The 288358-nt window shown below is 36.1% G+C and overlaps 4 protein-coding genes and 1 pseudogene across 4 annotated transcripts; 1 reads left to right on the top strand and 4 right to left on the bottom strand.

Moving 5' to 3' along the window:
• Positions 1-75713: 75713 nt before the first annotated feature.
• FANCF (FA complementation group F) lies at positions 75714-77579 on the bottom strand. The gene has a single exon (XM_061203151.1). The coding sequence runs from the start codon at positions 77561-77563 to the stop codon at positions 76487-76489; it is 1077 nt and encodes a 358-aa protein (XP_061059134.1). The 5' UTR covers positions 77564-77579; the 3' UTR covers positions 75714-76486.
• Positions 77580-77709: 130 nt separating this feature from the next.
• On the top strand, positions 77710-237230 carry GAS2 (growth arrest specific 2). The gene is made up of 8 exons (XM_061203152.1): positions 77710-77727; positions 125630-125794; positions 135607-135728; positions 160105-160246; positions 171173-171236; positions 179119-179260; positions 185623-185730; positions 236256-237230. The coding sequence occupies exons 2-8, from the start codon at positions 125650-125652 to the stop codon at positions 236472-236474; spliced, it is 942 nt and encodes a 313-aa protein (XP_061059135.1). The 5' UTR covers positions 77710-77727; positions 125630-125649; the 3' UTR covers positions 236475-237230.
• An 11086-nt stretch (positions 237231-248316) lies between these two features.
• Positions 248317-255143, bottom strand: SVIP (small VCP interacting protein). Its single transcript, XM_061203159.1, has 4 exons — positions 254938-255143; positions 252416-252466; positions 251760-251873; positions 248317-248750 (listed from the first exon to the last, which is right to left on the bottom strand). Exons 1-4 carry the CDS (start codon positions 254989-254991, stop codon positions 248736-248738), a joined length of 234 nt encoding a protein of 77 aa, XP_061059142.1. The 5' UTR covers positions 254992-255143; the 3' UTR covers positions 248317-248735.
• A 3471-nt stretch (positions 255144-258614) lies between these two features.
• On the bottom strand, positions 258615-266954 carry CCDC179 (coiled-coil domain containing 179). The gene is made up of 4 exons (XM_061203976.1): positions 266857-266954; positions 266249-266293; positions 264613-264717; positions 258615-258653 (listed from the first exon to the last, which is right to left on the bottom strand). Exons 1-4 carry the CDS (start codon positions 266899-266901, stop codon positions 258645-258647), a joined length of 204 nt encoding a protein of 67 aa, XP_061059959.1. The 5' UTR covers positions 266902-266954; the 3' UTR covers positions 258615-258644.
• Positions 266955-286160: 19206 nt separating this feature from the next.
• Positions 286161-288358, bottom strand: part of LOC133099905 (transmembrane protein 59-like) — a 2804-nt pseudogene continuing 606 nt past the window's right edge.

A 288358-nucleotide genomic window follows, 5' to 3' on the forward strand; every position in this document is an offset into this window, starting at 1 on the left:
CCCAGTGGTCAAAATCAGAATCTGTGGGTTCATCAGGGATAATTCCTTTCCTTCACTCTCCTTAGCACACTGAATGACTCACCACATTCTCTCAGTTCGATCTTGTTACTAAATCTCAAACCTGTGCACTTTTCTCCATCTCCATAGCCACAATTTTATTCCAAGGCTTCATTCCATTTTATTATTTCTATCACTTTGTATACCAGCTTGCTAAAAAGGCCATAACAAATACCACAGACCGGATGGCTTAAGCAATGACAATTTATTTGCTCAGAGCTAGAAGTCTGAAATCAAGGTGTTGGCTGGGCCTTGATCTCTCTAAAAGCTCTAGGGGATGACTTTTCCTTACCTCTTCCTAACTTCTGATGGTTGCCAGCAATCTTGGCATTCCTTGACTTGTAAACAATCACTCCACTCTCTGCCTATGTAGTCACATGGTGTTTTTCCTTTGCATGGCTTTGTATAAATTTTCTTCATTTTATAAGGACACCAGTTATTGGATTAGAGTGCAAACTAATCCAGTATGACCTCATTCTATCTTGATTTTATCTGCAAAGACCTTATTACCAAATAAGGTCACATTCACAAGTACCAGGGGTTAGGACTTCAACATATCTTTTGGGGGGACAAAATTCAGCCCACAAAAGCTTCTGAACTGACTTAACTGTGTCCCAAGACCAGTTTTACTACCTTCTTCCTGAATTTCCACTTTCTGCCTGAATTTCCAAATAAACATCTCATTTTGTCTTTCTCCAACTTAAAATCTTTCAGTGGATCTACATAATAATTTACTCTCTGGATGAATTACCATGACATGCAAACCTTCTGAAACCATTATTCTGCCTACATTTCTATGTTCATCTTTTGCTATTACCCATTTTTACCCCTGCTACCCATTATTCTATGTATGTATATATATATATATATATATATATATATATATATATATATATATATATGCAGATTTTTGTGAACATAACTGTTCAATTCCTTTGGGTAAATACCGAAGAGTATCATATGGTAAGTATCATATGATCATATGGATCATATGGTAAGAGTATGTTTAGTTTTTTTTTAAAAAAACACCAAACTATCTTAAAAAATGGCTGTACCATTTTGCATTCCCACTGGCAATGAGTGAGTGTTCCGGTTGCTTCACATCCTTGCAAGCATTTGATGTGGTTAGTGTTCCAGATTTTGGCCATTTTAATAGATACGTAGTGGTATCTCATTGTTGTTTAATTTGCATTTCTCTGATGACGTATGGTGTGAAACATCTTTTCGTGTATTTATTGGTCATCTGTATACCATATTTCATAAAGTGTCTGTTAAGGTCTTTGGCCCTTTTTTTAATCAGGTGGTTTGTTTTCTTATTGTTGAATTTTAAGAGTTCTTGGTACATTTGAGATAACAATCTTTTATCACATGTGTTTTTTGCTAGCATTTTCTCCTAGTCTGTAGCTCATCTTCTCATTCTCTTGACAATGTCTTTCATTGAGCAAAAGTTTTTAATTTTAATGAAGTCCAGCTTATCAACTATTTCTTCCTTGGATTGTGCCTTTGGTGTTGTATCTAAAAAGGCATGAATGATTATATTTTCAAAGTCATCTAAAAATGTTCCCCAAAATAATTTCAGGTTGAAAAGCTGAGAAAAAGATTTGTGTTGGGAAATTTCAAAACAAAATTTTGCCTGTGCATTTCAGAGACTTAGTCGGTGCATTTCCTTCACTTAGTCTTCCTGTCTTGATAAGTTCTTATGCAAGTTTTATAATCATGGAAAGTATTAATATTTCAAATCTTGGTTATTTGTAAAGTAAGGAGAAGGAGGGAAATTAAATAATGGCATTAGGCTCTCATTTTCTTTCTGCAGAATACATTCATCTTTAGGAAATATAATTATTCTCCTTCGTATTAGTTCTTTTCTTTACAAAAATTAATGACTATAATACAAAACCTTTTCCTTTGACTTAGATGAGAACAGCATGAGGACTCAAATAGCCTTTTGGTTTTCAGTCAGTTGTGTAAAAAGGGAAAAAGATGGCATTTTAATAGGTCAAATCACATTAAAACAAGCTCTAAGGAACTGTCCACATTCTTTGTCTAGAAATGCAATTGAACTTGATATATTAATCTTAGACAAACAGCTTCCTAAACTCTTATGAGTATTAATTGTTCAATGCAGGATCTTCTGACTTACTTATGAAGTAAACATTCATATTATTTGTGACTATTGACAAGATTTTTCTTTCCAAATTTTAATATTTCTATTTAAAAAAAATTATTACCACACTGTCTAGAGCAGTGATAGTGGACAAATTTGTTTTGTATGTGAATTTGAAAAGAAAGCTTCTAACCTTTTATTATTAAAAATAATGTTTGCTGAAAATGTATTGAAGATGCCTTTAGTCAGATTAAGAAATTGCCTTATATTCCTAGTTTGCTAGGGCAGTCTTTATCATAAATGAGCACTCAATTTTTATCAAAGTCTTTGCCTTCATTTATTAAGTATGATCATGTTTTATCCTTTAATCAGGTCATATCCTTTAAATCAAGTCTGTGTATGTGTGTGTTTTCTGTTGTTAACAGTTACTTTAACTCTTTCGTTTTGTCTTTGCTTAGTATATCTTGTACTAACCTTTGAATTTTAGCCTTTTCATGTCCTTAATCTTTAGATGTGTTCCTTGTAGATAGAATATTCAGCAGTAATTTATTAATTGGTTAGGTACTGGTGATTCAATGGAGAATAAGAGATATAAGTTCCCTGACCTCATGAAATGTACATTGACATGGGAGAAATAAAATAAATATGTACACAAATAGTAACAAAATGGTTATAGATTGTGATCAGTACTATGAGGTACACAAACAGAGTGCTAGAATAGAGGATAATGGATGCAGACTACTTTAGATAGTTTGGGTAAGGAAGACACCTAAAAGAAGGCAATGCTTAAGCTAAGACCTGAAGAATAAGAAAGAGCCAATCATGCAAGGAGCTAGGAAATCAAACATACCAGAGTGGGAAATGCACGCAGACGTCCTGTGTCAGTATGAACTTAGCGTGCTCTGGGATCTGCAGAACAAGACTCTAACTTGAACACTGTGAGCAAGGGATTGGAGAGTCCAAAGAGAATACTAGAAAGAGAGAAAACAGAACATTTTTGTCATAATAAAGAATATGTATGTAAATCCAACGATAAAACATTGAAAGTTTTTACAAGGGGGCACAACATTTTGAACTTAGGTTTATAAAAGTTCATAATGATTTCCATGTAGAAGTGATGGCGAGATGGGGTGAAGAAGCACAGACACCAGATAGGATGCTACTGCAGTGAGTGATGCTGGTGACTTGGATTAAGTTGGGGAGAGTGGACAAATCTGGAATACATTTTGGATGTAAAACTAATAGAACCTGCAGGTATTTTGGATATAGGGGGTGAGATACCAGAAAGAGTTGGGCATGCTTCTAATGGTCATGCCTCATAGTGGTAACTTTAACTGAACTGAGAGAGTTACAGAGTTGTAAAGAAGATGGAATATTTGTTTTGGGGTGTATCCATGTGTGACTTCTGGGGAATGGTTGTGGAAATAAAGAGATCAATTTTAGACACATTATCATTGAGATGTCTTTGAGACATCCAAATGGAAATGTCAAGTTAGGTATATATACATGTCTGCAACTTAGAGGAAGTATATAGACTAGAGATACAAATTTGGTAATTGCTATCACATAAAATAGCAGTTAAAAACATGGTTTTGAATCCAGACTGCCTGAGTTCATCTGGCTTTTCAATTTCCTAGCTGTGCAGCCTAAGGCAAGTTATTTAACCTATCTGATTTCAGAATTGTCATCTATAAAGCTATGATAACGATGCTAGCAACTACCTTATATAAATTAGTTAATACATGTAAAGAATTTAGAAAAATTTCTACTTATATTAACCCTAAATAAATCTTAGCTGCTAGCATCATCATCATCGTCATCATCATCATCATCATCAGTAGCTCAATGGGTTAAATTTTGGGGGTAAATTTTCCTTCTTAATTAAAGTATCGTGAAAATAAAACTTTACTCAAAGATAACGACTCTCTAATAATGAATTTTAAGGTGAAGACAAACATTAGCAGGAAAATTATTACAGGAGAAATACTTTTGGAAGCAGAGTATTTTGTAGCCTTCAATCAGAATGCCAAATCAATAACCTCTGCCATCTTCTATATGAGATCCACCTTAAAATCCCATCCAGTGTCAGTATGTACTACATATTAAGATAATGTTTGTAGATGGAATAATACCAAAATATAATGATAATAGTTTGGATTTTTAAAATTGTATATTCCCTAGAATGTTCTAGGAATTCGTTGAATACCACTGGCTCACTGACAAGTTAAAAAGATCTTTTGCCAAATCTCATACCACGACTGTGTGTATTTCAAGCTGTTCTATTACATTTGCCAAACAGACTCCCTTTTCCACTTTCAGTACAAACTTATAATTCAAAATACACACACCAAAAAGAGCGATTCTTTACAATTGTTGGCCACTGAATGAAGTCATAATCCTTGTCCGATTCAAACAACTGGATTTTTTTTCTTTCAGCCAGTGGTCCTAGACTGCATGATCTCTCAGAGACATGTAAATGTTTATGTGATAGAATTGTCAGATAGAAAGAAAAGATGAGAATCTATAGTTGAACCACAGTCCCTAGGCTCTCCATGCTGGTAATAAATATTGTGGTGCACTCTAGTGGTAGAAGGAGATAGGCTAGAAGATCTGGAGGTGCACTAGTATTAGCAGTAGTCATTGTTATTTTTAAAAATGTACCACCAATCATGGATTTCAAAATATGACTAAGGGAAAGTTTCATGTAAAAGGTGGAATTCACATAAGAACCTTGCCCCTCTCCACCCAGAAAATACCTGGAAGAAAATAACTGCGTTTCTCTAATAGTAGAACACCTCAGTTTAAATAGAAATATAATGTGTGTTGCTGAAGGTTTGTGATCATTTTATTTTATTTTATTTATTTTTTATTGGAGTGTAAAAGGGAACCCTCTTGCACTGTTAGTGGGAATGTAAATTGATACAGCCACTATGAAGAACAGTATGGAGGTTCCTTAAAAAACTAAAAATAGAACTACCATATGACCCAGCAATCCCACTACTGGGCATCTACGCTGAGAAAACCATAGTGCAAAAAGACACATGTACCCCAATGATCATTTTACTTTTAACAGGAGTGGAGTTCATTGTTATCTTCTCATAGTACAATAAGAAGTGTTTTTTTTTTTTAAAGTATTTTTCAATTAAAGCTGTCAGAGATAAGAGTATGTACATGTGAATAAAACAAAAATGGACATAAATATAAATTATGTATTTGCACATACACTGATAAATGTTCATTCTAGATGTTTTTGTAGTTGTGTCCTACCTTCTCATCATACCTCTGGCTTTTACTCCCTGTAAGAAGTTCTAATTCTCAGGTCTCTGATTATTCATTTCTTGGCTCTCAAAAGCTTCCTTGGGAGCCTCTTGTATTTCCTTCCCACTGTTAATCCTTTTCTGATAATTTGTATCTCCATCAATTGTAAATTTCTGGAAGATTCAGCTGTGCCTGATCATCCTTGCCACTGCCAGAACACCCATCACAGTGCCTAGTGTATAATGGGCATTTGGAAATATCTGATGAGTGAGCAAATTCATGAACATTCTGATCTGCTGTTTTAGAGACTTATCATAATGATCGATAATATTCATAAGTCTGCACACTCTGAAGTCCCTGGCTCAGTCCCAAAAGCTAGATAGGAGGGAGTTTGGACCTCTTCAGAGCTGTTGTCTCCTTGAAAACCAGGTGCCATGCCAAGAAGAGCTGATTTCACACTTAGTTCCTTCCTTCCTAGGAAATAGCATGATATTCTCACTTGGGATACCCTAAGAGGGAAGAGAAAATTCACTCAGAAAACTCAGTGTCCATATCACTTTACTACATTAAAAGTGTGTGTGAGTGTGTGTGTGTGATCAAAGCTGAAATGGAGGCAAAACCCATCTATATGTGGTCCAGTGGAAAGACGCCAGGTTTAGGAATCTGGAGAACTGTGATGGATGCTCTGTAACCAACTTACCACATGGCCTGAAGCAAGTAATGAATGGATCATCTGTAGGTCCCAGGTGTCTTATTTATCAAATAGAACCATCATACACAGACTCAAATGAAACAACAGATAGGAAGTGTTTGGCAGAGATAATAAGGCTCTAAAGGCTGAAGGATTTTTGTTTTTTTGTTTGTTTTTGGTTTTGTTTTTATTTAAAAGCATCGGGCTTTTGGAAGTATCATGATGCAGCTTTGGGAGAAATATTTGAATTTATCTAGTTACTTACTTAACAAATATTTTATTGAGCATCTATTATGTCTCTGGCATTCTTCTAGAAACAGATAATAAAGAAAACCATGAGCAAAGCAAACACACATCTACCTTCATGGAACTTGTGTTTTAGTGAGAGAGAGCAACAATGAATAGACTAATAATATGGAATGTATGAACATAAATTCAGTGTTGTGAAGAAAAATAAAGCAGGATAGAGAATGATGGAGGCTGCAATTTTATTTAAGGTGACCACGTATAGAAGGAGCTGTAAGATAGCTCTTACTCTAATGTGGGTGAGAGGTGATGGTGCCTTGAGAGAAAAGGTGCAACAGTACAGATAGAAGGGATAGAATTTGGGATAAAATTTTTAGGTTGAGTTACAGTATTTCCTGATGGATTGGATGGGGAGCATGAAAGAAAGAAGTGTCAAGGGTGATTCTAAGGTTTTTGTTCTGAGCTGTTGGATAACAGGTGATATGATTTACTTCTATGGTGAACGCCGGAAAGGGGGCAGTTTGGGGACTGTAAATAATGCATGAAACATACAGCACAGTCGCACTAAATAAAACTGTACTTAAAAGAGCAGTTGCCTTGAAAGCCTTGTTTTGACTGATTTTTACGAGGGAAATCAGCAGCATGATTCAAACACAGGCTCCTGGGCCAAGAGAGGCAGATGGTAGCTGTTCTTCAGGCTCAGATTTTAAAGGAAGAGTTTCCATTTATTTTTTTCTGAATACAGTTTCCAGTATCTTAGTTTATAAATATTTCTCTCAGATTGTGAATCTGGGCTTGTTTTGTCTGTGTATATTCAACTCTCATAGCCCTGGGTAAAGTTAGCCATTTGGGAATCAGAGAGCTCACCCTGAAAAACAAATCGAGGCAGCCTTATAAAAGATAAAATTGCTCCTCCAAGAAGTAAGAATATTGAAAATGAGACTTGATTTTGAGAGCCTTGGGTTTTGGATTTATAATAGTATATAAATTTTCTGAAAGAGTTAATTAGTCAATCTCTTAGCCAACAGTTATTTGCTATGAGCCTATTATGTGCTGACCCTGTTTGTGGTATAAGGAAAAGAGTTGAGGCTCTCTAATCAGGATTACAGATACTGTGCAAAAGGAATCTAGCTTTGGGCCTGGCCCATTGGATATCCAATGAATGGAATGCATTATTATACTATTTATCATGTACCTTTACCTCTTTGGACCATTGTATATACTGCTTTCTCCATCTGGACTATGCTTCCATCCCTTTGTTGCCTTATAAATTCCACCTTGTTCAAGGTGCTACTCTAATGTTACCCCCTCCATGGAACCTTCCTTTTTTCCCCTACTCCTCGTTCCCAAGCACTTGGTTGGTTCATATTCCAACCAGCAATGTTTTCCAAACTTCATTCACTTATCTCTCTCTTGAGTTTTTTTCCTATAGACCCATACACTTATGCCATTATAACTAGATAATTTGCATATATTGACTCACTACTTTTACTTAATTTAACTTCATCTTATTCAATACTTGTAAAATCAAATCAAAAGCCCAAGGTGCTTATTGTTTTATTCAGCACATGAAAAATAAATATATACTATTAACATAAAAACAATGGTTTTTGTTTCAAACACAATCAAAAATCATTTCTCATATCACCAATGGAATGTATATCATGTTTTGAAAACCACTGGATTATGTATTTATTGTGGTGAATTAATGGATTGTTTAAATAGTCCCAATTCTCCACCCTCCCTCTAGCCATACCCTTTACTTTCTCACCTTCGTAGGGTTCTCCCAGTGTGGAAAGAGTGTAAGTCCCTCAGGCTTGGCCATATGACTAGCTTTGGCTAATGGGATGTACAAGTAAAGGATGACAGGCCAGGATTAAGGTGTTTGAGTGAAGTACCTAGGGTGCAAAATTTAAGGCAGTATTCACTATTAGGGGTGTGTCTCAGGCCCTGGAGGCTTGAAAAAGCTACTGGGCTTCCATCTTGAATTTCTTCCAAGACAATGAAAAGAACATACTGACTGGTCACAGAAGAAATATGAGAGATATGAGAAGCAGAGCTGCCCCACTATAGGTGCCCGAGTCAAGCTCAGTCTAAGGTAGGGCCCCCAGCCAACTAACAAGAGCATGAGCAAGCCAGTCAAGATCAGCCAACCTTAATCCAACTCCCAACATAACCACTGACCCATTAACTATAATAGTAAATAATTGTGGTTTTTAGTCACTGAGATTTGGGGTGTTTATAATACATAAATTAAAATTTATATGTTTTCAATTCTTCATTTTGAATCCATCAAGGGGGAGGACTATTTTATATCTGTGCACACCTAGTTCCTAGTACTCAGGAGATGCTAGCCAAACAATTATTAAATAATGATTGATACTATTATCATGTATGGGATTGTCAACAGAAGCCATACAAATTCCCATGCCAGGGTATTTACATTTGCTGTTCCCTTTCCCTGGAAAACTTTTCTCTCAGTATCTATACAGCTCCCTCTCTCACCTCCTTCAGTTTTCACTAAAATACTATTTCATCAGAGACCTTCCTTGTGATAGGCACTTTATCTAACTTGTCACTGCCCAGCACTTGCCATCCCTCTGCCTGTGGTTCTTATCATGGGATATAGGGACCCCTCAGAGGGGTTCTGGACAGGGGACAGTCAATCCTTTGCAATTGTATACAAAATTGTAAACATGGTACAAATGTTTATTTTTCTTCAAGAAATTCCATAGCTTTCAAACATTTTTAACAGCATCAGTGAACGAAAATAGGTTAAGAACCACTGAGTGAGTTTTGTTTTTGGTCAGAGTACTATCACCTCCTCACATATTGTTTATTTGTTTATCATCTGTCTCCCTGCGGACTGGGAGATCCATGATCACAGGTTATTGTTATTTTTTTAACACCTTTATGGGAGTATAATTGCTTTACAATGGTGTGTTAGTTTCTGCTTTATAACAAAGTGAATCAGTTATACATATACATATATCCCCATATCTCTTCCCTCTTGCGTCTCCCTCCCTCCCACCCTCCCTATCCCACCCCTCCAGGTGGTCACAAAGCACCAAGCTGATCTCCCTGTGCTATGCGGCTGCTTCCCACTAGCTATCTAGTTTATATTTGGTAGTGTATATATGTCCATGCCTCTCTCTCACTTTGTCCCAGCTTACCCTTCCCCCTCCCCGTGTCCTCAAGTCCATTCTCTAGTAAGTCTGCGTCTTTATTCCCATCTTGACCCTAGGTTCTTCATGACCATTTTTTTTTTTTTTAGATTCCATATATATGTGTTAGCATACGGTATTTGTTTTTCTCTTTCTGACTTACTTCACTCTGTATGACAGACTCTATGTCCATTCACCTCACTACAAATGACTCAATGTCATTTCTTTTTATGGCTGAGTAATATTCCATTGTATATATTTGCCACATCTTCTTTATCCATTCATCTGTTGATGGACAATTAGGTTGCTTCCATGTCCTGGCTATTGTAAATAGAGCTGCAATGAACATTGTGGTACATGACTCTTTCTGAATTATGGTTTTCTCAGGGTATATGCCCAGTAGTGGGATTGCTGGGTCGTATGGTAGTTCTATTTTTAGTTTTTTAAGGAACCTCCATACTGTTCGCCATAGTGGCTTTATCAATTTACATTCCCACCAACAGTGCAAGAGGGTTCCCTTTTCTCCACACCCTCTCCAGCATTTATTGTTTGTAGATTTTTTGATGATGGCCATTCTGACTGGTGGATCACAGGTTATTATACCAGTTGGTTTGTTCTTACTTTTAATTTTGGTTATTCAATTCCATAATTAATCATTACAAAATTGGAAAATCTTTATGATAAACCTGCAGCCCAGTGGAAGTCATTTTACCTGGGAGATGCTTGTAACTTTCTTCTGTCAAGGTAATGAAGCATCTTTCTACACATTCCACATCCCAAGCAGAAAGAAATCTTACAAAACAAACATCTTTCTTGGTCTTCATAAACAACCCACTTTTAAAATTGCCTTTTATTCAAAGAAAAGCATTATTTTTGTAGCTATCAAGAAATGTGCCATGATTCAGACAGACTCCTGTTTGAATGTCAGCTCTCTGTGATTAAAGTATATGGTCTGGAATAAGTGGTTTGATTTAAATCCTGCTTCTGCTAACTGACTAGTGGTAAAACCTTACTTACTTACATTAAGGTATTTACTTCCTATTTGTCTCAGTTCCTCTTCTTAGAAGTTAGAATAATAACAGTATTTACAACACAGAGGTTTTATTACTTGACTAAACAGCTTTAAAATGATTTGACAGTTCATTACATATAATAAGCTTTCAGTAATGTTCACTCTTATGACTATTACTAGTTGTGTTACTTCAGTAAGTTTCTTAACCTCTCTTAGTTTGGCACAGAAAGGGATATAATAGTAACTACCGTCTACCTCTCAGGGTTAAACAAGATTGATTTTGTGTCTGTTTCCATCTTCCAGAGCTTTTACTATTACTGTACTCATGCTAGTGTTCAACCACAGCATTTAAAGTAAAGGAGAAGCTCCTTTAATGATTCATGAGTGCTGTTATTTAACTTCTTTCACATATTGTTTGATACCAGGACTGCCATGAATAGCATGATAACAGTTTTTGGTTTTGGAGCGTCCATTAAACACTGTACATGTTTTATGTCACTGAACACTGACAACTTTATGAAGCAGGTATAACCTCATTTTGCAAAAGAGAAAACTGAGACTCAGAGAAGCTATATAATTTTATAAAAAAGTACATTGTGCAAATACTAGCCCAACCTAGATGTTTCCTTCTCTTATAGTATAGTAAGCTGTTTCCTGAATACCACCTCTAATTCCACTACCCCAGCACAGCAACCATTTTTATACCTCTGTGCTCTTTTGTCATATGCAGATTTTTCTTATAGTTGGCACAAAGGTAATTTCATTTTTCACTATTCACCTAATATTGTATTTTTAATATTATTAATTAAAGCTGTTATTAATTATTATATTTCTTGGCTGACAAATGGTACCACTGAGTGACTTTCCCCCATTTTCTGAGTTAATATTGTCTCTAATTTCTTTGTAATAATGGATAATACCAAAATACCAAAAAAAACATGTTTGTGCATCTAGTATTTTAGTGCCTTTGAAAAATTTCATTGGAAAAATGATCAAATACAAGATGTCAGCTAAATTATACAAAATGCTTTATGGTCTTGATAGATATCAATGAATTATTTTTTAAATGTGTTATATCAATTTACTGTGTGACCAATGATGAGTGTACAAATTTTTCCACAGTTCTGTAGCATTAAATATTTCTACTTTTAATTGTTAAGTTAATGGATGTAAAGAACTTTGCTCTGTTTTTAAATTTTCATTTCTTTACAATGAAAATATAAAATATAATAAACAAATTTGTTTAAGATTATTTACACAGCCTTGTTTAATATTTACACCTTTGTGAATTATGTATTTGTGCTCTTTATCCATCTATCCGTTGTAATCTTGATCTTTACTGATTTCTATTTCTCCAATAAAACTTTTTTTCTGATTTGAGTTTGTGTAAACAATGCTTTAAGCTGTTGTCTCTGCTTTTCAGTTGCAAAATTTAAAAGATTATATTACAGATTAAATCATTTCTACAGGAGATAGGAGTAACTGAAATTATTTTTAGGAGATAATATTTTTCTGGCAAAATATTTTACTAGATCAAAAAAGTTGTACTCGTTTATAGGGCATATACCCTAAATACGCATCACTAAATCCTCTTGTACCATATTTTTTCAAGTTGCCTTGTTTATTAAATTCTCTTAAATTCATAAATAAAATTAAATACACTGGCACCTAACCATTTTGTGTAAATATCGCCTAAAACAAAATAAAATAATTTAAAACTCTATGGATATTTTTAAAGAACTATTCATTTTTTGGATTGAATAAAGAGTACCAAATTATACATTTCATGGTTGGATATAGTTTTTCTAGAAGAGGAATACTATTCTATAAGTTATTATTTGCAAAGTTTAGAAAAAACTTGTGATTTTTCATTTTACCTCAAGCTAGGCCCATCTCCCATGAATCTCTTTATAGATACTATATGACAGCTTCAAAGGTGTCATGGCAGCAACTGACTACCTCATAACTTATAATAATACCAACCCTTTCCTTAAACCTTGGATTTGAATGTTAATTAAGCAATTAGAGAGGCACAGGGGACAATTGCCAGATGATGCCACCTGGTAGGGTTTAGTCAGCAGACAAAAATGATGAATTCTATTAAAACTGTGTTCAAATTTTAAAAAATCTCAAGCACCTAAAATGAAAACCACAACAACAATCACAAAAGCAATCTGAGCAACAAGAGATTGTTTTGTTGAAAGGGGGCTTTTTTCATTTTTATGGGAGTGTTGGCAAATGCTATTAATAAAACATAAACAAGAACTCTTCATGCAAGCTTTTCCTTTGTGAATCATTTTTGAACTGCTGATTTGAGCAAATCCTTCAGAATGGAACACCATATTAAAACTAAATCCATGAGGTACAGATGGAAAGGCAAGCTCTTAGCATATGTTTGGATTTTATGGATGAATGGTTCATTCTGATGAGCTCTACCTATTAATGAATTTCTCCTTCTTCATATAATCCAGACTAGATCACCCAACTCAAAATCCTCTTTTGCTGCATTTGATCACCTACCCCTTTATCTACTTATCCCTCAAAACCCAACCTCCAAGCCTAACCTGAGGAAAGGCTCTGGTACAATGACATCATCGTGCAGGGCTCCAGATACCCTATTTACCAGATTTATGGATAAAATCTTTGGTTGGAAGGGAGAAGGCAGTAAGAGATCTACCTATATAGAACTTTAATACAAACTTGTACTAACACTCAAATTCATGATTTCAGAAATGTAATGACTTCAACCCCCAAGATAATTTTAATACCACCTCCCAGAGATTGACAATTTTTAAGTGGAAGTCATTGAGGTTCTTCCATTAATCTCAATGGGTTTTAACCTCTTTTTTGGGTAGGGAGGTAGAGTTCAAGTAACAGCCCATTAAGCCAGAATGCTTCCACTATGCTAGACTGTCCTGGGGGAGGGGGGGGTGAGCTCTAAATCTCCCTTGTAACCTGGTTTCTATTGAACTCCTTGCACTCCAGCTCACCAGAAAAGTTAATATCTTTCTGAACCAAAAGTTTTTTTAAACAATTTTTATTAGAGTTTAGTTGATTTGCAATGTTATGTTAGTTTCAGGTGTACAGCAAAGTGAATCAGTTATACATATATATATCCACTCTTTTTTAGATTCTTTTCCCATATAAGCCATTACAGAGTATTGAGTAGAGTTCCCTGTGCTATACAGTAGGTCCTTATTAGTTATCTATTTTATATATAGTACTGTGTATATGTCAATCCCAATCTCCCAGTTTGTCTCTCCCCCCCATTTCTCCCTTGGTAACTGTAAGTTTGTTTTCTACATCTGTGACTCTGTTTCTGTTTTGTAGGTAAGTTTATTTGTACCATTTTTTTAGATTCCACATATAAGCATTTGAACATAGATTAAGCTTTGCATCTCCAAATATGAGAACCATGAAACTCAATACAGGCAAATCAATATGCCAGGGATGGGGGAGGGTGCTTAAAAACTGCCTATTGTAGTTATAAAATCAACCCCACTAAACTAGAACAGGACATAAGAGAAATAAATAGGGTAAAATAAAAACGTCACAGTGTATCTCATGTTGTCAGAGTTAAACACTGTATTGAAATTTTTTTTTCATTTATATATCTTAAGTAAACCTAAGATCCTGCCAAACTGGGATCCCAAGTGGTGTAATTTTTCTACATTGTACACACGGATGTACAATTGTTCAGTTCAACGAACATTTATAAAGTGTTATATCTCAGACAATGTGCTAAACAGTGGGCACATAGAGGTAATAAGACATGTGTTTGCCTGTGGGATGGGTTAATCAATGGTAGGACACGTTAGACCCAATGAGAAAAGGTATGGACTCTTGATGCATCTGAAGTGAGGATAAGGAGAAAGATAAATAATAACAAAAATAATAATATTAACAGATCATATTCATAGAGTACTTACTTTGAGCTAGAACTGCCCTAAGAATTTCACATGTATTAAGTCATTTAATCCTCAAAAAAATCCTCTGAGGTTGAATTACTCCCACTTTACATATAAGAAAAGTGAGGTGTGAAGAGGTGAAATAATATGCTTAACGTCACACAGCTAATTAGGGGAAGAGCAAAGATTGGAACCCAGCAGCTTAGCACAAGTTCAGTCTTAATCATCATGTTATTCCACTTCTCACCACAAGGGACAGAGGAGAGCAGACAGGCAGTTTTCCACCGTTTTCTCTCATCTCCCAATTCCCCAAAGCTCAGGTAGAAATCCGTCCACTTTCCTCTAGAGGAACAGTGAACCTGTGAATTCAGTTGCCTTGATCGCCGACACTCTCCACCCTCACAGGGCCTTAGTATCAGCTTTATCTTATGAATAATGAGTGAGGAAGAGTTGGAAGCAAGTCCTGAAAACTTCCCTTATTCTCTGACTTCCCCTGGGAAGATGTTAACAATCCCATTTCTCACAGCTACTTTTTGTTGCCGGTTGACTCATATAATCATCTGATTTCTGCATCCTGTGCAAGTCACTGTTTTTTTAAGTTGGCAATCTATCTGAAAACTTTCAAAGAAAAAAAATGAAAAGAATCAGCCACTGTCCATTTTGTGTTTTCTTTCCCTTCCCTGGAAACCTGCCTTCAAAACTCTAATGCTTGGAAAAAGTATTCAGAGAGAATAAAGAACAATGAAAATTCTGAATACGTAAACCAAGAAAATGAAGTGTGATTTGGGGAGAATTGAGTGTTATGGCCTGGGAGCATTCCACTGGGATGGCGCCTGGGCTTCTAAATCTATGGACCAATCATTCCTTCTTATTTTCTCCTTTTCCTATGCAGTTTTCCCTGAATACTTGGCTTATAAATCAAACAGCTGCAACAATAGTTATTTTAGACCTCTAGTGTTAGTTGTTAAAAATACCTCCCCCTAAGGATTACTGCAACACTTGAAGCCTCTCTGATTAGTCCTGGGCATTCTGAGTAGGTGAATGACAATTTCTTGTGTTGTACAATTGGATGGAAATTGGAAAGCCAACACCCCAGCCCACACACACCCAGGCTAAAAAAAATCTCTTTGACCTGGAAGACCTAGTTTTCTCTCTCCCTCTCTACTGACACTCTGCAGTGTCTGCTGGTGCCTTCTCTACCCCATTTCCAGGAACAATCTCTCAATTTCTGAGTCAGTACTGAGGAGATTCAGAGGAAAGTGGGGAGAATGACTAACAATGATTACAACTGAGCATCCACACTGTGTCAAGTAGTGTGTTAGGCATTGTTCATAAGGAAAATATTATTAGCTCTCTTTTCACAGATGAGAAAAATTAAGCAGGAAACAGTGTCAGAAGTGATTGGACTGAGAATTAAGCCATCACTAGAACGATCATACATCCTAGTTTACCTAGGCTATATTATTGTCTTGACGTTAATCTAAATAATCCCCCCCACACACTTTGTTCTCAAATTTAGTTATATGGTCACAATAATCATCATCCTTGTTTGAACTAGAATTCTGTGGCCCCAGCAATTTTCCTGGGTTCTTGTGCCCTTGTACCTTTTATTTACCTCCCACTTAGAATTTTAGGTGCTTCCACCCAGGCAGGAAATTTAGTACAAAAATTACGTAGGACTTAGATGCTCCTGTGGACATTACATTGTGTTTTTTCTTAGTCCTGGATTGGGCCAATTTTTAGAACTGAGTTTTAACTAGGTTGTCTCTCCATAGCTTCTGAGAGTTAGCCTGCCTAGTATTCAAACGTTCTATAGAACTAGGGACCTGCCTTTAAGTAGTTAGAAATCTAGTAGTCCAAATTAAGATCCTGACCAAACCCTGTGGGGGGGCGGGGTGACTAAAATGAACTTCCTCTTGCTCTTGAACAATTTGGAGAACATTGCTCATATGCACAAGACAAGACTGTTGCTGATTTTGGTTGCAGCCTGACTTAGTTGGTTCCTATGCTTGGATTTAGAAAATGGGGAGAGGAGTAAAGGTGAAGATATAATAGCACCACTGGAGGAAACCGATTCCCCATGTGTCACCAGGATGATGCAGGGTATTGTGGCTATCACGATGCTAATGAGATCATGGGTTACATTAAAATCATCCTGATGTCTAAGGGAGGTGACAGACCCATGCTATGCTCTGCTGGCCAAAACAATCCTGGGAAACTCTCTTCCTTTAAAAAGAAAAGCTCTTTGGTTGTTCAAATGATCAACCCCAAGACATCTGAGGAATTCTTTCATCCATTCAGCAAATATTTATTGAAGGATATGTGCCAGTATTGAGGATCCAGAATCTTCTGCCCTGTAGAACATAGAGTCTGCTAGGGGACAAAGACATTTATCTTGTAGTTGGACAGATATAAAATTACTGGCCGGGGCTTCCCTGGTGGCGCAGTGGTTGGGAGTATGCCTGCCAATGCAGGGGACACGGGTTCGTGCCCTGGTCTGGGAAGATCCCACATGCCGCGGAGCGGCTGTGCCCGTGAGCCACAATTACTGAGCCTGCGCGTCTGGAGCCTGTGCTCTGAAGCAAGAGAGGCCGCGATAGTGAGAGGCCCGCGCACCGCGATGAAGAGTGGCCCCCACTTGCCACAATTAGAGAAAGCCCTCGCACAGAAACGAAGACCCAACACAGCCAAAAATAAATAAATAAATAAATAAATAAATAAATAAATAAATAAATAAATAAATAAATAAATAAATAAAATTACTGGCCATATGAGAGCAATGAAGGACATGTAGAGTGTGCTTTTAGTAGAGTATAACTGGGGTTCTATGGGCAGTGCACCAGACTGCTTCTCTAAGGAAGTGACAGTTGGGCTGAGCTCTAAAGGGTGAGTTAACAGTTAACTGGGTGAAGGAAGGGGAAACATTCCAGGCTTGGCAAAGGGTGTGCACTAAGCTCATGAAAGAGGAGCTCATTAAGGAACTGAAAGAAAAGCTGAGCCAAGAAGTTGCATATTTAGTCTAATGGAGCAGATTACAGAGGTGGGATGAGAATGGGGTGGAGTTGGGCAGGGTGAGAGTTTTCCAGATAACCTGTCCTATGGAAGGGGGACTAGCCTGTTACAGTTCCACCAGATGAAGGCTGTAGGAAAATATTTTAATTTAAAATAAGAAAGAACTTCTTGAGTCAATACTGCAAAAGCAGTGAGCTTCTGTCTCCCAACCTATTTAAGTGTAAGCTATATCACAACTTGGTTAGAACTTCTTAGAGATGATAAAAGGGCGTCGGGCCTGTTGAATATTTAAGTCCATCTCAATAAGGCTTTGTGAATCACTTTCTTTCCATTAAAGATAAACAAACAATAGCAACAAAAAGCAAGCTAGTCCACTGGGGCAAACGTCTGGTGAAAAGATGCCACTAAAAATTCCCCAAGGACAAAGTAAAGTCTTAGAGATTCCTTTCTTTTTTTTTTTTGTTTTTGTTTTTGTTTTTGTTTTTGTTTTTAAACATCTTTATTGAAGTATAATTGCTTTACAATGGTGTGTTAGTTTCTGCTTTATAACAAAGTGAATCAGTTATACATATACATATGTTCCCATATCTCTTCCCTCTTGCGTCTCCCTCCCTCCCACCCTCCCTATCCCACCCCTCTAGGTGGTCACAAAGCACCAAGCTGATCTCCCTGTGCTATGCGGCTGCTTCCCACTAGCTATCTATTTTACATTTGGTGGTGTATATATGTCCATGACACTTTCTCACCCTGTCACATCTCACCCTTCCCCCTCCCCATATCCTCAAGTCCATTCTCTAGTAGGTCTGTGTCTTTATTCCCATCTTGCCACTAGGTTCTTCATGGCCTTTTTTTTTTTTTTTCCCTTAGATTCCATATATATGTGTTAGCATACTGTATTTGTTTTTCTCTTTCTGACTTACTTCACTCTGTATGACAGACTCTAACTCCATCCACCTCATTACAAATACCTCCATTTCATTTCTTTTTATGGCTGAGTAATATTCCATTGTATATATGTGCCACATCTTCTTTATCCATTCATCCGATGATGGACACTTAGGTTGCTTCCATGTCCTGGCTATTGTAAATAGAGCTGCAATGAACATTTTGGTACATGACTCTTTTTGAACTATGGTTTTCTCAGGGTATATGCCCAGTAGTGGGATTGCTGGGTCGTATGGTAGTTCTATTTTTAGTTTTTTAAGGAACCTCCATACTGTTCTCCATAGTGGCTGTATCAATTTACATTCCCACCAACAGTGCAAGAGGGTTCCCTTTTCTCCACACCCTCTCCAGCATTTATTGTTTCTAGATTGTTTGATGATGGCCATTCTGACCGGTGTGAGATGATACCTCATTGTAGTTTTGATTTGCATTTCTCTAATGATTAATGATGTTGAGCATTCTTTCATGTGTCTGTTGGCAATCTGTATATCTTCTATGGAGAAATGTCTATTTAGGTCTTCTGCCCATTTTTGGATTGGGTTGTTTGTTTTTTTGTTATTGAGCTGCATGAGCTGCTTGTAAATCTTGGAGATTAATCCTTTGTCAGTTGCTTCATTTGCAAATATTTTCTCCCATTCTGAGGGTTGTCTTTTGGTCTTGTTTATGGTTTCCTTTGCTGTGCAAAAGCTTTTCAGTTTCATGAGGTCCCATTTGTTTATTTGTGTTTTTATTTCCATTTCTCTAGGACCTGGGTCAAAAAGGATCTTGCTGTGATTTATGTCATAGAGTGTTCTGCCTATGTTTTCCTCTAAGAGTTTGACAGTGTCTGTTCTTACACTTAGGTCTTTAATCCATTTTGAGTTTATTTTTGTGTATGGTGTCAGGGAGTGTTCTAATTTCATACTTTTACATGTACCTGTCCAATTTTCCCAGCACCACTTATTGAAGAGGCTGTCTTTTCTCCACTGTATATGCTTGCCTCCTTTATCAAAGATAAGGTGACCATATGTGCATGGGTTTATCTCTGGGCTTTCTATCCTGTTCCATTGATCTATATTTCTGTTTTTGTGCCAGTACCAAACTGTCTTGATTACTGTAGCTTTGTAATATAGTCTGAAGTCAGGGAGCCTGATTCCTCCAGTTCCATTTTTCGTTCTCAAGAGATTCCTTTCTGATCAGGCAATTGAAAGACTTTCAGAAATCTCAATTCTGGCTAGAGTTGTACAGTCCTGGGAATGCAGCATTTACATTTTAGGAAAGTTGTTTTCTTCTTTGCTTGTTTCCTCCCCAAAGGATATAAAAATGTGGAAAACACTGACTCACTCTTGGTGGTTGTATGAGACTAGTGCCAGTAACCTGCTTGCAGCTGAAGTGTGATAAGAAAACAAGAGAACAATAAGGCAGCATCAATTTTTCCCTATAAAATTGTAAACTTTGATTCAACTGTTGAATAAAAAATATAGATGGACATAAAGTGTTTGTAAGGCAGCTCTGTTTGGATAAGTCCGTTCTTTTCTCCTAATTCCTTTTGATTTTATATTTTTCAGTTATCTGGAATTTCTAGAATTTTCTTTGTGCGTGGTATAGGGCATAGCTACTCTTGCTAGACTGTTTACTCAGCCATTATTATAACTCAACCATTATACTCAAGTGTATAAAAGAGTTCTTTCTCTTGCAAAAACAACAAGGAATACAAAGAAGTAATTTTCTTTATTATAGGAAACAAGAGTGGGTTTTTTTATAATCATAAACTAAAGTTGATATGAAATATCTTAATCAGTGGTTATTGAGAATTATAAAGTATCTTCTCTTTTTGTGCAAATGTGCTTTAGTTAATCCCATGCAAGAGCCCTGTGTGCCTTTTATAGAATCCCAGAAAAATTCCTTCAAGTCAGATATCGGGTTTTATAGAAACGTAACACTTTCTAATTGCCTCCTAGCCACACATATCTGAAGTACACAAATACACACACACACACACACACACACACACACACACACGGACTAGCCTGAGGACATACCTGGTTTATAATGTCCTTATTCATTGTTGACCTAATCACCTCAAAATGACTGGGAGATTTATTTTCCCCTGACTCTAACATCATAGAAGACATAGGTTCAAATTCTGTTTAGAGACAAGGAAAAGTGCTGTAGTCCTTTTCCATGCCAACGTTTTTAGTTTACATATACACTTTTTTGTTCATCTCTTTTACTGAGAGAACTCCTTTAAAGGTCTCAGATACCTTGGAATTCTCTAGCCCTTCCCAGTAAACATGCCATAGCATCAAAAGCCCTTAAGATGGCCTTCCAGTGACTTGAATCTTTCCTAAAAGTCGGCATTTGCTTTAAGCTCCACATGAAAGGCAAACTTTCATTTAATTAAGCAAATCTATTTAAAAACTGTCTATTATATTTCCAGCTATGAGGTAGGTACTGAAGATATAATGATAAATGCAATTTTGTTATTTTCAGGTAGCTTACAGTAAGAAGAACCTGGTAAGCACACAAAAATTAAATGATACCTAATGACAAATGCTAATAGTAGTTAGAACAATGTGCATGTCAGAGTTTCTTAATCCTTTTTTGGGCCATGGACTCTTTTGAGAACATGGTGGTTTGTATTGTTGTTATGAACAAATATTTGCCTGAATGCTTAGCAACTTAAAACAGCAAACATTTATTATCTCACACAATTACTAAAGGTCAAGAATCTGAAAGAGGCTTAGCTGGATGGTTCTAGATTAGGGTCTCTGATGAGGTTGCAGTCAAGCTATCTGTTGGGGGCTGCTGTCAGCTGAAAGCTTGACTGGGGCTGGAGGATATGTTTCCAACGTAGCTCACACTGTGTGGCTACTGGAAGGAGGCCTCAGGGAGTTCCCTATAAGCTGTGGCAGAAACACTCAGTTCCCAGCCTCATGAGCGTCTTTGCAGGACTCATCACAACAAGGCAGTTGGCTGTCTTCAGAACAATTGATCCTTGGAAAAGACAGAGGAGAAAGTCTTGATGCTGCTTATGACCTAGCACCAGAAGTGACACACGATTACTTATGCAGTATTCTGTTGGTCACACAGATCAACCTTGATAAATGGTAGAAGAAGACTACACAAGAGCATGAACACCAGGAGGCAGGGGTCTTTGGGTCCCATCTTTAGAGTCGACTACTACATTCTCCATGGACCTCTTCCCAGAGAAATGCACCGTAGACCCAGGTCTAAGAAACCCTGTACCAATAGAAGGCCAAATACATAACTGTGCCTGAGGAAGCCAGAGAGTTTTAACAAAAGAGATAAGTTTAATCACAGCCTTGCAGAAAGAGTGATAATTTCATCGGTGAGTAGGGTAGACAGGCAAGCAGACACTCCAGGCAGATAAAACAGGAAAAGCGCACACACATGAAAAGAAGTCACCTTGTATTTGCAAAACCGCAAGAGGCCCGAAGGGGTTAAAGCCTATGAAGAGTGAGAAATGTAAGTCTGTGTCAGATCACGGAAGACTTTAAAAGCCATACTGAGGAGGGTGACTTTTATCATTCACTGTGGAGAACGTGCGAAGCCATGGAAAAACTGACTGAGCTACAAAACCCAATTTATATTTTAGGAAGATTTTTCTGGCCGTAACGTGGAGATGGAAAGCAGAGCAATTGGTTGGGAAGCTATTACATGCATATGGAGACGACACAACAGTGACATGAGCGGAGAGGCAGGAACGGTGGGAATGGAAAGAGAGATAATTTCCAAGGGTTTGTTAGGAGGTAAAATGTATAGGAATTGGAAATGAATTGATTTGGGAAATGAGAGAAAATAAGACATGAATGAAGCTCAGGAGCTTTCGACAACTGGGGAAGTGAGAGCTAGAAGAGACTGTAACTGGGGAGAGGATAAAGCATCAATATGAGTTGAGATGTCTGATATGCATTTTCCAATGCATGTTCAATGGGAAACTACTCATGTGAAAACTTCAAAAAGTAAGTTTCCGTGGATATACCGGTTTAGACAATACTATGAATCTTATATTGTTGGAGATGACAATGCACATCAATATACTATAGATCAAAGTTCTTTTATTGTTTTTTTTCCAGTGAAGAGACCCATATATTTGCAAGATAATTTTCCCAAACATATTTGATAATGGAACCTTTCTTTTGCTCAATCTCTATTAACATACTACAAATCTAGTGTTCTGGGTAACAATGAACACTTTGTAATAATTTACAGTTGGCCTAATTCAACACTAAATGTCCATTAAAAAATTGCCAGAAATGACATTGCAACGAGGTAGTTAACCATTTTTTTTAGCTTCACATTAATCATAGTCAAGTCTTCAGGAACCAATCTTGATTTGGATTTACAAAAAGAATCAAATTGGTGTTTATTCTTTTAGATATTTCAATATTTGCAGTTCCCTCTGTTGAAACCAATACACAATAAAGTTTTTAAAACCATGCCAAAAATCTTTGTACCTTGGAGGACAAAATGTATCTAGCTGAAAAATTTACCCAGCTTTTAGTCTGATACAATAGTTATCTGTTGCTATATAGCAAATGTTAGTCCCCAGAGCCCTGCCTCTTATTGAGGCTTTGGAATGGAAAAAACATCACGGCCCTGATGACAAGTAGTGTTTCAGCCAATGTTTTTCAAGTGAGTTCTGCTTATGAGAGCCCGACAACAGGCTGACTCGTAGGTGTTCTCTGGGTTCTGAATCCCCATCTGTAAACTGAGGAGAATTTTTAGTGAAGCCAACTGCAAAGCTGAAAATCCACAATGGTTCCTGAAGCTAAACGGAAGGTGTTTCTTCTCTCATAAATAAATGCAAACACAGAAAATGACCCAAGGGAAAATAATTTGTTTCCAATTTGTAGTGGTTTTAAGGTTCAATTTTCCATCAATAACTCCAAAGAGCCCAGCATGCTACCTGGAGAAGCAAGAGTACAGTGGTTGAGAGGTACAGCTCTGGAGGAAGGCTTGAACCAGTTGAATTCTAATTCTGCTCTTTATTGCTGTGGAACTGAGCAAGTTTCATAAACTTGTCTTACTTTCTAACCTATAAAATGGAGGGAATAATGTCTAGCTCTAGGGTTTTGGGAAAATTAAAGGGATAACTCGTGTAAGCCTTCAATTAATATGAGCTATTGTTGTTAACAAAAAAGGAGGTTTCCACATATAATCTGGATCACCCTAACACAAAAAATTACATAGATTTCACAGTGATAATAAAATAATGACAACACCTTAGACTGGAATAGTGTTTTAGTGTGTGTGAGTGCTTCCACATCTCTAAGCCCATTTGATGAGAAAGCACACTTCTCAATAGAGCCGTGTTAGCGAAGCTGTGTCCAGCCACCGGTGAGAAAAGAAAAAGCATAGTGAGCCAGGCAAGCTCAGAACTGACAGCCATTAGTGAGAAATAACAGATGGTGTCTCATTTTTTGCTATAGGCAAAGAGCCAAATGACATGACTAAATAGAAAGACAGCCCCATAGGATTGCATTTGGGCTCCTACTGAGCACGAAGCCTGAAAGCCAGGGACATTTTTAATAACCTTTCTTTGACAAGCTTAAAGCCATTTAATGTCTAAACCTGTCATACACATCCAGCCAGGAGAATAGGCCTCCCGAGAAAACCCCACAGCACACGGTCTCACCTCCCTGTGAAAGAATAAAAATCTCATGCACACATAAAAAAAATATCACATCATAGAGCAAGGTCACCAAATTAGAATTTTCCATTTAAATAAAAAAAGGTCATTGCTCCTCTCAATGGCAACCTTCTAGACCTGCTTTCCATTCTGCATTGAATGAAAAGTTGGGTTTCTGTCCAGTCATTATTTAAATAAAACAATAGAGCACCCTTGCCTACTTTAGCTGAAATTTTAGTTACGTTTAATTAGAAGGAAATGCATTATAAATTAGTATGTGCTGAAAGCCTGCACCAAAAAAAGAAAGAAAAGAAACTCATGATTTTTTTAGATATTGGGTTTCACTTTTTCATCAATATGAATGAAACAGTTGGTAATCACTTCTTTTTTAACAGCTTTTGAAGTCAATGAAAAAAATCAGTAATCAACATGATTAAAAATCCTTATTCTGTTTATTGTTATAATATTGAGTAGTGGTACACCAGTGATTCTTCAAAAAAAAAAAAAAAAAACACATTCACTGCCGCAAATTTATCTAATAAATTGTATTTGTTTTCTGAGTCAGCTAGTAAGAACATTAGTGTGGACATGAATTTGATTTTCCCTGAAGTCCATGGCTTCATCTTGCCCCAGCTGTTTCACTTTCTTCTCATCACCAAATCATTTTATTACAATAACTCTCCATGCCTTACTTTCCTATAGCTTTATATGAATGCAAGCACATCAGAGATACCTCCATGCCGAGTAGTGGGTTTAAGGTTTACATTTAAATCCCACGTTAAATACATGTTTGTCAGGAGGAAGGAGGCTGATAGAAAAAAATAATTTTAAAAATATCATTTTGCCATTACTTAACTATATTAGGTGAAAACTAATGTGAAAGGAAAATAAAAATGGAGTCGGTATTTTTAGGAGAGCTCTCTGGAAAGGAGCTGCGAGGCCATTGAGGAAGTATGACTTATGCACATCTCAGCCTGGAGGGAATATGAACTTCAACCACTCCTTGTCTTAACATGGGCTCCAAAATATTTTCCAAATGTTCCAGAATCTCAAGATACATATCAGACCCTTATTTAGAAAAATTCATGACAGCCATCCCTTAAAGACAAATATTTCCTTTCTTGTGTCAGAGCACAGCCTCATGGCTTTTGCCTTTATAAGCCCCTGATTCTTTCTCTTCCCCAGAATACTCTTCTGGTATTACCTGAATCTGTGTCTCCTGTACTGCAGTTCCTAAGACCCCAGATAGAGCTTTTTGTTCTCTGCAGCCTTGATGCTGGTTATTGTTCAACACTAATTTACAAGGTCTACAAAGGAAATAAAAAATAACCTTAGTAAAAATAGTCATAGTAATTCTACATAGTAGAATTCTATATAGTAGAATAGTACATAGAATTCTACATAGTAATTCTACATAGTAGTTCTACAGATTAATGGAATTAAACTTAAATAAAAGTTACACTCATTGCTATCTCTAGAAAGACCCAACATAACTGAACATATTTTTCCTTTGAAATCTCTCATGCCAAAAGCATTATTTCAAACTTGAAATATATCGCTCTTTGTAAATTTAATAACACTGTAAATTCCATGAAAGAGGTACTTTTTCTTGATTACCCCTGTGTTTCCACGGCACTCACGTATTGTAGGTGTTCTATGAGTATTTGTTGAATATGTAATACATAATTGGCAGCAAAAGTTGGGTGGTACTATATAAGCACAGTGAAACAACTAAAGCAATATGGAAAACACTTTATCCTGGCCATACCAGCATAAGTTTTCAGTTAAAAAATGTGGGTCTCAATGATGGAAAGAAAAAATATTTAAGCTCATTTTCTTATCAGTAAAATTTTCTAAAGCCCTGGCCTTTGCCTTCTTTCCTCCCATTCTTCCTTTTCAGATGATGTCTAGGGTGTCTGTCCTACTGCATAACCTAGGACGTCCATGGTTATCTTGATACCCCACCTCATGAATGCCCTCTCTTCTTACTGATGAACCAGATACTTATTCTGTTGCTATCACTCCTTTCTGCTGTAAGCATTCCTGGTAGTTTTGTTTACTTTGCTGCTTCTGGTAGAAGCCACATAGTCAATCTTCAGAAAATGAGTAATGAGCGAATGCATGTACTGCTTTTGCAGTCAGAAATACAAATGGTATTTTTTAAAAAAATACCATTTACACTGTGAATCTTGAGAAAGCGATTGTTGAAAACCAAACTGTAATACAGGCTAATATACCAGGCTAATTTTTCTGTAACTAAAAGTAAATATTGCAACATTAACTTAAAACATGCTGTTCTAGTAAGATACAATGACACATCCTATTTTGAGGGTTTGGAGACATGCATGGCCTCTCAATGCTGAAAGCCTGGAGGGTAGTCTCCAAGTCAACTTTCTGTGTCAATTGCTCAGCATTGGGTAAGGATTACTTTATGTAACATAAGATAACAATCAATAAACATAAAAATATATGCTTTTTCCTTGTCCCTTTTCTGATGTTCAAAATCCTGGTTATCCTCTAGGCTACTTTCAATCCTTTATTTCAAAATATGCGCCCCCTAACAGGCCTCATAGTATTTGAATATATTGCTTATCATGGTCTAACCTGAATTACAGTAATGCTTTCTCTCCCACTAGATTTAAGTTCCCCGAGGGCAGGCAAGGCCTATGTATTCATTTTTGTATCCCTTGGTTTAGCACAATGCCCCGTCACAGTGCCTAACATGGTGGGTTTACTGAGAGTGAAACAAGAACCATAATCTCTTTTTTTGTCTAGTCTATGGAGGCATTCAAGGACTAGAATATGTACAGCAGTCTTCTCCAGTGTCTGCTTAAATATATCAGGCTTACAGATCAATTTTTCATACTCACCATTTCTGCACTGAATGTAACACATTGTTATGACTGGTAAAACACAATTGGCTTGTATACATATATCAAATCATCACAATGTACACTTTAAATATCCTCCAGTTTTATTTGTCAAGTGCACCTCAGTAAAGCCGGAAAAATGTTTTTAAATAAAAGAATACCAGTTTTAAAAAGAAAAAAACGATTTTATTTATGAAAGATAGTATTTATCTTCTGACTTTTGCCTGATGTTCCTCTGGAGAACAGCCCAAATCCATTTTATAAGCTTGGATTAAAGTTGAAGTGATACCTGAATAAAATAATGTAAAAAATTCATTGTAATAAAACCTCATGTATATGTGTGTTGTTTTATAATAACAAAACTAATTTATGTCTATTCTTCAGCATAAGCCTTTAAACTCCTTTTATTTGATTAAATAAACATTTGAGGCCTCACTCTGCACTGTATCAAGTGCTGAGGATTCCAGAATGAATCAGGGAGAGAAATGTCTGCCCTCACAGAGTTTATGACTCAGTGGGGTAAACAGAGGGAATGTGGGTTAATTAACAAATATTCATAAAAGAGCAAATAAAATGCTATAATTTTGGAATTACAGAATGCTAAAGGAGAAAATTTGAGTCTTTAATTTAAGAAAAAAGAATATTTATATTCATTTCTAATGAAAGAGTTCTTATGGAGAATGGCTATCTGCTGTTACCATTTAGGTTAACTAAGCTGAACTTTAAATTGTTCTGACATTATAGGCACCTCCCCTTATGTCCCTCAAGATCTTATGTTATAAAGTGGAGAATACAAACTTGTATTAATGATTAAATAAAATAATGTGTATAAAGTACTTATCATAGTTCCTGGGATAGAGTAAATGTTGATCTTATTGGATGTTTATGTGCCAAGCCTTTTCCTTGGTGCATTAATAATGGTCTTTTCTTTCTTACAACTATCCAGTTAGGTGGATATTATCATTATCATTCCCATTTTAATGATTAGAACACTAAGGCTCAAAGAATTCAAGTGACTGGTTTAAGATCACCAAGAAGCTAGTAGTAGTGCAGCCAAGATCTGAACCTTGGTCAGCCTGAATACCAAGTACATGCCTACCTTTCCTTTTACACACTTTACCCTCACTATCTCCTTAGCACTTAATACAGTCCAGGTATTCCTAGATATTCTCTTTTTTTCTGTCTGGATGTTTCAAGGGGCTGTGGATCTGATCATCATACTTACCATGCTTTCTTCTATAGCATATTTTCCTTCTTGATATCCTCCACCCTTGCTGTACTCTCTCTAGCTTCATTACATTTTTTCCAATGCCCCAGTATACTTTGGTCTCTCTTTTTATTGCTTATAACTTGTAACTCTCCCTCTTTTGATGTTAACTTTGTTACCCCTTTCCTGCTACTAATGTTAGGACACAAAGTTTGGTGATCAGAGTGCTATAGATATCAGAAGAATAGCACAGTGGTTAATAGGAACAATTTTTGGATTCAGATCAATATAAGTTCAAATCTCAGCTCCAGTGCCATGCACACCTTCCTTAAATTCTCTTGCTTCAGCCTCTTTACCTGCAAAATGAAGATAATATTGTTACTGTGAGACTTAAATTAGGTAATACTTCTACGGCTTTGGCATATGACTGGTACATAGCTAAGAACTTAATAAATGGTACTCCTGGTAAATATTATTCAGATATTTTTAATGAAATAACATGATAACTTTCTTAATAATAAAAAGTATTAAATAAAAATAACATACAATGTGGATAAAATAATGACAAGATTTGCTGAATATTTAAATCAGACATATGCAACTAATTATAGATCTCTTACACTACGTTTTTGTAACTCTGAACTTGGCTTAGATCCACAAACTTTTCTCACATTGGTAGTCAGCAATATTTCACAAGCCATTTTTCAGGGATGTGGGAAGGAGGTTGGAAAATAGGGTAGCTAGCCTCCTACAGCCCCCAATAATCCTCACTTCCTCATATTCACATCCTTATGTATTTCTCTTTCATAAAGAATCAAGGCTTGTATGTGTGGTCAGTAGAATACAGTAGTTGTCGTGGTGAGTGACTTGCAAGGCTAAGTCATAAAAAGGACAGCTTCTGCCTTGGTCTCTTGGAATTCTCGCTCTGCTGCCATGCAATGAGGGCACTCGAGCAGTCCTGTGGAGATGCCTGCAAGGATAGAAACTGAGGCTTCCTGCCAACAGCCAGCACTGACTTGCCAGGCAATAAATCCACCTTGAAATAATTCACCTTAAGTGAATCTTCCAACTATTAAACCTTCAAATTCTGTAGCCCCAGCTGACATCTGACTATAATCTCGTAACAGACCCTTAGCCAGAATTTACTGAGGTGCTCCTGAATATACCACCTACAGAAACGTCAAGGTAAATAAATGATTATCATTGCTTTAAGGTACTTAGTGACGTGACGTGTTATTGATAACCAATACAGACGAGGGGAATTGATCTCAGCCATAGTCTCTTACCTCAGTCTTTGTGCTCCTTAATACTTTCTGCCAGAAGAACCTCCATTTCTTGAAAGATCTTTGACCGCTTAGTCAATGATACTTAAGTATCTTAGAATATTTCCAATTAACACAATATGTTCACCAGGTTTCTGCTGGATCTTGCTGCTAATACTTCTAAGTCACTTTGATTCTTAGCACTGTTCTTCTTTCTTTTTATACTGATTAGGTGGATTAAATTTTCAGCATCATATTCTATCCATATCCTTTTCACTACCCAGCCTTTCTTGAGCCATATTTGCATGAAACATATATCTCACCAGCCATCATTTTAATCAGAGTGTCTTTTATGAGCACATTAAAGTAGATGAAGGAGGGGGATATATTATGCCAGGGCTTTTGCATGTTTGATTTGTGATTCTTTTTCCATCCCTTAAGGTCATGAGATTCTCCAGCATGGGTCAGACAGAACTCTGTGCTTATTTATAGGTCTCAATTATTTCTCGTTTATTAGTTTTAGATCATACCAATAATCCTCTTAGAATGGATCATACATCAATTTTCCACATACTCCTTGCATGGTTAGTATGTTCAAAGGCTGAAAGTTCCTGGAAAGACCAACTAAGATGCCCTAAGTGTTCTTTAATCACTAAATTTTACCTGATTGATCATAAGTAGTCAGTATGGTACAGAGAAAAACCACAGGAGACAAATTATCAGAGTCCTGTGTGACTCTGTGCAAGTTGATTAACCTCTCTCAGCTTTAATTTCTCATCAGGAAAACAATGCTTACCATTGTAGGTTTGTAATGATGACAAGATTTAAAGTTAGTCTAGGATACTCCACAAATGAATGGCAGCAATTATTAAAAGGACTCCTACCATGACTCAAAGCAGTGTACATTTCTCCTTAATTGCCCCTCCACATGCAAAGGTTTTACCTTTTATTCATTTTAGAATGATCAAAGTCTTTTTAGAAAATAAGGTGATTGTTTCAGTTAAACAGTTGGGAATCCCAGGTAAGGTGCCTGCGGTGGTCCTAATCTGAGGTCTGTATAAATCCATTAAGAAGGTTACTTACACGTTAACGGACTCCTCAAAGAGTCCATAAAACTATGTAATATGCCCTTCAGCTAAACGCTCTACATTTGTTAAAATCAGAATAGCTTTCTGGTTAAGGGCATATGTTACGGAGTTTGACTTCCTAGCTTCAAATCCCAGCTTGGCCACTTACTTCATGATAAGTTGCTTTACTTTTCTGAAACTCAAGTGTGTGTTTGTGTGTGTGTGTGTGTGTGTGTGTGTGTGTGTGTGTGTTTGAAATGAAGATAGTAATAGTACCTTCTTCACAGGTTTTTAAGGGGAGTAAATATGACGATACATGTTAATTACTCAGCACATTTCTTGGCACAAAACAAAACTCAACAAGTCTTAACCATTGAAGTCCCAAGAGATTTAATGCTGTGAGAGCAACGAGCTCTTATGTCAGCTTAACAATTTACCTGGCTCACTTTTTCACAAGTAAAAAAAGCCTGTTACCCTTTTACCTTTCTCATTAGATGAATACCTTTCCAATAGATCCCCGTACAGCATAGGGTACCGAAATGTTTTATGGTGCAATTTAGGAAACCATATTGAGTTCATTTATAGCCCATATTGAAGTGTACCTTAAACCAAAGAAATGTCTATCACTCCATCATACTATTCTTTTGAAAGAAGCTAAAACTAGATAGTTAATTAGATATAGTTCAAGTTTCTTCCCTATTGAAAATCTGTTCTTGTCAAATGTCTTAAAATGATATATGTCTTCACCTTTGATGATATTGTGCTCTGGAAGTTTGTTCCAGATGGTCTCTGAAGTTGATTTGTTACAATTTATAGATTAGCAGACATATTTCAAAGCATTTCCATCCATAGTTTCTGTGTTAAATGAGTGAGAACTGGGTCAAGTTTCTGGGTGTTTTCTTGACTCAGCCACCATCACTGAGCCAGATTCCACCAGAGAAACCCTAGCACACTCAATCTGTGCACACAAAGCTTCCAAGGGCGAGTTATGCATCCCGTGTGGAATGCGGTTTATAACATTCACAAACCTTCTCCTGTGCAAAACTGTAACTAAACTAGTATCTGCAAACCCATGGCAATTAACAGTTGGCTATGGCTTTCATGAATGAACACATGGTTGTACAATTAGCATTGTTTATCTCCAATTTCATAAGCAGAATTTTGTTAAACCAATGAAGGAATTGAGATAATAGGAGACAAATGTTTTCATACTTTTCATCCCGTAATTTATGACTAGACCATGCGCTTGAGACCAGGAGAATGAAATAGGAAGAGATAGGAAGAGAGACACCACTTTAATAAGTCTCTTAAGTGTTTCTGTTTGTAAACCTTTTCTTTTTTTTTTTTATGGCCGCGCCAAGTGGCTTGTGGGATTTTAGCTCCCCGACCAGGGATTGAACCTGGGCCATCGGCAGTGAAAACACAGAGTCATAACCACTGGACCGCCAGGGAACTCCCTGTAAAATTTTGTTGTCTCAGAAAAATAAAAACAAACAAACAAAAAACATAATCCCACTACCTACCAAGCCCACATAACTTATGTTGACATTTTTAAAAATAAAAATAATACATGCACATGGCTTAGAGTTTCTTAGAGTATATATATATACATATATGTATATATATACATATGTACACTCCTACATATATGTATATATGTGTGTGTGTGTATGTATATATATATTCTAAGAGCATATATTACGCTTTAAGTGCATGTATTTTACTTTATACACCCAGGGTCAAAACTCAAATGCTTACAGAATGCTGGTAGGTAATACAAGTGAGTGACTCAGGGCAGGTATAAGATAAACAAAACAAATTCTTAGGGAGAGGTAGTTGATAGGTCACTAGTTTGTACCAATCAATAAATCTTAAACTGCTAAGGGTAGCTCAAGGTTCATATATTTAGTCCCTCATCCAAAGATCTTATAATGCATCATAATGATTTTGATTATTGATTTTTACATGGGAGAGTAGTTTAGGAGCAACTTTTTCTGGGTGCAAGGAATGATAAAACCAACAGTCATAATAGTTAATATGAGATAGTTCATTCTGTTTCAGTTACTGTGCTAGTAGTTTCTCATTCAATCCTAACAGCACCTTATGAAGTAGATATTATAGTTTTTTCTTATTTTACAAATGAGGAAACTCAGAGTTAAACAACTTGCCCAAAATCTGATTATCAGGACCGGGATTTGAAGCCAGGTTAATCCAGCTACAAAACTAAGCTCTTAAAAAATTTCTATAAGCTCTGAGCTCTCAAAACATAATAGACACCTCTCTCACTTTCCTACTGTGAGCCTGCACAGGCAATATATAGTTTTTAGATAGAGTACCCAGATGAACACTTCTGATTCTCATACGTCCCACAATATGAGGGGAATAATAGTCTGTTTTATAAATGAATTTTAAAGACGTTTATGAATTATTTAAAATGTTTTAATAATGTGAATGTCTCTGAATAAATGTCAAGAATAATTTTTTTCTCCAAAATTTACTACAGATCTTTAAAATAATTTGGTTTTATAAAAAAATCAATACTTTAGATTACAAAGTGACCATATTTTAATTAATCAGATTTTTCTCCTACTCTCTATTTTTCTAAGAAATTAACTATTCCATCTGTCATTTACCCTTTTTCTGAGGTATGAATTTAAAAATTCCTTTCATGGAAGTCTACAAATCATTTTCTTCTGCATCTAAGTTGCTTTAAATGGGAGTCAATGTTCAGATTGATGACTTTCAGAACTATAAAATTACCACCATCAAATATTCAGTGATACTCCCACTCTTGCTAAAGTAACCCTCCATCAAAAATAAAATCCACCTATTGAAAACATCTGTTAATTTGAAATGCATAACTATTCTACTAGAAATTTAATAAAAGGATGAGTAATAATAAGGACGAAATCTGGAAACGGATAGTCAGAGAAAGCTATGTACACCCAAGCTCAACAATGGAGAATCAATGCTTGGTAAGATGGAATGTTCATTTTTTGGGCCAGAAACATTGTGCAGGAAAAATAATTACTGTTATGGGAAAAGCAAATCCCTGAGAGAGAATTTTCCAAGGGCTTAAGCCAAGGCCTATAATGTTACTATTATTTTCTATATAAATATATGTTCTGAAAATAGATCGAGGGTGACTTAATACAAAGACCTGATTCATTAGCAATATCCAATAAATAACAGCTGTGACACAAACCCTCTCAGAGCATCTAATCATGAGGCAAATTTTGCTTGTAACATTGGCTCTCACCAGAATTGTCAAGTTATTAGTTTTGAAATTTATAGACTGGTTTTAGTAGACTCAGTATAGCCAAGGGATATAAGTTGGTATTGGAACAACCTTACGGAATTTTCAATTGAAACTCAACTGAAGATAATACCGGAAACTGCATATTATAATTCATGTGTATAAGGGTGTATGTATAAAACTTCCACAGAGAAAGTGAGAGCACCTGGTTAAGAATCCATTTATTAATTCTTTCAGGGAATATTTACTGAGTGACTACTGTATACCAGACCTTGTTCTAAGGCCCAGAGAGACAAACGAGGAACAAGAGAGACAAGACATCTGTGCTTGTAGAGATAATATTCTACTGGAAGGCGATATACAGTTAAACAATAAATGAATAAGATAATTCTGACAGTAGGAAGATGTAAGAAAAAATAAAACAGAATGATGCAATAGGAAGTAAGTGGTCTCAACCTATAGGTAGCTTATTTCTGGAAGAGCCAATTGCAGTGAAGGCTGTGTTGAGATCTAACTGTCAAAAAAGAGACACAGATGTAGAGAACAAACAAATGGACACCAAGGGGGGAAAAAGGAACCGGGATGAATTGGGAGATTGGGATTGACATATATACACTAATATGTATAAAATAAATAACTGATGAGCCCCTTCTGTATAGCACAGGGAACTCCATTTCACCGTGCAGTAGAAACCAACACAACATTGTAAAACAACAATACCACAATTAAAAAAAAAAAAAAAAGAGCCAGATATGCCTGATGCATACATCGTGCTTACTTCCTTTTGATCCACCTCTGGTTTTGTGTTGGCCTTTTAACAATTTTTTTCAAGTGATGTTGTATAACTATCTAGGTCTGAATCTTAAAACTTCACAATGCATGGATCTGGTCATCCTTTCTAATTCTCCTTCTTAATAGTTAGATGCATCCCTATAGCGAAGCTCCATATCTAACAAGCCACCTCAAAGAATCAAGGTCTCCTAGAATCTTCTAGGCAGTACACGTCTTAGAGTGTGACTACCTGATTGTGTGGGTTGATAAGGTTTTAATTATATCCTTTTGGGAATATGATATTTTTGCCTTAGTATGATACTAAGCTTATAGTGAATATAAAGTTGTAGAAAATATTGTGCAGTTTCTCTAAAAGGTTGAGGAATGACAGATTAACTTGTATGATCAGAAGAGCACTCCAATTTTTCAAATAGTGGAATATTGATGCCATTTTACCCAAGGGGATTGTAAATCCATTGGTTTACTTCCTTAAATAGTCTGTATATGGTGCAAATAATTCTTAATCAAAGGCAAAATCAAAGACTAATGGGAAAAAATGAGGGCATGAATAATTTTATTAATTAATTCAGCTGAGATATTCACAGCTATCCTATATATTTCAAAATTGTGGAGTAGGGGTGTTAGCCAAACAGTCTAATATTGTGTCTTATGTGAGAAAACAGATTCATGACTCAGATTTGCATCTTAAAATATTACACTGGTTTATCCAGCATTGCCAGTCATTAACATAGTTGAAATTCCTGCTCAAATAGTTATTAGGTAAATCATTAAACCATGAAAAATTAAAAGATGTTCCCAAATGCCCAGAACTCATCATGGAACATATAATGAATAGAAGATATTTTCATTAATCATTCATACACTTTTCTATAATGACTAAGGAAGTAGTATACTTAGAAATTGAAACATATTTCCTATTCCTCGTTTCTATAATTTTGTCACTGACTTTTCTGTAGTTTTCATTTTGGTACTTAAACTTCCCAAGTTATTTATTTTTGCCAGGTATCTGAACTCTAACTTAAGAATTTAACATTTTAATTTCCTTTATAGAAAATGAAATAAGAAAACAATAGTTGTATAAATGTCATTTCTTAATTATTAAAACATTCTTGGTTTTGTATCAAGGTTCTCTAAGACTAGAGTGGGCCATATCCTACTCTCTTGATTGACTTGCTCAACATCTTTTCCAGTCTTCCTATTATAGTGCATTTCTGTACACAGAGTCTGGAAAGGTGAAAATGGAATTTCCCAGACTCATTTGAAGCTAGAGTTCCAGACATGATATTGGTCTGGAAGAGGAGAGAATCGAGGAGATTCTTGATTCTTAAGGAGACAATCAAGATCTCAGGCTTTCATTTTACAGGTGCAGATCTGCAGGTAAAACATGGATCTAAAGCCAACCTTTCCTGTAGTTTCCTCCTGACCTACATATCACTGCTAAGCAATGATTTTCTGGAGGCAATGATGTATTAGAAGTAACAGCTTCCTGATTGGATTGTAGATGAGGTAATATGGTACCAGATCCAGTAGTTGGTATAACGATTTTCTGATTCCCCAGCTTCCTTATTGTGGAAGAGATAGTAGTTCCCATAGTAAGCAATTCTTGCAGTTTATTCTGGGAGTCTTTCCTAGGAAACCAAGGCTAGAGCTTGCTCCTCTAGCCCTCCTAGTGATTCTCTGAGCACCTAATATGCTGTTTTAAATCTCTTTCTGCTCAGCGACCAAATAAGGGTAAGTTTTCAATTTGGGCTGAGATAAGAGATGAAGGCTCTATTTAAGTCTGTTAGCTTAAATTAAACTCACTTTTTCTGAACTTTTAAAGAATAAAAGCAGAGATTAAATTCTAAAGCTGATAAATGTTTATGACTTTAAAGATAGAAAAAGAAATTTTTATTTTTACTCAATTATTTTTTATTTTTTTTAATTTTAAGAAGGATCACTTTATAAATTTCATGGTTAAGTTCCTACTCAATATCTTCCATTCAGCCCCTGATTTTGGTGGAGTTAATCAAATGAAAGTACTTCAGACTGAGATGTCAAAAATTCTACTTGAAAAAGGCTCTCATAATTCTGGGAGGGAGCTCTCAGTTGTCCTCCCATGCCAAGAAAAACTCCTGCTCTTCCCAAATGAGAAAAAAATATATATATTAGAATGTCTGGATTACAGATACTGATTGGGCCTTATTGGCTTACTGGCTACTGACAGAGTTAATTGCACCCATGTGCATGCTATGCTGCTGCATAGGTAAACTAAGTCTTATTTCTTCCAAGCAGATTCATCTCACTCTTCGCTCCCCATTTCTTCTCTGTATGCTACAGTACTGCATTTCTTCTGACTCAGAGACCAGCTAGAGGTAAGTTTTCGATTGGGCTAAGACAAAAGATGAAGACTATTTAGATCACAAATCTAAGCTGATTTTCCAACTGAGTTTTATCAGAATGCTACCTTAAGTAATGTCAGGCATTTCACATGTAATAAAAAAGCAATGCCTATTCTGCTATTGTTTGAATGTGGAGCTTCCTGGGGGACTTCTTGGGTCATGGACAAGGAAATAGTCAGTTATTCTTGAGTTCTCAGTAACTATATTATCAAAAACTTCACCTTGAGTTCTAGACTGAGGAGTGGGGAATAGAGTTCTTTTCATTACTCTTTTGGTAATCCAGTAGTTTTATGGACATCTGACAACCCAAGCCTTAAAACTATAAAATGGAAAGAAATAGTCTAGCTGCGTCCAAGATAAATATTCACACTTAGCAAGATAATATTTGCATGAATCCTTGACCTACTTGTGTAAAGATAGTTTTAGAGCTGTCAGGTATTGTGCTTAAACCACAAGGGAGTTTAGTAAAAGCAAGTACAGAAATGACTAGGACTCCATTACTTCTAGAAATAATCGAGTTCTCATTATTTTTAATGCTGTTCTCCCTTTAAAATAGATATCGAGTTTCCATTTCGAGCAGGTACATCAAGGTAAAAACAAGACCTCCTACTGTTTAACTGTGGTACATACCTGATCAGCCAAGTACCTTTCATCAACTGTAAACAAATGCTAAAATGCCAGTGTCCTTTAAAACATGAGTAATTTTGGTCTGAGATCCAAGGTCAGATATACCATTCATTGTCTGTTTTACAATATTTTATAGAGAGATAGATAGATGATAAGTAGTTAGATAGATACATAGATAGATAGGTAGATAGGTACGTAGATAGATAGATAGATAGATAGAGGCTAAGTGAGGCTAAAGCCCAAGACTCATGTTGCCCAGTTAGATTCTTCCTACCCCTTGCAGTGAATGATAGCAAATGCAAGAGATCCAAGATGTGAGGTAGATCTGAGTAAGAGACTGAGATTAATGAAAATCAGGTCTAAACTTTTCTAAATGGTAGATTTCTCTACTTCTTGTGTGACTGACTCTATGGTTTACAGTGGTTTACACAGTGACAGTCTGGCTGAGAATCTTGAAAATTTTCATTGGTTGACTCATCTGAATCCCAACTCAGCTCTAAACACCTTAAAGGCAGGGATCAATTTTAGCACTTCTCCCAAGTGCTTGCTCATAGTCAAATTTCAAGGAGAGTTTGTGGAATGAATGAACTAGCTGTCAGTTTGATTTCCATCTAGGTTGATGACATCAAGAGCTCTAGCCAAGTGCTTCTCAAACAAACGTGAATATAATTACCTGAGGATTTTGTTAAAATTCAGATTCTGATTGAGGAGATCTAGGTGGGGCGCAAGATTCTCCAGTTCTAATAAGCTCCCAAGTGATTTAGATGTTGCTGTTCCTTGGACTATACTTTCAGAATCAAGGGTCTAACTCACTCCTAAGGGGGTTATTTATGTGAGACAATGCTGCATAGTGATTAAAACAATGAATTGGAGTCAGGGAGACATGAGCTCAAATTCTTCTCCTGTAATTACTAATGGAGTAAATACAGGAAAATTATTAATCTCTCTGTGCCATAATTTATACACAAAAATTTGATAACAGTATCAAGATTTTATATGGGTATCGTCTTTAAATAAAATTACATATGAAAGTATTTAGCAGAGTACCTGACATATGGCAAGCACTCAGTAATTGGTAACTATGCATTCTCTTTATTTTTTCCCCACCTCTGCCTAAGATTATACGTTCAGAAAACTCTTTGTAGGCTGAGTGAAGTTAAACCTCAAGCCTAATCTTGCCAAATTTGCTTCCCTCCACCCCCCTGCAGAAACTGCTAGCAAATGCAGGAAACCCAGAGTTGTGAGGTAAGTCTGAGCGAAAAGGCAAGAAACAAAGACTTAAAGATACCAGATAGAAATGTAGGGGTAATTACTGAAAAAAAGCAGTTTTACTGTGAACAAGAAGGAAAAAGGCTAAAGAAGAACATATAGAGAGCCAATCTGTTTAATGGGGAAAATGAGCACAAAATTTAAAAACTGAATTCAAAATGGTTCTGTTGACATATATACACTAATATGTATAAAATATATAACTAATAAGAACCTGCTGTATAAAAAATAAATTAATTAAATTAAAATTTTTAAAAAATGCTTCTGTTTGTCATGTCTTAAGTCAGGTTGCCCACAAGAAAGATCTTGAGTCAAGGATTCTCGGTAAGTGGCTTAGTAAGGAGGTGTTCTCAGGAAGACACATAAGAGGGTGGGAGCTGACTGGGGAAAGGGAGAAAGCCAAACAGAAGTGGGCTGGCTCTCAGGCAGTCTCACCAAAGGAAACTTCAGGGAATTCCCAGAGTGTAAATTTGCCTCAAAGGTTGTCCTGATTTGAGGAGAGAGAGCTGCAGTTTTATTCATTGGTTTCAGGCTACCCCAGAGAAGTGGGAGAGACATAAATTTAAATCCTCACACACTTCTAATTCTCCACTGGTGCTGGTAAAGCAGGCCCCAGTGCCTGAAAGCAATCTTCCAATAAAGAGCCACAGGTCTGAGAGGCTTAAAGCCAAACCATACAGAAGGCAGGGAGGGGACACAAAAATGATAGATGCCAGACTCTGAGATATTAAATTACAAGGGGAACTTTATTGTTTATACCTTCCTAGGACAACTGCTAACAATGAAAGTATTCAGCTCTGTGATTCTTCCAGGGCTTACGGCTTCTTACTGTGAGACGTTAATCAGAAATGCCAATGGTTCCTGAAAGTCGGGATGATTTTTCAGCATGAGTTTTTATGTTGTTTTACTTTTGTTTCATTTTTTAAAATCATTCTTTACCAGAGGAGCAGTGAAAGTAAACAAGATGAGAGACATGTCAGTAGCACTCACATATAGAAATTGGGGTGAACAGTAGCTATAGCCAAGTTGCTTAAAACCTAGTATTTTAGACCAGAATGGAGAACGTCCAAAATGACATGCTGTAATGAAACAAAGTATTATATCAAAAATATGGTTAATCTATATGACTTTAAAAATTGTTTCCCTCCTTTGTTTGCATTCCCACTTTATGAAATGAATGAACTATCATGGAAAACATAGAGCTGAATTAGTGATCTAATGAATGAATTTAAATAGCTATGCAAATTTAAATTTCATAACTTGACTGGCAGAAACTTAGAGGTTGAGGGTAGAAAGAACTGTCTTAGGGTAAAAATAAACTGAAATGTTCTGTTAATTCAAGCACTCAGCTTTAGCCCCATATTTCACATTGCACACAAACTGAATCTGAAGTGAAAAACTAGAAATACTTGAATATGGTTTTTGTACTTGTTACCAAAAATACTGAAATTGGAAGAAAAGGAGAAGTTGCCTTTTCCCAAGGACAAGAAATATAGAATATTTTCCCCTGAAATATTGATACTTCAGTTAGGTAAGGCAAGCTTTAGATTATCCCTCAAATAGCTGAAGCTTTTAAGAAACCAACAAACATAAGTATGTGTGTCTATGTGTGTAAGTACATGTGTATAATGTATATATTTGGTGTATATACATATATATAAATCATAGTTTTCAAATAAAAGAATTAGAAAATTTAACAGAATAGCTAAGAATTTCTTGATAAAAATAATGCAAGGAAACATCTTACCAGATATCAACTCACATTATAAAGATATAAAAATTAAAACAGAGTAATTTTAGTAAAAAAAATAGATCAGTCAAGCAGAATAGAGAGTCTAGGAGCATGTGCATGAGAATTTTAGTATATAAAAAAAATTAACATTGTAAATCCATGGGGAAAATATACACTACTTGTTGAGTAGTGATTGGATAATGAGAGCTCCATTTGTACCCACTAAAGTGAAAAATAAATTACAGATAGAATAAAGATCAACTTTAGGTTAAATATAAACAAAAATATACATAAGAAACATAAAAACCAAAAACTATAAAATTTTGAAAGTAAAGAAAGATAGCTTTGATAAGGTAGGGGAAGTTTCCGTAAGTAAGCAATCAGAGACTGTAAAGAAAAAGCAGAACTGGCTTTTAAATACTTAAAACATCATTACGATTAAAGATGCTATAAAAACAGTTAAAATATGAGTCAGTTTGGAGAGAAAGTATTTGGAACATTTTTAACACATAAAATACTAGCATCTCAAATAAAGAAGGAGGCTAAAAATCTGTAAGATAAAAATAGGGTAGAGGATAAGATATTTCACTAAAGAAGAAATACCTATGGGTAATTACCATATAAGAGGTGCTCAATGTCACCGATAATCAGGGAAATACATTTTTTTTTTTTTTTGCGAGGGCTTTCTCTAGTTGTGGCAAGTGAGGGCCACTCTTCATCACGGTGCGCGGGCCTCTCACTATCGCGGCCTCTCTTGTTGCGGAGCAGAGGCTCCAGACGCGCAGGCTCAGTCGTTGTGGCTCACGGGCCTAGTTGCTCCGCGGCATGTGGGATCTTCCCAGACCAGGGCTCGAACCCGTGTCCGCTGCATTGGCAGGCAGATTCTCAACCACTGCGCCACCAGGGAAGCCCGGGAAATACATTTTAAAGTGAGTAGTTAGATAGGAATACATTCATATAAAATTTGATGAGTCAATTTTGTATTTTTATTTAACTTTTGAATAAGTAATATATTCACATGGGTCAAAATACTATATAATAAAACTTCCCACCCAGTTCCCTGCCAACAGTTTACCTTTTACAGGCAATTAATTTGATGAATCTTCTGTGAATTTTTACAAGAATATTTTATGCATTTACAAGCAAATACATAATGCTCGGCACTTTAATTTTCACACAAACACAGAGAGCTTTCACATTCTTTTTTATGACTTTATAGTATTCCATTGTATAGATGTGACATAACTGATGGATATATAGGTTGATTATAATGGTACAATAAAAAATACTATACATAAGTTGTATCACATAGATGTGACTATATCTGTAGCATAAATTCCTAGGAGTAGAATTTCTGGATCAAATGATATCTGTACATTTGTAAATGGGTATAACCTTTTGAGGAAGAATTTTGGAGATAGCTTTAAAATTTAAAATTGTTATGCCTTGGGACCCAGATGCTATCCTGCAGAAATACTTTTAATATTACAAAATAATGTCTGCAAAAGGATGCATATTGCAGTATTTTGATAGCAATAAACTGAAAATCTAAATGTCCTTATTATGGGAATGATTTTATATATTTATAAAATATATATAATATAATGATATATTCACATTACAGAATACCATGCAGTGAGTAGAAGGAATGAGTCAGGTCCATATAAACAAAGATGGAAATATCTCCAAGATATATATAATTAAGTGAATAAAGCAAGTGACTGGACAATATGTATCACATGATTTATGTTTAAAAAAAAGACATCTTTTCTGTACGAAAGGGTACACACTAAATTGTTAAAAGGGGCTATTCCTGAAAAATGAAGAGAGACTGGGTACAGGTGATGGAGCAATGTGAAGGGAAATTTTATTATTTTTGCTGTTTGTATGGAGTTAAATTATTTTTGAAATTAAAAAATAAAAATATTAAGAACACCATCTGAGATGTGAGAGGCAGGGACCTAGGTGAACTCTCTAGAAAAGGTCAGCCTCTGAAATCCTATGCATGGCCACACTCTGAGACCCTAAGGTGGAGACTGCCTATTGCAGTGGATGAAAAGGTGTGTCAACAGGAATGACAGCCAAGGCCAGCCGAGCAGGAACACAGCCTGCCTTCGGTGGGACATATGGTATCCCCATTGCGAAAGTGCCTTTTCAGCTAAAAGTAATAAATCTCATATTAAACTAAAAAACAAAGATAGCATAGCCACAGTCTTTGAATTTTTAAATGATAAAATGTGATAACTTTGGCAAAATATATAAAATGCATTTTATATAAAAAGGAAAATGTGGAACTAATATAAATAAATCATGTTTTATAAGTTTTTTGCAATTGACTGCTTTTATGGATCTACCATATGAGCCTATAATTACACCTTATAAATGTGAAAAATAACTAAATCAGCAGGAGGGATTTCTTTCCCTCAATAAAAGAACCATATGCCAGGTAAAAAGTAAAATAATCACATCCACCAATGTTGTTTCTGAATCATTGTCCCAGCTCAGTCACAGAACTCTAGCCCAACCATACCATCCATTTTATGTAATGATATAGAGTGATCTTTACTTATGATGTGAATCAGTGGAACTAAGCTAAGGACTGGGACTTTCTGTCACTGATTTGATCATCACAGAAATATTAGTGAAAATTTAGATGCAGCCCGTGTTAAACACCTGTGTACATGCTCCTACTCTGTCATCCCAGTGGAGTAGTTAATCAGCAAATATGGAGCCCCGAGGTAGTCTCAGAATCCTCAGCTCAGCCCTGCAGGCAGCAGTTATTATCAATCAACGAGAATTATCAGCAATCCAGGTGAAAGTCAAAAAATTCAGTTTTCTATTTCAATTTTTCCATTACAATACTTCCTGTAGATCAAGATATTTGGTTCTGTTGTTGATTTTGAGAGTTTAATAGTTTTGTTACTTTTGATAGTTTATGAGGGTAATGAGAGAATCACATTCAATAGAGAAATACTTTCATTGCAATCCTCACATGATTTTTTGTTCTTATACTTACATAGTGTGAGTTAAATGGAATGTAAAGAACCTAACAATTCACCCAGTATATTTTTAGTATTCTACGTTAAAAAAAATTATCTTAATTTTAAGTTAATTAAAAAATTTTTTTGATTTATACTTTCAAAGCCAGAAAGATCAGTCTTTTTCTCACTGTATTGAAACTAGTCATTAGTAAATATTTACCATATAAGATCATCTTCTTTCCAAGGCTCTTGACAGGGAAACATGATTCGCAAATACTTCAGTACAAAAGGAAAAGTTTAACATGAGGTTTCATCCTCTTCTGGCTTTTATCATTTCAGAGCCAGCTTTTAAGTTCTTCTTTATTCTTTTTTGGTTTGCTTTTCTTTTATTTTCAGTACTTACAGATAGGAAAAAATAACTTGATTAATATTTCCATGCATTCTATTTATTATTTATCAATTACAAATATATTAATAAATAGAATTTTAAGAAAAGAAATAAATCAAATAAGTAAACGCTTACTTGACATAAAACAAACAGTTAGCAAATATATAGCTTAGGGTCCTGGTTAAATTTCCACTGTCAAAACAAATTATTTATTAATTTCTGTTAACCTGCTTAGTTTTAAAGCCTCATAGTTACGAATGGATGAAATTGCTTTTGATAACTTTCCGTAACAAGAAACTCTAAATTTTATAATTTTGTATTCCATTGTTGGAATTTAATGTAATTTAAGTGTTAACATAGTTTTTATAAGTAAATTTCTTAAACTGTACAATGAAAGTGTTTATCTTATGCATTGGCTAATTTCTTGTTATGTTCAGAGCTGTACATAGTAAGAGTTTTGGTAAGGTATTGACTGACCGAATGAAGAACTAAATGCATGAATGACAAAATGAATAAGGAAGACTGGGTTCTTTTGACAAATAGATGTTATGTATTGATGTAGTTATTTAAAGGATGATTAACTGTAGCATATTATGCACTGATTTATAAAATATATTGTGTGTACTTGTTGGGCTTATTTATAATGGACTCATACTCTGTTTTCATTCTGTGTTACCACACAGATGCTCAACATTTTAGAAACTCTTAACCATTTTACTAGTGAAATATATACTATAATAAAGTTAATTATAAATATATTCCAGGAAGTGCTAACTGTATTTCCTTGATTTAAAGTCACATGTTTGCCATGTTTAATGGGGTGGTAAACTTTTCAATAACTGGCTTCATGTAGTTCAGGAAATAGAGTAGTTGTAGAACCTGCCTTTAACTTAAACAGTCCTCACAAACTCTTCTCTAGCCACCTCTTTATTCTAGAAACATGAAGATGTAGCCAGAATTACATGTAAACAACATTCACACTCAACATTGAATGATGGTGATGAATGGTCTGCATGGCTTCACCCAAAAGCTGTTTCAGCAGTTAAAATATGAAGAGATTTGACAAGTGGCATACAACACTGGAAATTTGGGACCAGAAAGTTTTCTTAAATTCTACACTCTGTATTACTCATATGTACTCAGTAGAAATATGTCATCTCTCACATAATCATTGTTCTTCCCTAGAAAAATAGATGTATTGACCAGAATAATGACTCAAAAGGAAAATATGTGTAGAATAGAAAAACAAGTTTTGTTAATTATATCTTTAAAAATTAGAACATAGAGTCCAAATAATCTATTATGTTGAGTATATTTTAATATGCACTCAGGTTTCATTTTAAATGTTATTATTTGCATTGCTAAATGGCTTGGTGAGCTTTTCCAGACTGATAGGTACATTAGGAGCACAATTAAACCAACGTTGTGGAAATTCACTGCCATTAATTTAAGTAAAAGTGTTATCAAAGGTAAAGTTTAAAAGACAATATATCAAGCTACAAATATGTGCTTCAGGTGTAATCTAGGATATTTATCATATTAAGATAAACAAAAATGTTAATTAGTAAACTTATATATTCACTACAGGACTGGAGAATCTGTCATTACTTCTTTTGAAAATGGCCTAGAGAAATGTGATTTGATTCAATTATTATTGAGTTCATATATTTATTATATTATATACAGTCTGCATAATAAAATCTATAATACATATTAATACATTCTAACAAAACTACACAGAATATTGCATCATTTTTATTGTTGGAATTTACTCATGACTTCAGTAAAATGCTACTTTATCACAGCTAGAAACCAAAAAGCAAAAACCTTATATCTCAAAGTTCTCAAGTTCTTTACCACAATTGTTTCATGTGACCACAAAAATATCAGAGCAATCAGAACACAGAAATCATTGCCCAATTAAAAAAGGAATTATATTTAAGAAGATGTTACTTATCAGTTACAAAAGACAAATGTGTTGAATCATGTAAAGAAAAAAAGATCAGATTAGGAAATTTGTTAACAAAATCTACCCTTGTGTCCCTAATAATACTAGTGCTGTGAAATGCTCTAAGCAAAAAATGGTCGTGTAGTCTTATTTGGGGAAAATATCACATTTTCTTTTTGTGTATCTTTTGCTTCTACATATGTTTGCCTACATATGTGTGTTTGTGTGTTCATTTCATATCTGTCTTCCCCATTAGTCTATAAATTTCATGATGATGGCGTTCATGCTTATTATATTCAGCCAAACTGATAAATATTCTCTCCTTTCCCAAATTTAATCAGGCTTCTCTGAACTCTCTTCTCAACTTGGCCCTGACTTTTAGGTCTTCTTGTTTGTCTCTGCATAGTTCAATTTTAGCAAAGATCCTGTTAAGTCAGTTTAACCAGAATACCCCAGTCTTGATATCTAGTCACCCACAATATCTGGTATGGTTCCTCATCTTCCTACCACTGCTCAGGTGATGTATGATCATGCATTCAGAAGCCTACTTCTTGGTTAGCCAGAAACCACCTTACCCCTGATGTTTACTCTCAGTGATTTGTCATCTACCAACTCCCCAACCTGCTTCTTGACTATAAAATCCTCCCTTTTCCTTGTTGTATTCAAAGCTGAGTCCAATCTGTCTCTCCTATTACAAAAAGTCCATTGCAGTGGTCCCTATACCTATCATGACGGTGCTGAATAAAGTCTGCTGACTGTCTTTAGCAAATGCCATGAATAATTTTTTCTATAGCATAACAAAGAGTAAGCCCTCAGCAACACCTTTTTCTTAAATTTTAATAGAATTAAAATGTTTTTCAGTTGGAAATCAATGATGTGTGTTAGCATATTAATAGTTCTAACTAGTTCTTCATATAGAAAACTATTTAATTTTTAAATTTTTATATTTTGTAAGTTGTTGACCTCCTTCGAAATTGGTATTAATGGAATTCATTTTGAGGAATTGAAATGCTAAACTAATTGCAGCTTTCCAACTCTGGCAACTAATGTAGTCAATATGAAATATAAAGGTAAAAGTAGAAAAAAATGGCTGTGAGGATAGATATCCAAATCAAATATATTTTTAGGGCAGAACTCATTTTGTAATCTATGTAGGTATTAAGCAAGCTTTGCTGAGTATGGTTATAACATTGGAGGATTTAGCTTAGTTTTTAGTTATTTGAATACCGTACACGTATTGCTACTTATAAATGAGTAAAGTACTGCCTTAGTACTATTCTTTACTTACATATTTTTCTCATATATATGTTAACCTAAGGTATATCTAAATTCTACATGAGCCACATTAAGTACTATGCTCTCCTATGATATTAGTAACATCTATATAACTGATAAATAGGTATGATGATAGCTTTCTTTTATAAAGTTAACACATCCATATTTTTGAAGTTACACTTCTCACTTGACAACTTGTTTTTACGTAGATTCAGTCACAGGCTTAATCTTCTAGACTTTGAGGTAAAGCCATTCCAAATAAATTATATATATATAATTTATATATATTATATAATGTATATAATTTATATATATATTATATAATGTGTATAATATATATAATATTTTGCCTTCTAGTTTTCTACACCTGCATGTGCCTTTTATATATTTTTCTGTTATTGTTATAGCCTAAACTACCAATAGTAATAAAAATATGTATTTGTGCTCCTTAAAGTATAAACTCTAGGAGTAAAATTCTTAGTGATAAAGCAAAATATAATTTCAACATTCATCAAAATATATTCAGTGGATATGTCAGTCAAATCAGTAAATCTTCCAAAGATGAGTCAATCATTTCCCCCCAAAATCAATATGTGTAAATTAAGTAAAACTCAATTTAAAAATATTCTCTTGTAACTTTAAAAAGTTTCCACTTGCATTAAAAGTATTATAGATACGGAAAATATGTATTTTGCATGTTGATAATCTACTTATTTATGCATTGTGAAGGCTCTCATAAGAAATTACATCTTTGATTTTTATCTTTTAGTGTAACTCTAAGAAATTGGAAGTTAATGGACTACTTAAATAGTCCTTGTGCATAGGAATCTCAGAAGATATGAATTCTTATTTCCCATATTTTATAATTCTAGCATAATAACTCATGTAATACCTATGTGGTCAGGAACAGATCTTTCTGTCCACCACTTAAAATTCTATTAGGATGCCCCAGATTGATTTAATCTCTCTTCCTTTATACTTTCATGTATGTCCTTTTCTACTCTGCCTTAAAATTACTTATGCTATCTCCCTCATTTGTGTATTTCTGAAAGCAGAGAAATCAATCTCAAAGGCTGTAGTTGCATTGCTAGTTATATGAAATAGGATAGAAATATCTGAATAATGTCCTCAGATCCCTGATATTTTATACTGGAACTATTCCTTAAACATTGATATATACTGTACAATTTTCAAAAAATATTATATTTGTGTTAAATTTATCTTTTGTGATTATAATGCTTTTGATAATAGTTATCTTCTTTAATTTAGAATTTAGAGATTTATTTTCTTTCCAGCTTAAACTGGAAATATATGATAGCATTAGTATATGTGACAAAAATTAGTACTCTTTTTGCAAACAATTGAAACTATAATCAAATCCTAGTTATTTTAGCTGTTCTTGATTATTACCTATATCATCCATTTGGATTATTCTTGAATATTGCATATATGATTTTAGAATATCAGTAGATGAATAAGATATATATGGTTTAGAGCTGTGCTGTTCAATACAGTAGCCACTTAGGCACGTGTGACTATTTAAATTTAACTGAATTATAATTGACTTTAACACAATTAAAAATTCAGTTCCTCAGGTACACTAGTATATTTCAAGTACTCACTTGGCACATGTGGCTACCATATTGGATAGCACAGATTATTTGGGTTATAATTATCTTTGTCACTATAGGACATTTCATCATCACAAAAGTTCTATTGCTCAGTTCTGGACTAGAGAGTTGAGATAAAATCAGGTATAAGAACCAAAAGATATTTTTCCTGAAGTCACAGTGTTGCATATAAATAATTCAAGTTTTTCTTTTCAATCTCCTTGATATTTCAATGACAGAGACAGCCATTAGATAATAAATAATGTTTCCAGCACCTTTTTGACAGATGTGACATGGATGTGATTATCTTTCTGTTTCTTTAGGGCACAACATGCCGTGAGTTCACTGTGGGACTATGCCACTAATTCCCAAGATTCCATCACTCTTTTAGACACAAACATTTCACTGTAACTGAAAACCTAATTTTTCAACTTGTTTGATGTGAAGTAATTACATTTCATCATTACTTGCTGCCAAAGAACAAGAAACCTGCATTAGATAAGGCTTACTGATATTGGATGGTTTTATCATGAGAAAAAATATATGTATTTGCATACTCAGTGCTCTTTCCCCTATAATTTAATATGAAGTTGTCCTGCCAAGGCCTGAAAAATCCTTCTGGTTTTATGATTTCTCTTTGCAGATGACCCCTTATTATGGTTATTTCATACCTTTTTTCTTCTTAAGGTCCCACTTCTTTCCCACCATCCTCACTTAGAGTGGATGACTGTGTAAAGTTTACTGGGATCAAAGTCATCTACCTATGCTTTCACATATAAGTTCTCTAATACCTTTTGCTTCAACACGTTCTTGTCTTCTGTTCTCTCTTCTTGTCTTCTGTCATTCTTGTCTCTGTGCTCTCCCCTCCCTGATGTGGTAATTTTAGATGAAAGAGAGCTTATCTTCTTCTCCAAAATAACTTCCATCCACTGCCTTGAATTCTCTCCACTCTTATTCTTTCCCTAACATCTTAAATCTCTAACTCTTTCCTGGTTCCTCTTCATATCAGACAGGATTATATGGTCACAAACAACAGAGATTATCCCTGGTCAGCCTATGAAAAAGAAAACTTATGGGAAGCATATGAATTTCTCACAGACTTACAGAAATAGTTGGAAAAAAACAAGAAAGGGCCAAAAACCAGGGAAGCTCTAAAGATCCAGATGATGAGCTCAAGTCTGTCAGGACACTATGATTAAGGTGCATTGACTCCAACCATTTTTTTCATATTTTGGCCTAGAGGAGAGCAGAGTACCTTAACCAGAGCCCCATTGGATTTTGTACAAAGGGAAAGTGTAATTTTCCTAAAGCAAAAACAGGGTGCTATTACTGGAAGAGATTCTGCATTCTAGAAGGCATAAACTAAAAATCTCCATTACTCTTCCCATTCAAATATGCACAAAACCATTTTAAATACACACATACACAAATACACATGCTAAAATACTAACGCTTGCCTCCTACAACTTTGGTTCCATGATAATATATATCATTCATTGAGCATTTATCATATGTAAACACTATTCTAAATATTTTACATACACTATACTATTTATCCTTACAAGATTCTGTTGGTAGGTACTATTATAATCCTTATTTTTTTCAGATGAAGAAATCAAGTCTGTTCCAGTAGGGTTCCAATCTGTTCCAGTCTGCACCTGCCTGATTCCAAATACTGGGTTCTTAGCAAATAATCTGTAATATTTCTGTTTTTAATAAGTCAGTCAGACAAAGGATTAATCTCCAAGATTTACAAGCAGCTCATGCAGCTCAATAACAAAAAAACAAACAACCCAATCCAAAAATGGGCAGAAGACCTAAATAGACATTTCTCCAAAGAAGATATACAGATTGCCAACAGACACATGAAAGAATGCTCAACATCATTAATCATTAGAGAAATGCAAATTAAAACTACAATGAGGTATCATCTCACACCGGTCAGAATGGCCATCATCAAAAAATCTAGAAACAATAAATGCTGGAGAGGGTGTGGAGAAAAGGGAACACTCTTGCACTGTTGGTGGGAATGTAAATTGATACAGCCACTATGGAGAACAGTATGGAGGTTCCTTAAAAAACTAAAAATAGAACTACCATACGACCCAGCAATCCCACTACTGGGCATATACCCTGAGAAAACCATAATTCAGAAAGAGTCATGTACCAAAATATTCATTGCAGCTCTGTTTACAATAGCCAGGACATGGAAGCAACCTAGGTGTCCATCATCGGATGAATGGATAAAGAAGATGTGGCACATATATACAATGGAATATTACTCAGCCATAAAAAGAAATGAAATGGAGGTGTTTGTAATGAGGTGGATGGAGTTAGAATCTGTCATACAGAGTGAAGTAAGTCAGAAAGAGAAAAAGAAATACAGTATGCTAACACATATATATGGAATCTAAGGAAAAAAAAAAAAAGGTCATGAAGAACCTAGTGGCAAGATGGGAATAAAGACACAGACCTACTAGAGAATGGACTTGAGGATATGGGGAGGGGGAGGGGTGAGATGTGACAGGGTGAGAAAGTGTCATGGACATATATACACTACCAAATGTAAAATAGATAGCTAGTGGGAAGCAGCCGCATAGCACAGGGAGATCAGCTCGGTGCTTTGTGACCACCTAGAGGGGTGGGATAGGGAGGGTGGGAGGGAGGGAGATGCAAGAGGGAAGAGATATGGGAACATATGTATATGTATAACTGATTCACTTTGTTATAAAGCAGAAGCTAACACACCATTGTAAAGCAATTATACTTCAATAAAGATGTTTAAAAAAAAAAAAAAAAAAAGTCAGTCAGTGATCTGTGGTCTGTTTCCTACCTTTTTGTTTCATTGACACATTCTCTTTAGTCTTCTAAAAACTGTCTTATGTTCCTCTCAATCCCTGAGAAACTACTGCTTCTCAGTTTATCAAAAACCTTCTTTTAGTCATATCCAAGGCAGTTTCCATTCGTTTCAACCTTCTGTTTCCAGATGACACCATGGATCATCCTCTTCTTAAAATACTCTTTCCAGTTTTCATGACATCATGCCCTTTTTGTCCTCTCATCTTTCTATACATCAACTCCTAAGATCTTTCTTCTTTCTTTTGTATCATAACACTTACAGACTTTCTCAGCATATGAGATATAAGTGCTGAAGACCAAAAGCCCAAGACCAAGGACAGAATTTTTATGCCAACTTTCTTAGAGAGCTAATCCAGTCTTATACCCATCATTTCTCAGTGCTAATTATGTCAAATCCTATATATCTATTTCTAGCTCTTTAAATTCTAATTTCATATTTTCAGCTGTCTGTAGAACATTAACCTCACAAACTTATAGATAAAATATATCTTAGTTGACTGCCTTTTGGAACATATCTATTTCTATATTAGTATCATTAGGCTACTAAATCATGTCAACTATTTAAATTATTTCATGAATTTTACCTAGATCATTGAAATTGCCTTTTAAATAATGAAATGATGATTGTTTAATTAACATTAGTCCTAGATTTTACCCAGTCACTCTGATCTCCAGGACTGAATATGTCTAAACAGTATACTTAGCTCAGCTTGCTCACCCAGCAAATCCTTACCATTGAGTGGAGCTTAGAAGAGAATTTAACAGTCTTAAGACCAGTATCTAGTATGGCTTTTTGAGTCATGAACATCCACCTATATGCCCATAAAAACTCATCATCTTTAATCCCTGGTAAGGAAGGTGGTACCATGCAGCAACCATAGATGTAAAACTTTGACTAAGTTATTTAACCTTCTATTCCTCACTTTTTTATCCATAAAATGAGGAGGATAATGGAACCTATTTTATGTAGTGCTGTGAAAAAATAAAAAGTGGATAATCAAATAAATGAATAAGTAATCTCAAATAGTGATAAGTGCTATTTTTTTTTAAGATTTTTAGAAATTTCGTGTAATGTCTGAAACACTTGTATTAACATATTTCCATACAAAAAACCCAAAGAAAGTTTAGTATTAGTTATTTTGTTTGTTTGTTTGTTTGTTTATACTGCAGGTTCTTATTAGTCATCAATTTTATACACATCAGTGTATACATGTCAATCCCAATCGCCCAATTCAGCACACCACCATCCCCACCCCACCGCGGGTTTCTCCCCTTGGTGTCCATACGTTTGTTCTCTACTCAACTTCTGCCCCGCAAACTGGTTCATCTGTACCATTTTTCTAGGTTCCACATACATGCGTTAATATATGATATTTGTTTTTCTCTTTCTGACTTACTTCACTCTGTATGACAGTCTCTAGATCCATCCACGTCTCTACAAATGACTCAATTTCATTCCTTTTTATGGCTGAGTAATATTCCATTGTATATATGTACCACAACTTCTTTATCCACTCCTCTGTTGATGGGCATTTAGGTTGCTTCCATGACCTGGCTATTGTAAATAGTGCTGCAATGAACATTGGGGTGCAGGTGTCTTTTTGAATTATGGTTTTCTCTGGGTATACACTCAGCAATGGGATTGCTGGGTCATAGGGTAATTCTATTTTTAGTTTTTTAAGGAACCTCTATACTGTTCTCCATAGAGGCTGTATCAATTTACATTCCCACCAACAGCGCAAGAGGGTTCCCTTTTCTCCACACCCTCTCCAGCATTTGTTGTTTGTAGATTTTCTGATGACGCCCATTCTAACTGGTGTCAGGTGATACCTCACTGTAGTTTTGATTTGCATTTCTCTAATAATTAGTGATGTTGAGCATCTTTTCATGTGCTTCTTGGCCACCTGTATGTGTTCTTTGGAGAAATGTCTATTTAGGTCTTCTGCCCATTTTTGGATTGAGTTGTTTGTTTCTTTAATATTGAGCTGAATGAGCTGTTTATATATTTTGGAGATTAATCCTTTGTCCGTTGATTCGTTTGCAAATATTTTCTCCCATTCTGAGGGTTGTCTTTTCGTCTTGTTTATGGTTTCCTTTGCTTTGCAAAAGCTTTGAAGTTTCATTAGGTTCCATTGGTTTATTTTTGTTTTTATTTCCATTTCTCTAGGAGGTGGGTCAAAAAAGATCTTGCTGTGCTTTATGTCACAGAGTGTTCTTCCTATGTTTTCCTCTAAGAGTTTTATCATGTCCGGTCTTACATTTAGGTCTCGAATCCATTTTGAGTTTATTTTTGTGTATGCTGTTAAGGAGTGTTCTAATTTCATTCTTTTACATGTAGCTGTCCAGTTTTCCCAGCACCACTTATTGAAGAGACTGTCTTTTCTCCATTGTATATCTTTGCCTCCTTTGTCATAGATTAGTTGACCATAGGTGCGTGGGTTTACCTCTGGGCTTTCTATCTTGTTCCATTGATCTATGTTTCTGTTTTTGTGCCAGTACCATATTTTCTTGATTACCGTAGCTTTGTAGTATAGTCTGAAGTCAGGGAGTCTGATTCCTCCAGCTCCGTTTTTTTCCCTCAAGACTGCTTTGGCTATTTGGGGTCTTTTGTGTCTCCATACGAATTTTAAGATGATTTGTTCTAGTTCTGTAAAAAGTGCCATTGGTAATTTGATAGGGATTGCATTGAATCTGTAGATTGCTTTGGGTAGTATAGTCGTTTTCACAATATTGATTCTTCCAATCCAAGAACATGGTATATCTCTCCATCTGTTGGTATCATCTTTAATTTCTTTCATCAGTGTCTTATAGTTTTCTGCATACAGGTCTTTTGTCTCCCTAGGTAGGTTTATTCCTAGGTATTTTATTCTTTTTGTTGCAATGGTAAATGGGAGTGTTTCCTTAATTTCTCTTTCAGATTTTTCATCATTAGTGTATAGGAATGCAAGAGATTTCTGTGCATTAATTTTGTATCCTGCAACTTTACCAAATTCATTGATTAGCTCTAGTAGTTTGCTGGTGGCATTTTTAGGATTCTCTAAGTATAGTATCATGTCATCTGCAAACAGTGACAGTTTTACTTCTTCTTTTCCAATTTGTATTCCTTTTATTTCTTTTTCTTCACTGATTGCCGTGGCTAGGACTTCCAAAACTATGTTGAATAATAGTAGTGAGACTGGACATCCTTGTCTCGTTCCTGATCTTAGAGGAAATGTTTTCAGTTTTTCACCATTGAGAATGATGTTTGCTGTGGGTTTGTTGTATATGGCCTTTATTATGTTGAGGCAGGTTCCCTTTATGCCCACTTTCTGGAGAATTTTTATCATAAATGGGTGTTGAATTTTGTCAAAAGCTTTTTCTGCATCTATTGAGCTGATCATATGGTTTTTATTCTTCAATTTGTTAATATGCTGTATCACATTGATTGATTTTCGTGTATTGAAGAATCCTTGCCTCCCTGGGATAAATCCCACTTGATCATGGTGTATGAACCTTTTAATGTGTTGTTGGATTCTGTTTGCTGGTGTTTTGTTGAGGATTTTTGCATCTATATTCATCAGTGATATTGGTCTGTAATATTCTTTTTTTGTAGTATCTTTGTCTGGTTTTGGTATCAGGGTGATGGTGGCCTCATAGAATGAGTTTGGGAGTGTTCCTTTCTCTTCAGGTTTTTAGAAGAGTTTGAGAAGGATGGGTGTTAGTTCTTCTCTAAATGTTTGATAGAATTCACCTGTGAAGCCATCTGGTCCTGGACTTTTGTTTGTTGGAAGATTTTGAATCACAGTTTCAATTTCATTACTTGTCATTGGTCTGTTCATATTTTCTGTTTCTTCCTGGTTCAGTCTTGGAAGGTTATACCTTTCTAAGAATTTGTCCATTTCTTCCAGGTTGTCCATTTTATTGGCATAGAGTTGCTTGTAGTAGTCTCTTAGGATGCTTTGTATTTCTGCAGTGTCTGTTGTAACTTCTCTTTTTTCATTTTTAATTTTATTGATTTGAGTCCTCTCCCTCTTTTTCTTGATGAGTCTGGCTAATGGTTTATCAATTTTGCTTATCTTCTCAAAGAACCAGCTTTTAGTTTTATTGATCTTTGCTATTGTTTTCTTTGTTTCTATTTCATTTATTTCTGCTCTGATCTTTATGATTTCTTTCCTTCTGCTAACTTTGGGTTTTGTTTGTTCTTCTTTCTCTAGTTCATTTAGGTGTAAGGTTAAATTGTTTACTTGAGATTTTTCTTGTTTCTTGAGGTAGGCTTGTATAGCTATAAAGTTCCCTCTTAGAACTGCTTTTGCTGCATCCCATAGATTTTGGATCGTCGTGTTTTCATTGTCATTTGTCTCTCGGTATTTTTTGATTTCCTCTTTGATTTCTTCAGTGATCTCTTGGTTATTTAGTAACGTATTGTTTAGCCTCCATGTGTTTGTGTTTTTTACATTTTTTTCCCTGTAATTGATTTCTCATCTCCTAGCATTGTGGTCAGAACAGATGCTTGATATGATTTCAATTTTCTTAAATTTACTGAGGCTTGATTTGTAACCCAAGATGTAATCTATCCTGGAGAATGTTCCGTGCGCACTTGAGAAGAAAGTGTAATCTGCTGTTTTTGGATGGAATGTCTTATAAATATCCATTAAATCTATCTGGTCTATTGTGTCATTGAAAGCTCGTGTTTCCTTTTTAATTTTATGTTTGGATGATCTGTCCACTGGTGTAAGTGAGGTGTTAAAGTCCCCCACTATTATTGTGTTACTGTTGATTTCCTCTTTTATAGCTGTTAACAGTTGCCTTATGTATTGAGGTGCTCCTATGTTGGGTGCATATATATTTATAATTGTTATATCTTCTTCTTGGATTGATCCCTTGATCATTATGTAGTGTTCTTCCTTGTCTCTTGTAACATTCTTTATTTTAAAGTCTATTTTATCTGACATGAGTATTGCTACTCCAGCTTTCTTTTGATTTCCATATACATGGAATATCTTTTTCCATCCCCTCACTTTCAGTCTGTATGTGTCCCTAGGTCTGAAGTGGGTCTGTTGTAGACAGCATATATATGGGTCTTGTTTTTGTATCCATTCAGCAAACCTGTGTCTTTTGGTTGGAGCATTTAATCCATTCACGTTTAAGGTAATTATCGATATGTATGTTCCTATGACCATTTTCTTAACTGATTTGGATTTGTTTTTGTAGGTCCTTGTCTTCTCTTGTGTTTCCCACTTAGAGAAGTTCCTTTAGCATTTGTTGTAGAGCTGGCTTGGTGGTGCTGAATTCTCTTAGCTTTTGCTTGTCTGTAAAGCTTTTGATTTCTCCATCAAATCTGAATGAGATCCTTGCTGGGTAGAGTAATCTTGGTTGTAGGTTTTTCCCTTTCATCACTTTAAATATGTCATGCCACTCCCTTCTGGCTTGTATAGTTTCTGCTGAGAAATCAGCTGTTAACTTTATGGGAGTTCCCTTGTATGTTATTTATTGTTTTTCCTTTGCTGCTTTCAATAATTTTTCTTTATCTTTAATTTTTTCCAATTTGAATACTATGTGTCTCGACATGTTTCTCCTTGGGTTTATCCTGTATGGGACTCTCTGCGCTTCCTGGACTTGGGTGGCTATTTCCTTTGCCATGTTAGGGAAGTTTTCGACTATAATCTCTTCAAATATTTTCTCTGGTCCTTTCTCTTTCTCTTCTCCTTCTGGGACTGCTATAATGTGAATGTTGTCGTGTTTAATGTTGTCCCAGAGGCCTCTTAGGCTGTCTTCATTTCTTTTCATTCTTTTTTTCTTTATTCTGTTCCGCAGCAGTGAATTCCACCATTCTGTCTTCCAGGTCACTTATCCGTTCTTCTGCCTCAGTTATTCTGCTATTGATTGCTTCTAGTGTATTTTTCATTTCAGTTATTGTATTGTTCATCTCTGTTTGTTTGTTCTTTAATTCTTCTAGGTCTTTGTTAAACATTTCCTGTATCTTCTCGATCTTTGTCTCCATTCTTTTTCTGAGGTCCTGGATCATCTTCACTATCATTATTCTGAATTCTTTTTCTGGAAGGTTGCCTATCTCCACTTCATTTAGTTGTTTTTCTGGGGTTTTATCTTGTTCCTTCATCTGGTACATAGCCCTCTGCCTTTTCATGTTGTCTATCTTTCTGTGAATGTGGTTTTTGTTCCACAGGCTGCAGGATTTTAGTTCTTCTTGCTTCTGCTGTCTGCCCTCTGGTTGATGAGGTTATCTAAGAGGCTTGATTGGAGGGACTGGTGGTGGGTAGAGCTGACTGTTGCTCTGGTGGGCTGATAAGTGCTATTATTAAAGTAAAACAGACATATAGCAGAGTTAATCTAGTGTGCAGAGGGTAGGTCGTGGAGGAAGGTCTACTTCATACAATCAGCAGCCAAACCAACAATCACCCAGCTCATATTCCTCCATCGGACACACAAAAATACTTTGAAATATTTTATCAAGTATCTTGCCCAAATCATAAGTTTTGTCGATGGCATTGCCAAGAATATTAGCCTAGTAAACCTCACATAAATGAGATAATCTTTTTTTCATGACTTGTTCTTAGTGAATCTTTGATGGCTGCCACTGGTTACTTTGTCCTTTTGCAAGTGCTCACCAAATCATTTGTTCAGTGACTGGTTATGGAATTTAAAGTAGATAACATAATACTTGTTTTCTGTTTTCTTCTACCTGTGCTCAGATTATATAGAACACCCTGGAAAGTTACTTCTTTAAGTTTTATCTTGCTGTTATGACTCAAGGAAAAACTTATTCTGATATTTGTTAAAGTTTTAAGGAACACTTTATTCAAGGCTATCACAATAGGGATATTGCATTGGGGAGAGAGAGAAGATTCAACTTTGAATACAGCAAAGACAGCTGGGGATTCATAGCCAGTTAGAAGAGTGAGGGGGAAGTGAATGGATAACTACAAAGAGGAGCCATCAAAGACAAGGGGATTCTTGCTAAACTGGCCTTACATGATTCTTGCTATAGGCAAGCCAAGGACTTAGACATCAAAAGTGGGGGATGAAGAACTTGATCAGATATCAAGGGTGATCAAATAGCAAGGGTGGGGAGATGACTTAGCAGGATTATTTGCTAAGACAGGGATGAGCAGGCCAAAGACAGGACTGGACAGGGGCCAAGATTGAGAGTTGGTTGACAAGAGGGTTCAAAGTAACTTAACTAAAGTTTAGTCGAAGGGAGAGTCTTGGTCAACTTGAAGTCACCCATTTTAGCTGTTAATTTCTCTCTGACATGGTATGGGATCAAAATTAAAAACAAGGGAATTCCCAGGTGGTCCAGTTGTTAGGGGGGTATGGGTTTGATCCCTGATCGGGGAACTAAGACCCCAAAAGCTGTGAGGTGCAGCCAAATAAAAAATTAGAAACAAAGAAACCCAAAAAGAATGATGACTGGCTATGAATTGCATGAATGGCAGTATTGCCAAAGATTTTTTTAAACAAATTCCCCCTTAGCAATTTCTGGACTCAGTTAAAGCTTAGCTGTATATCTCCTTTGGAACAACCTGAAGAAATGGTTATGGGGACAAACACTCAAATAATATCCTATCTTCAAAGTGTTATGAGTGACCATTTCTTGAAAGTTATTCTGCAACTGTTATTGTTTAAATTATTCACTATGTATAATTATATCTCCAAGAAGCTATTGTAAGTCAGATATTTTTGTTCACATCAGAGTTTCTAAATATAATATTTAAGTATAACAAACAGATTTCTATGTATTTAATTTAATGCAAAACAGGACATTTCAGTAATTGTTACACTTTTATTTCTTTCTTCTAATCTTAACACTGTGTATTTTTATGTATTTAACCATAATTTGGACACCAAGAAATGTAGAGATTTATTTGATGACTAATAGACAATGTTAACCAATATGTAATCTTCAAAGACAAGCCAATAGTCTACAACTTCCAGTTGCAGAAAGGCCACAGTCATTTCTACTTTCTATCAGTCTTTCCTGACTCAAAAGAATGTTTGAAAGGAACTTGGTTTGGTACCTCCATCTCAAAGTCACAGACAAATCATTTTCAATTATAGATCTAATTATTAAAAAGTATGTCATTCCTTCTAAACTTTTAAAAAGAAAAACAACTTCTAGCAAAATAAATAAATAAATAGATGTGTATGTGTGTGTGTGTGTATATATAAGAAAGTTTGGTTGTCAATTATATATAATTGTTAATAACAACATATGTAGATTTTGTTTTTATCATTCATCCAGTTGTCCTTTTTTTTCTTTTCTTTTTTTTTTTTTTTTGGCTTTTCTCATCTTTGTGTCTTCTGCTGTTATAATATATATTAATAGTCCAGGGAGAAAACGTCTCTGATTGCTGTGCAATTGCTCTCAAAGTAGACATAAATCAGTTCCATAGGGTCTACAGATCCACATTTTAAATTAATCAAATCAATGCTGATGAGTATAAAAATTAATGTGTCTAGTCACCTTGACAGTGGTTACCAAATCAATTGGATGGTGGTGATATTGACATATTTTTATTTGTTTTATTTTGGGGAGATCCCAAAATAATTTGATAGTCCAAGGACATCAAATACCCTTCTATTAAACCATCCTTATCCTCCACATTTATCTTCTCTCTTATTTCATTAATATTTTTATCTCACATCTCAAACATTTCTCTATGTCAGTAAATTAAAATTTTCTTTATTAGAATTTTCTTATTAATAGTAATCTACTGTTACATCTATAATAGTAGATTTATTTGGCTCAAAAATTATTTCTTTAGTTTTGCATCTCTCTTCATTTCCATCTTTTGTCTTTGAGCTCTGTTTTCTTTGAATTCATCAGCTCATTATGTTTTTCTGTAGCATGAAGAATCACTGGAAGATTTCCCTTTTTCCTTGAGTTTTCTTCAAGAATAATTCTGCCCTTGTTTGTTACATGCCTTTCTCTTTTCCTTCCTTCTTTTTTCCTTCTTTCTTTCTTTTTCTTTCTTTCTTCCTTTCTTTCTTCCCCCTTTCTTTGTTTCTCTCTCCTTTTTTCTTCTTTTTTCTTTTTGTTGTTGTGTCTTTGTATATTGTCCAAACCACTTCTTTTCATCTTATTCCTGCTTAATACAGGCATCTCAGTCTAGACTTTCTGCTTGCATTCATTAAGGAGTCTTATTATTAGAATCCATTAATTAGGAATATATATAAGTAAATATAAATTCAAAGACTCTATAAATGTTCTTCTATGAACTCTGGATAATTGGTCCAAGTGTTGTAAATCAGTGTAGCAGAGAAAAAAACTAAATTTGGAAAGAATGGAGTTATAATACTCTCTCACTTACTAATTTAACGAACTTGGAAAATTGATTTAACCTACTTGAACTTCCATTTCCTTATTTATAAAATTAACAAATAACAATGCTATTTATTTTGCAGGGTTATGGTGGAGATTAAATAAAATAATGTAAGTAAAAAGCCTAACAAAGTATCTGGCAAAGAATAGAAGCTCAGTAAATGTGAATCTCTCTCCCTGCGGGTCCCAGAACTCCCTACTCATTACTAAATGCTTTGTTCATTTAACTAGAAACTGCTATTTCCATAGAAGTATTGTCACTCTTTTAAGAAAGAAGTATTTGGTGAATGTATGAGACACAAGAAGTTATGAAGAATGTTCATTTTTAATCTCAATTCCAAAAATAACTATACTTTCTTTCCCTTCTCTTCCCCTTGCCGTTAAAAATAAAGGTAAATCTATATGGGTTTTTTTTTGTTCTTAAAAGATACACTCTAAAACCTCTTTATTTATTTATTTTTAACCTAACTCTATCCTACTATGACACTATAATATTTTGATAGCCAATACTCCTTGTGACCTCATTTACATTATCCACCAGTGAGCAAGAAATGCCTGTTTCCTTGGGGAAAGGGAGGATACAACTTCGAACAATGATATCAAGTAGGATCCAAAACATATTTTTCAAAACTATTATTGTGGGTTTTTGTCTGTTTTTGAATTCTGAGAACCTGCATATTAAGAGTGCGTGTCTGGAGGATTCAGACCATAGGATTATACAATGAGCTACATAATGAAGGAAGGTTATAGAATGAACGTAGACAAGTCTTTCCATAGAAAAGAGATTAAAATTGTTTTCTGGGATAGGCATAGGAATTTGGAGAGGATTTGGAAGACAGAGTAAGGGAATTTAGATGTGAGTGTGGAAGAGTGTGGAAATTTGCTCCCAACTTTACCTCCCCCTCCACACTCCCAAGCAGTCAAAACAGTAGAAAAATCATGGGAAGCTCTCAATAGATTTGGCTAAACAAAAGCTGAAGGAACTTGTGAACTTTTGCAGCACCTCCCATCTTGAACTCTGGAGACAGAGTTGAGACAGTCATGCAGAGTGCACCCATGTGATCATATATGTATGGCAGGTCCCAAAAAAATAAGGACTTCAGGTTGTTCATCTCTCTCCCCCTTGAGTTTCACTTAGCTTCCACAGGACATTGACCAGGTGTGAAAATTATTTGCATGCCTGAGAATTGAAAGCCTGTACTTAAACCTAATGAGGTGGCAGGTTCATGAGGGACCACTAGTATCAGCTGGGAAATGGAAAGCCCAAACTGCAGTCTGGATGGAAGATATGACTATTTTTCATGACATAAGTACTTCCAGAGGCAGTTGAGGTATGGACGTAGTCATCAAATAGTGACCATGAAGTTATCTAACCACTACCCATGTGGAAAGAACAGAAAAACTACATCAGTAGAGGAGTGCTCACAGGTCAGAAGCTCTTCTCTGAAGGATGCCAGAATGACATAAAAGGCCCTCCTGAGCTGAGATCACCTACAGAATACAGGGACAGAAGGGGGAATATTTATCCAAAGAAGACTGAGATTTAAATCACACGAAATTTTATTATCTTAAACTGGCAAAATCAAAATTTCTGACATCAGCAGAAACTAGGACTTGAAAGCTACGTTCAGTAGGAAACTAAAACTATAATTCTAAATATATTATGGTGTAATGTGAAATTTTAAAGGCTACACTACCAGGGCATTTACTCAAGAAAAAAAAAGCTTCATAATTTCCATAGAAACTCTTATTTCAAAAGTAGGAAAATAATAGTATCCCACCTCAGAGAGTTGTTATGAAGATTGAATGCATTAGTATATGCAAAAGGAATAATTAAAGAGTATTAGCTATTTTAGTATAATTACTGATTATGTCCAGGATTAAGTTGATTTTGATACAGAAATTTGTTTTATACATCCTGGTACTGCCTAGGGCAGCATGAGTTAAAAAACTTTTGGTATCATTTACCCATCTGAGAATCTGATGATATTCTCCATAAAAGTGAACATGTGGACACCAAATTTGGCATATAATTTCAGGATCTCAAAGATAACTCAGGGCCATTATTTGAGCCTCTAAAGTTTGGTGGACCCTATGCTGAAAGCCCTTGGTCTTAACCTTGGAAATACTACTTTCTACTATGGCACTAAATCTTCAAGAAGCTAGGTTTTTCTTCTCATTTTTGATAAAAAAATAAAATAAAATCATCCCATCAAAAATTTTTCTTGGAGAATGAGAAAAGACAATCAACAGATGCTAACACAGAAACGACACAGATGTTGGAATTATCTGACAATGATTTTAAAGCAACTGTCATATAAATGATTTAATGAGCAATTACACACTTGAAACAAATGAAAAAGAAATACAAAGTTTCAGTAAAGAAATAAAAGACATAAAGAAAAACGAAGTGAAAATTTTAGAATTGAAAAATATAATAACGGACATGAAAATTCAGTGGAAAGACACAACAATAGAATGGAGAGGACAGAGGCAAAAATCAATGAACTCAAAGATAGGACAGTAGAAATTACCCAACATGAACAAAAGAGAGAAAATAGACTGGGGAAAAAGTATGACAGAAACTCAGTGACTTGTTGGACTAAAACAAAATATTTAACATGTCATGGGACTCTAAGAAAGAGAGGAGAAGGAGAGAGAGCTGAAAAATATTCTAAGAAGTAATGGCTGAAAATTCTCCAAATTTGGCAGAAGACATAAGTCTATAGATTCAAGAAGCTGATCAGTTCCCAAGAGGGATAAACCCAAAGAAATCTACACCAAGATACATCATAATTAAACTTCTGGAAACTATAGACAGAGAAAAAAATCTTAAACCAGAAAGAGAGAAATGACATTTTGCCTATAGGGGAAAAAAACATTCAAATGACAGATTTGTCATCATAAACCATGAATGCCAGAGGGAAATGGCACATTCTCAAATGCAGAAAGAAAAGATATGTCAGCCCAAATTCTATATTTGGCTAAATTATCCTTCAGGAATGAAATCAAGACATTCTCAGATGAAGGAAAATTAGGAGAATGTGACACCAGTAAACCTATTCTAAAAGAATTACTAAAAGTTCTTGAATATTCATGGTCTTAATTGTTTTACTAAAGAAAGATATAGTTATTATTCTCATCCAAATTCTGCAAATAAGAACACGAAAGCTTAGAGCTATGAAAGAATTTATTCAAGGTTGTCCAGAGATAGTGTTGTATTATAAAAATTAATCATAAAAGAAAGCCATTTAACAAGGTTTTTTATTTATTTCCCACCTTTGTCTCCTCATTTATACTTTAGTTCCCCCATCATAAAAAAAATCATTGTTTTTTAAACTTCTTTAACTGTTAAATGGAATTATAAATGCCTTTTAATTGTAATATTGTAATAGTAAGTAATATTCCATTCACAGAACTAGACTATAAAATGGGTATAATACCTTTAACAAATTGCAGAAACCATATTCTTCAAATATCCTGCCTTTGCTAGCATCTATAATGACAAACAGTGAAATCATTTTGAATCTACTGGCACCAATTTACTGGTACAGTGCACAAGGTCCAGTGCTTCTAGCTATAATTAGAAAATGGCGCCTGCTCTCCATTAGTTTTGGTTACTATAGTAATTCCATATGCCTGCTGACTAGTGAACTAGATCGTGTATCTTCTGTAAATTGCTCTTGTTAGTCACTTGTAATTTATTTTATGTTTCCAACAGCAATTTCCAACCAGCAGTGTCAGGAACACATGTTTTTGCAATTATTGGAAAAACAAACCAGAGAATGTGTACCTCCCACCTCATCCCACTCTTGGCTATTAATGTTTACATAGATTACTGAATATTTTTGAAGCTCATCAAAGATTGTCAACATGATTTTTTTTTAAATACAAGCTAAGAAAACATACTCCCTTTCTGCCAAGAATATTTATTACAAAATTTTGAGGTCTCTTTATCTCTAGAAAAAACTATAATTTATAATCTGCATTTTTTTCCTATCTGCATTTTAGTAGTCAATTTATTAGTGATAGATTATTTGAAATCTGATCTTAACATTCATTGTGGATTCAAATTCAGTTAACATTTTTAAAGGTACCTAAAGTGTTTGAGATTAGCAAAGAACATTTATCCATTCTTGTCCATGGTGCTTCTCTATTCAGTGAAAGCTAACAGTATGCTATATTCTTATTCCATTTTGGCACATCGTCAATGCTCATAAATACATGCATAGCCTCAAGCAGAATATCTTACCAAATAAGTATTGATAATATGTCAGATGCTTGGTATAATAATGATTATTTCAACAGCTATCCCACAGAGTTTTGAAAAATTAAGGAGGATAAAATATCCAATATCGATCTACACATATATCTCTATACCTCACATATTGCTTTCCAGATGTATTTTTTAAGAAATATGAAATTTGGTTTGTAACAAAAATATATACATTAAATAAATTGGTTTGTATCATTTTAGTGCATTAAATCATAGTCTGACATATTAGTAGCTTACTGAATAAATAAATGAGTAAAATTTTGCAACACAAATATCAAACTGAAAGGATATATATAAAAAGTGAGGAACATTTTTGTAGTGATAAACAAATTTGTCTCTAAAATAAATTTATTTTAAATATTGATGTGTAAAACCCAAATATCAAATATATGCCTGACATTGAGATTATTATAGACTTCATTCAGAATGTGATAATGCTATTTGTATTATATGTATAAATATAAAATATAAACTGATTATTCATATTTTGTATCCCTATGCTTATGCTTCTGAATTACTGCATCTAAAAATTCCTAAGATTTAAGTCCTGGTCATTCATGATTTAAAAGGATAAAACCACAATAAGACTTTAAAACACTGCAAGCTCTTTTGAACTCAAACCTTTACCCCAATATTAAGAGTAATGAAGCTTCAAGAGACAGTTGTATACACATTAATTATTGTAATTATTCAAGCTACTTTCCCTTAGGGCTACCATATTTCTAAGCCAAAAGTGTATTCTTGGTCCACTATGACAATTAGCATCTGATAAATGATGCTACTGCCACACTTCTAATGTAGAGATTGATCATTTCCAATTAATCTCTGAGAGAAATCAATGGTTTCTTCCTAGAGCATTTGCATTAACTAATTTATGTTAATATGAGTACCTTATATCCACAATTTGCTAGGGAAGATGGGCCATTCTATTTATAAACTGGTTACTACTTTAGAGCTTCAGTATACTATTTCAGAGCTCAAAAAAAAATGCATAAAAGAGCTATTACTGGGTAACTTAACCACAGCAACTAAATCTTGACATTGATGAATGTTGATCCAACTCAAATGCAGCAAAGAAGTTTTGGAAGATTTTTCAGTTTGATTGATCGTAGTTTGGAAATGTTACCATGTATTGGGGAACCCACTCTCATTGTTTGGATTTATATTGTACTTCATGTAGCCACTACTAAAATGATTTATGCTTCTTAAAGATATGACCCAAAGGGTGATGCTCTAATCAAATGTTTGTTCCAGTTCTATGCATTCATAAATAGGTACCAACTACATAATATATGCCAGTATACTGTGAGGGCCTTGGACGTTCAAGCAAAACAGCTTTGACCTTACTGAACTTATACTCTAGTAGAAAAGACAAACACACATGAACAACACAACTATATTTAATAGGAAAATGGGTGGTCTGAAGGAAAATAACAGAGTGAAACATATCTAGATAGAGACACTATGGTGAGAGAATGAAATTAAGCTGAGAAATGAAGGACTGGGTGAGAACATTCTTGTCTGAAGGAATAATGTAAGCAAAGTTTCTAAGACAGGAAAAAGATCAGCCTATCTACTCCAAGAACTGAAAGAATTCCTGTACTGCTGGAGTGTATAGAAATTGGCTTAATATAGAAGAGCTTATCACTGAAAACATACAGAAGGTGAAATATGTGGGTATAGATGCTAGTATACGTAGATGTAGTAGTAAAAGTCTGTGTAAGTTCTCTGCCATTGACTTTAAATTTCTCAGAGGACATGACTGAGAGTTGACTACTTGAGCTGTTAGGTGGAGTATGGATTGTAAGAGGTGCAAAAAATCTAGCAGAGAAACCAGCTAATGGCAGAGATGTGATAGATGGGTGAACATACAAATTATCAGCCAAACCAGGGCATTTTAGAGAATGAAAAAGGATACTGTACTTGTATTAATTATGCCAGGACAACAGGCATAACCCAAATCTGTCCTGGGAAAACAAGAATCTATGGTCACCCTATCCTATACTAGGGTAATGAGTACAAATTTAGATAAGGGGAAATGTATTGGTAAATTGGATATGAGGGTTAGGAGAGAGAAAGCATTCAAGAATAACTCCCAGGCTTCTGGCTATTTATGGAGAAATATAGGGGGATAACCAGGCTTTTGGGGGATATGAAGAATTCTGTTTTGCATATATTTGGTTTGAGAGGCTTGTGAAACATTTAAGTGAGGATATTCTTCCTGAAGTTCTGATGAGAGCTCTGGGTTGCAGATGTAAATTGGGCGGTTGAAAGAATACAGGTAGCATTTAAACCTGTGGAAAAGGGATGAGATCACCTGGGATGAGAGCACACACGAAAGAGAAGGCAGACTATTAAACTCTGAGAAATCCTGGGAAAGATTGATTAGGGGAGGAGGAGCCAGAAAATCAGACTGAGAAAAAATAGCTAGAAATGTAAGAGGAAACCAGGATAGAGCAGTGTCACACAAGTTCTGATAATCGAAGTTCAAGCCTAGTTTCAAAAAGAAGAAAGTGGTCAAAATGTCTAATGTTACTGAGAGGTCAAGTAACTTGAGATCAGAAAGGTGTCCTTTGAACATGGGATCATAGGGATGATTTGTGACCTTGACAAGACTTCTTTCAGAGGAGTATTGAGGGCAAAAGTTAGGTCTGTCTGGGTTAAAGGGAAAATGAGGACTTCCACTTTTGGCAAAGCTGTGACTGTATGTTCAGTAGGACCCAACTGCTATAAACATTTAGATTCTCAATAATATATGCTTCTAATGCTTTGTTGAAATTTTAGGAAATAAAGGAAATTTCCAGGCTATCCTTCACCACCAAACATATATCTCTCCAAAAACAAAGAGGTGTGAGTAGTATGCAAATCAGATTTGGAAACTATGCTTTGAGCAAGCCACAAGGTAGGGAAATTGAAGCCAAAACTCTTGCATTAAGCCAGGAACCTTGTCAAAGTGGCCTAGGTTACAGGTGTTCACTATTTCTGACAGGAACTATTGAAAATGCCGTCATGGGGAAAGAATACCCTATTTAGATATCTAAGTTTCCATAGATTAAATCAAATAAATGTGAACTCACAATATATGTACAGAAGTATGTAAAGAAACAAATCACCATGAGTAAGAATCACAGAAACAGTAAACAGTTTTAAATCCCCAGGGACTTCAGGTTTTGAAGTTATTACTACAGAATATAAAATAACAATGTAAAAAAATGGAATCACAAAAAATAAACATATAATATGAGATTATAAAAAATGATCAGGCAGACTTGAGGGGGAAAAAAAACAAATAAAACTTTTAGGAAAAAAATATTGTTGAAATTAAAAACCTAATGGATTGCTTAAACATCAGATAGATAAGAGTGAATTAACAAGAATATACCAATACATTTACTAAGGATATAGGCAAAGTTGATTTGACAACTACACCTCAAAATAGTGATTTGGATAAGAGAGTAGGGTAGAGAGAAATGTATTTCTATCCCATATAATAAGACAAATGAGGCAAGTGGGCTCTGTTCTGCCATCCTGAACATGTGGCCACATCTTTGTGTCTGCAACAGTTGTTCCAATCTTTCTCAGCAGTGTGATTCAAGGTAGCTCTTCAGCACCACAATGACTTTCCAGCCAATTTCAAGTGGCAAACAGAGCATTAAGGGAAAATGATTTCATATGTCAGGAGTGTGAACCCTCAGTTGTGCATATCAATTCTGCTTATTCACAAATGGTCAAAATCTAGTGTTATGGCCACATGTAAATAACTGCAAGAGAGACGGGAAAATTTACTCTCTAGCGGGGTGGCCACTTCTAGCTGAAATTTGGGGCTGAGATATTATTACTAAAATGAAGATAGGGAAATATATCCTAGGAGGTAACAGCAGTTTCCACACCAGCATAGAGTGGTAAGGAGATAAAAACTATGAAAGAGAGGTTGTAGGATATAAGGGTAGTATGAGAGGATCTAATATAGGCCTGATCAGAGTCACAGGAGAAATTAGAAAAAGTGGAGGAAAGGAAACATTAGAAAAAAACTGGACAGAGAAAAACACAAATCCACAGATAAATGAAATACAGCACATAACAAGCAAGAAAAAAAGAGAAATTCACAATTAGATATGTTATAGTGACTGCAGATACTGAAGCAAGGACTATCTCAAAAGAAACCAGAAAGAGATCACTTAGAAAAAACCCTGAGAAGACTGACAACAGCTTTCTGAATATCAACAATGGAAAACAGAAAAGAGTGAATTGCTATCTTTAACATGTTAACCTAGAATCCTGTACACAGCAAAATTATCTTCTAAGAACATTGACAAAATAAAAATATTTTTAGATAAAAACTAAGAGACCATTTAGAGACCTTCTTCAGGGGAACTTCTAAAAAAAATAAACTGATCCTTGGGGAAATGTCTGAAGAGCAATGGGAAACAAAAATTTTAAACATGTAGGTAAGTCAAAACACACTTGTCTGTATAAAATATTAATTAAAGTGTTCTAATTTCTTGGAAATTTTCTTGTAAAGAACAAAACTAAAAATGAATAAATTAATAACTTGTGAGTTGGGAGATGAGATCAGGGTTAAAGGTTTCTAAGGCCCACTGTATTGTTAGGAAGGGAGACAAAGATTTCAAACTAATTTTAGATATTTTTAAGTTAAATGTGGTAAAAGTTTCAAGAGTAAAAGCTTAGGTATAGAATATAGCATCTCATTTAGCAGAGGGAGAAATGGAATAGGAAGACAAAAAAAAAAAAAATCCAGGAAATTAAAAAGAGCTGAGAAAGAAAATGAAGCAGAAAAGTCAAGACAAATATCAATAGAAAGCACAAAGTAGGGTAGCAGAAAAAAGTCCAGTCATATTAATAATGATAATAATAATAGAAAAAAAGATTTTAAAGCAGAAAGTGTCATTACAAAATAAAAAGTTCAATTCATTAAGATGATATAACAATTCTGAATTTGCCTGCATATCATAAAATCGCTCAAAATATATAAATTGATAAAGTTTCTTGAACCAAGATCATAGTGGGGAATTTTTTTAAACTGAAGTATAGTTGATTCACAATGTATTAGTTTCTGGTGTTCAGCAAAGTGATTCAGTTATACATATACATATTCTTTTTCATATTCTTTTCCATTATGGTTTATTATAGGATATGGAATATAGTTCCCTGTGCTATATGATAGGGGACCTTGTTGTTTATACATTCTAGTCTCAAACATACCAATCCAACCCTCCCCCACCCCACAACCACAAGTCTCTTCTCTGTGTCTATGAGTCTGCTTCTGTTTCATAGATATGTTCATGTCGTATTTTAGATTCCACATATAAGTGATATCATATGGTATTTGTCTTTCTCTTTCTGACTTACTTCACTTAGTATGATAATCTCTAGGTCCACCCATGTAGTTGCAAATGGCATTATTTCTTTTTTTTTTTTTATAGCTGAGTAATATTCCATCTCATCTTCTTTATTCATTCATCTGTTGATGAACATTTAGGTTGTTTCCATGTCTTTGCTATTGTAAATAGTGCTGCTATGAGCATAGGGGTGCATACATCTTTTCAAATTATAGTTTTGTCTGGATATATGCCCAGGACTGGGATTGCTGGATCATATGGCAACTCTGTTTTTAGTTTTTTGAGGAACCTCCATAGTGTTATCCACAGTGGCTGCACCAGTTTACATTCCCACCAGCAGTGTAGGAGGGTTCCCTTTTCTCCACACCATCCCCAGCATTTATTTGTAGCCTTTTTAATGTTGGCCATTCTGACCAGTGTGAAGTGGGACCTCACTGTAGTTTTTTTTTTTTTTTAATACATTTATTTATTTATTTATTTATTTATTTATTTATTTATTTATTTATTTATTTATTTATTTATTTATTTATTTATTTATTTATTTATTTATTTATTTATTTATTTTTGGCGTGTTGGGTCTTCGTTTCTGTGCGAGGGCTTTCTCCAGTTGCAGCGAGTGGGTGCCACTCTTCATCACGGTGCGCGGGCCTCTCACTGTCGCGGCCTCTCCCGTTGCGGAGCACAGGCTCCAGACGCGCAGGCTCAGTAGTTGTGTCTCACGGGCTTAGTTGCTCCGCGGCATGTGGGATCTTCCCAGACCAGGGCTCGAACCCGTGTCCCCTGCATTGGCAGGCAGATTCTTAACCACTGCGCCACCAGGGAAGCCCCTCACTGTAGTTTTGATTTGCATTTCTTTAATAATGTTGAGTATCTTTTCATGTACCTATTGGCCATCTGTATGTCTTCTTTGGAGAAATGCCTATTTAGGTCTTCTGCCCATTTTTTGATTTGGTTTTTTGTTATTGAGTTTTATGAGCTATTTGTATAATTTGGAAATTAAGCCCTTGTCAGTCACATAGTTTGCAAATATTTTCTCCCAGTCCGTAGGTTGTCTTTTCATTTTGTTTATGGTTTCCTTCGACGTGCAAAAGCTTGTAAGTTTGATTAGGTCTCATTTGCTGATTTTTGCTTTTGTTTCTATTGCCTTGGGAGACTGACCTAAGAAAACACTGGTATAATTTATGTCAGAGAATGTCTTACCTATGTTCTCTTCTAGGAGTTTTATGGTGTCATGTCTTATATGTAAGTCTTTAAGTCACTTTGAGTTTATTTTTATGTATGGTGTGAAGGTGTGTTCTACTTTCATTGATTTACATGCAGCTGTCCAACTTTCCCAACATAGTGGGGAATTTCAGCACTGCTCCCTCACTTATTTGATAGGACAAACAGAAAAAGAGTAGTAAATATGCAGAATAAATTTTTAAAAAGTTTACAAAGTTAATTTAAAATATATATGTAGAACTGAGTGTCCCCAAATTAGAGAAAACACATTCTTTTCAAGTACATGCAGCACATTTATAAAAACTGACCACTTATTTGGACAATAAACCAAGTATCAATAAGTATCAAAGATTCAGTATCATATAAACTACATTTTCTGACAAAAATAAATTAATTTGGAAAAGAAGAACAAAAAGATAATTTTAAGAAGATTTATTCATTGAGGAATTTAAAAAACAATTTTAAGTAATCCATAGATTACAGAAGAAATCATTGTGGAAACTAAGCTATAAATACTTAGAACTGAATGATAATGAAAATGTTAAATATCAAAAGAGACTTGCAGTGAAAGCAAAATTTAAAGGGCAATTTAAATATATTAAAAAAAGTTACAAATGAGCTAAATTACTTTGCTTAAGAACTGAGGAAGGAACATCAGAATAAAAGCAAAGAAGAAAATAGATAAAATAAGAACATAAATTTTTGAAATAGAAAAAGTGATATAATAAACTTAATTCACTGGGAAAAATTATGTAATAGATAACACTTGGGAAGACAAATCAAGAAAAGCTAAGACAAAGAGAAAAAAAAGGAATAAAAATGAAACAGAATTATAGGTGTGTTAGTGATAAAAAGGTAGGAAAACACTAGTGATAAAAAACGTAAGAAACAACTTTGTTCCAATAGCCATAAAGAAATTGAAATTGTAGTTAAGTCAATTCAATTAAAAAAAAAATCAGGCTCGGATTGTATTACAGAATAATTGTATAAGACTCCCAAGGAATTGTTCATTCCAATTTTATAAAACTCTCACAGACAATAAGAAAAAGAGTAGTCCCTAATTCATTCTATATGGCCAGTAAAATACTGAATTCAAACAAAAGTATATAAGAATAAAAAATTACAGGTCAATCTCACTCATGAACTCAGAATCAAAAATCTAAATAAAATATAAGCTGAATTGAACAGAATATTAAAAAGTTAATACATTTGACTGAGCATCTCTGAAACAAAACGACAAATTATCATTAGAAAAGTTAACATAATAAAAGAAAAAGAGGGAATTCCCTGGTTGTCCAGTGGTTAGGACTTGGCGCTTTCACTACCACGGGCCTGGATTCTATCCCTGGTCAGGGAACTAAGATCCTGCAAGCCATGTGTGTGGGCAAAAAAATAATAAAAAAATCAAAAGAAAAGAAAAAAGACCTCAACATTTTCATCTCATTAAACATAGGAAAAGCATTTAACTAGCATTTGTTGAGGACTTACTTTCTAATAAGTACATATTTTCCTTTATTTTTAAAGACTAAACATAAAAATATTTGATAACTTGATAAAATCTAGAGATGTTATATACATTAATTACAGCTATAGAAATAGCAGACACGTGACCAAAAGATGGATAGGAATACACAAAAATGAAAATAGTGCCAATGCGAAAGGGTATTCCTTTAATATTGTTACTGTATTATTTATCCAATAAAAGTGTATTAAAATATTAAACTCCTCATTTTATTTTAAATTTATTTTAATGGTCAAATCTTAATGATGAGTCTCAGTTCTTATTACACCTTCAGGTATGGTTGCTTTTCATAAATACTAATTCATTGTGTGAATCATATTTTACATTTATTTATATGTTTATCAATTTAAAGAAGAGAAAATAGATGAATCGGCCTGTTTATAATTTCTGACATCATTTTCATATGCATTATCATTTTATCTTTTAATTATGCTAAGCAGTTCAAATGGGTGGAATTTTTCTGTTTTATAGATAAATGAACTCTGATTCCTACAGTGAAATAACTAGGTAAAGGTTATAGTAGTAGATAATAACCCAAATTTAAACCATATTTGATAAATATAATTTCTCCCATGTGCCAGTCCCTGTTAGAGTATACATTGATGATACAGACATTTAAAATTTTTTAATACAGTACTGGTTTTCAAATCAGTAATCTACCTCCCTAGAAAAGATTTGTGGAGTGAATGTAAGTTAGAAAAGATCCATATCCTTGGTGACCTTACCACTCAAGAGTCATATAAATACTGGACAAATCACTACCTGTAGTCACAACTCCTTAATAAAACTTGAAGTTCACAGCACATTATCCTGTCTTACAGTTATATTAAGAGGTTCTGCTAAGATGATTTAATTGCAGAACTTTGTATACTGTATGACACCATACAAATGCATAGCCTTATTTATGTACTCAAAGCCAAATCTTACACATTTTCCATTAGAATCAGAACCTTAATAAGCAGCCAGCACATGGACAACAGCATTTAGATTTAAAACATTCTAATATACTCAATAAAAATACAATCAGCCCAAGGGAAGTTTTCAGAAAGCATTGAGATATTTGTCCTCAACTAATACTAACAAAAAACAACAGACACATGCAGTCATTTTATCTGCTGGCTCATAAGAATCTTGAATTTATTTATTCAATTTCCCATTTCTTCCTCTCATTTTTTCTCTTCCTATAGATTCAGAGTGATAGTAAGATTTCTATATTCAATAACACCTTTTCAAGTCTTTAACTTTCTTTAAAACAAGATAAAGAATACAGATTAAGAGGAATTCCCTGCTGGTCCAGTGGTTAGGCCTCAGGACTTTCACTGCTGGGCCCAGGTTCGATCCCTCCTCTGGGAATTAAGATCCCGCAAGCCACGTGGCATGGTCAAAAAAAAAAAAAAAATTTACTGTTGTTAAGAATACAGATTAAGGTTCTAATCCTGGCTTCATTTATTCAAACATTTGGAGTACCTACCGTATGCCAGGCACTGTGCTAGGCTCTGGGGGGAAAAAATAACAGATTGGCTTCTGCTCTCATGTTGCTTATTTTCTGTGTGCCCTTGGGCATTGTAGTTAATCTTCTTTAGCTTGTATCTTGATTTATAACAATACAGTCTTGATGTGAAGATTAAATATGGTTATCTATGCAATGAACATAGCATGGAGCCTAAAATAAGATATGGTAAGTATAAAAATAGATTTAAAAATTTTTTTTACTAAAGTCTATAACAATTTTTATCATTTTATCTTAAATAAGAGTATGCAATATTGCAGCAGAAATAGGGAAATAAGTTTACAAACTGTCATTCTTTAAAACTAAAGCTTAGGGTTATGGGACTTAGGTTTATGGGTCAATATTATGACTTGTGTGGGGAGAACTCTTCATTGGGTTATGCTTCTTGAAAAAAGACTTTTAGGTAACTAACAGAAGGAATTGCCTTTCTTCCTGCATTAATGGCAGGAATAAATTAAATCTAAAAGATGGTCTACATGGATTAGAGCTAGAAAAAGGAATCAAACCACAGGAAATACAAACTTGCTTGTGTTAACCCAGGATCATCTGGAAAAGTGTACTTGCTAGCGGAACAGTAGTTTACTCCAGGTTTCACTATAGAATAAAAAATTCTACAAGATTATACAACTCCTTTTGCTCTAATTCCATTTCTGGAATTAGAAGAATCTTGCAACCAACTAACTTGGTTATGGAAAAAAAATCTTGATGAACAGAAAGTTATATTCCCCCTAATAAAAATGAATAAATCATTCTTAAGTTTGGTGATTGACAATCACTCTGCTGGTAGTGGAGCATCTGGGTAAACTCACAAAATTAGGTTCCTACACACACTAAACAAATATTCTAAACTGTCCCCATAGGGCAGCTAACAAGGACAAAGTAGGAGAATTTAACTATTTTAGTCTCAACACTTCATTCAACATGAGGCAACTGTTAACACCAAGGTTGTGATTTATTAACCTAATCAATGGCAGAAGCAGCACTGATTCAGAAGTTTGTTTTCTTTTACCATCAAATGCTAAATATCCAAAGGCATATATTTGTATTTACCATGCTGTAAAATTTTTTTCTTAAGTCAATGCTTTAAATTACTGTATGATCTTTCAATGTGCAGAAATGAGAAAATTTCTGAATAACACAATTTTAATACATGTTGACGCTGGTTAATTGGTTAGAACGTTAGGTTAACAAGGCCAAAGTCCAGGGTTTCAAGTCCAACTAGGCCAGTTGGCTTTCCAAACCATTTCTGACAGCACATGTTGTTGGTTAAAGAAATCACTTCTGGGGATTTAAAAAAAAACCAAGAAAAACCTGCAAAAGTAAGGCATTAATAATATAAAAAAAGGTGTCTTGTCACTTTAAAGCTGCATTTTCTTTGACAAGCATGTATCTTTTCAACATTATTAGAAATGCGCCTTCTAGAATGCAAACTATTGTTAACTCCATGGCTTTAGGTAGGATACTTCCAATGTTACCTCCTCTATCCAGAAAATCCATGGCACTACAAGCCAGTTACTTTACATATCTGTAATTAAGTTACAATGACACCTATTATATATTAGGACCTACAATAATATTTTGGACACATGAAAGTACAGGACATTTGGTGAGAACACTGGGATTTTAATTTTGTAAACCGTATATTCGAGTGCTGAGTTACAGAATGTTGCCCATAGAGAACTGGGGCCTGGGCTGAGAACTTGTCTCTGCCCAAATGCAATATCACGCACTACTCCCAAGAGACAGCAACAGGTCTGTCCAGATGCTAAGACCAGGGACTTCGAAATCTCCATCTTGAGCCTTACAGGACTTCAGGGCAGTAAAAACTTCATCTTTCAGAGGTGGAGGGGCCTGACAGAGGCTTTGAAACCTGCTCAGCAACTCCTCCCAGGGCACATCCTGGGACTCAGTTCCAAGCCAAAGGCCTTTCTGAAGGTTGTAGTGCAGCTGTCGACCCCAGTCTGTTAGCAGGCCCAGATAGGCCCGGGAGAGCTCTGGATGGCGCCCCGCCACCGAAGTTAAAAGCCCGGCAGGGAGGCTGCGGCAAAAAGCAACCATGACATCCGATTTCCCCAGAAGCCAGCGAAGCAGCTCTTGACCCTCCTCTCCCGGAGTTTTGGGGCTGCCTAGTTCCAATTCCTCTTCTTGGGGCCGGGGAGACGACGGCGGCAGCAACAGCGCGGCCGCTACCACCTTCAGGAAGTTGTTCTGGGGCGAGCGCTCCCACAGGCTGCTGAGAAGCCTACCAGGGCCCCCTGCCTCGGCCTCCCCCACCTCCTGCAGACGCCTCAGCAGCAGCTCCGCCTGGGTCTTCATCAGTGAGTCCTGAAGGACCGGGTTCTCTCCATAGGCGCTGAAGCGCAGCATGTGAATAGCGGCCCGGCGGCGGGCGAGGCGGGCCAGGCTGCCTTGGAGCGACTCCTCCTCTGCGTCCGAGACGCCAGGGCCGGGAAAGAGCTGCTGCAGCAGGTAGTGAAAGGAGGCATCCCCAAGGGCCGGGTTCGCCAGCAGTCGCAGGGACAGCAGCTGGTCGCAGTGCCCCAAGGCCTGGAAGTTCGCCAACCCCGGGGCTGGAGCAGGCCCAGAGTCGCCCGGCTGCTTCCACTGGTTTTGCAGTCGCCGCTCCAGAGCCTTGCTAATGCGGGCATGGCGGCCAAAGCGCTTGTGGATGTGGCGCAGGTAGCGAGCCCACTGTAGGGCCCTGCGCACGGTCGCGGGGTCCCAGGTGCTGACGTGGGTCGTGCAGGAGACAGCCAGAACCTCAGAGAAGCGCTCCAGGTGCTGCAAGAGCTGTTCCATGGAGCGCGCTAGGACCTTACTTCCGCCTTCACCTTGGAGACGGCTACTCTCTGCGTGCTTGATTGGCGTGTTGGTGAAACGATACGCCTCTCTGCAATGCTATTGGGTAAAATCCCTGTCAATCTGACAGAGGCTTTAATCCGGGTACCTGCACTCCGAGAAATGTAAGCCCCCGGAAAGTGCTCTTGGTTTTACTTTTGCTGTAGATATTGAGAAGGCTCGTATGGGAGGGAGAATAAAGGGAGGGCTAGGATTAGAGAATTCCCGGAGCCACGTGGGAGATGCTGTTAGTTACGGAGGTCTCCGTTCTTCCTTTCGCTTTATAAATATCTCTAGTAGAAGTTTCCTGAGTTTTGCGTGAGTGAATCTGTGTTAAGGTTTATCATAATTGGAGAAAGCCAGACACGGGCTGTTACATATAAGAAAATGTAATTAAATAAAAATTTTGGTTCAATTCAGTTTAGTAGAAAGGTACTGACCTCCAATTAATTAATACCGGACACTATGCTAAATTCTGGGCCTTGACCTTGTCCTTTCATTATTAGAACTTGAATCCTTTAAGTGAAACTTAAAGATTAATACTTTATTAAAATAGTAAAGGAACTTAAATTTTATTTCAAAGTTTCACTATTGTTTTTGTTTTGTTTTTGTAATTCTCAAGGCAGAATAACTTTATTGACTCCTATTTCACACAAACAACTAATTGAACTAAGTGGCATTTAACAGCATATAACAAAAACAAATGCTTGTCTAAAGATTGTGGGAAGGGGGAGAGGGAAGAAGAATCCACTTCTGGAATATCATCTGGATTATTCACTCTTTTATGTGTTCTACAAATGTTTATCTGCCAACCTGTAGGGGTTTCATTCAGAAACCTACAACAATTTCTAATCTACTGAAGTTGATAACACAGTAATTCATTTGAGCTGAGTTTGTTTCCAGTAAAGACACCAAGCAAAAGTATTCTAATAAGTAGTCGGAAATGGTGTTTTGTTTTGTTTTGCTTTAACAAAAAGGAGAAGAGAAACAAATTTAACAGAGGGAGAGTCATTTTTCATTTACTAACTTTTAAAAAAAAATGAATAAAGCAGTGGTGTTCATGCTGTTAATTCAGTTTTAGGATCTGATATTTATCACTTAGCCTAAACTCTCAGTTGGTCTGTAGCAGTTACTTGATTTTATCTTTGTCTTGGATACTAGAAACATTGAGCCAAATGTGCAGTCTACTTTTAGCAAATGCACAGGCTTCACCAATTTATTCTTAAATTGAGCACTTATTATGTCACATAGTGTAAGATACTAGGGATTTATTTGTAAATAAATATATGTCGTCCTTGCCCTGGTGGAGTTCATTTCCTAGCATTTAAGAGCAAAATTAAACAGATAACCTCAAATGTGATAGGAGGCTATAACGAAGGTGGATCTCCAAGACTTAGGTGATGGGGAAGGCCTCCCTCTGTAAGGAACTGACTTTCTCCTGATAGCCCAAAGATGAGTGTTGAAAAAAGTTTTCAAGGTCAAGGGAACAGTTAATTTACAGGTACCTGAGTTGAGAGAGCCCAATCCATTCAAGGAGGTGAAAAAAGTCCGAAAAAACTGCCTTTAGCTCGGGATGGGAGTGAGACCTTATGGCAGGAATTGTGCAGATTAGCTTCAGATCTTTCCACTTATTTAAAATCTTATCTAAAATCCCTGCTTGGGCATTATAATATGTAAATTTATGCATATTTCACATTCGCTTATTTTCATTAAATGAACACAATGTCTGTGAAATTTTCTACTTTAGAAGAAAGAAAAGCCTAGGGTTTGGAGCTTCTCCTCAATGTTCCGTTTAATCAACAAAATTCAATGATCATTTATTAAGCTTCTACTACATGTAAAGTATTAGAGATTGAAAAAATGATTATGACAAGGTTCTTCACTTCAAGAAACCTACATTCTTGAGGCAGGGGTGGAAGGGGCACAAAAACACTGAACTATAATGCAATTCAGATTTTATGTGTTTAAAAAATTCTAAGAATGATGCTATGAGAGACCAGATATAAATTGACAGGAGAGTTCAAGGAAGGCTTTACAAAGGACTGATACTTCGTGTAGGCCTTAAACTATCAAGAAATACAGGAAAATACAAGTGAGAAAAATAACATAAGGTAAAACATATAAGGATGTTAACCTGTATAGTGTGTGCTACAAATACTAGTACGAATCTCCCATATCTTCATTATGATTCCTAAATTTCTGGGATACAGTAAATTAGGACAGAGACTGGAAGGCCAAATTTCGGGAGATTTCATTAAAATATGATATCAATCAAACCATGAGAGTTAAGCATCATAAACAACTAAGCATCAGAAAAAGAGACATTCACAAAAAGTTTACCTCATAGGGTTCTGCTGAGGATTAAATGAAATAATAAATGTGAAATGCCATCCTTGGTATTTTGGCTGTCTTTTAATATTCATTCTATTATTACCCCCACCCTCTTTGCATAATAAAGATGCAATTTGGAGTACTGACTCCAGCTCAGCTCAAGGGTTAGGCCAATTTGAGCCAATCATATTAATCCACCCCTCTCTTAATTCAGTAATTAATTTAGGAACCCAGTCTTAAGCCTATCGATGTATAGCATTTTCTTTTTTTTTTTTTTCAGAGACAATATAGAACTTTTATTGTTCAGAAACATTGAGAAGTAGTTGCCAGTGACATAATAAAACATGATGCTGAATACTGTGTTTATTATAAATATGAAAATTTTCCTACATAGCTTAATATAACCATCAATGTCAGGAAATTAACATCAATGTATTATTATCATTTAATCATCAGACCCCGTGCAAAGTTATCCAGTTGTCTCAATAATGTTTTTGTTTTTATTAAAGTATACTTGATTTACAATATTATATTAGTTTTACCATAGTGATTCAGTATTATTATAGTTTATACTTCATTAAAAATTATTACAAGATAATGACTAAAATTCCCTGTGCTATACAATATATCTTTCTTGCTTATTTATTTTATTTTATTTTTTTGTCTTTTATTTTTTAATTATTTTTTTGAATTTTTGAATTTTATTTTATTTTTTTATATGGCAGGTTCTTATTAGTTATCCCTTTTATACATATTAGTGTATATATGTCAATCCCAATCTCCCAATTCTTCCCACCAACCCCCCCCCCGCCACCGCTTTCCCCCCTTGGTGTCCATACGTTTGTTCTCTACATCTGTGTCTCAATTTCTGCTGTGCAAACCAGTTCATCTGTACCATTTTTCTAGGTTCCACATATATGCGTTAATATACGATATTTGTTTTGCTCTTTCTGACTTACTTCACTCTGTATGACAGTCTCTAGATCCATCCACGTCTCTACAAATGACTCAATTTCATTCCTTTTTATGGCTGAGTAATATTCCATTGTATATATGTACCACATCTGCTTTATCCATTTGTCTGTTGATGGGCATTTAGGTTGCTTCCATGACCTGGCTATTGTAAATAGTGCTGCAATGAACATTGGGGTGCATGTGTCTTTTTGAATTATGGTTTTCTCTGGGTATATGCCCAGTAGTGGGATTGCTGGGTCATATGGTAGTTCGATTTTTAGTTTTTTAAGGAACCTCCATACTGTTCTCCATAGTGGCTGTATCAGTTTACATTCCCACCAACAGTGCAAGAGGGTTCCCTTTTCTCCACACCCTCTCCAGCATTTGTTATTTGTAGATTTTCTGATGATGCCCATTCTAACTGGTGTGAGGTGACACCTCATTGTAGTTTTAATTTGCATTTCTCTAATAATTAGTGATGTTGAGCAGCTTTTTATGTGCTTCTTGGCCATCTGTATGTGTTCTTTGGAGAAATGTCTATTTAGGTCTTCTGCCCATTTTTGGATTGGGTTATTTGTTTTTTTAATATTGAGCTGCATGAGCCGTTTATATATTTTGGAGATTAATCCTTTGTCCATTGATTCATTTGCAAATATTTTCTCCCATTCTGACGGTTGTCTTTTTGTCTTGTTTGTAGTTTCCTTTGCTTTGCAAAAGCTTTGAAGTTTCATTAGGTCCCATTTGTTTATTTTTGTTTTTATTTCCATTACTCTAGGAGGTGGATCAAAAAATATCTTGCTGTGATTTATGTCAAAGAGTATTCTTCCTATGTCTTCCTCTAAGAGTTTTATAGTGTCTGGTCTTACATTTAGGTCTCTAATCCATTTTGAATTTATTTTTGTGTATGGTGTTAGGGAGTGTTCTAATTTCATTCTTTTACATGCAGGTGTCCAGTTTTCCCAGCACCACTTACTGAAGAGACTGTCTTTTCTCCATTGTATATCCCTGCCTCCTTTGTCAAGATTAGTTGACCATAGGTGCGTGGGTTTATCTGTGGGCTTTCTATCCTGTTCCACTGATCTATGTTTCTGTCTTTGTGCCAGTACCATATTGTCTTGATTACTGTAACTTTGTAGTATAGTCTGAAGTCAGGGAGTCTGATTCCTGCAGCTCCATTTTTTTCCCTCAAGACTGTTTTGGCTATTCAGGGTCTTTTGTGTCTCCATTCAAATTTTAAGATTTTTTGGTCTAGTTCTGTAAAAATTGCCATTGGTAATTTGATAGGGATTGCACTGAATCTGTAGATCACTTTGGGTAGTATAGTCATTTTCACAATATTGATTCTTCCAATCCAAGAGCATGGCATATCTCTCCATCTGTTGGTATCATCTTTAATTTCTTTCGTCAGTGTCTTATAGTTTTCTGCATACAGGTCTTTTGTCTCCCTAGGTAGGTTTATTCCTAGGTATTTTATTCTTTTTGTTGCAGTGGTAAATGGGAGTGTTTCCTTAATTTCTCTTTCAGATTTTTCATCATTAGTGTATACGAATGCAAGAGATTTTTGTGCATTAATTTTGTATCCTGCAACATTACCAAATTCATTGATTAGCTCTAGTAGTTTTCTGGTGGCATCTTTAGGATTCTCTATGTATAGTATCATGTGATCTGCAGACAGTGACAGTTTTACTTCTTCTTTTCCAATTTGTATTTCTTTTTCTTCTCTGATTGCTGTGGCTAGGACTTCCAAAATTATGTTGAATAATAGTGGTGAGAGTGGACATGCTTGTCTTGTTCCTGATCTTAGAGGAAATGCTTTCAGTTTTTCACCATTGAGAATGTTTGCTGTGGGTTTGTCATATATGGCCTTTATTATGTTGAGGTTGGTTCCCTCTATGCCCACTTTCTGGAGAGTTTTTAACATAAATGGGTGTTGAATTTTGTCAGAAGCATTAGCTGCATCTATTGAGATGATCATATGGTTTTTATTCTTCAATTTGTTAATATGGTGTATCACATTGATTGATTTGCGTATATTGAAGAATCCTTGCATCCCTGGGATAAATCCCATTTGATCATGGTGTATGATCCTTTTAATGTGTTGTTGGATTCTGTTTGCTAGTATTTTGTTGAGGATTTTTGCATCTATATTCTTCAGTGAAATAGGTCTGTAATTTTCTTTTTCTATACTATCTTTGTCTGGTTTTGGTGTCAGGGTAATGGTGGCCTCATAGAATGAGTTTGGGAATGTTCCTTCCTCTGCAGTTTTTTGGAAGAGTTTGAGAAGGATGGGTGTTAGCTCTTCTCTAAATGTTTGATAAAATTCACCTGTGAAGCCATCTGGTCCTAGACTTTTGTTTGTTGGAAGATTTTTATCACAGTTTCATTTTCATTACTTGTGATTGGTGTGTTCATTTTTTCTATTTCTTCCTAGTTCAGTCTTGGAAGGTTATACCTTTCTAAGAATTTGTCCATTTCTTTGGCATAACGTTGCTTGTAGTAGTTAGTCTCTTAGGATGCTTTTTATTTCTGCGGTGTCTGTTGTCACTTCTACTTTTTCATTTCTCATTTTATTGATTTGGGTCCTCTCCCTCTTTTTCTTGATGAGTTTGGCTAATGGTTTATCAATTTTGTTTATCTTCTCAAAGAAACGGCTTTTAGTTTTATTGATCTTTGCTATTGTTTTCTTTGTTTCTATTTCATTTATTTGTGCTCTGATCTTCATGATTTCTTTCCTTCTGCTAACTTTGGGTTTTGTTTGTTCTTCTTTCTCTAGTTCCTTTAGGTGTAAGGTTAGATTGTTTATTTGAGATTTTTCTTGTTTCTTGAGTTAGGATTGTATTGCTATAAACTTCCCGCTTAGAACTGCTTTTGCTGCATTCCATAGGTTTTGGATCATCGTGTTTTCATTGTCATTTGTCTCTAGGTATTTTTTGATTTCCTCTTTGATTTCTTTAGTGGTCGCTTGGTTATTTAGTAACGTATTGTTTAACCTCCATGTGTTTGTGTGTTTTTACATTTTTTTCCCCATAATTGATTTCTAATCTCATGGCGTTGTGGTCAGAAAAGATGCTTGATATGATTTCAATTTTCTTAAATTTACTGAAGCTTGATTTGTGACCCAAGATGTGATGTATCCTGGAGAATGTTCTGTGTGCACTTGAGAAGAACGTGTAATCTGCTGTTTTTGAATGGAATGTCCTATAAATATCAATTAAATATATCTGGTCTGTTGTGTCATTTAAAGTTTGTGTTTCCATATTAATTTTCTGTTTGGATGATCTGTCCATTGGTGTAAGTGAGGTGTTAAAGTCCCCCACTATTACTGTGTCACTGTCTATTTCCTCTTTTATAGCTGTTAGCAGTTGCCTTGTGTATTGAGGTGCTCCTATGTTGGGTACATATATATTTATAATTTTATATCTTCTTCTTGGATTGATCCCTTGATCATTATGGAGTGTCCTTCCTTGTCTCTTATAACATTCTTTATTTTAAAGTCTATTTTATCTGATATCAGTATTGCTACTCCAGCTTTCTTTTGATTTCCATTTGCATGGAATATCTTTTTCCATCCCCTCACTTTCAGTCTGTATGTGTCCCTAGGTCTGAAGTGGGTCTCTTTTAGACAGCATATATATGGGTGTTTTTGTATCCCTTCAGCAAGCCTGTGTCATTTGGTTGGAGCACTTAATCCATTCACGTTCAAGGTAATTATTGATATGTATGTTCCTATGACCATTTTCTTAATTGTTTTGGGTTTGTTTTTGTAGGTCCTTTTCTTCTCTTGTGTTTCCCACTTAGAGAAGTTCCTTTAGCATTTGTTGTAGAGCTGGCTTGGTGGTGCTGAATTCTCTTAGCTTTTGCTTGTCTGTAAAGCTTTTGATTTCTCCATCAAATCTGAATGAGATCCTTGCTGGGTAGAGTACTCTTGGTTGTAGGTTTTTCCCTTTCATCACTTTAAATATGTCATGCCACTCCCTTCTGGCTTGTAGAGTTTCTGCTGAGAAATCAGCTGTTAACCTTATGGGAGTTCCCTTGTATGTTATTTGTTGTTTTTCCCTTGTTGCTTTCAATAATTTTTCTTTGTCTTTAATTTTTGCCAATTTGATTACTATGTGTCTCGGTGTGTTTCTCCTTGGGTTTATCCTGTATGGGACTCTCTGCACTTCCTGGACTTGGGTGGCTATTTCCTTTCCCATGTGAGGGAAGTTTTTGACTATAATCTCTTCAAATATTTTCTGTGGTCCTTTCTCTCTCTCTTCTCCTTCTGGGACCCCTAGAATGCCAATGTTGTTGTATTTAATGTTGTCCCAGAGGTCTCTTAGGCTGTCTTCATTTCTTTTCATTCTTTTTTCTTTATTCTGTTCCGTAGCAGTGAATTCCACCATTCTGTCTTCCAGGTCACTTATCCGTTCTTCTGCCTCAGTTATTCTGCTATTGATTGCTTCTAGTGTATTTTTCATTTCAGTTATTGTATTGTTCATCTCTGTTTGTTTGTTCTTTAATTCTTCCAGGTCTTTGTTAAACATTTCTTGCGTCTTCTCAATCTTTGCCTCCATTCTTTTTGCGAAGTCCTGGATCATCTTCACTGTTATTATTCTGAATTCTCTTTCTGGAAGGTTGCCTATCTCCACTTCATTTAGTTGTTTTTCTGAGGTGTTATCTTGTTCCTTCATCTGGTACATAGCCCACTGCTTTTTCATCCTGTCTCTCTTTCTGTGGATGTGGTTTTTGTTCCACAAGCTGCAGGATTGTCCTTCTTGCTCCTGCTGTCTGCCTTCTGGTGGATGAGCCTATCTAAGAGGCTTGTGCAAGTTTCCTGATAGGAGGGACTGGTGATGGGTAGAGCTGGCTGTTTCTCTGGTGGGCAGAGCTCAGTAAAACTTTAATCCGCTAGTCTGCTCATGGGTGGGGCTAGGTTCCCTCCCTTTGGTTATTTGGCCTGAGGCAACCCAACACTGGAGCCTCCCCGGTCTCTTTGGTGGGGCTAATGGCGGATTCTGGGAGGGCTCATGCCAAGGAGTACTTCCCAGAATTTCTGCTGCCAGTGTCCTTGTCCTCACGGTGAGACACTTCCACCCCCTGCCTCTGCAGGAGACCCTCCAACACTAGTAGGTAGGTCTGGTTCAATCTCCTGTGGGGTCACTGCTCCTTCCCCTGGGTCCTGATGTGCACACGACTTTGTGTGTGCCCTCCAAGAGTGGAGTGTCTGTTTCCCCCAGTCCTGTCAAAGTCCTGTAGTCAAATCCCACTAGCCTTCAAAGTCGGATTCTCTAGGAATTCCTTTTCCCGTTGGGAAGCCTGACGTGGGGCTCAGAACCTTCACTCCAGTGGGTGGACTTCTGTGGTATAAGTGTTCTCCAGTTTGTGAGTCACCCACCCAATAGTTATGGGATTTGATTTTATTGTGATTGCGCCCCTCCTACCATCTCATTGTGGCTTCTCCTTTGTCTTTGGATGTTGGGTATCTTTTTTGGTGAGTTCCAGTGTCTTCCTGTCGATGATTGTTCCGCAGTTAGTTGTCATTCCAGTGCTCTCGCAAGAGGGAGTGAGAGCACGTCCTTCTACTCCGCCATCTTGAACCAATCTTCAGCATTTTCTAATGACAAATTTGTTCAGAAATGGCCAGATGAATCAATTCCAACCAGTTAGGCCTAGATGATTACTTTTCTTCTCAGAGTTGGTAGATCATGCACATTCACCAGTATGAAGAGGTAGTCATATTAGACAATGTAGGTGAATACAAGCTGGGTATCAAGCATGCTTAAGAGATTGTTTCTTCCTCTTGATGTTGTATATTTATATGAGGCCCAAAGCTACCAGAGCCCTCTTCTTCCCTGAGCCAATAGAATCTCATAATCACAAGGAATACATTGGATTAAGACAACTCTCAAACTAACCCTGTTTAAGATTATAACCCTATATATTCCCAATTCTTTTTCTTGCCAGTTTCATTTTCTATTGCTTTCAACTAAATGCACCCAACTAATACCAGCCCTTCAGAACATTGTGCAGTATGTGGTGCATATAAACACTCAGTAAACATTGGCTATTGTTGTTAATGTTATATAAGCCTCCGAAGTGTACATCTTCCCATGTCTTCTCCAAATTCTACTCCTCCCTAATATAAAAGAGCCACCACCAACACCCTATGGTCAGAGGTAGAGAAAATTTTAGCAAAGAAACATACAGCTTGATGCTGCAATATTCACTGTTGGTCCTGAGACGTTTTGATTACAGTCTTTTCCAATGGACTATTAAGACTTGAAAAATCGAGTTCATTCCATGCTCTAGGTTAGGTCTAATTTTTTAGTTATTTTAAGATATGCATTAAGTCGGAAATTATAGGACACTATGGAACTGGGAGACCAATGAAAACAAAGTATTCTGATGTCCCTTTATTTTACTTTGAACAATATTATATTGACTCACTTATTTCAATATTATATTGACACACTTATTTCAGCCCTCTGCTTGTTGAAATAATATTTTTCTATACGAACAAGCAGACCTGGACTCTACATCTTCAAGCAGGGTAGACCTGAAGGGTTTTTGTCTCATTCCAGAATCTGCTTCATGGAAGGAAAGTGCTTTGACTTTTTTACAATCACTCCGAGGGCAAATACTATGAGCAATATTTACACATAATCCTAACTCTGTTACTTCATTCAAGACTGGAGTAAGAGTAGGTCTCTCTATGTTCTTTAGTAGCAACAATAAATAGCAAGCTGGCACAACTTTTGAAGAGAGATTTCTTATAGGAACTTTGCAAACATATTTGCCATTTTTTTGTGACAATGCAAACTATATTTCTTAGAGGTGACTATAGATCTTAGTGGGAGTTATTTCTACAAAATCAAAATTTCTTTGTTTTACTTGTTTCCCTTATGAAGGGGGGAAATCATCAAATGAATTATAATGGACAGAGGATGTTAGACAGGTATAGTGTAATCTGACAATTAACTTTCCAGGAACAAATGGCCTTGTCCTGCATCCTATGTTATTATAACTAGTCCCTGATCAGATTGTAGAACCTCATACCAAATCTCAAAAATATTAAATTTGTATACCTGATAAGAAAAAAACCCCCAACAATGTTGATCTTTTTACCCTTTGGAATAAAGGGTAAACTGACTATAACTAAGCAAATGTTTTTTCTGGGTCTCAAGCTTCCCAATCAGTGTACAGTAGTAAAGGTTACAATCGTATGTCTGAAATATTAATCTCCTTTGGCCTTGGGGCATATGAATGAAGTCTGGGAGGCTGGAGTCACTACTGGGATAATGAGAGATCTGATAACCATTCTTCAGTCCTTCTTTGGACATGCTCTGCCACCTGGGCATCTACTCAGTGTCTAGACTGAGTGCATAGTGCAGCCCATCAAGAAGTTGGGGCATATGAATGAAGTCTGGGAGGCTGGAGTCATTACTGAGATAATGAGAGATCTGATAACCATTTTTCAGTCCTTCTTTGGACATGCTCTGCCACCTGGGCATCTACTCAGTGTCTAGAGTGAGTGCACAGTGCAGCCCATCAAGAAGTTAATGGAGGAGTTCTAGCTGTCCACAAGGACAGGGCAAACCCTAGTGAGTTCAGAGGAAGGTGTTGGAGGAAGGGTTAGAGGATGAGATCTCCTTGTGGGCACAGATCTGGATGATGGCTCCAAATCTCTGTTTTCACAAACTTGAGACACTCCTTTCCATTTACAGTGGATGTGACTTTAAGTGGCCTCAAAGCTAGCAGCAGAAGGACTGCCCTGACGATGCATGTGTACTCTGAAAATTAGAACTTCATTAAAACTTTGGAACACCTGATCTGAATTGTTTTTTGGACTTGAAATTCATTTTCATCATCACAGTATACGTTTAACATATTGCCTTCATAAGAAAAGAAAAAAGAGCTTTTCTTTAAATATAATTTCATTCTTATAAATTTTAAAAGGCTATAAAAATGGTTTTACTTATTCTATCAACAACATTTCTAGTCAATGGTGACTCAAGAATATGAAGAGAACTTTGTTAAAGTCTTGATCAGGAATTGTGACTGACCATTTCAAGCATAAAAAACAATACTAAAAAAAATTACGAAAGCAAGCTTAATTTTCCTATTTAAAAAATTCAGTTTTAATTGTTGTTGGGAAGTTTCATATAAATTTAATATGTAGAATCATATCTATTCATAGTACAAAGAGAGTGCAAAAAAATTTTTTTTTCACCAAGACTTTTACCTATAGATCTTCCTCAACTTACGATGGAGTTGTCCCATTAAACCCATCATAAGCTAAAAATATCTTAAGTTCATCAAAAATGAATTTAATACTCCTAACCTGCCAAACATTATGGCTTAGCCTCACCTACCTTAAATGTGCTCAGAACACTTACATTAGCCTCCAGTTGAGCAAATCATATAACACAAAGCCTATTTCATAATAAAGCATTGACTGTCTCATGACATTTATTGAACACTGTACTATACTAAAAAAAACCCAGAGTGGTTGTATGGGTACAGAGTGGTTGTCAGTGTATTGGTGGTTGACCCTCGTGATTGCATGGCTGACTGGGAGGTGTCGCTCGCTGCTGCTGCCCAGCATCATAAGAGAGTATCAGACCACATATCTCTAGCCCATGAAAAGATCAAAATTCAAAATTCAAAGTATGAATCTACTGAATGCATATCACTTTTGCACCATTGTAAAGTCAAAAAATCATAAGTAGAACCATTGTAAATTCGGGATTGTTTGTATGCATCCCAAATCCTCTAATTGACTGACATGTGCCATAACGTAAAAAAGATTGGAAAGCACTGCTCTAACATAGGCATTCTAACACAATTAGCTAAGGAAAAATGGCAAAATAAAGGGCACTGCAATTCAAATTAAGTTTGCCTTAAATTTCTACAAATAGGGCAGGAAGACAATTAGTTGGCTAGTTATTCTCCATTTGTCCTTCCCATGTCACCCCATCCATTTTCTCCTTTCTTTCCCTATTCTGTGCAGAGGACTGGCTTGATCCTTATTGACTCTGTCAGCCTTATTCCCTTGCCCTCTGACTTGCCACTGAATCGACCAGTGAGAGGCATTAGCAATCAGAAAGCAGAGGGATGTAGGGTTTTCTTCCTCTGCTCTCTGCTAAGGCATCAGGATTCTGGTTCTTTCATTTAAAAATGCCATGAGGCCTCCCTGAGCCTCTGATACCACCTATTATTCTCTGCAGCCCTTCCTGCTGTTGCCAATCCCTGGATGCCCTAACATACCTTGTTGATTTCCTTAACCCTGGCCTTGCTTCTGCAAATATCCCTGTTATTTCAAAATCCCTGCTGACTGTGCTGGTTTCCTGCCAAGACCTTAACTGACACAGTCGTCTGAGTTTTCAACCATTCTCATAATTAATATGTCTATGAGTCATAATATTATCAATCAGTATGTTTTTAGGGAATGATGACTAGTCTAGTGCAGTGATTCCCAAATACCTGTCATTGCCAGACACTCCTGCCAATCTACAACAAAGTCATCATTATTACAGTGATATATGAAAAATAAATGACATAACAATGTGAAGTGTTTTCATAAACATAGTTAATTTAAGTGAAGGGAAAAAGTATTTTTTTTTTTTTTGTAAAGTAAAGGTGATGTTAATTTCGTGTTTTCTTAATTTGGAAAAATTTTAAAGTTTGCAATTATCTTAGACACCTATTTTAGAAACTATGTGTTTATGGGTACACATATATAGATATATGCATATATCTATAGCTAGGTAAAAGATAGATTATAAATCTGTGAGATCTATAATTCTGAAAATCTCCCGTCTCATGTGTGGAAAATGGTAGGAGTGTTTGTAGATAGACCCAGCTTGTGAAGACCTTGGAATACTTTAGTAAGGAATAGGGTCTGTGTTCAATTGGCTTTCAGATACTATTGACAGTTTTGGAGCACAAGAATGACATGATCATATATGTTATAAAGCAATGTGGAGAATTGGTTGTAGCCAGCTGAGACAAATGGCTAGAGATGGAGGTCCCCTAGAGAAATATTGCAATAGTCCAGGTGCACAAAATGACAGTTTCACTAAGGAAGTAGCAGAGGAAACATTAAGAAGTGGTGGGGAGTGAGTGGTGCTCAGACTTGAAAATTCCTTCTGAAGAAGAATCATTAGATCTTAATGGAGAAAAGAATCAAAATTACTGTGTATATTCTCATTGAAGTGATTGAGTGAAGTCTCTTTACCTTTGGAATGGAACGTGGATTGGTATTGATTTTAGCTAATGCCTGTAATTGGAAAAGAGGGAAAAAAATCTCAGAGCAAATCACAGCTCAGTGGAAACTCTTATGCATTTGTTTTTTAATCCCAAATTACTGTCTTTCTTCACACTCTTCAGGATCCCCTGGATTAGCAAATTAGGTAATAGAATATTTTATTAGTAATTAGTAATTAGTGAATACTATGGTAACTCCAGAAGACATCTGGGTTGCATGAGAATTATTAAAAACATGGATTGAATTATTCAAAGGGAAGAATTTAAACAAGAATTTCTCCCCTTCCTTAAATAATCTCTAATTCAATTCCCAGAATCTTAAAATTTAACTTAATACCTCTTGAATTGCTAATATTCAGAAACTACTTAAATACTTGAATTAATCCCACTGGAAGAAACTCCTCTGACTTGTCATTTTTATATTTTTTCCACTGCTTGGACACCTATTGAAAAAAAAATCTATATATAAGGGACAATGATGAGATTCATATTGACATAAATTGAATATATAATATATAGTTTTGACATTATATATCAATACACAGATTATACATCCTCCTCTGTGTATATGTGTGTATTTGCATAAAAGTAAATGGGATGAAATTCCTAAGAAGATACTTGAAGTAAATAATTGAACTAAATTTATTTTTAAGATTTCATATTTCTTTTACAACTGGTAATTTTTTTCTAATGTCTAAAGCAGAAAGAAAAAATATGAATCACAATCTCTCTTTACCTTTGAATTAGAAGTTTGATTCCTTGGAGAACTCTGTAATAATGTCTGGGTGCCTTTATTTTTATCCCACAGTTATCAGTATATTGCTATATAAGTACCTGCCAGGAAGGCCTATTTTTTTCTAGTTCAGTAATTTTTTGTGTCTGTTGTTCCCATTTTCAAGTCTCCAAAACTTTTATGTGAATTCTTTCACCACATTTTTTTCATTATTTCCCAACCTTCTTTTTTTCTAGATGGCTGAAGTTTCCAGACATATAACCAGAAATGTCCTAAGAGGATTAATATATAAAAAAATAAAGCTAAGGAAATGGAAAGCAAAGAAAAATAGGCATGTGTAATACATGCATATGCACATGTAAACTCATTTTAAACTTTCCTTAAAAAAGTAACAGATGAGTTGATTTTCCTAATTAATATTCTCTGAGTAACAAATATAGTGGAAAAATTATCAAGAAACTTTTTTGTTTTTAATAACTTCCAGACCTAATCTAAGTTCTTAGATTGGGCTAGTCTGTTAATACCATTAATGTCAAGTATTTTCCCCAAAGATTCCTAACATTTCAAAATAAACTGGCTGAAATAAGTCAAATAAGTGATTAAAACAAAATTCACAATATCACAGGACATTTTATGGGTATGTAAAAATTCTTTTGGTAATGTTTTTATCAGTTAGTTACCAAATTTTAAGCATAAAGGAAAGCTTTAAAGGGAATATTCCATCAGGTTTGAGTGAAATACTCCACTTAAGGGGCAAGAGGGGTGTTTAAAGCAAAAGTGCTATAGTTAATATTTCTTTTCCCTTTTTTCTTTTGAATGGATTAATGAATGTTGTAATTTTCTAACAGTTTGCATATCTCTACTTAAACAGATCCAGTGGGTAAAAACCCCTATTTCTGGTTATCTTAGAATATGGTGTATCTTCACCTTTCCCCTAGTTTGTATAATTTTTGTGTTCATCTGTTTTATTGATGCTGGACATAGAGGAGGGACTGTATACAACTGAGCAACATCTCTGTTGTCAGGATATTGGTAGAACCTGGATCCATTTGAAGACGTTTCAGTATCCCATGGCCAATTCAGCATGTTAGAAAATGCTAAATGCCAAGAGTTCAGAACAAGACAAAATTACAGAGAGGATTGTAGGGTAGAAAGAGGAAGGTAGCGATAATATTAAAGGCAAGATTTAAAAAAAAACATATATATATATATACACATGTATATATATGTAGCAGATTAAATTTGACTGTGTAATGGGCAGTATTGAGAAAATTTTCAGATAAATATTTTCCTAAATAATAATGTTATTGAAATATTATAAAGTTAAGGATGGCAATCAACAATATAATTTAAGCAAATCAGGAATGCCAAACTTTATAGTAAAAAATTTTGTTAGTAAAATTATAATTTTTAAAGGGTAACATTCTTAACTTTTTCTAGTTCAAATAAAGTTTTCTGTTCCTAGTGTTTTGGGTTGTTAAAAACAGTATTCATTCTATTGTATTCATTAGTGAGAAAAAAGTTTGGTGTTTTATCCTCGGCCCAACCAGAATATCAGTTAATATCTGCAAATCTGCAAAATGAGAAGTGATTAAAGTGGACATCATGTTCTTCTCTAGCTCTCTGATGTGAGGATTTTACTTAGTTTATTTACAGATTTTAATTAAAAGGGGGGGAGCTTAATTTAATTTTAACAGGATGACTGAATACCTCTACAGTGTGCTTTAAGATCAATTAACATTTTATTGCCTGTACTAGCTGCCAGACTTCCCCTATTTTTCTCTACTTTTTATAGCCTAAAGGACACTAAATCTAGCACTCAACTTCTAGTAGTCCAAGTATTTTCAACTTTAAATCTATGTGTTCTTGAATTTTGTAATCTCATTAGGTAGATGGTTGAGGAACATAAAGTATGAACACTAATCTGATACCCAGATGATAGAACATTGGAAAGACTGCCAGCACAGCATTAAAAGACATAGGCAATCGAAACTGCCAAAAGAAAATTCTATTTTGTGAAAGGTGGGGTATTTGGAAACGGGTCATAAGACATTTGACTAACTATGCTAAATTGTTTTTGTATGGCATCTCTGTTAGACAATAATCCAGAAATCAAAAACCTACTTTATGCACTACCCATGGTAAGTGGCTTAGTTAAGTAGTATTTGCACACTGCCAAGTTTGCTTTCTAACTCTAAAATTTCCCTTCCCCCCTCCCTCCCTCTCTCCCTCCCCCCTCCCTTCCCCCTCCCTTTCCCCTCCCTTCCTTCCTTCATTCCTTCCTTCCTTCCTTTTGTCTATCTTCCTTCCTTTTTTCTTTTCTTTTTTCATTTCTGCTCACTCATTTGTTTCTATATATGGTCAGAATAAGACTCACCAGCTTTGCATAATACAAAGCACTCAGTGAAAGGGAGCTAATATTATTTTGTGTAGTATAGGAGCTCAAAAATAGTCACAAATATATGCAGGCTTTATTTTATGATGTTTCCTTTAAAAATGCACCTTACCTCTAATTTTACTAAACTAGTCTTATTTCTAGCCCAGAACAGTCTTGTTCTTTCCTTTCTCAACTGCTGTGCCTAATGTTTCTTGTACCTGGAATCATTGTCTTCCCTTCTGCTTCACATGAAACACTTCCTTCTATGCTACAAAACGCAAGTCAAATCCTACCTCTTTTATGAGCCTTTCCTGATAATTCCAGCTGAAAGTAATCTGTTTCACTTCTAGATTCTTTTAACACTTGTGGTTGGATTGTTAATTTGTCATTTACTATTTGCTGCATTTCTGTAGAAGTTAAGTTCCTTCTATGATGCAAATGTTTAAATGACATGAACCAACTGGATCCATCCCCAAGCTGGGCATATTGCTACTGCAAGGATTGAATTCAGTAGTCTGGGTTCATTGTGCAGGGTCCCTCCTCCACAAAAAGGGCAAGAATACGCAGGCCAATTACATTTCAAGTGGATTTGTGCATCTTAGCTCCAGCTTAACCTTTTTGAATGAGATGACTGTCTCTTTTTTGTTTGTTGGTTTGGTTTTTGTTTGTTTGTTTTATTGGGGTATAGCTGCTTTACAATGTTGTATTAGTTTCTGCTGTACAATGAAGGTTCAGCTGTATGTATACATATATCCCCTCCCTCTTGGACCTCCCTCCCCCCACATCCCACCCATCTAGGTCACCATAGAGCACGGAGTTGAGCTCCCTGCACTATACAGCAGGTTCCCACTAGCTATCAGTTTTACACATGGTAGTGTATATATGTCAATCCCAATCTCCCAATTCATCCCATCCCCCTTTGCCCCCCCCACCACGTCCACATGTCCATTCTCTACATCTGCGTCTCTATTACTGCCCTGCAAATAGGTTCATCTGTACCATTTTTCTAGATTCCACATATATGTGTTAATATATGATATTTGTTTTTCTCTTTCTGAGTTACTTCACTCTGTATGACAGACAACTACCATATGACCCAACAATCCCACTACTGGGCATATACCCTGAGAAAACCATAATTCAGAACAATGTTCATTGCAGCACTATTTACAATATCCAAGACATGGAAGCAATCTAAATGTCCATCGACAGATGAATGGATAAAGAAGATATGGTACATATATACAATGGAATAATACTCAGCCATAAAAAGGAACGAAATTGGGATGACTGCCTCTTAATGGTATTTTTAATGTACACAGTACTTTCCACAGTACCTTACAGGATAGAGGAATGCAAGGTGATGGAGTGGAAAAAATTATGCACTTTCTTTGATGGTGAGACTTCTTTTCATTAGACTCTGAGCTGCTAAAAAGGAGGGGCTAAGTTTTTGTACCTTTGGTTCCTAACATAACCACAAATACATGGTTGGTGTTTAGTAAGTGTTTGTTAAGCTCAGCAAAATTTTGGAATCAAACACACCTGGGCTTAATACTTCTGTTGCTTTTAAGTTTACCTCAGGCAAGTTACTTAAACTTTTGAGTCTATTCCTTCATTCATAAACAGGAGATAATAATATTTGCCATAAAGTTGTTATGAGGACTCAATAAAATCATGTTTGCAAGGCACCTAGAACAGCTACTATATACAATTGATATTAAAGAGTTCTTCTTTCTCATTCAAACATTATATGTGTATATATATATACATATATATATGTGTGTGTATATATATGAATTCATAGAGGAATGAAAGGGATATTCTACCTATCAGGACTGGCAAGACAAAAAAAATGAGGCAAGCAAGATGCATTTGGAAAATAGTTTATTTTTCCAACTAATACTTTTTGAACCCATACTATGTGCCATATTATGTCCTAGGGATAAAATAATGAATAAAATGGAATGTGCATCAGCAAGACCCAGTCTAAGAGAGAAGAAATCTTCAAATAGCCAATAGTCTGAGTTAGGATTAAGATACTAGGTATGGCAGTTTTAAACACAGCCCAGAAATATTTGACAGTCCTCCTATTGAAAGGATGGACTTGTGGCCAATTTGACTAATAATGCATGACAGAAGGGATGCTGTGTGAATCCTGAGGCTAGATCCTAAAAGGCCATGCATCTTCCACCTGGTTCTCTTAGACTGCTTGCTCTCAGGACATTGCCCTAACAACACTCCCTTTAGGAATCTGGTCATCATTGCTTTGAGAAGGCCAGTTCACAAGGAGAAGCCTTCAGTCATCCAAGCCCAGATATGAGACTGACAAAGCATACAGATTATTCCAGTCCTTAACTGTTTGAGTTTTCCTACCTGAATCCTCAGACATTGTGGGACAGAGATGAGCCATCCCTGCAGTGCTCTGTCTGCTATTTTCCATAGAGTTCATTAGCAAAATTACATAGTGGTTGTTTTACACCACTAAATCTGGAGTGGTTTGTTACACAGCAATAGTAACTGGAGCATTAGGTGATACCTGGGTGAAGGTGCTTAATTCAAAACCTGGCCAAATACTATGAGGTCATTATCACTTAATTATTAAGTGATAATGGTCATTATCACTTAATAATATTTTAAACCCCTCTAGTTGAAATTATTTAAATAGTTTTCTTTCTAAATAAGTGTAAAATAACCTGTAAGAACTTGTAGGTCCAAGTGATGAGAAATAATTAATAAATAATAGAAAATTTACCTATTTTTTTCTGATAAAGGAGATTCCTTCCCAATGTGAAGTGCATCCCAGAATCTTTATTATGAAACTAAAATATAGACCATAAAGAGTTATGGTTAACGTAGAGCTATATAACTATTTCTAGTGGTTAGAAAATGAAAATTTTCACCAGAGGAAAAAGTGTAGTTGTGTGATGTGTACCCCTGAATTAATAACCAAATCTGTTAGAAAATTAATTGAATTGAAACTTGAGTTATGCTATTCAGAGTCTAAACTTCATAATATGGTATTCAAGACCATCTAAACTCTGATCAGAGCCTCATCCCCACTACTGTCCTCTGTCACCTGAATCCCCAGCCTCTCCAGACTGCCTCTCATTCCCTGAAGACTGTACACTTTCACACCTCCATGCCTGGGCTCAACTCCCTTACCTTATACTGGGGTCACCCAAGTGGGTGGGCTCACCCAACAACCTCACCTACCCTGATTCCAGAGACAGGCTGACCTTGCTTCTATTTGCTCTTCTCTACATTGTTAATATCTATAGTTAACACTTACTCTGCATTAAGCTAATTCTGCATTTGTCTCTTTCCTTCACCAATGGAAAATTCTTCAAAAGAAATAGTCGTTCTAATTCATCTTTGTATTCCCATGGTCCCCAGCTTAGGTACTTAATAAAGATTTCCTAATAGTTAAAAAATATATATATATAGGAAACTCTCTGAGAGAAGGTTGTGATACAGCAAGAAGCATTCCAAAAACATTATCAGAGTCTCCATCCACTCTTTAATTCCAAAATTGAAAAACAAGAACAAAACCAAAAATTACTGTACTTTGTTGAAATCATAAACTCCCCAGATGGTGAAAATCACCAATTTGTTTTGGAAAACATTAGTGTCTCTATTTTTGAGAACTTCTGTATAATTCCCATACGTAATTTGGTTCCACTTGTAAACTCTGCCTCAATGAAAAAAATTAATGTATGTTCTGGCAGCCCTCATAAATGTCTCCTCTGCTGGCTCAGCAAAGAAATTAAACCAAACCATAAGATATAAATCATATACTTTCTTGGTACAGAGCCTAGCCTTATTTCTTTACCTTCTATGTCTCTAGCTTATATATTTAAGACTAAATGTTAAAATTTAATTAGCAAAATTAGTGCAATATTTAAGACTGAGTATATGAGATGTTATAAATTATTTTAAAATTCTGAGAAAAATATTAAATAAACATATGTCTGTTGCATATCTTTCCTGTGCTTCTTGGATCATACTTTCTTCTTGTTGTTTCATAAAAATGTTCTTATTTACTAAAAAGTAAAAATATCTTTATGTAGTATCATATTATCTGAATAAACTGCAGATTAAAGTTATTCATGAAGAAGGAACTAAAAATGTTCCAAAACAAATTGGAACTTTTTTATTTCATCACACCTATAATTTCCACAAACTGTAAAACCATAGCATATACTAGTTGCTGATTCTTGGCTTAGATTTTTGGGTCTTAAACTTGGCTGTATTTTCTGAAACTTGAAGCTTTTCATCATCTCCTTATGAGTTGCAGCAACACATGTCATTAATGAAGAGAGGTGGGTAACCTCCCTTGCTATTATTCTTAATTCAGCATATGACAGACACCAGCAGCAATTAGGAAGATCTGCCTAAGGCATAGAACATTGAAAATAATATCTGATGACGCAAAGAGGATTGATGTGAAAAAAAAAAAGAATTGTGTAAAGGAGAAATTTAATGTAAAAAGAGTGTTCACATATTGGAGGAAAAAAGAACAATGTATAATCCAGGTAAACTATAAAGAGTTACTGGAATTTAAGAAAACTTAAATAAAAAGTATCGAGAAGTAAACTTTACGCTTTGACAAATCTACAACCAAGTGGTAAAGCAGTATTAACAAATGAAAACCACCTCCACACTTTATTCATAAGCCATAAGATGTATGAGCTAGAGAAAATTGCTGATGGTGGAAATAGTCAAAGGTAGTTCAAGTTAAAATGGATATCACGCAAAGGTATTGCTTATTACTCTCCCATTAATGGTGTCTGTTATTATTTTGTGTGTGTGTGTTATAGCACTTCCAAGCTTTTACACTCTATGCCTGACATTTTCACTTTTACTCCATTAAAGTTTTAATAATTTTTACTCATTTTTTTTTAGTTTTAACTTTTATAAAGTCTTTTGAGATAACTTACAGAAATTCATGAGCACAGGGAATTATGATCATTGTATTTCTATAGAGAGGAGATAGTGAGAAGGAAGGAACATTTTAAGAGAGAAGGACAAGGAAGCAGAAAGAATCTAGAAATCATACAAGAGGAGAGAATTCTAGGAGTGTGAATGAGATGAAGAAAGGGAAGTAGTCAGGATAAAAACAGAGTTCTCCATCCCTTCCTTCCTTCCTGTTTTTATAAAACGTAAGGTTTCTTTTCAGGGCAGGACGCATCAAAATACACTGACAGTTGGATAGATGAAAGTCAGAACTCTTTCTTACAGCTCCAAATGAAAGAAGGCTGTCAGGCAGAGCCGCATAAGCACTTTTACCCTGGGACAGGGTGACAGCAAGCTGGAGCTGTAGGGAGCAGCCTCTGTATGGCGAACTTCTGGGTTTAGTTTTTAGTCCCTGTGAACTGGCTAATTTGAAATCTTCTGTGGACCCCCAGGGCATTACGGGGTGGAAGGTTCTCCCTCGTTCTGATTCCTGGCCCCATGGAGATTAGGGTAAGTGCACTGTGGTTCAGAGTATGAAAGCCCAATAAGGGAAGTGGTCAGGGTGCAGACTTAATTGGTTGCTTCAGAAGGGGAGCTGACCAGACTCTACCCAGGACCTGGAAACCGGGTCAAGACGGCATAAAAACAATCAAATGCCACTATATTACACTTACCTGGACCAGAAAGGGAAATATATATATATGTGTGTGTGTATACACACACACACAAACAAAGAGTGAATTAAACTCTAAATATAAAGAAGGCAAAGAAGAACAGAGAAAATATTAATAGCAGGGAAGGAAAAAACAGTAGGTTATCTCCTGAACCAGAGATTCGTTATGAGCTTATTTTCTTTCTTAACCTTCAGGGTCATGACAACTGTTTCCTTACACTCTTTCTACCCCGGGCATTGGTTGTCAAATGGGGCGGCTCAATTTTGTGAGCATCATATCTTGGCCCATAATCATCCATTACTCCTAATACATTTTATTAGGATTTAAATTAACAATTTAGTAATGAACTGGGTCTCCCCCAGAGTTCTATAACAACTGGTAGCTAAACAATTAGAAATGACAATTAATATTTCTACTTTTATTCAGCAATTCCCCAGTATTTAACGTGAGAAACTTTAAGTAATCCGACGTGTTTGTGAGGAAGAGGAATGGAGACAACTGAATACTTGTGTGTACACATAAGATTTGCTTTTAAAAGACTCAGTTATTATTATTATTTTTAATCTCTGGCAAAGATTTTCAAATTTTAATGTGCATAAGAAGCTTTGAGGGTGTTTGTTACTGTTGATGCCAGGGCTCTTTGCCCTGAGGGTCACGTCTGTGCAGAGCTCCATTTTTTTTTTTTTTTCCATTTTCTTTTATTTAAAAAAAATTTTTTAAACATCTTTATTGGAGTATAATTGCTTTACAATGGTGTGTTAGTTTCTGCTGTATAACAAAGTGAATCAGCTATACATATACATATATCCCCATAGCTCCTCCCTCTTGCACCTCTCTCCCACCCTCCCTATCCCACCACTCTAGGTGGACACAAAGCACCGTAGACTCAGTTATTTTTGATCCACCCTTTACTGGGCTCCACTGACCACACGAGAGCTTCCCTTGGATACCAAATAGTCATATCAAACTTAACTTATGCAAAACTAGAAACCTAATTTCCACCCCACACAAAACAAGATAAGGCAAAACAAAACAAGACAACTTCTTCCCAAAGTCTTTTCCATTTCAGTAAACTGCAGCATTGCTTACACAAAAAATCTTAGGCTCCTCCTTGTCTGTTTCTCACACTGCCTACCCAGCCATCAGTGATAAAATTTAAATCATAATTTAAAATAAAAATGATAGTGAAATATGTCATGGATGATGTTATATTGTAGACTAGATTTGTTGCTCACATAAGTCATCTGCCTTATTACAAAATGAATAAACTGGGGGAAAAGAGTGTGAATCAAAAAGAAGAGGATAACCATTCAAAAGATATCCAGAATCCAATTCCTTTCTCTAATTCCATTGCTAACCCTCTCATCCAAGTCACTCTCACCTCTCATCTGGATTATTACAATAACCATTGAACTGTTTTCCCTGTACATAATCAATGTCCTCCTGCAGTCTATTGTCTACCCAGGAATCAGAGTGACAGCTTTAAACTCTAAATCTGATCACGTCACTCCTCTGCTCAAACTTGAGAGAAAAGCAAGTTACAAAGGCTTACAAGGCCCTATGGGATCTGAACTCCCCCCTCCCCCCCCAATCGCTCTGACTTTATCTCCTACTCCCCCTTTACTCATCTCTGCCATAGGAGCCTTTTTGATTTTCTGGAACATCTGATTTGTGGCATTCCCCTGCCTCAGTGACTTTGCACTAGTTGTTGCCCTGTCTGCAATGGTCCTTAGGGATTCTGCATAGTGCACTTACTTCCTCTGGGTTTCTGCTCAGTTGTCACTTTACTGGCAAGGCCTTCCATGACCACCTATAACATCTGCCATCTCTCAGCACTTTCTATCACGTTTACCCTTATTTTATTTTTCTGCAGAGCCCATTTATTATCACTTGATATATTGTGGATTAATTTCATTGGATTATTTGTTTAATTTCTGTCTCACTTTGGTGAAATATAAGTTCCATGAAGTTAGGGACTTTGACTTGGAAAGAACAAGGCATGCCTCATTTTATTAATTTATTGCTAGCAGGATAAATTGTACTTTAAAGGGAAAGATGTTTCTAGAAAAAAGATTCTTTTGATTTTCTATTCAATATATGTAAAGAGATAAAGATCCTATTCAATATATGTAAAGGAACAGTTAGTGGCTACATTTGTTATACAAGATTAGTACATTTATTGTGTATTCATAAGCAGATTTTGATGCATAAATGCTATTCTGGTACTAAAAGAGCATGTCAGAATCTCAGTCATTATACTTTATTTCAACTGGAATACAGTGCAAACCCGTCCTACTTTCATTTTTTCTTTTTATTTGCAAGATAATACGTGTTTATTTTCATCCTAGCATCTTAATTTGCATGGAACATGATGAAACTTAGATTTGCTGAGAGTCTTTTTTTTTTTCACACACACACACTGTATTTTATTTTTACAAGAGATAAATAAACTGGCACCAAGCATTGTAAATGGATGACCACAACAAAAGCAACAATGATTGCAATTACCAAACACGAAACACACTCATACTATCTCATAATATTGACATTCAGTCCAGTAATCCTCCACTGTAACAGCTCCTTTACTTTGCAGTGAAAATTGACTTGTATATTTTTTGCCTCTGAGTCCTTGTGGGATTTTTTTTTTTTATTCAAACAGAAAGTCACAAAAATTATAATCATCCTCATCAGTTCACTCAGTCCCATGTAATTAATTTTTTTTTCATCTTGATCTTTTGTTAGCACTTTTATGAGTTCATCAGTTTTTCATTAGAGTTCTGAAAATGCTTATTCATTCAGTTCAGCAGTATAGTCAGTTACCAGAAACCTGTACTTGTCAGAGTCTTTTCCATGAATTCCTTGAAGATGAAACCCTTTTATAGGAACATTTTTGCAAAAGCATCAGAGTACACCCAGAACTGTCTGTAAATGACAAAAGACTTTAAAATGACCATGGTTAAAGATTTGATGAAAGTTCATAATAATGCAATTGACAAGAAAATTTAGTTATTTCTGAGATATACATTTTAAAGTAATAACTACAATTATGACTTATGACATTATACCAGAATATATAAGATTTTTAGAAATTTCAGGTAATGTCTGAAACACTTATATTAACATATTTCCATACAAATAACCCAAAGGAAGTTTAGTGTTAGTTGTTTTTTTTTCTTTGTTTGTTTGTTTTTTTGTACTGCAGGTTCTTATCAGTCATCAGTTTTATACACATCAGTGTATACATGTCAATCCCAATCGCCCAATTCAGCACACCACCATCCCCACCCTACCACGGTTTTCCCCCCTTGGTGTCCATACGTTTGTTCTCTACATCTGTGTCTCAACCTCTGCCCTGCAAACCGGTTCATCTGTACCATTTTTCTAGGTTCCACATACATGCATTAATATACGATATTTGTTTTTCTCTTTCTGACTTCACTCTGTATGACAGTCTCTAGATCCATCCACATCTCAACAAATGACTCAATTTCGTTCCTTTTTATGGCTGAGTAATATTCCATTGTATATATGTACCACATCTTCTTTATCCATTCCTCTGTCGATGGGCATTTAGATTGCTTCCATGACCCGGCTATTGTAAATAGTGCTGCAATGAACATTGGGGTGCATGTATCTTTTTGAATTATGGTTTTCTCAGGGTATATGCCCAGTAGTGGGATTGCTGGATCATATGGTAATTCTATTTTTAGTTTTTTAAGGAACCTCCATACTGTTCTCCATAGTGGCTGTATCAATTTACATTCCCACCAACAGTGCAAGAGGGTTCCCTTTTCTCCACACCCTCTCCAGCATTTGTTGTTTGTAGATTTTCTGATGATGCCCATTCTAACTGGTGTGAGGTGATAGCTCATTGTAGTTTTGATATGCATTTCTCTAATAAGTAGTGATGTTGAGCATCTTTTCATGTGCTTCTTGGCCATCTGTATGTCTTCTTTGGAGAAATGTCTATTTAGGTCTTCTGCCCATTTTTGGATTGGGTTGTTTGTTTTTTTGATATTGAGCTGCATGAACTGCTTGTATATTTTGGAGATTAATCCTTTGTCAGTTGCTTTGTTTGCAAATATTTTCTCCCATTCTGAGGGTTGTCATTTCGTCTTGTTTATGGTTTCCTTTGCTGTGCAAAAGCTTTTAAGTTTCATTAGGTCCCATTGGTTTATTTTTGTTTTTATTTCCCTTTCTCTAGGAGGTGGGTCAAAAAGGATCTTGCTGTGATTTATGTCATAGAGTGTTCTGCCTATGTTTTCCTCTAAGAGTTTGATAGTGTTTGACCTTACATTTAGGTCCTTAATCCATTTTGAATTTATGTTTGTGTATGGTGTTAAGGAGTGTTCTAATTTCATTCTTTTACATGTAGCTGTCCAGTTTTCCCAGCACCACTTACTGAAGAGACTGTCTTTTCTCCATTGTATATCTTTGCCTCCTTTGTCATAGATTAGTTGACCATAGGTGCGTGGGTTTATCTCTGGGCTTTCTATCTTGTTCCATTGATCTATGTTTCTGTTTTTGTGCCAGTACCATATTGTCTTGATTACTGTAGCTTTGTAGTATAGTCTGAAGTCAGGGAGTCTGATTCCTCCAGCTCCGTTTTTTTCCCTCAAGACTGCTTTGGCTATTTGGGGTCTTTTGTGTCTCCATACGAATTTTAAGATGATTTGTTCTAGTTCTGTAAAAAGTGCCATTGGTAATTTGATAGGGATTGCATTGAATCTGTAGATTGCTTTGGGTAGTATAGTCATTTTCACAATATTGATTCTTCCAATCCAAGAACATGGTATATCTCTCCATCTGTTGGTATCATCTTTAATTTCTTTCATCAGTGTCTTATAGTTTTCTGCGTACAAGTCTTTTGTCTCCCTAGGTAGGTTTATTCCTAGGTATTTTATTCTTTTTGTTGCAATGGTAAATGGGAGTGTTTCTATAATTTCTCTTTCAGATTTTTCATCATTAGTGTATAGGAATGCAAGAGATTTCTGTGCATTAATTTTGTATCCTGCAACTTTACCAAATTCATTGATTAGCTCTAGTAGTATTCTGGTGGCATTTTTAGGATTCTCTATGTATAGTATCATGTCATCTGCAGACAGTGACAGTTTTACTTCTTCTTTTCCAATTTGTATTCCTTTTATTTCTTTTTCTTCTCTGATTGCCGTGGCTAGGACTTCCAAAACTATGTTGAATAATAGTGGTGAGAGTGGTCATCCTTGTCTTGTTCCTGATCTTAGAGGAAATGCTTTCAGTTTTTCACCATTGAGAATGATGTTTGCTGTAGGTTTGTCGTATATGGCCTTTATTATGTTGAGGCAGGTTCCCTTTATGCCCACTTTCTGGAGAGTTTTTATCATAAATGGGTGTTGAATTTTGTCAAAAGCTTTTTCTGCATCTATTGATCTGATCATATGGTTTTTATTCTTCAGTTTGTTAATATGGTGTATCACATTGATTGATTTGCATATATTGAAGAATCCTTGCATCCCTGGCATAAATCCCACTTGATCGTGGTGTATGAACCTTTTAATGTGTTGTTGGATTCTGTTTGCTAGTATTTTGTTGAGGATTTTTACATTTATATTCATCAGTGATATTGGTCTGTAATTTTCTTTTTTTGTAGTATCTTTGTCTGGTTTTGGTATCAGGGTGATGGTGGCCTCATAGAATGTGTTTGGGAGTGTTCCTTCCTCTGCAATTGTTTGGAAGAGTTTGAGAAGGATGGGTGTTAGCTCTTCTCTAAATGTTTGATAGAATTCACCTGTGAAGCCATCTGTTCCTGGACTTTTGTTTGTTGGAAGATTTTTAATCACAGTTTCAATTTCATTACTTGTGATTGGTCTGTTCATATTTTCTGTTTCTTCCTGGTTCAGTCTTGGAAGGTTATACCTTTCTAAGATTTTGTCCATTTCTTCCAGGTTGTCCATTTTATTGGCATAAAGTTGCTTGTAGTAGTCTGCTAGGATGCTTTGTATTTCTGTGGTGTCTGTTGTAACTTCTCCTTTTTCATTTCTAATTTTATTGATTTGAGTCCTCTCCCTCTTTTTCTTGATGAGTCTGGCTAATGGCTTATCAATTTTGTTTATCTTCTCAAAGAACCAGCTTTTAGTTTTATTGATGTTTGCTATTGTTTTCTTTGTTTCTATTTCATTTATTTCCGCTCTGATCTTTATGATTTCTTTCCTTCTGCCAACTTTGGGTTTTGTTTGTTCTTCTTTCTCTAGTTCCTTTAGGTGTAAAGTTAGATTGTTTTATTGAGATTTTTCTTGTTTCTTGAGGTAGGATTGTATTGCTATAAACTTCCCTCTTAGAACTTCTTTTGCTGCATCCCATAGGTTTTGGATCATTGTGTTTTCATTGTCATTTGTCTCTAGGTATTTTTTGATTTCCTCTTTGATTTCTTCAGTGATCTCTTCGTTATTTAGTAACGTATTGTTTAGCCTCCATGTGTTTGTGTTTTTTACATTTATTTCCCTGTAATTGATTTCTAATCTCATAGCGTTGTGGTCAGAAAAGATGCTTGATATGCTTTCAATTTTCTTAAATTTACTGAGGCTTGATTTGTGACCCAACATGTGATCTATCTTGGACAATGTTCCATGCGCACTTGAGAAGAAAGTGTAATCTGCTGTTTTTGGATGGAATGTCCTATAAATGTCAATTAAATCTATCTGGTCTATTGTGTCATTTAAAACTTCTGTTTCCTTATTTATTTTCATTTTGGATGATCTGTCCATTGGTGTAAGTGAGGTGTTAAAGTCCTCCACTATTATTGTGTCACTGTCAATATCCTCTTTTATAGCTGTTAGCAGTTGCCTTATGTATTGAGGTTCTCCTATGTTGGGTGCCTATATGTTTATAATTGCTATATCTTCTTCTTGGATTGATCCCTTGATCATTATGTAGTGTCCTTCCTTGTCTCTTGTAACATTCTTTATTTTAAAGTCTATTTTGTCTGACATGAGTATTGCTACTCCAGCTTTCTTTTGATTTCCATTTGCATGGAATATCTTTTTCCATCCCTCACTTTCAGTCTGTATGTGTCCCTAGGTCTGAAGTGGGTCTGTTGTAGACAGCATATATATGGGTCTTGTTTTTGTGTCCATTCAGCAAGCCTGTGTCTTTTGGTTGGAGCATTTAATCCATTCATGTTTAAGGTAATTATCGATATGTATGTTCCTATGACAATTTTCTTAATTGTTTTGGGTTTGTTTTTGTAGGTCCTTTTCTTCTCTTGTGTTTCCCACTTAGAGAAGTTCCTTTAGCATTTGTTGTAGAGCTGGTTTGGTGGTGATGAATTCTCTTAGCTTTTGCTTGTCTGTAAAGCTTTTGATTTCTCCATCGAATCTGAATGAGATCCTTGCTGGGTAGAGTAATCTTGGTTGTAGGTTCTTCCCTTTCATCACTTTAAGTATATCATGCCACTCCTTTCTGGCTTGTAGAGTTTCTGCTGAGAAATCAGCTGTTAACCTTATGGGAGTTCCCTTGTATTTTATTTGTCATTTTTCCCTTGCTGCTTTCAATAATTTTTCTTTCTCTTTAGTTTTTGCCAATTTGATTACTATGTGTCTCGACATGTTTCTCCTTGGGTTTATCCTGTATGGGACTCTCTGTGCTTCCTGGACTTGGGTGGCTATTTCCTTTCCCATGTGAGGGAAGTTTTTGACTATAATCTCTTCAAATATTTTCTGTGGTCCTTTCTCTCTCTCTTCTCCTTCTGGGACCCCTATAATGCGAATGTTGTTGCATTTAATGTTGTCCCAGAGGCCTCTTAGGCTGTCTTCATTTCTTTTCATTCTTTTTTTCTTTAGTCTGTTCCACAGCAGTGAATTCCACCATTCTGTCTTCCAGGTCACTTATCCATTCTTCTGCCTCAGTTATTCTGCTATTGATTCCTTCTAGTGTAGTTTTCATTTCAGTTATTGTATTGTTCATATCTGTTTGTTTGTTGTTTAATTCTTCTAGGTCTTTGTTAAACATTTCTTGCATCTTCTCAATCTTTGCCTCCATTCTTTTTCCGAGGTCCTGGATCATCTTCACTATTATTATTCTGAATTCTTTTTCTGGAAGGTTGCCTATCTCCACCTCATTTAGTTGTTTTTCTGGGGTTTTACTTTTTCCTTCATCTAGTATATAGCCCTCTGCCTTTTCATCTTGTCTATCTTTCTGTGAATGTGGTTTTTGTTCCACAGGCTGCAGGATTGTAGTTCTTCTTGCTTCTGCTGTTTGCCCTCTAGTGGATGAGGCTATCTAAGAGGCTTGATGGGAGGGACTGATGGTGGGTAGAGCTGACTGTTGCTCTGGTGGGCAGAGCTCAGTAAAACTTTAAATTACCACTTGACTATTGATGGGTGGGGCTGGGTTCCCTCCCTCTTGGTTGTTTGGCCTGAGGCAACCCAATACTGGAGCCTACCTGGGCTCTTTGGTGGGGCTAATGGCGGACTCTGGAAGGGCTCACGCCAAGGAGTACTTCCCAGAACTTCTGCTGCCAGTGTCCTTGTCCCCGTGGTGAAACAGAGCCCCCCCCCCCGCCTCTGCAGGAGACCTTCCAACACTAGCAGGTAGGTCTGGTTCAGTCTCCCCCGGGGTCACTGCTCCTTCCCCTGGGTCCCAATGCACACACTACTTTTTGTGCGCCCTCCATGAGTGGAGTCTCTGTTTCCCCCAGTCCTATCGAAGTCCTGCAATCAATTCCCACTAGGCTTCAAAGTCTGATTCTCTAGGAATTCCTCTTCCCGTTGCCAGACCCCCAGGTTGGTAAGCCTGACGTGGGGCTCAGAACCTTCACTCCAGTGGGTGGACTTCTGTGCTATAAGTGTTCGCCAGTCTGTGGATCACCCACCCACCAGTTATGGGATTTGATTTTACTGTGATTGCACCCCTCCTACCATCTCATTGTGGCTTTTCCTTTGTCTTTGGATGTGGGGTATCTTTTTTGGTGAGTTCCAGTGTCTTCCTGTCGATGATTGTCCAGCAGCTAGTTGTGATTCTGGTGTTCTCGCAAGAGGGAATGAGAGCACGTCCTTCTACTCCGCCATCTTGGTTCCTCCTCTCCACAATGTTGCCGAGAGTCTTAAGGATTACAGAGTGTTTAAATCAGCACCAATGCTTCTTTTCACCTATTTCTCCTGTGTTGGTTAATTTTATGTGTCATTTTGACCAGGCCACAAGGTTCCTAGATATTTGGTAAAACATTATTCTGTGTGTCTCTGTGAGAATGTTTTTGGATGAGATTAACATTTAAATTGGTAGACTGAGTAAAGCAGATTGACCTCCCTAATGTGAGTGGGCCTCATCCAATCAGTTGAAGACTTTACTAGAATAAAAAGGCTGAATCTCCCCAGAGTAAGAGAGAATTCCTCCTACCTGACTGACTTTGAACTGGAACATTACCCTTTTCCTGCCTTCAGATTCAAACTGAAACCTTGGCTCTTCCTGGTTCTTGAACCTGCTGGCCTCCAGAGTGGAACTACATCATCAGATCTGGGACTCCAGGTTGCCAGCTCACCCTGCAGATCTTGGGACTTGTCGGCATCCATAATCACATGAGCCAATTCTGTATAATAAATATCTTTCAGTCTCTGGGCTATTCAGTATGCTCAGGCTGCAGGAGCCAATTAGGAAGATGCCTTCCTTGACTCTCGTCTGTCCTCTCCTGCAGCTAAAGCCAAAAGAAAAGAGGTAATTTCATGTAGAGTTTGAAACCTTCTCTTGACTTTTCCTGCTCAGAAGCTTTTTCTCAGTGTCTTCTGCTGTGTTCTTAGTGTGAGTTCTTTTTCCCACTGCTGTAAGGGATTTGACGTAATTCTATGGGATGTGGAACCCTCAGCACCAGGGGCAGCTCATCCAGTTGAGTTAGGGTACCTGACAGAAACAGTCTTCTCTTTTCAAAAATGATGCAACTTTTTTGTCAGAGTATTTTATTATTACATTTAAACATTTTAACATACATTTATTTAATGTGTAGACTCTTCCCCCTCCTTAAAAGAAGGAAAAAAGAAAGCAAGGATGGAAGGAAAGAAGGAAGGAAGGAATGAAGAAAGGAAAAAAGGAAGAGCGGAAGGAGGGAAATGAACACAGACTTTCAAATCAGTCAAACTCAGACATGAATCTGACTCTTAACCTGTGCAGTTTAATAGTTCATTTTTCCTATTAACCTATGATCTGGTCCTGCAACTTCATCTTTATATAAAAATTACACAGAGGTTCAGAATGACTCTCCATGGAGAGTCAATAATTCCAATTAGACTCCTGATCTCTGGGAGTAGACCATTTATTTGTAACTTAGTTACAATTCCAGATATTTTTAGGTCTTGATTTAAGCTTCACTAAACTGAAGATTTCATAAACTAGGAAAAAAGCCTTGGTATTATGACTTCATTTTATACTTTAATCCACTTGTAACACTGTATTATAACTTGGCATTTTGATATTTTCATGTTTTGATTTTTTCAATCTACATGCAAACAGATTTTATTAACATTTAAATAGGATGACTATTACATAGAAATACATGGTATTTGAAATGCTTTTCATAGGATCAGAATATGTATTTTAAAAAACCAATCTCTATAAAGATAAGGACAAAGTATTAGGCAATAACCAATATGTCTTTGTAAATCATCAGTAGTATTTTGTAATTAATTGCCCATTCATAATTTGAAATTGCCTCTTAAATAAAAGGAGTAACAAATCAAAAAAAAAAATTACACAGAGGAGGTGGAGAATGAATGATTAAATAACGAATGAAAAAAACATGGATATCTAAAAGGGTATAAAATGGAATGTCATAAAGTGGGGAGGAGAGAAAGATTCATAGAAAGGACACATAAAATTCTCTGATCTTCTGTATTTTTAATGATGAAAATTTCCTTATCCCGGGGGATTATTATAATGAGTAAATAAGATGATTTAGGCCATCAATTAATAATAAAATACCTAACCTTAATTTCACACTTGTATTCCAGACAGTAAACTAAATATTTTACATGTATTATTTTATATAATGCTCTAGACATGCCTATGAGAGGGGCTATTTGTTAACCCCACTTCACAAATGTGGAAACTTATAGTTAGAAAGGTTAAGTAATTTGCCTATAATTTTCAGCAAGTAAGTGAAGAAGCTAGAACTTGACCCTGGTTTTGTCTGTCTCCAAATCTGGACTCTTAGTTATTATTTCAACTGCGGGAACTATTATTAGTACAATTTAATATGTCTATTCCTTGGCAGCTTTGGTGGGAATAATGGCTGGTGAAATCTCTTTGCAAATGGCTCTAGAGTCCAAGTGGCTTTGGCGACAGCAGCAGGATGGCAACACTTCCTTCTGCCAAGAGAAGCCCCACCGACCCTGACCCCTTCCTGTACAGTTCTCTCACTTTGAGTTAGATGTGCTACCTTTCTTGGCATATTGCCTGGTCTACTATTTGGTACTAGAAAAGCCCTTTGATGAGATAAGTTTAAGAGCCATTTCTCTAAATGCCTCGTATAAATCAGCAGTGCCAAAGATTCCATGTTTGTGAACTAAGTTATAGTTTCAGTAATGGAAATTTCAGCAAGTTTTCTCATCCTTCAACAAAATACAGATGATCCTCAGCTTATGATGGTTCAAGTTATGATTTTTCAACTTTAAGATGGTGCCAAAGTGAAATACATTCAGTAGAAACCAGACTTCAAATTTTGAATTTTTATCTTTTCCCAGGCTAGTGATATGCAGTACGTTACTCTCTCTTGATGCCGGGCAGCCACAGCTCCCAGACAGCCATGTGATCACTAGTGTAAGCAACCAATACTTTTACAACCATTCTTTACCCATACAACCATTCTGTTTTTCACTTTCAGCACAGTATTCAATAAATTTCATGAGATATTAAATACTTTATTATAAAATAGGCTTTGTGTTAGATGATTTTGTCCAACTGTAGGCTAATGTAAGTGTTCTGAGCATGTTTAATGTAGGTTAGGTATATTACATGTATTTTTGACTTATGATATTTTCAACTTACAATGATGTGTTTATCAGGATGTAACCCCACCATAAGCGGAGGGAGATCTGTAATCCTAAATTTATCATTATCAGGGTTAAAAATAAATGGATAGGGCTTCCCTGGTGGCGCAGTGGTTGAGAATCTGCCTGCCAATGCAGGGGACACGGGTTCGAGCCCTGGTCTGGGAAGATACCACATGCCGCGGAGCAACTGGGCCCGTGGGCCACAACTACTGAGCCTGCGCGTCTGGAGCTTGTGCTCCGCAACAAGAGAGGCCGCGACAGTGAGAGGCCCGCGCACCGCGATGAAGAGTGGCCCCCGCTCGCCGCAACTAGAGAAGGCCCTTGCACAGAAATGAAGACCCAACACAGCCACAAATAAATAAATAAGATAAATAAATTTTAAATAAATAAATGGATAACTGGACCACGGTCTACCTGCAATAGAGTCCCAAGAAATGTGACAGTAAAATTTCACCTATAATGTAAATTTTTCTGTCCACAATGATGCAAAATTAGTAGCTAGTGCCATCTTTACAGAGGGATTTCCATTTAGTTCCCTTTTGATAGGCATAGTCCTTCCTTCCTGTATCTGTCCCATCACCCAGTGATACCCGATTTTTCCCTTTCAGATATTCAGTGGTTTTATGGTTCATTTATTTACTCATTCAATCATTCAATACCCTTGGGTTTGGTGCTGTGCTGAGGACTTGATAGGTAACTAGTTCCTGCTTTCCAGGGACTCACAGTTTAGTAGAGGAGATAATATGCATAAGAAAATAATTGTGATACTACATCCTAAGTGAGATATAAAAGAAATGGAAAAATTCCCAGAACACTGGACCCAGAGGCACAGCAATACTCTGCCAGGGAAATCAAGAGAACCACAAAAAGGATGACGATTAAGCTGGTCCTGGGAGAATGAATCTGATTTCTTCAAAGGGAGAAAGTTAAAGGTAAAGATCATTCAAGTCAGCATGAGCAAAGACATGGAGGTGTGAGGTGTACAATGTTTGGGATATTGTGACAGACATCATGTCATCTACCGCTGAGAATATATATGCACATCTGTTTTGTTCTTTATAGTGAAACCATCTGTTCATTGACGCCCTACCTCAATTTTGATGGATCTTCTCCTTAGCTTAGTTTCTAAGTCAGATTTTTTTTTCAAATTGTGGGTTGTGAAATAAATTTAGCAATTCCCCAACAACATTTCTTTTCAACTGAATGGCATAGAAAAGACTAGAATAAAGCCAAACAGAAAAATAACAGAGTGCATTAACTGAGGAAGGTAAGTACTGTTTTGTGAAACATGTTTTGGTTGTGTGTCTGAGTGTGTTGTTTTTTTTTTTTTTAATTTATTTATGTATTTATTTATTTTTGGCTGTGTTGGGTCTTCGTTTCTGTGCGTGGGCTTTCTCTAGTTGCGGCGAGCGGGGGCCACTCTTCATCGCGGTGCGCGGGCCTCTCACTGTCGTGGCCTCTCTTGTTGCGGAGCACAAGCTCCAGATGCGCAGGCTCAGTAGTTGTGGCTCACGGGCCTAGTTGCTCCAAGGCATGTGGGATCTTCCCAGACCAGGGCTCGAACCCGTGTCCCCTGCATTGGCAGGCAGATTCTCAGTCATTGCGCCACCAGGGAAGCCCCTGAGTGTGTTTTTATGTGTCTGTTCCATAATGTATTTCTTATTGTGGGTCACAATAAAAAAAGTTTGAAAGCTACTGAAGTAGTAATATTTTCTATTACTTTTCATTGCATTCATAGTATTGGTTATGATTAAACCTTGAGTCCAAATCAACCTTGATTTTTAATGAAGCGACAAGTGACACAGACTGACCTCATTTATAAGCCTGGCACACAGGCAAGCATCTGTTTTACTGAACTCTAGTTGCATTTAACCAGATGAAATTATTCTAACTTGGGGATGAAACCATCACTTATAATGTTATTTTAACATTATTTTTCTATTCCAAATTCCAAACTACTAAATTAAAGACAATATATAAAAATCTAACCAATTAGCAGTAAGCTTCCTAAGAGATTGGCTTCGTCTATAATGGTCATTTATTCATTCAACAATTATTTATTGAGTGCCTACTCTATGCTCAATGGTATTTTAGATACTGGAGATGACAGTCGTGTAAAAGAAAGAGAAGGTTATAAAAGTAAAAATATTTTATATTAAATTCGAGCTTCTTGCAATTAGGATGGCATGATATTTTAATAAAAGATTTTGAAACAAACCACACAAATATTTGGAAAAATAAAAAACACGACTCCAACCTACACAAGAAAAATCACATAACAGTATATATTGCATAGGATATTTTAAAACTAGACAAGATAGATGGCATATTTCATAAAATGATTTCAATCTATCCCCTGTGTAAAAATTAGAAGACATATGCTCATATATAACACAGTTTGCAAAAATATGCGTCTTTGCAGTAGGGAACGGATATCTGTGCTACTGTTGTGTTGTACTTATAAAGTTTAAAGTTCTCCATTGAGAGTAAAGCAATAGATTTTTTTTAAGTTGCATATCAAACTGAGAGTATATCTTGAACTTTTCCTGTAAAATTTCTCCCATTTAATTCATTCTTTGTAGTTTTATACATGAATACTGATAAAAAGTAATAGCATTGACTTTTTATCCCTAACAGTATTTGTAATTTCCATACTAGGACTTATAAAATCCATTTTGTTTGCCTTATGAGATTTTAAAAAATTTATTTCAATGTAAATCAACTGAAGGCCTGTATCATGGGCCAAGATGCTAGCTAGGTAGGGAAATATAAACATATTTTACATCACTGATAAATTATTTCAATAAAAAGTAAATAAATGTTTTCACTTATTACACTGCTTTATACATTTCTTCAGCACCATTACATGTCTTCATGCTGCTTTCTATACCATTTTTCTCACTTGCTTCTAAAGCTATCACTTGCCATCTTTAAGTGCCCTTTCGAAGCTATTTAGGGATATAAGAATGTCTTGGTCACCCTTGGAAATTTATTTTACTTTAATCTAGTGTCTCTTCCCGCATTATTTATTTCAAAATTCCCGGTAATCTCCATCATCTATTGAAGGTTTGTCCCACTTTTCAGAATAAGTGCGTTTATATTATTTCCATGAGTGGGGGGTGAGGGGTGAGGGGTGAGGAGAGGCTAACCTATAGATGAGGAAAAAAATAACTTTATTGCTCATTTTAAACATATATGTATATATTCATATATATACACACATATATATATATTTACATTTAGAAAAAGGCACAGTTCATATGGAAGACAATGTTGAAGGTTTAGAACACCGAAAAACATAGTAACCCAGGAATTCCTAATATAAAGTCTTCAAAACTGTGATAACTTAAAAAGGAAAACAATACTATGTTTTCTTTAAATTTGGCTTGACTTTTCCTTTTTATGCCATTATGTTTCAAGAATGTATTTAGACATTTTTCACCCCGTTAGGTGAGGCATTCGCTTCCTTCACCTTCACATCAGGGAGGTTTTCATTGAGTCAGTTGCACTATGGTTTCCTAAGACAAATATGTTTAGGTTGAGACCAAGGCAAGAAAATTCTTGGATGAAAAGATTTTCTGACAAATTTTTATAAGTGACTGATTGGAATACATAAGTATAAATTTGATTTCCAAAAACACAAAATAAAGCTCAAATGGAAATTTTTACGAATGCTGAAAAAAATTTAAATGAAAACACTACTTTGCTGCCTCTTCAGAAATCTTTTGTATTACTTCTCTTTTGTCACCAAAAGAATACTCAGCACAACTCATAGATGCTAAGGGAGAAAATACATATTTCTCTTAGTATTTTCCTTTTGGCTTTTGCTAAAAAGGACAGAGGATCTGATATAAGGCAGAATTTAAAATTAAAAATACCTGGAAGAAAGGGGCATGAAAGGGAGTAATATGAATGATTATGCTCTCCCAAAGCTTCTGGAAGCCTCCTTATTTTCCCAAACTGGGTTTAACATTGTCCCTTAATCAACAAAAATATTGTCTTTACACTTTGCTTTTTATAAGGTCAATATTGAATAATGTGACAAGAATATTTATATAGAAAGAAGAGGAGACTATGAGCTTTTGAAAATCTAGGTGTTAAACTTTTTGAACTCTTAATATATACCCTGAAGGTACTTAAATTAACATTTATTGGCTGATGATATTTTGATCATGAAAAATTATCAAGGATGTTTGATTTTACTTAAATTTTATAGGTTCAGAAACTAAGAGTTCTTTGTTGGGCCTGTAGTAACATTCAGATCTATCTGGTTAAATTTTGAAAATTTTTATTATCAGAATGATTGCTCAAATTCATCAGTAACCTGTTCTGTATGCTTTGTTGTTCTCGTTGATGTATATCTAAGCAGTAAGATAGGCCTTTTTATAATGCTGTTTCTCCTTAAAATGAGGAATGGCTCTTTTCCCTTTCTTTCGGGAAGCCCAAGGAGGAATATGGAGCTAACTGCAGTACCCAACTGAACTAAAATAAAAAGCTTGGAGTTCAGCGCCACCAAACTTTTCCATCTGTTTTCTTCCCTTCTTCATTATTTGCACCGCTACGACAACCAAAGAACTGATGCAGTTTCTAGACGTTTTAGAGCAAATAACCATTTCCAGATGAAAGCAATAATAAGTACAAAATGCATTTTTTCAGTTATATCTAAAATTACCCACATCACTTTGCTATTATCCATCCACAGGTAGTTTCTATTTTGGGGGGGGTCGGGGGGAGGCTGGGCTGGGTGTGTTGGTACATTGCTCACCATCTTAAACATGATATCCAAGAGAGGACTAGAATACCTGTGCCACACTATCATTGGATGGAAATGCTTGTGAAACTGATGAACATGGAAACAACAACAAAAAAGTGTGATCATTTTCACCTACACTCCACGGAAAGCAGTAACCTGAGGCGATTAGGACACTCAACAAGAGGTCACGTGTCTATTAGAGGTGAAGCAGACACTTGAACATCTGTCTGCTTCATGGGGAGACTTTTCGTCTCAGAATACATACCCTAATAAACAACAGTTGGAGAAAATTGTCTATGACATTCAACATAATACTGAGCTGAGGCTGAGAGAAGGAAGGGTGGAACTGTATTTCCTTTTGTAAAGCGAAAACAGCCGTGAATACAGCCTCTTCTAAAGTCTGATATTTAAAGGGAGTTCTAAGAAATCAAATTGTTCAATTTGAACGAAGAGTGGCCGAAGTTACTGGCAAGCTCATGCCTCCGAGTCTGCAAGATCACTGGCCAGGAAAGCAAAACTTTCCCAACACCCAATTTTAATATTGTGCTAAAGCCACTGACTCTGTTAAAACCTCCGAGTTAAATATGATCCCCTCCCCACCCCTCTCCCCCGCCCTTTAGGTTAGTGTTTGGGGGACCGGGAGGGGGCCGGAGCTTGGCCCCAACCTCAGAATTGCTGCCAAGGGCTTGTAATACAATCTCTCCCCGTTTGAAGGGTAAATCAGTGTCAATTGCGTTTGCTGTCCACCAGAAAAAGTAAGCATTTTACTTCCGCTCGGTCTATGTGGACTGATGAAATGTAGGAAATCTGTTTCTGGCAGGGGGAAAAAATCGTTTTCCCAAACAGCACCGAGAGGAGCCATCAGAGAAGTATGAAGAGGGGCAGCGCGGCTGGAGCTGCTGCCGCTGCCGCCGGGCTGGTGGGGTGCGGAGAGCGGCTGCCGCAGGACCCGCGCCGGGAGGGGGCCGGCCCCGAGACGCTGCAGGAGCCGAGCCGGGAGCCCCGGTGCCCCTGAGAGCCGCCAGCAGCCCAGCTCCGGACGCGGGGGTGAGCAGGCGGGCGGGCCCCGCTCTCCGCCGCCGTCGCCGCGGCGTGAGCGCTCTGCAGCCCGGCTTGCGGAGCCCCGGCCTCTGCTGCACGGCTGGCGGCAGGGGAGGGGGCCCATCGTTGCCAGTAAACGTCGGGCACGCGGCTGGGAAGGGTGGAGAGCCTCGGACAGCCGGACGGGCTCTGGCGCTCGGTGTGTGGTCACTGCAGTGGGTGACTCTCTGACTCCCTGGAAGCGACCATGTGTTCCTCATCCCTATTGTGGAACAGTCCAAATGACCGCCGCAACGAAGAAACCCGCTGGGGCGGCTCAGCCAACCGGGGACAGGAGTGAGGATTTCTCGTTAGCACAACGATTGTAAAGACACACATATACATTCGTGCAGAAGGGTCTCTGTCTGCATGCTCAGCGTTGCCTCTTACTGAGGAGAGGAAAGCGGAGGGGGGATGGTCTTAATGGATTGATCCTTAGTGCTTTACTTGAGTCAAGGAGGCCGGGAGGGGGGGAAAGAGCGCGACACGCGTGATTTGGGGTGATGCTGTGTTCCACTGATGAGTTTGACAGAGTCGAGCTTTTGCTACGTGAATAAACAAACGCTAGGCTAGCCTATGAATCAACCCCCTTTGGGGAGTTGTTTTTTTTTTTTTTTTTTTTTTTTTTTTTTTTTTTTTTTGCATGGTATTGTTCTTCTCGTCCAAAGAGCAAGGTTTTGGAATCTGAAATTATTTGGGGAGCAGAGGAGCCAACTTGGCTTTGGAGGCATTAACTATTCTGGCAAGATTAAATTCTATCAGCCTAATAAATTGCCATTAGCCTAGTCCAGACATCCGAAGTTTCTCTTGAATAGAGGGGAAGCAAAAGCAGGGGTTAACAGATTCTGTTTTCTACCTTTCAGTACAATTGGGGTGTGGGGGGGGGGCGGGGGAATTGTCCACTTTCCTCCAGTTAACCTTTTTGGAAATCAAAACCTTTCCTCTCTCCCACCTTCTTCATCTTCATCCTGTCACTTACAGTCAAGACTTTGCAAAACTTTACTGTCTCTCTTGTAAACTCCTCCCTCTCCCCAAGCACCCTCTCCTACAAAGCTAGATCAGCTATGGGAGATCGTATGCCCAGGAAATAAGATCTGCATGTGCACGGGAACACCCATTAGGCCTCCTAGTGTTAAATAAAGGCTCAGACAGGTCGGAGGTGCCAGCCAGGCAGAGGAAGTCCACCTTTTCTCCTCATCTATCCCCCGAGATTCACAGAGACAAGGCTGAGAAGGAGGCCTCGTGCTCACTGGTTTTCTTCCCCAACATCTTAGCAGTGTGGACACTGATTAACTCCAGCTGGAATCTGGTTTGCCCAGCCTGTCTTTGAAATTGATCAATGAGTTCCTTCTCGAGGAATGCTCCCCCCTAACTGTGGAGGAGGAGGTGGTGACTGTGGTGGTCCTCTCCAACATGGGCATCCTGGTTCTCAGTGCCTAAGACAAGGTAAGGGACAGATATCTGAGGCATGGGACAGGCAGCCTTTGCAATGCACCTTGCAGCTTTAGTACACGGCTCCCTGAGTGGGTGCTGAAAGGGAAAGGTAGCTTGCATTTCAGCCTGTGTGCTACTGAACTTGGGGCTTAGTTCTTCATTTTAGTGTTAAACACCATACTTTTGTGATGTGGACTGCGCTTTGCTGGGAAATAAATTCACAAGGCAAAATTTATTTCATCTGGTGCAGAAGGTCCTGTGATTGCCACTGAGTGTCCTAGTATCTTGGTAAGAAATTTTAGTTAAACTTGCAGGTATGGAAGAATGTCAGGTCTTATATTAATCCTAAGTATGTTATGCATAATTTTAGAATTTTGCTTCAAGGCTGCAAGCCTGCTTTATATTTATAGACTTTGGGAGCCTTTAGAAGGCCAAAGTTTCCTTGGTTGAAACCAAATAATGAGGCTCTAACAATTTGTTTGCAGAGGGAGTTGTTAAAACTGGAGCTGATGTTAAGGTAATTTTGGTATCTTTGTGGTTTTGATATGGTGGCATAGAGATCCCGCTGTTTCTTTTAATTTCTCCTGGACGACTGTCAAGATTTTCCACTCAGTGTTTTCTGACTAGAGAAAAGAATTGGAGTAAAGGTAGAAAATATCTCTTGGCAAAAAGAGTAAGATGCTTGTGTAATTTTTCTGTCCTAAATGTTTTCAGAGTCAAATCAACTGAGTTTTTGCTAATGCTCTCCCCTTACATGAGAGTACATATATATTCAACAGAATGTAGAACTCTGCTAGCTCTCAACTACACTATAGTTACGTAAAACAGAAATCTTTTTATTGCAAACAACACACACGTGGACACACACACAACATCTTCTTATGAATTAAGATTTACTTAATCAACTTAGATTAAATTTTGATGTAAGTCCTCAAATAGCCTAATCGATTAATGACTTTCAGATGATTTTCTATTCAAATTAAGTTTGAAATTAATCTGGTAGGGGTCCAGAAACCTGAGCTAAATTGTTTGGAAGAATAGTTTAGTATAATTTAAAAAAAACAAAAAACTTAAAAATCTCTAATGCCAAGAAAATATAAGAAATTAGTTCCCACTCAGTCTTAATTTTTTGGTCATGATTTGAGAAGGAATTATTATTGTAGGTATACCATCATTTGGTTCAAGACAAATCATCATGGGGCTGCAAGATAAGAAAGAGATTCCTGGAAGAGAGTTAGCATTCCTTGAGTTTGGGCACCAGGAGGGCTGAGTAGGGTACTTTTAATGACTGACTAACTAGACTTGTTACTTTGGCCAAAACGTCTTAGGCTTCCAGTCTCTTATTAATAACCAGGAATTTGGCTGGTAAATCTTCTAAGGTCCATTTGAGTTTAAAGATTTTATTATATAATTAGAAAAACTAGTAACGAGTGTCATTTTGCCTTTACACTTGGCGCTTTTTAATTTCGGACAAGTTGCTCCCCTTAGCCAGAAGCGAAGGTCCATTTACAAGATCTAGAATTACCTTTCTGATTACATTTTGGACTTTTATTTTCTGTTCAGATTCTTAGGTTAAGATTTTATATTCATGACATTGGTTGAGAATATATAGCTTTGTAGATATATTATTGGCCAGCCAAAGTGAATCACATAGGCGTAAAGAATTCAGAATGGTGAAAGAGCCATCTAGAGCTATTCTTGGTTGTTAATTCTTTGAGTCTAGCTTGAAAGATAGCATTTTCTCCTTCCAGATTATGGAAGGGTGTTTGGCTTAAGGTGTTTTTATTTTTTTTAATTGTAAAAGACAGTGTTATTGGCCTATAAACTTTATTTTCTTAGTTGTTTCACACCCATAGCACACAAAACTGACTAGACAGAGGGGAGGTCGATGCTCTAAATCAGAACAAAGGTGGCCTTTAGTCAAGGGACCCTTGACTGTGGGTTCATTAGCACTCTGTTTTAAATGGCCACAGTTAGGTGTCTTTGTGGGGGTGAAGGGTGTGGTGACATCCTTTCACATTTATTTTGAGAGGCATGGCATTCCCCTTTCTTAATAGCTTATGAGTCTTTGATGCCAAAATGAAGTATAATATGTTACCAAAATTTGTTTTTAAAAACATGTAAACTACCCATCTTGGAGTTCAGTATTTCACTCATCATCCTGGGAGTTTCATCCCTCTCAATATGAAGAAGACTTGGGATTTTCCATTATTTATGGTTTTATTTCATCAATTCTTTATCTGTTTTCATTTCTCCCCCTGCCCTTTGTCTTTTCTTAGTTATCTAGAGTTCTACAAAATATTCCTATTTTTGTTACAGAATTTCTTTTCTTTTTAAAATAAGTCAGTGGAAGCTTTATTTGTGCATATTTCCTATGGTGATGATTTCAATTTAGCTAGTGTTTGTTGAATATAAAATATATGCCAAATACTGACACAAATATTTCATCTTCACACGTATATGTGAGGTGTTAACCTCCATTATACATACTGGAGAACTCAAGTACAAAGAGAAAAAGTCATATAACTAGGATAGAACAACTACTAAATGGCCAGGTAGTGGAGCCAGTATTTGACCCCAGGACTTCTGATTCCAGCTCTAATATTCTATTAATCACGCTTCTTAGCAGAATTTCATATCAGACAGTAGTGATATAATGTTTATCTTTTTGTTCTTATTTTTCTGTCTTTCCAATTTATTTTCCATGCAATATTGTGATACGTTTTTTTTATAATATGGCAACAAAGACTAGAGATAAACCAGAAACCATCTTGGTCATAATCGAAGCACACCTCTAGGTGGTGAAAAAGAATACTTTTTCCTCAGAGTCAAAACTATGTCTTCAACTGGGATTCTGGAACAACAGACTAAACAGAATCTTTAAACATGTGATATTTTACTTATGGAGTCATTAATTTTTTCTTCTTCCCCTGGGCTGGTTCAAGGCTCATCATATTCATAATGGTTATTCCAGAATCACTTCTATGGAAAGAAAGAAAAAAATACACACACACACATTCTTTGACGAATTCTGTATTAAGTTTCTGCATGTTTTTCCCTTTAAGTTTTATTTTTCTGAATTCCAAATCCTGAGGGTAGAGTTTTCCATTTTTAGATAGACCCATAAAGCTTGGAGAAGCCATAGTCTGAATAAGGCATAGAAGCATTTGAATCCTTACTCCTTTTTTCAAAGCGATTGGCTTTGCTTAGTAATTACTGAAGTTACTTATCAAGCTTTTTAAATATTTAGGTTATATGAATTTTAATAGTAACATCTTTCAGTATTTAGATATGTTATACAAAAAAAGAAGTTTTTCTTTCTCCAAAACCTATTTTTTTCCTTCAAGTCAGTGTATCATTTCATTTCCTGTCTTAAAAGCTACCCCTTAAAAAAAGCTACCCCTTGGTATCTCTGGTGGTTTTCGAAAACGTTTGAATGAATTCAAAAGATCAGAAATGACCTTTTTCTTGTAATTTGTTCTTTGTGATGTAATTCAACTCATTCAGATGGATTAAACATTTGTTGAAAATTATAAAATGTTTATAATCCTGTAGTGATCTTTTTATCTGAGTAATATAAATTTATTTGACCTTTGTTCACCACAATTTAATCATTTCATTTGGAAACTGCTTCAACATAGGGTAATTCACACTCCAAATTTTGATCCTGCTAGCTGGGCCCATTTTCATCTTTTCTATTCATATCTCAGCTATATTTAAATCCAAGACCACCATGTAATGACTTTCAGCTAAACCACAGAGTCATGCCAAGTTTGATGGTGATTTAAAATGTGAAAAAAGGATCAGAAGAATTTGGATCAAAATACTAATTTTTTTCAAAAGGGACTTAAACAGAAGAGTCCCTATCTATGAGAGTGACTTTAGGTGTCTACATATTTGGCATATGTTTCATTGTTTAACTTCTATCGGATGCTAATTACCCACTAAGCCTTCTTTCTCGTACCTTTGCCTCCTGGGAAAATATAACTCTGTTCTTTCTTTTTTTTCAACTTTACATATAATTTTGATTATATACAAAGCAGCGTAACAAACATTGCTTAGTTATTCTTATTGTTTTAACTTAATGATCATCTGTAAATATTAGAAGATAGTTTAAATTACATTTCTGGCAAAATACAGGGCAGACTGCATGAGAAGTAAATGTGCCACTGTCAAGGAAAATAAAAACTTCACTGTTTAGAAGCATTGAGGGGACAGATTGTGTCCCTCTGGCTCACTGAAACTGTGACATGCCATTAGGCTTACTGTAAACTATCCCTTGATGAATTCTTTGCTGGACAATGAGCTTACAAATCTGAGGTGTCTTCTTGCTTTTACAAAGCAAAATAGGACTCTGATGCTTAAATGGAAGTTGCAGAGAACATAATAGGATGTAGGTAAAGTTACTGAACTACCACATCTCACTTTCAGGAAAGTAGTGGGAGATATTGTGTCTTGAGAAGAAAGGCATTTTAGAGGTAACCCTTTTAAGATTTCAATTAGTTATTTAAATGTATGAATCATGTGCTTAAATGTATTATTACTTAAATGTTTGTTTCTGAGGCTAGCTAGCCTGTAGGAATCCTAACCAACTACTGGGAAATGTTTTGTTTTCCTGGGGTTGGACCTATTTTTTAAAGAACTGGGGCAAAAAATGTTTTAGCCTTCTGGTTTAGTCACAGGGTTTGGAGAATCTTTAGGACTTTATATGAATAATGTCATGATTAACTGCAAAAGAAAATAGACAATTGTGATCTTCTGGTCCCTGTAATGACAATTTAGTAGCATATGACAAGGTATATTAAAATATTTCACATTTTCACTAGTTATTACTTTAGATGACTAGATATACAGAGATTTATAGAAGGTGTTTTCAAAGAAAACTTACAGTAATTTTTTTCTGCAAAAATTACTTCAAAGCATAATTTCTCTGGAAATTAAATTGTCTGTGCTTTTAAATTATATGTTTATGACACTTTTTAGGTGTTTAATCATGCTCCCAGCAGTCTTTTCTAATGCTACAGCAAAATGTTTGTGGGACTGTCACATTTTACAGTTTTCTGAACACCAATGTCTTCTTTTGTTTAAAAGCTGTCTTTAAAAGACAAAAATTAACCTAGGCTAAGAGAATTAGAGTTTGAGATTCATTGGAAAAGAATGCTATGTAACGTTTCAAATGATAAAACTGACAAGGTTATGTACAACTTATATTGGTAAACTTAAAATACCATTAGTAATAAATATAGCTGAAAACCCCATAATATCATATAAATCTTACTTTTTGTCATTTGCAAACATTTTCATTTTCATTTCATTCAGTCATAATGCATTTGGTTATTTTATAGTCACTATTTGCATACAGAATGGAGTTCTAAACTTATGAGTTTATTACCTTCCTGCTCCAATATTACATCTGTAGTCTTAGGTCCTATAAATAATGCATACAATAGTACTACATTTAAGGCCAAGTATATATTCATACATCTTTTCTGCAACCCACATAGAAGACTGTGTTACTCATAGGTTAGTGAAATCATCCCTTATTGTGTAGATATAAGATATGTAATGTAATTACTTCTTTGCTAAACATGAATACAAACAAACCCTAGTATGCAAAACATACGAAGTGGGAAGGTACAAAGTATGACAAAAGAAAACCTGTGACGATATTTATTAGAATTACGGTGTAATTCCTGGGTTATAACGTGGGTTCCTGATGACACTATTTTGTAAAATGTGTCATTCTGAAAACAGTAATGGTCTTAGAGTAAAGAGCCAAGTTCAAGCCTGACTCTGCCGTGATCTAGCTATATGATCTTGGTTGAGTCACCCTTCCTCTTTGGTTTTGTTTTCATTAACTGTAAAATAAGAGAAGTGTAGTAGGGACTCTTTAAAAGGACGCACTCCCCCATGTCCCACCCAATTCTCTAAAGTATAAGTACATGATTACTTGGCCATCTGCAAAGAACCAAGGGCTGTGCTTAATCTCATAGGTAAATAGTTTTAAGAGTAGTGATCATATGTTTATAAGAAATTTTGCAAATACTGTCATTGCTAGTATTCAGTCCTAAAATTCTGTGGAAATCGATGGCTTCAAAAATTAACCCAAACAATGGGAGTTTACAATTTGGATACCAAAATTTCAATCAACCACTTTTTATTGTTTTTGAATATGTAGAATTTCTTTCCTTAGAAACTGTCGTTTTTCCAAATATGATGTTTTACACAAGCAGAGAGCTTACTGTTTGATTTTTCTATTTGACCTTTGACAGCTGCTGCTTCCTACCAAGTAGTTGGTCAAAAGTGACAGGGCCAGTACAGGTAAAGCAAACAGTGTTTCATGGGGGTTTAATAATTAATAACCTGACTTGTCATCCAAACGTCCACAGATCCTGTTCCTTACTGTGTCATTGGCAGTGAGATTTTAACAAGAGAAGTCTGTATAAAAAGCAATTGCTCTTTTGTTTCCAAAACAGGTATTACAAGTGGATAAATAATGTGCACTGCTCTGAGCCCAAAGGTACGCAGCGGACCTGGCCTCTCTGATATGCATCAGTATAGCCAGTGGCTGGCCAGCAGACATGAAGCTAATTTGCTACCGATGAAAGAAGATCTGGCCTTGTGGTTAACCAATCTGTTAGGTAAGGTTATAAGATCTCATTTTGTCAGCAAAGATAACAGGTTTATTCTCCCTGCTCATGTAGTGTCCTTCTCCTAAGCATATGACACCACTTTAGAAAGAAAGACTTTCATTATTTGCATTTTGCATCTGGGAGACCTGAAGCATATAGAGAATTTAAATGAATTTCCCAATGTCTCTCACATTAACTGTGCTTAGTAATTCCAATATCATGCGTTGTAACTGTGTGGTCAAATTGCTCATTTCATCTACACCCTTGCTGATCTGATTTATTTTTACTTTTCTTTCATGCAACTGACCAGTTTGGCCTATTCTTTTGACACTGCACACGGGCCACAGTCTGTGAAATCTGGCTTCTAAAGCTAGATTTCTTTGCCCTACTTTTATAGCACACCTTCTAAAACTGCTGAATACCCAGACTCTGGAACAATAACATCTATCCTTTGTCCAAATGAGCTGACTGGAGTCATCCAACCTTGAACTAAAATTTTTCTTTTCATTACACTTTTGTTTTTAAGTATTCTTCCAAAAGGACGGTCTTAGAGAAAAATGCTACCTCATGCTAAGGCTGCCTTTTTTGTTTCTGTTGTGCTGGCATATTCAGAGTATACAATTTCAACCATGTGCAAAGTGGAATCATACATTCAAAGGATCATCATATAAAGCAATGCTTTTTCACTAGTAATTTTTCACAGAGAACAAAATTGTTTTAAGACCTGAAAAAAGGATCCTTATAGAGTTTATAAGATTTGAATATTGAGTAAACATAGAATTTGCATGGTGCTTTATCATTTACAGAAAGGATTTCACCAACATTATTTTATTATTAAAAGGATTCCTTCAAGGTAAGTGTTGTTATCATCACTTTCTAGCTGCTGAAACTGAAGAGTTTAGTGCAGAGCATAGTGTATCTGTAATTTTAGCAAGGTTTGACAAGGTTTTAGCACATTTTAGCAAGATTTTTCTTTTTGCTCACCGTGGCTCTGGATTTTTACATTGCTTTTGCATTTTTTAAGCCTTTATCCTAGAGTTAGATCTTTTTCCTTACTGTGTGCACATGCTTTCGACAATTCTATGTAGTCTAACCAGGGCTACCGCATATGGAAATGCAGGTGGTGCCCTTTGCAAGGGAGCCCAGTTAAAGGGTAAGAGAAGAAATGCAGAAGGCATCCTTCACATCCATCACTCCCCAGAAAGACCCTTCACTGTGCTATGGAGTGATATCCACCAGAAGGAAGGGCTACCTTTCATTTATACAAGGGAAGAGCATTTTTATTTATCTCCATATATAGAGGATGTCAATTTAGCCTAAACAGATGGGTTTCCTCCCTCTTTTGTGTGTTCACTAATTATTGTTATATTAGTATTTTATTAACTTTGAGCTGTTTTCAGATATGGGCTGTCACAGCATGGCAGTATAGAAGTTAAGGCACAGACTTGGAATAAACTGCCTGTGTTTGAACCCCAGATGTGCCACTTAACTAGCAATATGATCTTGGACAAGTTATTTAATCTCTCTGTTCTTTAGTTTCCTCATCTGTGAAGTGGTAATGACAGTAGGGTTGCTGTGAGATTAAATAATTAAAATATGTATACTACTTAGTGCCTGACATATCATAAACTCTATATGTGGTGGTGTTATTCCATTTATATAGTTCAGTGATATGATTAACTTGATTTGGTGGGTAAGTTCATTCATTTATTCATCAAATATTTGGGTGTACATCAGCATAATAATTATTTGAATAAAATGGACTCTGGAATCAGAATGCTTGAATTCAAATCTCAGTTCCATCACTTACTAGCTCTGTGATATTGGGCAAGTATCTGAATGCACTGTGCCTGGGTTTCGTCATCTGTGAAATACGTATAATACTAGTACCAACCTCATGGGATTGTTGGAGAATCAAGTAAGATTGTCAGCTTTAGAACAAGGTCTGGCACATAGTAATCAACTAGCTATAGTAAATATACTAGCTATTGTGTTTATAGCACAGTCTGCTAAGTGCTAGAGGGTAGGGTGGTGACTAAGAATAGACAGAGTGCCTGTTCTTACAGAGCTTGGAGTAGATTGAACAAGAAATTAATATAAATAAGTGACTGAATAAATAATTCATTAATTGGACTTGGTATAAACACTAAAAGATATAGGTTGCAATAAGAATGTAAAAACAAGGAGGTGGGAATGGGGCAACTGATGGGGAAATCCTTTTTAAGGGGTCTTATATTTAAAACTGGGATCTGAAGAATAATTAATAGCTAGCCAGACAAAGTGTGGGAAAAAAGCCTGTGTGGGAAGAATGGCATGTATGGGATAGGAAGGAGTTTGGCGCCTTAGAAGAACTGAACAAAGGCTAGTGTCAACAGTGTAGATCAAGAGGGCGAGACTGTCATGAGATTTGTTGGGGCTAGAGCGTATACTGCTTTGAAGACCATGTTAAGGAGCCTATAATTTATTGCATGCTCAACGAGGAGTCCCTGAGATGTTCCAGGCAGGGGGAAATCATGATTATGAGTATAGCCTGATTACACAGGTGTGTTCCAAGGTCCCATGACTTGTCATCAAAAGCATTTTATTTGGTGAATGTGATCATTTACAAAGTAGCTTAAGCAGTGTGAACAGCCCAACACAGCCTCAAAGAATAGAGAGTCAGTGTATGTGTAATGGAAATATCCTTGGACTAAAAGTCAGGAGACCTGGCTCCTGACTGGTGTCAGGAGACCTGGCTTCTGATTCTGGCTCTCTCACTTGGTAAACTTGCCCAAAGTCACTCAGCTATCTTTTCTGGGCTCTGTGTCCTCAACCATAAAATGAAGGGGTTGGAGTAGATGATCTCTAATGTCCATTCCAGTTCCAAAAGTCTAAGTTTCCAAGAAATCCATCTCTTGAGACCCAGTTTGAAATCATCAATATGTATAAACAAGGAGAAAACAGTTTACGTAAATGAATAATCTTTCTTTTAAAGAATAAAAAGGCTAATGTTCTTACTGCCAGTTATTGGTAACACAGAAGCAACTGATGGCTTGTGAAATTTTCTCAGAAAAGAAATCTTAAAAGAATCTCAAAATATAGTAAAGTGCCACTTTCTGTTAACTTGAATTCATAAAAGTAGGTAGATGATAGATTTCAAGTAAATATCCTCATGGTAACTCGGAAAGTAGACCAATAGCTTGAGGTTATTTAAAGTGGTAAAACATTCAGAGGTAAGAAAATATGTTATGTACTAGAATGGTGATAATAAGGAAGAGAGAAAAAATGTATGGCTATGTGACAAGATATTTTTACTACACATAATAGATACATTTAGTATTCACGTATTTTAGAAATGGAGTCATTAAAGTAAATTTTAAAACTCTTACTGGTCATTTTGTTGCCTCAGAAATATTTGCAAATTTTTATTATACAGCTCTATTTCAATTCTCCATTTTTATCTACTTGAAGGTTAGAGATATCTTGAAGGTAGTTTCAAAGTTGATCTGGTCTCTAGATAAAGTATCTGAATTTTTTGGTGAGGTGGAAATTCACATACTAAATTAAAGCTTTTAACTAGACTTTGCCATTGTAGTGTGGATCTTACTTGTGGAAAGATTTCCTATTTCTTTCTAGAAATACTTGACTAAAATGTAACTTTTTTTCCTTTTTTGCCTTTCAAAAAAAGTAGTAATGGTATTCTAAATTCAGGTATTTCTGGTCCTACATGTAAAATGTCAATTGAAAGGTAGAATTTTTTAAAGAACGCTCACTTTGTATTCAGATTTTTTGGTGGATAAAAATTATTTGATAGAGAAGAAAATTATTTCATTGGTTCATAGACCAATATTCACATTCATGCCAAATATGAAGGCATAATACTGTAATTTTCAAGTACTATATACTTACTTAATCAGTAACAATAATAGTGCTTTAGATTCCTCAGCATAAAATTAAAGCAGCAATAGCAAATTTGCAATAGCAAATTTTTAGACTAACTAAAATTTATATATTAGAATATAAAAACTATCTTATAAGTTAACTAGTTGAGTTAAATAAATTGTCATGATGGTTGGGATTTGTTTATGCGGTAGCATACCAGTCTGATTCATGAGAAAATCATCCTGTGATATTTATTGACTACTTACATATCTTTGTAGTCCAAGTATGTTTTCTATTGATAATAGTTGACACTATGGAGTTTTATGACCAACATTCAGAAAAGACAGCAAAAGAAACCTGAATCAAGAGAATCTTGCCTCTAAAACATTTCTCTGGCCATTGTCCCCTGCTATACATTAAATATACACATTTAATTTTTATTTTAAGCTTTCTGTTTTGTTATTTTTGTTCATGAACTAGCTATTGCCCACTTGTTAATTAACTATGTCCTTAGGACATATTTGAACATCAAATGATTATACAAATAAGTCTTGGAGAAAAACTTGTTACTTTGAATAAACAGCATGTAATTAAATTAACAGTCCCAGATTATAGCAACTACCCATCATTCATATAGATGAGGCACATTCTACAGATTTCATGATTGTTGAAGGACTATTGAAGACTGTTGTTGGTTTAATTTTGAAATGAATATACTAACATAGATGTTCTCAGATTGTTTATTTATTTTGTATTTCTTTAATCATTTGAAAATGATCTTTATCTTCAATTAGTATGTGTTTAATAACACTACATGAATCACATGGGAGGATAATTTTGAGAAAAGATTGTAGTTGTTAAGCATCACAGAAATTGATATTGTTCTTAAGGATTTTAGATCTTTAAGATGTAGGCATATGTGTTTGGATATATGCAGGAAATTTGAATAAATCAAAAAATGTATTACAAATCAAGTTAAGCTAAATTGATTTTACTAATATTTAGAAATGCATTATGACAGTTGATGTTATGGTGATTGTCCCTTTCTCTGACTTTCCTACATGCACATAAAGGAAAATTCAGTTGTTATATGTGTAATATGATCAATATGTAATGTTTTCCTTATTTCAGTTATTTCTAAAAAACCCTATTTTTAGCATTAGAAAGTTAAGCACCTATTTACTGGAGTTGCTGCTGTCTAATGAGTTTGGAACAGCTCTCTTTTCTTTTTTCTTAAAGTCCTTTTACTGGATACTTGTCCTGCAGACTTCTCATATTCTTGATGTAGTCAATAAAAATTTCTTAGGAAAGGTGGTGTCTTATGCTAGTTCAAAAGTTTAAAGAATCAAGTCTATGTTCACAAATTGACACCTTTCAGAGCAGTTACACCCTAATGTTTTTTACAACTTTTCCAACAGAACCAACTTTGTCTTTTCTTGATACAAATGCAGGGTAGACTCTGAATCAGTGTGGAGCAGGTGCTGATCTAGTGTTTCTGGATATAATCAATCATTTCCTATCTCACAACCTTTATATTTCAGACTTAAAACACTGACTAATTTGAGTTAAGATAGCAGATGAGTTGCTTTGAGTTCTCTAATTGGAGAAATAGACTGTGATTGAGAGGTACAGTGGAGATTGGAGTAGAGTTTGATCATATCTAGATCACCCTTATAGATAAAATATACTAGTTTTCTTATGCAATGAATCAGGCTACATAACAGAGCATGCCTGAATGCTATTCTCAGTCATTCTCCAATCATCAGCAAGGTGGCTTGCTATTCATTTCTCAGCACCACTGTCTTCAGCCCTACACTGTTTTGTTTTTTTCTGAAGGAGTTTCTAGAGAGAAAAAATCTGTAGATTTTCTACAAAGAAAAAGACAACTGCATTAGAGAGAATGCATTGTTATAGAAAATAGTCATTTGTGTATCCAGCAAATATTGATTTAACTAACCAAGAGTGGTGGCTAAAAACATAGACTCTAAACCTAGACTTCTTGGGTTAAAGAGCCAGATTCACTGTGTGAGCTTAAGCAAGTTATTTAACCTAAATACATCAATTTCATCATCTGTAAAATGGATATAAGAGAAGCACTCACTTCGCAGTTTTGTAAAAAGATTAAAAACATGAATACATGTAAAGTGCTTGGCATATAGTAAGGACTCAAATGTTAAATATCATTATTAGATGTTGCCATATCTTTAGGAAACTGAGTGTAGTACTGCTAACTTACTAGGAGGAAAACATTCTTGCCTAGCAAAATAGAAGATAAAAGGGATAATCTTTATGGAAATTATGGCAAGCCTACATTTCTGGGAGGAATACACTTGTATGTACAAGTATGTGTGTTGATTTTAGTTACCTGACAAAATATTTCACGTACATGATTATTTCATATCATTGTGTCCTCATATTTTAAGAGGAAATGACTAATCACAATATTTAACCAAACCACCTGATCTCTGTCTACTGGCAAGCTGTCAATCATGACTGAATTGATGATGTGAAGATCTAAGTTCACAATTATGAACCCAGGAAGTAAAGATATTCTTTCTAGACTTGGCTATTTTGGGTTGACCTTCAAGTCAATAATAAAGACAACCCAGTATGGGTCGGCACTCCAACGTGATTTAATTAAGTCTGTTCATTGCCCCTTCTTTCACTAAATATACCAAAAACGTGGAAAGATGGGATTGAGGAAGAAATGATTCTATGATACTAGAATCCTACTGTTTCTAGCATTTATAGTCTAATGTATCAAACCAGCTACACAATTTATATTAAAGAAGATCTGGTTCTGTCTGACAGAGATTGAACTGTGCATAACTTTTACTTGAGAAATTGTAATTAGTAATTCATAGCCTATTCTGATGGATTCGTCATGATTAAATTCAGCCAACTTTATATTCAGTTTTTTATATACTTTTGGTAATATTAATGGAATAAAGAGTATGATCATATATCATCCCATATAAGGATTATAACTGATTTCTTAAAATTATACAGTACATTTAAAATGTATATTTTATGATTCTTAATCATTGGATGGAAAATGTTACATATGAAGGTTTTAAGAAAATTCTCTGTCTTGCATTTTTCCTTCATTTGAGTCAGTACATTTCAACCATAAAGTATGTAATAGTGTCTGCTTTAGCCAAAAAAAAAAAAAAAAAATCCCACCTTTTGGAGCTATAAAGTATACAGAACTGAAAGCTGAGACCTAATATATTTTTCATTAGGTACAGATGTTCAATGTTAAATTCCTCAAGTATTCATGAAAAGCAGGATAACAAAAAATTGTTCAGGTATAATGCAGAAAAAGTAAAAATCATTCCTTTTGGTAAATTGCTAATGACTTTTTAATGAAAGCCATTTTTCTTTTTATAATTTACAAGTTCTTTTAAATTTATTGTAATCATCTCATCACTTGACATTATGAATAGAATCTTTAAATTTTCAAGTAGCTTAATGAAATAATACCTAAAGACCTCTTCCAAATGTAGAAAATCTTATAAGTAATTTATAAAGGAATCATTCAACAGTTTAGGTAAAGTTTACCTTCTTTACCTTGAAATGTAATTGATAATTTAAAAAATACTTCTAATATTTATTTTTATGCTTGTTTGTAAATAACTTTCTTATTATCATTAGAAAATACAAGCCAATATGGTGAATGCATAATACAAATTCTGTTGTGCTGGCTTTTTTGTATCTTGAGACTATTACTTTAATTCCTTAATTTAGTTGAGCTGCATACAATTTTGAAATAATAATAGCTCTGTATAGGCTACCTCTGTGGTGAGTACTTAGAGCTACTGATGTTTTGCCACCTGCAGAAGTCATTATCCTAACTGAGGGCTAAAATGTGAACTATCCAGTAGGGAAAAAAGAACATAAAAAAAGTAATTCTTTTTCCTCCTTCACCTGCCCTTCCCCCCAAACTGTAAAAAAATCATTTCAAACAGATGTTTCTTAAAAACCAAATATATTAGATATTGTGAGTTTAACTTTAAGCCAGTAGTATATCTGTTGTTCCAGTTGGTTTACATTTATCTTAAGTGTTCATGGAATTGAGCTGCATGCATTTTTCTTAAGATAAAAGGTAATCCTATGACTCTCAGTATAAAACTTTAAAATACCTCCTTTTTTTCTTTTTGCTTTAACAACTACTTTTCACAGAAATAATACCCAACACTTTCTCAAAGTTTTCCAAGAGTTTGTTTCTTCATTTGTCAATTCACGTGCTCACTGAACATGTTTACTGGGTGCCTTCTATGTAAGTAACATTATGCTTACCTCTGTAGTAACACACACAAAAAACAATATACCTCAAGAGGTTTCTAATGTACTGGTGATGACAGGAACTTTGTACAAAGCATGTTATTAGCCATAGAAGAAGTTTGATGAGTGCCAGAGTGAGTGATACTCCTGAGTATGACCATATAGGAAGGAGATTGACGTACACTGGGAGAATCTCTTTCTGGATTTCTGATTAAAGGGAAAGTAGAACGTGGCCAGGCAGATAGAAGATAGGGGGCTGTTACAGGAAGGGGCCATGCCTGGGCCAAGGCATGGGAGTGGAAATGGGAAGATCCGCCCATGGAACTGGGAAGGCAGGGTGCAGACCAAGGAGCAGGGTGTAAGCAAGTTAGGGTAGAAAGTTGGATTAGCGGCATATGAGAGGACTTTGGATATTGGGTTAAAGTGGGTTTGTTTCATCTTTTACGTAGAGGAGAAGATTAGGGACTATGCAATAAAGATGAAGATTGGCTCAGTGAGGGTGGCGTTTAGCAATATTAATTTTAGCAGTGATTATGGTATGTTCTGGAGGCAGACGTTGAGGATACGAGGACTAGCCATTGTTCTTGCTGCTAGAGTTTAGGTATCAGATCATGAATTTTTTTAATTAAGATTATGGTTCTAGAAACAGAAGGAAGCATGAATCTACAGGACTTGTGACTAATAAGTTATAGGAAATTAAGACAGGGAAATAAAATATTCTGAAACTTAGAGAATTACAATACCAGGAAAAGGAGAGAGCTTAGGGAAAGGAGTTTTGAGGAACATACAAAAAAGAAATTAATGATTTTATAGAGCCTGGGAGGTGGGGAATGGAGCCATCGGGAGTGATAGTTAAAGGGTACAGTTTCTTTGGGGAGTGATAAAAAGGTACTAACATTGACTGTGGTGGTAATTGCACAACTCTGTGTATATACTAAAAGTCATTGAATTATACACTTGAAAGAGGTGAATTGTAAGGGATGTGAATTATATCCCAATAAAGCTGTTACAAAGTAAAAGAAAAAAAGAAGAAAGAAAATATACTTTGGGAGCATATAAGAAAGAAGAAAAATAACTTTTAACCAATAAAATGTCAGGGATGGACAACTGTGAATCACGTTCATAAGAGCAGTAATTGAAGCTGTGAGTGGTTGTGAGGAGACCAAAAAAAAGCAGAGAGATCTGAACCTAATAATTCCACAGTTCAAGCACTGCATCAGGAAGGGGAAGAGTGGTTAGAGGGGTAGTGTTTCCTTATAGAGAGTTTCTTACTTGCATTAATTTTACCTGTATTATCTTCATCAGGAAAACAAACTCAATGGAATTTAGAGATGTGGTTTTATGCATTGGCCACACTCTTAAAATTGCCAATGGTGGTTGATTTTTGATATACTATGGCTCTATTTTATATTAAAGGGGAACTATGGAGTTCTTGTGATGAGACATATACACAACACAAAATACCAGTTTTGCTTTATGCTCTTGCCTTACAGGCCAAAGTAACTGAAACACATAAAATTCCAAAGAAACCATTCTTTCCAGTGATTTCCTATCTCAGATACGTAACTCAGCTAGAATTGGAATTTTGGTGATAAAAACTGCATATGTTGGCATGAATGTCACATTTGGGTTGGGGAATGATTGTGTTTTTATAATGCTTCTTTTTGTTATTGCAGGGAAGGAGATTACAGCAGAAACTTTTATGGAGAAATTGGATAATGGTGCCTTGCTCTGTCGACTTGCAGAAACTGTGCAGGAGAAATTCAAAGAGAGCATGGATGCTAACAAGCCCGCCAAGGTAAAAGATCCCAAAGCAAAATCAGTCGCTGGCAGATGGTGGATTACATTTGTAGTAGCTTATGAATTGAGTTTGAGGATTTTGTTGTGAATGGATGCATTAAGTCCTCTATTAACAATGAAACACAGAGGGTGCTTTTTAATTAGGTAACGTGTTATTTGCACTCTAATTACATACATTACCTAACCCTTTCAATAAGTCTAATTAAATGAAGGTTATGGAAGTTGATGGTATTAATACAAAACAAATGCTGTATATAAACTGGTTGAATCTGATATATTGATTAAAATTTTAACAGAGAAATAACTTATGTCATCAGGCAACGAACAAAATCTGGCCAAGAAAGATTTACTGAATAGGTCTTTGTTTCCAGATAGATTATTATGGCCGAATACTGGAACAAAATATCTGGAGTGTGTAATATTTTGCTCCTTTTAAGTAAGTAGTATATTGAACTAAGTAACTTTGAACAAATTATTTTCTTTCTGGCTGCTCATATTTCCTTTCTGCACATTGTTCTAATATTTTTCCTGGTTATTATAAACACATAATAAAAGTGTGGTGTTTGATATTTTTTGAAAGGAACAAGGTAGATGACACTTTTCTTAATTTTATTTCTTTTTACTTTTCTTAATTTTAGACAGAGAAGAAAAAGAGGTAAGCAAAATGAGGTTAAAATATTGTTGAAGACAGCTTAAAAGAAAAAGGAAAAGCTGTTAAACTTTCTGCAACTCTGGCAAAAAAAAAAGTAGAACTGATTATTTATGTCAAATTTCTTTATGATTACCGAACTAAAGTCTGAACAAAAGATAAAGCTCCTTGAAACAATGGGTTTCTTTTTATAGCGTTGTAGTTAGTTTGGGGATAATATTTTATATCGCTCTGTAAAGTATTACATAACATACAAAGCCTCTTCATTTTTTTTTCCATCTTAAAAACAGGACAGGAATAATGACGCAGACATAGAGAATGGACTTGAGGACACGGGGAGGGGGAAGGGGAAGCTGGGACGAAGTGAGAGAGTGGCACAGACATATATACACTACCAAATGTAAAATAGATAGCTAGTGGGAAGCAGCCACATAGCACAGGGAGATCAGCTTGGTGCTTTGTGACCACCTACAGGGGTGGGATAGAGAGGAGATATGGGGATATATGTATATGTATAGCTGATTCACTTTGTTATAAAGCAGAAACTAACACACCATTGTAAAGCAATTATACTCCAATAGAGATGTTTTTAAAAAATTAAAAAATTAAAAAATTTTTGAAATAAAAAAATAAAAGCAGCTCTGTGAAAATGTTAATTAACTCAGTGGCTCCCAAACCTTGCTGTGCAGAGGAATCACCTGAAGATCTTTAAAAACTATGGGGCCTGGCTCCTTTACCTGAACATTCTGGTTTAATCCCTATGGAGAAGGACCTGGGGATTGGGATGTCTAAAAAGCTCTGCAGGTGAATCTGATGTGCAGCAAAGTTTGGGAACCACTGAGTTCATTTTTTTTTTCCTGCATTTAGATGCAGACTAAATGATTTATGAACGATCACGCAGCTAGTAAGTGACAGAGCAAGAACTTGACGTAGACGTCCTCTTTCCAAGTCTAATGCTCTCTCACTTTGGTTCACTATGCGTAGCTTAGACACGAAGAGATCGCTTATGAAAATGCAGACAATGTTAGGACTGTTAGGAAACTGATTTTTCTTCTGCTGTGTCTTCCATTGTAATGTAACTGGCTTTTACTTCAGTTCACTAATGAGAAAACATAATGCATAGTAGGAGGACAATTTGCATAGAAAATTCACTCTAAAATAATTAACAGAGGGAAAAAAAAGGGTTGTGACCAGATTTTTGAAAGCATTATCTTAATATTGTATAGGTCCTGCAACCTCTATTTGTATTATTTATTGTTGAGGAAAGAGAGCTCATTGCCTCCATATTAAGATCTTGAATCCTTCCTAGTAACAAAGAATAAACAACTCTACTAAGGCACAGTTTTCTGATTTTGTTTATTTTGTCAACTTTTGCTTTTTAAAACAGAAGTTAAGATCCCTGAATAGAATTATAAGACTGTCAAGTGTAAGACAGCCCACAAAGCACTAGTCTATTGCATAAAGGCTTTGATGTTGAACACATTTTGCTTGGGTTCGAGTTTTATTATTTATTGAGTGGATGTGTCTGAGCCTTAGTTTTCTTATCTTTAAAATAAGATTAATAATTATGCATCTATGCCTGCCAAAGAGCATTACACAAAAAAGACTATTGGTAAATATTACCTCTCTTATGCATTTGAGTTAAGAGATCCTGATGAGAATTTTAGATTAACTAGAGGAAACTAGAAGAAAAAAGTAAGTACCTTGTAAAAGTTTATAGTTAATGTGATAGCTACTATATGCAAATATATGTATTGATACATTTGCCCCAAATCTCCATAGTAATATGTAATATTGAGGATAGGTATGAGTGAGGAGTTTGCTTGCTGTTTCCTTTGACACATTTATTTCCAATTATATTAGTTTTATAATAAAACTGTAAAACATAAAAAGAAACAAAGGAAATTTTCCTTTCAAAGTGAGTAAAACTACAGCAAGGTTTTATTAAACTTGAAGTACTTTCTTGACCCTAAGCCATTTGTTTAATTGAATAAAAAACTCAAGTAATATTTTGATTATGATAAATGTTTTAGTATATAAATTCAACCATCATTATTAAACAAGTGTAGGTTTAAAAAAACCCACTATGACCTAACTTTCAATGCTCAAAAAATCAGATTTACTCTGAGTTAGAAGTTGACACAATTACTCTTGACTAAATTGCCTTCTGTGTCCTTGGCAAAATTCATATATTTCCCAACTTACTTCCAGTGCAGCTTAAATCAAAATAGCATGTGCTTAACTTTATGAAAAATGCAAAGACAGCTAGTTTTTCTTTTTTGCATTTTATGAGAAATTTTTCAAAAGATGAAAAGCCAAATGGCTAATATCTTCATGGCTATTATTGTTCATAAATATAATTTTCTCAAGAGTCATGGTCTTCAGTCCATCTTTGTCTATAAACAGAAATCGCTGTTATATGATATTCTACAATATTTTGTTATTATTAAATCTAAATTTAAACCAGAATAGATTTTCTAAGACCCACGTAGTTGGGTTTACATTGACTATTTCCTTTAGGAAAAAAGGAGACTTTCAAATTGGAGGTTACAATATTAAGATCACAATATTGTTTGCTTACGTGTGTATGTAAGTAATTATTTTCCACCTGGACATTTTGAAATTTAGGGACAACAGTGGTGAAGATAGATGAGTTGGCCAATTACTTTGCTGAATTAGTGAAACTGTTACGTTTAGAAAGATGTTAAAACAAAATTACTTTAAAAAAAAATCAACGGCAAACTTGATCTCATCTAAAGTCACGTTATAGGAAGTCCTTTGTAATTCTTTTCCAGCTGCTTAAATCTCATATTCTTGTTCTCATAGCAATATTTTTACTTTTCCTGATTGATAGTTAATTTGGGGATTTTACAGCTGTGTAAATACTTTAGAGCGAGTAAGTTATGTCTGGTATGTGTGAAGTATGTCTGTGTTAAGAGTGATTTAAACACTATTAATATTTGCAAGTAAATTTAATAAATATGTTAGATAGTTTACATATTTAATATTTTTGTTATAAATGCATGACTCATAGCCTGTTCTGACTTGATAAAATACCCTGAATGAAAATAAATTATATCCTATGATTCTTTCTTTCCAAGCATCAATGGATCAATTTAAAAAATAGCCTCTCTATGTTTTTAGCTTTAAGTAGTTAATCTTAGCCTGTGCATTTTCTCATTTTGCATGGAAGCAATGCAGAGATTTCACAGAGTTAGGCCATAGTTGGGTTACAAGTTCTTGAGACCAGAGTGCAGCAATTTAATGTGTAGTTTGATTTTGATTACTTTATACGTACCATAATACAATCAATTTATTACAAATATAAATGTTAATATTCCCAGAGCTGAGGAACTTTAAAGGCAAAAATCTAAACTATTAATCTTTCCAATATCCTATTGGGATGAGAAAACCAAAACAAGTGATAAGTTCAAGGTTAGGTTTTATGCCTTTTGACCCTTAGTTACTTGGCATCGCCAATCAAAATAATTGTTACATTGTTGTATGAACTTTCATATCCTGGTCTAGAGAGTTCACTTGCTATTGTATAATTACTCTGTTCTTTTTCCCAATCATGACTTGCTGATTTGTATACACGATTTTCTGAACCACTGGGGCATCAACATGGTGCAAAATACTCAAAGGATTCAACCTCTCTTTTTCTCCTAACATTCCTATCTGTTTGTCTCATTTATCTTAAGAGTCTCTACCCCAGACATCAGAGTTTCCCTGGGTTCAGAGTTTCCTTTGACTTCAAAGAGCTCTGGGTGGTTAGATCAGGTTTGAAGTACATGAAGGGAAAAGAAAAAAAAAAAAAAAAGAAGTTCTGTTACTTAGTAGAATGCTACATTATGCTCTAAGGAAGGAACTGAACATTCACCGTCTAAATGTAGAATCCAGCCCTTGTTCGTGGGAAAGAACATCCTAGTCAGATAGAAGGCCCATAGTATGTTTGCCCATCAAGAAAACCTAGTTCTCTGAGCTGTGAGATAGCAATACCTCAGGATGTTGTGCCATCCAGGAATTAAATAAGACATAAAGATCAGAGTTTTTCCCCTCAAAAATTTTGTTGAGAGAACATCTTACCAAGATTAAATTCAGAGAAATCCAGAAATGTGTGTGTACTGCTGGTGTCTCTGACAGAACAAGAAAGTATGGTAGAAGTGGTAAAAGGTTTTTCTTGAAAAGAAAATCTCAGCTGTGATTAATCTACAGGTGTTTGTATCTAGCTATACAGCTAAAATAATAGTATATTCCTTAAGAAATCCATGATTTTGAAATGCAAATGTGTTGCCAAGATTAAACCAACAGAGTGAATCATGATGAGAGGGAGGGAATATAGGTGGAATGATATGGAAATAAATGATTTTTTTGATGGGTTATTTCTCTGCCTGGGATTGAGGAGAGATGAAAAAAATAGGAAAGTTAGTGATAAAGTCCAATTCCTAGGAATTAAAAGAAATAAATATAAATATCTTCAAGTTTTAAATATATTAAAATAAATTATTCCCCATTATAAAATTAAATTCTCTTGTCCCGACTTCTCTAGCTCAGAGACAATGAAATGTCTTGGTTAATGTTTTTTATCATTGGCAGTTTTTTCTGTTCTATACCATATTACAGGGATATACCTAAATGGGGCTTAAACGCTATAGCAGTAAATGTTAGTGTATAATGTAGAATGATATAAAAAGGTTCTTGACTTTTTTTTCACCCTTTGTCAGCTAGTCATAGGGGACTTGATATGGACTCTATGTGCAGGCTGAGAAAAAAAAGGAGTGTGAAAAGTGAGCAGGATAGGAAGTGAATGATGTGCTTGTGGAATTTACCTGGATCGTCAGGACTGATTGAACTAATTCCATAGGTTACACTTCTACTCCATGATAGAGTGTTGCTGGGCACAACTAAAAATATGGTCAAGTTAATTATCTGGAGCTAAGTTCATTATAAACTGTTCAAGTTTCATGGTCATTAGTATCCCGAGACAGGGAATCAACCTCCATCAAACAACCATAGCAAGCTAGGAACACTTACATGATATCCTTTACAAAAAAGGCAATGTTCCTACATGGCCTCCACTACTGGCCCCAGAAAATTTACTTAGTTGGCAAAGCCCCCTTCCTGGATTCTCATAGGATTTATCTTACACCCACTAGAATGCGTGTGTTTTATGAAGTCATCTAGTTTGCCTACTATTCCTGCTCTTCAATATCAAATCAGCAAAATATCATGATATAGTAGAAGAGTTTGGTATTTTGTGGGATGTTGAAATCCCCCTAGTCCCTGTAGGTTATGTCACAGAGCTGGAGCTGATATGCAGGATAGTAAGTGTTCTGTTATTTTTGTCAAGTATATGTAAACTGCTTCTGGAGTTTTCTATTTATTAGGATTAAGAAAATTGCATCTTCCATATCAGTAGATGCATGCCAAGTACCAGGATATTTGTTTATATACTTCAATGAAAAGACCACATCTGGAACAACTATGATTGAAACTGTTACTTCATTATAATTTCCCCACTGTTCTTTGCGTCCCATCTGTCTTATATATGGCCTTGAGTGGAATGGAGATATGATGGAAATTACTTTCTTTGCAATGTTCGAGTCATTGATAGTAGTGTGAATCTCTGATTTTTTTAAAATTGTGATATTTTATTTGGTCCTTCTGTCAAATATGAATTTATTCCCTGTATCAGGTAATAAAAATTCTGACAGTTGCTGAGAATATCCATGCCAAATACACATTCAGGAAGGCACAATAGTCATAGTGTAATGTGGATTTAGGTCATATATCTATCTATCACCTGATCCCCACAAGGCATTTCCCTTTCCCTAATGCATAGTAAACAGTTGAGGTCTCTTTTATAAGAAGGAAGCTTTACAGTAAAGACTTGAGATCAGCACTCCTTTCATTCACTGGGCTCAGGGTCTACAAATTGTCTCTCATCTGTCAGAGCACCTGTACCCTATTGTTATATTTAGTTGTTTTCTTGTCTTGTTCTTTCTTTACTCCTTTACTAGACTCTAAGATCCGTGAGGACATGGCTTTTGTTTTATTCACATATAGGTCCATCATAATAGCTGGCATATAGGTGCTCAGTTGACATGTTTTGGATGAATAAATAAATGAATGAGTGAATAAATGGACCAATGCAGACATTTACTTGTAGACCCAAATGTTGTTATGAAACGATTTTTAATCCTGAAGACTTTTATTCTTATCGAGTTGGAAATTCCTCCCTCTGCTGGTTTTGCTTAGCTCAGAAGTCTTTGATGTGCAAAATCATATGGAACAAAGTTGACTTTTTAAGTAATGGAGAAAACAGATTAGAGAATTTTAGGGTGGTGCAGGGGAAGAACAAGGATCTAAGGACATTAAAAGTACTGACAAGAGACTGGCTGAAGCAATAGACCGTGGAGGTCTAAACTAGTTAGTAAATGAATGTTGGAGGAGGTCGGTCATTTAGGTAATTGTAGATGTTATTAGATAGTCACATGATACATTTATTATTTGAGTTCAGAGCATTATCTAAAGGTAAAAAAATGATGATAGAAATGATCATATTAATATCCAAATGTCTTATTTAGTTTGGGGACTACTTTTCAAGGCCTGTTTGTAATGTTTGCCATAGTTCCTGTAAAATAAGGATGAGATGAGTGATAACCAGTAGTTTTATGAATTTGCTCACCATTGAGAATTAGGAAGAAGAATAATTGTAGGCCTTTCATGGAATAGGTTCTCAAGAGATAGTTTTGACCTGAAATGAGGTATTGTTACAGCAATTAAGGGTTGTGTTTTTCAATTACTGAAGGAGCCATAAAGATAGAATCACCATGTTTCTTTCTTTTCTTTTTTTACATCTTTTTCCCAGTAACTGCCTCTTTTGCCCAGTAAAATAGTTGGTGAGTGAAATGGGAATATAAGAACTATTGTTTCTTCTCAGTCCCTAATTAGTCATCTACCAAAACACTATGTAACAACCAAGGTAAAAGTACAGTTTCTGTAAAACTGCAGGAGGGAATCAGAGAATTCCAGTGTTTAGGAACATGAGCAATAAATACTGCTATTAGCTTTCCAAAAAACGTGTTATTTTATTCACCAGTGGATAGCTCAAAAAGAAAATTTAAAAAGTCATAAAGGGTAACAAGTTCATCATTTTATCAATCTTTAATAATATAGAATATTATGAACTACAAATATTTCATGATAATTGAGTCCTACTTATACATGTCATTTTGAAATTTGATAGATGATTGATGAGTATATGCTAGGAACAGGAGATGATGTTATTTACTCTGTATATTTATGTGCATACCTGTTGGTGGTGAGAAAGGGTATGACAAAGACACAGTCTACTCAAGGAATTTACTCTCTATCAGGGAGAATATATGTATGTGGTAGTACATAGATGTTCAGATCAAGCATACAAAATGATTTGGAAGAAAGGAATTTTAAGCAGTCACAGATTAAAAAAGAGAAAGGCAATATTTTATTATGTGGCTAAATTTAGAATAGAACTTAAAACATATAGTAAAATATACTGAAAAGTTTTCATACACATAGTTTTTAAAACATTATTTTGAGTATGTCTCATCTAATTCCTAGATCAAAAGTATACAAATTAAAAATAATACCTGCTTTGTAAAATAATGGCTGTACACACACTGGAATGCCCAGTGTGCACTTATATGGGCCTATTGCAATGGTTTTTAAGTGGATTTCAGTACATTCATTTGACCATGTCTAGTACCCATACATTATTACGTTGTTTAATCTTACTTTTTATTACTACAAAGTCAGAATCTAAATTATTCTCATTTGATTGTTCTCAATGAATCATAGAAGAATTGCCAGTCTTCCTCTTATTGTATAATTCTTTTGGTGGGTGGTGAAGAAAGCCAGTGTCTAGAAAGGCAGGCTGAGGTTCTTTGGGAAAATTACTAAAAACAGTATAAAGTTGGTTCAATTATCTGTAGATGGAATTAGAAGTTCAACTACATTTTGGCTTTACATACTTATAATTATTTGGACAAGTGTATAGATCCTTGTATAGCCAAATGAAAAATAACCATGTGCAAAGCATAGAATTAATCTTTGTGACAAGCACTCATGTTTGAGTCAGCTTTTTACGTAAAAGAAGCAAATGACAAGAATCAGAATTATTTCAGAATTTCCCTCAAATTGCAAGAGAGTAAAATAAATTTTATTATTATTATGTTTACCTTCTTTCTTACTTGTTGTAGACCAGTAGCTGCTGACCTTTTTACATGAGCAAAAGCAAGTCATTTTTTTCCCCAAGTTCTCATGTTCTTTTCACATTGGAGTTTGTTTCTGATGAGCTCTTTGTGCTAAGAGATGTGAGAGAGGGTATTTCTAGCCCTATTCTAATGCTCTGCTGAGAATCCCCAAAATCCAGAGTGAGGGGGAGAAGGGGAAAGGCCAGGTGGCAGCATTTAATCTAGAAATTTGCCAAGTTTCAGAGCCTACAAGTTTATGTGGATCTGCTGACAAAGGACTCTCCTTCAAAAGTGTTTTTGAAAACTGTTTCAAAAGTTCAAAGTGTAAGCTATTGTTTAGTAGTGTAAATGTTGGCTGCATTAAAGACATATGAAACATAAGACTAAAAATAAAACATGTTGAATTGAAATTCCAGAAAACGTGAAAAAAATTAAAACAAATTCTGGATTTGAAGAAGGAGGCTCACACACACACACACATGCAAACACACACACACACATTTTTCATCTACATGATTTCATAGCACCAGAACACTGCCCCCTGAGTATAAAAGCAAACCTGATCAAATTTTTCCATGATGACATCATCTCTTCCCCTTACACACTTACATACTGCATTTAACTGCATGCAGGCACATGGGCAAGACAAGACTGTAAAAGGAGTATAACTGGGGAAGTGTTTTCATGATATTTGATAGCACTAATTGTGGTCACTGCTGTTTCAAAGCTCTGTGGATATAGAATATTATGTCAAGGAAAGTCACTCTCACCACATGGAAAATAGAAAATTTTAAAATGAGCTGTTACTAAATGCTTTGGAGGAATTCTGGTCATTTAAACAAATCAATAATGATTATGCATGCCATTTCTTAATGAAGAACATTCACAGATTTTATAACAAGAGCCTTTTTTAAGGGACTGAAAATCAGGGGAAAAGAGTTTCTTTTTAATTTAAACATGTCTAGGGATTGCTTGGTGATTTAAAATATAAGTGCTCACCATATTGATGTGTGTGTGGTCCAAGGTATGTGGTACTGGTATATTACAGGCTAATGGCATAATGTTTTTTAGATGAGGTAATTGAGTTTACAGTATATAGAGCTTTTCAACTGTATCTTAAGCTTTTAGGGGCTGACTACATGAATACCTTCTATTGTTTCACTTAGCAGTTTGAAAATGCATTACATATCATTCATGAAGCTGTCTAGTATGTATTTGAAGTTTATACTACTTGGCTAGTCATGTCTAATTTCACACCAGTATGGGCTGCTTGCCTAATGAATGCCTTGCTAGCATCACTGCTCCATATAAGAAATAATGTAGCAATCCATGTGTACATTTACATATGTATAAATATACATGTATAAATTATATTATAAATTATTATAATTTATATTGGTATAATATAATTATATTAATTTATTTATTTATTATGTTAATAATTTAATAAGAGCAACAGCACCACATTTTATTCTATTTGTCATATTTGCTATATTTAACATTGTTTAAAGATTGAAACATAAATGTCTGCTCTTTTTCTCAGACTAAATGAATACCATGTGATATGATAATAAAGCAAACATTTACTAAGTACTTACTCTAGGTCAGTAAGTAAGCTTTTTACATGGATTAAATCATCAGATAATTTAAAACTTAAGTCATATCATGTCAACTCCTAGCTCAAAATTCTCCAATGGCACCTTGACTCACTTGCAGTAAAAGCCCAAAATCTTTCTAACAGTCTATAAGCACTATGTGCTCTGTTCCCCAGCTATCTATCTGGTATAATTTCCTATGACTTTCCCCTCACCCCACTTTGCTGCAGCCATACTAGCTTCTTTGCTGTTCTTTGAACCCAACAAGCAGGTTCCACCCACCACAGGGCCTTTGCACTTGCTTTTCTAGCTTCTTAGGGTAGTCCTTCCTCACATGTATGTATGACTTGTTCCTCACTCCCTTCACATCTCTGTTCAAATGTCATCTCTTGGCTGAGGCCATTCCTAACCACCCTATATAGAGTATCATTTAAAGATGCTGTTCTAGATTTTTCAACAAATAGATACTTATTGAGTGATAACTGTGTTCAAGATGCTGATAACTAAAAAGAAGAAAAGTAAAGCATTACTGTCACCTCTCAAAGGGCTTATAGTCTAGTTAAGAAAATAAAATATGAACATATAAAAATGCAGATATCAATGGTAAGTGCTCAATTAATGATATATACCAATGGTTCTCAAACTTTGTATCACCATAACATATATTACATTGATGACATTTTATCAATTATTCAATAAATATTTATTGGACACCTAACATATGCAGGACAAGGTAACTTGTGGAGTAGCAGGGAAGAGAGAATAACTTTAAGCTAATAATGAAGTCAACAGTGAATTACAGCTGTGTTATGACTAAGTATGGGAAAGTCCAAGTACATGAGTAAGTAAGAGGAAGACCTAACTTAGTCTTGTAGAAAGACTTTTCTATAATTCTGAGGTAGGAATGGGCATTAGCCAGGTAGAGAGGGAACACTGAGCGTTTTGAATACAGAAAATAGCACACATGAAAGCCCTCAAATGTGGAGGTGCGGGATGACTTTGAGGAACTAAAGGAAAATGAGTGTCTGGATAGAATGTAATACTAGAGCAACAAGAGGTGAGACCAGAGCTAAGTTTTGTTGGATGTTGTCATCTATTTTAAGAACAATATTATACCATTGAACAGAAACAAGATCAAATCTTTTGAAAAGATAACATTAGCAGTGTAGAGAATGGATTAGGAAAGGTGAAAATGGAACTGAGGACCCACTTAGGAAGCTATTGTCTAGGTCAGGTGAGAAATTATGACAATTTAGCCTAGGATGGTAGCAGTAGTACTAGAAACAAGTAGATGGTTTTGAGATATACACTTGGCAGGCTTGGCAGGATTTGGTGATGAATTAGATAGAATGGTTAGGGAGATTGGTTCAGGATTTTGTACATGAAGAAATGGGTAGATGATCGTGCTTTATTTTACAGCTGAAAAGGCAGGGGAAGAGTCAGACTGAGGAAAGATCATGGGTTCCTACATACTGTGCAATATACCCCCATGGGTGCCCAAGGGTTATGGGTGCTGTGGGCTCCCTGTCACCCCAATCCTTTCATTTCTGCTCAAGAAAAAATATAAGCAAATGAGTAAGGGGCCGGGCGGACTGCCTTAATTGCCATAGTCCTTAAAAGGTTTTCAGTTTTAAACTGTTAGATCAGTAGTTTTTTGTTTTTTTTTTTTAAATCACAAACATCTGGAGACTTAACTCTTAAGCAATTGAAACACATCATTGTACATGGACATCTACTGATATAGACAGTAGATTCTATAGGGGCTCAGAAAACAAGTCAGTTTGTCGGAGTGCTTAGAGAAGTTTCCATGGAAGCAGTAGAATTTGAATTGCCCAGACCTGGTGCAAATAGATGGACACAGAGAAAAAGCAAATACAACGTAAATTCGTGGTTAATGAACCAAATATTGAAGTTGGAAACATGTAAGGATATTCTAGGGATGGTGAATAGACCAACTTGATTGATGTGAAGAGTATATGGGGAGAACTTTTTGTAGATGGACAGATTAAGTTGATAGCTGCAAGGCTTAAGCATTTGAATCCTTGTTTCATAGGCAGTGAGCTGGAGACTGAAACCATTAAATTTAGAAAGATTAATATGATGATGATGTGCAGATTGTGTTAGAAAGATCTGAGGTTAAAGATAGGAGGAATATTTTGTGAAGTTTCTGCATTTGTTCATACATGAGATATTAAAGGATTTAAAGTAAGAGTGTCAATACTACATTGAAAGGGGCAGGACATTTCAATACATATTTATTAGAAAATAACAGTGAGCTGGTTTGGTGACTTATTGGCCACAGTAGGAAGAGGTGAGGAAAGAATAAAAGCTATACTATGCTTTTTGAAGTTTGAAAAACTACAATTATGAGGGGACAGAACTAAAAGAAGGAAGTTCTGTTTGGGGGAGAAATATAATAACTTGATAGTTATCCCAGATGGCAAGGTATGAAAATGGAAATGAGGAATATTTTTGAGACTGCCAATGTGTTTCAGTGATCATTAAAATCCCCAACAGGTCATTGAAGCTGCAGGCTGAATTTTATATCATTTTTTTAAAACTTCTCTTTGTTTCAGTTTTCTAACAAACATATATTTATTCCTCGTGAGCAAACAAAAGCTGGGTCTCACCCTGTAGCACAAGGGTCTCTTCTGAGCATCCTTAGTCATCAGGGAGCAGACGTGCTGGGGCAGAAAGCTACACTGTAATCACGGGGCAGGGGAGGAAGGGAAAGCCTTTATTTTGTGTAACTCAGACATTGGAGAAATGGCTGCCGCCATCACAAGCCATGCATTTTATTCAATGTTTCCAGTGAGCTTCATGTCTTGCTTGGAAAATGGATGTGTGTCTGGTTGTCATGAAAACTTACCAGCAGAAATCCTTATTCCTTTGCTACAGATGTACCAAAAATTGTCAAGTCTTTTCAGTTTAGGAGTTTCTTTAAATGTATAGTATTTTAGAAAAAAATCAATAAACAGTTGATTTTGTGAGAAAACAAAACAAACAAAACAGAAAACCTTACTACATGTCAGGCATTATTTCAGGAACTTTTCATATAAACTCATACGTCCCTCACAGCAACCCTATGATGTAGACACTATTATTATTTCACAGGTGAAGCTGATTTACGTGCCTGAAGTCACATAACTAGTAAATCAAGATCCAGGATTCAAACACAGGCAGTCTAGCTCCAAAGTTTGTGCTTGTAACCACTCCATTCCGCTGCTCCTCGCTGGACATAATATATGCCTTAGCTACGCTCAGACTTGTATTTATCCAACAAATTTTCCGTAAATACTGTTCAGCAGGTGCTGGGGATAAAATGGTGAACAAAACCAGACACTGTTCCGTTCCTCATGGAACTAAACCGTCCTGAGGGAGATAGTTGCTAATCAGTTAATCTCACACAGGAACATGGCAGCAGGAGCCCTTGAATATTGTGGATTTTAAGCAATTATAAAGAAGTGTTGAGGGGTGGTGTTTTGGGGTAAGTGATCTGTCATCTGGGATTGGGAGGTATTTGGGCAAAGAGGTATGGGAAGGGCAGAGAGGACAGTTCTCTGTAAGGGCTGTGTGGTGGGAGGAAGCATGGGGAAAATGCAGGAGTGGGAACAGAAGCTCGTGTGACTACAGAAGACAGTGAAGGACCATGGTGCTAGGTCGGTAGGTAGGAACCAGGCTAATACAACCTGTGGAAGCCATATTATAAGGAGCTTTGTCTTTATCCGAAAAACACTGGGAAGCTACATTTGCCTTTCGAAAAGTCCACTGTGATTAGAGCATGGAGAACGAAGATGAATGCACAGCATGATGAACAAAATTAGAGGATGGATAAAAACAAATTGGAATTAAATCACCATATAAATATAAAGCATCTCTTTTATTTTTTCCTGTGTATTTGTGAGCTTATTATAGTAATTACAGCTGTGATGATGTAACTATTTTTCAACTCTCATCAGGGTATTTCTTGTAAATAGACTGAAAGTAGACATGTATTTGAAAAAAAGGTAACATTAATTGGAGATAAACTATGGTCTAGGATTGGTATTAGGCACTTTCCCAAACATTTAATTCTCATAACAAGTTACAAATGATGGACCTGAGGTTCCAAAAGGTTAAATAGATTAAATAGCCAGTCTTGATCACCGCCTTACTGCTAGTGATTTGCAGTTTCAAGGCTTAAGCCTTTTCTCTGAATTACTAAAAGTTTAACATCCCTGTGTTTCAAACTACTGAGCATCTATGGAGCTATCATTAGTCAATTGATGGGCATTTACAAGGTGCCTCAAATCTGCAGTCCCATGGAGTTACAAAAAAAAAAGTCTGCTCAAAAAATGTTTAGAAATCAGTTAGCCACTAAAATAAATTGAGTTTCCTGGAATTCATCCATAAGGCAATCTTTGGACCTTGGAAAATGCTTTTCTTTATTGGATATTATACAGATGGGTACTAAAAAGTAGTTTTAACTAAAATATTAGAATCAGTGACCCTGTGAGCTCAAAATTTGCTGCCAGTAATCATAAGTTATTATACCTTAGAATGTATAAAATGTTGTTGGAAAGGAAAAATTCAAGATACATTTTAAAAGAATTTTCCTGACTATTTCCTTAAGGTAATCTCTTGATTTGTAGAAAGGTCACAGAAAACTGACATACATTCTCAAAAACATTTTTTTAAATTATCATCAATTATCATCATTTGTTTGAGTTCCTATAATTAATTACTAATTAACAATTACCATTAATTTTGTTGAGACTCTGAGGGACTGCCACACCTGGTATCCAACACTTGCTTTCTCTAAGAAATCTTTCATATTCACAGAATGTTTCTCTTCCTTCCATTCAAACCTCACTCTTTCAAGTCTGACTACTATAGCTGTGATTTAGAGGTGTTCCAATTAAAAAATAAATTTAAAAAGAAGTGACAGAAGAAAAAGAAGTCACTCGTTTTTACTTCTGTAGAATTATCTAAAAATTTTTATTCCTTCACACCTTCTACAACAAATGACCTAGTTATTTTTCCAAAGTGTGCATGTAATTTAAACTACTTCTTAGTTTAAAATGTTATTTTTTTTAATTATTCCCCATATGAACACTGAGATTGTAAACCGGCAACCACATAGAGCTGCCTATAGATCCAGTTGTTCAAACTCAGGGGACTTTCACATTAAAATATCCAGATTTCCAAATTCTTCTGAGAAACTGGAAGATCCAACAACACTGGAACTGCATTTCTTTATGGAAACATTGAGTTAGAACTAAATAAATATGGCTGCCCCTCCTGGACACGGCATGAGCTCTTTAGTTTTCCACAATTGCCACCATTTCTTATAGTCCCCTAGTGCTAGCCACTTTATTCTGTTATTTAATCTGCCTGACTTCTTCTGGGCCTTTGAGTTTGTGACTCCTGGTTGACATTACAATATTAGTAATTCTTGTTAGGCATGAAATAGCCTTTGTGATCCTGGCCTAATTGACTTTTCTGACCTCTTTTTCTCCTCCACATGCATTCTGTACTCATCCATAACACCCATGCCTCTGTCAGATGTTTCATCTTCTGGAATGCACTGCTCTTCATTTTTTATGCTTGGTGAGCACTTAAGATCCTTCAGTTTTGTAGACTGTTGCTCCTTTGTGAGGCTTTTTTATTTTTATTTTATTTACTTATTTATTTATTTTTTTAAAGATTGATTGATTGATTGATTGCTATGTTGGGTCTTCGTTTCTGTGCAAGGGCTTTCTCTAGTTGTGGCAAGCGGGGGCCACTCTTCATCGCGGTGTGCGGGCCTCTCACTATCGTGGCCTCTCTTGTTGCGGAGCACAGGCTCCAGACGCGCAGGCTCAGTCGTTGTGGCTCACGGGCCTAGTTGCTCCGCGGCATGTGGGATCTTCCCAGACCAGGGCTCGAACCCGTGTCCCCTGCATTAGCAGGCAGATTCTCAACCACTGCGCCACCAGGGAAGCCCGAGGCTTTTTTATAATGATGCTCAATCAGCCCCTCCCTAAAGTTAAAGACACACCCTTAAATTTTCCAAAGAACTAAATTTAAACTTCGTTTAAATACTTAAACTTCTATTGTAATTCTTACCATACAATAGCATGATTTTTAAGTCTGTTCTCAAAGACACTGAGGGTCTCCAGAAATGAACCTTGGCCTTGTCTGTCTCCAGTACCTACTGTTAGAACTGGGGTAGAGTTGTGATTTAATTGGTTAAATTGAATCAGATTAAATTTCTATTTAAAATTTTTATAGAGGGACTTCGCCGGTGGTGCAGTGGTTAAGACTCTGTGCTCCCAGTGCACGGGACGTGGGTTTGATCCCTGGTCGGGGAACTAAGATCCCACATACATGCCGCAACTAAGAGTTCACATGCCGTAACTAAGGAGCCCCGCCTGCCACAACTAAGACCTGGTGCAACCAAATATTTTTTTTAAAAAGAGAGAGAGAACACTTGTTTAAAAAAAAAATTTTTTTTTAGAGAGCCTCACCAAATTAACTGAATTTTCAAGTGTACGACTAGACTTTAGGAATTTTGAAGCTAATCTCTATCTAGTCATATGTAAACCATTACCTGGGAGAACAGAAGCTTTTTATACTAGCACAGCATTTAGATAATGATTCCCATGTGGATGTATATGTAAAATTAGGCACAATGCATATAAAAATGTTTATATGTTTCATATAAACAAATGAAAGAATGCATTTGTTGTTGAACTTTCTATATTTTCTCCTTTGTAAAGCATTTGGTGCTTCTTAAATAACTATCAATGACATAATAACTTTTTCATGGAATTTCATTTTTAGAGTAGTTTTAGGTTCATAGCAAAATTGATCAGAGAGTATAGAAGAATGGTACATTTGTTATAATCAATGAAACTACATTGACATGTCATTATCACCCAAAGTCCATAGTTACATTAGGGTTCACTCTTGGTATTGTACATTTTATGGGGTTTGACAAATGTATAATGACAAATGTCTGCCATTATAGTATTATTCAGAATAGTTTCACTGCCCTAAAAACCCTATGTGCTGAATCTTATGATGAATCACCTGTTCCTACCTCCCTCCTCCTAAATTCCTAATTATTTTACTGTCTCTATAGTTTTACCTTTTCCAGAATGTCATATAGTTGGAATCATACAATATATAACCTTTTCAGATTAGCTTCTTTCACTTGGTAATGTACATTTAAGATTCCACTATGTCTTTTCGTGGCTTGATAACTCATTTCTTTTCAGTGCTGAAAAATATTCCATTTTCTGGATATATAGCAGTTTATTTATCCATTCACCTACTGAAGGACATCTTGGTTGCTTCCAAGTTTTGGCAATTATGAATAAAGCTGCTGTAATTATCTGTGTGCAGGTTATTGTTTGGACATAAGTTTTCAACTCATTTACATCTTAATGTTTTATTGTCCATCTCACCTTTTAAGCCTGAAGTTTAATACTAGACCTTCATTTCCAACATTATTTTATATTATGCCAGAAATAATTTCAGATAATTCAAAATACTTAACATATTCTCTAGCTTTATTATTTAAATAATTTCTTTATGATTTTACGGGGTGTACCAGAATTCTACTGTGTGAAACCTTATTTTAATAATTGTTTTTTTATTTATGTAAATATTCTTATGCTATTACAGCATGAAGATTATACCAAATTTTGCTGTAAGACCAATTCTCTATAGAGTGGAATGTATCTTGGAGAAGGAAAAGATAGGAAAGGTTGATTTTGAATTCAATGTCAGTGAGTTCAGTTACTACTGTACTAAATTATAGCTCACTCTATCTGAGGCATAAGGTCTATTGCAGAGCCCCCAGAAGAGGTTGATGGTACCAGAAATAATTTTTCCCCTGTTTTTAATTTCAGTAATTTTGATCTTGAAGAATATATATTCATCCTTTCTAAAGCCACTTGGTAGTTTTCTTCAGATACCTTGGTACTGTGAATGTTCAATGAAATAATTTTATTGGGAGATTTTTTTCAATAAAATATATAGAAAAACTGAAAGGAGCAAGAGGATACAGTGGAAACATTGATTCCATCATGGAAAGAGCGACTTTATTGCCTGCATATTTGAAAGTACATTCTATATACCCTTTGGAAAAGGAAAGATATTAGTTCCTGGCAATTTCCATTTCTTCTTTTATATATCTCTTCTGTTTTATAGCTGAAATGTCTACTTGATGTAATCAAGGGGAGTATTTTATCTCAAACTTTTGTGAAGAATGGATTATTTAAACTACTAGTAAAGTAAAAAAAATAAACTACTAGTATTAAATTTTCAGTTCACTGACTATGGAGAACTAAAGATGCCATTCTCTCCATTTTTTCTAGGTTTAATAGGTGAAAGAAAATATGTATTTCTTTATTGTAATGTTACCTGGCTAAAACCTTGGGAAATAAATCAAATGCTGAAATATATTAAATTCCAGGCAATGGTGAGCTTTCATGGAGCAGTTAGAAGTGTACGGGTATAAGAGACTGAATGATTTGATTTCAACTATGTGTGAGCTCAGTTTTTTCATCTTGGAAAATGGAGATACTATTATCTACCTAATTCATGGCATTATTTTTTGAGAATTAAAGAGGATAATCTATCTGAAAGTATATGTTTTGTGTGCCTAGAGTGTGGTAAGCACTCACAATGTTAATTCATTCCTTCCCCATCTACCATAAGATTCAGAAAACAAGAAGTCAGGACTGCTTATGTGTGAAGCACTGTATTTGACACTGTGGCAGTAAATAATATCCAGGATAAATAATATCCTGGTTCTCTAGGTGTAGATTATTTTAAGTAATATAAATAGAATTAGTCACTACTGCCTTTCTGAAGCTGTAACACCCACAACACCGTAACTACATACACATGCTGTACTCTGCAGCACATAAGTAAACTCTTTCTAAATGATCAACATAGTTATGCATCTCAGTAACTATATCCAGGGGAACTATTGGATTTGAGGGGACTTGAAATACATGGGGACACTATTAGTTAGAGACAAAGTAGTCAAGTGGTCAAGTATTGGACTCTCTAAACCCCCAAATAATGGCTTTACTTTCCCTGTTATGAATGCCCTGTCTAATACGATAGCCACAAGCCACATGTGGCTATTTAAGTGTAAACTGATTAAAAAGAAATAAAGTTTAAAAATTAGTCTCCAGTCACACTCACCACAGTTCAAATGTTCAATAGCCACATGCCACTAGTGGTTACTATAATGGGTAGCACAGATATGGAACATTTCTATTATCACAGAAAGTTTTATTGGAAAGCTATTTTAAAAGTGACGTTTAAGTTTAGGGCAAAGATAGAAATAAATTGTTTGCCAATCTTTTTCTGAATTCTTGTACCTGTAACAGAAAAAAAAAATGAAATGTTTTCAAGAAAATATGAGAGAAGGAAATCATAGGCAATTCAATATATTTTTACTTGCATTGATGGCAGTGATAATAACTTTATTGAACACTTACTTCTACACTTGAATTATATTATTTAATTTGCACTCACACATAGTCGATGAGATGCATTTTTTTTTTCTATGTGCGTTGAATAGAAGATGAGAGTGAGGCACAGAAACATTAAGTAATCTGTCCAAAGTACCATAGCAAGAAGGTGACATAGCTGAGTTTGAACTCAGGTAATTGAATTCCAAACCCTAGCAGGTGATTAACCTAAGAGGTAATGGATTGAATTAAAAGATTTTAGAAGTAAATTTAAAATCTTTCCTTTTATTTCAACATAATTTGGTTGTTGCTTTGAGGGAATGGGGAGGACACTTTCAGATTTCAAACCATCCATTCTCTTGTATGTTCATCATTCAGTTCATAAGTATTAGTATAGAGGCTGAGAATATATAACTTAGGTTAATCCCACTGAGAGATAAAAGGATAAACATTAGACTATCAATATTAGAAAAATTAACATGAAATCTAAAAAGAAATAATACAAATGAACTTGTTTGCAAGGCAGAAATAGACCCACAGACATAGAAAACAAACCTGTGATTACCAGGGGGGACGAGGGGGGAGGGATGAATTGGGAATTTGCGATTAGCATATACACACTGCTATACATAGAGTAGATAGCCAACCTGCTGGATAGCATAGGGAGATATACTCAGCATTTTGCAATAACCTATAAGGGAAAAGAATCTGAAAAAGAATATATGTGTGTGTGTGTGTGTGTGAGATAACTGAATCACTTGAAACTAACAATATTGTAAATCAACTACATTTCAATTTAAAAAAAAGAAAGAAAAATTAACATGTATCCTACTTGTACATGATTCTAATGTTTTATTGGTAGTCATTTCTCCTTTTGCTGACACAAAATATTGAAACCTATACCATGGAGGCTGGAGGACAGTAGCATGACTTTTGCTAGTGAGTAAGCGAGCCTAAATTTCTACCCAATCTCAGCTCAGCTTGGCAACTATTCTCAACTCATTCCATATTCAGTAAGTTTCAAAAAATGTTCAAAGGTTTTACTTATATTTTTCAGTTATACTTTTCTTAATTTATGGGAAGCATTTTATGTGTGCTATAAATTTAGTGAATTTTGAAGGCCCTGGAAACATGTCCCTTGGGGATGTAAAATCTCTAAGGCAGAGTGTTTGCTCCTGCCCTCACGTTGATTATGATCTAGTGTGAGGGGTCAAATCTAACCATTCATTCATGTATTCATCAATCAGGTTCTGAGGATATAATATATAGCAGCATTGTCTGGAAAAACTCATCTGAGTAAATCATTAGAGATGGTATATAATTTAAATGCCATAGGAGTTCTTTGGAGAGTTAAGCAGTAAAGGGAAAACTAATATGGAAGATGAGCTATGCGTGGAGGTTCTCTTTTGAATCCCTAGTTCTTTACATCTGAAGTATTCCTCTCCTTATCTGTGGTCAATTTTTTAGCTATTCAAGTAGACACTCTCATAATTACTCAAGACAGCTCTCTATTTTAAACCTCTTCTTCAAGATTTTTGTGGCAAGGTGAAAGCTGATTTTATTCAATACATCAATTTGCATTCATTTTATTTACTGATATTAAAGAAGAGATTCAGAGCTGTCATTCTTCCTAGGATTTTCATGAGAACCTAGAGAAATTAATAATTTTTTAAAAATAACAGAACTTGGAGAGATATACAGTAATTGCTAAGGTTTTTGGAACTTTATGAATATTTTTGTGTAAAATATGTCAAAAAATATAAGTTCCAAAGGTATTGAGTACTGATATTATCAAATCATTTGTTCTTTAATTCAAGTGAAATATGACATCTGCTCTAAGACTCTTATGTATAAATGGCACACCAATCTTGGGAAGACTGTTGACCCTTCGATTTTTGGTTGGTATGCAGCCAGGAAGAATATTGGATTCTACAAGCTATGAGCTATGTCCCTTGGTGGATTAAGTGTCAAATCAATCTAGCTTCTCTGGTGCAATCTGGATATTGTATTCCTTTTTGCCATGAAAACCATGCACCTCATATCCTTTGGCATGCCCTTATATATGTCAAGTATTTTATAGTTCCTAGGTTATAGTTCCTGTGTGCAAACTCATTCACCAGTTTGAAGTGGTTTCACAAGGTTTTTTTCCCCACCCAGGGATAGAGGTGGTAGATTTTAAAATGGCTTAGTGTTTGACTCTGTTTATGTTCTTTTCCTATTTGCATCATAAAGAAGCTTTACAGTCACCTCCTGAAGACTTTTTTTCAGCAGATCTTTTTGTTCTGTTTTGGCTGACATGATTTACCTTATTTGATTATTTAATTGGAAAATATTGATAAAATGTAAAAGTCACTCAAAATCCTACTACATATTTTGGAATTATGTAAAATAAGTTATAAATGATTCTCTATGCATCAATCACCTTCCTCAAAGGTAATTACTATCCATCTGATGGATGTCCTCCTTGAATTCTTCCTAAATTAATGTTATATAAATAAATACAATATTCATATTTATAATACAGCATATTTATATGCAATTTAACTTTATATATGACCATCTATAGTGTGTGTGTATGTACATATACATGCACCAGTATGTATGTGCATACACACACACATCATAAAATGAAATTGTAGTGTACATATGTGTTTGCAAATTATTGGTTTCTGCTTAAGAGTATATACGCACATTTTTATGGTCCAACACATATATGTTTATCTTATTCTTTTTAAATTATTGCACAGAGTTCCATTGTATTTGTATACTATATATTATTCAACCAACCCTTTCTTGACACATTCTATGTCTGTTTTTTTCCTATTCAATCAGTGTTGCAACAAATATACCTGTCCATATATTTTAAAGTAATAATACTACTATATTTGCAAGATATATTTTTAGGAGTAAATTGCTAGATTTAGGGATATATGAATTTTAATTTTAGTAAATGTTGACTAACTGATGTTCATGAATATTTTATAAAGGAGATATTAAACTATGCTATTTCTTATTGTTTTTTACAATTCATATAGGAAAGCATTTCTTTGAAAACCACTATTTAACCAAATTGGTTAAGAGGTATTGTTATATGTATATATAAATATATGTGTATTCATGCAAAAATTTTTTTATGTCTAAGCCTAAAACAAATTCAGTCAGCAACAAAGAGATGGATCTTTGCTATTGAACAGACACAGTCTTTGAGTGATGTAGTAACTGAATATTTTAGTTATGTAGCCATAAAATCCCTGGACAGGAAAAGCCCTAGTAATAGATTGATGATAGTAGGCTTCACCAGTACACCAAGACCACTATTTCATTTTTTTATAACCATCTTTGTAAATGACCTCAACAATCAACAACATTTTGTTTATATTTTCTTGTTCACAGAGAATAGAGGAAATAACCCTACCTGTGAATTGAAATCACAAAATGCTTCTCCCTTGATCTTTTTGCTCTCAGAGGCAAAGCTCTATTTAGCCCAGATGATCCAAATACTTGGCTCAGTCTTTCACATCACAAAGAATCACATTCTGTGACTTCATGGAATGCCGTGAAAACTGGTTATATTCTATTAAAGGAAAAAACCTCACACGACTCTTTATAACATTTGGTATGGTAAGGGAGATTTCCAGGGCTAAAATTTTATGAGGCTGATAATAGAAAAGTCTATCCAGGTTCACACACTCCCTTTTCTTAAGCATTTTCTTATCCTGGAAGAGAAATGATGCAGAATGTAAACATGTTTCAAGGTCAGATAGCAGAAATCCAACCAGAATTATTTTTATATTACATAAGAGAGCAATAATCTATGGTTTAAAAGGAAATAGTCTGGAAGAATGATGGTAAAATGTTATTGTTAAAAGATAAAAATTTTTAATATTTCCTTTTCTTAGTATTGGTGATAGAGAATTATGGATGTTAGACAATTCTGCTGCTTTCTTTTGACTTTAAAATTCTATTGTAATTTTTATTGTGTGTGTGTATGTATACACATAAAAATGCAGGTGTGTGTGTTACATTTTATCTATATTCGTATACTGCATTTGTGTTTCATTCTTCTTTCACAAGTGAGAAATTCATTTATACATACTTTATGAGAAATACTGACAGAATACTTAGATGAAAGAGAAGGCCAAAAAAATAGTAGAAGAGAAAGAAAAGAGGCAATCTGAGCCAGGGAAGGGATTTATGTATGTTTACTTCTAGATAATAAAAAGGCAAGTATATGTTTACAGGCACAGATTTTCCTAGTCTCTTAATTAAGAACTAAGTTTCATTTGAGTTTCATGTCCTTTCCTATAGTTCTTTACAAACCTATTTATTGACATAAGATTGTACCAAAGTGTTTTGTTGAAAACATAAATGTACACTTAATGTGTCACTGTGATGACTGCCAGATGTTCCACCAGAGTGAGATTTCTTTGTTTTTCAGAATCTGCCCTTAAAGAAGATTCCATGCAAGGCCAGTGCACCCTCAGGATCCTTTTTTGCCAGAGACAATACAGCAAACTTCTTATCCTGGTGCCGAGATTTAGGGGTAGATGAAACATGTCTGTTTGAATCGGAAGGTTTGGGTATGTACATTTCCTTCAGAATTTTAGCTGATATAATATTAAAATTATTGTTTGTCTGTATAACTCTCAAGCCTAACTTTTTTTGTGTGATGTCATTTCACACTTTGTTAACTTTAAAAAAAAATTGTAGTTTGTTGTAAACTTGCAGTTTTTTTGTAAACTTGAGTCTTTGAAGATAGAAAAATTCACCCTCTTAATCTTGGTCACCTTGTGTGTAAAATAACAGGAACGTTAAGTAGCAGAATCCTTTCCTGGTTAAAAATAAGTACATACAATGCAAAATTGGGGGATATTTGGAAAATGTAGGGTTAAGTTTTACCACCAGGCTCTTACTTGGACTAGAAGGGTAGCTATATATGTTCCAGCCCTCCATCAAGAGCATTTTCGTCTTTTCACCTCTACAAAAGTATGAAAACACCATCTCTCATAAGCTCTATCTTTCTTGAAACTGATTTTTTTCATTAGTTAAGCTTATTTTTAGTTAATGAAACTTATTTTTTAGCTAGTTAAAAATTAGGCAAACAAGCAAGAGATTAGGATAATTGAAGACGATGGAATAAGAGACAGATATGTTAGTGCCTAGGCCTACCCAGATAATTGTGGGGTTTTTGTTTTGTTTTATGATTGAATTTTGGCAAATCCACTTCCATACCATAGTTTTGTATTTCCTTGGGAGAAAACATACATTGGACCATTCAGTGTTTTGACATTACTTGATACCCTTAAACGTTCAAACCTTCGATATAAGATCTACCCCAGTAGAACTCTACTATGGAAAATATTGGAATTAAAATCCAGTTCTAGTAAAGTGGAACTAAGTGAAGAAAGGAGACATTTAGTAGAGAAAATTGCTTTGGTTCTTTTACCTGAGGCTTTAAAAAATCAATTCACAAAATCACGTAATACAAATATTAACATCACGGTAAGCTGAGCATCCTTCAGAGAGAACAAGTATACAAATTGCCTTCTGAGCAATGAGAATACACTTTGCCCTGAGACCTCACAAAACAGCATTCCCCTTCTGAACCTAGGAAATTGATGGTATAGCAGCTAAAGTCTTACTCATTTTATGTGCTTAAGGAAACTTGTATTTGTACTAAGAGGAGTTGATGTGATATGGAAATACTGTCATCAAATTTCTGAGAAGTCTCCCAGCAGAGAAGAGAATAACATGAACTTAGACTAGGAGAACACTTTATACCTGAAAGAAAAATTTAACCAGAAAAATTGCACAGAAGCATACTATATACAGCAGTGTGCTCTATGAATGCTCATTGTATATGTGAGCTTTGAGTGTTCTTACCATTTCCTCACGTCAAACTAAAAAAAAGTTGGTGGAAGATATGTATGGATATAATTCTTTTTCAGTGCAGTGGTAATTTTACAAATAGATTTTAACTTTCACGTTTATAGGTTTATGCACGTGGAAGAGTTGCGAAAAAAAACCCTTGAAAGATCTAGTAAATGTCTGTGTGTGTGTCTACACACATACACACACACACACACACTTATATATATATAAATTTTTAAAAATCAAATCTTAGTCACAAGAAGCACACTCTTTATGTGTGGACAAATAACATCATGATTTAAAATTCTGGAGTGCCCCTGCATTGCTGAAGAACTGCCACATGGGGAAACTGCTTTATTTTTTGTTAATTTGTTTACTGCACAGGTTTGCATTTAAAAAAAAAGCATTTTTTCAGTGACTACTGTAGGCCAAGTGGATTACTAGGAGCTCTGAATGTAAATATGGTCTTGTCTCAATTTTCTTACTATTCATAAGTTCTTTTGTTAATTGAACTAACAAAACTTTCAGTTGGACTCCAAGAAGCTTGGATGGCTTTTTAAAACCCCATTCAGTTAATAAATAATACATTTTATTTTGAAACAATAAAGCATAAAGCAGCTTATGTAACAATGGTCCTGGTATATAAATACATACTCTGTAGCATATAAAATTATGTCATGAAGAATTTTTAGATGGTCGAGTTCTTCACCCTGTTTGAAAAAAGCTGACTTTATAAACAAGAAATTTTTATATAAAAATTAAATACATGATAATTTATATGTCATAACTGTTGAGTATTTTGTTAAAATATCTTTGATTCTGGTTATCTTCTACAGTATAACTTCACTTATACCTTGCAATTAAAATGTATTTATATAGCCAAGAAGGTTTAATAAGACCAAATTTTCAAGGCTATAAATTTTAAAAATAATTTTGAATCCTCTCAATACCAAACTAAATCAAATAGTTAGGCTTTCTAGTTTGCTACTCAATGAAAAGATAAATTTGAAATTTCTGCTGCTCAGAATAGGGCATGAGGTGATGTACAGTAGGCCCTGTGGAGATGGAAGAAGGGAGCCAATACTATAGCATTGACTTCAGGATTATTCAGAGAAAGGAAACAGCTGTGCCCATAGATGTTAATGATAATCAGGAGGAAGGCCAATGAGAAATTCCATTTCCCCAAGTGGAACCCATTCTCCTTGGATTTTTCTTATTATTCACTTGTGGGTGAGGAAGTGATTGAGCCGCTGCACTTGCAGAATTGACTTTCTTGCAACAATAATACTGTGTACTCTGCTTGATGTCTTTTCACACTTCACTTTTGAAAGGGAATTTAGGGCAAGGGTTTTTTCTTTTTTCCCTACCTCAAGATTTCATTTCAGTAGCACACAAGATGAAGAGCATCCTTTGTGTCCTAGTGTTTTGAACAGCAAATAAAAGGACAAGATGCCCTGATGAAGGGGAAAAATCTGTTTGAATGAATGATAAAGTAGATCATTGTACTGAATGTGTATCAAGAGGCTTCTGTCTTTAGCTCTTCAAAGGTCTTCGCCTGCATAAAGCATTCTTATCTTTGTGGCAACTGATACGTTACCCTCTGTTGCAGTGCTTTTTTTGTACGATTATTGGCGGGAGGATCTTAATTCACGACTCACTCTATCTGTTCCCTTTCCACAACAGCTAACGACAAGAAATCTCAGTTAGTGGGGAAGGGATGCCAGGGATGAACTAGGGAGTATAGACAGCATCTTATTCCATATGCTTCTCTCGTGCTTGTTGTTTTGATTCTTGGCAGATAACTTTCTATGCCACATGACGCGATCACATACAGAGTGTAACCTTCCATTTATCTTCTAAGACATTCTTGAGAGAGAATTTTTCCTCTGTCAAATGTCAGTTCTTGGATTATAAGTTTACTAATATCTCAGAATAGTGTTTCAGAAGTGAGACAATAGAAAAATGGATAAATATCATGAACAGCTTATTCGTAAAAGACTTATAAAAGCCCAAAACAGAGATAAAAATGTTTGACACCTTAGTAATAAGGCAAATGCAAATAAAAACTATGAAAAATTAGCGAGGATTAACAATTGTATATTTAGTGCTGAGTATAGAGGAAAGTGGGATCTTCTATGCATTGCTGAAAAAAAATTGGACATTGGCATGCCTTCTTTGGAGGGCAATTTGACATTATGTAAGATCTAAGAAGTGCTCATATCTTTTTATCAAGTTGTTCTACTTCTAAAAGTTTATTTGAAGGAAGTAAGTAGAGATAAGCAATAGAATGTCCATTGAAACATTTTTTATAAGAGTAAAAAAGGGGATGAAGTGAATCTATTTGGTGGTAGCTTAAACAAACTGTAGTCATTCATAGATACCAAGCAAAAATAATATTCATAATATTTTTGAGACTATTTAAGAATATGGGAAAATTATGATATAATATGAACATGAGGTCTCAGCATTTACATCTAGTAAATAACAATAAAATACTATATTCAGAATCTGAAAGTAAGATAAATAGTAATTGGGTTGTAAGTAATATTTTCTTCTTCAATTCTCTATTAACACGCTTTAGACCGTAAACAGGTATGGCATGTAATCTGAAACATGAACAATTTTATTTATATTAAGATAATTTGAACCAAGTTGCATAGAGATTTATTGACATCAGTATATTATACATCAGTGTATTTTATACATCAGTGTATTATAAGGGCTGTTTTACATTAGGACCAAAAATCTATGACTTATTCTCAATTTAAAAAAATTTTAAGTTATGAGCCCTAAAATTGATGCTCCTATATGATTTTTTTCTAAGATATTTTAAGTAGAAACTATTTCCTTAAATTAGTGATACTCTTGCATGGAGGATTTATTATTTGTAATTTACTTTAGCCCACTGATTTAGAAATTGTTAAGTTAGCTTAATTTTTTCCTCAGAGCTTTGTTTATTTTGCTTTACTTATGTACATTCCGGTGAGCTGGAAGACGGAAAAAGATAAAAGGATGGGGAGGGAATATTTGAAAAATGCACATTTTTGTCCTTGCTGTAATTGTGTCAATATTATTATGTTATTGGATGATTATAGGATTTGGAGGCCAGTGACTATTCTTCATCTATTTCTCTGAGAAAGAATCTACTCAGCAAGAAAAGGGTTTGCTATCTGCTGTGCTAGCATGCAAATGTGTGTGATTTGTTTTTTATTTTTATTTTCTGTATTTGTGTTTGCTGTGTGGCACTGTCTTCTTTTGATGCATGACTCTGAAGAGTAGTTTTATACAATTCTTTGTTCTATTGAACACTGGTCAAGCACTGACCTACCTACAGTATTGGTCTGATGTTGCACAAAAGTGAAAAGGATTGTGTGTGGATTTTTAAACATTAACATTTTCTGTTTTATACATATTGCATCAGAAAAAGAATTTATGCCTGCCTTCCAGTGATTGATAAATCATCCCTTGTGGTTGTTGTTGTCTGTATTGAGGACTATAAGAGTATTTCTGTAGAAAAAAAGTTATATTACTTTTATTAATATTAATGTAGAATAACAACTTCAGGATTAGCTCTGGGTTATTTATATTCACATTATTTTTTCCCCAGGAACAATTTATTTTAGACTTTGGATTTTTTGACACCTGTTCTTATAAAGTACTTTATTAGCATCTTAATTCTGAGTTTGAGCTCAGAAACTCTTTCCAAATGTAGCGATTTGCCCATATGTCAGAAAAAAATGTAAATGAGGACAGTACAGTATGGAATCTGATTGAGAGAACTAAATGTCTCCCAGTATCAAGGATTTGATGGAGTCAGGGTTGAATTAGGAAAGGGGACAGCCTTCTAGCTTTTCCAGAATCAAATTTTCACTGTACAATATTAAATAACAACAGTTATATGCTCAGTAAGGGTAGCCTAGCAGTGCACATGTGCTATCATATCTACTCTCCCAACAACCACCATTTTATAATGAAAATGCTAGGTTAGGACCAAGAGAATTAAACAACTTTCCCAATATTAACAGCTTCTCAGTGACCCAGCTAGGATTTGAATTCAGCTTCATTAACCTTCAAAGATCATGTCCCTGTGTTACAGAAAGTTATGCTTCGTATGAGTTAATTTTAGAAGTTCATATGATGATTTCAAGTAAAAGGAAAAGTAAAATATAAATAAAAACCAAATTAGAAAAGACTCTTGACTCCTATTGCTGCTCTGAGTGATAGTGACTTAATCCATTAATTTCACATAATGTCTGGGTGCTAGAGACAGAAAGGGCACTCCTTGTTCTGGGACATTTTTGGACTTAGTGGCAAAGGCAATTAACTACATTTTATTCTATACATCTTCCATCACTGATGAGATTATGAATGAATTCTCCTTGTTTATGTGAATTATACGGCTGCTGTATCCTGTTTTAAATACGAACAGTGATTCTGAGAAATTTGGATACACACACACTCAGCATTCATGAGTTTGTGAGGTTTATTCTTGTTTGCCTTTTCTTCTCTTTAGCCTCCCTCAGATCAGTTTTAAGACACCTAAATTTCTTTGCTATTCCTAATTGCTCCCTACCTTTAAACTCAAGGATTTCTGTGTGTGACTTTCTGGGAGTGACATGATGTAGACAGCCATCCCTTTACTTTCTTGGGAGGCATCTTTTGTACCTTATAGATCCTGGTAGGTGATAAATGCCCATAATACTCATTAAGGGCTAATCCAATTCCCAAATTATTTTTTCCTCCATTCATCATCATCATCATCATCATCATCATCATCATCATCATCATCATCACTGTTATCTTAAACATTTCTAGAGCATGTTCCATATATCAAATCACATTTGAATATTTCAACCAAAATAGATATAGAATTATAATTGATGTTTATTGTAATAATCATAACATTGATTAATATAATGATTCTCAAACTTTAATGTGCATATTCATCACGTGGAAACCTTGCTTAAATGTAAATTTTGCTCAATACGTCTGGGGTGGGACCCAATAATTTGCATTTTTATCGAGTTCCCAGCTGATACCAATGCTACTGGTCTGTGAACCATCACTTAAGTAGCAAAGGAGTAAAATTTGTTGAGTGTTTACCATATACCAAATGCCCTTAACCATAAAATTACCTCATAAGAAAGAGCAAGTAGAAGGCACGTTTTAGAGATGAGAAAATTATGTAGCCTTGACTAGAAGCCAGTTCTTCTGACATCTAGTTTACTGTATCTTCTACTATGTCACTCTTTCTGAGTATGAGAATCTGTTCTCTGCTCTGGGGAGGTGGGAAGCTATTAAATTTATGATATTTTCACAATTTAATATTCAGTCAAAAATAAAATTTTGCAAATTTCTTCTTAAATATAAATCTAAAATATAGTTTCCTTTAAAACCAACATGAATATTATTGCCTCTAATGTATATAAACCAAATAGATAATGAAATTTTCATATTTTCATTTTTTGTCTGTCTGTTGAAACTTAATATATATAGGTAAACTATACATTCATGGTCTAATGCATTTTATCCTTGCAGATTCTGTGACATTAAAACTCTACCCCTTGCCTTAGCAGAAGGTCTCATTTTCTATTCCTGGAGCTAGCAGCATTCCATTTGACATTTAATGCCCGTGAGATTTTAACAGAATCTAGGTTATAAGATTGCCACATATTTTGAACAGGGATCTGTGTTGCTTTTCCCAGAGGTGTTCTGCCTTATACTTTTCTTCGAAACAGTTTTGATTATTTAAAAAGAAGCCTCCAATGATAAGACCTTTTGCATAATAATCACCAGTGACTAGACAGCTTTTTGTTTTAAAGAGAATTTGTTCAGAGGAAAGAAAGCCATAGTGATCCCCTCTTCTAACCACAACTCAAAGCAAAAGACCATATTAATATTGTAATGATAGAGTGAAAAAAATGTTTCCTACCATAAACCTCAATATAAGTATAAATTTCCTTATATTTTTGAAAAGACAAATCAGTAAAATGTCTTTAAAATGAGTAGTACATACAACTCAACATAAAGGCTTTAGTTCAAATGCAATATACTAAAAGTTGTCTTTCTAATCATCCTGACAAAAACATGCATTCATATATACAATATATAATCAACTTAGGTAACTTATTGAAAATGGGCTCATCTAAATTATTTTATTCCCAGAGATGCAGAAAAATTGACAGTAAGATGTTTAGTGTTTCATAAAATGACATGTTCTAAGGTAATTGTTACTTAAGTTTTATACTTAGCACAAACCCATAATAATGATAGGCTCTCTCCTTTATATCTGTCTATATATGCTGGCCAAATTGACCTACTTAACCTTAAATTTGATTAAATTTAGAATTAACTATTTCTGATATAATATAAATGACAAAATATTCAAAATAAACTCATTATAATAACTGCTTTAAATTATACACATCTATCCATAGTAGTTTTTTTTAATTCTGAAGTTTCTTCCACTGCTTAGTATGGTGGCTTACACATGACAGGTGCACAGACAAAAAATTGCTTATAGGAAAAAAAATGAGTGTATTAATATTAACTAAGCCAAATGAAGATAATCTTTAAGCAAATAATTTACAACAAAAATAATAATAAAGAAAGAAAACTAACCTTGGGAAGTCTTTTCTATGTGCCAAGCATTGGCTAAGAATAACACAAATAATATTGTGTTAAATCCACACAAAAATATTGCAAGATACACACCATTATTTTCCCTCAGAAAACTGAGATTTTATAATCTCCCCAAATAACAAACTAGTAAATTTTAGAGCTCACTTTCAGACCCAGATCTTTGTGGTTCGAATCCCATGGTCACTATTCTCTTTCCATCTGTTAACTTTAGTTTAGAACTTGCTTGAGTGCAAAAACCAAACACAGTCACCTCTTTGGTATAATGTAGATACTACTTAAAGACTCTTGAATTTAATTTTATAGAATAAGGTAAGAGTGTTTGCTTTTACAATTAAATAAACTTTGACATAATTTAAATTCTTGCCTTTTCTAAATATGCTAGGTAAGATTTTAGTCTTTATTCAGTTTGTTTATTGTCACAACCATTATCATCACGACATATTGTCATCATCCTTGATAATTTGAGACATAGTGTTTACTGAGTAATTACTCTGTTCTGTTCTTGTCATTGTGCTGTTATGCCTCTCTGCAGATTTAACTCATTCATTGCTTACAAGTCATCAAACATGATATTTTTGGCCATTATGGATCAGGCATGATATGCCCAATATTCAAAATGCCATTAACAAGTGAGACAATATTATAGGTGTGTTTTGAAGCAATAAAGCAATTGCTTTATTAAAGATAACACTTCCAAGAAAACTAGGAAGTAAAACATCATCTTTCTATTATCATTTTCCTAAGGAATGATGCTGAGTGAGACGTTTATTTGTCTTAAATTTTATAAGCTGGTTCTCTTAAGGGTATAAAAAGGAGAATCATGCAGTTACTTTTCAGTCTGCCAAATTGATTTTCTAATGAGTCCATGGTAGATTCGATATTTGAGTGTTGGCAGGCAAAGGCTGTTTTAAATTGATAGCTGAATACACAATAGCAATGCATCCTACATATCACGTTGTCTTTCTTACATTACCCACATTACTGTTTTTCTTCAGAATGAATTTTATTTTCCATTGAATGTATCTATTGGTATTTACTTCCAATTCTTACTCTCAAAATAAGTACAATACGTTGATTAAAGAATCATGATAGTTGAGTCAGGTGTTGCTTTTTATAGTTGGTGTTGACTGCATATTGGCACAGTTTGGTCAGTTCACTAATAATTTTTATATTTTAACACTGTTTCCATCACAAAATGCATGAGATTGTATCCAAGTCTCCTTGAGCTTTAGATGCTTGCTTCACACAGCTCTCACTGAAGATGAGGGTATTAGCAGGGCCTTAAACATCTTCTTCTCCTCAGCTTTCATGTATTCCTTTTTCCTATTTGTTATTTTGTACCATGGACAGGATAAAAAAAGTCCAAATCAGAAGAAACTGATTATCTAGACAAGAAGATTGATTTTCATTTGTTTGTTTTTGTTTTGTGATGTTTGTTATAGTTCTCTGTTTGAAATTGATGCCTATGTGATATTACAGTCTGTACATTTCATTGCACTGAAGTCGATTTAATATATCAAAAGTTGTATCATTCAGCCAGAGTCAGCTAATGGTGCACTTGAAATTGGAGGTAGTAAATATCTTTGCTTTAAGCCCCTTTAGTTAAAAGTAATTTTAGACTTCCCCAACCTGGGTTTTATGACAATTCACTAAACGTTAGCTGAAACTCAAATTTATATGACCAAGAATGGAAAGATTCTGTAATTCAGATGTCCCATAATCAATTCTATTTTAATAAACATTGCTATGATATTAGAACTTATTTTAAAAGCTTTAAAGATGACATTTTATAAAAAGATAATAAATTTTTGTTTGTTTAAAGCCAAGTGAAATCATATACTTTTATAATCTAAGTAAATGTATTTTTCTATTCACCACACACTCCCAACAAATTCCATTCTGGTGTCAGTGGCAAATATTGCCATTGCCATAACCTGTGGAGAGAAGGAATTAGATATTTAAGTGGGGGAATAGAATAAAGCTGGGAAATTAAATTACTATAAAATTCTATGTTTAAGAATTGAAGCAATATTGCTATTTTTCTTAATGTTTATCAATAAGCTAGTATTTTCTTTTATCAGGATATTGTGTCTATGTAAAGACCATTCTCAATTCTATCTTTTCCCCCCAATATCTGTTGTCTTTATTAGGTGCTGTATATAATAACATTTTAAAAATTCTCTAATCTTAGTTTAAAAAGAAAAAAGTATAAACAGTATATACTCCTCTGGTAGGCTCAACAAATGCAAGTATGATTTGTCAACATTACTGAATGTGTCCAGAGCAATTGATAAAGCAGCTTTATTAAGTAATCATATTATATTAGAAAAGAAATATCAATGCAGAGAACCATCTTCTAATTTGCTCATTTTATGGGCAAAACTGGCTGATGGTATGTATTTGTACATATTTACAAAATTCAGTCAGTTGAAAGTGTTTCTTTCTAAAGTATCATTTAATCAAATTTCGTTAGGAGAAGACATCAAGTTTCAGAGGGCTCACTTGACATTGTTGTTTGGAGGATAACAAAGGACCGTGATGTGTACTTCTTAATCCTTATTCATTGCATTATTTCTGCTAAAATCCCTGGTGGAGATAGAGTTAGGATTTTTAAAAGACCAGACTTTGCTTCATAGTCTTATGTTTGCTGTGTGTTTTTAAGTATCCATCAGCTATTTACATCATAATTATAGCTACATGTGTTTCCAATATTGACTTACAAATATTAACTAATTGAAGAAAATATTTTCAGGGTGGGATTCCTGAGACTCATGGCTTTTGGGGAGGAAGTTGGGCAAAGAGTTTTGAAAACTGCTTTAGGACTTTAGTAAAGCTAACTGTACTGTGGGATAGGATGGTTTCTATGAATGTCAGAATGAAGACTAGCTCATTTACTGGGACCATGAGCGATGAGGGAGTCGATCCTGCTCCCTATTGAGCTGCTTTACTGTCCTTTCTATTGTAAAGGTGTCCACCTTTGTCTTGTCTTTCAGTCCTCCACAAGCAACCCAGAGAAGTGTGTCTCTGTTTGCTAGAGCTTGGCCGGATTGCAGCCAGGTAGGTCATACTACTGCCGGTACTTAAGACTTGACCATCTCAGCATCCAAGCAACTGAGAAGCTTGCTGCCTTTTCATCGCTGATGTTTAACCTAGGTGTTGAGAAGCAACTCCTTCAAATATGATCGGTATGAACATCTCGAGAGCAATTGTTCAAACTAAAAGTGGACCACCAATATTCTTAACATCGTGGCCTTATTGTCAAAGTCACTATGTTAAAACATTTTCTAAATATCCTTTAATTGAAGACATTTTCCTTGCAACTCTTTCTTGGGAGGCTGGGAAGGATCTTGTACATGAAATTGTATGTGACAATTATGCTTTCCTTAGTGGAAAGTCTATTCCCATTATTCTCTCTCTTTCTCAGCTCCCTCATCCCTCTCTTCCTGTTTACTCTTGAATAATTCTCAGCCTCTTCTTTTGTTCCTTTTTCCTCATTTTCCCCATTTAACATCTCATCCCTCAGCTCTTTTGGTTTCTACTCCTGAGTGGATTGATAGTTTTTAAATTATTCTCCATAATTTGATTGGAAAAAGATAGAATATTATCCTTCATATGTAGAGATATCTTTGGAATCTTTTTCTTCTAGAAAAGAAAAACAAGAAGTCATTGTAGAAATCATAACTGTAGCTAAATAAGTAGGGGAAGGGACTTTATTAGCTCAGCTGACTTGATTTGGTTTCATGTCTTCTCCTTATTACATTGCAAATCCTCAAACAAGGCTTCTGACAGTTTTATAAAGCCCAAAGAATTATAAATGAAGATATAAATGTTTGAATAGATCTTGATGCAAAATAAAACTTCAGAATTAATTAGAAGATGTTTTCTCATCCAGATCTGATTATACTTCTAGCATTGAGATCAGATGAACCAATAAGACAAAGTAAGAGTGTGCTCTGGGTGTTAATTCTCAAAGGGAGAGCTAGAAAGAAAATCAAAGAAAAGAAAATACAGGGTGAGCACATCAGCATATTATAGCAATGGGTAGAAAACTTGCTGCCAATGAATAGCCCTTTTTTTGATCCAGTGGAAAATTCACTGTAATCAGAAGAAGTAACCCCAAGTTCTTTAAAACATCATAGTCAACATAATCTTAACAAATTGTTCATCAGGTATGGATTTTACTTTATCATAATAATTGGATGAGAGAGATTGTTTTAATTTTTAAAACTTTGAATTAAATAGGAATGAGGCTCCACTCAATAAGGAGTGAAAAATATCAGTTTGAGACATTTAGGGATGTCCCTACTTTCTCCCACACCTTTCCCAGCTATATTGTGTGACAGCCTCTGGAGAGGGTCCCGTTGTCTTCTGACCACTCAGGTCTCTACTACTCAGGCATAGTTCATAGTATCTGACTGTTTCTTAGAACCCCACTCCCCTTCAATGCTGTCACTTTCTTGGGTTCTGAGAGGGAGCAAGACAAAGGTACCTGTTGCTTTTAGGACTCCGCTAAGCCACTCCTCTACCATGCTTAAGCCTTCTGGCCTGCAGGACAAACAGCTATGAGTCAAAGGACTCAGCCTTGAGTCCTTGGGCTCAGCAGATATCCCCTAAGAAAGGTGATATTAAAAATACAGGAAGGAGGAATACACACAAAGTAAAATCTCAGTAAATGAGCTGCTGCCCCTGAAATGCTAGAGTAAAAGAAAGATTGTCTAGAGTTCCTGGGTAATAGGAGATTAGGCAGAAAACTTTTTGTTTACTTGTTTATTTTAATTATATCATTAGAATATTCTGAAATGCCAGATTCTATTTTGGTGCTTTGATAACCTAAATATGTGGATCAAACAGGCATCATGATTCTGAAAGTTGTGATAGAGGTAAAAAGGAGTGGCGCTATCTACAGAATTAGCTGGGAGTTGTCATTTTCCTCTTGTTTAGTGTACATTATTTACCTATTTTCTGGATTTATTTTATTTTTTGTAATTATACTCTTTATTATGTGAGCACTGTTAGGAATCCTGCTGAACTAAACATTTTAACTATGACCGAGTCATCAAAGAAGAAGGCATGCTATCCAATGACAGAATTCCCTTAGGAATCACCTTTCCTCCAGCTCTGAGTCTGTCATGAATTGCCCCTTGCCATAGTATATAAAACAAATTAATATCTTGGTTAATGAAAGGGGATCATAATGGCCTGGTCAATTTGAAGGTGAAGCATTATATGAAGTGCTTTGTGTGTGTTTTTCCCCAAATATTTTAAAATTGAGATTCTGGGTTGCTCCATTTCTTTTTTTTTTTAAGCCACTTTGTTGAGATATGGTTGACATACAAAAAGCTGTACATATTTAATGCAAACCACTTGATGAGTTTGGATATAAGCATACATTTATGAAACCATCACCACAATCTATGCCATAAATATATCTATCACCTCCAAAAGTTTTCTCTGCCTTCTTTATTATTATTATCATCATCATCATTATTATTATTATTAATAAGAATGGGTGGCTACATTTCTGACCTCACTTTATGACCATGTGTACTGATAAAAGCAGAGATTATTCACATTACAAAAGAAAATTACTAATTTCACAAAGCAGTGATCTAAAGATTAAGACAATACATTACAATATTCAATTTGTAATTTTTGCCTTTTATCTTCTTCACCTAATTAAGTGATGTGAAGTATTGCACACTTACCATGAAAAAGAAAAAAATATGCTAACAGATTATTCAGGGCATCACTTTTTTGTGCAACATAAGGTTAAACAGCTGAATGCCAAATGGGTAGATTGAACATTTAAGTATAAATGTCGATTTAAGTTTCTCTCTGTACACATTTGAAGATTTTATCAAAATTTTAATGGAAGTTCAATTGTGCTTTAAAAACAGTAACCCAATAAACCCAAACATCACTACCTTAGCCCTGTGTTGAAGCATAATCGTTGAAGGAAAAAAGGGAAATTCATCATTCCCATCTTATTTTACGCCTAATTTTTTCTTTAGATATATTAAACCTTTATCTAGATCATTGTATGTGTGCTTCCTCCTCCCTGTACTCCTCTATGGAGCTGAATTAAGACAGAGTTACTGAATTATTGAATTAAGACAGCATTAGACAAAACCAGAAGTGGTATTTGGAGAGCTCTCAAGAATCACAACATTAATTTGTACACACAACAGATGAGGTTTGGCCATAACAAAATCCCAATACAACCTTGCGAGTTTTGTGTTTTTTCCACTGATAGATGATGTTTCTTTACACTTGATTCTAAACATTTATTTCTCAAATTACATAGATGTCATCTTAAAAGCATCAACATCACTTTAGAAATGATTCACTAAATATTTCTAATTCCCTGCTGTATTCTCTTGCCTGGGAACACTCCATGAAGCTCCTTTGAGAGCTGTGGGGTGGGTGAATGAGACCACTTATTTTTGTTCACATGGGTGAAACTTCCTTTTATTTTCAACTAAACAGAGCTGTCATCACTGGAGAGTGAAATCCCTCTGTTAATATTTCAGAAACCATGTCAGTTTCTGTGTGTAAAATATGCATGTTTGCCTTCTGCAAAATAAAACACTCAACAAAAACAGGTCAATAAAACCTCAAAGATCTTTTTAATGAGGGTGCTTTGATATTCATTGTTTAAAAAAAGTTACTATGAATTCAACCTTTTTTAAGACTGCAGAATTAAGATTAGCTTTATGATAAAACTAAAAAAAAGACTTTTGATATTTTGGTTTGGGGCTATGATGAATAGTCAACATCAGAGGGAAGCTTTTTATATTTTTATTTTTGAGTGTTTTCTTCATTTTCAGCAAAATTTATGACCATTCAAAAGAAATATACTTTGTGAATATTTTTGTTAGTCTCCTATTTTAATCCATGCCTTAATGAAATGTTACTTAAAAGAAAATATTCTTATACAAGGCTTATTAATTAACTCATCCTATTTAAAGAGCTTGACTCTGACTGCTAAGAATAAAATTTGTTTTCATATGAGTGAAATTTCCATCCAAATTTAAATCTATCTTTAAATAACTTTAAAACAGAATAAAAAATGGGGCAAAAACCATCTTGCAAGAATCTATAAACTATCTGTTGTATGCCTTAAGAAGGGGGAGTTTCTAAACTTTATCCCTCCAACTCTAGTAAAATAGGCTCCAGATGTCTTTTCTTTGAAAATTATAGTCTAGTAAATAGTTTGAGTAAATTTTCTAGTTCAGGGCTTAGTTTGGGGGCTCAATTATTTCATCTAGACCAATCTCAAAAGCTATATCCTGTGCCAGAAAAATGAAAAGTCCATTTCTAAGATCTCATCATAAAGTTATTAACCATAAGACCATTTCCCTAGCACTTTGCATTTTTGAAATGAGACCAAAAAATGATAATATGATATTGCCCTTTCAGTATTCTCCCTACTTTCACATCACTGGGGTATACAGATGCAAAGATTTGGTTTTAGTGGATTCAACCTTCTTGCTATCTTTAGTTGACCCTTATTCAGTTTGAAAGCAACAGTTGCCCCTTCTCCCGCAAAGCTTTGAAATCTTGTAGTTGGACAAGAATAGAAAACACTATAAATTTTTGAAAACCTTATAAACAAAATCAAAATGTAGAGTGGTATAGAGTTAATCATGGAAACCAGAATGAAGCAGCCTTTTGGAGAGCAGAAAAAAGACCTACTGGTAACTAAGCTGGCTTCAGGTGCAGGCCCCCAACCCAAGGGGAATTTCATGATTTACAGACTGTTGACACCTCCAGACAGACAGGAAGCCAATAAATCATATTTGAGTGTGTATTTCAGGATTGGCTGACTGTACCTTAGGCAGCTTGAAGTATTCAAAAGCCAATATAAGCAGAAATTTGGGGCTTAGTGTTGATTTTCTATGTTCAGTGGCATAGCTAATTTTCAGCATTCCCAGATAAAGAAAAATCTCCAGGGCAAAGTTTTCCATGTATGACTTTGTTACCAACTTCATTCAAATTTTGTTTTGTATTCAACATGGAGTGGAGCTTGTTGTTACTTTTTAATAACATATTTCTTATTATTTCACTTTGTTAAAAAAGAAAAAAGAAAAAGAAAAAATTGTGCAACCCAAACAGCCTGCTCCTGAAAGGTGGTATGAATCCACCTACAATTACAAATGAAATCATATTTTCCAATTGACCCAATTTATACTTTCAAATATGATGTTTTCATTTATGATTGACTTTTAATTGGCTGTGAATCCTAGCATGTTAAATTCCTCTAGCTTCACTGCCCAGTTTATGTTATTATCTTGAGAACATTAAATGTAGCAAAATGTTATACCTTGATGGAACTAAGAATTCACATAAGTCTAGAGGGATTAAAAAGGGTTGCCTGTTGAAGTTCATCCAGCGAGTTAGCAGCAAAAATGAATTTATAACTTGTTCTGCTATGCTCCAGCACTGAGATATTCCTGCCATCCTACAATTCTAGGGAAATTAATTTAAAGAAAGCCTATGGTGAGTTTTTTGGTAAAGGATACCAACAATAGTAATAATATAACAATAGTAATAACACTACATCTTAATTTTGAGGCTGTTACATAATTTCATTGGGTGGTATATTTTAAAAAGTTAAAACTTTGGCAAAAGGACCTCAATGCTGCAGTTTCCTGGTTGTGCAAGCTTTGATACATCAGTTATCAACAGCCGTGTCAGAGGTGGTGCCATGTGTCAGACACTGTGCTGGGAGTGTAATGGATACTGTTTTAATTCCTTCTAACTGTATTAAAACACAGGAATTAGAATTTCCATTTTACAGTGAAATAAAACTGAGGCTCAGAAATAATGTATGTCAAGATGCCCAAAAGTTCCAGACACATGGAATTCAGTAACAGTTGCTCTTTTAACTTTCTTCTTCCTCCCTCCTCCCCTCCCTCCCTCTCTCTCTCTCTCTCCTGCTATGTCAGACCTCTAGGACAGGCCACTTTCATCTGTGTTTTCCTGAGAGAAAACAGACTCTTAGAGGTTAAGTGATTTGCTAAATTTAAAGAGTAAGTTAATGGCATAGTTAGCTCAAGTCTGCCTCAGGGAAGAATGATACCCAAATCTTCAAGTGAATATTACTGGTACTTGTCAACAGTAATGAGATGCTGGGTTGAGTTAAGTGTAATTAATGAGTACTAGAAAGTTAAAAATGTATTTTAGTTTTGAATAGGGTTTAAAGTTTTCTAGAAGAACATTTTTTGGGGGTACAACACTTATTTACATTTAATGTTGATATGTTTTATTAAAGTGATATGCATTTAAAGATCCAAAACAATGAAATCTAATTCATCTTTGGAGCCTGAACTCATTGTTATATGAGAATATGGAAATTTTTTGCATTCAAAAAAAGTAGCTATTAAGTATCTATTGTGTGCCAGGATCTACACTGGCTGCTAGGGATACTGTGAATCAGACAGTCTCTACTGTTATAGAATCTGAGGTCTATTGCATGTTTCTACAAATGTCCTGTTAACTGGCTAATCTGTATAAAGGGTTTGAAATGTGATAAATAGTGCCTAAAGTCTTTTAGCTAATGATTTATGTAACTAAAAATTACTCTGTTCACTAGAGGCAGTTAGCAAAACAGCAATTATTATTTGAGTTGTGCCAGCTTAAACTGTTTTGTACTGAATTCTGATATAAGTTTTCCAGCTCTCAAAGGCCACCTGACATATGTGATGATGTCAGTTAAAATAACAAGCCATTAGAACAGGATGATGATAACCTAAGCTCTTACATTTAATGATGTTTTAATATACTATTCACTCACTCTAAGGTATTAGACATATTGCCAACATATTTATTCTCTATATATAGGTTATTTACTTTGTAGGTAATCCACAGCCTATTTTTAAAAAATTTCCAAGTGACTTTTTCCTCTTCTTTCTAACATGTGATCACCTGATTAAAATGTCAGAGAAAACCTGAAGTAAGAAAACCTAGATTTGCATCTTTATTCTGTTCCTAGCTCGTTCTATATTTCCTCTGGATCTGTTTTATTTATTCTGTAAAAATGAAAGGGTATAACTACATGAACCCAAAGATCCTTCCCAATTCTCAAATTCTGGAATTATCTTTGGCCTCCTTCACCTAGGTGCAATTGATACGCATCTAGGAAACCAAACCAAATTTAAACTTAGCCTAAGAAAAATATGGGAGATTAGAATGCTGTTAACAACTACATCTCTGTCTTTGAACTGCTGTGGCATTTATAATTTACAACACATAATTTTGAACATATTGTTATTCTAAATTATTTTTGTTTCTTTATTCATTTTCTTTCTCAGTAATACTGTACATGCTTTCATTATGTTGTTCTTAAAAGCATAACCAATGTACTGTATTACCCATTCTACCTTGTTCTGGGTCCATAAAGATATACAAGTAAGAGTGAATTTCTTCTCTGTTAATTCATTTAAGGACATTTATTTGGGGAAATTGCTGTTTTCAACTTGACTCTGACTCTCTGATTTTATTTCCATTTTTAACAAGCTTATATTCAAAATAGGAGTTCAATTATAGCATTGATATCATTAAAGCTAGTAAATCTGAAAGCTGAAGACTAAATTAATATGGTAATTCATGTTATTGACTCATTAATATATTATATGGAGTATTTTATTTTTAGTATGTTATGCATCTATTCATTTATATGTTCATATATAGATGTAAACATATATGCGTATGTATATGTAACTATAAATATATATGTATGTATGTATGGGGGTGTGTGTGTTTTTCCCTGCTTAAAAGGGTGCCAATTTAAGAACATGCTATTTCAATGCCAGAGAAAAGTTAATGTTGTTTTGAAAAGTCAGCAATTTGGTCCTATGGTATAATTGAATGCAACATACGGCTAGTGTATCGTTATTACAACTTACGCATGTGTATTGATGTGGTGTCTTTTAAAAAGGTATGGTGTGGAGCCTCCTGGTTTGATAAAATTGGAAAAAGAAATTGAACAGGAAGAAACACTCTCTGCCCCTTCTCCTTCACCTTCTCCTTCATCAAAGTCTTCTGGAAAAAAGAGTACAGGAAACTTACTGGATGATGCAGTAAGTGAAATTGGTCAAGTTTCTTATCAACACTTGGTCTTTTTTGAACTTCAAAATTCATTCTGTACAATCTTCTATCAGTCTAACCTTTACCTATTCCAATGTTATTGAAATTTATTTTAAAATCCTATGAGGAAGTTTATAGTCCTGCAATTCATTCTGAGATTCAAAACTGAGCCACTTATTTAAAATAAAGCGTCACTTAATTCTGCTGAGTAGTATCTAAAATTTTAGGATAATAAGTCAACCTGCTGAACATTGTCTTTGAAAACACTTAAGCCTTGATACTATTGGTTCCTGTTTCCTTATTCACTGATAAGAAGCCTGAGGCATGGGACTTGAGGATTTTTAAAGAAGGAAAAGCAAAATACCATGGAGAAGATAACTGCCCTTTACTGACTGCCTGCTATGGGCCGGGTTCTGCCAGTATTCTTCAAGTGCTCTTGTTATCTTTAGGGCGGGTTTCTTATTGAGGAACCTGAGACTTGAAGTTGAATTACCTGCTGAGAGGAAGAGAGGAGCTTAGATTCCAACCTAATTTTGTCTAACTCTCTGAGGTCACCGTCCCTCAGAGTCCTTGAGTCACCGTCTTTGGCAGATTAGGAAATATTTTCATTATACCCTCATAATTACAGAAAACAGATTCTGGGTGTAACAGTAAACAGGATGAAATAAAATTCTCTGGCTACTTCTGTTGTCTCTTAAGTAGTGTGTCATGTGTGTGCATTTACTTCCCAGCACATATGTTTTGAGCGTAAATGTCAAAAACCTATGGGTTTTATAAAAAATGGAAACCGCGGGGATGTCAGACTGAAGTATGTCTCACATACACAAGGAGAGTTCTTAGAAACTAGCACCAACCATAATGCCAGTTATAAGGAATAGGCAGGATTGAAAAGGACAGCTAGCCTGTAGCTGAGAGCTTCCTTCCCAAGGGTCTGAGCTGAAAAGAACAGGGGAAATGGCTGATTGGTGCTGAAAGGATGCAGAAAGAAAGATTCCCCCATCTTTTCTGTCTTCCATGTGACACTATAACCTATATTGCAGATTTAAATGAGCAGAAATATAACAATTTGTCTGAACGATTGAGAATTCCCATTTCTGCTAAGGGTAGCACACATAAACTTAGCCCATCAAGATATCTTATCCAATACCAGTTTAATTTAGTTTTCCTTTGTCCAATCCACTCAGAAATGAAAGGATAGGCAGGGCATTTTAATATAATACACCTAAAAGGATTTTAAAATCACAGGAATGTTTTTAAGGATCAGTCACATGTCTTGAATCCTGCTGTTTCATTTTTATTTTGTAAGGTAATTGAATAACATTGTGCTAATAGTAGATAATGGCACATTATTTATATATTGATGAGAACAATTTTTTCTTCTCTCTCAATTATACTTTCTCCATTAGACTTACTTTAGAGTAAGATCTTCCTTTTAGTCTTTCTCTCATAAAAGTGTTTTTCTGGGGTTACTATGCTTGATCTTAGTCCTTTTCCTCTCAGCTGTTACCTCCATTCACTTCCTTTAATGCATTAGAGTCAGAGGTCTGACCCTTAACCTCCTAATGAATGAATTACTGAATCAAATGAATGTTTTAGTCCTCAAATTTTGAGACCACTTTCTGGTGTTTGACACTGTTGACCACTCTGTTCTTGAAATTCTTCTCCATGAACTTTATTGCTACCAGAATGATCAACCTAAACGCAACTCAGAATTGATTAAAATTGTATAGGGGCTCTATAATATCCAGGGTAAAGCCCAGACTCAGGTATGTGTCACATAAGCCCTCCATGTTGTGGCCCATTTTGTCTTTCCCAGACTTTTTGCCCTATGGATTCATTCTTGCATTTTGATGTATCTATTGTAAACCTATACTCTAATCCCAGACTCCCAAGGATTTTTTATACCCTGTGTTTTTCCTCACTTGGCTTCCTCACACTGCTCATCTTTGAAATCTACTTTTAGACACCTTTTCATCTTCTAAAATTCAGGTTGTGTGGCCTTCCATAGAAAGCCTTTCTTGGCATCTCTCATCCCAGGTAAAACTGACAAATTTGTCCTTGGTACCTCAAGTACTTTTATATATTTAATGAAGTGTTTACCTTATTGGGCATACATACCTATTCTTCTCTAGGTATGGTCCTTGCTCTCAAAGACAAGGACCATATTTTATTCAGCTATATCTAGCACCATGCTTATTGGATAAATTATTAATGTGGGCAATCAAAGTTTAAAAAAGATTCTCCCTTTTTCTATTTATCTGGAATGGCCATGTGCTCTGGAAATATGTGCACTTCTCAGCTCTGCTGTAGCTTTGCAGAGCGAGGAGATGTTGCCCCTTGAAACCATTTCCATGAGCCTGGGAAAAGTAGTTAGAATGGTTCCCTTTCTTCACCAGCTTGTCTCACATGTGGCCATCCCTCATCCTTGAGAAGGGGAGAAGAAGGACAGGAGGGAGAAGGTGGTGAAACAACGATGAAAGGGAGTTTGGAAAAGTTTTACTTATACTCCAGTTCAGAAGAGGTAGATGGGATAGGGACTCTCTTCAAAATAGCAAGACTGTCATTCTGTGGTTGTTCTTCCCTACTCCAAGTTCTGTTCTCTTAGCTGGAGACAATGAAGGGGGTTTCAGAGAAGCTTTAAAGTTTGTCAGGGTTTGGGAACATAACCATCTGTATAGTGAAGGGGTTTTCATTGAACGTAGGAAATGTTCTAAGCAGATATTTCTATACTGTTGCCAGCTAGAATACTATGTTCACAGCCTTCAAACTAGCATTTCTCATGCTAGTTCGAATGTTTAATCAAACACTCACACCACCAGATGACCCGTGGAAAAAGAATTCCATGGTTAGGTTAGTTTGAGAAATACAACTTACTATAGTCCCTACCTAGAGTTTGGCAATGCATTCTGGCATATCAAAGGCACTAGTGAGTTCCATAATAAGATCTTGTTTAACCTGGAGTTTTCCATGCTTATTTGGCCACAGAAGCCTCTTACAGTCTTCTTCATTCTACACTGGGGAAATTGCATTGAAATATTTGCATTCTGTTTAAGTGATAGTTTTTCACTGAGTGTTTTATTTCAGGGACAGTGGAACAGAGAGAAAAAACATATGAACCTCACTAATGGCTTAAATCAGAGCTTCATACGTCAGATATAAAAAGGAAATAGTTCCTATGGCAACTGCTTCACTGCATATGAGGCATATATAGCCATTGGGGAGTTGAAATTCATATACTCCAACATGTTCTTTAGAATAGGGATATAAAATATTGCTTGCAAAGTTCCTGTGTTTAGTTAATACTATTGGCTATTTCTACTCTGGCAAAGTTATTATTTACATCAAAAAAAAAAGAGAAAAAAAAAGGAGAATAAAGAAGGGGAGTAAAAAAAAAAAAAATGGAGAAAAGAGTAAAGGAAAAAGAAAAAGAGATGCAGACCTGTGCTAAGATGTCATATTCCAGTGAACAGTTTCAACAATAACTGCCAGTTTTGAAACTTTCAATGTGTCCTCACATTTCTTTGTTTGCTACTTAGGAGAACTGTGGAAAATTGAAAAACAAAATAGGTGACCTTTTATGTGGATAGTACATCCCACCTTCTTTAATCAAGCCAGACATCGTAAGAGAAACACAGTGGAGTCCATTCGGATTAATATATTCCCCTGATGTCCTGATAGAGTGATTCAGCTGTGATAAAATGATGGGGTCAGGTTTAGTGCCCTCGTGTTCAGCCTGTTCCCACACAATGAGTTGAATACAGTTCTAAGAAGCCATTCTTACTTTCTTCCTCTTCTCCATCAACTTCCTCAGTCTGGGGATGAGAGATAGTATAATTCTGAGTAATCAGGCTCCTCTTGAAATCCCATTTCAACAGAAAGCTGGCTGGGTTCCTGGCCAAAACCAGAACACCTGCCAGACTGACTTACCCTAAGGTAATGTAAGAAGCAAGATGTCATCAGTCACTGTTTACTTAACTCCCCACAGCCTGGCCTTGTCTCTTCCATTTCTGCTTCCAGCTCTCACACAGCCACACAAAAGCCCTTGATCTTAAAAAACAAGTATATTTTCAAAGCTTAGGAAGGCATTAGAGAAGGACAGGCCACTTGAGAAAGTGTTTCTTGTATTTTATTTCATTTGGTACCAATAGTTTCTGTATTTTGTCTAAAAACACTTCAAGATGGAAATACTTTCCATCCATACTTGTAATTGTCATTTCTTAGCAGAGGAACCACTTGAACACCAATTTACTGTCTGCTCAGTTACTACATCGTGGTAAAGCTGTGCCAGGCATGACTCTCCTAAAGTCTGGGCCATGTGCTTTTATGATGCTGACTGTAGGATTTTTTTTCAGGGCGGCCAAAGTCCTTCTCCCTCCCTCCCTCCCTCCTTTCCTTCTTTTCTCATGGAATTATTGTGGTGCTAAGGAAAACTGTACTGCTTCTAGCTATGGTATGCGATAAATACAATTTATATATATATATACACACACACATTTATATTTTTTTAGCATTTATTTATTTTTTAACATCTTTTTTGGAGTATAATTGCTTTACAATGGTATGCTGGTTTCTGCTGTATAACAAAGTGAATCAGCTACACATATACATGTATCCCCATATCTCCTCACATTTATATTTTTAAAGCATGTCTATAAATACATATTGAAGGAGATACACGTAGAGGAACACTTACAACACTTACGACAACACACATTCATTGGTCCTGTGACCTCACCCCCACCCCAGAATGTGGGTCTGCATTATAGAAGGGAATCCCTAGGGATAGGATTCTACTAATACTGGGGGAGTGGGTGGATATATCTATGGCCCAAGTATCATATGGTATGGAAAATCCAGAACTCAAAGACATGGGCCTAATCACTCACATAACGATGTTAGACAGTTCCCTCACTTTTTCAATGAAAGCCATCTCTAAAATTCTTTGAATCCAGTCTTAATCTGTCACACTAATTCCCTCCTGTGTCCTTTTTAGGTCCCTGTGCTTATTTATCCATTTATTATTTATTTATTTATCCAAACTTATCTTAATATAAGTTTTGCTTCAGGATTCCCCCAGTCTTTCTAGCTTTCCCCTCTAGTGTCTTATGCTTCCATACTTTCTGGAACCTTGCTTATTCTAGGGAAACCAAGATGCTTAAGTCCTTTACTCCAACAGGCAAGTGAGTTCCTGCGTGACTCTTCCCACAGTTTTTTCTTAGTGGAAGACTGATTGAAGTCAGACATTGAATTATTTGATGAAATGATTGAATTGCTTTGATGACAAAACTCTAGGAATCATATCTTTGTGGAGGCAAGAATTTGGGTGAGGGGTGTCCAAGCCAGTCCCTTGAGAATTTAAATTTGTTCTGTCTAGCTTCTCAAATGTAGGCTGTACGTTATTTAGATCTGTCTTCTATGGAAATTTTGACTCAGAACACAACATATTATTCTTTTGGGTTGTTTGGCTTGTTGGTTAGTTGAAGAGAGGACAGTTATGAGACACAGCATGGCAGGTTCCCAACCAAGGAAAACATAAATAAATAAACCTTATTCCTAAAATCATGGACTATACATTGTCTTTAATAGTCACAACTATTTATAAGCATTATGCACTTATCATTTAGTGTATGTGTTTTGTAAAGAGTACAGAGATAGATAAAATAGGGAAAATCTGATATTCAGACATGGATTCTATAAAATACATATAAATTGTAAGATACTGCTACAGAAATAGGTTTTGGCAGGTGGGAATTACTGAGGAGTGAATTGCTGGATTAGTCTGGATGAATTAGAGATGACTCCTTAAAGAAAGTCTCAGGGTTCAAAATAAGGTTAAATAGTCTCATTTTTAAATAATAATAATTTTAAAATTCTCATTTATTTTGAAAATGGGTAAAATTAATATTAAAGTTATGATGAGGAAACATATAGACTATGTCTATATGTTTCCTCATCATAATAGACTATGTTAACGTGCCTTGTATTCGAGTTCTCAATATATTTATCTTGACAATCCAATGTACATGATCTTTTTAATCCTCTAAACATGAGAACCCAGCTCGTCATCCCTACACTACCAGTTGGTTTGCTTGTGATTATCCTCCAGCATCATTATCATTGTCATCATCCAGCTTATGCCTTAGTGCAGCTATTGGCCTTCACAAAGTGCCTTCAGGGCCTGACCTTTACATAGTTAAGACTTAATGTGATATGTCTATGCTCACATCATGTCCATAGTCTGATATAGAACAAATTGAAAAGCATTCATGGTTCAGGGGCCTTTGAACCCGTGGAACAAATTAATCTAAAGGCAACCTGATTAAGGAGAATGAACTTGCCTGCTCTTCTATTTCAGGTGAAACGGATTTCTGAAGATCCTCCTTGCAAATGCCCGAGCAAGTTCTGTGTGGAGAGGCTCTCGCAAGGAAGATACCGAGTGGGAGAAAAGATCCTCTTCATTAGGGTAAAGTTTTACTTTTCACTTGACAGCTTGACCTTTCAGAGCATATACAGGACTTAAATTGCAGGTTACAGGGAAAATACGACCAGTAACTCAACAGGAACTTCCCTTATGGTGCTTACAATTGGATTTGAAGACATGAGGTATGAAAATTTTTTATTATCATACATAATTATCACTGAGGGCTAAATAAATAGAACTTTATCTTTTTTTATGTATACACAAACGTATACCCCAAACAGATCATGGAAATCAAATAGAATGAGGAAAAGAAGAGAAAACAAATTCCTTTTTTGTCTATGCATTTAGTTTCAAAGGAAGAAAATCCACCTCAATGGGTAATAAAAACAGTATTCTGCCCTGGTTTTCCATATCTCAAGTTTGGGAAATGATTAACCTATAGGTCCTGATAACTTTCAAATTATTTGAACATGACTTTTCAAAAAGTTTGGGTTGTAAACCAGAGTGAGGAGAGTCAAAACTCATTACAACGGCATGGTTAAATGATGACTGCCATTTTTTTACTGGTTTTCTGGGTTAGAATAAAGAAACGTGGGCCTGTGCCAATGAATGATTTGGTGGCCTCTATCCATTTTACAATCATCCTAATTAAAAATCTGACTAGATGTCATGAACAATTCTTGACTGTAATTATTGGCTCAATAAAGTAACATTTCAGGCTGTGATCTGTTTTGTTAATAATCAAGAGAATTTAATCTCTCAAAATACATTTGTTGCTTTTCCTGAGACCAAGAATTCTTCTTTTCAAAATTAAGAAAGTGAAAAATAAAGCACTGATATACTCCTAGAAATCTGCAATTAATGAGTCCTTCTATCTTATTTTTAGTCATTTCCTAAAGAATAGAGGTTACGACTCTGAGAAGCTGTATTGTCTTGTCATTTGAATAAGTTAAAATATTTTCCTTTTTATTTTATTTTGTAGAGCTGAATAATTTGAATGTGTACATCTAATACAATCAGTGAACATTCTTAGCATACTCAAATCAGTGATGACCCAGTAGAAATTTTTTCCAGTGTAAAGTTTTCTTTTTAATGACCACTTTTGACTGAAAGTTATTTGTACGACAATTTTTTAAGGCTCTACAAGGTGTAATTTAAAGAAAAGTTTAATTATAATTAGCCTTCAAAAATAATGTCAATCATTTTGTATTTTAATCTAACATTAGGTCAGTGTTTATTGATCTAAAAAAAATGTTCAGGTAATAATTGCTATTTTGCTTTGGAAAGGTAATGAAAGGGATATAATGATATGTTATTATTAGGGGCTTGAGAACCAGTTTAGGAGAATGGCCTCCCTAGAGTAGACAATTGGCCCAGTCATCACTTATTGTTCTTTGTTACAAGGATAACATACATGTTTATTTTAGCCAACCAGCCTGCTTTTGCTTTAACACATTAATAAATGGTGATTTAGTAGTACCTCCACAGATGTGTTTAAATTTTACTAAGTTGGCCTTTCTCAACTGAAGCTCAGGCTTCTTGAGACTATTAAGCCCTGGAGCTTAGACTCAAAACATAGGGTTTTTTAATTTATTTAAACAATTATTCTTTTTTATAATGGAAGTGTTGACAAAACACATGATTAATAAATTAGATGTTTTTCCCTCTAATGTAACCTAATATCTTTAGGCAAAAATATATATTACATACATTTATTTGTATCTGGTCTTCCATATTTAGTCAACTGTCAAAGAATTTGATGTCTATATTTGTGAATAACATAAATGTATCATATTTAACATTTAAAATATTTTTTGATGTTCCATTTTTCTTTTCAGTAAATAGTTTCCTTTTGGTGAAATCTATGCATGTATTGTTTATAAAGGAATTGAGACTCACTTTACTGAAGAAAATTGCATCAAATTCCTTAGTGATAGCATTTGAATTTAATATCAGTTACCAGAGTAGAACATAATGTGCAGTTTCATGCTTCTATAGTTCCAGGCGAGCCTGCTGTAAGAGAACTGACTGTAATGTGGTTATTCACTGATTGCCCCAGCAAGTTATAGCATCATGTTGCTGTGATAGATGTTTTAAAATAGTGTTTTAGTGAATTTTAGTCATTCACTTTTTCTCATTTTGCTCCATCCACATATAATTTGTACTTTTTTTCTTTTTTTTTTGGTGGAAACTTCCCCATTTGGTGGAGAGACCATACCTTTATTTTACATTTGTATAACCAAAGGGCGCATTCAGTCATTTCCCCCAACAAAGGACTAAAGATCTCAGAGGAGCATGACCTTGCCTGTGGAATGACAACACTTTCTTTTATTGTTCTCCTTTGGTTCTTTCTTTAAACCCTCCTACCTTCTTGTGATCTCATCAGTTTCGAGTGAAGCAACCATTCTAATTACCTCTTCTCCAAAGCCACAGCCTTAGTTCAGGCTCCATCAGCTTTTCTTTTTTATTTTATTTTATTTTATTTTATTTATTTTTTTATGTACTTAGTGCCACTGAACTGTACAGTTACATATGGTTAAACTAGTATGTTTTATATTATGTGACTTTTACCACAATAAAAAATTTTTTTTAAAATTTGTACTATTTTTTACAGTAGATTTCACTTTAAAATTGACCCATTTTTTTAAATCTTAAATTTTTTAAAAGAAAGTATCTATTACTGCCTAAATTGCAAAAGAAACTATTTGTCAAAAAAGGAAAATATCCATTAATATATTTTCATTTCAATTCTTATCTTTCGGCTTGTCAGGGGTCCATTTCTACCCTGATGGAGTAAAGGGATTCTACCAAAACTTTTCTTGTATCTGGTTATCCCTAGAGACTTTTTACCTCTCATTCCCTGGAGTTCAGGAATTGAAATTTCACAGGCAGGCCATATGCACCTTTCAACACACATTTTTCCCTATTTTTTTCTCTGCACTGAATGGATGAACTAGAAATGTCTCATTGATGTGTGCATACTTTGGCCAGTACTTTTGGATTTGTGGCAGGGGCTATATTTAATTGATTGTCATTCTGCACTAACACATTATAAGGAACTGGCAGTTATTAGTCAAAAAAAGTCAGAGGTATTGATTTTCAAATGATAGTTAGATGGTTGTTGCTGCTAAAATCTTAACTTTAAGTTTCTTTGAACACCCGAATTAAGTAGAGAGTGCCTTTGGTCAAATTCTCAGACACACTAGGGGAATGATCGCCTCATGGTATCTGCATTGCTGTTCTGGGTTTCTTAAGTTTGCATTTTTAACATTGGCATATTTTAAACTTTGTCCTCTTTGCTAAGGCTTCCAAATATAGTCATATTTACGACATAGTACATAGTAAGTGGATACATTTATGCATATTATTTCATAAAATGAAATACATATGGTATCTTAGCATCTGTCTCCTAGTTTTCTGTCCGTCCTGAGAGCAGCCGTGTCTTCCTGTGGTCATAATGAACCTATCCATGCAAAAAAACAATTTAGGGTCCTTTCAAGCTATTAAGAATGTTGACTTACTTTTAGTTAAAGAGAGCACACTAGTTTGCATTTTATCAAGATTTATATATATATATATAAATGGGATTCTACAGTATACACTCTATTTTCTGGCTTTTTTCACTAAGCATAATTATTTTAAGATTCATCAATGTTGTTGCCTGTGTTAATAATTTATTGTTATTGCTAAGTAGCATTCCATTATATGGATACACTAAAATTTGTCCATTCATTCACTTATATCAATTAGACATTTGGGTTGTTTCCAGTTAGAGATTATTACAAATAGAGCTGCTATGAACATTTATGTGTAAATCTTTGTATGGACATATGCTTTAATTTCTGTTGGGTAAATACCTAGGAATGCAAAGCCTGATTTGTATGGCAGGTTTATTTTTAACATTATAATAAATTGCTTACTGTTTAAAAAAAAATAAAATAAAAAGAGCACAATCACCAAAAAACACTGACATAGAAAACACTATCCCTTAGAAAGTCATAAATACATGATTCTATTAATAAGTCTCTATCTAACACAATTACTCCTGATTTACTCTTCTTAACGTGAGCCAGAGTTAACAATTTTATGTCTAACCAAATTCCAAAGTTTGTTGACAACACCCAATGACTTGACTTATGTATGGTTTTATGGTTATCATATATATGAACACATTTTCTCATTATGCATTCAAATCAACACAATAACAACACAAAAGAATGAAAAAATTAAGAATGTGTGCAGATTACAGAGAAAGAGTCCAGAAGACATTTCTGCAGATGATATCTTTGTTAAGCATATGTTTTATCTGTGGGTTTCTAGAAGCCAATGTATGAATAGATACTTTGCATACATGGCTATCTAATGTTACTTATGTAGATGCATCTATATTCTCATGTAGACATGTTTGTTTATATGCACAGGTCTCCATTTAAAGGTGAAGGAGTAATCTCAATATAAAGAATATAAAGAATATATTATATGTATTATATGTAATATAAAGAATCCTTTAGTACAAGGGGAAACCTCCAAGATTTCTGACAGTGGCTTTTAGGCAAATACGCTAATAATCCCCTGCTAAAGTGGGAATTTTCTTGTTTCTAGTTTATCAAACACAATTTCTCATAGCCAGATTTTTGCCCTGCACCTTCCAATGAACAACACTGCTTTCGAACTATGTGGTGGACAAAGCTAAATGCAGCTAATTTCTAACTGTGTGGTACAGATACAGATTTACTCTCTTCCAAGGTTTAAATATAACAGCTATTTTTCACTGACTTTTGAGTGATGATAAAAACCTCCTTGCTGATGTCTGTAGTAACAGAGATTTAGATATTACTATTTAGCCATGCTGTGTATCTTTGAAATGTAAATAGATGAATCTCAGCCTAATGTTATGATTTTGAGGACGAGAGAAGTAAGAATTTTCCTTTGTTCTTTTGTTCATTCAGTTAGTTGGTATCTACCCGGGCTTCAAGTATTGAGAAGTCACTTGACAATATAAAGCTGAATAAGCTTGTAGGAAGGTTTTCAGAAATATGTGTTAGATGCCATGAAAATGTCTATACTATTTGATTTGTCAACCCCAATGCAACAATGATAATATTCCATGTAAATAATCTAACAGTAATTTTTAAAAGTGGTTCCCAGAAAAACCTGGGAACTTGTTAGAAATGCAAATTCCTGGGGCTCACCCCAGACCTATTGAATCAGAAGCTCTGAGGGTGGGGTCCAGACACCTGTGCTTTAACAAGCCTTCTAGGTGATTCTGATGCATACTAAAGTTTGAAACCACTAATCTAAAAGAAAGAACTAACTATGTGAAGGAAGAGATTTGTTGTATCAATATAACAGCACAATTGGAAATCACCTGCATGTTTGATCATGGAAGAATATAACCATTCAGGTACCAGGAATGATCGTTTTGAAGACTTCTCTGTATTGTTGTGAGAAAAAAACTGAAGATATAATGTTAAGTGGAAAAAAACCCAGACTTTGAAATTGTGTTTACATATAAAAATACCCGTGTAGAAATGATATATAATTATGATTAAAACTTGAAGTGAACAGGAATAATTGAAAATGGTTTTTAATTTTCAGAGGTCATTAAATTATGAGTGAATTATTTTTTTGTTTTGCATTTATTTCTGATAATGAAAAATAAGAACTCCTTAAAAGAAGAGAAGTCAGCAACCTGATACAGTTGCAAATGTGAGAATAAATAAAAGGATTTCTAAAAGGTGTCAGATTAATTAGCTGACTGCTCATTTTTCTGGTCCTTTGCCTAAGCTTCCGATCTTCTGGACAAGGGTAAGGAAGTTCATTGGAGCCATGGTGTTGTCTAGACCAAGGAGGGCTTTGCATTTTGTTGTGAACTTGTACCATATTTTTCCTGGGATGAACCTCTCACCTTTCCTTATTGTTCTTTACTATTTTATTTCTCCATTTTGAAAACTCACTCAAGTTGTTTTCCGTTAGCACTAGGAAATGTGTAAACATCTTAATAATGTCCCTTCTCTTTGCAGACCCTATGAGTAACCCATATGCTTAGTTTTCTCTCTCCTAGTCATTAAGGCTTTAATCATTTGATATCTCTTTCCTTTAAGGCTCAATTTTTAGTGACATGCAAATAATCTAATATTATACAATAAATTGATCTGTGATAATGCATGAAATGGGTGTAAATGGCTCTAATGAATAGAACATCCATGGGGGTAAGATCTTTACACTTAACACAGTTGCTCTAGTGTTCTGATAGTAGAAGCATGAGAGCAAGCCACTGGGGTCACATGTTGTAAAGTAGCTGACTTTTTTGGTGCTACTTGCTTTGGGCACTGATATGATGAATAATTTTTTACTTAATTACAATTTACCACTACCCTAATTTTAGCATTGTTCAAAGCGTGTTCCAAGGAATTATAGTTCCGGAAGATGTTCAAAAATATTATTCATAAAGAAGAAGGGTCATAATAATGGGTTTAAACAGGCTTCTTTAATAACTCTTATTATTGATAATTGACTCAGCCTCTGTCTGAGCAGGCGTGATATATCTCACTTTAACCTCTCATTGCAGTGTGGGAAGCACTGTTGCCCTTCCCATTTTACAGCTGAGAAACATAGAGGTTGAGTAACTTCCCAGGTTATAAGGGAATAAGTGATGAAAGTGAGGTTCAAAAGCGTAACTCCTGAATTTACACTCTTTACCACTAAGCAATACTGATTTATTTATCTGGGATTATCTGGGATTTCTTGGAGGGTTGAATATACTAATGTGATCTATTAATCACTAGAATGAGATGTATTATGTAGCATTTTCCAAATGTATCTGACTGTAGAAATGGTCCCTCTGCCACCTTTTTTTTTTTTTCCCCCCAGAGCTTTATCCTGGGCTAGGGGGTCATGAAAACATACTTTGGGAAAGACATTATCAATCAAATCAATTAAAAAATAGTTTGTAACATAGAATTATATTGAAATGAAAGTTTTCTACATTTTCCAGAATTAAAATCCATGTATATCAAAGTACTTCTAAGAAATACTGAATTTATACTCAGTTTTACCTATAAGTTCCATTTGGAAATTATGATTCAAGGAAATGACTGGAAAACTTTAAAGGAAAGGCAGCTAAAATTTTAAAAGTATCATTTGTGCCAGGCATTGTAACAGGTGCTTTATATACATTGTCTCACTGAATCCTCTACCACTCAGCTGGGAAAATGTTTTTATCCTTTTGTTACAGGTAAAAAGACAAAGACTTAGGTTAAGGTCTCAAGTAAATAGTATGATACACAAAATCTAGGTCCTGACTCCCAAACGCATAACACACTCCATTCCAAGCAGCTTCCCTATGGCATGTCCATTAGATGCAGATTTTTATTCACAAGTGTAGTTAGTCCTCTAAAAAGGACTTGCAACTTTTTACAATATGTTTAAGGCTCAGCTGTATAGTAGTGTATTCCTTATATCATTTTTACTTTACATATATTCAGAATACAAAGGGCATTACAATTGCATAATCAATAGTGCTATGTAATGTAAGGAAAAGAATATAATTTGTTTGCTTGACTGTATTGTGATAGTAATAAAATTATAACAATATTTATTAAGCATTTACTTATATGTCAGACACTCTTCAAAACGGCTTATATGGCCTATATAAGAAAATAAGATATATTATTTTCTGTCTTGATATCTTTTTAGAAGAAGTCAAAAGATAATTTTTTATATTGCCAGTGTAGTCTTCTTGAGTCTTCTTACTAATTGTTGATATTTTTAAGTGGATTAATATTATTTCAAGACATTTTAATAGCAGATTTTCATAGTTGGGTAAAACCATATCAGGTTTCATGCTAACACTCTAAAGGGTCTGGGTATTTTTTTTTCCTTCACATTTTAAGAAATCTGACTACTTCAGAAGCCTAAAGAAAAGGCAATGTATAATTTAATTGGAAGTCAGCAAAGGGCTTTGAAATGTCATAGAGTCATTATACTAGTTCTGAATTAAATCATCGCAGATCAATGGAAAAGTCACACACATTGCTGTTGATTCTTTGTAATTTCTTCTTTACCATAAAAATTCTTCAGGGTTATATCTGTGTGGTAGAAATCAACTCACTATAACAAGCCAAGCAAGAGAGGTATCAGAGCTCTGTTGCTATAGCAACCCAACCTGGCAATGTCTTCTAGGACTTGCTCTAAGGGAAGGTCCAATGATAGCGAGTAATATTACTTTCTTTTCTGCTCTTATGACACATATTGATTTACTGTGAATAAAAAGTAGCATGGTTCAAATTGCATACCTTTCCTGGTAATGAAAAATGGGCTCTTGTGTAAAAATGCAAAGGAGTTTTAAATGAGTAGCAAGGAGTAAAACTTTCATTTATCTTAGTGGAAACATTGCACAAACAGCCATTACTCAGCAGTTGAATGTTGAAAATTCACTTTTTTTGAATAACAAGGATATAAATATTTCATCTAATTTAGCAATTTATGGGAGCAGTGATTATGATTTCAAAACCATCTAATGGCTTATATTCATTTCTAGGAAAAAATATGGCTATGTTTGCCTCTGATATATGTAAAATCTCAGAACATTTATAGTGTTCTAATCCATGATGAGAGAAACACGGCTGTTACTAGCACGTGAATATTTCCAGACTGAGTACCTTTCTTTGCCCAACTGCCTCAAAACTGAACACTAATTCAGGAAAAGCAAGCATATTCAAAATTTTAAATATATTCAAACTCTTTAAATTCAGATTTCTTTTTAATAATATCTTTGCTCTATTCAAGACACTCATTTCTTTGTAATTTATTCATGTTCAATAAGGCTGGTCTAATAGGATATAATTTACACTTTGGTAACACATCTCTCAAAGGACTTTGAAATGTTAATGTCTTCTTGACCTCTTATTTCAGAGAAAGACATATATCTTGGATGAATGCAAAATAAACAAAGTGATTAACAACCGCTGTAAAAAAAAATCAGCTGATGGAATGTTGCCTTTCTGAGATTTATTCCTTGAGAATGAAAACCTTTAAACATAGAAAAATTTATACTAGACTTTGTCCAAGATTACACCCAACACTACATTTGACACCAAATTTGAAAGCAAGAAAAAATGCAATTTGATATCTCTTACAAGAATGGAAAGAGTAATGTATCTGGGCCATTTTCCGTATTCCTATTTAAATTAGGGAATTCACTTATTCTCTTCCCATTGAATTGTTAGGAAGTACATCAAGTGTGAAGAACAATAAATAAATGAGAGCTCAAAGCCAAAAATCCTTTTTCCCTGAGAATTTACCATTATTAGCTACTTAGCAATGAGTAGAATTTTTAAATTTTGTGTCTTCCTTTTACCTGAACTGATAAGCGTTCTTATTCATCTCCAACTGAATTAGCAAGCTTTAGCATGCCTTTAAGTTGTACAATACATGTGTGACTCTATTCCACCTTGAATCATTTTCTTTTGCCAGTCCACTGCATCTGGAATAAATGGACACTTTTTTTCACTAGCCACAAATCAAAATTATTTAAACTTACAGAAGCATTGAAAAATTAAGTGGCTTCATTGAGGAAATGCACAGGTCCTATGATCTGCATTCCCAATTTCTGCATTGCTATACCCTTCCTGACACTAAGATAAATTTGTTGCATATATATACATCTTATATAGTGACATATGCATGTATGTGTGTGTATGTACACATGCGCGTGTGTGTAGTGAAAAAGCACAATTTAGAGAGTTGGATAAGTCCAATGATTTGGCATTTTTTATTTTAAAAGAGATCTCAAGTTGATTTTTCTGTGCCAGAGATTTGAATTCCTTATCAAGAAGTTTGTGAGAAAAATTAATCTTTTATTTTGTCTACATTTCTTTACATATACGATTTAACACTCATGGATTGTTTTCTGTGTGTCAGGTGCTTTTCTAAGTACTTTCCTTGGATTCTTTTATTTAGCCCTCACAACTCTTTGAGATAGGTGCAATTATTATCTCCATTTTAACAATAAGGAAACCAGTATTAGGAAGTTAATTACTTGCCAAACGTCACGCAGCTGTAGGAGTCAAAACCTTTCTTTGAATTCAATATATCTGATTTCAGAGCCCATGATTTTAACTATATGCTATTCATTCTATTTCAGACTATCTAGTCATTTGGCATGTGGTGTTGTGAGTATTGCTGTTCAACGTTTCAACATCCACTAATGATTGACCTGTACTTAATGTGCAGCTCCTAATTTGCTTATTCCTTTGCTGATGTGGTTTGGTAAAACATGGAATTTAATAGCCAGTCCCTGTTAGAGAGACAGAAGAGAGTACCATGGAAACAGTCTTATAAAATAATAACAAACCCCCCCCCAAACAATTCAGAAAAACCAGGATGGCTTTCACATTGTTCAACATAGTTATTGATTTTTTTTTCATATATTGACCATACTTGAGAAGTCTTCCCAAAGCAACAATTTATTTGATGAATGAACAAACTAAGGAATATTCTCAATTTACTGCAATTATATATTTCCATTTCCAGTTTGCTTTTATGTTATTAAGATTAAATCCCCTTAATTTGATTATATATGAAAGGATTTTCTGAACATACTATGGTGGAGTAGGGAGGTGAAATTGCCTTTTGTACCTTTTAATATTTTTATTAAAGGGTCTAAATTAGACTTATGACAAAGTATGAACTGAAAATTTTTGGCATGGCAATTAATGCTTTTGAAGCAAGTTCCCTAAAAATAAGTTTTGAGTAATTTTTAAATAACATTTTTTCCTTATCATGTTACTTGATGGAGGCTAGAGTATTTCTTACTTTTATATGGTTTGTAAAGTACACTTACTTATACATTATGTCATTTTTTTTATCACTACTCTTTGAAAAAATCAGTGTGATTGTTAATCTACATATCTTATTGATGAAGAAACTGCAGATAATAGAGATTTAACAACTTTCCCAAGGTAATCCAGCTAGTAAGTGGTTGATCCAGGATTAAATCATATTATAATTTTTATATACTAAATTCCATATATTTAAAATGTCACACAATAAAATTTCCCTTTGAAGTTTTAATTTTTTTTTAATTTTAGCATAAATGAAAACCCTTTGTTGTTCCTTATGTTTTTGATTTAAGAATCATTTGCCTTGTGTTACATAATAATATGAAATTGTAAAGTTTATAAGATTTTTATTTCTTCCTTTTGTAGTCTTCCCAACAAGAACATTTCTTGGTTTACATGTTCCATGCTGGTATAAATGTGAATGATTTTTTAATGATTTTTTGCAAAAGGGAAAGAAATGGAACAATTATACACAAAGGGTGTTGTGTTCTTGAATTATTGATGAGTCTTCTAACAGCCAGAGAACAAACCTGTGAAATGTCTGTCATTATAAATTGTATGTAATCCTTCCAAGGGCTCAAGTTGCATAAACAAGATGCAGCCAGATTCATTAAGAAACATACTTTGCAACTGTGGCCATCTTGAGTTTGTACTGAATGTAGTCAAGCATGGTAGCAATTTTGTCATTACAACATTGACTATAATAAATTAGAGCTCATTTATTTAGTGGTATCTTTTTCATAAAATCAATGAGTTAAATTTCTGTAGACTTGGTCATGTTAGACCTTGCCTTCTCTTTCTCTTCTAATACGTGACATTTTGAATTTCAGTTCCTCAGTAAAAACATGGAATCTTGGTTCTGGACCCAGCAGGTGCCTTCATCACCTAACTGCCAAGACTTTTATTTCAGGAATCTTACTGATTCACGTCAACTTTTCATACACTGGAATGGTGTGTTCAGCTTTTATTAGTATTAACATTTTCATTTGAAGCTTGGTTGTATGTTGTTTAGGATATATTCTGCCATTTCCTGCCATCTTGTTAGAAGCATACTAAGATCTTGAGGAAATCTTTGTGTAGATTTTGGGAAGAACAAGGTATAAGAATTTGGGTTTAATACTGGCCTTAGGATATATACTCAGTAGGATATATACTCAATTTGCTTTACTATAATGAAAATCCTGATGTTACCAAAAAAATTTTAAATCACGGTGAGTTATTTAGAGATATTTGCCCTGTTTCTCTAAAAAGAACATCAGCAAGAAATCACTATATTATATGACTCTTCTCCTAGCTGCAGCTTTCTCTTATATTCATTTCCTTTTACATACTAGCTTCTCTTGCCAACTTCTAATTCTCCTGCACTATACTCACAACTTGTTCTTCCAAAGCTCTTGGCTATTATGGAGAAATGCCTTCTCTCTAGTCCAGAGGTTTTATAACCTAGCTTGTAATACAGCTACATTTTAGGGCACTATAAACTCCATGGAAAAATTATAATTATTTGAGCTATCACCATGTAAAGGGCTTTCTCATTCTCTCTCTTTTTTTAAACTAACTCTATAATTTTTTTTAGTTCATTTTCACAGAAACTGACACCTTAGTTAAGAGTCTTTAACTTTTACTCTAAACATGGTCACTTGTTGTATTTTTCTTGAAATCCAGCCTCATAGAACATGTGGGGCAGAGATGCTTGGATAGTCTCTCTGGGGCCTCATTTGAAGGCAGGTAAAGGGTAGACCTGGGATTTCAAATTCTCTTCTAACTTTGGCATTAGGCATAACGTCTCCAAGGATCCCATTCCCAAACTGCAGCACCCAGACAAATAGTCACGCATTAATTTGTCATCATCCACCAGTGTGTTAGCCATGATAATGTGACCCTGTCTAGGACTCTTCTTTAGATAATCATGGTCTTTTGAAGTCCTGGGCTAATAGAAAAATTTTGGAAAGTCATATGCCACACAGAACCTTAGGAGTTTTATGAGCCTGTCTACCTAAGGCTAAGGTAGGCTTCAGCCTTGCACAGAGAGGCACTTTGGACCAAAATGTATATGTCAAAAAAATCCCTCTCCCATTGTGATGTTTACAAAATGTCTTTCTACCTTCTTCTAAGTTCCCTAACAATCTACAACCAACATGACGAGGAGCCAAAATGTTCTCAGAAGCCAAGAGAGGAGTGTATCTCATATCCGACCTTGGGTAGCTCATCTATCTCCTGTATTTACTCAACATCTTATAACAAAAAGAAATCCTCCAATGAACACTGAAAGAATTCCAAAGAAGCCTGGGTTTTTAAACTGACATCTTGGCACCAAGGATTGAGTAAGGTCTTTCTTCACGTACAGCATCCATAGATCTGGTGGATAACACAATTATACATATAAGCTAGAGGAAAGGTAAAGATGAAATATTCTAAGGATAAAATGGAAGATAGCCTTGAATAATAAGTTACAGCCATAATACTATCTAATCATGGGAAGGGAAATGAATGTTTCCCAAGGATAACTTTACTTTGGAACCCTGACGCTTAAGCTGAGAATCTGGGACATGTCCTTCAATTCTGACTGAAGCACTTTCAACCAATGACCTTTCAGATAATCTAGGCATCTCACTGTGAGTATGTGACCATTGTGAGATTAGAACACTGCATAAATACCTTTTTAATTACAACAGAAGGAAGTGGTAGTGTACCCACGTGTCACAATTTTCTGAGTGGAAATACAATGGTAAGGCCTTGAATAAAAGCAATAGGGCAAGTAAGTGGGGAAGTAAGATCAAGATGGCAGGATATTCCCCTAAAACAGGAAGTTTCATACAGAAAATAAACACTTCATTTACTTAACAATTTTCTCTACAGTTTCATGAAACATTCTCTAGAGCCTGGTATATTTCACTTGTGGAATCGAGACACAGACTTGATGTCTATTTTTGGGGAAAAATTATTTCCTTACATGGATCTCTTATTGTTATAGTAAGAACTCAGAAAGGAACAAGAGACCAAAGGACCCCAGAAAATGGATAGTTGTAAACATTTGTGTTTTAAAATGTGAATGACTAACACAGTCTACAATACTCAGACTATGTATGCTTTAGTTATCACTTAATGTAGATAATTAGGCAATAAAATTTCCCTTGACTGTAGGATATGAAGAAATATAGGAATAGTCATTATAACTTGAAAGTAAAGGTTTTCTTTAATCTCATCACAAAAGATCACAGTTTGCATTTTCAGGTAACGTTCGTGTTCCTTTCTGCAGTGGAGACGGAGAACATTTTATGAACTTCATATCTTCTTGTTTCAGTAGGGTCTTCATGGTTGTGACTATATCTCCACAGCCAAAGCAAAGCAGACGTTTAAGGTAATTACTTAGATAATTTAAGTAATGATTTAGTAATTTAAAAACTTAGGGGAAAACCTCTCCACTTTGCTTTCACTGTGGAGCCTTGGCCTCCCATCAAATGAGGGAAGTTGGGCATCCAAAAGTGAATCTTTTACCAGTTTTTTATTCCTTTTTTTTTTTTTTTTTTCTTTTGGTGAGGTATTAAAATGCTGCTTCTCCTTTGGTGTTCCCATAGCAGTTTGTAAAAATGGCAATCTGGAGCTTATTGTGGATAGGTGGCAGGAGGTAACCTAGTAATTTTTGTCTTTTCTTAGTGTAATTCCCATACTCCAGTGTGTTCCTTCATTGAGCTTATTATTTAAATTATTTGAAAGTATAAACCTGGGTTTAGCTTCTGTATGCAATATCATTTTAGCCTTTGCTTTAAAATATTTAAAATAATACACTTGTGGAATTAAAATGAAATACCATATAATTTCAGAATATTTAATGCTGAAATTACAATTTCATTCTACTCCCATAGCACAAATTGCCCTGTGCAGTTTAGCACATGGAACCCCATAGACCTTTGCCAAATTTCTGCTCCTGACACCATATCTAACCTCCAGATATATCAGTAGTGCTTTAAGTAACACGTGTGATTTATTACTTTAGTATAAGAAAAGTTACAGGGGATAGGAATGGGAAAGGACTCGAATTTGAGGCCCTGAGGTTTCCAGTGTAGACAGAAATATTAGCTCATTTTTAGTTTTTAAGTATTAATAATTATGATCTAGAAAGAATAGCTTACTTGAGTAAGTCTTGTCTATTTCACATAAACAAATAACTGTTAGAAAAGATCCATTTTGTCAATTCTTCTTTAAACAGGATGAATATATCTTGAAACTACTTTATGATAACTAGTTTAGATTTCAGAAAAAGTGTTGTTGAATGCATCTACTTATCCGTAATTTATTTCTGCACTCATTCACCAAATGCACGAGTATGAGACATGTGCAAAAAACTTTTAGGAATCTCAAGGATATAGTTCCTCTGTAAGCTGTGTTTCTTTATAAAGATCATGCTTAATTATATAAATAATTGGTCACACACTACTGATAATTCTGACAATGAAGTATAACTTAACCGGTTATCCACATTAATAATTGACAAGCAGGAGAAGGAGATGAGTTCCCTTAGAACCACTTCTAAAATCTCCTCAATGAACCTGAAAATGTTATAGAACATCAGAGCACATGACTGTGTTGGGTGGCAGAAAAACACCACACAGAACTTTCCTTGGACCTGTTGAAAGTCGTTGCATAATGACTTGTGAAGCAACTTACTGCTAAATGAATGTGAAACCTAAATCCGTTGCTCTGATCTGACTACGACAGCCTTGACCCCCATCTATCACCAAAATTGACTGAACCACTCTTCCTAGCTGAGTGTGAAGTTTCCCTTTTGACTTTTCAGATGTCACTTGGTTAAAGAGGAAGATGTTGCCTGACAGGTTTTCTTTGTTCAAAGAACATGAATGTCTGTGTTCTTTTCACGACTTAAAGTTGCCACACCTCTCTTTGCTTTTCTCTTTTTTAAAAAATTTTTCATAAATGTCTTTTAAAAGGACATGGGTATTGAACTAGAAAGTCAGGAATGTAGTTATGTGATAACCCTCATCACAGTGCTTCACATTTTAGGGTGAATCTCTATAGAACATATTTGAAGTTGGTATGATTTCAGTAGACGTCGTGGATTTTATAGGGGAGGTTTGCAATGGAGCTGGCAGGCTAGTTCTTTTGCGGGCAGTTAACGTCTCCTTTGGGAAGGCTAAAAACAGTGCAGAATTCTCTTCTTTCCTTTTCTTTACCTTCCCTCTTTCCCCTAAGAAGATGAGTAGAGGAAGAGAGCATACTTTGCTAAGTTTTGGGGGTGGGATCCCCATTCTGGTCTCTTGTTTTTCTTTCAAATACAGACATAGAATGACAACAGGGACATTGTCTTAACTGAAGTGAAATGCACTAAAATCAAGCTCAAGACTTGCTTCCTGGAGGCATTTCTCAGAGACCCTATAATGCCCAAAGCAAGAGTTTGGAGCTGAGCTTTATCATTTGGTGGGTACAGCCCCTCTTGGGAGTTACCTCTCCTTTCACCCATGAACGCAGGAGGTTCTGGAAGAACAGTAAGAGCTTCCTAGGCTGTGACAAGCACAGTTTAGAAAGCTTTGCTGTACGTTGGACCTGCAGGCTGAAATACCTAGAGGCCAGCTGAGGCCAAGCCCCTAGTCCTTCCTCCTCCTGGGGCTGCAGTCTGCTGCTTGCTGTCCCACTGTGCTCTCACACTATTCCCTGCAGGAATCTCAGCCCTGTGGCCCCTCCAACTTTTGCCAGGGAGGCTTGCCAAGCTATCTTCATTCCCAAGTCTCATCACCCAGTTCTGTTCCCAGTTTTCAGTTCTCCCTGCCTCATTCAAACCCCTTTCCACAGGTGGGACTTATGCTCTAGTCATCTTTGCTCCTTATACCCAATGCCACACCTCAGCCTTAGTTTCTGAAATCTACACCAGCTTCGGATCTGGCCAGGTCTGTATAAGCCTAGAATTGGGTGCCTGCTTTGGGACTTGTTTGGTTCTCTCTGAAGCAAGATTACCTCTTCTGCCTACTGTTGTTGGCACTTCTGAGATCAATTTTCTTCACTCCCAAGATACCACTTTTTGACCCTCTACCCACAGAAGGTTATAAAAAAGGTGGCAAGCATCATTTTAACCACTTAGATTACAGCAATGTCCACATAACCAGAGGCTAGTGCAGGAGCTGTTGATGTACTTAAAATGCCTCCACCCGGTGTTTGCTGCCCAGACATGTCCAGTTAAAAACATCAACACTCCATTTTTATTTTACATGCAACTTCCTATTGTTATCTGCAAGCCTATTTACTCTGTTACAAGTATGTCTCCAGAATAACAGGTGTTTTCTCATATTACTAGGCATTGGAGCTTTTTATTACAAGTGGCTTGCCTTCATCCATGTACTGTCTTTGATTTCCTTAAAGTGAAGGGCTTTCAAAACAAGTCTTATGTCCTTGATTAGAATACATTTAGTGTATCATTTTAAACAGAGCACTTTTTCCATATTTTAATAGAATAATTCCTGTGGTTTTGTTTTTTTTTTAATAGCAAAGCATTTAAAGATTTATCCAAGAAATGCATAGTTAAATTGCTTGGGAGAGCTGGGAGAGTACTTAAAGCTGTACTTAGCACATTGATTTGAAGAATTTAGATCATGTTGGGGGAGACATCACAGTTAAGTTAGAGCTCTACCTTTCATTAATCTTTCAGGTAAAACATTTTTGGGGGTTAGATTTGGGGGTGGAATTCCAAATAAAGTGTTACCTATCATAGGGTTTTTCTATTAATGTGGACTTCAGGAATCAGAAAGAGCTATCAGGAGAAAGAATAGTCTGAAATGAGACTCAAATAATAAGTCTAGGTTAGCCAAAAAAGAGTAGAAAGGAGAGTGTTTCAATCAGAATCAGAAAGGAAACAGCATGCACAAAGGCTCAGTAGCGCCAGAGAAAAAGGGATAGGGAAAAAGATAGAAAGGGAGGAATGGGAGCCAGAGATAGAATGAGACATTATCAAAACTCTTAGAAGTGCAGCCTTCAGAGCAGAGGGGGAGGGAGGGAGGGGGTGAAGAGAGGCTTGTAGCAAAGGGGAGACAGGCAGGCAGACGCAGAGCCAACTCATGAACCACCTGTATTATGAGAGCTTTAGCTCCTGAAGGCAGTGTGGAGATAAGAATTTTTTGAAGGGGAGAGATGTGAGTAGACTACATTTTAAATTGCTAAGGCTATAGTGGAGAATGGATTGAAATGATGTAAAACTGGAGGAATACCATCCACCCATATTGCCTTGAGGAGTGTATGGGTCATGACAGGAGCAGTTCAACCTGGAGACCTATCTGATAAAACTTCCAGATATAATACATATTATGATCTACTGGGCAAGGCTCTCTATCTTGGTGTATAGGTTATTTAACGTTGAGACACTGTTACGTTCATCTTTGTCCCTTAAACAGAATATCGAAAAATCGACATGTTGGTGTTGGCTTGTTCTGACACATCTGCCTGGCATAGAGGAATTGGCTGGGTTTCAATAGGTCAGAGTTTCCACTTGTTAATAAGGAGTTTCTTTGGTGAGAATGTTATGTAGAATAAAATTGTAAGTTACTCCTAGAAACTAGAAGAGAATGATGGGAAGTGGTGTTTTTATATTTTACAACTGTTGTGTGTGTGTGTGTGTGTGTGTGTGTGTGTGTTTCTTAAAACCTCTGGGTAATATCAATTGACAAGAGTCAAATAAATTAATTAAAAGGCACAGGCTGGTGCTCCTATCAACAAGTTTTTAGAAATGTGTTACCCTGAACTCTTATTCTCCAAATGTTACCCAGATTCTCAGCTCCAGGCCTGCCTGGTGATTTAGTACATGTTTTGTTTAGCATAGCAGGGCTATAAAAAATATAGTGCTCTGCTCCCAGTAAGCCCAGCAGTGAGGCCAAGACATTTTCTATAAAACTGTTTCTTGGGCCAAGAATCCTCCCCAGAGTATTCTTTGGCCAGTTACAAATTTCTTTACATGAGTTCATTACATATATACCCAGAAAGCAGTGATTCCAGATGTGCAGCTGAGTTCAGAGCTTTGGGTCCATGTTAACACAATTTACACTCCTCCTGTTAAGTCCCCAAGAGTGGTCAGCAACAGGAATGAAGCATCTATTATGTCCCAGGTACAAATGTCATGGTCAAAGCAGTAAACAAAAAAGACTCTTTTCAAGTTCTGAGAGTGAGGAGACAGACAAGAAATTCATAGGCCAAGGGTAAGATAGAAAAAAGCCAGATATAAATATTTTAGGCTTTGTGGGCCATACGGTTTCTGTCACAAACACTCAACCCTGTTGTGTTAGCACAAGTGCAGCCTTAGGCAATATGTAATGAGTAAGCATGACTATGTTCCAATAAAGTTTTATTTATAAAAGTAAAAGAAAAAAAAAAAAAAGTAGAATGAGGGTCATATTTGTTTTATGGGCTATATTTTGGCAACCCCTGACATAGGTCAATAAATAAATTAGCTGTTCTCATGTACTAGTAAGAAATGGAACAGAATAGGATAATGTGGAAGAGAGATATTGGGTGTAGCTGCTTTGGCTACAGTGGATGTAAGACCTCTTTGTGATTGCGTTAAATCAATGTCCAAGTGATTAAAGAGCAAGTTGTCAATATCATCTACTTTTCTTTCTCTTAAAAACATACGTGAAGGTATTAAAGTTAAATTGCAGATTACATATTTATAGGAGGTAGAGACCATATAGAGCAGGCTGACATGTACATGGACTCAAAAATAACTGCACTGTTGTTGAAGAGAGTTTCAGGTATCTTCCTGTAATGCCCCAGCCTTCATTAATTCTTACTTCCTTTGAATTTCCATGACATTTATTAACTGACGATACTCACATAGTATTGAGAAGAAGTGATATTGGTCAGTATGTCTTTTGTATATGCTGCCTTTTGTGTGTGCTGCCCAGAAGTGTATGGACCCTGTTTTATACTAGTTTCTATCCTGGGTACCTATTTTGGTGTCCTTACATTGTTGGCACACCATAACTGTGGGTTATCATTTCATGAGGATCAGAAAAGTTAAAAAAAGAATGCAGCTAGAATTCCAACAAGAAATGGCTCAGATTGACAATTTGCTTTCATAATGTATCAAAGATGGTAAAATACTCGCTGAAGAAAAAGGAGGGGTATACTTTGAATCTCGAGCATCTCTCTGATAAGATCTGTAGGGTCAGTTGTTTTATGTGTAGTAGCTGTTAAATCCTGAGCCATAAAACAAATCAGAGAGTGTACATTTATCGGTAACGCAATGTGACATTTGGCTCACTTGGTTAAAACATGTGGAGTAATCTGTTAGACAAGAGGCATTACTTCTTGTGTGTAAGGAGATGAATAGGAATCATGGCCTCATATCTCAAAGACCCAGTTGGAAAGGGACCCAAGGTTTAATCATACAGATAAAATAAAAGAAGACAAAATAAAAGCTGCCTTAAGACAGAGCATGATTTCAACCACAGATTCAGTAATTCACTGGACAAAAATTTGCTGCATACCTACAATGAGCTGGGCACTGTTCTAGGTACTGATGAATTTAGAGACAGGTGGATCCATGTACATTGGAGTTATCTGGAAAACTTTCCAAGAGAAAGTGGAAATTCTCCAGTGTCTTGAGAAATAAATGTAATTTGAATGTGGCAAGGCATTTTTTGGAGAATTATAGGGTAAGTGTGGTTGAAGAATAGGAAGAACTCAAGAGATGTTTGAATAGTGAGTGGGCCAGTTTAGCTGGAGATCATGTAGAGAGTTTAAGGAGAGGATAATGTGAGAAAGGTAGGTTGGGGGCAGCTGTGAAGGGCCTTGAATGTAAGCCAAAAAATTTACATTTTAACCTGATGGCAACAGACAACAACTGGAGATGCTGATCAATAGCATGATAAAATTGAAGTTTAAGGCAATTAATCTGGGAGAGTCATATATAGAATTATAGACTGGAGCAGGAAGAAACTAAAGGCAATGCAACTAATTAGGAGGCTATTCCAATTGTTCATAGGATGTGACTATTAATTAAAATGGGGGCAGAGAGAGTAGAAAGAAAAAGGATGGACAATGTAAATAGTAGTTAGAAAGTAGATTTGATTGGATAGTAATAGAATAGAGGGAAAAGGCAAAGAAGAGACTAGAATTTTGAAAATGAGTATTTTCTTAAGATACATTATTTTTTCCCAAAAAATTTAAGAGAAGAAACATTGATAGCCTAAAAGAGTCCCTGAGGTCAAGTGATTCTGCCATCAACTTGCTGTATAACCTTGATCAAGTTATTTAAAATCTTTGTGAGTTATCTGTAATGAGAATTATGATAATATTCATTTTAAAGGACTGACCATTGTTTCACTCATTCACCAGATACTCTACAAATTCTTTTCTAGCTCCTGAAAATAGAGTAGTGAGTAAGGCAAGGTCACTGCCTTTAAAGAGTATACTTTCTAGAAGAGACAGATACATTTTAAGTAAGTACATATAACAAGGCAATTTGGGGTTTGGTAAATGTTAGAAGGAAACATGTGATGTAACATAAAGCAGGAGGGGTTATTTTAGGAAAAGCTCTAAGGGATGGCCTCTCCTAGGAGGTGATATCGGAAGTGAGACTTAGATGTTGAGAAGGAGCCAGGCTTGAGAAATTCAGAGAAAACAGTTTAGAGGTGACAGGAGGAACAAGAGCAAAGCTTGGCTTATTTGAGAAGCAGGGTAGCAAATTTTTTACCTTATATTTGAACAATTCTGGGAAAATGGGGCCACTCTAGGAGCTCTATCTACAATGGTAGTGGTTGGCTGTTAGTCTGTGGGTGGACATTACAGCAGATTTAAAAGGGATACCTGCCCTCTGGTGTGCTCCATGGATCATTTTAATCCTTTTAATAGGCTTTCCCCAACTCTTCTCAGTACCATGGAGAAAAGGATATATGCGCACATTGGTTCAGTGAAATGCATTAATATTTTCTTACGTAGGAAACAAAAAATTCTGAGAAGCCAGCTTCTGTCAAAGAAGAGAGTTCCATTTATTTATTTATTTTTGCAAATGAGAAGGACTGGAAACAGAGGGGAACAAACAGTGTTCTGTTGAGAGGGATGACTTGCATATTTTAGTTTGGTCTGTTCATTCTTATATAAACTAGGGCAAAACAATGATCCCATTAAGTGTTATCTTTGCTTACTTCAGTGTTTTTCCTTTTGGGGAAAAAAATCAAACACTCGAATCAGGAAATACTTTGATTGGTGTGGGTTTAAATTCTATCATCTCCTCACCCACAAGAAAATTCTGAAAAACAGGCCCTAGAATTTTGTTCTTTATGAACTGTAGTCATTTTTTTTCGTTGTTCGGTCCATTCTCATAGTTTAGAAGGTGACGGAGAGACAAAAAGTAATAGAGTGAGAGGTTTTGGACCTTGACTCCCTCTACACTTAATCTGGTGTCTCCCTTGTTCTGCTCTAACTATATTGACTTCTCCTCTTTCAACACACTATGTTGTTTCCTGCTCAAAGGCCTTTGGAAATACTGTTCCTTTTCCTGGAATGCACCTCCACTCACTGCCCATTGCCTAACATCTCATTTTTTAGTTGTCACTCCTAATGTTTCATCCTCCAACAAACCTTCCTTCCTCACATTGGGCCCCTGATAGATTAGGTTTCTCTGTTAAGAGGTACTGATCCTAAGCACCCTATAACTTCTTCTTCTTTCACTATTAAGGATCTTAGGTGTGTGACATGTTGGGGTTGCTCACTGATTCTCTCAGTACACATACTCTCCAGTACTTGGTCTTGCATATGAAAGTTGCCTAATAAATATTTGTCAAATGTATGGCACTAAAATAAACAAATATTAAGGCATAACGCAGGATTTTTGAAAGTTGAGGGACTCTGGAAACAAAGCTGTGGAAAAGTAACATCATAAGTTGGCTGTGAGTGACAGAAACAAGCAAAACGTCAGTGACTTAAAGAATATAGATGTTTATTTCTCCATCGTGAAAGTCCAGCGCTGGTTTGATGACTCTGCTCCTTGAAGTTCTCAGAGACTCGGTTGCTCCAGCTCAACACTCTGCCATGACTAGTGGTGGGTCTCAGACACATGGTCCAGGGTGGCTCTGTGTCCCAGGCAGAAACATGGAGGGAAGGATGAAGAAGGGACACTTAAGGAAAGTTCCTGATTCACTTGATTGTTCTGCTTACATCTCGTTGGCTATAACTTAGATATGTGGCCATATCTACCTGCATGGAAGACTAGGAAAGTAGCCTTTATTCTAGTCAGCTGTGTGCCCAACTAAGATTTCTACTGCTCTGGAGGAAAATACGAGGGTCTAGGGATCCACCATGTCTTTCCCAGGAGGTCAGGGTACACATCACAGAGATCAGACATATCTGAATGACCACTTAGCAGATCATCCTGTGCCCTTGGATTTAAGGCTTTGATTCTACAATTTGTAACAAAAATTAAAGGCATAAGAGTTACTTATTACTGATACTAAAATGATCTGTTCTTTCGAGTAGGGGTTTTTGTTTTTGCTTTGTTATTTTGGGGGAATCCATACAGGAGACTAACGATGAGCATGGTTGTAATAAGGAATAGCATGCTTTTCTCATGAAATGTATTGACTTGTAAGCAGTCTAATTCTAACTTAAAGTCAAAATTAAATTCAATCAGCCATAGAAGTCTTTGACTTTCAATAAGTATGGTAAAGGAGAGTAAGTGTGATTTAGAAATAAAGGAAAAAATAGTCACAGCATCTTATATTTATTTAATGCTTGACTATTTACCAAGCACTTTGAATTAAGGACATTTGACCTTATAACAAACAGCCCCAAGGCTAGTGAGATTTATAGATGAGAACCTGAGAAATTAACAGACCAGAGTCGGACAATTTATAAGTGATGGAGTCGAGATGGAACCATGTTCATGTGATATTAAGTTCAATTTCTTCTTCCTGTCCCCCAAAGCATGTCAAAACCTGGTGAGTGAACATGTGGAAGTATGGATAAGGAAAGATGCATCTCCTAAATGCCTTGTTGGTAAAGCCTGCAATAGAAGAGGAGAACATTACAATACTTATATGGGTAGCCGATATTCTTTAATCCTAGTTCTTAAAGAAGTTTCATATGGAATCTTGCATGGCCAGGGCTTTTAATTACTTAATTACTGCAGCAAGCAGTGCACGGTGGCAGGGCATACTGTCCTTTGACAAACAAGGGACAGCACACACACACATACTAAAGACATGCTGTGGTCTACACTCTGGTTTCACTAAACAACCAAGAGCCGATTTCTTTGTATTCTGACTTATTCTCTGAGCTAGGGAAGTCTTGCACAAGGCCTTTCAGAGCTAGACTTTATGGAGAGCCATATGAAATGAAATTCAAGGGTATTATGGCTGTTCTCACAGGATATCTATTTCCCGACACGTGTCCCTGCCTCTGCTGTTGTAGCAGGTCATGTCTGAGTGCAGCTGCCACTGGCCTGATTCAGAATTTTTCACTCACACCTTTAATTAAAATTTCTAGCAAGCCCCATCTATCATTTCTCTTTTGTAATTTTTCTCCCTCAGAGGGAAAAGCTCTTGCGGATTTATAGTGCTTTTGTTGCTACAGGAAGAGATTTGTAACCCTTTAGCAACTCATAGATTTTCATTGGTAACCTTAATGGAAATCAAATCACAATTGCTAGTCTGTGCTTTTAGCCAAAAACGTGTGAGTAAACTCCTTGAGGTTTATAATTTAATTCAGTGTAATACAAAGTCCAAAAGTGTAAAATCAGCAGGAATTATTTTTAATATTTTTTAACAAAGTAGTTCTCAACTTGAGATATCTAGATTCCCTGTGTCTTGTACTTACAGAAATGGGGGTTCATAGGCTAATTTTAGTATCTCAAAAAACAAAATGGAACTTGTACCTTCACCAAAGGCAAGGGTGCATGAGCTCACCAAAACATTAGGCTTTAGGTCAAATCAGTATAATAATCGTTTCTTTATACTAATCAATGGATGTTCTACATAGCATTTTTGTTTGTTTTTGATTAGTTAAAATGGGGACTAAGTTATTTCTTAATGAATAATTTTTGCAGACAAATTCTCTCAGCATGATATGTTAAAAGAATGCAGATTTTAGAATAAAATATAAGATGGAGACCTGATATTGTTTGGTCACTTTGAGTGAGTCATGCAACAACTGTGAGAATGAATTTTCTCAACTATACAAAGGGGATTAGTGATATCTATGACAGAGTCATTGTAGGAGCTAGAGAGGAAAGCTAGCCCAGCAACGGGCACATAGTAGTCACTTAATTAAAGGATGGTTATCATCACCATCATCATCATCCTCAAAGTTATCTCATTCCATCAAAACATGGGGGTTTCAAAGAAAAATAAAGTAAATCACTTCCTTAGTTGAGAACCTATTGGGTAGCACGGTTTGAAGACCCAACAAAGATAAGACTCAGCTGATGTGGGCAAAGCCAGCTTGAGCAAGTCATGGTGTTGTTAAAGGGCTCCTGGTCACCATCTGTGAAAAGGAAAGTATTGGATGCTGATCTGTAAGGTACTTTGTAGCTTAGGTAGTTTATACTCCTCACCACCCAACCAAGACTTCCCCTCCCCAGCGCTGCCTTCCGAGGACAGTGATTTCTTGCAAGTCTTCAGTGAGCCTAAGTTTCCTGATCTACAAAATGGATATAGAAATATGTGCCTTCTGGATCTGTTGCATATCAAGAGCCTGGCATATAGTAGAAATTGCTTGAACTGTAAGTGGCGGCTGCTCACTCTAAGGAGTCCACTCAGCCCTTCTCACAACCAAGGTTTCCTAGGCTCTTCACCTTCCTGGCCATCCTCTCTGGGTGCACTCGAAGCGGGCTCTATCCTTCCCCCACTATGCCTGGGAATCAGACCGCGTCCTGCACACGTGTTCTCAGAAGGGGTCTAGGTCCTCTGCCTACCTTCGATCTCCACTCTCCTGTAAGGGCATTTAACCTTCATTTCTGAGACATCGTTCTTGACACTCTTTCTCAACTGGTTGTTGCCTCTAACTGTGAGGTCTGAGATCATGGGTTAGAGTCATTTGCAGACCGTATTTCATCTTCTGGCCTGGCCACAGAAGGCTCCAGTAAACCTGAGACAGGCAAAAGCCTGTGGTTAAATTGCAAGGACATCCTTACTCTTGGAGAACAAAAAGGGCGGGCGGGATAGAACTCTAAAGTTCTTCTGTCACACTCTAAATGCTTCATCTTCAGAATTCTGAATGACAAGGACAGCTTGTTTGGCTGTTTTATCATCTAAACCCAACCTACTCTTGTGTATCACAGATGCACACTGCACAACATCCTTGCTGATGGAAAAAAAAAAAAGCCAAACAACCCACACACTCAGAAAGTACATCCCTGCAGGCTGGGTGGACAAAGAAGGCCAGGGGCATAAGGCATCTAGTGCCCTCCCACCCCCTCTTTGTCTATTAATCCTGGGTGGGCGGGTAGTGTGTCCTCTCTCACACACTCACTTAGTCTCTCTGATTCACTCTGACATAGTATTCTCATTGGAAACTGTTCTTTCTTGCTCCTGACACATTCCTACTGTATCAGAGCTGCCAGATGGCAGCTGCTTAATATTTAAGAACAATATTACATACAGAACAGAACAGTATTCGTGCTGATTAAATAACTTTGCTGATGTCTTGGGAATCAGGGAATGCCCCAGTCACCTCCACAGCTGTGCCTTGACACTTTGTATGGATTACAAGGTTCTTTGGGAACTCTGCTAAGTGTGTCTCCACCTTTACTTTTGTTACTACATTGCAACACTTGGAGTTTTTGCTCTGAGCTCTCTGCCGTTCAAAGTACTGGATATTATGCCACCTTCATTGGAAGGGTTGTTAGCTTCCTGAGTACCACTCTTCAGAATGATGTGCCTATTGGAATATAAATGACAAAACAAAGCAACAGACAAACAATTGACATAGATGGTTTTACTTTTATGTCGGAATTGGCATGATAATTCTGGAAGATATCAACATGTTAGCACATCCAGGAATGGCTTTCATGCTGATATTGACTATGAGTTATATGTAGTGATTTGAATGGATTCTGAATACAATGAGTACAACACATAGGAGTCAGACTTCTTGAAAAAGTCCTGTAGAATGACTTAGTTTTTTCATGGGGAGGTTTGGTTAAAACCCAACGGAAACCAAAACAACAACAAAAAAACCCCCACCCTCTCGTCCTCCCAAAGGCAAGCCACTTTTCTTGTGCCACCTCAGAATAGTTTAAAATGTTCCTAATTATATCTCATAGTTATGTTAAAACAATCACAAGCTTTTCAGACCTTCCTTCATTTCTAAATTCAGATCTGCGTTTACATCAGTTGAGTTTTAAAAAATGGGAAAAGGAGAACTTTATCTGAGCTGTCAACATCGATTTGTATTTTTTAAGCAATTGGGTAGATAGAAGTACTGGTAGAGATAACTAAGTAGCCTTGTGGTGGGTTTTTGAAGATTAACTAATAAGACCAGCAAGGGATCTCATCACTTAATAAGTCAGTGTCAGTCCGTTTATCCACTTACCCACACAGCAAAAGGTTGTCACTTGTTCATTATGTGCAAGGATCTGTGTTCAATAATAGTAATTTAGAGTTAGTATTAATGATAAATCACATCTCAAGATGTATCTTGGACATTTTGCTGAAGTCCTAGAAGATAATCAGTGATGTAGGACAGAAATGATTCTAACTGTATCTACCACGAACTTCTATGAATGTTGTTGGCCTTGCATGGAAATGCTGTTTATGGAAATAGACAAGAATAGGTTCCTGCCTCTGTCACTGAAGTCACAAAATGGAATAGAACACAATTGAGTGGGACATTAGCGGTGTTGGTGGGCTGCAAACTTGTGTCTCCTTCAGTGGCAAACATCACCTTCATAACCTTCTCCACAGCTATTTGTCATTTTCAGTTCTGTCTTTGAGGACTTACCAAAAAGTGAGAAAAGGCTTCTCAAACTACTCCAAATTTGACTCTCATAGTCACTACCCTATGGATTCTCGGTAATAGCTGTGTATTAGAATCACCTGGAGACCTTTGAGAAAAACACCCTTCATGAGAAATTCTGATTTAATAAGTCCAGGGTGAGCCTGGTCATCTGCATTTTAACATGCATCCTAGTAATTTCCTTCATTTTCCCATATGAATTATTTTTCCTTAATGCCATGAAATGGGCACAAGCTGTTATTACAACTGATACATTTGTAGCACTTAACTTTGGTGAGGAAGAGTAGAAATTAAGACAAGATCCCTGATCTCAAAATGCTCGCAGACTTTGGGCTCTCTGAACTGTATAACATGAATCCCACCTCTGTAGTTCATTATGCTGTGTTACCTTGGCCAAGTTGTTTGATCCCTCTGACCCTTGGAAATAAAACTACAAAAGGAAAAAGCTAATACTTTCCCCATAAGATTGTTAAAAGTATTAAGTGAGATAAAATGCTCAACGGAGAGTGACAGATATTATTGGATTCTGTTCACCAGCATTATTATTATAAATGGCATATGTATAATTTATATAATTACATACAATATATGCAATTTATGTTCATATAATATGCATAATTGTACGTCTACATACCCACATACACACTACATATTTGTCACACAGAGAAACGAATATTCGAGAATAAAAGATTTATTCAGAAAACAAAAGCAGCTTAATAATTTTAAGCCCAATAAAAGAAATACAAGGCAATGGTGAGAAATGTTGGGGAAAAGCATGTTTACTCCTTTTGTTCCAAGAGAATTTAAACAATGCAGCGCTAAATTTTTCTTCAGGGATGAACCCACGCACTTATGTGCTGCTGCCCCCTAGTGCCTAGATTCAACAACTGCAATTTTGCTACGCGTTCCTTTCGTTGACAGGTTTTTCAGGATTGGAAAACAGCTTGGTGCAGTGTTAATTATTTTGAAACAGATGTTAAATAACGTTGAGATGTGTCTGTGGGAATTTATTTGTTCCCCTTCCCTTTTCAAGTATGTAATAGTTGATAGCTTCAGGCCCAAGCAGAATGGGTTACTGGCTCCTTGCTGGTCATGTGGCTTGTCTGCCTTTAAGGTGTCAAGGTGTATCTACAAAGTGAAATGGTGTACATTTCCTCCTCAGCTCTACATTTTAGCAAGGCTCTGCTGACCTACAAGAAAAAGGAATGTCCCCACCACTTTTCCTCTATTATCACTCTTATTATTCCTATAGGAAAGTGTTATTTTGTGAGTCTTGCATGTTATTTAATCTGATGAGAATTTTTTTTTTACAGGAGTGGTTTCAATATGATTTTAATCTAACTTCATATGAACAGTCATATGATAATAGAACAAGTTTCTCAAATTTGGCACAACTGACATAGTGAACCAGACAGTTCCTTTTTTTTTTTAGTGACATATTCTGATTGATTTTATTTATTTATTTTTATTTTTGGCTGCATTGGGTCTTCGTTGCTGCACGTGGGCTTTCTCTAGTTGTGGTGAGCAGGAGCTACTCCTTGTTGCGGTGCGCGGGCTTCTCATTGCGGTGGCTTCTCTTGTTGCAGAGCATGGGCTCTAGGTGCGCGGGCTTCAGTAGTTGTGGCTCGCAGGCTCAGTAGTTGTGGCGCATGGGCTTAGTTGCTCCGCGGCATGTGGGATCTTCCCGGACCAGGGCTCGAACCCGTGTCCCCTGCACTGACAGATGGATTCTTAACCACTGCGCCACCAGAGAAGCCCCCAGACAGTTTCTTGTCGTGGGGGGCTGTCCTGTGCATTGTAGGAGGTTTGGAAGCATCTGTGACCTCTGCCCACTAGATGCCAGGGCAACTCCCCCTCCTAGTTGTGAAAACCAAATACGTCTCCAGAAATTGCCAAATGTCTCCTGGGTTGAGAAACACGGATGTGACAGCATGTTATGGTAATTGCATATGAACAGGTGATTTTTATACTTTTTAGTTAAGTCTAGGGTTTGTTCTAGTTGGAAACAGATTGTATGATGCCTGGTGCATTGTCAGAAAATTCAGTCAATCTATTCATTGATTTATTCACTCACTCACTTACATATTCAAGAAAGGCAGTATCATATATTAATAAGTGGTCTGAGTTTGAATCCAGCTCTGCCACTTACTAAATTTTGTGATTAAACAACTTGACATCTCTAGGTTCCATTTTCTTCAACTCTAAACTGGAAAGAGTAGTTATATCTACTTCATAACATTAGTATGAAAATAAATGAGATGTTGCCTTTAAAGTCCTTAACACAGTATCTACTAATTAGTAATTGCTCAATAATTGTTGGTTATTGTTTCACATATATTTTTAGTAAATGTTCTGTGCCAGGGATGATGCCAGTCACTAGAGAGATAATGCTGGTTAATCTATTTTTCCAAAATGGATTAATGTTGTGGTGGAGAAAGAAATTAAATAAAGATTTACATAATTATTTTTATTGCTATTGTGATAGATGAAGGAGAAGAACATGGCCCTATTAGGTGTCATTTTACTGGGAATGATACTAACATGACAGAGATGCTTTTAGAGAATCAACTGCTAGTCAATAATCAATCAGCTGAAGTACAGAAAAATCCTACTTCCTGGAGCCGTATCATGGCCCCTAGACTAAAAAACCTATACCACCTTATACACTCTGAAATTAATTAGCAGAAAAGACATATGTTTTACCTCTGAAATATGTTTTACCTATGTTTATAACTCAGTTTTATGCTGAGTTATAAAATAAGAGTTCAGAGTGAAGGTTTATTGTAACACATTAATTATGACAAAGTGTTCTTCTAACTTGGCATGATATACAAGCATGGACCTCAGAACCTGTCCTGGAAGTTACTCTAAAGGGATGAAATGTTTGGCAAGGCAGTTTGCCTTCTGTGTCTAACTTTTCTTTGCTGTCAAATAGGGAATGTATACTCTCCCCATTTCATCTACCTTACATCATGTCATGATTCCCACCTGGGAATTCAGGGTACATTCTGGGAAGAAGTTAACATCAATCCTGGGGGGTGGGGGAATGAGGTAATTGGGACACTATGAAAAATATTCTATCAGGCACAGCCCACTGGCCCAGGCCACCATCTTTAGCCCGGACTGCTGCAACAGCTTCCAAGCTGGCCTACTACATCTACTCCGTCCTCCTTTCTATGTAGTCATCACAGTGCAGCTAGAGAGTGCTTGTAAAAATGCAAACACATTATTTCCCCCCTCAGAGTCTGTAAAAGGCTTTTCGCTGAAGTTGGAGACCAGAAGCCTTAAATGGCTCTACAGGGCTCCCGCCTGGTTCTTCAGGCTGGTATGATGACACTATTCCCTTTGTTTTCTGCAATGTCATCGCCACATACACTCTGTAGCATCTTCAGTGAGTCGAGTGCCCCACATCGGGGACCAACTTGATTCCTATGTCTGGAATGTTCTCTGTCTACTACTGCCCCCAACTTCCTTTGACAGATTAACACATACACATTTTTCACGGTTCAGCACAAAAGGTTCATCTTCCAGGCAGCCTTCTTAGACTTCCCAACACTGTTAGTTTTCCTTTGGATGTATTTGGATTGCACTTGATTACATGCAACAAAAGAAATGCGTTGATGGTGCCTTAAACTCCATAGAGAGTGAAGTTCAGAGATTACCGCTGCTGCTTCTTCACCAACACGGTATCCCACTAAGGACATGGGGTTTTTTCATCTTCTGCTCTGCTGCCCTTACTGTACTGGCTTCCATGTTCATGTTTCTTCCCTGTGGTTGTAAGATGGCTGGGGACACTGGGTCTGAGTTTAATACAGGAGTAAGGTGGAAGAAGTGGTACTGGTAATGGCTTCCTTCTGGAGATCTTCTCATCACTTGTTGGCCAGTAGAGTTATATAGTCACCCCCACTGCAAGGAAAGCTGAGAAAGTGGGTGTTTTGATTTCTCAGTCTCTAGCAAAGAAGCAAAAAGAAAGAAGGAGATTGAGAATGGCTGTTGAGTCCGTTAACCTAAACTGACTTTCAAAACATGATTTTCGATCCCTTAGCCCCCTGGAGTGATCCTTGATGGCACTCATATTTACGTTTATTGGTTCAATGTCTGTTTCCTCAGTAGACTTTAAGCTTCATGAAGGCAAAGATGTATTGGATTTATTCTATATGCTTTCCGTAGTGGTTAATATATTATCTGCCACCTAGTAGTTGCTTAATAAATATCTTTTGAAAGAAAGAATAAAGAGTGCAAAGAACCTAGTTGGCAATGTGGAAGATAAAATGTTGAGTGAGACTCGGTGCTCACAGTAAGCATTTTACAAGAGATAAGGCAAATAAACAAGTCATTATAATTAAAAAAAAAAATTTCAAGAGGGCAATTCAAAGGAGGGACAAATGGTATCTGATTTGGAGATAGGAAAGTATGAAAGCCGTGAAAGCATCCAGATAAGAAGTAGATTTGGGATGACTTTCTATGTGTCATCAGGGAGAACGTATCCTATTCAAAGAAAATGGCAGTATTCAGGAAACAGTGAGTGATATAGTTTGGCTAATGTCTACGTAAGGTAGGTATATATGGGGAAGAAAGCTGAAGAGTTGAGTTCAGGCCATATTTTAAGAACCTGGAATATACATATCAAAGATTTCTCAGTACACAGTAAGTTCAGTCCCATAGCAGTGTGTACGGTGGCCCTGAGAAGAAGGGCAGAGAAACTGAAAGCAATGATTGTTTGTTCAAGAAAGAGAACAAAAATCTGATAATGGTTGATGGGAGTAAGAAAGTATGGAACTGATTTGAGAGATATCAGAAATTAAAGTCTATTGAGCTTGGCAACGTCTTAACTTCTTAGTGTGGGCTGGCTTATCAGCTATCTGTCTTGTTTTGAGTCTGTACTGCTCGTCCCCTGTCCAAAGCCATGTTCTCTGAGACATTCCCCAAAGCTTCCTTTACTCCTCACTGAGGTTTCTTCTAGCTCATTCCCAAGAATAAACCCTTTCAAATCCTGAAATCCCATGACCTCCTGGTATCCTAACCCCAGGCTAGAAGAGATTTCAAGATTAGGAGTTGAAACATAATGTTCATAATTTTATGTTTTCTCTTATAAGTCAAAATAAAGGTCCAAGGATGGAAGAGATAACTTATGAAGTTACTCGAAGGTGACAAGGCACCAGAAAGATCAGTCAAGTTGTCCCTTTCTCTTCATCTCGATCCAAGTCTCAGTCATTTCACCTCTTTCCTAAATACTGTAAAAACCTCTTATCCAATCTCTCTTGCTTCAAGCTTTGACTTTTCTATGGATCTGCTGGAGATCTTTGAGTAATAGAAATCTTGTAATGCCAATCCCTTGCTTTAAACCCATGAGTGGCCCTCCCTGTCCCATGTGTACAGAATTCAAGGTCATCTTATTCTTTCTTTTAAATTTAATTTTATTAATTTATTATACAACAGGTTCTTATTAGTTATCTATTTTATACATATTAATGTATACATGTCAACCCCAATCTCGCAATTCATCCCACCACCATCCCCCCCCCACCACTGTCCCCCCTTGGTGTCCATACGTTTGTTCTCTGCATCTGTGTCTCTATTTCTGCCCAGCAAACCAGTTCATCTGTACCATTTTTCTAGGTTCCACATATATGCATTAATATACAATATTTGTTTTTCTCTTTCTGACTTACTTCACTCTGTATGACAGTCTCTAGGTCCATCCACGTCTCTACAAATGACCCAATTTTGTTCCTTTTTATGGCTGAGTAATATTCCATTGTATATATGTACCACATCTTCTTTATCCATTCGTCTGTCGATGGGCATTTAGGTTGCTTCCATGAGGGTCATCTTATTCTTGATCACTCTTTACCTCACTAGCTGCATCTCCTAACAGTCTCTCCTCATCCCTCTCACATTTTAGCCATGGTAACAGTGAACTACTCGGTGTTATGTTCAGATTGTGCTGCTTTATATTTCTGTCCCTCTGCATGTGCTTTTCCCCCAGCCTGGGATGCCCTTCTAGCCCTTCTTTATCCAGTGAAATCCTACTTCTCTTTGAGACTCAGATCATTTCCTCCAAGAAATATTCTCAAGAACTCTTGCCCCTCAAGACTAAGCTGAAGGTATCTCTAATATTCTTTCATAACATCCTTTGCAAACCTTTATCAGAATAAGCTTGACAAAGCTATGTGGGAGATAATTTAAATTATGTTAGAATAAAAGGATTAAATAGGCTCAAAATGGAAAGAAAAAAAAGATAAGTCAGGCAAGATTAAATACCCTCCTGAAGACCTCTTAGGATATGGGAGAGACAGAGAAGAAAGGGTGGTAGACTTGAGAGTTAAGAATGAATAGATGGTGAAAGTGCTGAGACTGGTTAATGGAGTTTTATGAAATTGCACAAAGAGCTTGTAAAGGTATAGAGGGCAGGGAGAGCTCTCTAAATGGAAAATTAGGCAAAGCGCGGAGAGGAGGGCATTAGGTGAAGATGTCACACTTCAAAGACCACTACCAGGCTGATGTAGATGGAAAGTACATCTCAGCTTGTAGGCCTCAGTGCTGAAGTCTTCAAGATCTCAGGCAGTCATGCTTTTAATAACTACTTAATGGGCAAAATATGGAGTATCCATTTCTGAAGGCCACTGATGTGTCTTTAACATTAACTACAAAATTTTTGTTTTTGATCTTGCTACATAAGCTGGTTAGATGCTAGGGGGCATGAATCGCAAAGTGACAGAAAAGAGATTTGAGTGGCCTTAAAAGTTATTAGAACAAACAAAAGAGGACATTTAAGACTGAAGAAGGAAAGAGCAGAATCAGAGCTGACTTACCAATGACTTACATCATTGGTGGCTTTCCCTCTTTTAGACCTACCCTGCAGATAAGGGAATGGCCTCGAGCTGTCTACAGTGGTGACATTTTTATTAGCAAGCTAGGGACAGAGTCTGTATCTGAGGCCCTTATGTTAGCACACACATTACCAGAGGCTTAGCTGAATTTGAAACAAAGCACTAGGAAGTACAGACTAGATTTGTCACTGAGGAGTGGGTATTGCTGCACCTTCAACATCATAATTTGACTTGGAATAAAAGGACACAGGAAAGTGTTTATCAGAAAAACCACGATTTCTCATTGACATGAAGAGGTATAGCTGTGCAGGTAGGTTCCTGAAATATGTGAGGACACTTGTATAAACAGAAACATGTCATCATGTGCAGTGGGTTCTTGAGGAGAGAAAATGAAGTGGAACCCACATGACTGAGGAATGGTTCTGTGGATTTTGTGATGAGAAAATTCACATTATTTAAGACAGATGGACTAAACCAGAAGGAAAGTCTTCCATTGCTCCAGCCAGGCCCTAGTTAGACAAACAACATCCCTCTAACAATAGTTGAAGGAAGAAAAGACATGGTAATGGGGATGGATGTATATATATTTATATCAGCTGGGATAAATTTATAAAAATTATTGCTCTAACTTTTATTGCTATAACATACCTGTACACACACCTCTCACACACACACACATGCATGCATGTATGAAAGACTTTAAAAAATCATGAGTAAAATTACAGAAATGAGAGAATAGAAATATAAAATTATGGAAACATAAAAAGAAAAGATAGACTGGTGAAAACTTTCATGGAAACTTTGACAGACAAAGAGATACCTGAATTCTTGGAGGCAGAAGTGAATTTAAGAGCAAAGAAAATCAATATGCGAGCTTTGGAAGTTCTTGTCTGAAAATGGTGAATTTGAGCAGTTTCAGGTGATCGTTTCCTAGGGTATTAGTTAGGTGTGGCTTTTAGCAAGAGAGTGTGTGTCATCCTCCCTATGGGAGCCTCTGGGTGGCCCCATGGAACAGTAGGCTTATTTATAAGTGAACATATGACCAGTCCCTGAAGCAAGGGTGGGTAGTCACAGCCAGTGATGAATTGTTTAATTGTTCTGCACTTGGTCTTTAGGAAGACTGAATAATTTGAAAGTGAGCTCCAAACTTCACCTCCTCATATTGGAAAACGAAGGCTGGAAATAGAGTACTCAATAAAGAGAGATTTTTGAGTTCAGAATAGCACAATCTATTTAAAAGATGTAGCAAAGAGTGTAACTGTATGGAAGATAAAGATAAAGATTTTTTTTAAAGCCAGATGCAAAAGTAATATTTTTACGTATATATTGGTAAGTGAGATTGGTGTATATTTTTCTTCTATGCTCTTGAACTGTTTTAATAGCATGAAAAACTGAAAGGAAAAGCAATACTTTTGTGCCTCAGAGAAGGTTTTTGGAGACAATGAGGTTTACAAGGAAAGCAGTGACTGGCATTTAATTAGCGTGGAGGGAGAAATAGGAAGAGCCAGGAAGCGTGGTCTTGGAAGGAAAGTTTCTGGAAAAGAAATGCTAAGGCTTTAATTGTAGACCTATAATTGTTCAAGAGTCAGAAAGAACAGGGAAGGGTAAAACAAACTATAAGGCAACAATGCAAGTAGCAAAGCTTTGCCCTCCTAAGTTCATGTAGCCATCTTATCTGAGGATATTGTGATGTTTTTGTTTAATGTTGGGAGAAATCCAAATATGTATAATATGAAAATAAGTTTTAAAGTAACATTAGAGGATCAAACAAAATGGTGGTATAAAGGATTTTGTAAACCAAAAAGTCCTAGTAAAATGTTAGTAAACATTTGAGATTAGGTAGCCAGGTTGGAACTCAGGTCTGAATACTCTTCCATTATCTACTACTCCTGAAGCATGTCAAAGGGGAAAAAAGATTCATCATTAAATTTGTAGTGATTTCAGGTAAAATTGCATCCTTATATAGTGAAGTATATGAGAGCCTGCCAGCGAGTTTGCAAAAGAAGAATAAAGTTTTCATAGCAATAAAATAATTTTGTGGATAATAAAATATGTTTTCTATGTTGATGTTTTAGAAATTCTATTTTTCCCCTTTTAGTTTTGTTTCCTTAAGTAGCACAACTGAGGGTTTTAAATTAAATTTTAATTTTTGTAAATATATACATATATATAGTTAATAAAGTGGTGCTGTAAGATGTATGTTCAAAAACAGCAAACCTGCCCCATCCCTTTCTTCCCTTTTCCATTCTTTTTCTCCCGAATTCTCCCTAGAGGCAGCTAGTTTCACCTCTGGAAGCTGTTTCTTCTTTCATTTGTCTCCAAATTTCTAAGTTATGTAATTATGCTGTCCTTCCTTAGTTTCTAAATTTTAGACGTTTTCTATGGTCTGCTTATAAACCCAAGGTAGCAAGAGCAGGAAGATGACAATTTAGCAATCTTAGGCTTCCGCCTAACGCCCCAACACACATACAATTTCCTTCCTCCTATTTGCCGAGCATCATTGGTGGTACCACAATGTTGGTCAAATCAGTACTGTAGTCAGTATTTACTTTATAATGGTCACGTAAATATTGTAGTGTGCCATGATTACTTTTATTTTTTGTAACCATTTTTATTTTCCTTGAAGTCAATAATGTCCTATTTTTGGTCCTAATTATGACTAAGAACCCCTATCAGATCCCCTGAAAGAACTGTGAAGCCCATCACAATGATAGTGTCACAGGCAGAAGCACCAGTTCATCTGTTGGTTTCATTTCTGGCCCCTCCACATGTGTCCTCCTCCCCCAGATTGGCCTCACAGTGTCATCTGAGACTTTTTTTTTTTAACTTGCTCTGATGTTTTTAAAACTTGCTTTGATGGTGGATTCCCTATTTCCTGGATCGCGTGTCTTCTGGGGATTACTCCCTTGTTTTCTTAGAGCGCACCTGAGAAAATGTAATCATTCATTCACCCAACATATATTTATTCAACATATACTCTGAAACATGCCATGTTCTGGGAGTTGAGGATATATCAGAGAACAAAACAGATGATCCCTTGCCCCCTTGAGGACCTTATATTCCTGTGAGTGTGCGTGTGTGTGTAGGGTCATCAGATTAAATACAGGATGCTCAATTACAGTTGAATTTCAGATAAACAACAGATACCTTTTAGTATGAGTTTGTTCTAAATATTGCAGGGGACATACTTATACTGAGAGAGTGTTTGTTGCTTATTTGAAATTCAGACTGAACTGGGTGCCCTGTATTTTTATATGATAAATCTGGCAACCCTAGTTGGGACGGATTCTACTGTCTAAACAATACATATAATAAATATGTAAATTATAGAGCTTGCTAGAAGTGATAAGTGTCCTGTTGGAGTGGGAAAGGAAAAGTAGAGCAGGGTAAGGCAGGCTGGAGTGCCAGGAGCAGAGACTGCAGTTTTAAGAGTCGTTAGGGTCAGTTTACTGAGGAGATGAGAGATTAGCAAGGGCATGAAAGAGGTGCAGAGTTAGCTCTCCAGTTGTCTAGGGGAAATGTTTTCTAGACAGAAGGAACACCAAGTCAAGAGTGTGCCTGGAGTAGCCCTGGAGTGTCTGAGAAATAGCAAGGAGGCCAATGTGGCTGCATCAGAGCATATGAAGGGCCCCATGGTAGCGCATAAAGTCAGAGAAGTAACAGGTGTTCAGGTCACGTAGGAACTTGGAGGCTGTTGGAAGGACTCTGTAGTGTGTTCCGGGTGAAATGGGGAGCCAGGCAGTGTTTCGAGTGGAGTTGTGACCCAAGGTAACTTCTGTTTGAACAAGATCCCTCTAGTTTCTCTGTTGAGAATGTACCGAGGGGCAGCACAGGAGCAGGAAAAGCAGTTGGGAGGTTATTGTGGTAATCCAGGTGAGATGAAGGAACCTTGGGATGAGGGAGATAGCAGTGGAGACGGTGAGAACAGATTGGATTCGGATTTGGGATCAATTTTTCCTCTAACATTTTATTGTGAAAATTTTGCAAACACAGAGAAGTCAATACCCATAGAACTACCATCTGGTTCTACAATGAACACTTTGCTAGACTTGCTTTATCATGTATCTGTCCATCTTTCCATCCTGTTCCTGAGCCCTGGTCTGGAGCATCTCTGATTCAATTTCTACAAAGAGAAACCTTCAGTCTCCTGCTGTGATGATGTGGTCATTGGTACCATGGAGATAGTCACAGGCATAGCAACTCTGGAGTGGGGTGCAGTAAAAATCTGGGAGCTAACTGATCCTTATACTGATTTTCAGCCATTTCTCTTTTTTTCAGCTATATTTCTCTCCTTACCTGATGGAAGTACCTGACGATTTTAAAACCTGAGTTTCCTATAGTTTCAAGGCCTGATCTGACTTGCTTCTCTTTGTCAGCTGTCATTTCAAGTTTTTAGTTTCAGCTCTCTCTACCTTTAGTCAGTTATGACTCATTTACCTTTTTTCCATCTTCTAAAAATGTCTTTGACCTTTTTTGTCTACTGTTATATCCTCTTAATTTCTCTTTGCCCTGGTAGCATTATAACATCTTTATTCCTTGCCTTTCATTTGAATGGGGCTTTGAGAGAAAGGAGACTCAGGTTTTCAAATATTTTGTCAATATAAAAGTTCTGAATATATTCAGTAATACTTGGTTTTCCACTTTAATGGGTCTACCAATATACTAAAGATACATTAAAAACAGGGGCAAAGCAGTAATTTTTCCAGTGTCTGGATTCCAGACACTGTTGTTACTTTTCAGGACCTGAATTGCCACCTTTGGCAATGTTAACCTTTGGCTCTCCCTGTCTGTTGGGTTTTGTTATCAGTACGTAGAAGAGAATGGAGTTCAGATTGAGTCAGACAAACACATGGCCCTGCTTGATGAGTGGAAGGGTTGGGCTTTCATTGCCTCTTGGAGCTCAGCTCCCCTTCCTGAATAGATGTTGCATCTCTGGGGTAGATGAATTCTAGTTTCAGTTGGGTATATACCAGCTACAAATCCTTCCCCTAGACATCTGTTCCCTTTCCGGCACCATCATCTTCCAGCTCGTTGCTTTCACTATGCTGAGTGTTCTATTAAATATTTATCATAACGTTGCCTTGCCTGTCTGAAATGGTGCCATGGACTGGTAATTAGATTGCAGCTAAGGCTTCTTAGTTTCCTTTGGTGCAGAACTGGGAAAATGGAGACCTGACATAACGAGGAGATGAGAACTGACAAACAGTTGGCAGTAAGGGCTCCTGCACATATTTCAAGGCAGATGCAAAGGGAACTTTTTACCAGTCAATGGTTACATTCATCTGCTAGCTGCTCTTCTCGTGTTTGCTTCCAGAAAGAAGCTACTGAGAGTCATTTGTCTACATTGAGCCTGGGAATTAAACTTTTTACCCCTCCAGAGGGAAACAACAAAAGCGGGCCAGGAATATTTTTCTGACCAGCCTCAATAGCCAGAAGGTTTCTGATTCAAGGCCCTGTTCATGCTGGAGGATGGGCTCTCATCATTAGGGCACTGCAACAGTTCACCCTTCAAATGAGGGTTTGAGGATTACATTCCCCCTGCTGTATAATTTATTATTGAAGACAACAAATCACAAAACTGGGAATCAGGAGACTAGGTCTGCGTTCTTGCTGTGTGTCCATGAGCTACCCACCTAACCTCTTTTTCCCCATTTGTGCAATGGGAACAAATATTAACCTGCCAAACCACTGGGCAGGTGTGATAACAAAATGAAATGATTTAAGTGAAAGTATTTTGCAGGCTGTCAGAGATTTCTGCCCTACAGTTTCCTTTCAGAGTATGGGGCCCAGGGCAAAGCACTCTGGGTGTACCTAATTTTCAGTATTTTTGTATGGGTTAAACAATCAGGTTCAAATTTAAACAAATTCTTCCAAGCATGTATTAAGTTCCTTTTTATGTTCTGGGTCTGGGTACATTGAGAGCTGGGCGATATGATCATAAATGGAGACATCATAAAATGACAACACCTATTCCTAAAGAAAAGAGGTTTGTCCATGGGAAGAGTCTAGGTAAGAACTCAGACAACAGTGACTCCTGGTGAAGCCCCTTTAGAATGTATAGTTAAGGGGTACTGAGTATTGCCTTAGAGGTCAGAGAAACTCAAGTTCAAAGCTAAACTTTGTCACTTCCTAGCTAAGTGACTTTGGGCAATTTACTTCACCTTTCTGAGCTATCATTTTGTCATCTGTAAATGTCGATAACAATGCAAGCCACTTAGAGTTGCTGCAAGAAGTATCTGAAATAAAATCCATAAGAAGCTTATCATCATCATCACAATAACAGTATTATTCTTTTAATAATAATTATAATAATGGCAGGTTGCTATTGAGTATCATGCCCCAGGCAACGTGGCTAAATGCTTGCACGTATTAATATCTTTATCCAAAAACCTCTATAATCATTTTACAGTTGAGAAACTGAAGCACAGAGAGATTCAATAAATGTCTTAGGGTTGTACAGCTAGTTAGTGGTAACCATACCTAGGCAGTCTGGTAAAGACAAAACAGATGGTAGCTTCTGCTCTGGTGACTGTAGTTCAAATCTCTGAAGCGTTATTTAGGAAAAGGGCATAATAAACAAAAGGATGGTTAGGTAGATAAAAATGAGACAATAAATATGAAAAATTCTTTGTAAACAATAAAACAAAAATTCCAGAAGCTTGTTTATTTGGGTAGTATTTAACCGTTTATAATTTCAAGTAGCTAGAGATGTTGAGATGAATCCCCAACCTTTGACAAAAAGGAGCCTTCATATGTCACCTGTGGTTAACAGAGCCTCCGCTGCCCTATTCACAGGCGACCTCATCACGTATGTTGAAAATGCAGGTTTCAGCCTTTCAACTAGGGATTGAACACCTGCCATCTTACTCCTCCAGGTGTCAGGGTACCTTAGGCAGAGAGCTGAATTCCCAGTCGCCCAATTTTCAGCGTATGCCATTTCAGTATAATATTAGATGATGACAGAGTCTGTTGTCCTATAAATTAATTTAACACTCTTTCTCTGGATGACTGCATTCTAAAAACAATATTTTCACTCAACTTATGAGGGCTTGTAAAAGCATACCGAGAGCAGGGTTGATAAGGACGTGTTAGGAAACATATGATGTCCCAGGAAGCCAAACTGATCTAAATTTAGGTGGGTTGTCTCCTCTCCTCAGTCCGTGTCAGAGATGGTTGCCTCTTAGAAGGATGGCTCAGGTGGAGAGCAGTTCACAGATTGGGCAGAAATATGAGACACTGTGGTCAGTTAAGTGGGGAAGGGCTTAATGAGAGTGACCCCAAACACTTAAGCATTGAAAGAGAAAGAGGAGGGGGTGAAAATTTTATCAAGTGATTTGTTACTATAGTGAACAATATTTTTTAAAAATATGCATTCCTGGTGTTATGACAATTTGTGAAGGGAGATAACGAAGAGAATAATATACTTACTTTTGGATTCATTCAGGACGCTTTCTTCTTCTCTCCTTCTTTCCGCTTCTCCTTTCTCTCTCTTCTGTCCATTGCTCTATTGACTCTCAATACAATCTCCCCTTTTTAAATATGATCCCTGTTAAAGCTTCCTTCTCTGACCCAAAATCTCTCTCTCTCAAAGGAATTCTTTAAACAATGTTTGATGTGGATTATCATTCACATCCTGGTTTTTTTTTTTTTTTAGACTCTTCCTTCTAAAGACAAAGCATTTCATCTTTTCTTTTTTCTTACCTTTCCACATGTGATGTTTTACATAGCACATATGGTAATAGTTGCCAGGTATACAAAGCTGAATAGGATGTGACCCTTTAGAGAGGTCAGAAAGATGGACAAGAAATAAGGCAACAAAGTATTGTAGGTGCTTTGCTTGAGGTCTGTGCAGGAAAATCTCAAGGTCCAAAGAAGGTAATCTAAATGTCAGAGTGTGCAAAAATATTCCACAAAGGCAGTGATGCCTGGGTGGAACATTAGTAGGTGTTAACATCGTTCATTCATCCATTTAACGAGCATTTATTGAGTGCCTATTATGTACTTTTCACTGCCCTAGGCCCTCAGGACATAAAATTTAGCAAGGAATAACCTTGTCTGGCACTCAACAAATATTTGTTGAATGGCCAATGGAAGAGACTCACTTTAATTCACCTGGTGAATGTGGAACAATTCTCTGCGTGTAGAAAGGAATGAAACTTTCAGGGGATTCTAAGGAGTTCAGAATATTTGTTGGGTAAATAATTTGGAAGGTGGTCATGGGTACAGAAAAGTAGGGCCACAGTATAGCGCGTAGTTGTGCAGTGTGCAACCTGCACAACAGTATGTGATCATTAAGGCATAACGAGAAAGAAGGTGGGAAAGGAACTGGACTGTGAAGTGCTTGGTGTCTCAGGGTGGTTGTTCTCATGGGGGCAGGAGAGGGACAGAGGTAGGGGAGGGGATATCAGAAACACTGGCAAATTGTCTCCTCAAATTATGTGTTCTTCTGCCCACCCTAGAGATGCAGATCCTGCCCCATCCTTACACGCACAAGCACAGATGCCCATGCATGCTCGCATGCTCACACCCTTGCTTTCCCAGAATCTTTGCCACGGGCTTTTGTTCTGATGAGAAAGAGTCATATTCCTCAGATGGACTGGAAATAAAAACGGCTGAGAAACACTGCAGACGATGGAGAACCCCTCACAGGTCCATTGCAAGGCAGTAGCCTGATCAGATTTCCCTTTTTCAAAGATCACTCTGGCACTGGAGTGGAGGGTGGATTAGTGAAGTGTGAGAGATGATGAGGGCATCCTGCTGGAAAGCTTTCACATCCTCCGGGTCTAATGACATTTGTATTCAGAGCACTTGAGAGACACTCCTGCTTCCCTGCATTTTCAAGTTCACGGGCAAAAGACTCAAATCAGAATGGAAGAGATGTGCCAGTGTTTTGCTGAGAAGGTGGCGACACCTGAAGCATTTCATAGGAATTATGATTTAGGACAGATGTGAACGTGCAAGCAGATCTATGCTGGGGAATTAATAAAATAAAGCTATCATATATGGACCTAAAGCATTTAACTTTAAATTCTGCATACCTAAAAGACATTTCCTGTCAGTTATTTATTTTTGTTGGTGGTATTTTGCTTGTTTTTTGTTTGTATAATATAAATTTATACAACCTGGTCACCTTAAAAACCAAATACATTACCAATAAATCCATAATATTTCCTGGCTCTCTTATGTGACCATTTTTTTCATTTAGCAAAACATATGATATTCTGTGATCCATACATAAATATCAGCTCTGCCTTGTCAACAAAAAGTGAGTCGACGTAATTCTGATTAATGTGCCCAAGAAGAAGAAAAATACATACTTTTTCTTGCTTTAAGTTCTTAACAACTGCACATAATGTGATTGCAGTCTGTCTCTCCAATAATTAGAAAGGAAAAAAAATCTTCTTCCTGAAGTCCTGTTATCACATATCATAAGAGCCAGACCACTAGACCCCCTGATACCGCAGTGATCTCAAAATTTATAGGAAGCTATTGATTAATCATTTCTACAACTTTTTGGATTTTCCATTATGTTGTAAATTAATATAAGAGAATTAACTTATTTCCTTTCAACCCATTTTTTTTCTTTAAATTAAGTATCTGGATGAGTTACAGAATTTGTTGTTTATGGGATAGTTTGTTACCTTACTGTGTTAGGAAAATAAGATTGAAAGGTGGTACTAGAAAGTGGGCTTCAGGTAAGCATAGTGTAGCCTAACAAGATGTGCATTGAATCCAGTAAATCAAAAGACTTATCTGACATGTTATAAACCACTGCTGGGTCAATATATTAAGTGATTCATCCACCTTTCAAGATTGGATTCATTTTTAGAACAATAATTTTTGGAAGAGTATAGCTGTTCAATTGTAAGGCCATGTACTAGATTGGGAGTAAAGGAGGTGTGATTTCTAGCCTGGCTCTGGGAACCCCCTGTGTGACCCTCTGTCTGCCAGTTTGTACATCTGTGAAATGACAGCATTGCCAATGACCTCAATTTTTTTATCCTCCTTAATTCAAGAAGGCATACTTGTAGATTATCTGGCACATAGTAGGTGCTCTAATATTATGACTCTGTGTCAACTAAGAAAAAAGTTTCCCTTTTGCTGACACATGAGAAGAGGCTACTAAGAAAACAACACATAGTTAAATATAATAATAGGACAAAGGCAGAAATCAAAATGTCCTTGGTAAGAATGGGAGTTCTTTCTCCCATTACTAGAAGAAATTATTAAAAAACAAAAACATAACTTTGAGACCTACTGATTCTTTTCCCTGGGCAAGGTATGTATGTCACTCATAGACCTCAAAAAAGAAAATGTTTACAATAACCCAGATCTGCTTATGAAACTTCATTAAGGCCTTTGGGAGAAATGTTGAGACAAGATATTTGTTATTTTGTTCTTTTCCCCTTCAGCATTGAGAAATGTTGCTAAATTGGTAAAGAATCTTCTTCGCTTTGTTAGAATCAGGGGCATTGTGAGGAATGAGGTCAATTGTAGAAAATAGCAACGTTAGAATAGGCCTAGTATGCAAAAACTACTGCTTTGCAATGTGCAGTGTTGGGGAATATTTATAGCAACTCTAACTTATTTTCCTTTACCCAAGAGAAGTGCAACTAGCACAGGGAGATCAGCTTGATGCTTTGTGATGACCTAGACGGGTGGAATAGGGAGGGTGGGAGGGAGGCTCAAGACAGAGGGGAGATGGGGATATACGTATACACATAGCTGATTCACTTTGTTGTACAGCAGAAACTAACACAACATTGTAAAGCAATTATACTCCAATAAAGATATTTTAAAAAGAGAGAAATGCAACAAACAACATAGAAAACTACACTGAATACTCAATTCACGTATATATTAGCCCTATTAGCCAAAACGAGTTATCTTTTGGAATGGAGAACACAAAATTGTTCAACATTGTGAAGCATTAAAAATAAAGGAGCCATAAAATGCACACTGAACAGAGAATCAAAGCCCAGTTCTCCTTATGCCAACAGAGACCTATAAATATATTTTATTGTATTACCTGTACTTGACACATAATTATTTCTGAAATAATTAGGGCCACTTAGAGGATAACCTTCTTAAATTAAATGCAATGTTTATTTAAAGTTTATTAGGACATAAAACTATAAATCATTTTATGTGAACATTTAATCTGCTTAAGCAACTTATAACTATTTCTGACATTGATAATTCCTTGCGTGTGCTAAATTATCACTTGTAAGTAGCTAAGCAGGTATGAAAATCCAAATCTAGGAGCTTTACAGAATAAGTGGATATGGTATAATAGACAAAAAAAAAGGATTCTTGTCCCAGTTCTGCCACTGATTTGTTGTGTGATCTTGCACAAGTTGTTTAAGAGCATCAGTTCTTCTAAGAGCATCAGTTTTACTATATATAAAATGGGAGTAATACTGATACTGATATCTTACATTAGGCAAAGTAAGTAGTATGGAAAGATACATGAAAAGGAGTACTATATGGTTACACTATTGACACTGTTCTGAGATCACATATGTGAGAGTCCAAACATGAGAGATACATCATCACTCTTTTCAGAGAGCTCCATATTATTAAAAGGGGCATACAGGTAAATTAATAGTTACAATTCGGTAGAATGAGCAAAGCAGTGAAATCATGTGTAAACTAAACAGCACGTGTCAAGGAAGGATTCCCTTATCAATGAGGGGTATGACCCTGGAAGATTTTTTCAGGTGGAGGTGATGTTTGAATTGGGGAAATGTTTGTGGTCCTGGCGAGCAGAGAGGGAAGAACAGAAAAGACATTCCACATTTAGGGGCAAATGTGCAAAAGCATGAAAGAAAGAGTATGTTATCTGGGAATATAGAACTACAAGTATTCATGGGTCCCAGGGCTCAGGGAAGGGATGAGGCTGGCAGGAGTAGTCACGGAGAGTAACATATGCAAATAAAGTGACTCACCCTACAGGAGAGAGGGAGGTAGTGAAAATATTTAGGCAGGACAGGATCACACTTGCACTTATGGAATTCCCTTTGGTGGCAGTTTACTAAATGGATTGGACACAGCAAGCCTGGAGGCAGCGAGCCCTCTACAATAGACCAGGGAAAGATGAGTCCCTGAACTAAGTAGTGGCAATGGTAGCAAAGATCCTGAGAAACATTTAGTGGGAAATGAATGTTTTTGGTATCTGACTAGGTACAGAGGTTGCTCATGTCACCAACCCTATGATGAAAGACCTGTGGGGCCCTAGGGGAAGGAAGAGGACAGGTTGCCTTTGCATTTGGAAGCTCCAGGAAGAAACAAGGGCTAGAGTTATAGTTTGGGGACACAAAAGTAGATGGCAGTGAAAACCATGAGGTTGCAAATAGAGAGTGGTTAGACTGAGAAAAGCAGTAGAGAAAGAACAGATAATTTCAGAATCCTCTGGAAAAGCAAAACTTAAAAATAGGTAGAAGAAATACAACTTGTGAAGGAGGCAGAGAGAGAACCCTCAGGTAGGTATCAGGAGATCCAAGTAAGAGAGTCTTGTCATGGAGAGTGAAAGAGTAGGGAGTTTCAAGGAAGGAGTGTCAATACTATCAGATACCTTATTTGAATGATCAAAGAAGACAAGGATTAAGGACAGTCCACTGGATTTGATAATTCTAGAAGTCATTTGGTTTTCTTTCTCATGCAGTCAGTTAAGCAGAAGCAATGCCTACTGTTGGTTGGACAGTAAATAGGAAATTAGAAGTGAAAACGTTGAGTGTAAACTTAACTGTCAAGAAGCTCAGGTGTAAGGAGAAGGTATGAGAGCAAAGTAGACTGGGATGAAAGAAGAAGAGTTTTCTTTGCACAAGAGTGGGAGGGGCTTGGATACGTTTATTTCCTAAAGGGTAAGGACGATTATACACTAAATTGGAGAGAGAGAGAAGAGGGATGAGATGTTTGATGTAGCTGGGTTCTTCATGAGCGGAAATGGGGATTAGGATGGGGGAGGGGGGAGGACTTGACCTTGAACAGAAGGACTTATTTCTGTGACAAGAAAGGCAGGGTAAAGGATAAATGTAGGTTGGAGTGAATTAGCCAGTGGAGGTACCAAGAGAGAGGAAGCCATACCTGACAAAGATGAAGTCATGGTAGACTGATGAGGATGAAATGGGTAGTGTACTTGAGAATAATAGAGAGGAATAAGAAATGGGATTGACCAAAACAAAAAATAAAAGGCTCAATTAATTGCACTTGGTCTAATGTCACTAATCTCTGAGGTGGAAGGAGTTCTTCCCGCAGAGCTCAGCAGCTCAGCCCTGGTTTAGGAAGAAGATTATACACTTAATCCAAGGTTGGGGTTTGGCACGGTAAATGCTGTGAAGGGAAGGAAGGGTTGAGAGCGATTTAGTTTATAGCAGGTTGATTTGCTTTTAGGTTAAACAATAGGGATTTTGTTTATGGACATGAGGTTGGCATTCGTTTCTTCCTTCTTTTTTCTTGAGACTGAGCATGTTCTAAGAAAAGACATGGAATTTAAATCTCTACAGTCAAGCTATAGGAACACCTGTAGCTCTGATATCTTAATCCCATGCTTGAAACTTGTCCAGTTTGACCATTGGCTTTCTTTGGGAAATTATAGGTGGCTGATTAGCTATAGGAAGATTCTGGAAGATGAGATGGGCAGAAATTTAATTCCTGTGTAACTCACATTCAGAATGACTCTGTCTCATGTTGAATCCACTTTGCATTGTCCTATGGATTCATTAAAGAATCTGCAAGCAGAGTTTTTACCTTCATGATCATATACTCCAGGCTGAAAAGCATTTCTGTCACTGTTTCCCAGAGTTCACTGTTTAAAAACTCTTCTGGTTGGCGGTTCTTTCTGGTTGAAACAGCCTGCTCACAGTCAAGTGAACTTGGGCATTCTGCCAGGGACATTCATACCAAGGACGTTTAGAGGCCATTCTTAAATGTAATTTACAGGGCTAGGAGGTACCAGAACTTCAACAATAGACAAAAGCAGTGCTCTTGGAACAATGGGAGAAAGGGTCAAAGTGCTATTTTGACCCTGGCCTTTGCAGTTTTTGTCCCAGTAACTCCCAAGTTTTGAAAACAGGAAGTAGAGGCACACCCAGGAACTTGTGGGAATGAAAATAGGCCCGTAAAATTATAAAAGCCTTGATGGATTTTATAAGGAGGAACCGTTGTGGGAAGAGTACTAGACTGGGAGTCAGGAAATCACATTAAAGATCTGGGCCTCATTATCTTCATCCTAAACAACAGGAACATGGTACCACTGGCGGACCTGGGGAGGCAGAATGGTTATAAGCTAAATCCTGACTCCTCTTATCTGCTTTATATTTCATGGGTTCCCACTGAGATTTTATTTAATGAGTAGATGCTGGTGCTAAAATAAGTTTGAAGCCTTCTTGTTGGAAAATGTTTCCCCAGATCCTTTCTATTCTAAAATTCTAATATTCTAAGTGAGAATAACCAGTATAGTTACACTTAATTCTCATGAGTCTAATAGTTTTAATTATTGTTATTCAGCACATTTTTATTACTTTCCACGATATTTGATTTTGAAAACTGCCTTATGTCAACCCCATGTTTCAGGATTTCTTACCTTGAGCCTATGGATGGATTTTTGGGAGTCTGTGAAAGCCCTAAATATATATGCAATATTTTGTGGGTACAGGCATACAGAAAGAGAATCCAAAGCTCTCATCAGAATCTCAACAGCTAAGAGCAAAGTCTTCCCCCACTGGATAGGAGTCAAAAAATCCAGATCTGAAGGTAACAGAGTGAGAGAAACTCGGAGAGATTTCATAGGCTCTACCATGAAAAGTACTTACCAAACCCCTCCCAAACCTATATCCCCTTCCCAAGATTACATTGCCATTGTGTGTTCATCATATTTCGGGCAGGGGAGAGGTCTTTGGTGAAGGTGCAACATTCCCCCTTATTCTTACATTTTGTGATATTTGAAAGAAGCCAAGATCAAATCTTTGGCTCCCTGTGCCAATCCTCCACAACTCCGACATGTTTTTACTAGGTAGAAAGAACCACATATTCTTCACCTTTTCAATCTGTAGCCTTGTTAACCCTGGAGCTCTAGATGGTTCATGGCCCTGAAGGTAAGGGTTTTGTTTTTTTTGTTTTTGTTTTGTTTCTAAAGAAGTATTCTATTGTAATTAAGAAGAATGAGAGTAAAGACAACATAAATGTTTGGCCATTCCGTAATATCTTTCCTTGAAAGCCTCAGACAGTGACTAGGGAAGATTTCAATTTTTCTGAGTGCATTTTCAATTCTATTTTGCATTGAGTATTTGTGTGATTATTAACTTTATATTCCAAAAATAGATAAACAACAAGGATTTACTGTATAGCACAGGGACTACACTCAGTATCTTGTAATAAACTATAATGGGATAGAATTGAAAAGAAAAGAATATATATATATGTATAAACGAATCACTTTGCTGTACACCTGAAACTAACAATATTGTAAATCAACTATACTTCAATGAAAAAAAAAACTATATTCCATAGCAGGCATTTCCATGGTCTTTTAAGTCCTGGTTCAGAGGGGAATAACCCAGTGGGGAGAACAGAGCTCTGATCTGAGGCAGCAAGCAGGAAATTGGGCAATGATGAGGCTGTGATGCAACATCAGGTATCAGCGTCAGCAAGGAGCCTCTAGACTCGCTGAACCAAGCAAGGGATTGTACCTACACCCTGATTCCCACAGCAGGGCAAAGCTGGATCCTGGGGATATGTACCACGCATGATCCACTTGCATGGGAAAAACAAAGCTTCTCTCATAAACTGTATGCTAACTCAGACACTGTGCAAGAAGTGGAAGGACAATGGGGGCTTGAAAAACAAAACAGAAAACAATAACAACGCTAGAGCTGGAAGCTGATTTGAGATACTGCAAGAATTCTCAGAATTTAACTTTTTCGCTCTCTTTTCATTCCAGATGCTGCACAACAAGCATGTCATGGTCCGTGTGGGAGGAGGTTGGGAAACTTTTGCAGGGTATTTGTTGAAACACGACCCCTGCCGGATGCTGCAGATCTCCCGTGTGGATGGCAAGACATCCCCCATCCAGAGCAAATCTCCAACCCTTAAGGACATGAATCCAGATAATTACCTGGTGGTCTCTGCCAATTATAAGGGAAAGAAGGAAATTAAATGAAACTAGTTGGTCACTACAAGGGGACTCTCATAATGGCCTGTATCCACATCTCCAGTAGTCAGTTTAGTTCACATGCTATGAAAATTACTTTGGAAAAAGACATAACAGACAGAAAGACGTCATCATGTACAAACATGCTCAAAGAGTAGCACTATTTATTTTGAATGCTTCTGTAGAAAATGACCTATTAAAAGAAATTCTCAACTCAGATTTAAATTAGACAAACTGTAGGCAAATCATTGTTTCTCAGTATGTGAACGTGGTATTTAGCACACAATATTAGCAATACAATTCTAGCTAAAGATAAAAATTATTAGAAGAAAATAGGATTTACAGTTAAGTCCACAGAAAGTGCCTGCCTAATGTGTACAGAATAACAGCACCCCAGATATTTTTTATAATTGCAGGATTTTTAAGCTGATTTTTAAAAAGTGACAATTAGTGTGATGATGTGCTACTAAAAATATCCAACAGCACTATAAATTAAAGTACAGTGTATCCACGACAGTAATAACGTTACTGGAAAGGCCACTTCAGAAAAGTTTACATTCACTTGGAAGAATGCCTTAAAGTTTATCCGTTATCTCTGAACAAACACCTGGGGCACTTTTGGAAGTTTTCACTACACCCCTTAGAGAATGGCTTATGAGTTGTTTACACATTCCTAGACACGTGGCTGTGTTGAGACTGAGTGTAATTCACACACATAAGCTGACATACGTTTATATTTTGAAAGAGTAAATTGTACAGTCAAATGTCCACTGACTTCATGTTATTTCAAAGCATTTTCTTATTATATCTTTAGTTAACCCAACTTTGCTGTGCTGTCTAGTAAAGTAATTTCACTGTAGCTAATAATGTTACAGACTTATGTATACCCTTGTATACCTAGGACAGGGCTGTTTTGTACTCATAAACAGCAAAATATTGTCCTCACTGATTGAAGAATTAAAAAGATGTTAAAAAATTTTACCCGTCTCTATATCAATGCTTCATTCTGAAATAAAGATCATATTCAAATGGCAACATCCCCTGGGAGTTACAGGAAGAGTCAAATTATGGTTACCTAGCACTTCTTCACTTTGGGTAGCTGAGTGGTGCTGGTGTTTGTTCTCCTTAGCAGAGAGTCTAGGTTTTATCATAAACAGTCCTTTAAGTGCTGCCCTGAATATAAAAAGTATAGGCGAAGTTAATTTGTCGTTTCCTCATTTTTCAACCAACACAAAATCCACCTTTCTTGCTCCAGAAAGTCAGGGAGGAAGTATCTCAGTTTGTCACATGAATGATTTAATCAAAGCAGACAGAACCTTTTTTTTTTTTTTTTGCTTTTGGTATTTATTGAATTTTATTTATTTTTTTTATACAGCCGGTTCTTATTAGTCATCAATTTTATACACATCAGTGTATACATGTCAATCCCAATCTCCCAATTCATCACACCACCACCCCCAGCCCCCACACACTTTCCCCCCTTGGTGTCCATACATTTGTTCTCTACATCTGTGTCTCAGTTTCTGCCCTGCAAACCGGTTCATCTGTACCATTTTTCTAGGTTCCACATAAATGAGTTAATATACAATATTTGTTTTTCTGACTTACTGCACTCTGTATGACAGTCTCTAGGTCCATCCATGTCTCTACAAATGACCCAGTTTCTTTCCTTTTTATGGCTGAGTAATATTCCATTGTATATATGTACCACATCTTCTTTAGCCATTCGTCTGTCGATGGGCACTTAGGTTGCTTCCATGACCTGGCTATTGTAAACAGCCCTGCAATGAACATTGGGGTGCATGTGTCTTTCTGAATTATGGTTTTCTCAGGGTATATGCCCAGTAGTGGGATTGCTGGATCATATGGTAATTCTATTTTTAGTTTTTTAAGGAACCTCCATACTGTTCTCCATAGTGGCTGTATCAATTTACATTCCCACCAACAGTGCAAGAGGGTTCCGTTTTCTCCACACCCTCTCCAGCATTTGTTGCTTGTAGATTTTCTGATGATGCCCATTCTAACTGGTGTCAGATGATACCTCATTGTAGTTTTTGATTTGCATTTCTCTAATAAGTAGTGATGTTGAGCTGATTTTCATGTGCCTCTTGGTCATCTGTATGTCTTCTTTGGAGAAATGTCTGTTTAGGTCTTCTGCCCATTTTTTGATTAGTTTGTTTGTTTTTTTAATATTGAGCTGCATCAGCTGTTTATATATTTAGGAGATTAATCCTTTGTCTGTTGATTCGTTTGCAAATAATTTCTCCCATTCTGTTGGTTGTCTTTTCATCTTGTTTATAGTTTCCTTTGCTGTGCAAAAGCTTTTAAGTTTCATTAGGTCCCATTTGTTTATTTTTGGTTTTATTTCCATTACTCTAGGAGGTGGGTCAAAAAAGATCTTGCTGTGATTTATGTCAAGGAGTGTTCTTCCTATGTTTTCCTCTAAGAGTTTAATAGTATCCAGTCTTACATTTAGGTGTTTAATCCATTTTGAGTTTATTTTTGTGTATGGTGTTAGGGAGTGTTCTAATTTCATTCTTTTACATGTAGCTGTCCAGTTTTCCAGCACCACTTATTGAAGAGACTGTCTTTCCTCCATTGTATGTCCTTGCCTCCTTTGTCATAGATTAGTTGACCATAGGTGCATAGGTTTATCTCTGGGTTTTCTATCTTGTTCCATTGATCTATATTTCTGTTTTTATGCCAGTACCATATTGTCTTGATGACTTAGCTTTGTAGTATAGTCTGAAGTCAGGGAGTCTGATTCTTCCAGCTCTGTTTTTTACCCTCAAGGTTGCTTTGGCTATTTGGAGTCTTTTGTGTCTCCATAGAAATTTTAAGATTTTTTGTTCTAGTTCTGTGAAAAATGCCATTGGTAGTTTGATAGGGATTGCATTGAATCTGTAGATTGCTTTGGGTAGTATAGTCATTTTCACAATATTGATTCTTCCAATCCAAGAACATGGTATATCTCTCCATCTATTTGTATCATCTTTGATTTCTTTCATCAATATCTTATAGTTTTCTGAGTACAGGTCTTTTACCTCCTTAGGTAGGTTTATTCCTAGGTATTTTATTCTTTTTGCTGCCATGGTGAATGGGATTGTTTCCTTAATTTCTCTGATTGTTTGATGTTAGTGTATAGGAATGCAAGAAATTTCTGTGCATTAATTTTGTATCCTGCTACTTACCAAATTCGCTGATTAGCTCTAGTAGTTTCCTGGTGTCATCTTTAGGATTCTCCATGTATAGTATCATGTCACCTGCAAACAGTGACAGTTTTACTTCTTCTTTTCCAATTTGTATTCCTTTTATTTCTTTTTCTTCTCTGATTGCCATGACTAGGACTTCCAAAACTATGTTGAAAAATAGTGGCGAGAGTGGACATCCTGTGTTGTTCCTGATCTTAGAGGAAATGCTTTCAGTTTTTCACCATTGAGAATGATGTTTGCTGTGGGTTTGTCATATATGGCTTTTATTATGTTGAGGTAGTTTCCCTCTATGCCCACTTTCTGGAGAGTTTTTATCATAAATGGGTGTTGAGTTTTGTCAAAAGCATTTTCTGCATCTATCGAGATGATCATATGGTTTTTATTCTTCAATTTGTTAATATGGTGTATCACATTGATTGATTTGCATATATTGAAGAATCCTTGCATCCCTGGAATAAATCCCACTTGATCATGGTGTATGATCCTTTTAATGTGTTGTTAGATTCTGTTTGCTAGTATTTTGTTGAGGATTTTCGCATCTATGTTCATCAGTGATATTGGTCTGTAATTTTCTCTTTTTTTTTGTTGTATCTTTGTCTGGTTTTGGTATCAGGGTGATGGTGGCCTCATAGAATGAGTTTGGGAGTGTTCCTTTCTCTTCAGGTTTTTAGAAGAGTTTGAGAAGGATGGGTGTTAGCTCTTCTCTAAATGTTTGATAGAATTCACCTGTGAAGCCATCTGGTCCTGGACTTTTGTTTGTTGGAAGATTTTTAATCACAGTTTCAATTTCATTACTTGTGATTGGTCTGTTCATATTTTCTGTTTCTTCCTGGTTCAGTCTTGGAAGGTTATACCTTTCTAAGAATTTGTCCATTTCTTCCAGGTTGTCCATTTTATTGGCATAGAGTTGCTTGTAGTAGTCTCTTAGGATGCTTTGTATTTCTGCAGTGTCTGTTGTAACTTCTCCTTTTTCATTTTTAATTTTATTGATTTGAGTCCTCTCCCTATTTTTCTTGATGAGTCTGGCTAAAGGTTTATCAATTTTGTATATCTTCCCAAAGAGCCAGCTTTTAGTTTTATTGATCTTTGCTATTGTTTTCTTTTTTTCTATTTCATTTATTTGTGCTCTGATCTTTATGATTTCTTTCCTTCTGCTAACTTTGGGTTTTGTTTGTTCTTCTTTCTCTAGTTCCTTTAGGTGTAAGGTTAGATTGTTTTTTTGAGATTTTTCTTGTTTCTTGAGGTAGGATTGTATTGCTATAAACTTCCCTCTTAGAATTGCTTTTGCTGCATCCCATAGGTTTTGGATCATTGTGTTTTCATTGTCATTTGTCTCTAGGTATTTTTTGATTTCCTCTTTGATTTCTTCAGTGATATCTTGGTTATTTACTAATGTATTGTTTAGCCTCCATGTGTCTGTTTTTTACGTTTTTTTCCCCTGTAGTTTATTTCTAATCTCATAGCGTTCTAGTCAGAAAAGATGCTTAATATGATTTCAATTTTCTTAAATTTACTGAGGCTTGATTTGTGACCCAAGATGTGATCTATCCTGGAGAATGTTCCATGTGCACTTGAGAAGAAAGTGTAATCTTCTGTTTTCAGTTGGAATGTCCTGTAAATATCAATTATATCTATCTGGTCTATTGTGTCATTTAAACCTTGTGTTTCCTTATTAATTTTCTGTTTGGGTGATCTGTCCTTTGGTGTAAGTGAGGTGTTAAAGTCCCCCACTATTATTGTGTTACTGTCGATTTCCTCTTTTACAGCTGTTAGCATTTGCCTTATGTATTGAGGTGCTCCTATGTTGGGTGCATATATATTTATAATTGTTATATCTTCTTCTTGGATTGATCCCTTGATCATTATGTAGTGTCCTTGCTTGTCTCTTGTAACCTTCTTTATTTTAAAGTCTATTTTATCTGATATGAGTATTGCTACTCCAGCTTTCTTTTGATTTCCATTTGCATGGAATATCTTTTTCCATCCCCTCACTTTCAGTCTGTATGTGTCCCTAGGTCTGAAGTGGGTCTCTTGTAGACAACATATATATGGGTTTTGTTTTTGTATCCATTCAGCAAGCCTGTGTCTTTTGGTTGGAGCATTTAATCCATTCATGTTTAAGGTAATTATCGATATGTATGTTCCTATGACCATTTTCTTAATTGTTTTGGGTTTGTTTTTGTAGGTCCTTTTCTTCTCTTGTGTTTCCCACTTAGAGAAGTTCCTTTAGCGTTTGTTGTAGAGCTGGTTTGGTGGTGCTGAATTCTCTTAGCTTTTGTTTGTCTGTAAACCTTTTGATTTCTCCGTCAAATTTGAATGAGATTCTTGCCAGGTAGAGTAATCTTTGTTGTAGGTTCTGCCCTTTCATCACTTTAAATATACTGTGCTTCTGGCTTGTAGAGTTTCTGCTGAGCAATCAGCTGTTAACTTTATGGGAGTTCCCTTGTATGTTATTTGTTATTTTTCTCTTGTTGCTTTTAATAATTTTTCTTTGTCTTTAATTTTTGTCAATTTGATTACTATGTGTCTCGGCATATTTCTCCTTGGGTTTATCCTGTATGGGACTCTCTGTGCTTCCTGGACTTGGGTGGCTATTTCCTTTCCCATGTTAGGGAACTTTTTGACTATTATCCCTTCAAATATTTTCTCATGTCCTTTCTCCCTCTCTTCTCCTTCTGGGACCCCTATAATGCAAATGTTAGTGCTTTTAATGTTGTCCCAGAGGTCTCTTAGGCTGTCTTCATTTCTTTTCTTTCTTTTTTCTTCATTCTGTTCTGTGGCAGTGATTTCCACCCTTCTGTCTTCCTGGTCACTTATCCGTTCTTCTGCCTCAGTTATTCTGCTATTGATTCTTTCTTGTGTATTTTTCATTTCAGTTATTGTATTATTTATCTCTGTTTGTTTGTTCTTTAATTCTTCTAGGTGTTTATTCTTTAATTCTTCTAGGTCTTTGTTAAACATTTCTTGCATCTTCTCCATCTTTGCCTCCATTCATTTTCCGAGGTCTTGGATCATATTCACTGTCATTATTCTGAATTCTTTTTCTGGAAGGTTTCCTATCTCCACTTCATGTAGTTGTTTTTCTGGGGTTTTATCTTGTTCCTTCATCTGGTACATAGTCCTCTGCCTTTTCATTTTGTCTATCTTTCTGTGAATGTGTTTTTTGTTCCACAGGCTGCAGGATTGTAGTTCTTCTTGCTTCTGCTGTCTGCCCTCTGGTGGATGAGGCTATCTAAGAGGATTGATTGGAGGGACTGGTGGTGGGTAGAGCTGGGTATTGCTCTGGTGGGCAGAGCTCAGTAAAACTTTAATCCGCTTGTCTCCTGATGGGTGGGACTGAGTTCCCTCTCTGTTGGTTGTTTGGCCTGAGGCAACCCAGCACTGGAGGCTACAGGCTCTTTGGTGGGGCTAATGGCGGATTCTGGGAGGGCTCAAGCCAAGGAGTACTTCCCAGAACTTCTGCTGCCAGTGTCCTTGTCCCCACAGTGAGCCACAACTGCCCCCGCCTGTGCAGGAGACCCTCCAACACTAGCAGGTAGGTCTGGTTCAGTCTCCTATGGGGTCACTGCTCCTTTCCCCTGGTCCTGATGCACACACTACTTTGTGTGTGCCCTCCAAGAATGGAGTCTCTATTTCCCCTAGTCCTGCCAAAATCCTGCGATCAAATCCCGCTAGCCTTCAAAGTCTGATTCTATGGGAATTCCTCCTACCATTGCCAGACCCCCAGGTTGGGAAGCCTGACGTGGTGCTCAGAACCTTCACTCCAGTGGGTGGGCTTCTGTGGTATAATTGTTCTCCAGTTTGTGAGTCACCCACCCAGCGTTTATGAGATTTGATTTTATTGTGATTGCGCCCCTCCTACCATCTCATTGCGGCTTCTCCTTTGTCTTTGGATGTGGGATATCTTTTTTGGTGAGTTCCAGTATCTTCCTGTCGATGATTGTCCAGCAGTTAGTTATGATTCCGGTGCTCTCACAAGGGAGTGAGCGCATGTCCTTCTACTCCACGATCTTGAACCAATCTCAGCCATAACCTTTTAAAAACAACAGGCCTGGTTTAATTTGGTGGTGCTGGAAGTCGTGATAATCATTATGAAAAAAAATTAAAGTTTTGTAGAGAATAAAATCATCTTGGAATAGTGATTATTGTTATATCTTTTAAAATACAATGAGTGATTTGGTTTTTTTAAAGATTTATTTATTTATTTAATTTATTTTTGGCTGCTTTGGGTCTTAGTTGCGGCTCATGGGATCTTTGTTGAGGCATGTGGGATCTTCATTGTGGTGCGCGGGCTTGTCTCTAGTGGTGGCCTGTGGGTTTCCTCTAGTTGTGGTGCAAAGGCTCCAGGGCGTGTGGGCTCTGTAGTTGAGGCACATGAGCTTAGTAATTGTGGCACGCAGTTGCCCTGAGGCATGTGGGATCTTAGTTCCCTGACCAGGGACTGAACCCCGTCCCCTGCATTGCAGTGTGGATTCTTTACCACTGGACCCCCAGGGAAGTCCCGAATGATTTGACTTTTATGTTCCTCAACTAATATTAACACTGAATTTCTCTCTATAGTAATCAGCAGTATTTCCATCAAAACTTTTACTGTGCTAAATTTTTCTCCTAAACATTTATGTCTTTAATAATTAAAGTTAATATCATTAATTTAGTTACTATTTTAGTTTTCTATTCCTGATGTAACAAATTACCAGAAACTTAGTAGCTTAAACAACACAAATTTATTATGTTATAGTTTTGTAGATCAGAAGTTTGAGATGATCTCAATGGGGTAAAATCAATATGTCAGCAGGGCTATGGTCCCTTTTGAGGAGTCTAGGAGAGAATCCGTTCCTTTGCCTTTTCCATCTTCTAGAGGCTGTCTGACCTCCTTGGTACATGTTCTCCCTTCCTCTATCTTCAAAGCCAGCAATAGAGTACTGCAGTGATGCTGCTTCTTTGTTTACATTTCTTTGACCACAGGTTGGAAAGGTTCTCTGCTTTTAAAGATCCATATGGTTAGATTGGGTCCACCTGGATAATCCAATATAATCTCCCCATTTTAATGTCATTAACTGAATCACATTTGCAAAACACCTTTTGCTGTGTTATATAACATATTCCCAGATTCCAGGGATTAGGATGGGACCACCTTTTGGGGAGAGTGGCGTTATTCTTTCTGCCTACACATCTTATGATGGTCTTTTTTTTTTTTAATTAATTTTTTATTATCTTTGGCTGTGTTGGGTCTTCGTTGCTGAGCATGGGCTTTCTCCAGTTGCAGCGAGCGGGGACCACTCCCCGTTGTGGTGCACGGGCTTCTCACTGTGGTGGCCTCTCCCGTTGTGGAGCATGGGCTGTAGGTGCGTGGGCTTCATTAGTTGTGGCGTGTGGGCTCAGCAGCCGTGGCTCACAGGCTCTAGAGCACAGGCTCAGTAGTTGTGGCGCACGGGCCTAGTTGCTCCGCGGCATGTGGGATCTTCCTGGACCAGGGCTCGAACCCGTGTCCCCTGCATTGGCAGGTGGATTCTTAACCACTGCGCCACCAGGGAAGCCCTATGATGGTCTTTTTAAGTGGAGCTAAGAACATGGTCACAACTGACATTGGGGTCTAGCTGCTAGCGGAATGGCACTGAAAAAGAATATGGAAAAGTGAGACTATATTCAGAAGGAAAGGACTAAATGTAGATGGCTCTTACTCATTGACTTAGTGAAAATCACTAGGTTCTTTTTTCAAAATTGTTTTGGCTATCATAAATCTTGCATTTCCCATATAAATTTTAGATTGTTTTGTCAATTTCTCTGCAAGAGTTTGCTAGGATGTTTCATTTAATTTATTGATCAATTTGAGAATGCCATCTTGACAACACTGTGTCCTCCAATCCATGAACATGAATGTCTCACCATTCATATATTTAAAAATATTTTTTTTTCTCAGCAGTTTTGTGGTTTTTACTTCAGATCTTTTACCTCTTTTTCTTTTTTCCTAAGTATTTTATCCTATGTGATGATACTGTATGATTGACATTGTTTTAATTTTCAGATTGTTCATTACTTGCATATAAAGACAGAAATGACTTTTTCCATATAATGATTTCGTATTCTGCAACCTTGCTCAACACCTTAGTTTCAAAGTCTGCTATATATGCAAATGGACAGTTTCAGTGGCTTTTGAGAAAGAGAAAACTACCACATCTCAATCAACTTAAAGAACATACAGTAATCATGGGCATTTGAGATGCTTGCTTGGAGATGTTAAAGGAATACCTTAAATACCTTAAATATCAACCCAGATAGGTATACATATCTACCTACCTCTTACTGATCTGTTTATGCAGATATTATTCAAATCTAAAACTGACAAGGGTTACCTTTTCTTCTAAGGGCAGAGCATAATTCTTATCAGTGAAAATAAACAAGTTGAAATGTTGGAGCAGAAAAAGAAAATTTATAGCTTATGCCAATTCTTCTGAGGTACCAAGGATGATAGTTAGAACCTTTACTATAGTATTTCTCTAAGAAAAATCCAGGAGACTAATAATAGCATTTCTTTATAGGAAAAGAAACATGCTTACCTATAAATTATTTAAGATGTAGTAAAGATAAAATTGTGTTAAACAGATGGCCAAAGCCAATTTCTTATATAGGAAAATGTATATTTGTACCTTGTAAGGCAGTACAGCATTTATAACAAAACTATTAATTACATTCCAAATACAATCAGTGGAACAAAAGTATCACATACAGATGTTTTAAAAAACATGCAGCATGTTAGCAAAGGGGCTGTGTGGTAATATACAACTTTTTGTTACCATAGTAATAGTTTAATGATTAGAATGAAGAAGTAGTGATTTAAGCATTTTATATCTCAACATGATAGTTACATATAAGCATTTTACTGTTTGGTTTTATTTTAGTAATTTGGTTGGGGAGTTTGGGTGACATATCAATCATTATAATGCTTTCCTATTTAAATTATGAATTATGGGAAACTGGCTCTAGGCTAAGGTTTCATCAGGAACTGATTCATACCTTTGAGGAAGATTCCTGGAATATGTGTATGTGTGTATACATTTTTTTTTAAGTAGTCACTTATTGGTTTCCTATCATGCATCCAGTCTCCCCTTTTTCCTTCCCCTTCCTAACACTATTCCTAACATTGAGTATCACCCCTTAGCCCATGCAACCCATGTGGTTTTGAGGAAACACGATCACACCCATGGAGGCAGGCCATGGTTGGCGGGAATGGCATATCCCACTGTTCCTAGAAAGCAATTCATCAGCACAGCATTCTTGGTTCAACAGTAAATAAGCATGGTATTTGGATATAAACTGCTATTAGAAATAGAGCATTGTCCCCTAGATGTAAACCTTTTGTTTACACCAATCCAAGCTGTAATTCTCTAAGCTGTAATACAGATAAAATTGTTCTTTCCATAATAAACCAGAAGCAAGGATGTGCACAGTTCTAGGATAGTATGCTCTGGTTCTATATCCATTCGTCTATTAATGTTCCTTTTTCCTTTCTGCCTTGGAAAATTTAATCATGTCCAAAAAAGTCAAAAATTATATTTCTAAAATATAATTCAATGACTTCACTATCCTTTATGAACAAACATACCACTAATTCTCTAAAACTGAAAATTGAACCTGTCTATAACTACATATCTTGCCTGGATAGTCATAGATATTTCATTCTGTAATAGAAGGAAGTGATTTTTCCAAAGAGGAGTCAAGAGATCTATATTATAGTTCAAACTCTTTAAAATTAACATATATAACATACTGCAACATAACACAAGATTTGTGGGAAGGATGAGCGAGATAGTGGTTCAGTTTCCTTTTTGTAAATCAAATGAGCTGGTCTATTTAATTTACAGTCCCTATTGTACTTAACATTTGAAAATTCTAATTTAGGGCTCAGACTGTGGCCTTGTCATCCAAAAGAGCAACCATATTAAAAGACACAGCAATTCTTCTATTTTAGCTTATTATATATTAAAAAACTCAAAAAACCAAATATGCTATAATACATGTTACAAATGAACAAAAATCTACAAAGTTTATGGCAATGTATCATATAGAATTACCTCACAATATTTTTATGTTTAAAGTAGACCTTTTTAAATACAGTACTTACATATTTCTCTTTCATATATTCATACTTGCCTTGGCAATTTGACATCTAGATAAATCTTATGATCATTCTTTAATAAATATAAAAGAAAAAAAACACCTACGAAATTTGGACAAACACACTACCACTATACTTTGTTATATTTAACCCATCCAGATTCTTAGTTTAACTCATTTAATTACTGCAAAGATCTTTATAGAGCTGAATCTGATACTGTATAATAGTACATCACTGCCCTCTGATGGCACCACTAATATATAATTTTAAACTCAGCAAGCAAAAAAAAAAAAAAGTATTATAATGTAAAACACAGTATGTTAATTTTATAAGCTACAGAAGTAGGAAATAAATTAGGGGAAATTCAATGTTTTCTACAAATATTAATTTCTTAGTAAGTTATAAAAATTTACAGTGTTCCTTCATATAAGCCCTTCAAATGATTTTTCAAGATTTTCCCTGATGACCAGTTTAAAGGCACTAAGTCCATAAGTTTAAGCAAAAGTCTTCACATATAATGAAATAAAGAGATATAAGGTTAATCGGCAAACTATAAATAGCTAGGTCACTTTATAAAGGAGGGAAAATACAAGTGCAAACTTTAATATCTGAGATGTATGCAGAATTTTTCCATGCAATATATAAATATATATTCACTATTTAGGCCCATGTTTTAGCTACTAAAAAACGGCAAATCACCCACTGTCTGCAGAAGAGCAAATGTAGGGAAAATAAGTATTTAATGAAAGGTCTGGCCATTTCCTAAGTCTAACAATCAAAAGCATTTTCAATATTCAATTTTGAAAAAGCACTGCATTTAAGAGCACTAAAATTACGAAGTCTGAATCTTCATTTATTCAAAGAGAAGAAATTAAATTGAGGATGTCCGCTTGATTGCAGATATTAGTTATTGGCAGTAGACTCTTTCACTCATGTTATGCTTTATGAAACTGTCCACTAGAAAAGATAAAAATATAGAGAAAAGTAAATTTTGTTTAAAGTTATGTTACTATATTCTAGTGAACAAACAGATAAGAGAGAAATATGGGCTATACAAATGTAAAATGATCTTTGTCAGTAGCAGTGATTAGTAAAATTTTACATTATAGTCTGAAATAAGATACATGATGGTGTAAAAATATAAAGAAATAAAACAAAATATCTGGGCAGATTAATGAGTGGTAGCTAGATTCCCAAATACCTGATAATCAGTAAAACAAAAACAAAACATCACAAAACAAGAACAACAATGAAACTACAAAATAAGAATAAAGAAATTTTTGTTTGAGGCAGGGGAGCGAAGAAACGGTAGAAATTATTAAATAATGGTCTGGCAAAGTCTTTTCCTTGCTTAACTTGAGAAACTATTCCATTTGGTGTTCTGTTTAATCAAGTTTATTAAATCTGCAATAGTAAGTTCTGAAAAAGCCATTGGGATAGTACCAGAGATATTTACCAGTCTCTAAAATAGTGTTTTCCAAGTACATTTAAGGAATTTTTTTTTAAACATATTTTTAAAAAATCTTTATTTAAAGTTAGAAAATTAAGGATTAATCCAAGTAAACTTGCTTTTCTTTATTTTAGAACTACTTACAGACTTAAATACTGTGCCTTTTTTAATCTCTAAGAAAGGAATTCAATGTATAACACAATATTCAGGATTTTTAAACATTTTTACCATGGGATTCTATTTTCCACAAAATATCTCTTAGGACTAGTGTTACAAACACTAGAGCAGTGATTTTCAACCTGGTTTGACATCAGACTCCTTGGGCAGCTTAAAAATCCTGATGGCTAAGTCCCACTCTCAGAGATTCTGATTGGTATAAGGTCAGACCCAAGGTTCAGTCTTTTCTGAAAGCTCCTCATGAGCCACTGCTCTAGACATCTGCCACCACTCCTCTACTAGTATATCCTCAACTGATGCTAGTTTGTGTCCTGATGCTATCATCACACTGACTTAGTAAAATAAGTTCTGCCTTTCCAGAACACAGTGAGCATGGCCAATGCCAAGTGTCCCAGGAAGAGGCAGCTAGTCAGGAGATGAATATGTGGAGGGCATGAAGACAGGGAAGGACATGTTTTCCTCATACCATGAAGTCGGGTTAGGAAGAATCTAGCTATACCACAGAACACTCAAGGCCAGCCTGTAGAACAGGCCTGACAGCAGCCCCTAAAAGAGCCTAGGCCAAAGGGTTTGAGCATTAAAGTTACTCTTTATCTTGTATTTTCCCTTCTGTTATCCCTGAGCCTCCAAAAATTTATTTTGAACTTCACTGTATGCTCTCAATGAGCAATGCAGGTGGTCAAAGAAAAAAGGTACTAAATTTAACACTGAGATGTTTTTCATTTTGAGCACTTCTGAAAGGACCAGAAGAAATATAGGGCCTAATTTATTTTTAATCTATAGGCTTCACGGCACAGAAGCTTTGGGTTTAATTAAGAAAGCCCCTTTCTCCCTTAAGAGTTCAAAAGCTGATGTTAAATTTGTTAGGTTAGAACATGTAAAATAAGTACCTTCTGACTATACATAAAGTATCCCTTTTGTAACATTATATGTGACTTCAAGTCATTCAGAACTTCTATTTCTTCTACTATGAAATAGTTGATCTCAGCATCATTTTCAGTTCCATAATTTAATTTTCACAAGTGCTTTGTCTTTGAGAACTCTATATGAAGTAAACCTGGTGACACAGATCTTTATCTCAACAGAATATTGAAAGTAAGCATCTATACTTCTGATAAATATCTGACCTTGTATCTTCCAACTGTTTTACTTTACATTTATTCTATCCTATTATGGGGGTATATTAAAAAATAAATAAACAAACACAATGGTCACAGTTATTTACCTCAATATCAAAACCAATTATTTTATATATTGTTAAAAGTTAACTATAAAAAATTATTTTCTTTTAATTTCATTTATTAAATGAGATTAGATGAAGTAACATATAATGATAAAATGCACACAGATAAATCTTATTGCTCTGTGATATTCCTGAGTCAGAATCATGTCTGCTCAGGATGCTCCTGAACTGCCTGCCCCACAACTTGGGGTTGTACGTACATATATGTATTTATATAGATAGTTTTGAGAGCAAAAACCAAACCAAATGGAGAAGACAGAGAATCAGCTAAACAAGTGCTCATAAATCACTGACAAATTAAATATAAATGAAACTCAGGACATTGTCCTTTTCACAAATACCCTTGAGAAATGTATTTCCTTTAAAAATGGGACAAAGAAGAAAATCTTAATATCTGAACCATTCGTCTCTTGAGCTTTAACATGTAAAAGAAAACCTTTATAATCCTGCTAGACTGTAAGGATCCCCAAGTTCAGGGACGTTGTTTAACTTGTCCATTATTATATTTCTAGTGTCAAGAGCTACAACTGCTACTATTGGGATGGGCATGTGTCAGACTCACCCCTGTACACCCTATTGTCCAAATTAACATGAACGTAACTATGATAATGAGTGACGATGGGAAGCTCAAAAATCTCAAATCATTTAGTGAAAAAAACTCAAAGAGTTTAAAGTAGTTTACAGTATAATCCAATATCTAAGACTGACGTATAAAATGAGATTAGAAATGATGTCTGTCAAAATGACACTGAATTTGGGTGATTTTTACTTTCTTCTTTGTGTCCTTCCATTTTGCTTGAGTTTTCTACACATTTAAGATTGCCATTAATCATATAAGTATGAAGTATTAAGATAGAGGGTTGAGATAATCAGGAAAAGTCTATTTTCATTTTGGGAAAAAGAAAGCAAATCTATTCCAATGAATGTTGGAATGTCCAAATAAATTGACACTTCTTCCAATCTATATTGTTTATGCTTTTAAATTAATTCACAATTTTCTGACAATCCATTCCCCGAGGAAATTATTGAACAGATTGCTACTGAAGTTTTGAAAAATTCCAGGTAAATCAAACCTTAAGTAAATTTTAATACTTACCCTAAGGCCACCTTCTGGTGGGGGCCCAGATGTAGCCATTTCTTTTTCTATTTTTTCCTTTTTCTTTCTCTTTTCTTCCACAGACTGAACATTCAGAATGCCCCGAGATGCAGCCTTCAGGAAAATTATTAAGGAGTGTAGAAAAAGAACAAAAATTAATTTCCTGTTACCAAAAGGTGTTTTTTGTTTGTTTTTTGCCTTTTAGGTTTTTCTTTGGAGGTGGGGTGTAGGGAATGGGGTTGGTCTATTTTTGGTAACAAAGAATTAGACTATTTCTACAACAGCTTTACGTAAAACATATGATTTCTTCATTGGGTATTTTGCAACCATACACATTCCCCCCCTAAAGTTACTTCACATCTGTCAGTGTTTTATAAGGCACAGTCATTTCATCTCAAGGAAGAATGTTATTAAAGATTCTTCCTTGGCATCTCCCGTAACAGAAGACGTGTATAGACATTTTCATACATTAAATGACATAAATGCATTAAACCAATTTATAGAAACAGAAATCATTTTGAAAATGTTTTCCTTTAATTTAAATTTCTAAGATATCAGATACCATTTTCATTAGAGACTACTACTAGTAATAGACATCTATAGAGAACAAAACGCAAATTTAATTATCTAAGGTAGAATTTTATTTTTACTGTCACCTCCTTCTGTCTTCTTTCTGCAGCCTCTGCAAGCTTTGCTCTTTTTTCTTCCTAGGAAAAATGTGTAAGAAATATGGTTTAAAACAAAACCAAACATTATCCTTGATATTTTATACTCTTATCTTATAGGTAATATAACAGTTTACAAAAATAGTACTGGCCCCAAGTGTCCTACTAAGAACGCCATTATTTATAACATGTATAAAATACTCAACTTTCTGAATTTCATTCTCCCAATCAATAAATCTTCAAGGACTTCCCTGGTGGCGCATGGTTAAGAATCCGCCTGCCAATGCAGGGGACATGGGTTCAAGCCCTGGTCCAGGAAGACCCCACACGCAGCGGAGCAACAAAGCCCGTGCGCCACAACTACTGAGCCTGCGCTCTAGAGCCCGCGAGCCACAACTACTGAGCCTACGTGACACAACTACTGAAGCCCGCGTGCCTAGAGCTGGTGCTCTGCAACGAGAAGCCACCGCAATGAGAAGCCTGCACACCTCAACGAAGAGTAGCCCCCGCTCGCCGCAACTAGAGAAAGCCCGCGCACAGCAACGAAGACCCAACACAGCCAAAAATAAATAAATAAATTTATAAAAATTTTAAAAAATTTTAAAACCCTTCAAATAAGCACATGATGAGACATACACCTACATCTATATCATATATATACATTATATATCTCATACACACATACACATACACACACAGAGTGGCCTATAAAATAATCTATTTGCTTTTTCAAAAGAAAAGAGCTTACAAGCTAGTCAGGGCAATAATAAAACAAATGACATTTAATAATACAAGCAAGGAAATACATGGTTTGGTACTGCCAATTAAAAAGGAGTTTGAAGCAGGCTGGTATTTTCGGAAGAAGTTCATGAATGAAGCGAGTGAATCTCATTGATAAGGCAGGAAGGACTAGAGGAAATTTATGAGATGTACTGTTCCATGTTGGGAAACCGTGAATATTATTTTTCTATATATTATTCATAATAATGTTATAAATTATGTAAATATATGACAGTAAGTAGCACTCTCTTGGGAGCTGTGTTAATAATTCCCCCATTTTCCATACCACAATACATTCATTCATTCATTTCATCCATTGGATAAATACTTATTGAGCAACTATCATGCCTCAGGAACTTTTCTAGGTGCTGAAGATACAGCAGTGAAATAATACAGATAAATGTTTCCACCCACATGGAATTTACATTCCAATGAGGACAGTCACATATAATCAAATAAATATACATCTGTCAGACTGAAGTAAGTGTTTTAGGGAAATATAAAGAAGAGTATGGTCAATAAGAAATGGAAGGATGGGTGGATGGTAGAGTGGAGGATCTACTTTACATAGGGTGGTGAAGAAAAGCCTCAAAGATAAAGTGACATTCAAGCAGTGAGCAATGTGGTTATCTGGGGCGGGGGAGGGGAGGAAGGGCTTAACAAATGCTGGCAGATTGGTATTTTATCAATAGCCAGATAAACAAAATTAAGAACATTTAAAAGCAACAGTAGCAAGAAAGACAAGGTGAACTTTCTCATATCAACTTCCAGGTCATTTTTAGTATTTATGATCAAATAGCTGAAGAGTTAATGTACTTCCCTAAACAACTCATTTCCTTCAACGAATTTTTAGCCAGATACAAGAGAGGAATTTAGGTTTTCTGTTATCAACTTCCTGTAAGGATTATTAAGGTAAAAATGCTGTTAAAAATTAGAAAGCTACAAAAAAGTATAAATGTATTATACCACAAACCACCTAGTTAAATCTGAAATTATCCAGATAAATAACGAATACTTTCTAGTACAAGTATGTCCCAAATATTGCATGGAACAAATCTACGTATCTTTTAAATGTATTTCTTGTTTATCTGAAACTTCAAATTTAACTGGGCGCCCTATATTTTTATTTGCTAAACGTGGCAACTTTACAAACTGTACACTCGGTACTACATAAAATACTTTTTAAAAAAAAAACTTAAAAGTGATAAAGACTAAAGGTAAATCATTAATACAATATCCAATAAAGCGCAGAAATATACAAGACTTTATTGATCACCTTCTTTAAACAGCTGGTACAAACACAGGTAGATGCACATCTACAAGATTAAACACTTCAGTTCCCGGAGAAAGAAGGATTTCTTTTCGCACCCTAACTCCATCTACCGCATCGCCAGGAATGGCCGCCACACCGCACCGTCCACGTGCGCCTGCGTCCTACGAACTGCCAATTCTGCCACCCGGCTGAAGGTAAAGAGACGCTGGAGCCGCCTTTAGAAAGACACCGACGCGGAGGCAGCAGCCCACGTCCGGCAGGCAGGACCTCAAGGTCCCTCGGAGCACAGCCACCATCTCCGCCACCAAGGTCCCCGTCGACGGGCTCCACGGCCCGTGCCGCCGCTCCCAACAGCCCGTCGTGGAGCCGCAGCTCGGGGCCTCCGGCGCGCCCCTCCGGGAACAGGTGCGCGCGGCGCGGGCGGGCGGACGCGGGGACGCTGGGAGGCGGCCTTACTTACCAGGTCCGGCGAAGGAGGCGCGGCCTCCGTGGGACAGGGAAAACACAGCCCCATGGGGATCGCGACTGGGGGATTCCCCTTCTGGATCCGCCCCAGACCAGGCCGTGCGAACTGCGCGATCAGACCCGGGTCCCAGTTATGCGGTGCTCGCTCCGCCCTCAACGGGCGGCTTGGTGACTGGGCGGCTCGGCTCCGCCCCGCTCCTCTGCCGCAGCGCCCCACCGCCGCCCGCGGCTCCACCCCCGCCCGCGGCTCCTCCCCCGCCCCACCATTCCTCCGGGGCTTGCTCCGCCCCCCTGATGCCAGCCTCCACCCTGGTCGCGCCTGGACCCCACCCCTGAAGCCAGCCTCCGCCCCACTGAGGCAACTCCCCACCCACACTTCCAGAGGCGCTGCTAGGACGGGGCCTTGATCCCAGGAAACACCTGCTGAGGGCGACAAGCAGAGGAGGGGTGGAGAAGCTTGGCTATGGCCTCCAAGCTAGCCCAGTTGGCTAGCCCTGTATAAATGAGTGACAAGACTCTGGATAGTTTATGCTACCCCTTTTGTCAGAAGGGACTCTGACCTCCAAGAAATTAAAGCCAAGATTTCAAGTTGATGTCAGCCCCCTTTTTTGTAAGTGCCACTCAGTACTACTTCAGTTAAGAGGGCAGAACGTGAAATCCATCACTGTGTTTTAGAATTGAGCCTCATGAATGCACCTTTAGTTGAGTTTCCTATTAGTTTCTGGTGCTTTGGATTCATTTATCCATCCAAGAGTAATAATAATGTTTGATATATTCAGAAATATTTAAACTGAATGCTTCTCAATTTTTAATAGGCATAAGAATCACCTGGGCATCTACTTAAATGAATTAACATATGAGTTAACAAATTTCACAGCCAAATGGATGTATCATTGGAAAATTGATGCAAGCATACAGGGTTCTTGATCTTAATCTTCTGTTAACAGTTTTATGAAGCCACAAAGTTTTCCTTTAGAATTCTTTAATTTCTTACCCAGTTCAGTGCTATGGTCTAAAAATTATCAGAAGCCTGCACCTGTCAAAAAAATCCTTTCTATGACTCCTCTTGAAGATGAAGCATTTTTTGCAAGAGCATTGGAGTGAAATAGTGACCATCTGTAAATGACAAAGGACTTGAAAAGACATGATTGAAGAGCTGATTACAGTGCAATTGACAAAGAAACTTGGTTACTGCTGTGACATACAACAATTCAAGATAATTACTAACATTATGGCTGTTAACATTTTACTAAGACATAACCAGATTTTTAGGAGCTCCATATAATTTCCAGTATATCTATATTAATAACATTTACCCATACAATATAAAATAAGAAGGTTTATCAGCACTCATTTGATAATGCTTCCCATGTAATTTAACATACCAAATAAGCCTAATTTGTTTAATATTCCTCTTTCTCAGATGCTTCAGGTATCCTCTCTGAAGCATCCTAGAGTTAGCTAGAAGTCAAAATAACTTCTATTAGAATTTGATATTTGGGAAGTTTTTCAAAAATATCAAAAAGGTTTCAAAATACTTGGTCACATAGGATCATATGTCACAGTGGAACAATACTTAATTACTTAACCAGTGACAAAAGATTTCAAAAGCAAATGTCAAAAGTTGTAACAGATTACTGGTTAAAGGTAAAGAAACTTTGCAGTCAGTTATCCAAAGCAAATCAATATTTTAAGAAAACTTTGTCTTCTTAATAGAGAGAAAGCCAAATTCAGGTTTTGTACCACTTTACCTTTCATAATAAAATTAATTTACTCAATTAAATTGATTCTAATCTTTATCAGTCTTGACCACACATAGAATGCCTTTCTAAAGATTCATTTTTTTGTCCCTCACAATCTTCTACAACTTTCTATATCCACATTAATTTGTCCCATATTTTCTTTCCCATTTAGGAATAACCAGCTTTAGGACAAAATTACTTTCGTTTCCCTTAACAAAACGCATTTCCATTCTTTATACCTTCTTTTTCCTTGCATACAAAGATGTTTTCCTTATTAATTTTTACTAGTTTTAATTACATATTTTAATTATTATAATTCTTAACCTTAAAAAACTTAGTTTCTAGTGAAAACTAAGGAGTAAGCAATTTATGAACTTGTACATTAGCATTTTGTAGATAGGCAAACTTGTGAATACTATTTGTAGTTTCTAAAAACAGGTGATTCCTTAAAGAAAATGTCTCAGTGTGACACCGAACATATTTATTTATTTATTTTGAATTTTATTTTATTTATTTGTTTATACATCAGGTTCTTATTAGTTATCTATTTTATACACATCAGTGTATACATGTCAATCCTAATCTCCCAGTTCATCCCACCACCACCCCCACCACCCCCGTGCCACTTTCCCCCCTTGGTGTCCATACATTTGTTCTCTACATCTGTGTCTCTATTTCTGCCCTGCAGACCGGTTCATCTGTACCATTTTTCTAGGTTCCACATATATGCGTTAGTATACGATATTACATATTTATTAATAGTCCTAAATATCTTTAGTTTCTCTGTAAAAGGAAACCTATGTTCAGTAATTAATATTTCAGTATCTTATTTGGAAATGATCTGGATATTCAATGAATTGCCATCATTGAACTTAATTTAGCAGTTTCAAGTTACAAAAAAAAAAAAATCTGGAGGACCTATTTTTGATAGATATACTTAAAACATAATTATTCCTAAAGAGTTCGCTTAAAACTCTTATTTACATTTAATTTACTTAAAAGTTTCATCATATCAAGTTATTTTTCTTGCTGACAAATTTTGTAATGGGGATAAGATCTTACTTGATTTCTAGTAAACCTAGGTACAATAAAAATATTATACTTAATGTTGATGACCCTAAAGAAATGTCTATTAATTAAACCAACAAACTGAAACTTGTTTTCATTCATTTAAATTAAATCTATTTCATTTAATCTATTAATTCTAGATCATGTGATCCTAAAATTCATTTGGGTTACTTTCTTTTATATTTCTGAGTATTTATATAAGCACTTAATTTCCTTTAAGCCAATTAAATAGAGTTCTTTTACAAATTAATATTGGCAATACCATACCTCTACAACACACATATATAAATATATACACACAGACACATAGTTTCCACTATGTGGACAGAGAATATAGCCAATATGTTATAGTAACTTTAAATGGAGTATAATCTTTAAAAATATTGAATCACTACATTGCACACCTGAAACTGATATTGTTAATCAACTATACTTCAATAAAAAACAAGACAGAACAAAACAAAACTCTTTCCTAGGACTGTTTAAAGATTTTAAACATTTTGTTTAAACACAAGTCATTATAAATATACAGCAGAGGAAATTTATTTCCCCCTATTATTAAAGCATAATTCTAAATCTCTAAATAAGTTGTAAATCCAATTGTAAAAATTTAAACATGAATACATCGTTTTCAAAGGCTTATGCATATTATTATTTGTTGAAAAGAAGCAAATCTCAAATTACCACAGAAAAGAAAGTGGTGGTAAGATACGGTATTTAATAAAATTCTAGACCCTGTAGCTTGGATGTTAAATGGTTGCACTGTTTATTTTGCTGAAATGGCAGAGCATTGTCTTTATTTTTCAAACGAAGTCAAATCACAAAATGCCACCTGATGTTAGAAATCTGCATATTTTGGTCTGGCATGATTTCTTCCATACAGACTTCAGCTTTATGTCCACTAGAAGAGATTAAAATACACAAAGAAAAATAAATTCAATCAAAATATACATAAGGAAAAGTTTATACAAACTATAAGTTCTCTGGGAAAGGTCTCAGAGGGAGAAGCCTTTCTTATACTAAAAGAATTGTATAAAGAGCTAGAAACGCTATTCTAAATTAAAACAAGGTCACATTCAGATAGAAGCCAGATATGAGAAGCACTATTATCAAATAAATCATATCTGGGAATAAATATGACATAGACATTTTTTTCTATGAGTCAAGCAACAAATGCTACAAGTAAAAAGAATTTGCAGAAACCAAAACTAACAATCTGGAGAAAGGGTAAAGGCATTTCTGATCATAATGGATATGACAGAGATGTTAAACATAAGGATTTTTCTTCCCAAGTCTTATGGTATGTGATTGACTGAGAAGGTATATTATATGCATCTATTGAGGGTTTGAAGTCTTGAAATGACCCAAAATGAAGTGAACAAGAGGGACAAATAAGTGAAAATGGAAAGATTATGTATATCAGTATCAGCAAGAACTGAACCTTAAAATAATATTTCAGGATAATTTTAATATGCATGAATATTATAATTATATAATTAGGTGAAAACTTTTGTTATAGAGACTTTAAACAGACAAAATGAAAACAAAAACTACTTTTTCAAACTTTTCACAACTGAGTGCTCTAGCCTCATCCTGCATCTTCTGTTCTACTGGGCACAATCCATGTTAATAAAGGACTTGTACGTATGGACTCAGACCTTTATTTTCATCCCAAACCATTTAAGATGTACAAAGTAGTGTTATTCTGTGTGGTCTGGTTTTGGTGCTAATCTTACATTCATTACTACTTTGCAACAAGATTAGTAGAGAAATTGAGAGTGAACATTTATGTTCGTTTATAATAATTTGATATTGCTATAACATTTTGATTGCATGTTACAGAATGATCAGTCCACAATGGTTTGGAAATTAAACCAAACAAAATTTATCTTAGCCCACATTTGAGAAGCAGGGAGAGCCTGAGCTTAAATAGGAGGTACTATATATTTTGGTCAATATATAGAAGAAACACTAGGATAGTGTATACTTTGGACCTTTGAGCCCCTGACGTTCTTTTTTTCAGGAAAAGCGTGTATTTTTTCCTTTACAGGATATCAGAACTTTCATGACTGCCTAGTACTGCCAAAAGAAAATATCTGGATGTTCTGAAGATAACTCCAGAATTTTTGTATTAACGACAATGAATACTAAGTACCAGATTGAGCTCAGGCTTTTCATGGATCATGCATTTTATTTTTTATATTTGTATTTATTTGTGAGACATTTCAGTTGTCTCTGAAAGCTCAAGTGAGTTGGTGGGATAATTGATAAAGAACATTTTGTAGATATTTCTATAAGACACATCTGGTAGCTCAAGAAAGAAAAAGGAGCTTTTTAATGGAACACCCTAAATGGGTTGGTATTGAGGGCAAGGCACAAAAGGAGGAGATCAATGGCACAAGATATCAGCACTGGAAAAGGGATAGAAAGATTAACCAAACTAATTGTGTGAAAATGAATCAAGAGTTAAAGGGTTCAGAAGTGGTGGCAATTGCCATACCCTGTAGAAAGGTGGTCTCAGGAATCCCTTCTCCGCCACATCCCCCATTATTAAACTTTGCTAAGGCATAACTGTGCAGATGTAAAATATGTTGTGCAGGCATATTTTAATACATATCAGAGAGACCATGATTATGGAGATGGAATTATAAACACTGGTGCATCAGCACGGGAGGAGCTATGTAGATATTTAAGACAGTACAATAACTGTAAAGCTGCAGATCCTGGGTTTCTATGTGGCAATACATAAACTCCCTTGATGATACGAAAAACACAGTGAAACTAAACTAAACATTTATCCATAATATGCATTTACTCCAGAAACTCTGGGAGGAGGATGAGTTAGTTACACAAGGAGGATGATCACAGCCTGAAAAGGAAAGGAAGATACTTTCTTTCACATTAATATAACCTCAATACTCTTTAGAGCAGCAAGGAAGCCACTTCAATTTTTTACCACTCTAAACATACTTGCAGCTAGGGGTTGGCCAGTGACTCAGTTTTAATCAAAGAAAAATAAGCGGGGGTTTCCAGTCTGACATGTAAAGAGCTTGGAAATCATCACTCCCATTCTCACAACCAGAAAAATGCTGAACTGAAAATCAACTTTTCTTAGATCCATCACAGAACTGAGGTCACAGGGCAAATTGCTGTGCTGAAAACTGAAGAGACAAACAATGCTGCTAGAGCCAATACTGGGAGGAACACTTAAACTTTAATGGACAAATTGCTGAGGCTCAGTATGGATTAGCTTGAAAGTTAAAAACTCGGGTTGGTGGGGAGTTTTAGGGAGGCCCTCTTAGGGAGGTCTTCATACTTCCTTGAGTGAAGATAAGAACTTCAGTTGGACATTTTCCATACCTTATGTAGAAAAGTCTGGATTTGGGCATTTCCCTTCCCCCAGGTAATTTAGAGTTTGATAAAACCCAAATTAGTTAGGTCCTGATAAAACAGTTTTCCTTGAGGGCATGCCCTATTAGGAGAACAGAGAGCTCTAAGTATTTCAGAATGGTAGTTTTTCCCCTCCCACTGCTGGAAGCAAAAAGAGATTTTTCTCTGATCTTCACTCATAAGATCATATCACTAGAAGTAGAAAAAGCATTTGACAAACTCCAACACCCATTTATGATTAAAAAAAAACTTTCTGCAAAGTAGGAATAGAGAGGAAGTGTCTCAACTTGATAAAGAATATTTACAAAACACCTACAGCTAACATCATATTTTTTTTAAGATTTTTTTTTGATTTGGACCATTTTTAAAGTCTTTATTGAAATTGTTACAATCTTGCTTCTATTTTACGTTTCGGTTTTTTGGTCACAAGGCACGTGGGATCTTAGCTTCCCAACCAGGGATTGAACCCCCACCCCATGCCTTGGAAGGTGAAATCTTAACCGCTGGACCGCCAGGGAAGTCCGTAACGTCCTATTTAATGATGAGTAACTAGATGCTTTCCAGCTAAGATCAGGAATTCTGATGAAAAAAAACAAAGATGATCTAGATAAATATGAGAAACAATGTTCATTTACAGAAAGACTCAATATTATTAAGATGTCAGTTCTTTTCAAATTGATCTATAGCTCTAGCACAATACAATCAAAATTCCAGAAAGTTACTTTGTGGATTTTGACAAACTGATTCTAAATTTTATATGGGAAAACAAAAAGACCCAGGATTGCTGACACAACATTGAAGGAGAAGAACAAAGTTAGGAGACTGACACTATCTGACTTCAGGATTTCCTATAAAGCTACCGTAATCAAGTGTGGTATTGGCAAAAGAACAGATAAATACTCTATTTAATGGAACAGGATAGATAGCCCAGAAATCGACCCACACAGATAGTCAACAGATATTTGACAAAGGAGCAAAGGCAGTACCATATAGAAAGGGTAGTCTGATCAACAAGTGGTGCCGGGACAAATGGAGCAACAGCCACATGCAAAAACAAAGTCTAGACACTTAGCTTACACCCTTCATTAAAATGAACTCATAATGTATCACAGACCTAAATGTAAAGTGCAAAACTGTAAAACTTCTAGAAGATACATGGGAGAATATCTATGTGACCTTGGAGTTGGCAATGAGTTTTTAGATACACAAAAAGCATGATCCATGAAAGAAATAGTTGATAAGTTAAGCTTCATTAAAATTAAAAACTTCTGCTCTGGGAAAGACACTGCTAGAAGAATGAAAACACAAAGCACAGATTGGGAGAAAATATTTGCAAAACACATAAAGAACTGGTATCCAAAATATACAAATGACTCAAAACTCAACAATAAAAAAAAAAAAAATTAAAAAGTGGGCAAAAGGTCTGAACAGACACCTTACCAAAAAAGTTATACAGATGCAGATAAACATATGAAAAGATTGTCAAGAGTACATATCATCAGGAAATTGCAAATTAAGACAATGAGCTATCACTACACAACTGTCTAAATGGCTACAATCCCCAAACACTGATAACAAATGTTGCCAAGGATGAGGAGCAACAGAGAACTCTCATTCATTGCTGGTGGGAATGCAAAATGATACTGCTACTTTGGAAGACAGTTTTGCCAGTTTTTTCCAAAGCTAAACATAGTTTTACCATATGACCCAGCAATTGTGCTCCTAGGTACTTCCCCAAATGAGTTGAAAGCTTATGTCCACACAAAAACCTGCCCATGAAGGTTTATGGCAGCTTTATTGATGATTGCCAAAAATTGGAAGCAACCAAGATGTTTTTCAATAGGTGAATGAATCCATACAATGGATTAAAAAAATGTTATCAAGCCATGAAAAGATACGAAGGAAACTTCAGTGCATATTACTAAGTGAAAGAAGTCAGTCTGAAAGACTACATACTGTATGATTCCAACCATATGACATTCTGGGAAAAGCAAAACTATAGAGATAGCAAAAAGATCAGTGATTGCCAGGGGCTTGAGAGGGGTGAGGGAAGAGGGAAGGGATGAACGTATAGTGCACAGGAGATATTTAGGGCAATAAAAAATCTCCTGTATAATATTGTAATAGTGTATAAAAGGTGTGTGTATATATATATATATATATGTTTGTGCGGGGAAGTGTCTATCAGCTTTATTGAAGTATAGTTGACATGCAATAAACTGCACATATTTATTTGAAGTGTACATTTTTAAATGTTTTGACACGTGTACACCCATGAAACCATCACCACAAACAAGATAATACATACATACATATAAAGAGGCTATGTTCCTGATCAAAAAGAACCGATTCAGCAGGTGTATACTTTTCACCCTTTGTCCTGTATCTTTTTCTTTTGGAATGTGGACACAATCTCTACCTATGTAGAAGCTTTTATGAGACAATGAGAATAAAAGTCATGTGAAAAGTGTGAAGGATCAAAAAGACAGAAGGAACCTGAGACTTCTTCGATGATTTTTGAAACCACCCTATCAACCCTAGACTGCCTAGGTCAGGAGTTCTCGTTTGGAAGAAAAAATACTCCTATGTGGTTAAACCATTGCAGTTGAGTTTCTCTTATGAGATGAAGTTAGAAATTCCTAACTGACATAGCTATCCATTAGTTGGGCTTATAAAATATTTTCTTTCAAAAAGAAAACCAACAGAAAAAAAATCTTAATGATCAGAAATACAACTTTTCCCAAATCTTTCTATAATGAAATATAATCCTGATCCTGGAAATTGCCTGAATAAGGCCAGGACTCACTACTAAGGTGGAAGAGGAATGGATGAGGAAATTTGGGGATTTTCACCCTTAAGAAAAGTCTGCATATGAAGGGAGGTAACAGTTGTCTTCAAATATCTGAAGGACTTTCCAGTGGAAGGGCCATTGGATTTATGACTGGCTATTAGACGTGTAATTGGTACCACATGTAAAAGGCTCATGGAGGCAATATAACCATGTTATGTGGAAGAACTTTTAAATCCTTGCCAAAGGTATGCAAAGATGGAATATAAGCTGTGGTAGAGTTTTCTGATGTTGCCAAGGGTTCAAGCCTAGGCTGAAAAACTATTTGGCAGGAGATTTTGTGATTTATTCTCCAAATAATACAATCCAGAAGATTTAAGTGAATAACTTTAGGCAGTCAGATAATATACGCAAAGGAAAAACTGGAATCCAGAACATTGAGGTTTCAAAGACCACACTCTTTCCATTAAACCACATCATCTCCAGGAGACAACTACAAAAGAGATTTAAATAACAGATGAGAATTTGATTAGAGGAGTTTTAAGGTATCTTCCCAGACTGCAGTTACTGATTTCTCAAAGGAAAGGAAAGAAACAAAATTTAGAGTGTTACATAAATGAAAAATTGAGGATGCCTCTTGCATTTAAGGGTCTGTTAATTTCAGTGGAGTCTCTACACTTACTAGGAGTCCTGGTTCTGGAACAGGGGCAGGCCTTGAAAACCGTTTATTAAATTTCCTCTTCTGTTTCCTTAGGTTTTGCATACGCTGTACACGTTTATCTGTGGACTTTGGGAAAATTAGAAGGAAAGAAGACATTTACAACGTTAACAGCATAGCATGCTGACAACATTTTCGGTTTGTGTCCATAAAAAAAGATAAACACAATCAGTGCATACAGCTTACATAGCTACATAGAAGTAGGAAAAAAACTTTTTGCAAATGTGTGATTTATAGATGAAGAAAACATTTTGGAGCCTCAGTATTCTTTTTTTTTGTGGTCTTAGTTGGGGCACGCGGGATCTTCGTTGCGGCGTGCGGGATCATTCCTTGCGGCGCGCGGGCTTCTCTCTAGTAGTGGTGCGTGAGTTTTATCTCTTCTCTAAGTTGTGGTGTGCGGGTTTTCTCTTCTCTAGTTGTGGCGCACGGCCTCCAGGACATGTGGGCTCTGTAGTTTGCGGCATGCAGGCTCTCTAGTTGAGATGTGCGGACTCAGTAGTCGTGGCGTGTGCGGGCTTAGTTGCCCTACGACATGTGGGATCTTAGTTCCCCAACCAAGGATCGAACCCGCGTCCCCTGCATTGCAGAACGGATTCTTTACCACTGGACCACCAGGGAAGTCCCACCTCAGTAGAGTTTTCAAATGAAACTTTTACTCTTTATTTCCACTTCATTAACTGTGCACAATAGTGCACAATATGGACAATAGAAAACAATGTTAAGAAGGAAGAATAGGACTTCCCTGGTGGTGCAGTGGTTGAGAATCTGCCTGCCAATGCAGGGGACGCAGGTTCGAGCCCTGGTCCGGGAAGATCCCACATGCCACGGAGCAAGTAAGTCAGTGCGCCACAACTACTGAGCCTACGCTCTAGAGCCCGCGAGCCACAACTACTGAGCCCACGTGCCACAACTACTGAAGCCCGCGCGCCTAGAGCCCGTGCTCCGCAACAAGAGAAGCCACCGTGTGAGAAGCTCGCGCACCAAAACGAAGAGTAGCCCCCGCTCGCCACAACTAGAGAAAGCCCGCACACAGCAACGAAGACCCAACGCAGCTATAAATAAATACATAAATTTATTTTTTTTAAAAAAAAAAGGAAGAATAAATCATACAATGAATTTTGTGTGATCTTATGTTTATAAAGTTCAAAACCAAGAAAAACAATATCCTTCTAGAAGCATGTAGGTGATAAACTATTAAAGAAAAAGATTAGCTTGATAAAAATAAAATTCAAGGTAGTGGTTACCTCTGGGAGAGACACAGGGAGGTCGGGTAGGGAAGCAGCCCCTAGATGAATTCAAGGATACTCATGTTTTCTTAAACTGGAGGTATATTTTGTTACCCTGCTTTAAAATTATGTATGCTACAAATATCCTTGTGTATGTATCACATGTTACATCAAAAAAGGAGAATATTAAACCATTCAGGTTATCCTAGTTAAGACTCGTTCTGATAGTAGTCACAAGATCCCAGAGTCTCAAGAAAGATAACACAGAAGTGTCTAGCTAATAGAACTTCTGTCATATTAGGGACGATCACACATAAAGGAACAAGATAAAGTCACACTTTTGAATTACCCATAATTATTTATTTAAACATTACCTGCCTTTCAGTGACGTCTGAAGGATGATGCCATTTTGAGCCTTCCTACATAACATGTGAAATTAAAAAATAAAATAAAAGTCATGAGCAAACAGAAAAATCAGCTATTATAATCGGAAGCCTATGCTACTGTTTTCTATTTATGTAATAGATGCTTATTATCTCAACTGCAAGAGGCAGGATCAGAATAAGAGCATCAAAGTAAACATTGGGGTGGAAGACGAGATAGTATTTTGAGAAAAAAGAACCTGCTATGAACCACATTACCGGGACTACTGAGATTTATTCTGGAAGGAAAGGCTGTACAAGAAATCCAAAAATTCATGTTTCTGTTGGTACTGAATATTGTCATGCTGGGTCAATAAGTCATTCAACAAACAGATGACTGCACGCGCCTGGCCCCCAGCAGGTGAGAGGTGGGGCTTTTCCTCCTCCCGGTGGGTCCTGCAGCCCAGAATCTAGCCTGCCTCCTTCACCCGGGATTTCCCAACCCCAAAGCACCAACCCCCGCGTAAAGGCCAGCAGCGCGAGCGGCCGAGGCGGCCTCCGAGGGGGGAAGGCCGGCGCCAGGGCGGCAGAGGCGGCGTTGAGGGCCCGGGGGGACTCACGGCGTTGACTTGGCCAGCGTCGTCCTCCCTACAGCACAGGCACATGCTGCAGAGCCTCGCAGGGCCGCGGCGCCCACTGCCGGACCCCCGCCAAGTCCTCGCGGGCGCGCCACCTACGGCCCGCGAGCCCCGCCCGGTCCCGTCACAATTCTCTTTATCCTGGCCGGGAGGGCCCCGCCCTTTCCCTTAGCTATCTTCCAATCCCAGTGCGGGGAAGGTGGAGTTCCTAGCCTCGGAAGAGCATCTGTGGAACTAGGGATGTCAGGTCACCACGATCCCCTATTCTTCCGGCTCTGTCGCTCAAACACCCACGAAACACCAATTTTCTATCTTCCAGTCCGGATCGCTCTACTCTCTCTCCAGGGAGTTCCCTTCCCTTCTAACACATCTAGCTTAGATTCCACGGTCCCTCACTTTAGCCTATCCTCAGGGTTCTGAATTCCAACACCTCATTGTTCTTCCGTCACAGTTTCCAGTTGGATCCATCCAAATACTTGTCTTCAGGTCCACAACCGGGCTGAAGGGGGGGAAATCTTGAAGATGGCTGCAATACATATTCATGATCTCCAACTTAAACTGGGCCCTCATCGCTGCTTACCACTTTCATGTTGCACTACCTCTTTCTTTTTAGTACTCCTCAGCATTTCCTTCAAACTTTCTTCCCTCTATTAAAATCTGAATCCACCATCTCCCCGTCACTTTTAGCAGAAGTAGCACAGTTCTTGCTTCACACACTAATAATGGCTAACACTTCTATAGAGTTTATGCTCAGCATATTAACTCATTAACTCCTTATAGCATCCCAACAGGGTAAATGTGTGATGATTACCGGCTGGGAAACAAAGGACTAGTATGTGAAATAACTTGCCTAAGGTTATACAACTGGAGAGTGAACTGGGATTTAAATCCACAGTCTGCCTCCAGAGCCTGTGCTCTTAATACTGTGCTATGCCACCAACTGCTTTTAAAAGCCCAGACTGCGCAATAAAACCAATTCTGGGCATGCAGAAAGAATTTAGTAACTGGGAAGAACTGCTGCTGGGGTCCATTGCTACTGCCAGGTGAAGTGTCATTGCTAGAGTGACACTGAGAGCAAGAGAACAGGTCTGAGTCCAATCCTTCTCCCCTCCACCTGCCTTCCAATCTTCCTTCAGCACCCACTATTGGCTAAATCTACAAGGACTCCAGCTGGCTAAATTTCCAGCTCTTTTATCTCTAAAGAGAAATAAAATAATATGCAGAGTCCCAGCCCTGACTTCACAAAGTAGAATATGGAAGAGTGAGTTTAGAGCTGAAAGACAACAGGTCAATAAGTGGCACAGAAACCATCGTGCCCTAAATCCCTTTGCAGTCCTTCAACTGTACATCTTTGAGAATGGTTTCAAACCTCCCCACTACCCATATTGATAACCTGTATCACACTACAGTCAGCCAATGTCCTGCACCAGACACAAATCTCAAAATGTGATATGACCAAGAGTAAGGGGCAAGAGTATTAACTTTCTGATTCTGGACAGTATATTTGCATAAAAATTGCCTTTGCAAAAAAAAAATGCAATTTAACTGTAAAATAAATTACGAAAACTCCTAAATACTAAATGTAAGCAGAATCAATATTCCTACTTATTCATGTTTGATTGGTATAGAGCTGCAATTCTCAAAGTAAACCCCAGAAAATACCACCATCCCAAAATGTTTTACATGAAATTTTACATGAAAAAACAAAACAAGTAAACAAGCCACACTTCCCTCCTACCTAAAAATGGGTACTGAGTTCAAATAAGTTTTGGGCATTATGGGTTAAACAAAGTTAAATAAGTATCTTTACTGTAGGACTACTCAAACCCTATTAATACGCTAAAGTGATTATGAATTTCCAAAAGGGTATATGTTATACGTTTGTCTAACTTATTGCTTGTGGGACCCTTTTCAGTGTCCCATCTGTAATGTCTCTCATTTACACGTGGAGGATTCTAGATTAAAGACAGAATCCTTTTACTGAATAACTAAATATTATTTTATATTACTTTAAGCATGACCTTGCAATGTCATAAATTACATCAATAATTTTTTTTTTACAAATTTATTTATTTATTTATTTATTTATTTATTTTTGGCTGCGTTGGGTCTTCGTTGCTGCACGCGGGCCCTCTCTAGTTGCGGCGAGCGGGGGCTACTCTTCGTTGCGGTGCGTGGGCTTCTCATTGCAGTGGCTTCTCTCGTTGCAGAGCACGGGCTCTTGGCGTACGGGCTTCAGTAGTTGTGGCTCGTGGGCTCTAGAGCACAGGCTCAGTAGCTGTGGCACACGGGCTTAGTTGCTCCGTGGCATGTGGTTCCCGGACCAGGGTTCGAGCCCGTGTCCCCTGTATTGGCAGGCGGATTCTTAACCACTATGCCACCAGGGAAGCCCCATCAATAACTCTTAATATCAATATTTAAATCAGATTTTTCCCACATGCAATTGTTTGTCTCATTTTCCGTCTAAGCAAAATTTGCTGATCTTTGTTTTATATCTTAAGTGGCCGTTCCATAATGCAAGTAAGCTTAGCTTGTTAGAGTGTTTCTGCACTGCAGCTGGTATTTTTATTATCTTTGTGTATTTGATAAATATATACTGATGAAATCAGTTGAAGTAACATTGCACTAATAAATGCTATATCTATATCTTTAAAACAGGATAAGATTTATCAAATAGAATATATGCACAATTTTCCTTAGTTTAAGTATTAAGTATTTTCTTTCATTTTTTGCAAATGAAATCATTTCAGGTTTGTGTCTCTTCAGCTTTCTTTTCTATCATCCCTAGTATTTCAAAACTTGGTTATTTAGCAACTGAATTTATAGAAACATTTAAATATTTCATTCACATTTTTTTAAAAGCTTGTCATGTTTGACATTTCCATAATTAGATTTTATTTTGTAAGATTATATAAATATAGTGCAAGTTCTTAAAAAAATTAACCTGTAAGCTTTTCCACATAAATGAAACAACTTATGCAGAAATACAAATGGAATGTCAGCATTGATCTGTCTTGTGCCATTATTCACAGATTTTATGTTTTGTTAGTTTGTTTTCTGGGTTTCCAACAGGCCATGGAATCTATTTGGGGGCATTAAGGAACTTTACTTATTTCCTTTGACTTCTATATAACTATTTTTCGATTTGAAACTATTTTCCACAGTACATAGGAGAATTTTGACAAATTCATATATTTAGAATTTTCCTATGACTTTATTTTGAAAAATAGTTTTGAGGGAGTAAAACTTTTTTAAATCCTAAGATTCTCTAAACACTGGAAATTCTTCTTACAATTAAAGTCTGTACCCTTTCCAGGATAAAATGCTATTTGTCTACTTAGTAAATAAGATGTTGACAGATTCATCACTTTCTTTTTAGCCAGTTTTTCATTCTACAAATATCTATATCCACTGAATGACTCTTTTGTTCCAGTCTCTGTGGCTTGTGCTGGAGTTTTAGTACTGAATAAGCCAGATTCCTGTATGAATGGGTACTGTGTAAAATAATACCAGTGTAGGGCTGACTCCATGGGTGTACAGTCTGTGTAATCACACTTAGAAAGATTGATGCTGTGCTCTGGATGTCTTAAAATTCTTAATTTTTAAGCAAGTGGCTCTGCACTTTCATTTGGCACTAGGACCTGCAAATTGTGTAGGTTGTCTTGATCCTACCCGACAAAGTTTGTGAGAAACATCGTTCTATCTATCATCTATCTATATATATATATTATTATATCTCTGGGACACAGTAGCATTTCGTATCATTTTTTATTATTATTTTATGTAGGGAGTTTATAGCAGATTTTTCCTTTTCTGTACCCATGCAGTTAAATTGTGAAATCTAGGTTAGAGACTTTTAATCTGTCTATATTAAGTTACATCTTTTTAAATTCAACCTATCATTTCATCCTGTCAAGAGCCCTTTTTGTTCTCTATAGCACAGCACCTCCATGTCATCTGCTGACCAGATCAGCTTGTTATCATCATCCAAATTTGTGATGAAAATCTTGCGCAGGACAGGACTGAGAGGAACGCTCTGCGTCTCAGCACAGAAAGCTGCACAGAAGTTTCATCAATAAGTATTTACCAGTACCTTTTGGTAGAATTGTTTATTCAGTTATAAATTCACTCAAATTTGATATCAGCTAGATCTGATTACATCTATCTTGTCCACATTAATATCATGAAATACTTTTTCAAATATATTATTGGAGTCTGGATGTGCTTTATGCTACTAATCCACATTGAAGCTTGTTCAGTAAACTTCTCCCTAACTTAGAAATTGACGGACTTACCTGGTGGTGCAGTGGTTAAGAATCTGCCTGCCAATGGAGGGGACATGGGTTCGAGCCCTGGTCCAGGAAGATCCCACATGCCGCGGAGCAATTAAGCCCGTGCGCCACAACTACTGAGCCTGTGCTCTAGAGCCCTCAAGCCACAACTACTGAGCCTGCGTGCCACAATGAAGAGTAGCCCCCCTGCTCGCCACAACCAGAGAAAGCCCACGCGCAGCAACAAAGACCCAACACAGCCAAAAGTAAATAAATTAATTAATTAATAAAAAAAAAAAAGAAATTGACTTAGATAAAATTCTAGAGTTAATATTGCATAAAGAAATCAATAAAGGAGTTAAACTAGGGAGAAAAAAACAGCATTTTTGTTGGACTGTTTTATATTTATTTTGTGGGTTAATGTATTAGTTTTCTATGGCTGCTGTAACAAATTACCACAAACTTTGTGGCTTAGAACAATAGAAGTTTATTCTTTTACAGTCCTGGAGGCCAGAAGTCTGAAATCAAGGTGTCAGCAGGGCTTGACTCTCTCAAGGGGCTCTCAGGTAGAATCTGTTCCTTGGCTTTTCCAGCTTCTGGTGTCTGCCTGCATTCATTGACTTGAAGCTACATCATCCCAATCTTTGTCTTCATCTTCACACATCTTTCTCTTCTATGTATGTCTAACCTCTCTGCCTCTTATAAAGGTGCTTGTGATGGTATTTAGGGCCCACCTAGATAACCCAGGATAATCTCATCTCAAAATCCTTAATTTAATCATATCTGCAAAGACCTCTTTTCCATATAAGGCATCATTCATTAGGTTCCAAGGATTAGGACATGGGCATATCTTTGAGAACAGTTATTAACCTACCACAGATAATTTTGCCTTTTAATTTTGAATTACATATAGGAAGGGCATTGTACATTTTCATCCTTAGGGCTACTATATATCTTAACCTGGCCCTGGGTAGGGGTTAGTTTCACCTGCTTCTCATAAGAACCTGCTTGTTCTTTCCACCACCTAGGGCTGTAGCTCCTCACCTCTGTGTTGTAGAGCTAGGGCCACACCAAACGTGTCTCTAGGTGATTGGGCCATTGCAAGGAAAGCAGTTAATCAGCTGCTGCAGTTAGAATGCTGGAAGTAACAAGTGACATCTTTTGCCATTATTAACTGTGAGAAATTATTTTTGACAATTTCTTTATGGCACTTTTAATCACATATCTCTTTTGGTATGACATAGATCATAAGTCACTGTTTCTGGTCTCTGAATTCCTTCTGGACCAGCAGATAAGTCCAGTCTCTGATTGAAACTGGGCACAGGAATGAGCTGGCAGAGTTAGTGAGCTGCTAGTTGGTGATGGTGCCGAATGAATCTTGGGCCTGGCAGAGACTGCTACCAGAAAAAACAAGGCAGAACAAGCTCTTATAGGAGAGGAGATACGGGGCTTGGACTAGAGAAATTCCACAAGGCACGGGAAATCAGAGGCCGGCATGGACCTTCTCCTAATTTACCTTTGTATTAATGGGTAGGTAATGAGTGAACAGAGGAGACATAAGAGAGAAGTCAGAATCCACATGACATGCTCTATAGGCAGGGAGGGACCATATAAGGAGTCACCGTCACATTAGCCTGGGTGATAAGAAAGCTATGGGTGGAATCTGGCAATTTTAAAAGGTGAGGTTAAACGAAGAGAGATGGAATTGAGAATTGAGGCTAGAAAAGGTGAAGTAAATCAACTGAAGACCCCAAACCAGTGGGGGTCTCCAACTTCCAGAGCTTTGGGGAGCTGATATGCCATGAACCCTGCTCCCACCCGGTTAAACTTTCTCCTAAGTTGTTTTGCACTTGATCTGCAGTTCAGCCTCTTTACCTTTGCTGGTTCTCTGCACCTCTCATGCCTGCCCCAGTGTAAGGTCAGAAAAAATGAGTTACCTTATGTCAGAACGCCTATGAAGTCTCTATTTCAGAACTCTTTCTCAACAAGTTTATTTTGAAAAACAAAGTTTTTCAGGAAAATGCATTAGTTGGAAATTAGCCTTAATGAATCCCACCTTTGGGTACTTATTGAGGTCACCTAGATGAATCAGTAAAAATACAAAGAAATTTAGTAGTTATCTCTTGAAGTAGAACTTCATATTTGGAAGTACTGAAAGTCTTGTAAACAAGGCTTTTAAGAACTCACTTTAAAAACTAACAGACTAAATAAATGGCTATGTTTTGGAGATTTCTAATACACATATAAAGGACAAATGAAAATAATAAACAACTGTTCTAATGTTATATGAAAGAGTCCCTAGGCTTTGGATAAATTTCCAGTAACATGTAATAGCATCAAACTAAAATTTTAAAAGTGCTGTATTTTGAGGCACTGAGATGGAAGTGAAAATGAAAGTTGTTGAAAACTGCTCAAAAAAAGGCGCTTGTGACAATTAAGACAGTGATGTTGAAAATGCATGTGAAGAGGTTGAGTAAAACTGTTTAATGCAATGCGGGTATGGAAATAAGCAATATTTCTAAACTAATATATTTGTATATAATGTGGTATTAAACATGGATGCATAAGAAAATTAATAAGTTAAGTAATACCAGTAGACATTTGGCTATTACAGTTACCTCTCTAAACGTTTAAGGGCTCAAGTTGACCAAAACAAACAAAAAAAAACCTTGGGGATATTTACCCTCCTAAATGGTCTCTTTCTTTCTTGTTTGGAATGTTTTAACTTTTAATCAATTGTATATTACAATTCAAAATGTTTGGAAAAGACTGCAAACACAATTCCTTACCCGAAAGAACCCAGTCTTACTATTAAATCGTCAGACGCACGAGCATGCACGCATGCGCGCGCGCGCGCGCGCGCGCGCACACACACACACACACACACACACACACACACTTCGAAGGATGGTGCTGTTAAATGATAAACTGAGGCATATTGAAATTTTTATGAATTTATTTAAGCAAGAATTGATTCGAATGGGGCAGCACCAAACCGGAAGTGTTTAGGAACCCTGGCTGACAGGAGCCAGGGGTTAGACTTAGACAGAGAAGTGCAGAAGCAAAGAAAGGTTATTTGTCTATAGTTTAACGCCTAATTGGCTGTTTGAGAGTGCTTGTAATTAGCCTCTTGATTTCGTAACCTTGAGGTATTTACAGACTTAGATTTTGGGTTGCTTACATAGGCTACAGTGGCATTAGAGCCTCATCCATCTAATGGCCTCCTTGTTTGATTAATTTAACAGTGCAAAACATTTTCTCAAGTCTCTGCGTTTCATTACATACAGTCAGCCTAGAGAAACATGTAGGGACCTGCTCCTCTCAGTTTCGCATTTATTTTCTGATTTATGGAAGTCTAGGTTATAGGATCCTTTGTTCTTGCTTCATCCTAAAAAGCAGATCTTCACACATAAGAGTATTCTGGATCTTCAGAGCATCGACAACACAAAAAAGACTTGTCATGCTGATGTGATCAATTTTCACAGCAAAACTTAAATGATTCTCTCCCCGTCAGGGGTGACCTTCACAAACTGAGAGCAAAACTTCTGTTGCTGTCTCCCAGGCTACAGCTCTCAGTAAGATACGGAATAAAACTCAACTCACAGCCCTTATGTTGTGCGCTTATCTTTCAATTGACGTACTTATTAGAAAAAAGCACAATGCAATTTAATTTTAGAACAAAATCAATTAACAGTTAAGTTTTACAGATGGAGGGAGCTCCTCTTAAGTACTTGAAAGTCTTAAAATCTCAAATTGTGGGGAAGGTGGGATGGGAAAGATGAAAATGCTAAAACTGTCATCCCGCGTAAGAACAGACAGTTGTATTCATATTCATGGGGAATACAAATCTCTTCCTTCATGTATTCTTTAGTTTTGACTATCATATAGTTTTCTACACCAAATTGATATTTTGAGAACACAAATAAAAACACATAGTATGGAAGTGGAGATTAAAAATTTATCCAAATAGCACAGAGATCTATTTGTTAAGTAAGAAAAAGAATTGACATAATTATTTTAAGACATCTGATTCCATCTTATCTTAAATCTTTATTTAATTAGTCTACCAAAACTGCATTGGGTATTTAACATCACAGAAGTAAATATGAATTGTTCTTCTGATTCTTTTTTTTTTTTTGGCTGCATTGGGTCTTCGTTGCTGCGTGCAGGCTTTCTCTAGTTGCGGTGAGCGGGGGCTGCTCTTCCTTGTGGTGCGTGGGCTTCTCATTGCGGTGGCTTCTCTTGTTGCTGAGCACGGGCTCTAGGCACGCAGGCTTCAGTAGTTGTGGCACGTGGGCTCAGTAGTTGTGGCACATGGGCTTTGTTGCTCCGTGGCATGTGGTATCTTCCTGGACCAGGGCTTGAACCTGTGTCCCCTGCATTGGCAGGTGGATTCCTAACCACTGTGCCACCAGGGAAGTCCCTCTTCTGATTCTTTATACAATCATAGGAACATTAAGAGTTGGATCAGTATTTCACAGAAGACATTTTCCAGATACCAGGAACTGAAAAACCAGTGTGGGAAATATCTCACTTTACCCTTACAGATATGATGACTTCACTTCTTTACAAAAGAAAAAAAAATTATAAGCAATGTTGTTTCTTATAAAGTATTGTCTTTCAAACATATATTATATGACAAATATAAATGTCAGTGGATCCTTATATTGATACTTAACTGACTGTCATAACATTAAGTTACAGTGTTGATTAAATAATAAAACCCTTGGAAAGTTCCTCTTTCCTAACTTTATGTAGAACTGACACAATGAAACAGATGAAACTTTATTGAACCGATGCCATTTTTAAGGATCACTATGCTGGTCACATGGATTGATTTGCCCAACAATATGGCAGGTTTGGATACCATGATTTTGACATTTATATAGTACTTTTATGTAAGTTTCTAAATCTTTCATTTATAAATCATTTATTTCATATGGTGTTCATTTCATTTGAACTCCATAAACCTTGGGAGGAAAGTAAAGTGCAAATAATTCCCTTTATTTTAAAATTAAATTTTAAAAACAGGTGAAGCTCAGAGAACTTAGGAGAACTAACCAAAGTGATTTCATTTAACATTTATTAAGTCAATATGTGTTTTTTGAAAACTGTATTAGTTAGTATTCCTTTAGTTGCAAGAAGAGAAACACTTATGAAAGTAACAAACTGAAAGATTTTATTATTTTGGTTTACCTGACTGGGAAATACAGGAGGAAATCTGGTTCAGTCAAATAATTATTCATCTCCATTAGCTTTGCTTCCCTCTATAGGTTGGCTTTACTTTGTCTTGCTGTGGATAGATTTTTCTGCAGATAAAAGGGACCTCTTCTACCCCCATTCTGCTGCAATTTGACCCACTATCTAATAGAGAGTCCTCACTATTAGCTTTTGGGGAGGAGTCTAATGAGTATATAGGACCAGTTAAGAGAACTTTTAAAATACACCATTAAACAGCTCAGGTTAAATCACATTACATATGATTAGTACTAATAAATTAATGGAGCATCTTTTCTTTCTTTTTTTTTTTTTTTAATTTTTTTTTTCACACACACTGTATTTTATTTTTACAAGAGATAAATAGACTGACACCAAGCATTGTACATGGATGACCACAGCAAAAGCAACAATGATTGCAATTACCAAACATGAAACACACTCATACTATGTCATAATATTGACATTCAGTCCAGTAATCCTCCACTGTAACAGCTCCTTTACTTTGCAGTGAAAATTGATTTGTATATTCTTTGCCTCTGAGTCCTTGTGCGATTTTTTCTTTTTTTTAATTCAAACAGAAAGTCACAAAAATTATACTCATCCTCATCAGTTCACTCAGTCCCATGTAATTAATTTTTTTTTTCATCTTGATCTTTTGTTAGCACTTTTATGAGCTCATCAGTTTTTCATTAGAGTTCTGAAAATGCTTATTCATTCCGTTCAGCAGTACAGTCAGGTACCAGAAACCTGTACTTGTCAGAGTCTTTTCCATGAATTTCCTGAAGATGAAACCCTTTTATAGGAACATATTTACAAAAGCATCACAGTACACCCAGAACTGTCTGTAAATGACAAAAGACTTAAAAATGACCACGGTTAAAGATTTGATGAAAGTTCATAATAATGCAGTTGACAAGAAAATTAGTTATTTCTGAGATATACATTTTAAAGTAATAACTAGGATTATGACTTATAACATTATACCAGAACATATAAGATTTTTAGGAATTTCATGTAATGTCTGAAACATTTATATTAACATATTTCCATACAAATAACCCAATGAAAGTTTAGTATTAGTTGTTTTGTTTGTTTGTTTATACTGCAGGTTCTTATTAGTCATCAATTTTATACACATCAGTGTATACATGTCAATCTCAATCGCCCAATTCAGCACACCACCATCCCCACCCCACCGCAGTTTTCCCCCCTTGGTGTCCATATGTCTGTTCTCTACATCTGTGTCTCAACTTCTGCCCTGCAAACCGGCTCATCTGTACCATTTTTCTAGGTTCCACATACATGCGTTAATATACGATATTTGTTTTTCTCTTTCTGACTTACTTCACTCTGTATGACAGTCTCTAGATGGAGCATCTTTTCTTTAACTCAGAAGTTTCAGCATTCTTATTTTTAGGGTGAATCTAATCAACACTTTAGAACAGTGACAAATTATTATTCCTTTCTTTGGACTTTTCTGTCCAAATATAAATGAGTGAAATTTGAATGTCATGGTTGGTTTTAGAGATACCCACACAGAAAGAAGCCCAGGATGACAAATGGAAAGTGTGTCATTCAGCCTGTGGAAAACTAATAAAGGAAATAAAGTGAACTCGGCTAAGAACTGTAAAGTTCTGAGAAGGAAACGTGTTAGTGGAGATTAGAAAATCTTTTTATTAGGCTTTAAAAATCAGATTTATATACAATCCACATTTACTCAAACCCCATTAAGTAGCAGTGAAAACAGTCAGGGTAGAAAAAGTAGAGGCTTCACTGTAAAAAATGTCTTGGTTCAATTTTCTTTGCTCTGTTTTGGTATAAGCTACCTTAGGTGCAGCTAAACCACATCTCTGTTCTCCAGTCAGTAAGACAGAGCTAATCTATTTCTTAGAGTTGTAAGATTTAAGAAATACTGTAAAACATGCTCAAGTATTATTTTACTCTTCTTTAAAACGATTTGGGGATAATTTCTCATGTGGCTAAAATTTGCACAGGGACAGCAAAAGAGGAACTAGGGAATGAGTTACCAAAGGGACATATAGCATCTTTCTCCATAAGAATCAATAGAATGCATAATAATTCTTTATAACATTAAAATATTATGTTGAATAACTTAGAATAATTCTTAGAATCAGGAGGTCTAGCTACTTTGCAAGTATTATTATTTTTTTCTAGAGTGGTTAGAAGTAAGTCATACCCATGAAGTGTAAGCAACTGATTTCCCAGCATAACTCTTCAGAATGTGTTCATTTTTAGAAAAATATCCAGCAGGTGGCACCACAATCATAATATTTACACAGTAACAATTTTGTAGTGAGGGAGAAAAACAAAAATTATTATGTAGCCAGAAGATGGTGCTAGGTGACCAATCTTTAAAAACCAACGTCTGCGTTTGAAATAGGAAACTTCAATTTTAGTGAATTCCAGGATTTATAATCAGAATGCTGTTGACACCATTGTTTGAAATTCTTCAATTTTAAACTTCAAATTTATTATTTATACAATAAAAGATCCCTGACCAGCTCAAGAAAGCAAGAAATACTTTTCTACTCTACTTTTTTTTTTTTAATAAATTTATTTATTTTATTTTATTTTTTTTATTCATTTTATTTTTGGTTGCGTTGTGTCTTCGCTGTGCGCGGGCTTTCTCTAATTGCGGTGAGCGGGGGCTACTCTTTGTTGTGGTGTATGGGCTTCTCACTGCAGTGGCTTTTCTTGTTGTGGAGCACAGGCTCTAGGCGCGCAGGCTTCAGTAGTTGTGGCACATGGGCTCAGTAATTGTGGCTCACGGGCTCTAGAGCGCAGGCTCAGTAGTTGTGGCACATGGGCTCAGTTGCTCCACGGCATGTGGGATCTTCCTGGGCCAGGGATCGAACCCGTGTCTCCTGCATTCGCAGGCGGATTCTTAACCACTGTGCCACCAGGGAAGCCCTCTACTCTACTTTTATAACTCACAGTGGTTGCAAAGAGAAAAGACTATATTTAAAATTTTTTATTTTACTGTTTCTCTAGTTTCATATGTTCAAGATTATACTTTTTAAAAAAATATAAAGACTTATTGTCCACCTCTAAATTCCTTATTCTTCTCCTTCTATTCTTCCACTAAGATTCTCTTAGGAAGATGAAACGCTGAATTGGAAGATCTAGAACCTGCTTTCTGACATGTCCAAATCAGGAAAAAAAGTTCTGAAACATTTCTTCTGTATATACTCTGTGGACTTTTCTAAAACACTGTTTAACATCTTTGTATATTCTGTTGTTAATGTTCAAGTCTTTAATCACTTTAAAATAATAGAAAATAAAAAATTAAAGTGCTTTCGAAGTTTGCTTTAAACTTTCATATAAACAAAAACTGTATTCTAAAAATTTGTGCTGGTTCATTTGGAATTCTCAACACTCGCCTATTAAACATCTCTTAAGTGCACCCATTTCTCACCAGTCACCCCATCTCCTTCATCCTCTAGCCTCAGCTACTGGACCATTCCAATAGCCTCTTAGCAATTGACTTACATTTCCTCCTGCCCACCCTCCAACCTGTTTTCTCTCATGAGATCAAAGCAACATATTGTAAATGCAAATTTGATCATTTCACTCTTGTTCTTAAAACTCTTCAATAAGCTTTGTAAACAACCAAAGCTCAAACATGCCCAAAATTCACTTCTCCAGGTCAATCTCATGCCATTCTTCCCAATCATTTTCTATGCCTTTGCTACACGACCTTTCTCAGACAATGCTCCCTCCTCCTACAGGTCTTGTCTTCTTTCAGTTAGCAAATCTGTTCTCCTGTGTCTCCATCTAGATGTCTCATATGCATTCTTTGGATCACAACTCAAATCATCACTTTCTCAGGAAAGCTTACCCTATCACTCAGGGTATCAGAGCTTTCTATTACTTGCTCCCACAGGACTGGCTAACTCACCTCTGTGGCACTCCCCTCTGTAATTGACATGGTTTTTGGGAGGTAAATTGATCAATATCTTTTTTGCCCTAACTCTACCATAAGCTTCATGAGGACAGAGGGGTGTTCACTTTTCTTACTAGTGAGTTTGAAAGTGCCATACTTGACATGTGGGAAGCTCTCAATAAATATTAGTCGATTGATGGAATGAATGATCAAAAAAAAAAAAAAAAAGTCAGACGTCTCTGGAAAGTGTAATTGATCTTATGGGTTCAGAATATCTTCCACTGGCAAGATGTTTACCCTTAAGAGAAACCTCAGGATGCAGATGAGAGCTGTCTTCAGATATCTACAAGGCTGTCATGAGACAGAAGGGTGAAGCTTATTCTTTGTGGCTCCAGAGGGTTGATCTAATAACGAACGCTTACAGAAAGAAAGAAATCCAAGATTTTAAAAATCTGAGTATCTGAAAACAGGACAAATTTCTGCATTCGGTGGAGAAATGCCTATAACTTAGAGATATTTGAACGTAAGCTAGTAGTCCATCTGGTGAAGGGCAGAAAGGGGAATTCAAGGACCAGCAGGGCAATTAAGTGGCCTTTGAAGTCCCTGTGAGCTTTGAGATTCTATGGAGGTATGATTTGTTAAAAAGATCATCTCTGTCTTTGCCATGCTGATTGTATTCTGAGACCAATGCTGAATGGAGTATGGGTTCTTCCTTAGAGTTTTGGAGAATAAGTTTCACTGTGTTTAGGACTTGAAAGAACATGTGATTTCCTAACATGATCTGTACCACTAATTTCAGCTTAGATTTACATTGTCAACCTCTTCTTGGGATACACCTGAAACAAAATGTAACTAGAACTTGCTTCAGATATATTATTTTCTCTGATAACTGAAATTACATTTTTTTATTTAACTTTTATTACATCACTGATAACATTTACTGATAAACTTTTGAGAATACATTTGGTTTTGGGAACAATAAAATTTGTTTAATTTGTTTTTTGGGGGTATTCTAAATTCTGCATTTCGCACATCTCAATTCCATCCATAAACATAAATGGTTAATGAGTTCTTTGTTCTGTGAACCTAGTTTCAGACTACTGCAGGAAAAAGGGTCAAGATCTTTACACTTAATATACAAGCTCCTAACTTTTATGCCTCAACCCAGATTTTATATTAGACTACAAACAAAAATATTCACTTGCCCTCAGGCTCAAGATACTATATAAACTAAGTAGTTCTTTGTTTTTGGTAGATTGAAAACAAAACTTTCATTTGAAGACCTTCATATCAATTTAATTCCAAGTACTCTGAGATATACATTGTACCATTTTCATGAACAAAAATGAGGAAGCAATCTCAAAGTTGATTAATAAGATAAAGGTTAAATAAACTACATGTGTAAAGTAAGCCACAATACAGCCTTTTAAAAGAATGAAGTTGTGTAATGAATACTGACATGGAAATATGTCCATGATATACTATTAAGAAAAAGCATCAATTAGCAAACAGTATGGACAGTGTGTTCCCACTTTTAAAAATGATGTAAATGTATCAAAAGATGTCAGAAAGTTTTTATCCAATCTGGTAGCACTGGTTATCTCTGGGCAGTGGGATTGCATATTGCAATGGCTGCAAACATGAAAATTAGAATCTCCCTTTTTACACATTTGATACACTTTGTTGTGGGTAAAATTTTTTCCCACATGCATTTATCTTTAAAAAGAAAACCTCAGAAGGACACGAACTAATACAATCTATTGTTCACTTTCATCTGTAAGAATAAAGAGGAGGAAATGAATCATAGCCAGAGACTAAGATGATATTCACTTCCAGTGTACACTGTCAAAATTCAGAGTTCTGTTGTGAGAAGAATAATAATGAAATCAGACATAGGGATCAGAATAACTAAACATATACTTCCAAATCATCCTTGTTCTTGCTCTTACCAGCTCAAGAGGAAACTCTAGCTTTCTGCAAAATCTCTTCCTACCCCAAATTTTCTTTAGGCCCAGGGGATTTCTCACAGCACCATCTCACTACATTTTTGTCCTGCCATGTTGGACGCCACCATTTCCCCACAGGACAACTGTTGCTTTACTGGGCACAGTGGATATGGCAGAAATGTTAGAACTCTTAACTATTACAGATATGCCATGGTTTCTCTCAGTAGGCTTGAGTAGACAGAAGGGAGCATACATATAGTGGTGAGCAAAGGGCATTTCTGGGAATTGTAAAGAGACCAGCTAATTTAAATAAAGAATTTGTGTTGGTGAGAAATGGCATGAGATTTAAAAGGAGTATTTTTGTTACACAAGATATAAGATTTACAGTCACAATATAATAAAATATAGGTGAATCAGTAAGGCTGAGTGCAGAAAACAGAAATTACTATAAGTATTTTCAGCAGAAAAGAATTTAATACAAGATATTAGGTGCTTACACAATTGCTGGAAGGACTGAAAAAACTGGTTCTGGGCTAGACATTCTGAATGGGTTCCCAGAATAACGCAGAGCTGAACCACAAGGGGAGCTACCATCTCAGAGGCAGCCGCTGCTCCTTGCTGTGACAACTTCCTCTCACTCCGGAGATCGAGCAAGCTGAAGCTGTGACACGGCTATCAGAAATCCAGACTAGGAAGTCACTCAGTGTTTTCATAACACTCTGTGTGTTCCACCAAACTTGAACACGACGACTGGAGCGCAGCTGTGTGAAAGTCTCACATTTCTAAATTGTCTGCAGCAAGAGCCAAAGGTGGTGGGGAAATGGCTGTTTCTTCATTCTGCCTTCCAAATCTCTCCTAAGTACTGGCAGTATGTAATTTGCATCCAGAATGCTAGCTGCATGAGTGTTTGGGGGGATTTAGGTGATAACTTTCTAAACCCTCCAAAGTGAAGACTTGAGGTTGAGAATCAAAATATCCACCACATATAGGGAAGTTCCAAGCAGGAAAAACAACTATTAATAATATGGCCATCCAGATAAAGTGCTATTAACATTCTGTCACACAACTATTTTCTTTCCATGTGTTAGCCTGCCTATCTATCTATCTATCTCATCTATCTATATCTCATTTACTCAATTGGAAATAGTTATTATTTTTCTATCTTGTTCAGCAGACCTTTATACCCTTCTTCAAGTAAAAACAGTATTTGTTTTCCTTTAAGGAAGCTCTATCTCAGCCCATATCCATGTTGCCTGGGCTAACAAACTTTATCCCCTTCAACCCTAATATCCCAAAGTGCCACTTATAGATTATATGAACAAAAAGTTCTTTTTTTTCCCTAATCATTTTTGACTTCAGTTTTTATCAGTGATATCTGGATTGTAGACTGGGAAATACTTTATAACCTTTGATTTTCCTTGATCAACATGGACTGAGACACACAGAGAGACAGAAAGAGAAATGTTTATTCTGAAGAATTGGCTCACATGATGAAGGAAGCTGAGAAGTTCCACGATCTGTGGTCTACAGCCGTAAACCCAGGAAAATCAGTGGTACAAATCAATCTAAGTCTGAAGGCCTAAGAACCAGGGGAGTGATGGTTTAAATCCCAGCCCAAGGGCCAAATGAGATGTGGTGAGATGCTGTAAGTGAAGCAAGCAGGCAGGAAGCAAGAAAGGGTGAATTCCAACCTCCTCTACTTCTGTTGTATTCAGCCCTCAACAGCTTGGATGATACCCATCTGCATGCGGAGGCCAATCTACTTTACTGGCTCCATGGATTCAAACGTTAATCTCATCTGAAAACACCCTTACAGACACGTCCAGAAGTATTTTTAAGATATTTCTACTAGTTAATTGGATTGAGGAAAAGTTAGAAATTCAATGCAATGCTATGAATCATGTTATGAATGTTGCCAATGTTAAGGTTCAGCAACAAAATTATTAGATGCTTTTTTAATTCCCTTGATTTACTTTTTCCCACTATTTGGAGCAGCATTTCTCAATGGTTAATCCTCATGTTATGGAGACAACTTTTCATCAGCCTTTTGCCCCATCCCTTTCTGTGCCTTTCATGAGACAAGATGAAACTCATCTTCTTTGTGGTTCTTCCCTCTATCCTTATTCCTCACGCTTGGCATTTTTAGATGGGCTGAAGTATAACTGGTTTTATGGGAAAGACTAGGACATATGAAACAGTGTATTAGGAAGTATCAAATATAAGGGCTTTAGAGTCAGACAAACTTGGGTTTGAAGACTAGCTCTATCTCTTATCAGTTGCATAGTCCTGGGAAAATCACTTGGAGCCTCAGATAAGTTATTTCTAAGATAAGATTTTTATAACCATTAGAGATAAAGCATAAAAGCAAGGTGTTTAGCACACAAGAGGCTAATGTTCAAGAAAGAAATGATCAACATTATTATTATCTATTTTATGCAGTCTGATGAATAAAACATTAATGAAAGTGTTTCCTGTACATTTTTACATTATTACAATTGCCATCCTTATCTATTTAAAAAAACAATCCCTACTAACAGCGCTGTGCTCTTTTTTAACATCAAGATTTATAAAATGAACTTATTTGAGATGAAATAAGGCTGATGACTCAGGTTCAAGACTGTTTTCTTGAGCAGATGATACCAAGAAAGTAAAACTTCACAAAGAAGTTTCTCTGATGTGAGGATTATTTCAGCCCAACCCAGTCCATTCACACAGGCAATTGCAAAGTATGTTATACAGCCACGGGTACTGACTGAAGGTTTTGTGTGCTGTGATAAATTCTGCTTTAGATGTCTATCCTAAAGCCTTCTATTTTAGCAAATATCCCAGCAAGTCAACAGCATTTTCCGTGGTGCAGTCAGAACAGTTTTCAGCTGAATCCCTTGCTTTTTTAACATTTATCACCACGGCTCCTCGGGGCTGCATAACTCATACGAAACAAGGTTTCCATCTGCCTGTGTCTCATTCCTCTCCACATGCAGTGCTCACCCCATCATGTGCTATGCTCCAGGGTCCTGCAGAAAAAAGCACTGGTGTGATTCATCTCCTTCATGTGGACGCTTCAGCTCTGCTGAGGCTGCCGTCACTCCTGCCTTCTATTGTGGCACAAATATGGTGAAAGGAAACAAGAGCAGAGATGTTTGTCTTAGTAGCTAAAGATGATTTCTCGTGGGACTTTAACCAAAGGGATGCTCTTACAAACAGGAGATTCCAATTTTGGACTGCATACTACAATTTACACAGGTACTAATACTGAATAGCCCTCTTTGAATAAAACTCAAATTCTGTTTCCAAACTTCTGATTCTTTTCTGGTTATTTTTTGAGAAAAAGGTACAAAGAACAAGGATAGTACCCGCACTGCCATGCCTTTCTCTACTCCTGCTCAAGGCAAGGCTGGCAGACATTTTTGGTTGCACATCTAAACACATCTCTTCCTTTCTTGCTAACAAGATTCCAAACGGGTTTGGGTGATAAGATGCCCAGTCACATGATATTTATTGGTCTGGGAGTTGGAGATGTAGGCAAGTTTGAGAGGGATATGCTGAGAATAATTTCCCTTCCTGATCAAAGGGAGCCATGTAAGTAGAAACCCATTTTGCCCATGCCTTTTATTTATTTATTTTTTGGTCAGACTGCTGTTGTGTCTCCAGCTGTGGCACCAATCTCACAGCCACATGGAGAGTAGTTGCCAACACAGCAATGGTGACAGAAAAGTTGGGAGAAGGCTTTGGTAGCACTGCTGAATGGCCACTTCAATGCTGGCCCCTCCTACCTCTAGACTTCTGATTTGGTGAGATGGTAAGTACCTGTTGTTTTTTTTTTTAACTTTATTTGCATTTAATAATGATTTTTAAGCCCTATATCCAATGAAACCATTTTGAAAAGCACCATGTGGAATGGAAATTTAGATGTCTATTACAGTTTTCTTTAAAAAAAAAAAAAGCTTAAATTTCTGAATGAGCAAGATTCATTTTTGCAGGTAGAGGCCCTGCTTCTTCGTGATCTTCACCTTTAGATCTAACAACCATGAGAGAAGAAGCTGGATATCTGTTTAGCTTTGGTCCACTCACAAATTCCAAGTCACCATAGACACTCAGCTCCTCAGAGGGGACATACTGCTCCGCAGCTGTAGCCACAGTTGCACAACAAATCCAGAGCAATACCGTCACGGAGAGGACAAGAGTCACGGTTAAAATCCACCCGGAATAAGAGAGAGGCATCTTAAAAAGTCATCACTTTCTCTGTCTTCAAGATAGTTCCTACGTGCTTGTGAACGTCTCGGTTGAAGATCTGAGGACATTTTGCTTAGCGACGGTGCTTTCAAAATTGTAGGCTCCTGCTCCAACGGTGGTGCATACTGGGTTTCTGGCTTAGACTGGAATATAACTATTTTTCCATCATCAGCTTGAGGACAAAAAGTCCACGAAGAGGTTATGAAGCTCTGTGCAGAGTCCAGAGCCTTTTATTATTTATTTATTTATTTATTTTTTGCCGCAGACCGGCTGCAGAAAGCTGAGAGTTCCTGGCGGTGAGGGGTAAGGAACTGAAAAGCACCAGTATGGGATCAGAAGGGCCAAGACAACTGATGGTTGCAAGGCAAGTTTATTCAAAGAACATGATCACATATATAGGTTAGTTAAGGAACAGAAAGCAGGCAATAAATCAGTAAACCTTGTTTTTCCACATAATCCTGTCGCCACCTGTCTATGCGTCAGCATGCTTTATGGGCCATTCTTTGGAGATACAGACTTTCCCTTTAGGGCAGCACGTCCTTCTTCTGGGGAACAACCAGGGGCTCTTTAGATCCAGAGCAGGCTCCTGGAACGAAACTGGCCTCCAGCCATTTCCTTTTTTACGCTCAAAACCACAGAGTCAGGAGTGCATACCTAGAAAGAGACAAGCAGTTCTCCGGAAAGCAGAAAGCTGATTAAGCTTACAGCTTGGGGGCTGCCACAATTTTTAAAAACAACAGAAATTTATTTCTCACAATTCTGGAGGCTGGAAGTCTGAGATTAGGGTGCCAGCATGGTCAAATGAGGGCTCTCTTCTGGGTCGCAGACTTCTCACTGTATCTTTACATGGTGGGAGGGGCTGGGGAGTTCTGTGGGGTCTCATAAGAATACTAATCCCATTCATGAGGGTTCCACCCTCAAGACCTAAGCACCTATCAAAGGCCCTACCTCCTAATACCATCACATTGGACATTCTTTTCTTTTTTTTTAACTTTTGATTTTGTATTGGAGTATAGTTCATTAACAATGTTGTGTTAGTTTCATGTGAACAGCAAAGTGATCATTGAAGATCTTGTTTTTTCAGGAGCAGGCCTTCTCACAGGTAAACTTGGTGTACCTTTTGATTTTGGGGGTGGGCTGGGGCATCATTTTGGTGGATTTGTGCCAGGATGTAGTGGGATAGAGCTGGACTAAGGAGAGGTGGGCATTTGAAGCCTCCAGTTGAGAAAAAAATCTCTGCATGAGGGCAAGATAATTTTCAGGAAGCTTAGGGATTCAAAGTCAAGGAAAAACCATAACCTTCAAGTACACCTGAGGCTGAGAATGAAAGATAAAACACAAAAGATCAGAAGTTTCTTATGGGAGAGCAGAGGCAAGAGTATGGGTCAAGTGAGAGAATGAAGTGTATTTCCATGAAAAGGATAGGGTGTCCAAGGCTGGTAGCTATTGGATCCCTTCCTGCCCCCTAAGGAGTGTGTGCTCCTGGCTTAAAAGCACAACATCATAGAGATAAATGAGTCCTTTTTCTAACATCCCAGCATCTTTTCAATTCCCCTTTCCCTAAGCTCTGAACCAAGGAAGGCATCTTGTGTTAAGAAGTGGATTTGTAGGCCTCTGAATAAAATGTTGTGGTTTTCTACAGAATAGTTCCTATTCTAAAATCACCAGCCAAAGCAACATTCTGTTCAGAAAGTGGTAAAAATATGATTAGGGACTTTTCATACATGTTGCTCTGTATAGTCAAGTTAAGAAGCCTTTCCTGAGAGCCTTTTAAGAGCTTGGCACTGGACCAGTTATCATCTTTCAGGAATAACAGTGTCATATCGTACAAGAACCTTGTAAAATTCATGCAAAAATATAGCAAAGGGCGCACTTTCTCTTTCTTTCCAGCTAGCTTTTCTCTTTAAAAG

The sequence above is a fragment of the Eubalaena glacialis genome, chromosome 10, assembly GCF_028564815.1.
Source record: "Eubalaena glacialis isolate mEubGla1 chromosome 10, mEubGla1.1.hap2.+ XY, whole genome shotgun sequence".
Taxonomy (NCBI): Eukaryota; Metazoa; Chordata; class Mammalia; order Artiodactyla; family Balaenidae; genus Eubalaena; species Eubalaena glacialis.

Coding starts and splice junctions, on each gene's coding strand:
- FANCF (XM_061203151.1), bottom strand. CDS start 77,563: ATGGAACAGCTCTTGCAGCACCTGGAGCGCTTCTCTGAGGTTCTGGCT.
- GAS2 (XM_061203152.1), top strand. CDS start 125,650: ATGTGCACTGCTCTGAGCCCAAAGGTACGCAGCGGACCTGGCCTCTCT. Junction 125,795..135,606: donor GTGGTTAACCAATCTGTTAG/GTAAGGTTATAA, acceptor TTGTTATTGCAG/GGAAGGAGATTACAGCAGAA. Junction 160,247..171,172: donor GTTTGAATCGGAAGGTTTGG/GTATGTACATTT, acceptor CTTGTCTTTCAG/TCCTCCACAAGCAACCCAGA.
- CCDC179 (XM_061203976.1), bottom strand. CDS start 266,901: ATGTGCCTGTGCTGTAGGGAGGACGACGCTGGCCAAGTCAACGCC. Junction 266,294..266,856: donor ACGCTGGCCAAGTCAACGCC/GTGAGTCCCCCC, acceptor CATGTTATGTAG/GAAGGCTCAAAATGGCATCA. Junction 264,718..266,248: donor CAGACGTCACTGAAAGGCAG/GTAATGTTTAAA, acceptor ATTTTCCCAAAG/TCCACAGATAAACGTGTACA.
- SVIP (XM_061203159.1), bottom strand. CDS start 254,991: ATGGGGCTGTGTTTTCCCTGTCCCACGGAGGCCGCGCCTCCTTCGCCG. Junction 252,467..254,937: donor CGCCTCCTTCGCCGGACCTG/GTAAGTAAGGCC, acceptor CATTTTTCCTAG/GAAGAAAAAAGAGCAAAGCT. Junction 251,874..252,415: donor CAGAAAGAAGACAGAAGGAG/GTGACAGTAAAA, acceptor ATTTTCCTGAAG/GCTGCATCTCGGGGCATTCT.